This window comes from Mus caroli, unplaced genomic scaffold (assembly GCF_978045245.1).
Source record: "Mus caroli unplaced genomic scaffold, Mus_caroli_1 scaffold_18, whole genome shotgun sequence".
NCBI lineage: Eukaryota > Metazoa > Chordata > Mammalia > Rodentia > Muridae > Mus > Mus caroli.
Genome location: NW_028227273.1, coordinates 16,481,915 through 16,770,272, shown reverse-complemented (window position 1 = coordinate 16,770,272; position 288,358 = coordinate 16,481,915). Strand labels below are relative to the sequence as shown.

The window sequence follows — 288,358 nt, the reverse complement described above, 5'->3', positions numbered from 1 at the left end:
AATAGGTACAGTTGAAGGCCCCCAGGAACATTGGCCCAAGAAACTAGGATGGAAGCCTGATCCAGTCTTCCCTGTGTGTTACTTCAAATGCTCTTTCACACGCTAAGAAGACAAAAACTACAGGGTGATGAGGACAGGAGCTGAAAGCCATAAAGAACAGAGGGGCGGTCGACTGATTCATGTTATTAGAAACATTCAGGCTCCTACTAGCTGCTAAACAATGCTCCAAAGACAATAAAAGCAAACTTCACCTGGCAATCTGGTGAAGTCTGGGCTAAGTGACTTCTACAATCGCAACCACTCCAGACTCCACAAGTCTTCAGAGATACTACCTGGGGGATTGGTAGTCATCACAAAGCACCAGGTTAGCTTCTTATGTTGAAGTGTTTTGTTTTGTTTTGTTTTCTGTCAGTGAGCATCTGCATTGCTCAACCCAAGCAATGGAGAAATATATTAGAGACAGATGAGAGAAGTAGAATCCTAGTTTGTATCCTATAAAACATACATTTTAGGCAGCCGATAATTTTCTCAGCTAAATGGCTGTGCCCCTATGAACTTGTCCACTTAACAAATGTTCTCATCTCAAAGTCTGTATAAATGTCATTAGCATCATTAAAATAAATGTAGGCACACCTACTGGGCAGCAGGTCTCCGCACCATGTCAGAGAGGGAGTGAGGGAACAGAGCAGGAGGTTTGAGTCTGATGTGCTTCCACTGAAGAGAGATGATTAAATTTCTCACAGCGTAACTTTGAGGTTACAGGGAACCAGGATGTCTCAACAGACAAAAGGGGGTAACGTGACAGTTTATAGAAGAGTTAATAGTTACAGCTGGGTTCAGTTGGGGTACTACAGTTGCCAGCTTGCACACAGAACACCTTGCTAAATTTTAATTTCAGGTCAACCACAAACATTTCTTTTGGTGCAAACAGACCTGAGACTCACAGGCGATTACTTTTACTGTGCATGTAGGGCATGACTTACCCCAGAGACTGGAGACATAGCAGTGCTTCCCCAGTAGAATGGGAAATACAGTTATTCCATTTTTGTGCTAAAATGTAGTATTTTTCTCCGTAGTGCTTCTCACCACATGGCATGCTGTATATTTATTTTTTATTGTTCATCATCCTCCCCCCTTCCAGAATATTACAGCAAGAAAAGCTGTCTAGTGTTGAGCTCTTCTGTATCCCCATCATAGCAGCCATAGATGGCATGAAGTAGATAGCTAATAAATATCCCTTGACTGGATGAATAACAATAAAATAAATGAAGACGGAAGAAGTGATTCCTTTTCTTCTCTTGTGACTGACACTTGGTAGACGGTTGGTTGCTATTTACTGAAATGTGAACACAGTGACATGAAACCTACTGTGGCACAGCTCTCAAACTACATGGAAAGAGGAGGTCTGGGTTTCGATTCTTAGCACTCATATGACAGACAGATCACAATTGTCTGTAATTCCATTCCCAGGGGATCCAACATCCTTCTCTGGACTCTGCAGGTTCTGGGGGGCACATGGCTCACAGACATATAAGCAGGCAGACATTCCTGAAGTTAAAATAAAGGGAAAAAATAAATAAAAATATAAGCATGATCAGCATTGTAGTGTTAACAAATTCTAGGTCATCTCTGTTAAGCTCCTGGCTTTTCAAGCACTTTCTAGCCCCAAGTCCACAGTGGTGACACCATGGAAGGGGACATGCAGGAGCAAGAATGGAAGGAAGCAGAACCTCTGGTCTAGCTGGACCTCCAGAATACTCTAGTTCCTGGCCCTCAGGGCACATCTCAGGATGTAAAAATGGCTGGCATTCTGTAGCATGGACTATTCAAAATTGTTACGCAGTCTTGTAGCTCTACTGCTAGGACAATAAAGAAACCGAGTTCAGGGAGGGCAAGCACTGACATATAAAGACTAAAATCAGAACCGTTTTTGCACACCACTTGTGAAAGTCAGAGATTACTGGGAGATTTTGAAGAGCAATCAAAACTGCAACATGTGGCACTGCCCTGCTATGGCCTCGGGAGAAGTCTGCACAAAGCCACAACTCTTACAAATAAAGTCAGTTCTGCTCTGTGTCAGCCTGTCTCACATGCTCTCTGTCAAGACAGATGTGTGTGTCGATAGATGAATGATAATTGACAGGGAGGTTTGAGATAGGAGCATCTCAGCAAAAAATCAGAGGGACCTTCCACTAAATTACCACCGTGGCACCAAAACCCTTATCACTCCACTGTAATAAAGTAAGCGTGCCCCTAATGCTTTCTGGTTGTACAGGTCACGCCAGACTCATACAAACAAAGAGAAAACATTGACAGTAAAGATTGAGCTCTTTTTCTCAGATGGTACATTTGTGCCTCTGGCTTCTTGCTTTTCTACTATTTAGTGACATCTCATGACTTCTGAGTTTTTACAATTCGGTGATCACTGTCTTTGTGTACTTGTGATGTGTAGACTTAGCACTCTTAGAAAGAGAAAGAAAAGTAGGGAGAGGGGGAGGGAGGGGGAAGAGAAAGAATGAGACAAGCAGGTTAAACAAGTGACAAAAAATATGTAAGTTATAATTGATTCAATGTCAGCTGTTAGAGTAATGAAGAGAGAAATTAAAACCTTTTTAAAATTTAGAAATTCTTGTCATATGCAATTTGCTAAAAGTACTCATTCACTTTTTCATTTTTCCTTTTCCTATGAAAATAGTTTTTTTTGAATATTCGATTTACATGTAGTCTGCTCTCCCTATGAGGGTTATAGAGTCGAATAAACACTGTTCAACAAATATTTCCTGCATATCTCCTCTATGTCAGAGCTGGAAAAGTTACAGAGGATACAGAACCAGCTAAGATGCAAATCTTGGGGCTGGAGAAGTAGTTCAGTGGCTAAGAGTGAGTGCTGCTCTTGGAGGGGAACCAGGTGGCTCACAACAACCTGTAGCTCTACCTCCAGGGAATCTGGCACCGTCTTCTGGACCTTGAAGATATTTCGCATATGGCCATAGGCCCCCACACAGTTATACTCACATATAGATATGATTATATAAAATAACAAAAATGAATATGCCCAAATACAATAATTTACTAATTTAATAATTTACTAATTCTTTGAAAGTGTCACACACTACGATTGGCCATATTCCTCTCCCAGTCCTCCCCCTAACTCTTCCCAGATCCATGCCCACCTCCTTATCCCTTTCCAACTTTGTGACCTATTCTTTTTAAATAACCCATTAAGTTCCATTTATGTTACCCCTGTTCTCACGGAGCCATCCACTGGACTGTGGTCAACCTATCAGAGGCCACAACTTAAAGACAAGTGATTCTCACTCATTCAGAAGTCATCAGCTGTTCAATAGCTTCTCAACTGGGAATGGGATTCATAGGGCCCTTTCCCATCCCGTGATAGAATAGTGACTGGTCTGATTTTGTGATGGTCTTCTGCAGGTACAGCTGCTGTGATTTCATAGATGTGGTACTTTGACATGTCTAGAAGACACTGTGTCTAGACTTTTATGGCCACTGGCCTTCCCAATCTTCTTGAATATGCACCCTCTCCCGCGCTTACCTCCGAGTTGTGAGGAAGAGGAATATAGATGTCCCATTTGTGGCTGAAAACCCTGCCACTAACACTCTCCACACTGATCATCTCTGAGTCACCGCATTACCCACCATTCAGTGGTGAAACAAAACAAAACCACAAAACCCTCTAATGAGTTTTAAATCTATGGATACAGAGATATGACTTTAAAGTGTAATTTTATACTATGTCCTCTAGCAGAATAATAGTAGTCATTTTACCCATGTGGCTCAGAGCCACCTAACTATGGGTTCTTGGCCAGTTTTAAGGACCAAGCAGAGTGGGGCCTTAAATCCAATAAGAAAGTAGTTGGTTACTCCCGTGTATTCATACCCTACTGTTCCATGGATGTGTGTCATCATACCAATCATTATTAGTTGCTTACAGGGTTCACAGGGAAAGAAGACAACTGAGGACTCCCTCCACACCCCGGCAAACTTCATAACACCTTCAAGGACTAGGAAAGTCTGCCATGTATACATTTAAAAAGAAAACAAATAGAAAATATTTAAATGTATTTTTAAAAAGTAAATAAAAGATGCAAACCTTGCCATGCTGGAGTTTCCCACTTGGACAGATATTTATACTCAGGATTTATATGCTCTTTAAATATGAGGCCAGAGCTGTGATTTTTTTTTTTTTTTTTTTTTTTTTTTTTTTGTCTTTCAGCATATATACGAGCCAAATCCCAAATGCATTTGCTGCTGTTCATGGAATTTCCCATCCAGAACTTCTTTTCGACTAGAAATTGAGGAGACAATTAGGTATAATTAAAATGCTGCCTGACTTTCGTAACTAAAGCTGGCTAACAAATGAGCTAGCAAGATATCAAAGGCTTTATATCAAAGGCTTTTTTGATAACAATATAACCTATGTTGTCCCTGGCCTCATAAACTCTCTGAGATGGCTGTTTCTTGTTCCCAGATATCACTACAAAGAGAAACAAGCCTTGGAAGGCATCGGAGGCATCAGAGTGGGTATCTAAAGAGGAACAGTAGAGAGATGGAGAGGATCAGAAGCTCTATAGCCTACTCAAGGCAGCGTTTATACTTCCAGTCTTGGACTTCTCCCTTTCTGAACATATAGAGCTGCGATGGCTTTTTGTTTTGTTTTTCTCAGAGTCTCAGCCTTCCATCTTTCTGAGCTGTTCAGTTATCCATACCAGGGAATAAACCCAACAATTTTCTAGATAACCACTGCCATCCCCATTGTAGCCCCCCATGCTTATGAATATCATAAGCCAAATAACAAAATACATAATTACTAATTAAAACCAAGTGTTGCGTGTGTGATGGCACATATTTAAGTCTAGTAATCAGGAGGCTGAGGCAGGGGGATCATGAATTTGAAACAAGCCTGGGATACCTAGTGAGGCCTTATCCTAAAGAAGAAGAAAAAATAGTATTGAAAAAAAAAAAAGATATTTTTATAGACCTACCCAAACAGAAAAACACCGCCAACAGTCTGGATGTCAGCTCTTTGTTTTCTCGCCTCATCCTGGGTTGGATAATGCAGAGGTGTTGAGTTGTAACACATCATGTAGGTAATTCTTACAACTCAACAAGTCCCGGGGAAGGTGTACCTTTGTACTTCTCACTTTAATGATAAGCTGAAGACTGCTAGGTCATTAGACAGGATTTGAAACTGCTCTCAGACTTCTTAACTCAAAAGATTATGCTGTGGGCTTTGTGTGTGAGCTATGAGGTGTTAAGTCCTTCTATCTTGGTGCAGTCTGCAAACCTGATAATGTTTGTAATTGCATTATCCAGGCTAGCGATAAAAAAAAAAAAAAATCCAATGTTATCCGCTGACAGTGTTAGCCCAGGTGGATAGAGATTAAGTCAATAGTACTATAAAAGCCACTCCTTATCGACGTGAATACCGTGTGAAATGAAACAAAATATACTAAAACAAAAATACCCAGTGTTCACTGCTTTCCCCTTTGGCACACCGCCCTAATGATATGGGACTCTTTTGATATGATCATTTCTTCACAAAAGATCTCGTGATCCACGAAGTATCCTCTGGTCTTCCCCCTGCACATGAGCAGTTTTTATTCCTTGAATGGTCCCATATCAGAGGCATTCTGTTTCCCTGGCAACGTTTTGGTGTTAAAATCAGAGGCTGAGTTACGAGAGGCTGTTCACATTCAGCATCATTGCGGCTTCACTTTTGTAGCTGATATTTTTCTAAGACTTTATTTATATAAATAACTTTAATGATATGACTCAGAGACTGGGTGGTAAATTTCCTCTTCAGTATATTCCAGGCCTTAGGTTCAATTCCTAGCACCAAAAAATTAATTAGTTAATTATTAATTAAAAACTCAAAAACACTTCCCTTAAGGCTCTGAGTTCAACCCCAGCACCAAAAAAAAAAAATTTTTTTTCAGAGAATATTTCACACTGAGACAATGTTAGTCACAACACATATAAGCCTTCACATTGGGGGAACATCTGGTCATTTAGGAATCTATATGCATTTAATAATCTGCTCTGTGATGTGTTCAAAAAATGAGTAAACAAATTTTATAGGTTCTTTACTCACTAATTCTGAATTCACGAATTAAACGCAATCACATTTAATAAGTATACACTCCCACTACTCTGGAAAACTGGAGAATTTAAGAATGCCAACTTCATACTATTGTTCCAGACAGCTTATATATCCTTGACATCTACCCTTGACATCTTAAAGGGCAGTGAATAATAAGTTGTCCTTTAAGTGATGCTTAGGATTTGCAAGAAGTAACAACAAACACTTCAGTAAGGGATATCTTTGCATTGCTTCATGCTGTGACACTCATGAAATACTGATCATGATAAGGAAGCAATAACTATAACCAGAGATATAATGACTGCTAATATCAAAGTATGTATTTGCTCAATGTATACTATGTCCTGTCTTCTAACAACAAGAGGACATATTCCATAGTGTGAGTGTAATAACCACACTACACACACCCCTGTGTGAGGAAGAACTAAGTATGCAAAGATTCATAGTAGTAGCAGGTTAGAACTAAGCACCTCCCAGTGCTGTTCATTGCCCTTTTCTAAGTCTCTCCTTCTAAAATTAAAAATTAGATTTATATGTTGAAGGAGTTCTAATACACAAAATTCCTAACATTATGAACTTTGGAAACAAAGAGAATAAATAGTGATCACTTTCATAATCCAAACGGCACCTAGCAAATTCCTGCTCACCATTTATATTCCAGCCCAATTACTGCCTCAGTTTCAATACTTTTAGTGCCTTCATACATATGGGTGTGTGCAGAGGCATGCATACACACAGAGAACAAAAATGAATAATTTTATAAACACTTTCCTTGGGTTCCTATTTCACCCGGTGTATCACATATCTCTCGCAGTACCTTTAAATGGCATGTTGGAATTGTTTATAAATTTGTTTCCCTTCTGGTTTGCAAGCCCATTAAGAGTAGAAATTATACCCATATATTATCAACTTTGTATCCCAAATGTCCAACACAATAAGTGGCATGAAACAGACAAGCATTTAATGCATGTTTGTTAAATTTCTCAAGTAATTAAATTAAATGAAAATTGATGATAGCCTCATTTCTCATCTCTGCCAGAGAAATTAAATGGGATTGATCTGATCCTTTTCACACTTGACTTCATTAAGTCAGTCCATACCTCTATTTTATAGTTCTCAATTATTTCTGAATACTTTACTTGACATGACTTTGACCTAATCATGTATATTTTTATGGAAGTGATTACTTCCCATTTGTATGGATGAATGGAGGGAAATGAAGGAAGGAGGAACCTATCATTATATGGCAGGAAGAATGCCAACTACAACCTCAAAGCATGGTCCAAACCCTGCAGCTTGAATATTCATAAGTAGGCCATTTAAGCTCACTGAGCCTCAGTTTTCTGATCTGTAAATTGATGATAAAATGCTTTCCTCTAGGTCTGGCTGTGGGAATCAGCTATTATGTACAAAGTTCTGACAGGCCACCTGTGCACAGTAGGTGCTCCATAAATCACAGCCACTATAAAGTACTCTCTAGGCTATACATCACTTCGTAAATGATAGCTATAGCACTACCCCTATACTTGGCCCTTTATATTTAGATATATCATAATAGTGAGAGGGGAAGCTAAGTAGAAGCCATTATAAAGCTCAATTCTAACAGTAATTCAAGAAAGAAAAACAGAAAAGAAGTACAAATCGTGCCTGGTTGGTTTTGGTTATATTCACACTCATTGGGGATACACAAAGCTTATCACATAACTGAGTCTTGTCCTGATTTAACCATTTACCTGCCCAGCTTTTTCTACTTCTACAATGGCCTTCCTCCTTACACAAGTCTTCTTTGTACCAGATCTTTTCAGTCCTCATTTCTCCACTATCTTAGTCTATTGAAGTTGCTATAACACAATACCCTAGGCTGGATTGCTTACAATTTATAAAATGTGTGGGAAGCCACATGTGCCGTTGCAGGGTGGCGCTGGCTTCTGCTGGCCACCACGCATACATAGGCAGTAAAGTTTTTTTTGCCAAGATGAGGTTTTGAGAATTAACCAAAATTAACCAATCAGATGAGAGAGAAGTTAACCAATCAGATGAGAGAGAAGTTAACCAATCAGATGAGAGAGAAATTAACCAATCAGATGTAGGCATGCAAATGAGGTGGTAAGCATCAACCAAGCACAACCAATCTGGGTGTGAGACATGCCTCTCCTAGGCCTATATAAGCAGCACCAGTTCTGGGCTCGGGGTCTATTCGCCTCTGCAATCAAGCTCTCCCAATAAACGTGTGCAGAAGGATCCTGTTGCACCGTCGTTCTTGCTGGTCAAGTCGGACACACGCAAGAAAAATGTACCTGGTAACTTCTGGAGGTTATGAAGTCAAAGACTGATGCCTCCAACAGATGCTGTGACCATCAGGACCCACTTTCTTATAAATGCTGCTATGACTCTGACCTTATTCTAACCTCTATGTCCCTTTCATAAAGATAATCATCTCATTCATGAGGCTTCGGAGCTCAACCACCCCTCCAAAGTCTGATCTCGAAATAGAGAGAATTAGATTTCAACATATAAATGAGGAAGGAGACAAAGCAACCCCCAACCTTCAGCTGCAATGGCAGCTGCTCTGAGGACTCTTGGGAATGCCAAGAGCTAGACCTAGTAGTACCCATTTCCTTGCAAAAATACACGAGGCATCTGAAGAGAAGTGAAACCACAAACCGATCAGCATTCATAGCCCACAAGACCTGTTATCTGTTCTGATCTCTGCTTCTTCCCTTGGTCTAACTTATGGTTCCTGGACTGATTGTTTTCTAAGCCCCAGGGTTGTTTCTTCAACTCCAACCTTTCCATTTCCCATCCTCCCACCCACACTCAGTTTTCATGTGTTCATCAATCCCAGCCATGCATAGAAATTATTGCCCAAGTACCTAATTCTCATCAACACTGGTAAGTAGAAGACTAAAGTGTGACATGCTATCAGTGTGAGGACCAGGCAGGCTCTTGTGGGCAAATGAGCAGAGCTCAGAGACTGTGATGACCACAGAGGTGTTCCGGCACAGAAAACAAGTTGGTCAAGAAGATGTTATGAAGCATTTGGAAATATAAATGACTAAGTAATATCAGAGTCAATCAAATCAAGTTATATAGATTTTAATATCTTTTATTAGTCTCCCTTCCAATGGCAGTGTGGCAATTAAACCATCAATAAGTACTGAGACTGGCTCCATCTATGCTTATTTCTTTGTTCTTCCTTCTGTCAGCTGAGTTAGTTCTACTTCTAATCAGTGGGGAAGATTATTGTGTAGAATGGCCTGCTTCTCAGTTCTGATTCACTGACCTTGGGCAAGTCTTACCACTCCTCAAAACTTCTCATTTCGTGTATAAGGGAATGGCCTTGTTTGCTCTTCACACCCTCAACCTCACAAATGTGCAAACTCAGTGACAAGCATTCTGAAAATGATCAAGAACTTGATGTATTGTAATCATCACTATACCTGAGAGGAGTGACTCTAAGGTCCCTTCTGATCTGAACTTAAACTCTTCCCTATGACTTATCTGTGTGTCACCTTGGGTTAGCCACTGTTTTGGACTACAAGTTATTTTGGTGTAAACGACATAAAATACCACCTGCTGCATAGTTATGAGAACTTAGTATGATAATGTCGTCTTTAGACAATAGCCGATGCTCAAAAGTTCTTAAAGAATATGGAATACTATTACCAGCACTGTGGTTATAGAAAAAACTTTTGGCTTCTATCCAAAAGTAACTTATAATTGCAACTACCTCTTTTACTGGAAAATGAATATGAGCTTTTCTTGAGATCTAAAGTACCTTCTGATTTCTGTTAGCCTGTGCTTGTTATTCTGTTATTCTCTTTGTTATCTGCCTTGCCTGGGCGATGGGACTCTATCTTTGAGCACTGGCCCATTCTTTCTGATCTCCAAATCAGTTACGTTGCCTCTCGCACGTAGCTTTATCACTCTATTTATCTCCCCTTTAAGTCTCTAGAGTAATTAAATAATTTTGTCTCGCATTCATTCCCCTGCCCACCACATCTTCTAAGACAGAGTTAGAGAAGAAGGAAAGAGGAAAGCCAAAGGAAGTGAAAGAGAGCATGACTGAGAAGCTCTGGGGTCTGGGACTAAGGGTGAGACCAAGAGGGAGCCTAAAAGCAAAAGGAAAATTTGTCACCCAAGTTTTACCTGCCTTCCTTGCCAATGAAGTGCCATCTGTGGACCAGAAATGGGGATCTAGGTGAGACATGAGTCCTTTAAACGTGCTGACAGCGAAGAGTCTGTCACCATGAAAGCAAAGCTTCAGCCAGTCTACTTCCAGCTGCTCTTTGAGAAACTGTCAACAAGCATCCATCAGAGATGCAAGATGAGATCCTTGAAACATAGTATTGGGGGTGTAGAAGGGAAAGTTTCCACAGCCGGTCTCAATGAGACATTTCACAGTCAGTCTTGGTGAGATGTTCCCTCAAGACTACCCAGTGGTTAAGCATGCCCTTGCTAAGGTGACAACAGTCATGCTAACAGACTCCAAGTCAGTGTTGTTATGGAGACAAGACAAAAGGTGCACAGCGAGACTAAAGAAAATGGCCAGGCTACAGAGAAACTATGGAGGCATGTTAGCATTACCAAGAAACATGGAACGCCACTGAGGGAATTTAAGGAGAGATGTAAAAGATCCCCAGAGTATTAGTGTGGGAAATAGGTAAGGAGAGGCCAGAGTGAGACTGACAAGCCTATTTCAAGAATCTAATCAAGAGATACAAGGCAAAGATTAATGGGTTTCTTCTGTCCTCCCGACTTGTGTTTAGTCCTTCAAGTGACTTTAGATTTCAAAGAGGCCTTGATGTAATGAATGATTTCATCCCTACCAACCACAGAGAGTTTTGTGGTTGGTTTTTGTTTGTTTTATGAAATAAGCATTTTTGTTCTCCCCTCTTTCCATTTCTCCTTTAAAATGATGCTATTTGAGGTGGGTGAGATGGCTTTGTAAAGCATTTACCACATGCGCTTGACGGGCTGAGTTGGATCTTCAGTATCATTAGGCTTGGCAGGCTGACTGTGATGCTAGCACTGGGGAGGTACTGGCAGGAGGACTCCTGGGCCAGTGGGGCTGTCTAGACTGGCCAAACTGGTGAGGGCTGGGCTCAAGTAAGAGACTCTGCCTCAATATATAAGATAGAAAGCAATGGAAGACAGCACCAGGTATTAGTGTCTAGCTTCATACACACACAAACACACACACACACACACACACACACACACACACAGAGGCAAGAGCTCCTTTAAATATAATGTACCTACCCACATCTGACTAAACACACACATATAAAAATTATCTCTTTTTTGAGATTTTCTTCTTTTTTAATAAATGAGCATCTTTATCCAGCTTTGGAAATCTGGACAAAGAGAAGGCTAAGTGGAGGCCTGGTCCAGTGTCTAAAGGTCTCTGAGTGAGTCTGTCAGCACATGGACCCCCAACGAGCCTGTCCATCAGCTGGGCACAGCAGTTTTCCTGAGTATGAGCCAGCCCCACCCTCAGGGCAGCATCCTGCTCTAGAGAGGAATAAAGGTCCCAGGTTGGGCCAATTCTCAAGTCCCTCAGGACAGTCACTAAATAGGTTCTGAGCCAGTCTTGGGAGGATAGGGTATAAAAAGAATGGATCTTTACCAGATGGAGGAGGCAGAGGCCATAGACGTCACAGCGCAGGGCAGAGTTGTGCGGGGCCCTAGCACGGCCTGAGCAGGGCCCCGGACTCAGAGCCTCCCCTCAGATTCCTGAAGTCATGAACTGGCCAGGACAGGGGTGATTCCCTATTCCAGTATGGATGGCTGGAAGCCCAGTCCCCTCATCAAGCCCTTTGGGGCTAGAAAGAAACGGAGCTGGTGCCTTTCCTGGAAGTATAAACTGACAAACCAGCGGGCCCTGCAGAGATTCTGTCAGACAGGGGCTGTGCTTTTCCTGTTGGTGACTGTGATTGTCAGCATCCATCAAGTTTATCCTAGACACTTGAGAGCAATCAGCGAGGCCAGTGAAGACCAAGATCAGAGCAAGACTATGATGAGGCCCTAGGATGTTTGGACATGGGCTGGAAGCAAATTATCTTTGTATCTACAAATGTAAGGGTTCAAGAATCGCCGACGGAAGACCGCAGACTCAAATAGAATGCAAACGCAAAGAGCAGTCTCCGGATGGCCTTTCAGTCTCTGCTCCATTTTTTCCCCCTGTCTTCCCTTTGGACAGGAGCATTTCTGGGTTAAAAAAACTGAGATTGGTGCGTGGTCCTATCCCTAAACTGGGGGACCGTGCCTATCTATTGGAGGTGGTCTCTGTAGGTCCTATCTCACCTTCACTGTGGCATTTCGGCTAAAGTCATCCCCGTTGGGTTCTGGGAACCTCTCATTTCCCTGGTATCTGGGCCCTTCCAGTGGCTACCCCCAGTTCCTCATCCTATACTGCTACTACATATTTTTATTCGATTTTCTGACCCTCTGTACCTCTCTATCGTCCCCTCCAATACCTGATACTGCCCCCTTATTTTCTCTCCCACCCAGGTTCCCCCTCACTCCACCTCCTGAGATCATCCTGTTCCCCCCTCAGTGCAAGACGGATCCATGATTCCAGATACATATGTAGCAGAGGATGACCTTGTCTTACATCAATGGAGGGGAGGCCCTTAGTCCTGTGGAAGTTTGATGGCCCAGCACAGGGGGATGCTGGAGCATTGGGGTGGGAGATGGTGGGTGGGTGGGGAGCACCTTCATAGAGGCAAAGGGGAGGAGGAGAGAGCATATGTGGGATAGGGGGTTTGTGAAGAGGTAACCAGGAAGGAGAATATCATTTGAGATGTAAACTCATGGAATGATTTTTTTAAAAAATCATTTATTCTGTAGAAACAACCGACATTCAGGGGGCAACCATTCATACAAAACGGTGGCGCGAATAGAAGCTCACAGGCCCCAATTATGCAGGGCTACAGGAATTTTCCTGGAAGGGTTAGGTAATCTCTAGCCTGATTGGCTAGGCGTGTGGCAGTTTTATTAGTACTTGTTCTGATTGGTTGCTGTATTCTTTTTACCATTTTTGGGCAGACCTTAGAGAAATTCCAGGAATTTACGGGCTCATCATCGTTCTGGCCAGATGTCCCAGGATCTGACTCCAGGCTCTTCCTTCCTCTAGGCCAAATGTCAGGGTCGCAGCTGACTAACAACCCCTTGCTTGTGCCTCTCCCGGAGGAGTGCTGACTACATCTTTGTGAAACTGAAACTTAAGGCCTAACCTGGCTGCCTGTTCTAAAATGGAGTGAGTTAGGACCTCTCACATATCTGTATCAACCAAATTCAATGTAAAACTGTGTACTAAACGAGCTTAACAGCCCGAACTTACACTCTCGCACACACCTGAACCTTGTGTTGTTATTTGTCTTGTTTGGTTTTGATTTGTCTTCTCCTGACCCCGTGTCTTCCCAGACGATTTCTTCTTGGCTTCTGTTCATTCCTTGGCTATTATCCTCGGTTTAGAGTGCCATGCCTTGAAGTTCATTAGTAAATGAGGGAGCAGTAAATAACGGAGGCAATGAGGGAACTTCAAGCCTAGGCGATGTGTGAAAAATGGAAATGTTTCTTTAACCAGGAGACCCCTTGACTTCCAAATGCTTGCTGGAAATAAGCAATCATTATTTTCTGTCACCCCAAAAAGTCAGAAATGGAGTTAATAAGAAGAACCAAACGATGCAGGTTTCTGCTTAAATAGTGCAAAGTTAGATCGTTCTATTTATTGGCTGAGAATAGACCAAGCCATTTCAGGATACCTCAGACTTTTGATCCTTCAAGATAGTAAGGCAAAATTCAGACAGCCACATGACAGGAGGAAGCTCAAACTGGTTGATGCTGAAAGTTCACGGCGAACCTTCCCTACTAGCACCCTTATCACTCATCGGGAGTGCTGATGTGTGTGAGGACAAACCTGGACACTATATTCAAGACACAGAAGAATGACAGGGAACTACATCTCTGAAAGTGTTCGTGGCTTGCGTGCATGTGTGTGTGTGTGTGTTTCTACAGATGCACACATTTTGTTTTGTTTTCGTTTTTCTGTCAATTTTCACTAATCTACCTCTCAGCCCTTTCCATTAACACAATTGTCATGAACTATAACATATACTCCTTGCTTGTTTAGGATAAGACAGTTATATGTAAGTCAGCCATGAACTGGTAATGATGAATTGCTATTTTTAAGTATACTTTTCAAGAGATTTTTGCCTTGAAAAATCTACATAGACCTAATTGCATCCAAAAGCCCCCATTTTAAGTGATTTGGATAGACATATTTGATATAGCTATTTAAACTTGGCACACCTAGCAATTAAAACAATATTTAATGATGAAGAGATTCTGATTACAAGTTTCTTTTCCAACACCTGGGCAATTTAGCTTTAGAGGAAAAAAATCCAAACAGAAATTGGTCAAGCTGACATGACCCTACTGCTTAACTCAGTCTTCATAGACTACCTCTTCCTTCTCTCCCCAGACATGCAAGAACAACAGAACTAATTACTCTTGGATGCCTTCACTCTCCAGTGAATTTCTTTCTCTCTTTTTTTTTCTTCTGTCTATAGACATTGCTTAATCCACCCGATGAGACAGAAGCTGGGCAGTGGCCCTGACTCCCTTTCACTCTGTGCATGGCCACACTTACCACTGAACACTTTACAAAGATTCATATATAAATGTGCATATATTTATATGCACACACATACACACAGAAGTGGTATCCTGATTGTATTCTCGGTCAATTTGACACAAACTAGGAAGGGAAGAGAACCCTCATTTGAGCAAAAACCTCCATCTAGATTACTGTAGGAAGGCTTTGGGCTTTTTCTTGATTAAGGACTGATGTGAGAAGGCCTAGCCCACGGGGCTGATGATAATCCTGTGCATATGGTCCTAGGTTGGTTCCGAAAGCCAGCTGAGCAAGCCGTAGGAGAAAGACAGTAAGCAGCTCTCCTCCATGACCTCTGTTTCAGTTCCAGCCTCCAGGCTCCTGCCTTGAATTCCTGGCCTGACTTCCCTCAGTGATGGTGTCTGACCGGAGTATAAGTTGGAATGACTTCTTCCCTCCTCGACTTGATTCGTTCATGGTATTTTATCACAGTAATAGAAACCCAAACTCAGACAACTGGTCTTAGGAAACGAAGGGAAAAAGAAATGAGTGTGCAAATGTGTTTCGCAATCGATGGTGGCATCTGCATTGTGAACCACAAGGTTTGACTTTGCTATGTACTTTTTTAAACGATAAACTAATGCAGTAAGCAAAGGTAGCATACATGTACGATAGCACTCGTATAAAATAGTTACCTCCTATAACATACATGTGCATACACTAAATTCATTATGGTTTGGAAGGGGCTGTTTGTATTTTGTTTTTGTTTGTTTGTTTGTTTGTTTTTGCTTTTTACTTCTGGGTGGCAATTGTAGCACAGAGTCAGTCGCTTAAATCGACATACACGCATGGTGTCACGTTTCTGTGACTCAGGACCCAAGCTTGGTGTGCTGATCAAGGAATTTCCTGTGACTCTATGCCAGGCTTACTGCTTCAGACCAACTCACACTCTCGACAGCACCCGGACATCTAGAGCCCACTCAGTGCATCACTCCATTATCACCATCATCACCACCACCACCACCATCATCATATTCACCGTGGCCTACAAAGAGCATGTCTAACTCCAATATGCTGAGTGTTACCTAACATAACCTAATCAAATCTAACGATTACATTGACATCCCACATATCTGTTAAAATCTATTGGTTGGGAGCAACCATAGGTCCTATCCATTTGTGCTGGGGAGACTTTGTGAAGATGTGACTAACAGGATATGGAGATTAGGAGGGACTACCTTTGGGTCGGGCCACCATGCCAGGCATTGTTGTAAACAATGATGTTACATAAATGAGCAAAATATAAAGGAAGAAAAGTCTACCTTTGTCGAGAAAACACTCTCTGTGTGTGTGTGTGTGTGTGTGTGTGTGTGTGTGTGTGAATTGTGAAGCTAATATAAGAAGTTTGCTTGAGTCCAGGTTTCAAGACCAGCTTGAACAACACAGTATTATTATTACCCTGTCTCAAAACAAAACAACAATAATATCAAAAAAATTCCCTATATAATTCTATATAATCCTTTGCGTCTTGCTAGTTTATATTTTACCCTTTCTGGGATAATTTTCCTGTTAAGTACTTATAGAACTAAGGCACACTTTATAATGACTGCACAATAATTACAAACACTGCTACTCTCTTGGTGAACTCCTGCTGAGCACTTGTCCTGGTTTCGTCAAAGGACCTATCTCCTCACAATGAAGGAAGGTGCTAACCTGTTTCAACCTTACCTCTGCTTCCTCTTGGCTACTAGAGCACGGTAAAGTTAATTAAGCCTCAATATTTCATTTTCCATATCTGACCCAGAGTGATCATTTCTAGGAATGGTGACCATAGCCAGTGGATGGTGGATGCATCAAATATCACTCTGTCCTTCTTGTGCACATTGTAAACTATCTCATGACATAGATCCCAAATTATCTTCATATTGGTTAACCAAGTCAGAGGAGAGGGACTGGAGCACCTGTAGATGATTATGAAGAAATTAACTTGATCAAGGATATATAAAATCATCCCTCTGCCCACCCTGAAAAACTGACCGTCCCTACATCCCCTTCTTCTGCGCAGTTAGTTCCGTTGTCTCTTTGTGTGTTACTGTAACTGAGACTGATCTCATACATGATAACCTCCTGCCCATCCCCCAGAGAACTCATTGGACCTGGCCAAGACCTGCCTCTCTTTCCTTCTTCTGTATTAGTAAAACCCACACACCCTGGACCCACACTCTCTTTCAAAGAGACATAGTGATAGTATAACTTTAACTTGACGTATCCACATGACTCAATTTCACACTAATGAACAGTTAAGAAGCTCCGTGGAACACGTCCATCTAAATAGCATCTAAATAACCCTGAGGGAAGCTAAATTTGAGCCTGAGCTACCTAAAGAAAAGGATTCTCAACCTATCTCAAGTTTACAGCCTTTCTTGTGAGATCAAGAGACAGCAAAACGCCCATGGGAAGTGGAGTGGCAAAGGGTTTTCTTTGAGATACAAACAAAAAGTAAATATTTTTCTCATGAAGAAGGTGGAATTAAATGTAATTTATCTCTGTGTCTTAGACAGGAAGAACAGCTTTACCAAGGAACACAAGTGATCTTGGTATCTTGGTACCTTGGGATCTACAAACCCCAAGACCTGTGTATAGTGACACCTAGTGGTTGCCCGAACTCAGTTCCTAGAATGACAGGCATGCCCGTGTAACTGAAGGTTTTGTAAAGGAGGCGTCTTTCCTCTATATATGCATAGGCTTTGAGTTAACCAGATTGTTCATTGGCCTTTACACCAATGCCACAAAGTTAGGGCCACAAATCCCCTCGATTTTAAACCATAGGAAATTAATATTTAATATCTCCACAGCCCAGAGAAGTCACGTGAGTAAAAAAGCAGTAATAACTGTGATGTGTTAAGAGATGATTTGGGCCAAACCTCGAATCTAAAAGGCATAAATTTAAGCCAAAGCACAGTCTGCTTCTCAACAGTTTCAAAGAACCAGTAGCATTCTTCACTACAGAGGTCTTTCCCAGGAATCCTCTCCTCTACCTTCAACATTGCCCTAGGGTGGACCTGCCCAAGTGCTTATCGCTACTCTCCATTCTTCAGGCGAAGTTAGAGGGGAGTTATCTACAGTGAGCTAAGAAAACTTTCCCTTATCGTATGATCTATCCCTGGCCAGGAACCTTTTAAAACTCAGTGGTGTCTTGAAATGGGGGGGGGGGGGGGGGGTTGGTACTTCCTCTATCAAAAAAAAAAAAAAAAAAAAAAACTGTCCTATGGAGTTGACTTCCTAAGGCCTGAGAAGGACTGCTTATGTAACATGCAAAGTAAAAGTGAGGACGGAGCCCTCTGGAATGTATCAAATTTAAGTCTTCTGTTACGTTTCACTTTGGGAATTATAGAAACGAGATATAATAAATATGGTTGGCTTTGGTCACCGAAACATGTAATGAGGATAGAAGCTGGAAAATTATAACTGGATAAAAAAATTTAAAAACGTGATGTGAGAACTTAAAGCATTTCATAGTCTGGTAGAAACATGGAATTGATTTTCTTGACCCTATAAACTAACTGACCCTGATTTTCAAGGATCCCCAGTCTGACCTGACATCGCTCCTTTTATTTTATATGTTTGGGGGTTGATATTACTATTATTAATAATAATTATTATTATTATCGTTACTACTACTGTGCTAAGGACTGAATTCAGGGCCCTTTTCTGTTTGGTAACTGCTTTATCACTGTGTTGGACCCAGAGTTCAGGTGCCAAATAAGAATATTTCCTGTGGAGAGCGGATGAAGTCCAAGGGGAATGGATACTGTTGACCTGGGCATTAATCATGGGAACACTGAGGCCTTCCTCCGCTGCACTGACCAACAGCTGACCTGTAGCCAGAGGCAGTATGGGTAAGAAGTACCCATTTACCTAACCTGCCTCCTCAAGCATGCTGTATGTTGTAAACTTGCTGAGTATCCAGGCTGTTGGTGCATTTCCACTCAGACACAGAGGCACAGCCCACCCAATACCAGCACTCAATGTTGCTTGGGTCTGTCGCTCTTCATTTCTGGCCAGCCCCAGTCCCAGTCAGGTTTTCAGACTCAGCCCTGCTGTGGCAACTTCCCATCATAAAATTGAATGATAGGCCTGATTTAGAAACGTGTAAATCTCTATTGGCCTATTTCACTGGACTTAGACCAGACCTCTCTAAATTCATTAGCTTATCAGTTGTTCAACCACAATCACACTGGACTTGTTGTTGTTGTTGTTGTTGTTGTTGTTGTTGTTGTTGTTGTTGTTGTTTTGTATTTTGGATTTGTTTGTTTCTGTTACCCAAGTTGGCCTGAAAATCTCTATGTAGATCAAGATGGTCTTGAACTGGCAAAGACACACCTCTCTCTGCCTCCCAAGTAATGGTGATAAAGGCATAGGCCACCATGCTTGGCTACATTGGGTTCTTTCTTGATGGACATCAAAATTCTTCAACCCAAAGAGCAAATAAAATATAGACACTTTTTGGTTGTGCTCTCTGAAGTTTTATGATTTTTTATTAGCACTTTAAAGCAAAATGTGTTAAAATGACAACCCAGTTTTGTCCTCTAGAGCATGTCTGACCTTGTGACATGATTCACCATGCATTAGCTCAGTAAAATTCCCCACTTTAAAATGAGTGCCACGCCTGCATCTAGCCATGCATTGAAAACCAATGGTTAAGGACGATTTGTAAAGATCTTTTTGATAAATAATTTGAAATGGGATAAAATGGGATCATGACCATTGTTTGGTATGGCATATTTAATCAATATACATTTTTGTTTTATGGGAACATACTTAATCACACATAATAATGTGTTTCACCGTGACATTTCATACACATAGATGAAATATTTTGCACATGTTTATTTTCTATTGCCCTTCCTTCTCCTGACTTCATTTCTGATTGCTTTATGCCGTCTAACTAGCCCTTTCACTTTCATAATGAGAGGTGGGGTGTTTGGTTGGTTGGCTGATTGGTTTTAGTGATCTGGGTACAAATTCTAGTTTCTCTCCAAATTATATAAATCCTTTGTCTTTTAATGAACTGGATACATGCATTGCCCAATTGTTTTTAAAAAATTAAGATTAATTCATTTTCTCACCCCACATGAAATAATAGACTTTTAGCATGACTTTCTCCACAATATCACAAGGGAACTGGAGCCTAGGACAGGATATCATTTTGGAAACCAGGAGTGTGTTTCTTATAACAGAAGCGAATACTTTAACCTCAAAATTACACACTATCTCTTAGAAGTTGATGTGAGCAATAACAACACTTTTAAAAATCTCTAGTAGACTGGCAGCCACTTCTTGAGTCAAGGAGGTAAATTGAAAAGAAATGAAATACTAAATTCAGCAAGTCCAACATCTCAAGAAGTATTACTTGGAAATATAAATCTGTGCAAGAAATGTTAAAATATCCATAGAATTGTTTTTACCAGAAATGTTTAGAGTGTATTTATACTCTACTGAGAAGAATCATGAAAGATAAATATATCAATTACGAGACATTCATAGATATGTGAATCCATGGACAGCAGTGATTATATTTGTGTATTTGTGGGGTATGTGTATGCGTGTGAGTGTGTGTGTGGTATGTGGGAATTGGGAATATATGTGAGTTTGTGTGTGTGTGTGTGTGTGTGTGTGTGTGTGTGTGTGTGTGTGTGTGTGTGTATGTTATTTAAGGTCCCCCAAATAACTTAGAAAACATACAAGTTCAAACAGCTTTCTACCTTTTTGGACCATTAAGGTAATTCTTTCCTCCCTTATCCATGGGTGCTGCAATACAATTTTCCATGTAAAAGAAAGAGACTGTAATTCTGCCTTCCACTCCGCCCACTTCTCTGCTTCTCTGCTCCAACCTGTCTAATTCAAACAGAGAATGTCTTAGTGCTTAGCTGGCAGCATGTTGAACTGTTGCCTAACTGTCTCCTGGATGTTTCTGGAGAAGACACAGAAGGCAGAACAGGCTGTTTAATGGAGCCTGTGGGTGGGTATGTGAACGCACATTAACTGTGTAAGCTCATGTCTGGAGGTATTCACATTTCCTGAAATATTACTACCTTGAAAATTCACAAATCAGGCTGTATATAACAGAACACGCCTGTAATTGTGGGCTTGGGAGACTGAGGCACCAGAGGTTCACAAGTTCAAGAGCAGCATGGGTCATAGAAGGAGACTGTGTCTCTGAAGATAAGATGGCTGAGATGGGTAAGGTGCTCCCTGTGGAAGCTTCCAGACTTGAGTTCAGATGGACAGCACTTACAGAAAAGCTACTGTGACTGTATACATCTGTAGCTTTGTGGACTTGCAGGTCAATCTAGCCAAAATGGTAATGTAGCCCCAGGTTCAGCAAGCACACACACACATACACACACACCTCAAATAATTAATATAAAAGGCAAAAGAGAAAAACACCCAATACATGTACTCTACACATGCCCACAGAATGGCTATCCTCACCCACTCACTCGTGTGCATTTGCATATACCACAAAGACACATACACACACATTGAATAAAATAAAATAAAATAAAATCCCAAACCATGGAGTTCTAAGATACTTTAAGTAAACTATATAATAAATGAGCATAATATAGACAATCAAACAAAAATATTTGAAAACTTCAATACCTCACTCCCAACAAGGGGAGGAACAACAACAGAAAACCACCAAAAAGACAGAAAACTTGAGCAGCCTAGCATTATAAACCAATTAAACCCAAATGATACCTATAGAACACTCTGGCCAACAATAGCAAAACATAGTCTTCTCAACGACATGGGCTACTCTCCATGAAGGACCACCATCTGTGAAATCATAAAATAAACATTAGTATATTTAAAATAACTCAACATAGTTTCCAACTGCAATGGAATGATATTAGAAATCAACAACAGCAGGAACTTTAGGAAAGACACAAACATAGAAATCAAACAACAAACTCCAAAATACATAGTCCAAGAAAATGATAATCTAGATAAAATGAACAAATTCCTACACAGACACCAGCTACCAAAACTGAACTGAGAAGTAGACTGTCTGAATAGCCACAGCAAGAGAAGAGATTAAACCAATTATTTAATCGAGAAGATGGCATCATTTAGGAATTCCACCAAACTAGCAAGGAAAAAGGAACACTAATCCTCCACATTTTCAGAATCTGTTAAAAAAGAGGGGGGGGAGAGAGAGAGAGAGAGAGAGAGAGAGAGAGAGTATTTCTAGGGGGTTCTATGAGGTTAGTACTATCCGATTCTAAAATAAATCAAGTCAAAACAACAAAGAAAAGTTACAGGCCATATCCCCATGATTATGCAAAACACTTTCTTCAATAAAACTCTAGCAAACTTTGTCTTTGGAGCTGAGACGAAAGGATGGACCATCTAGAGACCGGGATCCATTCCATAATCAGCCTCCAAACGCTGACACCATTGCATACCCTAGCAAGATTTTACTGAAAGGACCCTGCTATAGCTGTCTCTTGTGAGACTATGCTGGGGCCTAGCAAACACAGAAGTGGATGCTCACAGACAGCTATTGGATGGAACACAGGGCCCCCAATGGAGGAGCTAGAGAAAGTACCCAAGGAGCCAAAGGGGTCTGCAACCCTATAGGTGGAACAACAATATGAACTAACCAGTACCCCAGAGCTCATGTCTCTAGCTGCATATGTATCAGAAGATGGCCTAGTCGGCCATCAGTGGAAAGAGAGGCCCATCGGTCTTGCAAACTTTATATGCCTCAGTACAGGGGAACGCCAGGGCCAAGAAGTGGGAGTGGGGGGGGAGTGGGGGGAGGGTATGGGGGACTTTTGGGATAGCATTGGAAATGTAAATGAAGAAAATATCTAATTAAAATAAAATTTAAAAAAAGAATTAAAAAAAAACTAGCAAAGCAGTCTGAAAACATTAACCATAACACTGTAAGCAAGTGAGATTTGCCCCAGGAATGGGAAGTTTATTGATTATTTAGCAATCAATCCTATAGTAAACTGTATTAAGAGAACACAAAACAATACACTCAATAAATGGGGACTAGATTGGAACCTCAAGGAGATACAGAAAGCTATGAAAAAACCCACATGTAATGTCACATTTTCTGAAAACTTCTCTACATATAGAAATAAGACAAATTCACTTACTGTCCCCACTCCTGTTCAATATTCTTCTGGAGGTTCTAGCAGGACAATTAGGCAAGAAATGGAAATTATAGACATCAATACTGAAAACGATGTAAGATCATTTCTACTTTCAAGTGTTGTGATTTTATCCATGGAAAGCCCTAGTGGAACCACACACACACACACACAAAAAAATCTATTTGAATTAGTGAATTCAACAAGGATAAATAACAGAAGAACAATCAGAAAAAAACAACTGTGTTTTATTTTTTAAATAGTTACGCTGCTCTATTTAAGGGATGATGTAAGAACAGAGTCGGTACATGTTTGAACACATTTTGCACATATTTTTCTTCTTTATTTATATTTTCATTTATTTATTTATTCACTTTACATCCTAATCTCAGTCCCCTTCTCCAGGTGCCCCCTCACATAGTCCCTCCCCGTTCCCCTTACCCTTCCACACCCTTCTCCTCTGAGAAGGAGGAGTCCCCCACTCCAGGTATCCACCCAGACTGGCACATCAAGTCACTGCAGGACTAGGTGTATCCTCTCCCACTGAGGCCAGAGAAGGCAGACCAGTTAGAGGAAGTGGGGTCTGTCTTGAATGCATAGTAGATACAGGAGCCAATTTCCTGAACAGAACGCCCAAAGCTGAGGTACTAAGATCAACAGTTAAGAAATGGGCCCTCATGAGAGAAGTTTCTGTAAGGCAAAGAACAGTGTCAATAAGACAAAATGGCAGGTTACAGAATGGGGAAAGATTTTCATCAACCATACATCTGACAGAAGGTTAATATCGTGTGCGTGCATGTGTGTGTGTGTGTAGTTACACACCAACAAACCAAAACCAAATAACCCAATTTTTAAATTGGGTACAGAGCTAAAAAAAGAATTCTCAGCAGAGAAACATTTAAGGAAATGATAACCATTCGTTATCAGGGAAATGCAAATCAAAACAACTATGAGGTTCCATCTTATACCCATCCGAATGGCTAAAATCAAAAACTCAAGCAACAGTTCATACTGATGAGTGTGTAAAGTGGAACCCTCCTCCAATGCTGGTGGGAGTACAAACTTGGACAACCACTCTAGAAATAAATGTGGCAGTTTCTCCAAAAATTGGAGCCAGTTCAACTGTATTTTTAAACACCAGCAATGATGAATGTCTGGATGAAACTTAGAAAACATAGAGATGTAATGGCCCATGCCAGTAATTCCAGAACTCAGGAGACTGAGGCAGGAAGGTTGCCCTGAGTTTCAGACCAGTGTCAACGACAGAGTCAAACTACACAGCACTTTCAGATCAGCCTCATCTACAGCATGTGACCTTTTACAAAACTGAGTTCATATCAAACAAGAATTGACAAGAATATTGAGATGAGTAAAACACATAGAAGTAAATCAAATAAAATGGTATAATAAAGTTTATGTGCTGAAAATTGATATTGTCATAGGAAGCGAAGACTGAATCAACAGAAAGACATCCGTGATCATAGATTGATAAACTTCAAATTGTATATCAATATGAATATAATAATGAAATACTCTTTACACTGTTCTATAACCAGGCTTATCTAATCTTTTGACATTATGATTCACATTGTCATCTATAAAGGTCATGCTTGATCCAGGTATGAAAAAGAAATGCAAGGATCTCATTATGTTTTAAATGAATTTATGGTTTTCTGTTGAGCCATAGTTTGTAGCTATCCTAGTCCCAAGCAAACCATCAGCAGAAGATTAAGTCCCACCTGTCTTTATTGTAGAAATTGACAAGCTGACCCCAAAGCTTTTATGAAAATGCAGAAGATAAAATATCCAAAAGATTCAGAACAAGAAGGACTTAGTTGGAGGGTGGAGTCTAAACTTCCTGATGGACTCAATTTTCCTGAGTTCAAAGAATTATAATGTATAGAAATGAAGAAGACCATAGTGACTGGCATAAAAGTAGGTACAAGCACCCTGGAGCAGATCTCAAAGTCCAGAAACAAACCCTGTATTTATTATTGGGAATCAGTTGAGAGTAGGAAATCCATTGTAATAGAAAATAAATTAGTAACTGTCAGAGAAGATAGAGGACATGATTGCTAATTGTTAGGTGAATTTTCCGTAAGGGATGAAATGCTGTTGAAGGCCATACAACTTTATGAATAAAATAAAATCAATAAGTGGCACAAAATTTTTAAAAAATGAGTGGGTGAATATTCTAAATTGCATTCATATTACTGGGTATTTATCAAATGTTGTCTTAGCTAAGCAGATGTGTGGCACACACCTGTAATCCCAGACCGTTTGACTGAGAGGCAAAAGGATCAAAAGTCCAAGACCACCCCGGGCTACACAGAGCAGTCAAGACCAATCTAGGTTAGATGAACTGCTAACTCAAGAAGTAAAAAAGAAAATAAATAAAGTTTGCCATGTTAAAGCAGTATGGAGATTTTTTTGGTGGGGGTGGGGGTCAAAACAAGGTTTCTCTGTGTAGCCCTGGCTGTCCTGGAACTCACTCTGTAGACCAGTATGGAGATTTCTAAGAGAATTTATAAGAAGTTACTCTATTACTCAGCTATTCTACTTTTATACTTATACTATAGAAATATCTACATGCCCACTTTTATTGCTGTACACCTTACTATAGTAAAGATATGGAGTCAGCATAGGTGAATAGCAAAGGGAATGTTGTATGTGTATTAATATATATTATTCCTCCTTGGAGAATACAATTATATAATCTGTAGGAAAATAGATCAACCTGAAGAAATTAGCTAGTGTCATAAACACATCAGGTGTTTATTTCATATATAGAATCTGGTTGTGGAGGTGATGCATGTAAAAATGAGACCTCATAAGAATGGGGGGGAAGACAAAGTGTGGAAGGATGAAGTAATCAAAGTACTTTATATTCATGTATAGAAATGTCATGATAACCATTGCTTTGTATAATTAATGTCAATAAATTCTTATATATTTATTTCTCTAACACATATGTTCTTCTCATGGAGATTATATAATGATTGACATCATGAATGATAAATTACTGACCTTTGATCAAATAAAATATTTGTCCCAGGGAGATCAATAAGTCCTGTTGAATACATTGGTACCCCCAATGCTTCAAGATTTCCAAACTTATACTTCCTCAGAAGCCTTCAAGATGGCTTGAGTAGCCTCCAAAATCACAGATCTGTCCTCACCCACTCAACTTCTTTGAGATTCACAGATTTGCTTGCCAAATAATTAGAACCAAGAGCTTGTTTGTGTCGATTCTGATTTTATTCTGTTCCTTGTCTGACAAGCTAGCACGCTGGGGTGTGTCTCATCAACTCAGTCTTTCAGTTCTAGGTGGTTGTGCTCACCTTCCAAATCTCCCAGGTCCCTCCTAGGAATTCAGCCTGGATCCTTCCCCATGTTCCTCTCTCTATCTCACCTGACCTTTGTCTCCTGCTTTCCAAATTTACAACTCTACCCAAACAGCAATAGTTTATTCATTTTGTTCTGACCTAGCATCAAGCCAGTGGTCACATCTGCCTTCTGTTTTGACTTCACTGATTTGCTAATTCTTCCCATCATTCATTTTTATTCACTCATTTCGTAAATACATATCAAGTACCTAGAGTATGCCTAATGCTTTTCAAGTTACTCTGCTGCCTTGATTTTTTCCCCATGTTTATTCATTGGTGTGGAAATGGAGTGTTTGTTTACCTGTGCAACTAAAGGAATTTATGAGGCATAAGTAATAACGTTAGAAGAATCTGGTATTCCTACATGCTAATACCTAGTGATAAGCTAGCAGGCTCACTGATTAATAATTTCCATATTTGAGGGATCTCAGAAAATGAATCAACTCCTTTGCATCTAGCAAAGGCATCAGTATTCTAATCAATTCCAATTTCAAATCCATCTTCCAATTTAAGCAAGCTGCCATCTGTTGCCCAGGTTGTATCGGTTACAGCCTCAGTGTGACTATCACACTCCCAGTTTAAGTCAGAAAAAAAAAAAAAAGAATAGAAAATATTGTTGAACATTGACATCTCTCTGTATGTACGTTCCCACTGAATGGTTAGTGGCAGCCCTCCAGAAGGTGGGGCCTAGACTCTGGAATCCTCTTCAGTCTGTCACATTAACAAGTGCATGATGACTAAATCAATTCAATAATTTGATTATCTGCACCTATATGATTTTTTCTTTTGAACAGTGCAACAAAATGCTTCATCCCCACTTTAAGAGAACCCAGAAAAATGCTGAGAGTCAAAAATCAAAATAATAATAATAATAACAACAACAACAGCAATCATCATCTTCATCATCATCGTCGTCACCATCATCATCATCATCTCCATTGCTCTTCATGGGCAGCTGTCTATTTTCGAGGGCTGCCTCTCCACTCATCTTGGATCAGTCAGAAACAGATAGATGCTTGTCTACTCCCAGAGATCTCTCTCCAGCCTGGTAACCTGCATGTCCACACATGAAGGGTGGGGAAGTATCTAAAGCCTGTAGCCAATGGAGGTTATTCTAAAGTGTTTAGAATCTTACTATTCATGGTTCATGGGCTATCATCTGCATGCCTTGGGTTCTTGTGGTACTGACAGCTATTAGACACTCTTCTAGTCCTAGAGGGATCAATGTTCTTGGTGGTTGTGTTTGTAAGCTCCCTCTGTGTGATTCCGGTAAAGACTGAGAAGCCTAGCATGTTTCTTGACTGGTGCCATTCTTCACACCCGGACTACTTACCCAGAATGCCTCTTTCCCATAGCCAGAGTCTCAGTGCTTCTTGTTATCTTGTCCATGCAGTGTTTTTTATTTTTACCCCAGCTTAGTTCCTGATTCCAACTTCTATATCAGCAGCTCTGGCCCAGGCTCCCTAACTGCAGACTCTTCCCCTTGCCTCTCATTGTGCTGGGCCTCGTCTCCAGTCTGCCTGCTTGAGATGAAGAGCTTCATGCTTCATTTCCAACTTCCTGCCCTGACTACTGTTCTGCACTCAGGACCAGTTTACAGATCACAGACTTCTCATGAACATCACAAGAGCACAGAATACATTAGTCTTCCCTTTGAGAATTTTCTCTGTCCCTCCGATTGTCCCCTTTGCTGTCCAGCTTCCACGAAGCTGCCACTCACTTCTCTAAAGAACAAAATTAATACTCTCTTCTGCCTGAAATCTATAGATTTCCAGTTTTCCATAGAATGTCTGAAATCGCTAGTCTTTTCATTGCCAGAAGTCCATGCCCCTCTTGAATAACTCAATGGTTTGTTTTTATACTTTCTTTATACTTCTTTTATAGGTTCTTGCTAAGTAGCCTAGGCTGGCTTTGAACTCTTGATCCTTCCAAGCAGGGACTGGGATTAAAAGAGTTGACTCACATCACCTGGCTTGGACATGTTTTCAAATGTAATTTCACCTCAGCCAGCCAGTAATCTTATGGGTTCTATGTGCCAGGTGGTGGATTCATCATGGTATGTGCAAGTAGTGTCTTTAGAGGTGAAGCGGCTCACCATCATTTTTGAGGAACTTGATATAACGTAAGAAGTCTACCCATCACCCAGTTAGCTATCTCTTGGCTTGGATGGGCTTCTCTGTAGTAATGGCTTAACTTGGCCTTCACATTCAACATAATTCAGCTAAGCAACCCTTCAGATAACCCATAGTTTCATTTTTTTTTAATTTCCTGGAGCAATTTCTGTGGCAACAATGAAAGTCAAAAGGTGGCACTCCCCCACTGGCAGGGATAATTGTGCGTCCCACGACAAATGAAGCAATCCCTTAAAAGATTGGCTTGCTCCTAGACTATATTTAATATCTTATTGGATTTGCCATGTACCAAAAGAGGGCTGTTTATAATTATGTCATCTAAGAACCTAATTCTGCTTTACATGTAAACATGAAGTACTGTTGCTGTTTTAATATTTCTGAGTTTCTCGAGAATGTAACTAGGAAGGGAATAGGTTGATCATTTCCAAGTTCAGAACGTCACCAAGGGTTCTTAGAAAGAGATTCTTTATACACTTAAGAAAATGACACGCACACTGTATCTAAATGTATATCTAACTAATATGCATTAGATATATACATATCTACAGTAGATATGTATATACAAATATACATATATACATACATATCTAATATCTAATAATATTTACCTAATACATATCATATATGCATATATATGTGTGTGTATATATGTGTGTGTGTATATATATATATATACATATATATATATATATATATATATATATATATATATATTTCTCATTTAAAGCAGTGATGTTCTTATTCCTAAACCACCAGTACAATACTCCTGTATCAATCTGTGTGTTTAGGGGTTAAATTCACAGGGGGTGCTCTACATAGGTATGTCTACTTCCCTATGACTTCTAAGATAATCATATCTAAGCACTAAAATATTTAAAACACATAGTATTTTGTATCATTGTCTAAGCCAGTCATGGGGGCACATGCCTACAACTCCAGTATTGAAAGGCGCATGAGTTGAAGGACAGCCTTCAATATGTACTGAGTTCAAGTTCAGCTCAGGGTACAAGAAACCCTATCTCAAAAATAGATAATTAATTATGTTCTATTTCTCCTTGTGTTTTAAAGAATTAATTTCAAATTAGATGTGTGTTTGAGATGTATATATGTATATTATTTCTTATGTCTAAAGAAGAAGACCTAACAAATTGTTTGTTATTTTAAAAGAGAGCTAGGGTCTGGCAATGGCTGCCAAGTTGTACTTTCTCTTCAAATTGCTACTTCCTGAAAAAAATATCTGCTTTGGTGCCAACTCATATCCTTCCTAATTTTGGAGTTGAAAATAAACCCAAAACATTATTTATCATCCTATGCCCCGCCTGAGTGCAGGGGACTCAGCTCAGGACCTGGTGCATACTGGGTAAGCACCTACCACAGAGTATGTCTTAGTCCAATTTGTATTTAAGGTTAAACTGCAGGTGTCCTAAAGACAGTATGTACAGGGTCTTTTTCTTTTTTTTTAAGTTGTTTACAATCTGACCAGATAGTAAATACCATTGTGAGAATTAAATACATCTCTTAGAAGTTTTTGATTGACTCTTTTTAATCAATTTTTGCTGAATTTTCTTCTTCTTTTTTCTTTTCTTTTCTTTTCTTTCCTTTTTTTTTTTTTTTCAGTTTTTTGAAACAGGGTTTCTCTGTGTAGCCCTGGCTGTCCTGGAACTCACTGTAGACCAGGCTGTCCTGGAACTCAGAAATCTGCCTGCCTCTGCCTCCGAGTGCTAGGATTAGAGGCGTGTGTCACCACGAGCGGCTTCTTCTTTTTCTTTTTCTTTCTTTCTTTCTTTCTTTCTTTCTTTCTTTCTTTTTTTTTCTTAATTTCAATTTTAGTTTTTATTTAGAATAGTGACCTTTGGTATTCACATCAGAAGGCACAGCAGGGATCCAGGAATATCTTGCTAGGATGTAAGTAACAAAGTTAAAAATCCCACCAGAACCAAACACTGGCCACAGCTTAACCTGGGTCCAGGTGGGAGACACAATGACTGGAGACTGGCTTCACTTGGTACACTGGCCTAGCTCCAGGGTCTTCATGGATTCCTCCAGCTTCAGCACTCCACTTTGCTGGCGCAGGCGGTACCTCTCAGCCAAGGACTGAAGCATCCATTTATCCCAAACCTTGTTGTTTTGAGAGCCATAAATGAAGACCTTGATAAGTTCTTCAGGAGATTCTAGGTTCTTCAGCTCAAACATGGCCTGGCTCACCTGCTCTAAAAGAGACATTCCAGATCCCTGTGGACCACACAGAGATTTTTAGCACTAGCGACTGGACCTGGAATACTTCTGGATCTTTCAGGTCTTCAGGAACTTTCACCCATGGGGGAGATGTCTTTACGGGTCACAAGGGTTCTCATCATAATTCCTGCCAAGGAACCAGACTTCAGGGAAGATGAGATCAAGCTTATCCACAATGGCCCACAGCTCCCTCTTTTTTTTCTTAATGAATTTTGGTTAACCCATACCACTGAAACAAGGTCTCTTCACATCTAATGATGTCATTTTTCCACCCTCCTCCTGAAAAAAACTGAGTGCAGTGTCAGTTTCAAGGAAATTCTGCTTTTCCTCAGATCTTTCTGTGCTTACTGCTCGTCTACTCTGGACTTTCTTTTGCAGCAAAGATCCATTGGGAAGGCCAACACAGTGGCTTTAGCCCTTCCACAGTATGTCTAGCTTTCCCACAGCGTTGTATCCATTTCCACAGTGTTGTATCCATTTCCACAGTGTTGTATCCATTTCCCAAAGTGTTGTATCCATTTCCCACAGTGTTGTATCCATTTCCACAGTGTTGTATCCATTTCCCAAAGTGTTGTATCCATTTCCACGGTGTTGTATCCATTTCCCACAGTGTTGTATCCATTTTCCACTCTGCCATATTCCCATGCCTCCAGACTTACACTCAGAGTGGCACTGGCTACTTCCCTACCAGGAATAACGTCACACCTGAAAGACTCCCTTGTACTTGTTTGCGTTTCAGCTGAATGGTTACCTATATTCAAACTGAGTGTGGCGTCACATGCCTGCAATCCCACATCTCAGTGAGCTGAAGCAGAAGAATCAGAGGTTTGAAGCCAGCTGGGATGCAGAGCAAGTTCAAAATGATCCTGAGCTAATACCGAGACCTTGTCATAAACAAACAAACAAACAAATAAAGAAGACCCATTCAAACACACGTTTTCTAACTTACACTACTCTGCCTTCTAAGCAGACAAGTCTGTTTGGGGCTACCATTACATCACTGGCTTTAATTCTATGTGCACCAGTTATTTCCAACAAGATTTTTATTCATGCTGATTTGTGATCTCATCATTTCAGTGTATGAGTGCTATAAAAGTAGAGACCCTGCTTGACAACAAGTTCATTACTCAGTTAAGGTCTGGAAAGGCAAATGGGAGGGAAGAAAGGCAAGGAAAGGAGAGGAGGGAGGGGAGGGCCAAGGAGGGGGAAGCAAAGGAAGGGGGAGATACGAGAAACAGGGAGAGAAATACATAAAAATAAGGAGCAGTGAAACAGTTCTTCCACCAATGTTTGTGTGGTGTATTTGTGTTTGTGTCTGTGTGTCCATGTGTGTCTGTGTGTCATGTATCTGTATGTATAACTGTGTGTATGACTCTGTGTGCCTCTGTCTCTGTCACCCTGTTTCTCTGTCTCTGTGTGTGTGTATGTGTGTATGTATGTATGTATGTATGTACTGTGTATTTGTCTGTGTATGTATCTCTGTGTGTCTGTGTATGTCTGTCTCTGTCTGTCTGTCTGTCTGACTCTGTCTCTGTCTCTCTCTCTCTGTGTCTCTGTCTCTGTCTCTCTGTCTGTCTGTGTGTGTGTGTGTGTGTATGTGTGTGTGTGTATGTGTATTTGGCTGTTTGTGTGTGTTTCTCTTTGTCTGTGTATGTGTGTCTGTGTGAGTCTGTCTCTGTCTGTCTGTCTCTGTCTGTCTGTCTGTGTGTCTGTCTGTGTGTCTGTCTGTCTGTCTGTCTGTCTGTGTCTGTAATGTCTACGCATATGGGTACATGTGAAGGTTGGAGAACAGCAATGTCTGATGGCTTCTTTCCTCACAGTTTCACACAGGTTTTAGAATCAGTCTTGATCTCCAAGCTCACATATGGGAAATGCTAACCCATCTTTCTGGCCCCTCCTTGACACTTTTAAAAAAATTAATGAGCGGGGCTGGAGAGATGGCTCAGTGGGTAAGAGCACCCAACTGCTCTTCCGAAGGTCCAGAGTTCAAATCCCAGCAACCACATGGTGGCTCACAACCATCCGTAATGAGATCTGGCGCCCTCTTCTGGAGTGTCTGAAGACAGCTACAGTGTACTTACATATAATAAATAAATAAATCTTTTTTAAAAAAAAGAAATTAATGAGGACTAAAAGAAAACTTTCTCTCCTTCCTTCCAGTTCTCCCACTCTTCCTGCCTTCTTCCTTTCCTCTCTTGTTCTTCCTTCTGCCTCTCTGCCTCTCTGCCTCTCTGCCTCCCAGACTCCCTCCTTATAAATAGGACTTGACTTATAAAGAAGGTATGACTTGAGTTATCATCTTTCTTGATCATTCTGAATGATCATGAACATAGAGGAACTCCGTATCCTTTTAACCATGTGTGTGTACGGTAGTGTTTCTTGGTTCATACTGACTATTTTTGCTAAATTGCTAATGATTCTCAGAATCAAGGGCCATCTTCTCCCTTGGACTCAGTAAGAAGCAGAGCGTTCTATGCCTGCTCTGTTGCTAAGTGCCTGGCCCATCAGGTCTCAGAGAAATGAGTAGATGGCTGGTGATGCCAAGAATTTATGAGTATCAGGCAAAGTATTCATTGGTTATTCCATTTCTTCTTTTTTCTCTATCGTTATCCTTTACAAATATAAGTCCTCTATCATTTTAAGAAAGCTTATAATTACTTAGATTGAAGGGAAAGAATGTGATGAGCCAGAGACGGGTGGGCAGCCAGCAAGTTTCTCGAGGATCTTTGAAGAAAAGGACTCTTTACACGAATAGAGATGAAAAACAAATTGAATATGCAGTATTCAATATTCATTTTCTCATTTCTCTTTACACGTATATGATTATATACCCCACTGAACAGTGAGATTATAGAAAATATTGGTTGCTGATCTGATCTGTGGTTTCTGATTCTTCCGTGTTGAATATGTATTACCCATGCTCACAAAAGCAGTAAGGACATTATTTTCCAAACAAAATGAATGCCAAATATTGATCTTAGAATAAAACCTTGCAGCCATTTTTAAATATTCATTATTGCCAAACTGGGATCTATATGATATTTGGCATCCTAGAAGAATTATAAATTAATCAACATCATGAATCATCTATACACTCAGGTGAATATCTATACTTGCATGCACATGATCAGGTGTGTTGCATTTTGAGTCTTTATTCCAAACCCGACTCATCAGGTCAATTTGTCTCATTTCCCTGGCACCCTCACTAGTGTGACATTTCCAATTCTATCTGCAGATTTAATTAACGTGCCACCCGTTCACTCTTCCGCAGCATGGACAGCCAGGGACATGAAGCTGGACGCAGTGCTGAAGGCTACACCACCTTGATACCTCCCACAGTCTGACAACTGTGCTCTGCTTTACCTGATTCTCAAGCCAGGCTGATTGAAACTGATTTTGCAAGTAAAATTCACTCAGACATTGCATCAAATGATTTATGAAGTCCACACAGCCGGGTGGTGTCCCATTAATCACAGACACTACAATAATCTATTTGTGTGCAGCAGTCCTCATAAATCGGAATAAAATAAATTCCACAAGCCCATCTTCAGCTCTTGCAACTGAACACATTGTATTCTTCGGAGCTCCATCTACATGATGCCGTGTTAGCAGCGTCTGGAAGGTTTCTGAGCTTGGTCAAATGAGTCTAATGCATGCCCAAGCTAAAGAAACTATTGCTGTTCATCTACTGCCAAATAAGAGAATTTCTTTAGGGCTGAGCTGATGTAAATAAACAGAATAATTAAGGTAACGACAATAAATGTAGTGGAGATGGTTTTGTTAATATACGGTCCGAAATTATGCCATCAGATGAAGTGTTTTGCACCACTTACGTGTCTTCACCATTTGGAGACTCTCGTTCCCATGCTAGGAAGTGCTTTTAGAAATTCTCCTTGGAAGCTGATCTGTGTTGAGCATAACAGAAAGACGTCCTCCGGGCATGGAAGGCTCACTTCACTTATACATGTATTTCACTTCTTTTTTTTCAATTAATTTATTTATTTTTATTAGCTATTTTCTTTATATACATTTCAAATGCTATCCCGAAAGTTCCCTATACCCTCCCTCTGCCCTGCTCCCCTATCCATCCACTCCTGCTTCTTGGCCCTGGCATTCCCCTGTATTGGGGTATATAAAGTTTGCAATACCAAGGGGCCTCTCTTCCCAGTGATGACCAACTAGGCCATGTTCTGCTACATATGCAGCTAGAGACACGAGCTCTGGGGGGGTACTGTTTAGTTCATATTGCTCTTCCACCTATAGGGTTGCAGACCCCTTCAGCTCCTTGTGTGCTTTCTCTAGCTCCTCCATTGGGGGTCCTGTGTTTCATCTTATAGATGACTGTGAGCATCCACTTCTGCATTTGCCAGGCACCGGGTGGGATAGTCTCTGGATAGTCCATCCTTTCGTCTTAGCTCCAAACTTTGTCTCTGTAACTCCTTTCATGGGTATTTTGTTCCCAATCTAAGGAGGAATGAAGTATCCACCCATTGGTCTTCCCTCTTCTTGATTTTCTTGTGTTTTGCAAATTGTATCTTGGGTGTTCTATGTTTCTGGGCTAATATCCACTTATCAGTGAGTGCATATCTAATGACTTCTTTTGTGATTGGGTTACCTCACTAAGGATGATATCCTCCAGATACATACATTTGTCCAAGAATTTCATAAATCCATTGTTTTTAATTGCTGAGTAGTACTCCATTGTGTAAATGTACCACATTTTCTGTATCCATTCTTCTGTTGAGGGACATCTGGGTTCTTTCCAGTTTCTGGCTATTATAAATAAAACTGCTACGAACATAGTGGAGCATGTGTCCTTATTACCAGTTGGAACATCTTCTAGGTATATGCCCAGGAGAGGTATTGCTGGATCTTCCAGTAGTATTATGTCCAATTTTCTGAGAAACCACCAGACTGACTTCCAGAGTGGTTGTACAAGCTTGCAATCTCACCAGCAGTGGGGGAGTGTTTCTCTTTCTCCACATCCTCACCAGCATCTGCTGTCACCTGAATTTTTGATCTTAGATATCCTGACTGGTGTGAGGTGGAATCTCAGGGTTGTTTTGATTTGCATTTCCCTGATGATGAAGGATGTTGAACATTTTTTTTCAGGTGCTTCTCAGCCATTCGGTATTCCTCAGTTGAGAATTCTTTGTTTAGCTCTGAACCCCATTTTTAATGGGGTTATTTGAATTTCTGGAGTCCAGCCTCTTGAGCTCTTTGTATATATTGGATATTAGTCCCCTATCAGATTTAGGATTGGTAAAAATCCTTTCCCAATCTGTTGGTGGCCTTTTTGTCTTATTGACAGTATCTTTTGCCTTACAGAAGATTTGCAATTTTATGAGGTCCCATTTGTCAATTCTTGATCTTACAGTTCAAGCTATTGCTGTTCTGTTTAGGAATTTTTCCCCTGTGCCCGTATCTTCGAGGCTTTTCCCTACTTTCTCCTATGTTAATTTCAGTGTCTCTGGTCTTATGTGGAGGTCTCTGATCCACTTAGACTTGAGCTTTGTACAAGGAGATAAGAATGGATCAATTCTCATTCTTCTACATGATAACCGCCAGTTGGGCCAGCACCATTTGTTGAAAATGCTGTCTTTTTTCCACTAGATGATTTTAGCTCCCTTGTCAAAGATCAAGTGACCATAGCTGTGTGGATTTATTTCTGGGTCTTCAATTCTATTCCATTGATCTACCTGTCTGTCACTGTACCAGTACCATGCAGTTTTTATCACAATTGCTCTGTAGTACAGCTTAATGGCAGGTATGGCAATTCCACCAGAGGGTCTTTTATTGTTGAAAATAGTTTTTGCTATCCTAGGTTTTTTATTTTTCCAGATGAATTTGCAAATTGCCCTTTCTATCTCAGTGAAGAATTGAGTTGGAATTTTGATGGGGATTGCATTGAATCTATAGATTGCTTTCGGCAGGATAGCTATTTTTACAATATTAATACTGCCAATCCATGAGCATGGGAGATCTTTCCATCTTCTGAGATCTTCTTCAATTTCTTCAGAGACTTGAAGTTCTTATCATACATGTATTTCACTTCTTAAAAGCCGTCTAAAATTAGAATGGACTATATCCATAAAGGCTGTGGATGTTCCCTTAGGTAATAGCAAGTTTCCCCCCTCAGAATGTACATGGAGAAATTTAGTTTGTTCTAATGACAAAGAGAAGACATATTGTAAAGATCCAACAGTATATAAATAAGAATTTTTAAAAATCACATGGACTCTTAATACACAAAGATATTCACTCTTCCTATATTGATAGACCCAATATTTTGGGGGGTTGACCAGTATAAATATTTTTGGTTGAAACCCAAATTTTTCAGAACTTTATTTATATTTGTGCTTTTGTACAGAGATACAGACATGGAAATAACTGCAGATAGAGAGAAAATAAGATGAGATGAGCTGCTGTGAGCATTGTATTATCGCCTTTCCTTTTAGAATCATTTCTCACATCCCAATCATAGTTTCCTCTACCTTCTCGCCTCTCAGTGCCTGTCCTCCCCATCACCCCCTCCTGTTCCTCTTCTCAGAAAAGGTCATGTCTTCCATGGATATCAACCAGGAACCTCCCCTCATACTGAGACCGGGCCATACAACCCAGTATGAGGCTAAGGGTCCCAAAAGCAGGCAAAGGAGTCAGAAACAGCCTGACTTCTGCTATTAGGAGTCCCAGCAAAAAAGACCAAGCTATAAACTGTAATATATATTCAGAGAGCCTAGGTCATTCCCATGCATCATTACTTGATTTCTTTAAAATCAACATTATGTTGCAGCTGTCTTTCTAAATACAATAAATATCAAAATGATATTTTATTATCTTTAAACTTTCATCTAATGAGCTTATTTGATCAACTATTTGCTACTGAGCAGTTAGTAAGTCTTTCATCTATGAACAACGCATCATGCTTTCTGATCATCTCTACATTTGTCCTTACTCCCTTCTTAGAAAAACTGTTCTTAGAATAAGAAATTGTCTTAGAACAAGACTTGTTTTTATTTTTCTTAGAATAAACTCTTTCAAATTGTAACATCTGGTTCAGGGGCTATGTCCAGATAATATTTACTATGTATTCCCAGACAAATTTCTAAGAAAAAAAAATGTATTGAGTAGTACAACTACTGATAATTCCTGAAAGAACTTCTTGCCAGTGCTAAGTATCATGAATCCTATTTCCCAGCCTTTGAAAGTTCTTGTGAACCCCATAGATGAGAAGTATCTTATTGTTCATACATTTTATATTTGATGGCATGCTTTCTCATAAGCTAATTGTGCTTTCTAATCAAAACCAAGCTATTAATGTAACCTAGTAACCTTCCTTCTATATTTCTAGTCAGTGCAGTGGTTTGAGTAGGGATGGTCCTCACAGTCTCATATATTTGAATGCTTTGTCATTGGGGAGTGATTCTACTTGGCAGGGATTAGGAGGTGTGGCCCTTTTGGAGACTGTGTGTCACAGGAGTGGGCTTTGGGGTTTCAAATCCTAGAGCCCGGCCCAGTGTCTATCTCTTTCTGCTGCCTGATGACCTGGATATAGAACGCTTATTTCGTTTTTCAACACCATGTCTTCTTGTGTGCCATCATGTTTCCTGCCGTAACAATAATGGACTAAACCTCTAAACTGTAAGTCAAACCCAATTAAATGATTTCCTGTATAAGAGTTGCTGTGTTCATGGTGCCTCTACATAGTAATAGAACTTTGACTAAGACAGTCAATTTCAAAAATTGAGAAACACCAACATTCTTAGGACATTGGTATATTTTCTCAAAGTGGCAATGTCACCAACATATTGAACACATTTTTTCTGATTCTTGCATATTTGTTTAAATCAAACATTAGATATGTTTAGGTTGAATCAAAAGCTACACTCTTTGAATCAGATAGCCTACCTTCAAATCCTGATGTTTCTATTTATAATCTATAATATGACTGAAGATATGGTACTAAACTGCTCTGTGCTTATTTCCCTGTCTGAAAAAATGAATATAATAAACCCCAATACCTAGAGCTGCTGAGAAATAAAATAAAAGGATCACATGAAGTATTTAGAATAAACCTGGTAACAATGTAAAAACAAAGAAATTATTACCATTAATTGTAGTAATGCTTGGATCCATGAAACGCTCAAATGCAGACCACCATGTTTATTTTTAATGCACTTTATGGATCTGCTTGCAGATAAGATACACTTGTCATCCACTTTGACTCCGCCTTAATTAAGATTTCATTGCTCTGAAGAGACTCCATGACCAAGGCAACTCTTATAAGGGACATTTAATTGGGGATGGCTTACAGTTTCAGAGGTTCAGTCCATTATCATGATGGCAGAAAGTATAGCTTAGAAGGCAGACACAGTGCTTAGAAGGAGCTGAGAGTTCTGCACCTTGATCCAATGTCAGCCAGGAGAAGATGGACTATTCTGTGCCCTAGCCGGAGCTTCAAAGTCCACTCCCTCAGTGACATACTTCCTCCACCAAGGCCACACCTCCTCACAGTACCACTTCCTAGGGGTCAAGCATATTCAAGTCATCACAGACTCTCCGGATTTTATTTTAAGAACTGTATTTCTGTTTTAAGTTAGCATACAAAGTCATTGATTTCATCACAGCGTTATCATACATGATATCACACACACACACACACACACACACACACACACACACACATTGTTTCTGCCTTGACTAAGCAGAAATTAGACAGGTAAGGAGCACTACAAGGATAGGTTAACTGAGATGACAGGAAAGACCTGGGAGTGTTAAGTCACTGTAATTTTAGTGAATTCATGGTTCTGGATAGGTGATGACCACTTCCCCCCATCAGCAAGCAAGGCCATGTAAGCACCTTTGCAACAAACAGTGAAGCTCTATAGTGAAATAATTATATCTGACTGGAGTGTACAGCCTATGACCTTAAAATATTTCTATAATCTCTCTGAGCCTCATTTCCTATTTTGTAAAATATGTCTCATCATAACTTATGATGAGATTTCCACAAGGATTGAAGGACAGAAGATATACAAAATACTTGAATATATATAGCTCTATTTGCATGGTCAAGGGCCTATAGGAAGCAGAAGAGGAATTAGAATGTTTTAGGACACGGGTTGGTGAGATGACTCAGCTGGTAAAGGTACTTGCTGCCAAGCCCGGAGCCATGAGTTTGATTCCCCAGGAGACCATGGTGGTCGGAAAGAACTGATACTTATAAGTTGTCCTCTGACCTCCACACACACATCCTGCCCCAACTAATATACATGAAAAAAAGTAATAAATTAACATAGATAGGTAGATAGATGATAGATAGATAGATAGATAGATAGATAGATAGATAGATAGATAGATAGATAGATACCCGGGGATCCATCCCATAATCAGCCTCCAAACGCTGACACCATTGCATACACTAGCAAGATTTTGCTGAAAGGACCCTGATATAGCTGTCTCTGGTGAGGCTATGCCGGGGCCTAGCAAACACAGAAGTGGATGCTCACAGTCAGCTATTGGATGGATCACAGGGCCCCCAATGGAGGAGCTAGAGAAAGTACCCAAGGAACTGGGGGGATCTGCAAGCCTATAGGTGGAACAACAATATGAACTAACCAGTACCTCCCAGAGCTCGTGTCTCTAGCTGCATTTGTATCAGAAGATGGCCTAGTCGTACATCAATGGAAAGAGAGGCCCATTGGTCGTGCAAACTTTATATGCCTCCGTACAGGGGAATGCCAGGGCCAAGAAGTGGGAGTGGGTGGGTAGGGGAGTGGGGACTCAAGGGTATGGGGGACTTTTGGGATAGTTTTAGAAATGTAAATGAAGAAAATACCTAATAAAAAAAAGAAAAAAAAGATTCTTCTCTTTTCTTCTGACTCTCTCGACATCTTTTCTCACAAGACATTCACAATAAAGTGCCTCCTGGCCAAAATACAAAAGCAAAATTGTCCTATTCCCCGATGGATTCAGGTGAAAACTGGAAACAAAATCAAAGTATGACTTCAAAAAAAAAAAAGACACTAGAGAAAAATGGATCTGGATCTGTAAGGATGAGCCACAGTGACAAGTCTGAGGGTCTACGCTGAATCCTGGTCATTGGTCCTACCAGTTGTAGCTCAACAGTTTTAACATCTGGAGACTAAAGTGGTCATGTTTCAGTTGGAGGTCTGATTTGCTATATTTATTATCTGTTCCACAAGTGCTAATTGGTTTACTCAGTAATAACCTGTAGGACTGTTTAAAAAAGAGAGATAAACATTGTTCTTAAAGATGTTTAAGGAGCAATCAGCAATGGCACTGGTGAATCCGTACAGATGTCTGACCAACAGGGCCAATGTGAGGGCTCCAAATAAGTAGAAAAGCCCCCTCCCCCCTCACACTTGCACACTAAAAAGAGATGCGTCTCTGAGCACTCATTGGTGCACATCATTTTTCTAGAAACAAGAAAAACATCATGATACAGGCCCAAGAGTTTGGACTTAAAGAAAAGAGAAAATAATCAAATGAGGTCTGTGTATGCTGCCACACAGAGCCTGAAAATGAAGGGAAAATGAGAGAAATATACATCATAGATGCTTAGCACCAGAGGTACTACGGCAGCATTCAGGTATGTGAAGGATAGGTCATGCCCATCGAATCAGGGCATGAAGGGCCCAGGTAACAGATCCAAACATCAGATACCATCATCTCACTGGCAGCGGTGGTAATCCAGGTGACCAGTTATCGAGGACAAATCAATTAGAGGGAACCTTGGAACGAAATTATTAAAATAGGGCAACAGGAAGTAAAGGACCCTTTTGCATTGACTTGGGGGGAACAGAACTGGAAACAAGAGCTATGGGAATGCTAAAAGCAAACGACCTGTTCTTTGTTGTAAGGCACACAAAGATGGTGTCGGTGATATACAACATGTATGAATCTACTAAGAGTCAGCTCATGTCAAGTGGTCAGAACCCGAAGACACAATTTCCTCATGTGTAAAGTGAAGGCTTTTGGACGTGGTGGCATCAGAAGGGCTTCCTAGTGCTGCTGGAACCGTATTTTTCTCCTCATTTCTATAAGAAATCTCAGAGCAAAGAGCCTTGGGGAGAGCAGTCCTTTTTCTGGAGTACAAAATGTTTGTAGTTCCCTTACAAAATTATCCTTAAAGTATTCATCTGTGAGGTTGTGATTCTACTGAAAAACCTGCAGGGGTTATTTTTCCCCCAGGTTCTAACTGTACAGCGAAGTAAAGTAAACAACAAAGCAGAAAGTAGAAGGCAGACTTAACCCATGAGACTCAAGCATTCCTGCTCTATTCTGGAACTGCAAACTCCGCCATGATGTGCTTGGTTCTACACCACAGCTCGCTGCTGCTTGAGATTTCCCACAGGTTTGTTTGTTTTCTCATTGTTCTTTGCTCCTCCTTGCCACAATGTCCATTTTGCTTTCATGCCACTTGTAAGATGCCATCATACATAAGCTACAGCATTACCTCACGCACCACCAAGAAGAGAAATAAACAAGGTTCAGGAATGTCACAGCTGCAAAGTGCATCTTACTTTAGGAGGTATTAAAATAATTCAAAGGGATGTTTTGGGGTCCACAAAATAAAGTATATGTAGAAAATAAGAACCAATGAGGCTGTTTGTGTCTAAAAGCTTCAACGGGTCTCTTACAGGAGCCTGTTGGCTGAGATGTTGGGATTACACCATTTGGTCCAGCTGTACCAGCCTTGAGTCCCAACACATACTGCTGAGTAGCTGGCCACCTCAGTTGCTTTTTCTTATGCCACAAAAGTACATGTTTCCTGCCTTCCTGTCTTCCTGCCTTCCTGTCTTCCTGTCTTCCTGCCTTCCTGCCTTCCTGCCTTCCTGCCTTCCTGCCTTCCTGCCTTCCTGCCTTCCTGCCTTCCTGCCTTCCTGCCTTCCTGCCTTCCTGCCTTCCTGCCTTCCTGCCTTTCTTTCAGCAGCATTTACTGAGGACTCTCGGGATCCCAAGCACTGTCCTCAGCACTTTACCATTTTCTTTTTATTTTATTAAACAACTTTTTGAGGTTATAATATAATTATACCATTTCTCCATTCCTTTTTCTCTCTCTTTCTCTGAATCTCCCATGTTACATGTGTATGTGTATGTGTATGTGTATGTGTGTGTTGTGAATATGTATGTTCTCTGTGTGTGTTTTTAAATACATAAAAACAGCCTGCTAAGTCCATATAATGTGTCTATGTACATGTGTATATGTATGTCCTTAAATGTGTGTGTTCTTAAATACATATATAGAGCCTGCTTGGTCCGTAAAATGGTGTGTGTGTGTGTGCGTGTGTGTGTTCTTAAATACATAAATATAGCCTACTCAGTACATATACTGTTTCTATGTATGCATATGTATGTATGTTCTTAAATGTGTGTGTTCTTAAATACATAAACAGAGCCTGTTCAGTCCATATAATGATGTGTGTATATGTGTGTATGCACACATGTGTGTACTTTTTTTTTTTTTTTTTTTTTTTTTTTAGTACCTGGTACATATACATTGTTTAATTAATCCTGGGTAGTGAAATTAATCCTGGATTTTTTTTTTGATTTTTAATATTTTTATTACATATTTTCCTCAATTACATTTCCAATGCTATCCCAAAAGTCCCCCATAGCGCCCCCCACTTCCCTACCCACCCATTCCCATTCTTTTGGCCCTGGCATTCCCCTATATTGGGGCATATAAAGTTTGCAAGTCCAATGGGCCTCTCTTTCCATTGATGGCCGACTAGGCCATCTTTCGATACATATGCAGCTAGAGACAAGAGCTCCGGGGTTCTGGTTAGTACATCATGTTGTTCCAACAATAGGGTTGCAGATCCCTTTAGCTCCTTGGGTACTTTCTCTAGCTTCTCCATTGGGAGCCCTGTGATACATCCAATAGCTGACTGTGAACATCCACTCCTGTGTTTGCTAGGCCCCGGCATCGTCTCACAAGAGACAGCTATATTTGGGTCCTTTCAGCAAAATCTTGCTAGTGTATGCAATGGTGTCAGCGTTTAGAAGCTGATTATGGGATGGATCCCTGGATACGGCAGTCTCTAAATGGTCCATCCTTTCATCACAGCTACGAACTTTGTCTCTGTAACTCCTTCCCTGGGTGTTTTGTTCCCAATTCTAAGAAGGTGCACAGTGTCCACACTTTGGTCTTCATTCTTCTTCAGTTTCATGCGTTTAGCAAATTGTATCTTATATCTTGGGTATCCTAAGTTTTGGGCTAATATCCACTTATCAATGAATACATATTGTGTGAGTTCTTTTGTGATTGTGTTACTTCACTCAAGATGATGCCCTCCAGGTCCATCCATTTGGCTAGGAATTTCATAAATTCATTCTTTTTAATAGCTGAGTAGTACTCCATTGTGTAAATGTACCATAATTTCTGTATCCATTCCTCTGTTGAGGGACATCTGGGTTCTTTCCAGCTTCTGGCTATTATAAATAGGGCTGCTATGAACATAGTGGAGCATGTGTCCTTTTTACCGGTTGGGACATCTTCTGGATATATGCCCAGGAGAGGTATTGCTGGATCCTCCGGTAGTACTATGTCCAATTTTCTGAGGAACCGCCAGACTGATTTCCAGAGTGGTTGTACAAGCTTGCAATCCCACCAACAATGGAGGAGTGTTCCTCTTTCTCCACATCCTCGCCAGCATCTGCTGTCACCTGAATTTTTGATCTTAGCCATTCTGACTGGTGTGAGGTGGAATCTCAGGGTTGTTTTGATTTGCATTTCCCTGATGATTAAGGATGTTGAACATTTTTTCAGGTGCTTCTCTGCCATTCGGTATTCCTCAGGTGAGAATTCTTTGTTCAGTTCTGAGCCCCATTTTTTAATGGGGTTATTTGACTTTCTGGAGTCCACCTTCTTGAGTTCTTTATATATATTGGATATTAGTCCCTTATCTGATTTAGGATAGGTGAAGATCCTTTCCCAATCTGTTGGTGGTTTTTTTGTCTTATTGATGGTGTCTTTAGCCTTGCAAAAGCTTTGTAGTTTCATGAGGTCCCACTTGTCAATTCTCGATCTTACAGCACAAGCCATTACTGTTCTATTCAGGAATTTTTCCCCTGTGCCCATATCTTCAAGGCTTTTCCCCACTTTCTCCTCTATAAGTTTCAGTGTCTCTGGTTTTATGTGAAGTTCCTTGATCCACTTAGACTTGACCTTAGTACAAGGAGATAGGAATGGATCGATTCGCATTCTTCTACATGTTAACAACCAGTTGTGCCAGCACCATTTGTTGAAAATGCTGTCTTTCTTCCACTGGATGTTTTTAGCTCCCTTGTCGAAGATCAAGTGACCGTAGGTGTGTGGATTCATTTCTGGGTCTTCAATTCTATTCCATTGGTCTATTTGTCTGTCACTATACCAGTACCATGCAGTTTTTATCACAATTGCTCTGTAGTAGAGCTTTAGGTCCGGCATGGTGATTCCACCAGAGGTTCTTTTATCCTTGAGGAGAGTTTTTGCTATCCTAGGTTTTTTGTTATTCCAGATGAATTTGCAGATTGCACTTTCTAATTCGTTGAAGAATTGATTTGGAATTTTGATGGGGATTGCATTGAATCTGTAGATTGCTTTTGGCAAGATAGCCATTTTTACAATGTTGATCCTGCCAATCCATGAGCATGGGAGATCTTTCCATCTTCTGAGATCTTCTATAATTTCTTTCTTCAGAGACTTGAAGTTTTTATTATACAGATCTTTCACTTCCTTAGTTAGAGTCACGCCAAGATATTTTATATTATTTGTGACTATTGAGAAGGGTGTTGTTTCCCTAATTTCTTTCTCAGCCTGTTTATTCTTTGTGTAGAGAAAGGCCATTGATTTGTTTGAGTTAATTTTATATCCAGCTACTTCACCGAAGCTGTTTATCAGGCTTAGGAGTTCTCTGGTGGAATTTTTAGGGTCACTTATATATACTATCATATCATCTGCAAAAAGTGATATTTTGACTTCATCTTTTCCAATTTGTATCCCTTTGATCTCCTTTTGTTGTCGAATTGCTCTGGCTAGGACTTCAAGTACAATGTTGAATAGGTATGGAGAAAGTGGACAGCCTTGTCTAGTCCCTGATTTTAGAGGGATTGCTTCAAGCTTCTCACCATTTACTTTGATGTTGGCTACTGGTTTGCTGTAGATTGCTTTTATCATGTTTAGGTATGGGCCTTGAATTCCTGATCTTTCCAAGACTTTTATCATGAATGGGTGTTGGGTCTTGTCAAATGCTTTTTCCGCATCTAAGGAGATGACCATGTGGTTTTTGTCTTTGAGTTTGTTTATATACTGGATTACGTTGATGGATTTCCGTATATTGAACCATCCCTGCATCCCTGGGATGAAACCTACTTGGTCAGGATGGATGATTGTTTTGATGTGTTCTTGGATTCGGTTAGCAAGAACTTTATTGAGGATTTTTGCATCAATATTCATAAGGGATATTGGTCTGAAGTTTTCTATCTTTGTTGGGTCTTTTTGTGGTTTAGGTATCAGAGTAATTGTGGCTTCATAGAATGAGTTGGGTAGAGTACCTTCTGTTTCTATTTTGTGGAATAGTTTGTGAAGAACTGGGATTAGATCTTCTTTGAAGGTCTGATAGAACTCTGCACTAAACCCATCTGGTCCTGGGCTTTTTTTAGTTGGGAGACTATTAATGACTGCTTCTATTTCTTTGGGGGATATAGGGCTGTTTAGATCATTAACCTGACCTTGATTCAACTTTGGTACCTGGTATCTGTCTAGGAACTTCTCCATTTCATCCAGGTTCTCCAGTTTTGTTGAGTATAGCCTTTGGTAGAAGGATCTGATGGTGTTTTGGATGTCTTCAGGATCTGTTGTTATGTCTCCTTTTTCATTTCTGATTTTGTTAATTAGGATGCTTTCCCTGTGCCCTCTAGTGAGTCTGGCTAAGGGTTTATCTATCTTGTTGATTTTCTCAAAGAACCAGCTCCTTGATTGGTTGATTCTTTGAATAGTTTTTCTTGTTTCCACTTGGTTGATTTCACCCCTGAGTTTGATTATTTCCTGCCGTCTACTCCTCTTGGGTGAATTTGCTTCCTTTTGTTCTAGTGCTTTTAGGTGTGTTGTCAAGCTGCTAATGTGTGCTCTCTCTAGTTTTCTTTTGGAGGCACTCAGAGCTATGAGTTTTCCTCTTAGAAATGCTTTCATTGCGTCCCATAAGTTTGGGTATGTTGTGGCTTCATTTTCATTGAACTCTAAAAAGTCCTTAATTTCTTTCTTTATTCCTTCCTTGACCAAGGTATCATTGAGAAGAGTGTTGTTCAGTTTCCACGTGAAGGTTGGCTTTCTATTATTTATTTTGTTATTGAAGATCAGCCTTAGTCCATGGTGATCTGATAGGATGCATGGGACAATTTCAATATTTTTATATCTGTTGAGGCCTGTTTTGTGACCAATTATGTGGTCAATTTTGGAGAAGGTACCATGAGGTGCTGAGAAGAAGGTATATCCTTTTGTTTTAGGATAGAATGTTCTGTAGATATCTGCCAGATCCATTTGACTCATAATTTCTGTTAGTTTCACTGTGTCCCTGTTTAGTTTCTGTTTCCATGATCTGTCCATTGGTGAAAGTGGTGTGTTGAAGTCTCCCACTATTATTGTATGAGGTGCAATGTGTGCTTTGAGCTTTACTAAAGTTTCTTTAATGAATGTGGCTGCCTTTGTATTTGGAGCATAGATATTCAGGATTGATAGTTCCTCTTGGAGGATTTTACCTTTGATGAGTATGAAGTGTCCCTCCCTGTCTTTTTTAATGACTTTGGGTTGGAAGTCAATCTTATCAGATATTAGAATGGCTACTCCAGCTTGTTTCTTCATGCCATTTGCTTGGAAAATTGTTTTCCAGCCTTTCATTCTGAGGTAGTGTCTATCCTTTTCTCTGAGATGAGTTTCCTGTAAGCAGCAAAATGTTGGGTCTTGTTTGTGTAGCCAGTTTGTTAGTCTATGTCTTTTTATCGGGGAGTTGAGTCCATTGATATTAAGAGATATTAAGGAAAAGTAATTGTTGTTTCCTGTTATTTTTGATGTTAAAGTTGGCATTTTGTTCTTGTGGCTGTCTTCTTTTAGGTTTGTTGAGGGATTACCTTCTTGTTGTTTCTAGGGCGTGGTTCCTGTCCTTGTATTGGTTTTTTTCTGTTATTATCCTTTGAAGGGCTGGATTCGTGGAGAGATAATGTGTGAATTTGGTTTTGTCGTGGAATACTTTGGTTTCTCCATCTATGTTAATTGAGAGTTTGGCTGGGTATAGTAGCCTGGGCTGGAATTTGTGTTCTTTTAGTGTCTGTATAACATCCGTCCAGGATCTTCTGGCTTTCATAGTCTCTGGTGAAAAGTCTGGTGTAATTCTGATAGGCTTGCCTTTATATGTTACTTGGCCTTTTTCTCTTACTGCTTTTAGTATTCTATCTTTATTTAGAGCATTTGTTGCTCTGATTATTATGTGTCGGGAGGTATTTCTTTTCTGGTCCAGTCTATTTGGAGTTCTGTAGGCTTCTTGTATGTTCATGGGCATCTCTTTCTTTAGATTTGGGAAGTTTTCTTCTATAATTTTGTTGAAGATGTTTGCTGGTCCTTTGAGTTGAAAATCTTCATTCTCATCCACTCCTATTATCCGTAGGTTTGGTCTTCTCATTATGTCCTGTATTTCTTGGATGTTTTGAGTTAGGATCTTTTTGCATTTTACATTTTCCTTGATTGTTGTGCCGATGTTCTCTATGGAATCTTCTGCACCTGAGATTCTCTCTTCCATCTCTTGTATTCTGTTGCTGATGCTCGTATCTATGGTTCCAGATTTCTTTCCTAGGGTTTCTATCTCCAGTGTTGCCTCATTTTGGGTTTTCTTTATTGTGTCTACTTCCCTTTTTAGGTCTAGTATGGTTTTGTTCATTTCCATCATCTGTTTGGATGTGTTTTCCTGTTTTTCTGTAAGGACTTCTACCTGTTTGATTATGTTATCATGTTTTTCTTTAAGGATTTGTAACTCTTTAGCAGTGTTCTCCTGCAATTCTTTAAGGGATTTTTGTGCTTCCTCTTTATTGTCTTCTGTCTTTTTATCAGTGTTCTCCTGCATTTCTTTAAGTGTGTTATTAAAGTCCTTCTTGAAGTCCTCTATCATCATCAGGAGATATGCTTTTAAATCCGTGTCTAGCTTTTCCGGTGTGTTGGGGTGCCCTGGACTGGGCGAAGTGGGGGTGCTGGGTTCTGATGATGGTGAGTGGTCTTGGTTCCTGTTAGTAAGATTATTACGTTTACCTTTCGCCATCTGGTAATCTCTGGGGTTAGTTGTTATCATTGTCACTATTTAAAGATTGGAGCAGAAGCTGTGTTCCACTCACTAGCAGTCTCTAAATCCTGAGGCGGGGGTCGTGGGTAGCTGACGGTACCCCGGTGCTGGTCCAGCCGGAAGAGGCCTGTGGTCCTACTCAGGCCGTTTTTCTGCTTCCCTAACTAATGCAGTCTCTGGTCCCGCGTGCAATTGGATTGGAGCAGAAGCTGTGTTCCACTCTCCAGAAGTCTTAAGATCCTGTGGTGGGTGTTGTGGGTAGCTGGTGAGTGTCAGCTGACCCTGCGCCCCAGCTGCCCAGGTGCTTTTCTGACCGGAAGAGGGTTGTGGCCCTATGTAGGCCGGATTTCTCTCTCCCCAACCAGAGCAGTCTCAGGTCCCGCGTGATTGGACTGGAGCAGAAGCTGTGTTCCACTCACCAGCAGTCCCAAAATCCTGCGGCGGGGGTCTTGGATAGCTGGCGGGTGTCAGGCAACCCTGCGCTCCCGCTACCCTGGCGCTGATCCGGCCGGGTGAGGCCTGTGGCCCTACTCAGGCCAGTTTCTGCTTCCCTAACTAATGCAGTCTCAGGTCCCGCGCAATTGGATTGGAGCAGAAGCTGTGTTCCACTCACCAGCAGTCCCAAAATCCTGCGGCGGGGGTCGTGGGTAGCTGGCGGGTGTCAGGCAACCCTGCGCTCCCGCTACCCCGGCGCTGATCCAGCCGGATGAGGCCTGTGGTCCTACTCAGGCCGGTTTCTGCTTCCCTAACTAATGCAGTCTCAGGTCCCGTGCAATTGGATTGGAGCAGAAGCTGTGCTCCACTCACCAGAAGTCTTAAGATCCTGTGGCGGGTGTTGTGGGTAGCTGGCGAGTGTCAGCAGACCCTGCGCCCCAGCTGCCCCGGTGCTTTTCTGACCGGAAGAGGGTTGTGGCCCTATGTAGGCCGGATTTCTCTCTCCCCAACCAGAGCAGTCTCAGGTCCCGCGTGATTGGACTGGAGCAGAAGCTGTGTTCCACTCACCAGCAGTCCCAAAATCCTGCGGCGGGGGTCGTGGGTAGCTGGCGGGTGTCAGGCAACCCTGCGCTCCCGCTACCCCGGCGCTGATCCGGCCGGATGAGGCCTGTGGTCCTACTCAGGCCGGTTTCTGCCTCCCTAACTAATGCAGTCTCAGGTCCCGCGCAATTGGATTGGAGCAGAAGCTGTGTTCCACTCACCAGCAGTCCCAAAATCCTGCGGCGGGGGTCGTGGGTAGCTGGCGGGTGTCAGGCAACCCTGCGCTCCCGCTACCCTGGTGCTGATCCGCCGGATGAGGCCTGTGGCCCTACTCAGGCCGGTTTCTGCTTCCCTAACTAATGCAGTCTCAGGTCCCGCGCAATTGGATTGGAGCAGAAGCTGTGTTCCACTCACCAGCAGTCCCAAGATCCTGCGGCGGGGGTCGTGGGTAGCTGGCGGGTGTCAGGCAACCCTGCGCTCCCGCTACCCTGGTGCTGATCCGCCGGATGAGGCCTGTGGCCCTACTCAGGCCGGTTTCTGCTTCCCTAACTAATGCAGTCTCAGGTCCCGCGCAATTGGATTGGAGCAGAAGCTGTGTTCCACTCACCAGCAGTCCCAAGATCCTGCGGCGGGGGTCGTGGGTAGCTGGCGGGTGTCAGGCAACCCTGCGCTCCCGCTACCCCGGCGCTGATCCGGCCGGATGAGGCCTGTGGTCCTACTCAGGCCGTTTTTCTGCTTCCCTAACTAATGCAGTCTCTGGTCCCGCGTGCAATTGGATTGGAGCAGAAGCTGTGTTCCACTCTCCAGAAGTCTTAAGATCCTGTGGTGGGTGTTGTGGGTAGCTGGTGAGTGTCAGCAGACCCTGCGCCCCAGCTGCCCCGGTGCTTTTCTATGTGTGTACTTTTCAAGCCTAATCATTTGATATTGGATAATATCCATTATCTCTGGGGATAATACTCTCCCTGAGAAAAACATTCTTCCTGCTCTCAGTGTTCTTGGTTGACTATAGTTCTCTGTCTAGTGTTGAGGCCTTTTGAGCTTCCACAGCCCCACATCCATGCTAGTATGTCTATTGGGCTCATATTTTTCAGGCCATGTTTAGGCAATCGTGTTAGAGAGATTTCCAGGGTGAAGACAAAGTCTAATAGCAGATTCCCAGTTTCCTCTGACTCTTATACTCTTCCCACTCCATCTTTTGTAATGACACCAAAGCCTTGGGTATTGCAGCTATGTTGTAGATATATCAGTTAGACCTGGGCTGAATTTTGATCAGTTGTGCTTTCCTGTAATGGTCTCTTTCTGTTTGCAAAGAGAAACTTCCTTGAAGAGGGATGGGAACCATATTTATCTGTGGGTATTAGGACACATATTTAGAATGTAGTTAAGAATTGTATTGGTTTAGTCAAGGGGTGGTTGGTTGTAGGTTCTCCTCCAAGATCCATGATGTCACTGGCCCTGAGTAGTTAGTTGGCTAGGTTTCTAGTATCAGGAATGATGCTGGTTGAGCAGACTTTAAACCCAATTAGAGTGCCGTTGGCTGCCACCACGTATGCATGTCACAACTGCACCCTTAGGGTTACAGTGCCATCCATGCTGGTCGTTGTGATTCATAGGCACCACAGTCAGGTCGAACTGTAGGCTGCCTCCCTCCTTGGGAATCTTTCATGGTGCTTTCTGGTACCCATCAAAGCCAGTCCTCAGGGAGGGGGCTTTCAGAGCAGATTCTTCTCAGGTCCTCTGGGCCCTGTGTCCAAAGTGCACAGCGTCTTCAGCAAGAAGGACTTCCTTTCCACTTCTAGTCAATGACCAAAGGCAATAGCAATGGCCTCCAATGTTCTCAGAGTCTCTTCAGCAGCCTGGACTGAAACCATCATCAAAGAGTTCTCGTGCCTGAGTTGGGAGTATTGTTAGATTGTATGGTTCCTAGACGAAGCATTGTCAGACTACATGTGAAGTTTTTATATGAAAAAGATATATATTATATATATATATATATGCATATTTATACAGCAACTTACATGTATTATAGGTATTTTAGGTTGATAGTATGAATAGTAAGAGCTCTTGTCTCTAGCGGCATATGTATCGAAAGATGGCCTAGTCGGCCATCAATGGAAAGAGAGGCCCATTGGACTTGCAAATTTTATATGCCCCAATATAGGGGAATGCCAGGGCCAAAAGAATGGGAATGGGTGGGTAGGGAAGTGGGGGGCGCTATGGGGGACTTTTGGGATAGCATTGGAAATGTAATTGAGGAAAATATGTAATAAAAATATTAAAAATTAAAAAAAAAACACTATTCATATGAATTACAAATGTGATAATTAAAACAATACTTACTTGCATATTTAATAGTAATATAATTCTCTAATAAAGCTGTGTATTTCTGATATTTTTAAGGTCATTGATAAAATAAAAGAAATGATACACATAAAAAAAAAGATATATATTATATATATATGCATATTTATACAGCAACTTACATGTATTATAGGTATTTTAGGTTGATAGTATGAATTCTGTTATTTTTCCCAAAATTCTTCCTGTAGTTTTATCCTCCTCCCTCCTTCTGTATTTATCTCATTACTCTCTAATTTGAGCCCTCCCATTTTTTTTCCATTTCCCACTTCAGATTGCTAGTATTTTGCTATGCCCCTGTCTGTGGCTCCCAATGCTGATTCTGCTGTAATTCCTACTGGGTCGCCATCCCCTTCAGCTCCTTCAATCCTTCCCCTAACTCTTCCATATGGGTTCCCGACCTCAGTCCAATGGTTGGCTGTAGGTATTTGCATCTGTCTCAGTCAGCTGCTGGTAAAGCCTCTCAGAGGACAACCATGCTGGAATGCTGTCTGCAAGCACAACATGGCACAAGCAATAGTGTCTAATAATAATAATAATAATAATAATAATAGTGTCTAATGTTTGGTGTCTACACATGGGATAGATCCCAAGGTGGGGAGGGGGGGGTCACTGGACAGCCTTTCCTTCAGTCTCTGCTCCATTTTTGTCCCTGCATTTCCTTTAGAAGGGAACATTCTGGGTCAAAAATTTTGAAGATGGGTGGTGACTCCATCTCTCCACTGGGGACCCTGTTTATCTGCTGGAAGTGGTTTCTTCAGGTTGCGCCTCCCCACTGTTGTGCATTTCGGCTGAGGCCTTCTCCACTGAGTCCTGGGAGCCTCCCAGGTCTCTGGGATTTCTAGACGTTTCCCCAGCCCCTATACCTCCAGCTGCATATTTCCATGAATTCTCCTGGCACTCTGGACTTCTCTCCTGTCTGCCCCCATACCTGATCCTGCTCCCCTTTCCCCTTTCTCCTTCCCTCTCCCACCCAGGTCCCTTCCTCCCTCGGCCTCGGGTGACTATTTTGTTCCCCCCTTCTAAGTGGGATTGAAGCATCCTCACTTGGGCCTTCATTCGTGTTAAACTTCGAACATTCTGTGAGTTGTGTCATGCGTATTCTGTACTTTTTGGCTAATATCCACTTATCAGTGAGTACATCCCATGCATGTCCTTTGGGGTCTGGGTTACCTCGATGAGGATGATATTTTCTAGTTCCATCCATTTGCCTGCAAAACTCAGGATGTCCTCATTCTTAAGAGCTGAATATTATTCCATTGTGTAAATGTACCACATTTTCTGTATCCATTTTCCTGTTGAGAAGCTTGGATATTATGTTTCCAGCTTCTGGTTATTATGAATAAGGCTGCTATGAACATAATGGAACGTGTGTACAGTTAATTTTAATAAATTAATTATACTTATTTATTAATTTATTATTAAACTTGTTTTATGACAACTTCATGCGTATATAGTACATTTTAATTAGTTACTCCCACTCTTTCTTATCTCCCTGCCACCTTTATTAATACCTCCTCGCTATAGGTCCTTTCCCCAAATTCATGTCCTTTTGACTTGTTTTGTGAAGCACTGACTTTAACCAGAGCTGTATGTATGGCCTTAGATTTGAAACTATGCATGGAGTACAACAGAAGACAATATGTGTCTTTCTCCCAGAACCCATCAATGGCTCAACATGAAGGGTCAGGTAGGCCCGTCACAGTCTATGGTCATCCACTGACAGCCCACTCTTGTGCAGGCCCAGTCACTGCTGCTAGAGACCAGGTCAGCACTGGCTGCATCATGCCCAGAAGACAGCATTTCACAGATCTTCTCTCATCATCCCACTTCTCTATTTTTTCAACCTTGATTTTTCTACAGTACTCCTGGAGCCTTGGAGGGGATGCTCTGCTTTGGACTGAGCACCTGGGAGTTACTTATCTTTGCACTCGCTATCACTCTATGCATTGGGAAATTTCTCTGATTAAGACTGAGAGTAGCATTTGGGTATGGGTATAAACATAAATATTTAGACTGCAGCTTGGTGCTGTGTCAATTTATCTAAATAACAATAGTATGTCCCTCTACCCCCAAATATCTAAGACCGCCTAAGCCTCTGGCTTTTAACCAGATTCACTGCACGAGGCATGGATGACCTTTTATGGTGTAGACTTCAGACTCAATCAAAGAGCATTGGGTTACTCTTCTTTCAGTTGTACCACCACTACATCAGGGCACACATTTAGCCTGGCGGGTTGGTATTGCACTCTTAGGGTTCTCAGGTGGGTAAAATAGCTCATGCCTTTTCTCCTCTGCCAGCCTGGGTTGAATTTATTTTTGCAGCCAGAGGAGTGATTAGAAAAGAGAAGTCAACTTCTACCTTCAAAGACTCTCTTGTTTCTACTTACAAACCCCAAGTGGTGAGATGAGTCAGAAAAGTGTTATTATAAAGGGAAACAAAGGGATAATCCTCTCATAAGCCAGAAACACACCTCAACGCTAAAACAATAGACCAAATCCTCAGATCTCAAGATTTTAAAGGAGCAAGCATTTATCAAATAGTAGATAATATTGTGATTTTAATAAAATTTTTAATTATAAAAAAATGTTATCCCTAGGAACTGAAGAGATAACTCAGTTTCTAAGACTGCTTGCTGCTCTTGGGGAGAACTTGGGTTCGGTTCCCAGCACCCATATCAGGCAGCTCACAAATATGCCATCGCAAGGGATTCACCACCCTCTGCTGGCCTCCACAGGTACCTGGACACACGGAACACATACACACATATGTACACAGAAACATAAAGTAAAATGAAATCTTCTTCATTGAGCATCTATTATATGTTCTGTCCTACAAACACTAATTTATCTAGTGACTAATGAAATATGTGATCCAGGTTAAATAACGTACCCAAATTCACATAGAAAATTGTCCTCAGGGTCAGAATTTGATCTCAGGTCAATCTGATGTCTATGATCATGTACCTTGTGGCACAGGGCATCATCACCATTATCAGCAACTGTCCTGATTTAATCAATTATTGGTTAAGAGAAAATTGAACAGTCTTTTTTAAAACACCTGCATTGGCATCGGTGGTTAGTGCTGCTTGGCAAAGTCTTAATGGGAAACATGACGCTATAGTTGGCAATAGCCCGCTGATGATAGAAATATTTTGGAATCTATTTCCTATATTTTCTTCCTTCATAGTTTCATACTTACAAGCTCAATCTTGCTTCCGCCCCCCCCCATTGCCAATTTCATGGCGCTAATTCTTTATAAAGTCGTAATAAACTTACAATGAGCTTTTAGTTAATGATTTTTATTTTGTTTATTACATCTAATATGAATTTGAATAGGTTTGTGAAGCATACCAAAAACAGACTATAAGATAACTGAAATACATTATGCTATCAAAGATAAATAATAACAAAGAATGTGGGTAAGAAACTCAGAGGTCAACATTGGGACATTAAAATATGCTTTAAGTTCAACTGATAAATAGAAGAAGGTACTTACATAGAGTGTATAGTCAATCACTTGATCTTAATGAAATGAGATTGCTAGTGAGCCAGGTGTCAAAGAGGGGAAGCATATAGCACTATTACAAAACGGGCTCAGGGATGAAGTGGTGTGCTCTGGAGGACTCGGATAATGGAGAAGGATGAGAATTTGAAGGATCCATTCTCCTCTGAGCACACAGGCTCTTGGTTATCACAATGACACCTGGGCAATGAGATCTTGAGAACATGGAAAGCTAAGGCAATAAAAGTTACCATCTCTGTGTACCATCAGAGAGATGCCCCTGCTGACACTTGAGTGCAAAGTGTTGATGCTACTTAATTTAATCTCTACCAATCAGTACCAACAGTTACAGTCCTCTTGGAATATAGAGAATATACTTTAAATGTAATAGAGAAAATACTTTAAATGTAAATATTAGTAATTTTAGCATTGGATTCCCTTACATACTCAACATACAAGTGTAAGTTAGTTATAGAACTTATAAAAATTCCAATTTTTTTCTAACAACACAACAAAAGGCAAGGCATGACGAAAGGATGATTGCTAAACAGCAACTGAAATATTATGCTTTGGAAGACAACTAGTAAAACAAATAAGCTTAGGGTTCCAGTAACTTACCATAGTAGAGATATCTTTCTCTTTCAGTGTAGAATCGACTGTGATGCAGTGAAGCATGTATGTGGGTATGTGTGTGTAGCTGGAAAGTCCATGTCCTGTGGTCATGCAAGAGGCAGAATTCATCCATCTGATAGATTTAGAATCAGCTAGTGCTTCAGAGTTCCCTATGGAAAGCCTTAAGGACATCCGACAGGAAGCAAGTAAGACAACCGGTGTGATAGTTGAGAGGTTTTTGACCTTCAATGACAGATAGGTAAGAGCCTGAGTCGCTTCCATCCACATTTCATGGCTCCAGGTAAAGGTGAGAAACCAGACCAACATTGGTTAGTTGTGCGTTCAGAATGAAGACAGACAAGCAACAGAGATATTGTCGAACATTACCGCCTTCCGCCAGAAAAGCAGCAAGGAATCCTCATCGCCAATGACAAAGAGGTCATACAATATGAAGACTATGATTACCAAACTATCAATATTCTAAAGGACATTATTACACTGAATTCATATTCAAACGAGTAAGATTTCCTCATCACCAACTCTTCTGTTGCTTTCTTCTGGAACAAGTTTTGCTTGGTTCCAACACTTCCAACAGTAATAAATCTTCCTTTCAGGATGAACTTGGTAGTTATTACAAACGTGGGAGAGGGGATGGGGAGGAGAAAAGGGGGGCAGGATCAGGTATGGGTGGAAGACACAAGAGAAGCCCAGAGGGCCAGGAGAATGAATGGAAATATGCAACTGTAGGAGGTGAGGGGAGGCAGGGGGAACCTCCATAAAGTCCCAGAGACCTAGGATGTGAGACACTCCTTGGAGTCAATGGGGATGACCTTAGCCAAAATGCCCCACAGTAGGGAGATGGAACCTGAAGGAACCACCTTCCATAAATAGACATGGCCCCCCAGTGGAGGGTTGGGGGTCACCAAACTGCCTTCATAATTTTTGACCAGGAATTGTTCCTGCCTAAAAGAAATACAGGGACAAAAATGGAGCAGAGACCGAAGGAAAGGCTAACCAATGGCCAGCCTAACCTGGGATGCATCCCATTGGCAGACACCAAACCTGCCACTATTGCTTATGCCATATTATGCTTGCAGACAGGAGTCTAGCATGGCTGTCCTCTGAGAGGCTCTACCAGCAGCTGACTGAGACAGATGCAGATACTTACAGTCAACCATTGGACTGAGTTAGGGGAAGGACTGAAGGAGCTGAAGGGAATTGCAACCCCATAGGCAGAACAGCAATATCAACTAACCTGAACTGCTGAGAGCTTCTATAGACTAAGTCAACAACCAAAGAGCTGGTCCATGACCCTCAACACATATGTAGCAGAAGACTACATTGTCTGGCCTTAGTGGGAGAGGATGTTTGTCATTCTATAGAGAGTTGATGTCCCAGGGATGGCGGATGTGGGGGAGAGCAGTTAGGTGATGGTGGGTGGGTGGGTTGGTGGGTGGGTGAAGAGGTGGGGGACGTGGATGTGGAAGCATCATCCCAGACACAAAGGGGGTGAAGAAGTCTTGGAGAGGGAGACTGGGAAGTGGGGCAACATTTGGAATGCAAATAACTAAAGAGTACAAAAAAAAGTTAGAACCATGTCTGGTAAATGAAGACAGTTATCTGCTTCAGTATAACATCATAAGTACGTTCGATGAACAATGAAGATTGTCTCCCCAGAGACTCCATACGGCAATTCCCAAACAAACTCTGGAAGACCGTTGAGTAAATGGGACCATTCTTACGTTCCGACTGTATTTCTTAAGAGCAATATACAGAGCTGCTGAATGGCTGCCGTTTAGATGTATGAACTTTCAGAGTACTGAAACTGCATTAGAAATTAGGATGGGTGCAGAATACAGAGAGCTGTGTTGCAGTGCAGGAAGTAGAATTTCTCTTCCTCGCAATGGAATATAGCTGAGACCTCTATTCGCCATCAGTCACTCTGCCCTTTCTCCTCTCCCCCTCCCCCTCCCATTTCTCTTTCTGTCCTTCCTTCTCCATACCCATTCTTGATACCTAGCCCAAGCTAGCCTTAAGCTCGTGACCTTCCTGCTGCAGGCTTCCAAGTGCTGGGATTACAGGCGTGTGCCATCGAGCCTGACTTGTACACTTGCTTCTTGTAGCTATCAAGGAGAATGGCTGTGAGCCTATATTATCTCAACTAGAGGGATCTCAATAATTTATTTACTTGAATCAGTCTAGTTTTCAAAAGCACTCCTCAAGAGGAAATGTTAATTGACTACACACTACTTCCTCTTAAGAAACTATGTAATGTGCAATTGGTCACATTATATGAGTTAGTAATTGATAAAAATTGAACTATTTGGTGAGATATGGATGGAATCTCATAATATTGAAAAAAAACAAAATTTAAAGTAATGATGGACGTGAAAACAATTTTAAAGTTAAAAAAGGGTGAGAATTCCATAAGATTCTTTGCTTCTCTATAAGCAAAGAGAAGTCTTAAATGCATAGGCCTCACACTGAGAAGGTGTAAATCTTCACAGATTGAGGGAAAGTGTGTGGATGAAATTTTTCTGGAAAGCCATATGCCAGTGCATGTCAAAATGGGATAAATTTTGACCCACAGATAATTCCACTTTAGGAGTTTACCAAGGAGAGTAATCAGACAAATATTTGATAATGTGACGGTGACTGTACCTTTATTTGTGACAGTGAAAATGTGTGCCAAACAAGCAAAACCCTAAAGGTGTGTTGAGACACCGTCAGTGAAGCAGGCAACCCACACATTCTCCTCAGCGACAAGAAGATGGAGGTATGGGTTCTAAAGGCCAGTATGAGCAATAAAGCAATTATGAACTAGAGTGTATATCTTATTTGATACTTCACATATATAGATAAAGAAGCCTTCACAGATGTATAAAAATGCAGCCCATTATTATAAGCCAATGGTGTTTCTTTTTCTTCCTTTCTTCCTTCCGCTTCTGTCCCTCATCTTTTCTACTCTTCTACTTCCCCCTCTTTCTCCTCTCTTCTTGTTCTGTGTTTCTCCCCTTGTCTTTTGTTCTCCTCTTTTCCTGCCTAGAATGGGAGGTGCTTATCTATAGCCCACCATCCTAGAAAGACCTGAGCAAGATGGGTTGGTGAGCTCCAAGTTACTCTTTTTTGTTTGTTTGTTACACAGACACACACACACACACACACACACAGACACACACACACACACACAGAGAGAGAGAGAGAGAGAGAGAGAGAGAGAGAGAGAGAGAGAGAGAGAGAGAGGTTCTCTGTGTAACATCATGTGTTTTTCCTCTCCTGGAACTTACCTCTATACATCAGGCTGGCCTCAAACTCACAGATATCCTCCTGCCTCTGCATCCCAAGTGCTAGGATCAAAGGCGTGTGCCACCACGGCCTGGACACCACTGCCCAGCTTTGCCTAGCCATACTGCTTGGCTTTAGAGTCACCCTTAAAGTTTGTTTCCAAATGCCACCTCTCATTTGGAGGTTTCTCAGGCTTGCTCAGACAGTCTTAAACCCTCTCACCAGAGAACTCTAACCCACCTTGTCTCCAGAGATTCCCAGAGGATACAACCCACACATAGTATTGAGGACACAGAACACAGAAAACAAAACCTTTGCCTGTCAATCAGCAGATGGAGCCATCTGAAGGTGGCATCTTTAAATCTGTGGCACCAATAGAAAGACAGAGGGGGCCTTCTGAGGAAAGAAAGAGCATAGACAAGGGAGGAGACCCTCGGATTCTTCCTGAAGTTCTTTATTCCATGTGACAATCCCTGTCTCTCTTGGACAGGTGTCATATTTGGAACTGTCTACTCTGGCTCTCCACTTCTGGGAAAGCCATTCGTCATGCCCTATTAACTTCAGGAAACAGTTAAAGAGACAGGCTTTTCAGGCAAAACAGGTATGCAGCCCAAACCTGATATCCATAAACACAGCCTTCCAAGATGAAAACTTCTCACTTGTAAGATGAAGACAATTTAAGCCATTCCCCCAGAGGAATGTGAGACCCAGCTTTAGACTGCTAGAGGATTTTGTGGTCGAATGAAATCAACCTCTATGAAGTGCTGAACATACTGGCTTTAAAAATGTTAGCTACGGAGCTGGAGACATGGCTCTGTAGTTAAGGACAATGGCTGCTCTTCTAGAGGATCCAAGCACGCAAAAGATGGACAGACACACGTGGAGGCCAAAGCACCCATGCACATAAAAGAAAAAGTGTTAGCTCTTCCTTTTCCCATGATCATTAGTTACTGATATTTAAATACATTCAAGATGAGAAACTGTCACAAAAACCTGAAACCCAACATGAATGCCGACTACCAAAGCAGATCTAACAGGCCATCCCAAGAAAAGCCAAAGGAGCAAACCAAAGGCAGACAAGTGTCCTATGGTTACATGTGACAAAAATTAGACAGGTAGGATGCCCATGTGTTGGAAGAGAGTTAAGACCTGAGTGACTGTTGTGTTGTTGGCATGGAGCATAGCCATGTCAAAGACCAAGGCCTCAGACCCAGATGAAGCTCAGAGGGATGTCAAAGCATCCCTCATATTTACGGCCCAAGCTTCCAAGGAGCTGCAGCTCCTCCATCAGAGAGCCCTGCCTGGTCCCAGATTTCGTGTGTGTCTGTCTGTCTCTGCTTTATTCCCTTTGCACCCCTGTGGCCACGTTTCCAGTCCCTGGAGCCATGGATGAGTCACCATCTCAGGCTGAATAGTTGGAAACATCGGAGCATGTGCACTTCCTGATACTATTCTCTGGAAAGTTGGTGTTCTTGTCTCCACTCTACAGAGGAGAGAACGGCTTTGTAGTGCACAAGCAACTATTTAAACTGGTACAAAGAAAGAGCAAGGGTCTGGCAGAACCTTCAAAATAGGTCGTGTTCAGTGCACAGTTAGTGCCTCCAAAGCAGCTGTTATTCACTGGCAAAGCAGATAAGACAAGGACTCCCTTAAACCTGAGGTACTGGACGGTGTCAGCATGGCCCAGACATCAGATCTAGAGTGGAAAAGTAGGTGACTGAGCCTTCAATCTAGGACTTTATCTCTACCTCTGAAATTATCTGATCCTAGACTTGGTGAGCATCCTTATATGGTAAAGCTTGCTGGGGCTTAGGGAGACGGGAGGATTCAGATAAAGGGACTCATTCCTGTTGCTGTCGTCATGGCTTCCTGTGATATGGATGCAACGTTTTTTTTTTTTTTTTATAAGACAAAAGATTTTTTTGTCCCTTCTATCGCTCTACTCTAATAATACATCTTACTCAAAAGATAATGTCTTCGGTTTTTTGTTGTTGTTGTTTTGTTTTTCACTTCAGGGACACATAAATAGCATGACCATCCCAGAGAATGTGACTCCAGTAGGAAAGCTTGGGACACACTGCATCAAGCTCCGAGTCTCCCATATTCTCTCTGTCTACTGCACTCCCTGACCCACTCACTGTTGCTGGGCCCCAACGGGGCACTTTGCTTTTCACAGTGCATCCCCGCTCTGATCCAACCTGCCCAGTGGCCAATAGAGGGCGGACTGTCTCTTCCCTCCAGATGGCCATCAGAAAGTCTCCCTCCTTTTGCTGTCCTCCCTCCACTTCTTCAGGATACTGAGCCTCACCTGTCATCTGCTTTGTTTAGAGATGTTTACTAAGACTTCCGATGGGTCAGAGAAAATATCCAAATGTCGTTTCGCCTGTAACTCTCCTTTTCCACTCATGCCTGTCCTAAGCATGCCTCCCTCCAATGAGCTGACTGAGGTTGGAGCTGCTTAATAGTTATGTTATAAGGAGATCGACACTACAACCGAAGGCACTTGAACTGTTGTAGAATAAGGGAATATGCTCAGAGAAAGAGACATTAGACCACATTCATGTAAGCTCTGATTCTTACATTTTAAAGTGTCTCTTAGGGCCCATGTAACCTTTCCCAGCCTATTCTATCACTCAGCACCCAATAGCTTTCATGCTAAGCTGAACTACCCTCTTCCTTAAAGACGACAGCAGGATCCCTTATGGATTAGCATTGCCTCAGCTCCTGGGCACCTCCCATCTTGTTGGGTTCCTGGAAAGAAATGTTTTAACTGAGCTCCTAGCTCACGTTCGGGTCACATACGGGTCACGGAGAATCGGGTAGAGCCTTGAATTCTCACTTTGCCACTAATTACTGTACTCAAGATTTCTGTTTCCTTCTATGACTTTAATTCTATGGCAGACGTCCACATTCTTTTGAGCTAGTATTTTCTAAGCCTGTTAACTTTTCTCACCTTGTACTTATTTATCTAAGTTTTTCTAACTATAAAGTCTCAAGAAGGATGGATAGAGGCCTCCATATTGTTGCTTGTCTATCCCCAGATCGGTGGTATTTCCCAATTCTTAATGTATTGCCCTAAAAGGAAAAAGGCACAAAGAATGGTGCTTTAGACAAGGGTGAGGTCATTCTCTCAAGCTGTGTTGTCTTTGCACTTCTGCCTCTTCTCTTTCCTGACCTTGACTTTTCCCGAGTCTAACAACATTATCTGCTCATGTTTTTAATAAAGTCTTTATTCTTGCATTCGAACAGAAGTTCAGATAACCTCTGCAGGGGTTGGAAGGGATGTTTTAACAAGGTCCAGTGATGACAGTTTGTTGGCAAATCCCACTACGAAGTGCTGGTGCCTCGTTGGGCAACAAGACACGAACATTTATTATGTGTTTCAATATTTGGTTTTGCTAAAAGAAAACCTAGCAAGTTGTAAATGACTTCACCCTTTACTTTTATAGGGCTTCAGGGTATGAGGACCTTTTAGAGAAGGCCATGTAAAATGTGTCACAAATGCCTGGAGAATCGTCACCTCAACAGCAGCTTATAAGCCCTAAGAAAATGGGGTGTTCTCCCCTTTCCAATATTGACGGTTCCCTAAGCCCTCCTTCCCCAACAATCAGTATAATTAATGAGACATTTCCTCTCTTCAGTATAAATGTATATAGTTTTCTAATGGGATGGAGAGGGGAATATTACACTGGTGACTTTGGCTTTGTTGTTGTTGTTGATGACTACCACAGATTAACCATAATATTCTGCAGAAATACGAATCTGTCCCACAAACAAGAATCCAAAGGCATCGTTGTGTCCTTTCTCCTTGTACTGGTGCCATTAACTTTTGGCTCATTTGTCACGATGCTCCTGATCTAACTAGCTGCCACCTATCTGCAGCAAGACCATGCACAGGCAGCCAAGCCCACTTCACACCTGCTCCAACACCAGGCGGGTTTTACATAATGATTCAAATCACTTCCCCCCCCCCCCCACCTTGGGCTGTTTTATTTATACTCGTGTAAGGGGGCACAGAGGAAACAAGGAAGGGGCCACTGGTTCTCTCCTGATGAGTGATCAGAGCTATCACTGGGAGAATCTCTGAAATCATTGAGGAGAAATCCTCCACGTGTGCACAGCTTCTCTCCAGTTGTTTCATGTCTCGCCACAAAGAATATATTACCACCCATCTTCTTTATTAATACATTCGTGATAAATCTTTTAGAAAAGAAAAATGGGAGGAAGGAAAGGAAAACACACCTCTTTAGCTCGCGAGCCTGAAAAAAACAAAACGGCACAGTCAGGTGGCATCTAAGGATGCCTAGGCTCTTCCAGCCTAGCGTCATGTCAAGACTTGTAATCTAGTGTTGAGCCTTACTACAGAGAGGATTAAGCTCTGTTACTTTCCAGTCACCCCTCCCATGATACAGCACCTTCCACACTGGCATACAGAAGGTGGATCGTTAAAATTCAAGCTGCAGCCCTCCCCAACATTGTCCAGGCTCAGAATATTTACCTAGACCACTTAAAGCACTCAACCCCACCAGCAGTTTCCCTGGAGAAGTCTCCAGGTTTCCAAGACTCCATTACATAATATCTTTTACAAAGTCTATTCCCCAGCTCCAGTGGAAGATGGATTCTCGTCCAGTTTGCGGAAATTCCACGCGTTCGCTTCCCTTTCCTGGGGTTCGATCCGGCCAGTGCCCAGCCTAGGCTGCAGCAACAGCTCGGCTAGGATCCCCGCCACTCTCTGAACTCAAAACTACCACCCGGAGGTGCAGCCTTCCCGCCCCCGGTGCTCCAAAGCTAGCCCTCGTGGCCCGGTGCCGGCGGGGGCTCGCGTCGCTACGACTGTCTCAGATCCCCGGCCGCAGCGCGCTCGCGGGGCCGGGGCCCGAGCCCGGATGATCGGCAGCAGGGCCGACTCGGTGCCGGGCTGCGGAGGAAGGAGAGGGGGAGGAGGAGGAGGCGTGGAGGGAGGAAGGGCCGGGGCAGCCCCGGAGGGAGGCGAGGGGGAGGGGAGGGGGCCGGCCGGCCCGAGGGTGGGGGGGCAGCCAATGAGCAGCGCGCGGCGCGGGGAGGGCGGGGGGGGGGGGGGGGATGAGGTAGGATGGGGGAGGGCGCAGCCGGAGCGGCGGAGGCTCCAGCCATAAACAAGCGCCCGGAGGAGCGGCGCGGGAGAGAGCCGAGCCGGGCACAAGGAACGGACGCCACGGACCTTCTGCTGAGCCACCGCGCCCACTCGGCGGCTCAGGAGACGGAGACCGGCCCGGAGGCTGCGCTGCCGTCGTCTTTCCCCGGCGATCAGGAGCAGCGCGGAGGACCCGAAGGAGCCACCAGCCCTTCTTCGGAACGGTGCGCAGCCACCGCCGCCGCCAGAAGTTTGGGTTGAACCGGAGCTGCCGCGAGGAAACTTTTTTTCCTCTTTTCCCCCTCCCGCCCGGGAGGAGAAGGAGGAGGAGGGGAAGCCACCCGCCACCGCTGCCGCTGGCGCCAACGCTCGTGGGCTCCGGGTCGGCGCGGCCCGCAGGGGCGGCGGGGGCCTCGCCCCGCGAGGGGAGGAGCGCCCCGGGGGCCCCTAGTGGGGCACGAGGACCGCGGGCTGCGGGTGCGGCGGCGGCGGCGCGTGTGCCCCGCGCAGGGGAGGGCGCCCGCCCCGCTCCCGGCCCGGCTGCGAGGAGGAGGCGGCGGCGCAGGAGGATGTACTTGGTGGCGGGGGGCAGGGGGCTGGCCGGCTGCGGGCACCTCTCGGTCTCGCTGCTGGGGCTGCTGCTGCTGCTGGCGCGCTCAGGCACCCGGGCGCTGGTCTGCCTGCCCTGTGACGAGTCCAAGTGCGAGGAGCCTCGGAGCTGCCCAGGAAGCATCGTGCAGGGCGTCTGCGGCTGCTGCTACATGTGCGCCCGCCAGAGGAACGAGAGCTGCGGTGGAGCCTATGGGCTCCATGGAGCCTGCGACCGGGGGCTGCGCTGTGTCATCCGCCCCCCGCTCAATGGCGACTCCATCACCGAGTACGAAGTGGGCGTCTGCGAAGGTACGGCTGCCCTGCTGCGCGCCCCCTCCCACCTGGCCCGTGCGGAACAAAGTTTGCTTGAGACTTTTCCCAGAGGAGAGAGGGTTCCCGGGGAGGAGGGACGGTTGCTGTCCCCTGGAGGGTGCCCTAGATGCCTGCCCAGGGGCGGGCGAGGTTGGGTTGCGTGGGTGAGCTCCGAACACGCATAGACACACACAGGTGCGGTGATTAGGGCTTACACTGGGTGGCCTTTCTCGCCCCAGGCAGGGGTGCCCTGTGCGGGGGCACACTGCGGAGTCTGGCACGCAAGAGTCCTCGGGGAGTCCGCCCCTGCTGCCCTGCCCGCATAGCGCAGTGTGGCACCGAGGGCGTTCGCAGTCCGCGCAGCCGGCTTCTGATAGCGGAGTAGACCTGTGCTCCAGCCTGCACTCCCTATGTGACTCTTACTATTTTTTCTTTGCGCTCTTTCTTCACCTCCTTCTTCCTCCTTCGCGTAATAAATCAGTTTCAGCTCCGGAGTATGTCAGTCCAGGCGAAGTTGCACATGGTGATTACTCATTTATTTGCCTATTGGAAACGGTCAAAGGCTTACTCTTTTCTGGATGGCTGAAGGGGGTGGGTGGGAGCTGCACCTGGATTAAAAAGTTATGGTTCACTACAAGAGGTTTCCTTTCAAGAGCCAACCTTTGCGTGTTTCTAGAGCTGGTGCTGTTGTCTTTTTGTTTGTTTGACAGCAGATTCTGCACTGCTAGCTTCACCGTGGCGCATCGTGCACCGCGGTGTGGTGTGTAGATGTACTGAGGGCGGGGGCGTTGATAGTGGCGCCTCCCTGTTTCGGAAGCACTGTTGGACCCGGTGGGCCTCCATCAGCACATGGCTCTACTTCTGCCTCAAGGTGCCCGATTAGGTCTGAGGTCTAGAGAGAAATAGTGGGTTCTTTTATTTTGACAATGGACTGGATTGTCTGTTAAAAGTGGGGTCCTTGTCTACTTAGAGATCAAACATTTGGGCTCCTCAATGCTGTTCCGGGTGTCTTGCCAAGGATTAGGGCTCACTTGCAAGAAAAGACAACAGCTCTCTGCCTTTACTGCTGTTAACCAGCCCCTGGGACACGGGTGTATCCTGAAGCATCATCGTGTGTGTGTGTGTGTGTGTGTGTGTGTGTGTGTGTGTGTGTGTGTGAGAGAGAGAGAGAGAGAGAGATGTGATGTGTGTCGAACTGAGATGATGGAAAGGACAAAGGTAGCTGTATTAAATGGCTTCAGTACTGTGGTAACTCTTTAAACACACATGCATTTATTTTTGCGTGTGGTTTTAAGGTTTTGGACAGTTGTGGAATAATCGGGGAAGCCTTCCTGGTTTGGAAGCTAGTGGGCAGTAATGAGGGGGCGGGGGCGGGGGCGGGGGGCCGGCACTGGTGGGGGGGCGGGGGGGGGTGAGGATATGCTCCTTTAGCATAGAGCCTGTAGGACCTAATTTTCCTGACACAGAAAAAAGGCCCTTCTGGTCTCCTTTGACAACAACGTGGGTTTGTTTCTCAGCTCAGGGAAAATGGTCATCAGACAGACTGTTAGACTTTCACATGTTTTGACTTGAGGCATTCTGAATAACTTAGGCTGAAAGATGCTTCTCTGTAACCTGCCATGTGGAGCGCCTAACTTGCCCCAGACTCCTATAGATCCGTAAGGAACTGGGAGGGACATGGTTAAATGCAGTGGAAACTGCAGGGCAGTGAGAAGGGCTTTGGGAGGCTCAGGAGAGGGTGACCCTTGTTTGTTTTTTCATGTGTTTCTGGTGAAGGGAATGCTTGGGGGAACATTTACAGTAATCAAGTGTTTTGGCAGCAACGCCCCATGTCACAGTACAGCGTGATTTTGGCAGTTTGTTAGGGAGCCTGTCATTCCTCTGAAATGATGCATCCCTCATGCCTGCCTTTCTCCTGGTAACACCAGGTGCACAAAGTGTTGGCCTTGAAAATGCTTGGAAGTGTTTCTTGATGTGAGTGTATTTCAATTAGTGCTTTCTGGAAACACATTTCAGTTAGCAGGCCTGTTTTCAGCTGAATGCTATGGGCACATCCCACTCCCCCCTCCCTCTTCCCTCCCTCCTTCCCTCCCTCCTCCCCTCCATCCTTCCTCCTTCCTTCCTTCCTTAATTCCTTCTTTGACTCTTTCCCTTCCTCTCTTCCTTCTTCCTTCCTTCACCAAAAGCAGCAGTGAAATAGAATCTTAAAGCCATGAGACTAAGAAAAAAAAGGACAGCAATTTTTGGCATGATGTAATGCTTACATTTGGAGAGGACTTTCTTCAACGGTCTAAAATGTCAGATATCTTCACATTACTGTAAAATGCATGGACCACGTAAGTTAGCTGACGAACCCTTTGCAGCACTAGAGGAATCTTCAAGAGTCACGGATTTCTAGAAGGTACCCCCAGATTTTCTTTCTTTCTTTTTTTTCTGTAACTTTGCATAAAATTTCTCAATGGCCAGTGCTTCCCTCAGTTTCCATTTTTATTCAGAAATTCGTGTGTATTGTTATCATAACACATGAATAGGGATGGATATATTTTATTCATGTAGAAAGTCTCTTGCGCTGCATTTTTTGCGCTAAAATGACCCCTACTGGTTGTATCTGTTAATGAAAAGTCTTTTGAAAGCTTATTTAGTTGGCTACCCTGAGAAAACATAGTATCATGGCATAAAATAGGGCTAATCCGCCTGCTTTTGAAGATGCGACTTAAGTACAGATTTATATTACTGTTTGCCAACTTGCAGACACGTTTGTTATTCCCATACTGACTGTCTTGGGGCAAGGGGGTGGTGGTGTTTTAAGCACAGTTCACAGAATGAGTTGGATCAGAATGGAGCCCAAATTTAGCCTTTTTGTTTCAGGTTTTTATGGCACAGTGATCCCTAAAAATAGATCAACAATCCTAGCCCACAAGAAGAACCCTGAAGAAAAAAAATTAATTTCTAAACAACTGGAATTGTGAATCAAGTGACGTGCTCACTAGGGTGTCTTCTCTGTATTGAGACCGTTAGTTTAAAAAAAATCCCAAGTGAGTGACTATGCATACTTGAAGGATGGAAAATGGAGCCAGTTAATCAGTTCTCTGTCGTCTCTCAGTCTTGAACAGTGCCTCCTGGCCCTTTGGAGGCAGCAGTGCCCTTTCCTGTTTCCCTGCATCTTGTGAGCCTTCCTGTTGGCCTTTGCAGAATCTTAGCCGGACTGCTTTTTTCTGTCTCCAGGGAAATCACCTACAATTCCAAAAAATTACAAGTTTGACTTCTAAACCTTGGAAGAAGTCTGGATGGGAGATTTCTTTAAGGGATCTGAGCTTTAAAAACTAATGAAGTGAGATTGTGTAGAAAGAATATTTTGATTGGGCAGTAAGGACTACATTTGGAACTGAGGGAGAGAGGCCTTAGGCTTCATGCTTCCCTGAGGATGGGCAAGGGGAAGAGGCACCAGTAGCTGTTTGTCTTAGGGTGATAAAGTTGCTAGCTTGAGTCTGCCATTGTTGGGACAGTGCTTAAGAATGGAGAGGACACTGTTGAGCTTTGTCCTGGGGACAGTGCGACATTAGAGTCAGGTGTCCATGACAGCAGATGTGCACCAAGACTTCAAAACTACTGTCACAACTCGGTTTTTCCCCATTGCTTTAGCTTCCCTTCCACGACGGTTTACAGGACAGCACAGAGATCTTAAGATTGTGTGGTGAGAACTTAGAGCAGAGAGAAAGGTTTGGTGTTCTAAGCTGCCCCCGTGAAGTTACAGTTTCTTCATTTGTCTTCTGGGATAGTCAGTAGCAGAAGATGCCCGCTTGGGGAGAGTGGGAGGTGGGAGGTGGGCCCAGCAAGCAGGCACCCAGGACCAGGTAGACATATCAAAACATTCAGCAGGGTACACACTGCATGCACACTGTCCTCTTCATTCAGTGGGAGGACCCGAAGTTTAAAGTCTATAGATTTTTACAAATTAAATAAAGGAGAAGTGGGGGAAAGCTAATACTTTTGTACTGAAGTTAGGGCAACATTTCAAACCCAGGCTTCCAGACTATGTTTTTGAGTCATGAATGGAGTTCATTTTCTCCTTCAGAAGTCTTTAGGTAAGGTCCACGCTTCGATACCAGAGAGAGAGGCGAGCAGAGGGCGTCTAAAAGATGTTAGCAGGGTATGGGAAGAGAAACTTAATTCAAGTAAACAAGGAAGTAATTAATTCCTCCTCAGAGTAAATATTGACAAAACACACGGGACCGACTATTCACTGCACATACACAAATGGGGCAAAATGACCTTCATGTGCGCTGTCAGGCTTATAGAATTCTCGCTGCTGTTAAGGAGTCTTGTCACATAAAACACTTGGCAAAGGACAGATGAGCTGCGGACTGTAGGGGAGAAAGACAAGAACAGCAGGCACCAGGACATGCGCTGCTAGTTACATGTGGGTAGAGACAAGGAAACTTTGTAAGCAGTGTGTTGGGGATACAACTAAGTAAGCAGAGGTCCCATTCACTTATAAAACATTTTTAGTGTTTGTGTGGGCAAGCTTGTGTGTGTGTGTGTGTGTGTGTGAGTTAGAGAGCGTGTTTGAGCATGTGTGAGAGTGTGTGAGGAAGTGTGTATGAGAATGAGTGTTTGTGAATATGAATGAGTGTGAGAGTTGTGAGTGTGTGCATGTGTGAATGTGTGTGTGTGTGAGAGTATACATGTGAAAGTGTGTGAGTGTGTGTATGTGAGTATGTGAGATAGTATTGGGGTGTGTGTGTGTGTGTGTGTGAATGCCAGTGTGTGTATGTGAGAGTGTGTGCCTATGTGAATGTGAAAGTGTGTGTGTATGTGAGTGTGTATGAGACGTGTCTGTGTGTGTGTGAATGTGAGAGTGTGTGTATGTGGGCAAGTGTGTGTGCACGTATGAGTGTGAAAGTGTGTGAGAAATAGTGTTTGTGTGTGTGAATGTAAGATTGTTTTATGCATGTCTATGTGAGAGCCTCTGTGTATGTGTGTGTGTGTGTGTGTGAGAGAGAGAGACAGAGACAGAGACAGAGACAGAGAGAATGCTTGTGTGAGTGTGCTTGTGTGTGCAGTGCGCCAGCGTTTGTGCTTGTGGATGTCGGAGGGCATTTGGAAGTTGGTTTTCTTCTTCCACCCTATGGGTCCTGAGGATTGAACTCAGGGGGGCAGGCTTGACAGTAAGCATCTTGACCTGCCTCAGGCAGGTTCATTTACGAAGAAAAGTGAACAGTCCCCAAACTCTGGACCTTGCATCCATGTACAGGAGCTAGCAGGAGATTCGGTACAGGTTTCTGCTCTCCATGGCTTGGTTCCTATTCAGCCATCTGCTTGAGGAGTTTGAGGAGACAGAGTGCAGGCATTATGAAGCTGGAAGATTTAGATAAAGTGGTGACCCCCAGAAAGTGGGTGGACTAAAGGATAAGGAATGAGAAAAAGGGGGGGGAGCCTTGAATTCATCTTAGCACAACTATATCACCCTTTGAAGAATGATCCAAAACACATTCCAGAGATTAATTGTGAAATTCCTGAAAAATGTGGGTGTGTTTAACTCAGGAAACGGTGCCAGCAGGAGAGATGACAGGGAAGCCTTCAGCTGTAAAGAAGGCAGGGTGGGGGGATGGTGGGGAGTGGAAGGTGAATATTTCTGGCAGAGCCAGTCCCTTACTACAGTTGTTACTCCATGTTCCAGATGGTGCATTTCGTATAAGGAGTTTGGAGACATCTCAGTGTGGGCCATTTAATGAGGAAGGCAGGACAGAGTAGTCAAGCAGGCCCCGAATTCCTGTCATCTTACAGGTCTACTTCTCCAAAGCAGCTTTTCAAAGATCAGGCTTGCTTTTGTGTATCACTCATTCATCTATTTTTTTTTCTCTTCTCCATCCTGTGCACAAGGCTGTCTACAGGGATAGAAGGAAGGGAGGGGATCTGGGTAGTGATTCAGAGCTAGTCTTCATTCTGGACACCAGTTCTCAGCCTGTGGGCCATGACCCCTTTGGGGACTGCATATCAGAGATCCTGCATATCAGAAGTTTACAGTATGAGTCCTAACAGGAGCAAAATGACAGTTATGAAGTAGCAATGAAAATAATTTTATGGGTGGGAGTCACCACACCAGGAAGGAACTGTATTAAAGGGTCACAGCATTAGGAAGGTTGAGAACCACTGCTGTACGCTCTTGGTCAAGATAAGTAAGGGAGATACTCTTCCCTACCCCCCACCCCCAAAGGTGGTTGGACCCATGCAAGTTCCATGCAAGTAAAGATGATGTGTGTCTATTCTTACTTGCTGGGCACACAGATAAGATTTGTTACTGTAAGAATCTGAGGCATGGAGGAACTCGTGGTTGCTGGGGAAGAGGGGGCCTGCCAATTCTCTTTAGAGCCCTTCCAGTCAGGTTGTCGGAGTGTTTCCCAACTTTTGAGCAGGAGCCTGCATTCTTAAAGCTTTGCTAGCCGTGGTTTAGAATGGCAGGTTTCCTCTTGTGCTTTCTCTCTGTTCTGGCTTGCTCTGAGTGGTACCAGAGTGTGGGCAGTGAACTGGGAGGTGTCTCCCTCTTCACCTCTTCACCTTCTCCCACCCCAGGCTACCTGGTCTGGTTAGATCTGAATCCTCTGTCCTGAGATCGGCCCTCCTCCATTGATGGACAGAGATGTGTGCTAGATGACATCTGTTTAAGGATGCTCTGAGGGTCTCAAGTGTCTTTTAGAGATTCTTGTCAGTTTCAAAGTGAACACATTTCCGGTCCTTATCTCTCTCTCTCTCTCTTCCTACCCCATTTTATTCTGAAGATACACAATGCCCATGCTATTGTGGATGAATGCGAAGGACAAGAACGTGGTTTCTGGTGTGGAATCCTCTTCTGAGTGTGTGCCTCCTTGTCTGACTCGTGAGGTTAATCATAGGGTCGTGATAAGAGCTCCCATAGTCTCCAGGAAACACCAGGTGTGGTAACAGCTGACATCTGACAGGGCTGCTCACCTAGTGCAAGGTTAACAACCTGACCTGGGCTCATTTCCTTGCTCCATCTAACCTCCCTGACCCTCAACCCTTGTAGGGAGTTAGAAAGCATGGCTCTTAGAAAGGTAGCCAGTTTAATGACTTCACACTCTCTCACCTCCAGCCATTCCCCAACAGCACAAATGTAGCCAGTTAAACTTGAGACCTGTTACTTATGCCATATCTAAATAATTACCGCAGAAGGTTGTATATTTAGGGTTAAAGAGGGACCTAAAATGCGTTGAGTTGCATCATTAGAATTGTTCCCTTAGCTCTTTTCCCCCCTGTGGGGTAGTATTTCATCTGGGGAGGTTGGCAGTCCTAAACTCATTCTAACCAGTAATGTGCATTTTCTTTTATGTTATATTTTGGAAGATTTTACTGGTAGCTCCTTAGATATGTTCGTGTGTGTGTGTGTGTGTGTGTGTGTTTGGGAGAGGGGGTTGTCCCACTGATGGTCAGCACAGGATTGAGCCTGTCGTGAGTTAAAGAGACAACTTGTATTGGTACAGCTCACTTCTCTCTGTCTCTCTGTCTCTGTCTCTCTCTGTCTCTCTCTGTCTCTCTGTCTCTCTCTGTCTCTGTCTCTGTCTCTCTCTCTCTCTCTCTCTCTCTCTCTCTCTCTCTCTCTCTCTCTCTCTCTCTCTCCCTGTCAGAACTCCAGGCCCACCTGCTGCTGCTGTCCCTGATACAAACCTCAAAGCCAGAGGTTTAAGCCCTGTATTCCTTCCTAGTTTAACTACTTACTCTGGATCAGCTTCTTTCTCTATTAAGTTAGGTAGCTGCAACGAACCAGAGAAACATCTGCCCGCAAATTATTTAATGGGCATCTGCTATGGGTCTGGTTTCTGTGTTATAAAATTCCAATACCTTTTTTTTTTTTTTTTTGTAAAAACTGGGCTTCTGAAAGTTTAATGGCCCATAGTCACCTGGGAGCCTATTAAAAGTTCAGGTTTGGCCACTAGGGATTATAGTTTAGTGGTAGAGCACATGTCTAGCATGTGCAAGGCCCTGACCCCCACACCTAAACAAACAGAGCAGACTCTGATTCAGTAAGTTTGGGATGGAGCCTGGTGGCCGTCACTCACGGATGATGCCAGCACGGTTCCACTCAGGTCATCCCCAAGTAAGAGTTTGGCTTTTGTAGCATGAAGTTGATATAGAAGGGTATCCAAAAACTGGCACACACGATGACAATTGTATTAGATTAGGCCTGTGTTTGCACAGAGGTAATGGTTTAATGGTGAACAGGGAAGGCTGGGGCCATTTGTTCATTGCAGTCTCAGACAGTGAAATCTGAGATGGGGGGGGGGGGTACTGACCATGTCAGGAGCAGGTGAGAGGGGCCCTCTAACTTTTCCTCAGATCACCAGGAATGGAGGGTTCAGCCAACCAAATGAGTCTTGAGCCTAAGCTAAAGCGAACATTCACATCTTGACTCAGATGGTTTTGTCAGCTGCAAGACCAATCTTGGCTAGTTTTCCTTGGCTTTGTTTTCCTTGAGTAAACCTGAAGTATCAGGCACTTTTCCATCAAGTAATTATAGTGAAGATTAGAGATAACAAGTAATGAATATATATATTGTAGGTGATTTATACAGATATGAGTATTGTATACTTAAATACTAATAGTGTCCTTGGTAGATTTTTTTAATACCTAATATTAATTCTAATTTGAATCCTTTTTTATTTTCATCTTTGTTAGCTTTCTCTGTATATAAATTTAGAAGTCAGCCTTGTGCATATACTAACACCTCCTCCACACACTCGCTCTTTTGACAGGAGGCTCAGGATGGTAAATCTGGTCTCATGTTTGTCCCAGAGAAAATGACTCTATAGTTCAGAGAACAAGGTGTTCCTTGGTTTGACCTCCGGTAACCCTAATTCCCAGGTCTGTGGAATCTGGTGGAATGTGAACATTTGCTTGGGTCTGGGCTTCAAGTTTTTCCTTTCAGGAAAAAAAAAGAAATACCATCTCCTTTAAAAGGTAACAAGGTGCGTGCGGCCATGAGACCCAGGGCCAGAGCATATCTTGTTGTTCGTCTCTATCTTGCATGGGGTATCCTTTGAAGTGAGTGAGTACCTCACTGTTACCATGGATTGGCCTACTGTGGTCTCTGGAGTGCCTGTGTTACTACAGAGGAAGGCACAAATATCCCACAATTAATATCTGACCTCCTGTTTGGTTCCCAGTGTAAGTATGGTCCCACAGTCTGGTAATTCCTAACCGTGAGTCCTTCCTTCTTGCCTAGAAATGAGTATCATTTTTATTCAGTAAATATTAGCACAGAGTTCCCAAGACAGATACCTCATAATGGCTACTGTGGGGAAGGAAAAACAAAAACCTGATGGAGATAAAAATCCTCGGGCCAGTAAGTAAGTTAAAGTTACAACAGATTCTTCAGGACAGCCAAACCTTACAACATAGCAGAAAATTAATTTTTTCCCAGACACTCTGTTAGTACCTATCCCTGAGATGCCCTCTGTCTTTTATCCAGTGTGTTGGTATTTTAACATGTAATCAAAATGAGAAAAAACAAAACCTACAAAACATAGTTTCAGGGTTTCTTTTGTGTTAGTGTTAATCAAACGCAAGTATAACATCCTAATTTGAAACATTCAAAGAACACTTGTCTTTGTTTTTAAATTTTCATTCATTATTTATTATGTTCTTTCCTCTTTTTATTAGATATTTTCTTTATTTACATTTCAGATGTTATTCCCCTATCCTCTCCCCCCTCCCCCTGCTCCCCAACCCACTCACTCCAGCTTCCCAGCCCTGGCATTCCCCTATGCTGGAGCATAGAACCTACATAGGACCAAGGGCCTGTTCTCCCATTAATGACTAACAAGGCCATCCTCTGCTACATATGCAGCTGGAGCCATGAGTCTCTCCATGTGTGTTTCCTTTGATTGGTGGTTTAGTCCCTGGGAGCTCTGGGGTACTGGTTAGTTCATATTGCTGTTCCTCCTATGGGGCTGTAAACCCCTTCATCTCCTTGGGTACTTTCTCTAGCTCCTTCATTGGGGACCCTCTGCTCCATCCAATGTATGGCTGTGAGCATCCACTTCTGTGTTTGTCAGGTACTGGCAGAGCCTCTCAGTAGACAGCTATATCAGTCTCCTGTCAGCAAGGTCTTGTTGGCATCTGCAATAGTGTCTGGGTTTGGTGGCAGTTTATGGGATGGATCCCCAGGTGGGGCAGTTTCTGGATGGTTATGCCTTCAGTCTCTGCTCCGAACTTTGTCTCTGTAACTCCTTCCATGGGTATTTTGTTCCCCCTTCTAAGAAGGATCGAAGTGTCCACACTTTGGTCTTCTTTCTTCTTGAGTTTCATGTGTTTTGTAAATTGTATCTTGGATATTCTGAGCTTCTGGGCTAATAGCCTCTTATCAGTGAGTACATATCATGTGTGTTCTTTTGTGATTGGGTTACCTCACTCAGGATGATATCCTCCAGATCCATCCACTTGCCTAAGAATTTCATGAATTCCTTGAAGAACACTTGTCTTAAGAATATGTAAGAAGAGAAACCAAGGGGCTGAAGGGATAACTCAGTGGTTAAGAGCACTAAGCTGCTTTTCAAGAGGACCTGGGTTTGATTCCCAACACCCACATGGGTGACTCACAACTGTACTTCAATTCAAGTTCCAGGGGGATCTGACACCTTCTTCTGACTTCACTGGACATTGGGCTTGCATGTGGGGCACAGATATATATGCAGACAAAACACCCACACACATAAAACTTTTAAAAATTACATAAATAAATAAATGTAGGGCTGACTGTATTTTAAGACAGTCATATTTTATTTCTGACTTCCGAGGATTTGACATACCTACTGTTAAAGTTTAAGCTATGTTTTTAGAACCAACTATCCCAAGGTTTTGGGTTTTTTTTTTTTAATTCTTATTTTAATTTTTTTTTAGCTGTAAATAGAGACTGTGTCTGTCTTGTTTAGTGTTTCAAAACAAAATCATAAACAAACATGTCAGATTCAAAACAGAAAGGAATTTCTGGCGAGGCAGGATGAAACCTGAGCTGGCAGAGCCCCACTTACTGGAGGGAACTTACTTAGCTTCAACTCCAAAGACCTGGAAAAAAAGGGCTCACAGCTGTGATCAAATCAGAGGCATCTGGATGTTGAGGAATTGTGACACCCTCTTTGAGATTCCAGAAGACCTGCCAGAGAGAGGTAAATCCGCCTGGGGGATGTTCCACCTGAAGCAGACATCAGCAAGACATATTTAGACACCCCCACCCGCTTCAACCTCATTTTATGTCAAGAATCTTACCCATGAGGATCATGAGTTCTGTCCCCCCAGAATGAGTGTTTACAGTTCTGCAGATCTCAAAGGAGGCCATTCCTCACCTGTCATTGTTGGAGCTTGGGCGCTTGGTTATTATTATTGTTGTTGCTGTTGTTGTAGTTGCTGCTGTGTGAACCGAGTGTGGTAAAGGTGTGGGTTTCAGACAATCTTGTCTCTGGAAATCAAAGTAGAGGGATCTTTAAATGACATTTTTAAAAGAATGGGGTTGCTGTATGCTGTTTGAGAACCCAAGTTCATATACTTTTCAGAAAAATTTTAGGGAAATCATTACCACTTACCTATGCCTTAAAAATGAAAGACCAGGTCACTCCATATTCTAGTCAATGTGAGGATGAGGCCCTTTATGTCCTGGCTTCTCAGAGAGGTAAATATCACTGAAGACTTAGACCTGAGAGCTGAGGGCTGGAGGAAAAGAGAAAAACCGTCATGGTTTCTGGTTTTTCTTCGTCATCTAAAGAGCTTAAAACTCTGTAATTGTGCACTGCCTTCATTCTGTCTTCATTTGTCAGAAAGGAAATTAGTTACCTACCTGAATGCAGGGAGTCTAAATCAGGGATTGTAAGGCTGTTCTCTGATCATAAGATCTGAGCGTCTATGTCCCACAAGTGCTGGCCAAGGATCAGATATTACCTTGTGCTTACAGAGTTAGGGAAGGAAGAACGGTGACCACCCGCCCAGTGCTCAGGAGGTGCTGGAGACTGTAGGACTCAGCAGGAAAACAAGAAGTCTGCTTGGCTGGTGTTTTTTGGGACAAGTCAGTGACAGCGAAAACATCATTATAGGGACATTAGTGACATCTATTAAATGCCTGCAATCTGTCACCGTTAACTATGTTCTGATCTTCACCCAAGTCTAAACTGGCCTGTTGCTTTCATTCTTTCTCCATTTCTCATTTGCTTTGTTAATTATTACAGTTATCCTGGGCCCAAGGGAGGTAGGTGACATACTGCCGAGGGAGGGAGAAGCTCCCGCAAAGACAGGTCAAAACTCGCCCCACTCCGCATGCTCCTTTCTGCCTCTGATACTGGGGAGAGCTGAGTAATTGCTGCTCTTCCTAATAACTGCAGGCAGCAGCCAGATTCTCTGCATTCTTTCACCTTTGCTGCTGTTTTCACTTGCCAGGGAGTTTCCTTAAGGAGCAGACTGGATTTAAAGAAACATAACTAATAGTGCACAAAAGCCAGGGGGAGGTGGGCCACAGAGGCAGGAGCTCCTTGGTACGAGGCATGAACCAAGCTCCCAGCTGTCTTGGCTACTGACTGAGCCTTGTAGTCAGCCTCTCTGTGACACAACCTATCCTCACTCAACCTGTTTTCAAAGTGCCAGCCAACTCTGCAGCTTAGAAAGCTGGAGTTTTCTAGAAACTTCCATCTTTCCTTTGCGTATTACACCAAAAGACTTGATAGTATGAGCCCTTGGCCCTGAAACGTGGTGAATATATTATTCTAAAGGATGTGAAGGCTTCAGCACTGCCTCCTCCAGCAGGAATATGACACTGACTGGTTCATTCCAGTCAGAATTGATTCATTGATAAATCTGCGCAATTGTTGTATATTCCCTAACGATAGCATGCAGCGTGAGAAGACCTCAGCACCTCGTTATGATTTGGTTTCCCTGACTCAGAATTTAACTTCCTAAGGCACCAATCGATGCCTAGAAGGACTTACTTTTTAGTGTTCTATAATAGTTCTATAATAGTTCTATAATAGTTCTATAATAGTTTGCTCCCTATCCCTAAATAATTCTCTCCTCCCATCTATAAAACTGTTAAAGGTTTACTAGTGACTGGATGGGTATTTTAACTGGGTGGCTATTTTATATTGTACTGAGACTTGCTCTTTTCTTGTTTCAGGCGATGGTATCAAAAGTTAAATCCTGTTCCAGACCTTACCTTGTCTCTTCTTGTCTAGCTTGCTAGATAATTAATAGTCAGTAATCAGGAAAATAGCCACTGAGGTGTGGGTGGTGTTAATTTACCAAATAGAGCTTTGGCCTAAGAGAAGCTTTCCCATATTCTTCTGTGGTGTATAAACCCATCCTCATTTGAGTCTCTTCCTGCTTGATTGGGACATCTAGCTGATGTCCTGTCTCTAAGGACTTGGCTCTCAGAACTCTGAGAAGTGTGTGTGTGTGTGTGTGTGTGTGTGTGTGTGTGTGTGTGTGTGTGTGCGTGCATGTGTGAGTATATATGTGGGGGGGGGGCAATGAGTGTATGCTGGCAGGCTCAGTGGATACTCACATTGCCCCTTCTTCACATTGCCCACCCTCACAGTCCGCCCTCCTTCTCTAGCAGTCCCTTGCCAAAACCTTATGCAAGCTGGACTTGAGGTGCTTAGAAGCCTTTGGACGAATCCTTCCCCGTGCCTTTGCACTTGCCTCCATGTTCTTCTCAGCATGGCTGCTTTCAGCTCTCTGGGTATCAGTAATCTGTCTGTTCCCAGATAATTAGTGCCAAGCATCCGCGCCACTGTGAGGACTTCTTCCAGTAAACCACCTCTGCACTCATTGCTGAAGGATTCTGTGAAAACGTTCACACGGTCCCAGAACTACAGATCCCCGTGGTGCTGTGGCAAGTATAGCACAAGCCAAAAAGTGATGAGTGTGCGAAGCAGGAGTCTTTATGATTGGTCTAAAAAGAAATGCCCAGGACAGAACAGTGTTCCTGGGGCATCAATCAGCAGACCTTGAGTGGTGCCTTTTCAGAAGCATCCTTGAGAGAGAGAGAGAGGGAGGGAGAGAGAGAGAGAGAGAGAAGCTGTTATGGCTCCTTCTTTCAGTTTAACTTTAACTTTGGGGCTTAGTTAGAAGTAGGGTGTGTGTGTGTGTGTGTGTGTGTGTGTCCCTGTCTGTACACACTGCCAATAACTTAGGTCACAGCATGAAGAACGCTCTATGTTGCTACTGAAAACAACTCTGGGCTAGCACGCTGAGTGTTTTGCCTCTCTGTAGACCATCAAACCAAAGGAGCTGCCTCCTGAAGGTTGCCCTTGCTTTATTGGGAGTGTGTACTACTGGTTGGTGCTGGACGTCTTATGCAGTTGCTGTCTTAGTTTTTGAAACGGAGTCTTAAGCTGTGCTGAAAGCTCACTAATTTTGTCAGAATAGCCCACCAGTGAGCTCCAAGAATCCTTCTGTCTCCACCTCCCCCTGGCCTGCCTTGACCTCCCCCCCCACCAGGACTGAGGTTTGAGATGGCACATGCCCAACTTTGACATGAGTGTGGGAGATTTGAACTCGGATTCTCATGCTTGTGTGACAACCACTCTAGCGACTGAATCATCTCCCAGGCCCTGTTTTATTTATTGTATTTGAACACAGAACGGTTCTAGTTGCACCGCTTTTGCTTTGGAACTGTCTGTTTAATTGAAATATGGATGAGGAACCAAGTATAGGGTAGGACTCTTTACTGACATTTATTTCCTGGTGATTGAGGCAAGTTTTATCTTTAAGAGCAATGGTGCTTTATAACAGGCTGTCATTAAACACAGTTGTTTGACCTTATAAAGGAATTTTAGATGTGAGAGCCAAAAGAAAACACAGAAATTTAGGGTGAGAAATGGCAGACATCTGTAGGGAAATAAACTATGAGAAGCCAAAGGTGGTTTTTTGTTTGTTTGTTTGTTTGTTTATTGTTTTTTTGGCTGGAAAGAGATTATATTATTTTCAAAGACTAAACTGGGAAGAGGTGAGACCTCAGCAGCCAAGTTTATTGATTTGCTATTCAGAAAATTATATTAGACCCTTAGAAAGACAGAGGAAAAAGAAAAGAGTCTGCCAGCAGAGAGCTGGAAAACTTGAGGGAGATAAAGTATTTACAAGTTTTAATAACATAAAACACGTCCAAGAGAAATACATAATTGCAGCTGCATTTGGCAATGAAAATAGCCTGTGGATTATATTTTTTAAATTGTCTGTGGATGTGTAAGCTCATGCCCTTGGGTAAAAAAAAATGCTTGGGTGATAATGTTTCTTGAGAGAATGGAAAAATAGGAGATATTAGGAAGTAAAAAGAGAGGGGTGGCGTGGCATACGGGAAGAAGAGGCAACATTTTTATGTTAGAGGGGTGTACCTCATATGCATAATCATTAGGATTGTTTCTAATCTTAGTGTAATAATCGTTACACTTCCCATAGGGCGGTGGTAATTTGCATAGTTTTACAGGAAAGGCCACGGGTAAGGGAGAAAATCGGTGCTGAATTAAAAGACCCAAGCGTCTTGCTCCTAAAGTTTGAGGTTTTCCAACCTGCTTTCAATCCTGGGCAAAGACCCTTGGAAAAAAACAGAAACTAGGAAATGTGCTCAATACATTTGTCGTGATCCTGCGCCACCAGATCTAGCAGTGAGGCCAGGAACTGGAAACTGGGTGTGGTGTCACTTTTCAGAGTCCCTAAAGCTGCCTGCCTGGCCTCTCAGATGTGCTCTTGTCCCTCAGGCCCTCCGCTTTTCTTTGTGAAGCCTTCCTGCCCTGCCCAGGAAAAAGTAATGCCACCCCCTCCTCCTGGGTGCCCATAAATAGCCCTTTCCCCTGCCCTTCATTGGGCCTTTCATAGTCTGTTAGAGTTCACATTTCTGCCTTCCTCCCTGCCTGGTTGTGATCCACTCGAGTGCCAGGATTGTGTGTTATTCTGGCACTTGGCACACAGGAAGAACTCAATGAGCATTTGTTGACTAAATCTAGACTCAAGGTCATCCAAGATATTAGACAAAACTTTTCCGTCTCAAGTGTTCAATCTGTATTGTGGAAACTGAAATGAGAGACACTTACTTACCTGTATCTAGAGCCCCCATGAGAAATCCTGTCATCCCAGAAGGACACACAGGTGGGTTTTTAACTAGTCTGCCTCAGCAAGTCTTAATGTTTTTGATAGCATTTACATAATGAGTTGAATTCAGCCATATTTATCTTTGCAAGTATTTTAAAGCATTTTTTTATAAAAATTACTCATTATGACTTTCTTTCCAGTTTTTCGTCAGAATGTCCCCTTTCATGAGCAGGCCCCTCACCTACTTGTAAGAACTGTCCTTATAAGAACATAATAAGTGCTTGCCTTTACCTAATGGCCAGGGAACTAGTACACTGAACATGTATGATGACCAGCCTCAGATAAACAACTGAGAAATGATTATGAACAACTTGAAGACCACAAGTCCGATGGCCACACGAACACTGTCAGTGGACAGAGTTCTGGAGTCTCAGCAAATCCAAAATTTGCTGGCACCTTCTGTGAGTCATTTCAGCTAAGTGGGAGGGAATTGGGTTCAACTGGGATGCCCTGGATATTGGGTCTTGGTGAAGTGCGTGGACCTGGCAATGTCCTGAGGTGTTTAGGATCCTCTGAGGAGGGAAATCCTAAACCAACATCAGGAGGGTGGCCTTCTGGGACTGCATAGTGACAGTGCCTCACAGGCTTTAGCAGAACGCCCACCGGAATGCCATAGAAGGAGCCTGGGGAAGCACAATCTCGTTTGGATTCACACCAAAACCCTGTAGTTTTAGGGACTGAGGGGGTTGTTGGTGATTAGTGCCAGGGGCCTGAACTTGGTGTATTTAGTGACAGGAGCCTGAACTTGGTGTATTTAGTGGCAGGAGTTGTCTTTTCTTCAACACTAGTCATGAACTTTTTGTTTGTTTTTTCTAAAGGTCTTAAAGTGATTTACAAATTAAGACAGAGTGACATGAGATACTTAAGGGACACAGGCACAAATTAGACTAAGTCTCTCGTCTGCTGAGGAAGACGGATTTGAACAAGATAAAGTACAGGGAGTCAAGTCACAGACACGTATAACCTTACCCTGACTACAGGAGCGTGGTCCAGCCAGTGCTGGGGCCAAACCCAGGCCGGGCCTTGTGCTCCAGTCACTGTAGCCCTGAACTAGATTTACATCCCTCACACATCGTTAAATCATTAACGTCAACATGCCTGGGGAACCCCATTTTCTTAGAGCACGTTGACGGTTTGGATGTCTCTGCTACAGTGCTCCAGTCATTCTCACATTGGAGCTGCTCATCCCAGAGTGGCTTTCCCAGTCACTCACCCATTTCAGGTCTATCGCCTGCTGTTGTCAAGAAAGGCTTTTGGAACTGGAAAGAGGGTACCTTGGAAGAGATGGCTAAGTTCCTTGGGTTGTCCACAGTCCATAGTTGGCAATAAAACATGGAGATTTCTAAGGAAAGTCATGGCGCTTCACCATCCCCTGATCGGATAACTCTGTAGGAAGCCTTGGGGGTTTAAGTAAGAGTCAGCCCCTAGGCTTCAGGGACAGGTCTCTCCCTCTTTGCATACTCTCTTTTCCAAGACCTTTAGCAGCAGGAGGAGCTTTGGGCTTGATAGCAAACATTGGGCCCTCTGGGGTATCTGTTCTTAGACCTGTGATTCCATAGTCAACTCACAAGGTTGGGGAAGGACCCTGAACTCTACTTGCTTGCTGCTGGAAAACATACTCACCCTTGGGCTTCAGCAAAATCAATGAATGGAGCCCGAGGACCGGGAAGCATACTTGAAGAGGGCGTGCCCACTAGACTGCAAGCCAAAGCAAACAATCCTGGTAACTGAGAAAGACTTCTGGGAGGAGAAAACTGGAGGAGTGACTCTGAAGTATAACCAGAGAGTGCAGAAGGAGGCTCTGTGAGTCCTGAAAAGAACCCCTCAAAGCTACTGGAAGGGGTCAGTTGTTTGAGCTGGCTTTTGACAAGCTTATCATGTCTACGTTTGAACCCAGAGATAGCACTTGAGAAAAGTGATGTGGTCGGGACAGTCCAGGCAAACTGGGGTACTGTTGGGGGTCAGGGAGAAAGACAGGAAGATGCCAGCGACAGAGGATAGAGTCTTAAGACTCTATCTACCAGAGTGATCTGTGACCTGGCACGGAGGTAGGAGGAGGGTGTCCATGAGTCTGCACCTGTGGAAACAGACATTCTCTGTCGTTCTTTATAGGAGGAAATGGGTCACTGCAGTGGACAACTGTACATATGTTGTAGATTCCATTACGTGTGCATATTCATATACGAGCATCCATAAGTGCAATGTGCATGTGTGCAGGAAGGTTCCTCACAGGGTTCTGTGCTTTGTCCTGACAACAACTTCTTTTTGTCAAGTCCTTGTGACAATCGAGAGTTGTCCTACTGTCTCTGGCCATCATTGGTGTGTAGTGATAAATACACATAGATCGTTTAGCATGCATGAAGCTGCACGTATCTTGTATCTTCTGAAGTTCCTGGGCTTTCCATGAGGTTGATGGTTGCTAGGGCCCTGACCAGGGTGTCAACAATGGTCGTCTATCCAAAAGCATTGATAAAGAAATTCCTTAAAACTTGTGTGGCTCGGGGCTGGTGAGATGGCTCAGTGGGTAAGAGCACCCGACTGCTCTTCCGTAGGTCCAGAGTTCAAATCCCAGCAACCACATGGTGGCTCACAGCCATCCGTAACAAGATCTGGTGCCCTCTTCTGGAGTGTCTGAAGACAGCTACAGTGTACTTACATATAATAAATAAATAAATCTTTAAAAAAAAAAAACTTGTGTGGCTCAAAAGATTCTTGGTGATAAGTTTCATATGTTGTTTGTAAAAAGAAGCCTACAGTTCATTCATGGTCCCTTTGTAGTTCCAGTTCTGAACATCTTATTTCCCATCACCAGTTGTGTGTGCTGGAGCCAAATATCAGGCCTGCTGCTGTCATTTTAAAAGAAACTATTATAAACATAGCATGATGGAAAAGCTATCTAAAAAACTTTTCTTAAGAAAATACACACACACACAAATACACAGAACCAGCTTTATGATTTTATGTTTCTTTCTAGTCTTTTATGTATTTAGGTTTTCTTTATGCACTGTGTATCCTATTTCTTTCGGGTTTGTGGGTACATACTCCTGTCTTGTTACGTGGTCTCCCTATTATATTTAATGTAAGCCAAGTGGTTGCACTGAACTGAATACAGCCTTCTCCTTCATCTCTTTGCCCACTTTCCTTTCTGGGCTGTGTAGAAAGCAAGCAAGAAAAAGTCCCTCCAAGTGAGCTGATCAGAAGGTCTTCCGAGTGCCTAAGCTCTGCAAGCAGATGACTATAGTTGTGCCTTCTCCCCAGCTAAGGATTAGCCACTTAGCACGTAGGATGTGCCCTTTGTGTCTCTGCTCAGGGCATAATTTAGCTCTTGATTGCTGTCTGTTCTGTTCCAATGGAGCTGCAGTGACTCTTAGGGCAAGCTATAGAGCTAACTAATGATTGTAGGCTTTGTGCAACTTGCCAGCCCACTGAGAGAGACGTTTGAGTTCATTGCCTTTCGGTGGGGAGGGAGGAGTGGGATAGCATCTAAGCGAATTACATATGCTTCTAGAGTATGGGTAATAAATGTAAGTCAGTACTAAATAGGGAGCTAGATACTAACTTCACATTGATTTTGCAACATGTGTAGTCTACATATATCATATATACTGTAGATTTTATATATTTCAGACAGTCTCTCTCTCTCACTTCTACCACTTTATAAAATAAAACATGGAAACCTAGATTTTACCCAGACACAAATTAGGTCCATGGTCATGACTGGCTGTTGAAATCCTATCAGGAATACATTATTTTCTATCGTTATTGACTTTCTGCTTGCTCCTACAATTCTGACACTAGTTGCCTATTCAGTTTATGTCATGTGTCTCAATATTTCAATTTTTTTTCAATATTTGAAGAACTCTTGATTCAACCAGTTGTAGAAATAGTCTTCAAAAATCATATGATCAATTTTCATATAGAGGTTTTGCATTTTTTAAGTACCTTTAGATTTGAGGGATACAGAACACTTTGGTTGCCCCTATAGTGTATATTTCTGTAAACTGTGTATGATATATACCAATCAAGATATTCCATAAAACAGAAGTGTATCAAACTAGTACTTAAGAGATACTTTTTTGACCAAAATACTGACTTAAAGGAGTATAAGTTTTTACTTGGCCTTTAGTACCACCATCAGAGTGTGTATGCTGAGGTTGTATTGCTCAGATGACGAAAGAGATATGAGAACACTGCTCACAATTCAGAAAAGGTTTGAGACAGAGACAACCTGGGACTTTCCTAAGGTGTAGCTCAGGGTGGGGCCCGTGTTATTGAAATCCCTTTGTAAAACCATTTTAAGCTGAGACTCAGTAGATTGTCTCCAGTCCTTTGGTTAATCTTTAATCAGCTGCACTTTATTATCTACCTAGACTACAAGTGCTCCCTCACTGAGCTTATAAATGTTCACATCTATTTATAATGAGCTGGGTTGGTGTGGTCCTTGTTGTATGGTAGACGGCGATGTGTATGGGGGTGCGTGTGTAAGGTGTGTATGGGGGTGAGTGTTTAAACAGTAGGTGAATGATACTGTGATGTCGCCGGGCTACATTTTCTTGCTTACAGAGCCCTGGCGTTTGGCCAACTCAGAGGAGCGGGGAAGAGGCGTTGGGTTTTCAGAGCCCTGGGTTTATTTCTGGCTGTTAGGATGAGCGACTGCTAGAGAAGGCATAAATATAGTTTGAGGTTCTGGCCAGAAGTAGATGGTGGATGGAATTGTTTATGGGTGGATGTTTATAGCTGGCTTCACACTTTACCTCTTTAAGAGTTGGTTCTTCGGACGAGTGACCCTAATGTCTAGCTCTTCTCTGGGACTGTCTTCAAAGTCTCTACCAGTATGCTAGTCTCAGCCATCTGGCCCTTTCTTTCCACATTCAGAACTCGGTACTCAACTTCTTAACCTGCTGGTGAGAATTGAAAAAAAAAAAAAAGCATCAAGTGTTGGGGGAGTGGTGGGAAGACAAGTGCCATATATTCCACAGGCACACTGTCTTTGATGGACAGAGTGGTGTGTGGCAGTTTGTGGCCCTGTACCTGTCCTTCATCGTGTCTGGCCCATGGCTAGAGCAATAGGTGACTAACTCTGGCTGGCTTCAGTGTGTCTGTCAGTTGATCACTGACTTGCACAGGCTCTGAATTCTTTCCCTTGCTTCTGCCCACATGGAAATGTTGTCCTTGGTTGATCCTCACCTTCAAGGCCTACACACATGTACTTGGGTCTATGCCTAGCCAGTGACCACAGCTCTTCTCATTAGCCTTTACCTACCCTGTAGCACTGCTGTAGTGCCCCTTGCTGCAAGTTTCTCAAACAATGGGGTCAGGGTCCTCTTGGGTCATTGCACCTACAAGTACCATTAGGATGGTCTCTGTTTTCTAAGGAGGGTTAGGAATATATTTCAAGAAAGCCTAACTGGAGAAAATTACTTTCTCAGGAAAAATATAGATGACAGATTTCTTAGAAACCATATTTTATTAATAGTAGCAAAATTGTGCTTGAAGTAAGTTCACAGGCTAGCCCAGTGACTGTCTTATCCTGGCCAAGCCACTCCATGCTTTCCATCTGGAAATGGGCATAGTGGTGGTGTCTTCTCATTGGGGAGGTTATGAGAAACAATTAATATGGAGAGTAATTGGAGTGGTATATTGTACTTAGTGCACACACAGTAAATACCGGTTGCCGTTACGTCTTTGTAGCTTGGCATGGAACAGGGGCTTTCACGTACCAGGTGCTTGTTAAAATGCCACGTTAAGTGGTGTGTTCAGAAGGTAGGGAGGTGGTTGTCTTTTCTCTTGCTAAGTATAAATAAAGGTGTTGAGTGTGGTGGTGTAGGCATGAGAATATTTACTCCCTGGTTGGGAGTTCCAAATCCTGTTCTAATCACAGCGTGCCTGTGATTTGATCAGATCTACCATACCCAGTCTGTCAGAAGTTTTGTTAATATTTACTGGCTCCTAAGGTAATTTAGGGAAGATGAAAGAGCTTAATCAGGGGACTTATTTCCAGTAAACACTGTTATTGGTACATTCCAAACCCCTAAAATAGGCCGTGGATATAATAAGAAAGCTCTGTTCTTTCTTTATGAGCTTGCTCTGTGTCCTTACTCACGGGTGCCTTTCAGGTGGGCATCCCCATAGGGTAGACAGATAGATACATTGTAATGAAGTTGCTTACCATGCCCCTTTGTAGCCCCTCAGTACCTAGTATGGAGCAATTGCTTATTGCTTTGGTTTTTTTGTTTGTTTTTTGTTTTTTTTTTTGTTTTTTTTTTTTTATGAGTCAGAAGTTGGTGAGTATTTTTCTTCAATCCGGTAGCTTAAATGCTTGGAAAGGGCTGCTGTTGATTTTCCTCATAGGTAGGCGCCATCTTGGGTATTGAATCTGAGGGTGCCTCTCAGAGTTCCTGCTCATACCAGAGCAATGGATGGACTCCAAATGGCCCAGATGAGATGGTGGGGGTGGGGTAGGATGCCACCAGTTATCTGTGATTTGTCTAAACCCTACTCCTGAGGAGAACCCTGGAAGCTCTCACAAAATGAGGCGAGCCCTTGGGTCTTCTTGGTTCTGTTTTTTTTTTTTTCCTCCAAAGTTAAGAAAACAAGTTCTTTTTTGTTTTGTTTGCTGACAATGTTTCATGTGATAAAGACTGTCAGCTGGAGGACAAGAACTTTGTTTCCATGAACCAGCAGTCACCATTTTTAAAAGGCCATCCTAGCTAGAAAAATGTGGGAGGACTATGCATGAAAGCCCCATGTCTGTTTTGTTTTCCTAAGTGATTCTTCACGTTCAAAACATATTTAGATTTAAATAGAAGATTTGTGCAACAGGAGTGCAGACAGGATCCTTTTTGGTGGTGGAGTTTGTAAGAGCTTTAAGCAAATGTGCCCATGGTCTCCAGCAAACAAAGCAGCCTGTTCTGTTTGAAAAAACACCATTTCTACCGCTCATTGTCATTTTAATAACTTCTTTCCCCATTCTAGTTCTCTGTATTCCATGATCTTTTTCTTTTCTTTTTTTTTTTTTTTAAGCCATTAAATCTTCCCCTGGTACTCAACTTATATATATAAAAAAAAAAATTATTTTAACATAAGTGACTACAGGGTGATTCTTGTGTGGAAAGATTATTTCACCCTGGTTTGAAGGATTCCTCATTTTGTAGGAAGAATGGGAGGGCACGTGGTCGCTCTCTCTACCCCACATCTGTCTCACCCACACTGAAGCGGTCCATTTAAAGTCGGATCTTCATAAAAGGAAGAGCTGTCACAGGCACACTTTATGGGCCGTCTAATTGCTTCTGCTGTAGTCCCACACTGCTTATGTGCAAAACTCGGGTGCTTTTATTTCATCGCTGACAGGAATGCAGTCTGCCAACAATACCGGGAGAGTGGCTCGTGGCGGTTTCTGTTTGTGAACAGAAAACCCTGAGCCATTTTCTCCTGGAAGGTAGTGTGTGTGCAGGAGAGAGGTAGGGGAGAGAGACAAAGGGGGGGAGCATCCAAATTCTAAGTTAAATCCCGATGATTCGCCACACACAAAGCAAACTGTATGTGTTTGATCCTTAATAAACAGGAGAGCCTTATTGCAACCCATGCTTGGTAAGAAATAAGTGGGTGATAGGTGATTAATTGGTCAGGATTTTTTTTCTCTTTTTTAAAAAAAAGCAATTGCTTACAGTGAGATGGTATTTCTTTTTGTAGGGTTATATTAATTCTTACACACTTGCTTAGTCTGTCTTCAGCCTTGCCCATAGGCATTTATTTATTTAAAGCAATGGTTGGCTTTAAAGACAGCAGAAGGAAAACATTTATTTAGCAGCATAGCTGATAGATTTGGACCATTCAGAGATTTTCACCATTCGGTCTTGAGACAGGATTTGGCAGGCATGGTCTTGATGGCTTTGACTAACATATGAAGGCTACCTTAACTAGGTGCCTTTACCTACCTCATGCCCTTACTCTCCTGATGTTCCTTCTCCCTTCTTTCCTTCTCAAGTCTGTTTCCATTAACGATATTCCTATTTGTCCTTGTTAGGGCTACAGTTCATCTCCCCACAGTTTCATCTCCCCGTGGTAGCTTTACCCTCTGGGGTTCTAATGGTGTAAAGAGTCAGCCGTGGGCAACGTTGGTGTTGCTCCATTTATTCCTGGGCTGTAGGTGAGTCAGGTTGTCAGTTCCTATTCTGCTATGACCTTCTGCCCTAGGGCAATCATGATATACCGTGTATCCTGGAACCAAATTCCATGAGCCTTTAGGCATCCAGTAGGCTGACCTGGGAAGTCCTGGGGAGGTTTGGGTTGAGACCTGAGAGGGATAAAAACAGAGCAAAACCGGATGAGATTCTGAGAGACCTGGGCCTGAGTGGCAGAGAAATTCAGTGTTGGGAGCTAGGTTGTTCCTCAGTGAGTTAGGAGATTTGGATGTTACCTGGGAGTACAAGGGGCGTTTTATTAGTCCAAGGCGCATCAGACTCTCAAAGGGACTGGGGCCAGAGGACTATTCATTTACCAGGAGTCAGAATTCTAGAGATAGTTCCTTAGAAAAGCCTCCCTCGGCCAGCCCCTCTACTTGACAATTAGATCTGAGATGGTGAGCCAGGTATCAAATGCTCTTACTATTTTAAAACGTCTGTAGCACTGACTTCGTTTTCCTAAATCTGTAGCACTGACTTCGTTTTCCTAAATCATGCACAGAGGTTGAAAACTTGTCCACTGTGAACGAAGTTCTTGGGGGCCCCGGATGCCCGTCTTGCCCTCATGGTACTATCCGGAACATAGTCACAGTGGGTTGAATTGGCCCCTGGTGAACTTTTAACTCCAGTCTCCCTACCCTGCCCTCACCCCCCACGAAGGAATCTGTAGCCCTCCCTGGGGTGGTGTGAAGCCTCTGGAATGTAGCACTCTGACCCCTGGCAGTTAGGCGTCCTGGATGGACCTGGCCTGGGAAACAGGAAGGAATTGGGAGGAAGAAAGCAGCTTGCCCCATGGCCTTGGGGTGGGATGGAGGGAAAGGAAACCCAGGGTGGTGTTAACTCTCCCATCCCCCAGAGCAGCTCAGGAGGCTTCTACCCAGAGGGTTCACAGGTAGGAACAGGTGTGTTGCTGCTAGGTGGAGGGTGAACCCTCAGCAAAGCTGGCTTCAGGCATGTAAGCTGCTACAGAAGGTAGGGTATTGAGGAAGGGATTTTGAGGTAAAGAGAAGGGTGCACAGGAAGTCATAGATGCTGAAAAGATGGATGGAAACCGGGAATGTCCAGAGACTGCCCAGACTGAGCACATGTCTCACTTCAAAAACCAAATGTATCAGAAGGTAAGAAAGACCCCTCCCTACCTCCACCCAAAGGAAACTGCATCTCATTTTTAACCTTAGAACAGAACCTACCCTGTTTGACAAATAGTGTGTTAGGTTAGTGATGGGAACAAGGAACTTTGACGTTCATTGTTGCTTACTTTTCTCTCCTCTCTCTTATGGATGGACCACACTGGGGTCACTCATCGACCCGGGAAAAGGTATGCTGGACAAGTGTCAGGTTGATGATGCTTGCCTCAGCTTCTTGCCCCTTTTCAGGACATACAACTGTATCCTCAGTTTCCTTCCAATTGAATTCTTTGGTGGAGAATTCATGTAAACCCTTCTCTAATCATGAGCTAAATTATACTGTTTCCAAACTGCAACAAGATTTGCCGGGGAGGCAAGCCAAGCATTTTTGTTAAGAGATACTTAAAATTAAATTCCGTGCTTTTGTGAAAGGAGTAGAAATTATAGCTTCTTCTGTTTTAGAAACACCTGTTTTTGTTGAGGAGAGACATCCTCTTGCCCCTGGACTTGGAGAATTTGGTTTTCCTCTGCAGCTGGAGTCCCCCGTGCTTAGGAAGTTAACTCTTCCTAAGCCCCAAGTTGTCCTGAATGGTAACCAATGCCCCATTGTTGTTCTGCATCTGTGTGAAACAAGGGTGCTGCCTCTCTTCCCTCTTCTCACATGCTATCTATAAAGCTCTGGGTCAAGTGGTCTGAAGTGTCCCTAACCAGAAGTGTCTTGGATAGTAGGTTCAGAGTTTACTCATTGGATATGTAAGCAAGGTGTATGTAGCAGGCTTTCCTCAGCTTGGCTGGTACAAGAAAGGAGGCAGATACAAGAATGCCAGACCCTCACGATACAAGTCTGCCAGAGAGCATAGCAGTTTGCCACAAGTTTGGAAGTTCAGAGCCAACAGAAGTACTAAAGGATGCTTTAAAGAGCAGTAACGTGTCTGTATGTGCTGCGCAGCTGCGTCTTGCTGGGTCTCCTAGTCATTTGGTAGAAACTAGTGACCCTCTCCGCTAGTTAACCAGAACGTGCGTTTGATTGTAATAGACTCTGGAAAGTTTGTCAGTGCAGTTATTTCTTCTTGGATCTAAATGTGTTCATTCTTGAATATACTTACTGTACTTAGCAAAAATTTCAACCTTTGGGTGGGAGTTAGGGTGTATGTAGTTCCACAAGTTGTGAGTCTTGTGATTTGAATAATTTCCTTGTGGTTTTCTTCACACTCTGAAGACTGACTATAAATAGAACACGCGTTGCAGAGTTACGACTTTGGAACATCCACCTACCTAACTGCATATGGGAATACTTCTGTGGGAGCATGTGGGAGAAGAATTGGGTAATTCACAGTTTTTGTTTATGTTTCATTTGAAGCCGACTAGTTATTCTCTGTGAGCGCATGCTTATGCATGCATGTGTTCTAATTAGAAATACAAAAATGTATGAACTTCATTCTTTGACACTGCCATAGTTTAAAATACCTGAAAATTACCATCGTGTCCCCAGAAGGCCTAATTACTGTAAGGTTTGTTTATTTATTCTGCATCTCGTGATATTAAATATGAATGTGCTCGTAATGAATAGAACACTGGAGACATATAGGAAGTTTTTTGCTGTTTTTGTTTTTTGTTTTGGGTTTTGGGTTTTTTTTTTTCCAAAGTGTTTCTCTGTATAGCCCTGGCCATCCTAGAACTCTTTCAGTAGACCAGGCTGGCCTCACACTCAGAGATCTGCCTGCCTCTACCTCCCAAGTGCTGGGATTAAAGGCACGCACCACCACACTTGACTATATAATTTTGAAAGGTTTTAAAGGTGATGCTTTTCTTTCAACGTAGCAGCAATAGTAACCATGTCACCTAGCCAGACATACCATTCTCTTATTTCCTTCAGCAGGTAGTTTCTGTGGCCTCACGGTGTGCTATTCATCAGCTGCACATGGAACCAGGATAGAAATGAAGAAACTTAGAGTCCAGCTTGCAAAGCAGCAGCTGTAATGCTTTAGGGTCAGGGAAGGGTTGTTGGGGGAGATTCTAGATGGGGTGTGTCGAGAAAGGTGTCATAGAGACTTGAGGTAGATTAACCTAGGTTAGATAGCTGTAGCTGTGAAGAGGGCGTGAGAGTCTCCCTGAGACGAGGAAATGGTATCTACAAAAACACATGGAAATGAAAACGTACCTTTACCCAGGGAATTGACTCATTCAGCAAATACTTCTGCAGGACCTACTTGTGCTGAATTCTATTACAGTCGTGGAAGATACAGAAGTGAGGACGGGCAAAAGTCCCTACCAACCTAAAGCTTTGTAGTAAAGAAAGAAGAGGCAAACTCAAAAAAGAGCAGGGAGGTGGGCAGCGACTGTGGTGGTGCTAGCTGACTTACACTCTTAAATAGTTAGGGGAAGTCCTGCACAAAGCCAATCTCAGACCTGAGGAATAAGGTGGTGGGGTATGCACCCACCTAGAGATGGATGTTCCAAGGGGCTGGGGCACAAGTGCCTGCCTAAGAATCCTTGTCACTGTCCCATCATCTCCATTTGCTGGAGAATCCAGGGCAGACTGGAAGGACGGGCTGCCTTTAAAGTCAGTGTGTCAGACAGATCTCATACTGTCAATTTTTCCTAACTAGCCATGCCTGTTATGCTAGCTCTCGTATTTAATACAGTTCTCATACACATTGCTCTCAGAAATTAAAAAAAAAACCATGTATCTTATGGTGAAACAAGTTATCATTAGGAAATTGTAATGTTGTGCATAAAAATATTGTTATCATGGACTGGTACTTGCAAACTGCTTCTTGTTGGGACCAAATAGCAAGATTCCTGTAGTTGTGAGATCAAATGTAGACATATCTTACACACACACACACGCACAGGTTTGGGTTATTGACTTATTGCTTACACACTCACCCACTGTGATGTTGAGAGCTGAGTTTCGTGATACGCAAGTGTCCTACTACTGAGCTATCCTCTTCAGCCCCAGAGGTTTAGATATTTAGGGAAGTTACCTCTTTGTAGAACAGTCTTGGTGTTGAAGGTAAGAATCCATCAGAAATAGAGCTTGCGGGATATCAGTCTTTGGGTGATTATCTTCCACTTGGTGGATCCTGAGGAATGCAGATGTTAGTAAGGTGAAGTTCACAGCAGGTTTACGTTGATTTGTGAAGGCATTTCTTACACCACAGGTACTGGCTGAATTCACAAAGCCATTATCCTGAAAAGATTCCTTAATGCTACTTATAGATCATTACACCTTTAAAAAAATGTCATTATGTGCCCTTCAGGAGCCTTGCTGTAGATGGAGGCATTGTTTGCTCTCACAAAGAAACCTTTGTTTCTTAGAGGGTAAAAGAGTTGAGGTCATGCTTATAAGCTTAAACTTTCCATCCTTCTGATGGTTGCAAAGGAATGCCCACGAACTGTTTGTCTTGGCTACAAGGTGTGCTTGCCTGTTCCCAGTGTTAAGGGACCCTCAGCAGTGGGCCTCAAGGTCATATACCCTATAGATAGGCCTTGACCAGAGTGAAAGTCAATGGTGGTCATATCTTGCGTTGTCAAGAGTTCATGTCTTCAGCATCCAGTGAACTTGAAATTTTGCTCAGGCAGTGCCCAGCTCACTTTCCCATAGTCTTTAGTCTTCACCTTGCCTGTGCAATACAGTCTGTGTGGAATTCAGACCTAGGTGGCTGGGTTCTCACCTCCGCCAAGTGAGTTCATCCTGGTGAGGCACCTAGTCCATTTGCTGACACATCACAGTTGCTCATCTAGTATTGGCTGTTACCAGGGGGTGCAATGTGCTTCCCTAATGTGCTAGCTGGGTCAGCTTCTGTGACAAAGACCTTAAATTCTACAAAGGACTTATTTTCAGAGCATCCTATTTTTTGTTCTTGCTTAAAGATTCAGTCACACTTTTCACCGTGGGTATTCACACTTCACTATAGGCGTCCACACTTCTCACCATAGGCCTTCATATTTTTCACTGTAGGTCTTCACACTTTACACTGTAGATGTTCACACATCTCACTGTAGGCGTTCACACTTCTCACTGTAGGTATTCACAATTTTCACCATGGGTGTTCACACTTCTCACTGTAGGTGTTCACACTTTTCACTGTAGGCATTCATACTTTTTATTGTAGGCGTTCACAGTTTTCACTGTAGGTATTCACATTTCTCACCGTTGGCGCTCATGCTTTTCACTGTAGGTGTTCACACTTCTCAGTATAGGTGTTCACACTTCTCACTATAGTCATGGTTCACACTCTTGGATTAGTGCAGCTCTTATACCTTGTCTTCTGATTTGCTTTTGGTTATTTGACTAACAGCTGCAAGGCCACAGCATACATTAATATTTATAAAATGGTTCTGTGCATTATTCATGCGCCCAAGTGCCTTTCTGGCAAAAAGCATTAACTCGCATCATATTATCGAATGCCATGATATGCAGAAGTGGCAGAAAGGAAACTCAGAGTTTATTATTTGCTATTATTTCTCTAAGATGGTGGAGACATAGGGTGTCTATTCACTCATTCAAAATGTCATAAATATTGATACATAGAAGCACTGATTCAGACAGCATTGATATGAAAAGACTGGAGTTTATAGTAGTAGTTTCAGAGTTAAAAACCTGAAATCCAAAGATGCTTGGTCATAGGTGGCTTTCTTCATCTTGCTTCAGATTTACTTTCTAGAAATAGTTTGACCCTCGGATATTCACATTGCTTAGCTCTCATTCCAGTCCTCCTGTCTTCTGTCCCGATTCCTTTCGGCAGATGATGATGTTTTGCGAAGTCGCTAGTTGCCGGGTCCTAAGATAGCTCAGTAAGGACTCTGCAGTGCCACAAAACCCACTGTGGTGGTTGAGGGAGCGAATCTCCGTATGCTCCGTGGTGATGCTGTTTGGGAAGGCTTAGAAGGTGCAGCCTTGGTGCAGGAAGTTCATCTCTGAGGATGGGCTCTGAGAGTTCCTAGGAGCTTCCTGTGAAGTTACTGTAAGCAGGGTTGTGTAGTGCTGTGGAGTCATGCAGCAGCATGGGTAACAAGATGAGCACCACTTAGTGTTGCTGCAGCAAGGGGACATGTGGAAGACAGGAAGTTGAAGATGTGTGTTGGGCTTAGTCTAAATGGGCTTCGTGCTCCATGCCAAGGACTTGAAGGGCCAGATGTTGGACATTTTTATAGACCATTGTTTGTAACTAGAGAATCCTTAAGAAGCTTGGGGCTATTCTCTTAATGCCTCTCAATAAATGTTATTTACACAAAAGTACCTCTTTAGGAAGATGAAACACTGGGACACGTGAGAGATGGCTGAGGAAGGTTTTTAGGGAACCCTGATGAAGAGATGAAACAAAACATTAGATCCTTCCCTAAGAGAGTCTCCCCTTACCCAAGACTTACTATTTTTAGGTGGCAAAACATTTGCTAATTGAAGACTGTGGAGTTAGATGTTTCACTGGACATTCAAGCACAGTGATGGCTACATCAGTGGGTCACCTCACTTAGTGCATACTTTGAAACAGTTTTCAGATCTCAGCTAGTCTTTGAATAGGAAACTGCTTCAAATTTAAGCGATGACTTTCAGAGCGACCGAACTCTGTGGCAGTATCCGCAATAAGTTTTTAGTATTGCGCAATTTCAAAGGTGTTGGCAAACCTTTAAAGAAACTTGAGAGCAAAGTCTAAAGGGAGCCTCATGAATTATCCATCCCACCCCACCCCCCATTTGGTCATTAAAATTTTGGAGTCTAGAGAGCTAGATGCGGAAGGGTCCTTCAGGAACCAGCGTCAGGGCTAGGGCTGTGGTCACCTGGCCAGGGCTTTCTCTTACATCATCTCATTTTAGCTTCTCGTTGTCCCTATGCAATGTAAGGTACATGCTAGTTTAGACGGAGTTGTGAGGTGACTTGTAGTATGTTGGTTAGCATCAGGCTTTTCTGTCCTCTCTTCTTGGTTTTCGTTGTCCTTGCTTCTAGAATCAAGACGTCTTCTCTTTAACACTCCTTACTATGCTTCACCAGCAGACATCATTCTCCCTGTATTTCCTAGACTTTCTCCACATACTTGATATATGACTTTGACATGAATGATGGCTACTGTATAAAACCCTTTGCCTGACATTGCCAGGCATTAGCACCCTGGCTCAGGTTGGCGACGTCATAGATACCAGGATCTTTGTGAAGCAGATATGACTGAAATAAAGAAGTGATGTGTCCATTCACACACGTACTTCACTTCTGCTGCTCCTGTTAGCGGCACTGCAGATGCATCTGGTGAGGAACGCAGAGGTAGAACCTTACATGTGCTAATCAACATACAGTAAGAGGTCTGGTTAATCGCGCTGCTCATTTTCACCGTTCATCGCCGAGACACGATAGGAAGCAGTGTTCGTTACACATGTAGAGCGTGAGGTCCCTTTCCCTCTTGAGCAAGTATTCCTATGGATATTTTAGTATTGCGGTTGTTTTAGAGACGTTGGTGTTGTCCACGTTGGTGCCTAGACACCAAACATAGCTCCGTTTTGTGCAGATGTCTGAAAAGGAAAATTGCACTAGCAGAAGTCCTTTCTACTGATAACCGTAAAAACGACCTTCCTGCTTTGCACTGATTGCAGCCCAGGAAAGAGGGAGAGAGAGGGAAGGGCCGGCTTCCAGAGCGCAGACTTAAGCCTGGAGAAGAGAGATGGACTGCTCCCTGTATTAGGTTCCTCCTGGAGCAGAACGGAATGCCTGATAACAGCCAGCTGGGAGCTGGGGCTGCGCAGAGCAGCATTTGGACCTTACAGGAGTGTCTAGGCTGGCGTGGAAAGAGATACCAGTATTAGCTATTTGCATCTTACCGTAGCCACAGGGATATGTGAACAGCTGAAGAATTAATTTGATCTATATTCCCCAAAGCCTCTCCTCTGCCAACAGAATTCCATTACAGTGAGCTTCTGAGTGTGTATTGTGAGTTTGTTTCTCCCTTTTTAATGGCTGCTCTAGCATATTTCTGGCAAGTGAGCTGCTACGTAAGGGACGGCCGCTATCTCTTAGTTGGGAGTAAACTCTGTTAACCAGAGCAGGAGCGGAGCAGAAAAGGAGAAGCTCTGAGTATACAGGTATCTTCTGCCTCTCAGGAGGCAGATTTCAGAGTAACCTGGTCCTCTATCCAGTAACGGTTGCCATACCTGACATGTTCTATTTCCAGAAGGAGGAATAGTTTGATGAGCAGAGAAGTTGAATCCAGGATCAGTCAGGCTACCACAGCTAATTCTTGGAGCATCCCATATGGTGCAGAGGAGAGGTCTATTTCCTTTTAGACCTGGAGTTGAAGGACCTCCCAAGTACCTTGTATGAGGCCTCACCATATCATTCTGCCTGGTGCTTCCTCTTTCCTCCTAGGATAGGAAAGCTCTGTATTTAAATTTTTAGGTTTCAAGGATTAAGATAAGAAAGATTCAACCTGCACTGGATTCTGATCATCTCAGATTTGATCAACTTGGAGGGCTAATCAAATTTCATTAAATTTTGCCTTCGATCTCTGTTGATTTTTCTCTGTAAAATTGTTTTAAGGTATAATGTTCCGTAATAGAAAACTATAAAAGCATTTGTCTTAGAAGCATGCTGTTCTTCATCCTATAAAATGACCGTTGCTAAGGGAACTACTTGCAAAAAAAAAAAAAAAAAAGAAAAAGAAAAGAAAAAAAATAGACTATTGATTAGGTGGGGCCAGAGAATTGAAAGGTTTTCTTTTCAAAAAAGTAGAGAAATATCTATAAGATAATGTTGGCTTCAGAGAGCTGTTTCAGGCTGATGGAGAGGGTGCTGGTGGCATCAGCCTTGACTGCGATCCTGTAGGTGTGGCCAGTGCTGCAGCTAAGGCACTTCAGCTGAGAGACAAAGTGGTCCAGAGCCAGGGAGATCATGACGAGCTGCTGCCTCTTAGTTCTGATTCTGCATTCAGGACAAATGGTCTCCCTCTGTTAAGACAGGGAGAAGCACCTGGTCTTCAAAGAGCTTGGCTCTGAAAATGGCCTTCTTGGAAGGATGATAATGCCACCAGGTGTTAAGTGGACGTCGTCTGAGAGACAAACAGAGAAAGAGATTAATGGCATATGATTCCTAGTCAGAAATGACCAGTGTCCTAGCAGGTCTTTAAAATATGTGTCTCACCCAGTGCTCTTGTAACAAGCTTTTTCAAATAAGACCAGCTTTAAAGTGTTTTTAAAATGTTTTGTTTTTATTATAGTCATCTCGAAACCCTTTTTTTCTTGCCACCTCTTGTGTTGGTTTTATAACAGGCTATACTGTTATTTACACCTGTACAGGCTGATGGAGAGGGTGCTGGTGGCATCAGCCTTGACTGCGATCCTGTAGGTGTGGCCAGTGCTGCAGCTAAGGCACTTCAGCTGAGAGACAAAGTGGTCCAGAGCCAGGGAGGATACAGAAATTGATAGTGTTCTGGCCTGTTAGGTCTCTGGCTTATCGGAGAAGTTTAACTTAGATAAAACCTTAATATCTGTGCAGATGCTTGCAGGTAGATGATGGAACAGCTTATTCTTCTGGGCATTGGAGAAGACATCTCAAAAGAGGTCACATTCAGGGTGGGGATTTAGCTCAGTGGTAGAGCGCTTGCCTAGCAAGCTCAAGGCCCTGGGTTTGGTCCTCAGCTCTGGAAGAAAAAAAGTCACAGTGACCTGCGTCTCACTGGAAGAATGAATAAGAATTATGTTGAAGCAAAAGAAAACCTGGGTTGTAGGTAGAAACACAAAGTAGTGGGAACAGTTATAGGCTCGAAGCAAGAACCTCAATGCACATGTAAGATAATAGGTGTGAGAGCAATCACGAGAAGAAGGCTCTGTCAGTACCATGGCGAAGTTTGGACTCTGTTGTCTGGCAAGAGAGGACCATTAAATAGTCTTGGCTTTTAAAGAAACACAGCCAAAGGGCAAGGGAAATGTGGTAGGGAGAGAGTACAGGACTAGGTGGTACACCCCTCTCCATGCCCCACGATGGTAAACGTGGGTATGAGGTGGCACGCTCGGGCACGCGTGTGCGCACACACACACACACACACACCACAGTGATGATTTAATGTCGGAATGGGGTGTTTATTGCGGGAAGAATTATTGTGTAAGAAGCAAACCCATTTGGAAATGCTGTACATACTTTAAAAGTCAGTAATAAGAGATTTCCTTTCATTAAAGAAGAAAATAAAGTCAGACAATAGGGATACACACCTTTAATCCTAGCATTTGGGAGTCAGATCTCTGAGTGTGAGGCCAGCCTGGTCTACAGAATGAGTTCTGGGACAGCCACACAGAGAAACCTGTCTCTAAAAGGCAGGGGGTTGGGGGAGGGAGGGAGAGGAAGAAAAAGAGGAAGAGGAGGAGGAGGAGGAAGAAAACATGGGTAGTCTTTCCAGTGGTTCAAATGTCTTATAAATTACTTACAAGTTTTGAATCTCTGAGGATTAATCTCTGCATTGCAAATTTTAATGTGCTGTCACAAGCAGTCACAGTTCCCCTGAACTGTACCAAGACTGTCCAAATAGCACGTCAGCAGCTCCACACATCTAGGAGACATCACTGAGGTACGACACCATGTCCTAACTAAGGACAGAGAGAGCTTTCCAAGCTTGAGCTGCTCAGTGTACTTTCTAGTTTTCAGAGAACTGTGAGGATTTCAGTTACCATGCAGTTTGCCTTTGTACGTGTGAGTATTATTTATGTGTTAAATGGGCAAAGAGAACAGGTTATAAACTAGATCACTCAGGTGTCTGCTTAAACTTTATAAGCAGAAGATCATCAAAGCTGGGTCATTGATTATGCAAATGAGCCTACTCTGAAATCAAAACAGAGAGGTTTTGGTTTTTTTCCCCCTCTCTTCTGCTATTTCATAGAATCATCCTGAAGCTCTTTAGGCTGTGATTTCTTCTCCTAAGTGTCCTTGGCAAGAAAATTATTTCAGTAAGGGAAACACAAGAGAGAATGATCTTGTGTAGTGTGTGGTGGAGGGATGGCATCAGTATCGTTAGCTTGGTAGAGACCATAGCTGTTTGCTTGCGCCGTCTTGTAAGAGAAAATACACCTCCGCACCATGCTATGAATTCATGTCAGGGCCTCACCTTGGCTAGGCAGCACTATCGTAGCGTTGCACACCACAGCTGGAAAACACTGTCTTGAGATGACATTTACTCTTCAGTGCGAGCAGCAGGTGTAAGCGTTCTTAAATGCAAGCACTTTGAAGTTTTCTCTGTAGATATCGTTATCTGAAACATGTTTGCCGTCCAGCAGTCAGTCCCACTTGGGGTGTGTGATAGGGTCTTTTAAAGATAACATGAAAATAACGTGTGTCATGTCCCCGGCGACCAGTACCGAAGTACTTGGTTTTCATTAAGAGGTATTTGAAGTAGGAGGAACATAGTTAAAAATGGAGCGTAACTAATGTTTCTTATGTTTGTCGCATTTTTCTGAACTGGGTCCAGAGCAGGGGTTGGGGTTGGGGTTGGGGATGGGGAATTTTAATTCTCGTTTTTTAACTGTGTGTACCTCTATGCGTATGTAGTTGAGCGTACAGATTCTGACGGGGATCAGAAGGTGTCACATCTCCTAGAGAGGGAGTTACAGGGGATGATGTTACAGTGTGGGGACCGGGGAATGGAACTCGGGGTCTGTGCAAAATCAGTACTCGCTCTTAATTGTGAACCACTTCTCCTGCCCCAAGACTGGCTTAGCCAGCCCCAAGGTTGACATTAGGACCTCATTGATTGCCATTTGTCTCATCCCAGGACAGACATTTGAATGGTCTCACCTTCAGAATGTCATGACCTGTCTCTCAACTAGGTTGTAGCCCTTTGTAGCTGAGGCTGTGATCCTCAGGTTTGTTGTAGGTAGTGTTGGGTGCCAGCAGTGGGTCCCAAAATATGCTGCCCTTCACTGCGTCTCCCCCCTCCCTCATGGCAGCAAATGATGCTTGATGTTCATTGGCTTCCTTGCTGTATTGTACAATACAGTGAGGAAAAGTTAACCTATTAACAAAGGTAACGAACTCATATATAACTTATAGTAAACATGAAATGGTCAAAGAAGCTTTATTTAAAAATTAAGAAGTGTGTATGCACACCTGTGTGTGTGTGTATGCGTGTACACTCGGGAGCTCGTGTGTGCATGGGAGTGGGACATGCCTTTGCATATGGAAGTGAGAGAGCAACCCTGGGTACCATTCCTTAGACACCAGTCACTCTTTATTTATTTTCTGAGAAAGGGTCTGTGGAACTCACCGATTCAACTATGCTGACTAGCCAGCCGTCCAGAGATCCCCGTCACCTCCTCCCCAGCACTGAGACACAGAAGCACACCCGCTTTTCTTGGGTCCTCCTGTGTATACAGTATGCACTTTGCTGACCAAGCTATCTCTCGAGCCCTGTGCCGTCCCCCCACCCCCAATTAAGTATTTTGTAGGAATCGTAGTTGGTGAGGCACACAGGAGACATACACTTTGACCCCAAATGTGACGATTTCATGTCTACATGTGTGGCTGTATTTCAGGCTTCCCAGTGACTTAGGAGGTAGCCTGCATTCATATGTACAATTTCTGCCCAAACTGCCTTTCGCAAATGATGGCCTCCCATTTGGGTGCTGATCTTGACATCCCGGTGTGTGTTTGATCTCAAGGCCTTGGAAGAAAGCGGAGAGAAAACCTGTCTCTGGGTAATTGTCTTGCAGATGAGGACTGGGATGATGACCAGCTACTAGGTTTTGAACCCTGCAATGAGAACCTTATCTCCGGCTGCAACATAATCAATGGGAAATGCGAATGTGGTACCATCCGAACCTGCAACAATCCCTTTGAGTTTCCAAGGAAGGATATGTGCCTTTCAGCATTAAAGAGGATCGAAGGTAAGCATGCTTTGTTGTTGTTGTTGTTGTTGTTGTTGTTTACTGTCTTGTTTGCTCGACTCCACCTTGTGCAGCCGAGCAGTGATAGCATTTGAGCCTCCAAAGGCAAGGGCAACCTTAGAAGAGTCCTAATGGAGAAGCTTACAGTGTGTCAGGTGCTGATGCAGTTGAAGCACATGTTTCCCAGAAGTATGGGCTATGGTGCGCAGTCCTCCTGTGAGCAGGGTACCTTGTGCCAGCTGGCCTAGGTCACCTCTGCATAATGGATGATTTCATGAGTGGTGCGCTCGCTCGGGATCAGCATCTGTTGTCACTGGGTCCATTCTGCTTGATTGGCCCTAGCGTGGCGCTCTGCTAATTAGAAAGATGGCTCATCTGGCAGAGGGGAAGAAGTGGAGAGAGGAGAGAAGTGTGCCGGTAACACTGAAAGCTAAGGTGAACTTTGCCAGGAGCCAGAATCAGGCAGGTATGAATGGATAGTGAGACACTTCACCTCTGGAGAGAGTTCGGAAATTAAATCAAAGTCGCAAGAGAATTACACTAATATATATGGTCCAGAAACTTTGTCTGTTCGTGCATATAACCTAGAAAAAGCAATTGATAGCTTGAAAATATATTTGTAAACATGGAAACCCCAGTGGAAGAACCCTGAGCTAAGTGCTGAAGCTTGCAACAAGAGTTAAGAAGAGGGAGGCCTAGATGCTAGCCCTGCCCTACCAGGACTGGGTTTTCCCTCATCCCCGGGTTCTTCCTGGTCAGGGGAGAGAGATGACAGAAAAGGAGTGTTAACAGGAGACAGTCTTAAGTTCACCCCTTTCCTTCAGAATGTTGTCCTTCAAAGAATGACAAAACATACAGTTTAGACTAGCAAGGATTTTCTGTGTCCAAATCCAAGGCAGCCCCTGGGGCAGCTGAGCAGGACCGAAGTTTCTGGAATGTATTAGCTTTACAATGTATTAGATTTATTAAGCCGTTCAAATAATAAGGCATTTATAATAACCTATAAAATAGTGCTGCTCTTTTGCACTTACCAGAACTACTCAACAGTTGAGAGACTGTAGTAGAAAATAATAAAAATAAAATAATAAAAACAAAAGTATTCTGTGACTGAACCCAGGCAGGGACTCATGCATGCTAGGCAAGGGATTAACTGATGGTGTGTGTGTGTGTGTGTGTGTGTGTGTATTCTTCTCTTATACATTACATCCCAGTCATAGTTTCCCCTCCCTCTACTCCTCCCAGTTCTCACACACCTCCTCTCTACCCCAAATCCACTCCTCCTCTGTTTCCCTTAAAAAAGGAGGAGGCCATCAGAAATATCAATGGAACACAGCATGGCAAGTTATAAGAAGACCAGGCACAAACCCTCCTATACAGGCTAGATGTGCCAACCAGTAAGAGGAAGAGGGTCCCAAGTGCAGACAAAAGAGTCAGAGACACACCCTCTCCCACTGTTAGGAGTCCCACAAGAACACCAAGCTACACAACCATAACATATGTGCAGAGGGCTTAGCACATATGTTATGTGACTTACAGGGTCCATGATTTAGTCATTGTGAGCCCCTCTGAGCCCTGCTTAGTTGAGTCTGTGGGCTGACGTTTCTCTCCGGCCTAACAAAACATTTTAGAACTACAGAGAGAAGGAAATAACACTCCTTCTAGTCCTTAAGTTTTGTACGTGGCCGATTCGAGCTCTCACATATAGATCCGTTACACGGTCACCTAGAGTTATAGATGATTTAGTTACATGCTTGTTTAAATCGTTTTATCCATATTTTAGAAGTCATATGAAATAATATGCCAGGCTAGGTCTGCCACATCTTGCCATTCTTACACTTACGAAACAGCTGTATCCAGTGTTCCCCATGCTCTGCTGTGACTGTCCCTCAGACACTTTGCAGTCACTTAACTAATGCCCTGCTCTTGAGCATGGTCTCTTCACGGCCATCTAGGTTGTTTTGAGATGTAGCAGTTTGATTAAGAAAGCTGTGTCACCAGACCTCCTGTCTGTTCACGTACAATTAGGACAGTTTCGTCTGTAATAAATTAGGCATTTGTGCGTAACCTTCGTGATGACTTTCAAAGAGTGATTCTATGGTGGCTGTGTGTGACATCTCTTGTCTCTTACGTTGAGATCGTTCCACAGGAATTGCTGTGTCTAGTTAAATTACTTTACTTAAAAAAAGCTCGTTTTGTCAGAAGGCTTTCATGTAATCCAAGGTAGGATTGATTGAGGCCATGGAGGGCTAAATGGTTTGTTATTCAAAATAAGGCGTTCTGTAGTTTTTGAGATCATTTCAAGATCTCAGGACTGGGGGAATTTCCCTTTTCTGAGGAGTAATTTGGAGGGGGGAGGAATCTCTTATTGTTAAACATGTGAAACTTAAAGATGATCTTAGGCTTATGTGTAATTGAGCCTGTAAGACTGTTAAAAGTTTGAATATGTCGTTGGAATACTGTAGACGTCTTCCAGTCGAGCAAGATTCACCTAGAACTGTATCTTAAGCTATGATGGAGGTAAAGTGTTTAGTAATGGGCTTTAGAACTGAAAACAACCTGAACTAAAACACACAATCTTGAACTGGGAATTTACATGGCCTTACATGTGTGACACTAGGAAAACTGGTCAAAAAGAGCAAGGTTTCATGCAGGGATTGGATAGGACTGGGTGGCACATTTGGTGTTGTGCAGTGAACATCGTGAAAAGGAGGCAGAGACATGGGGCTTTGGGAATCCTTCCCTGAGTTAGCTACAAGCTCTAAGGAGTAACGTCAAATGAGGTGTACTTTCTCACAGGTTGAAGAAAGGTGGGCAGCCATAATGAGCGTTATTTTCTATCACTGTCTTACCCTGCATGGGCAGATAAACTTGTGGAAGAGGCTTGGTGGGAGAAACGGGAATTGAATCCACCTCTGAGAAACCCATCGAGTAGTTCTACAGAAATAGGAATCGATAAGCAAACTTGGACAGAAAAGATGATACACCCATCGGAGTACTTGGACTTGATTGAATCAGTGAGCTTTGTTGGCGAAAACGAGTGGATTAGCTTAGTGGATGATGGTCAAGATAAAGTTTAGGGTCTGATATTTAGGATGTACACAGGGGCCGTTTGCCAAGTGTGGGATACAAGAAGAGCAGCTTTCGTGGGGAGATTGGTTGGGATCTACTTCCTAGGTTTGTTTTGCTATATTTGAGGTGTCCACGGAGAAGCAATGGAAAAGGATGTGTGTAATGGGCCTGGAGGGGCAGGGAGATCCAAAGTGGAGATAAGGGTGATGAGTCGCAGGCCAAGGAGAAGGTGGTATCCTCCATGCCTTCAGGGTCCATGGGTGATGTGAGTAGATGGAACGTGGTGTGACAGGAAATGGCGTAATAGAGGAGAAAGGGTCACACCAGCGTGACCTGAAGTGTAGTGAAGGCGGTGCCAGAAGGAGTCCTCAGTCACAGCTGCTCTTAGCTAGGCGACAAATTCACGCACAAAGACGTCATAGATCACTTTAACAGACTGTGAAGTAATTGACTGATCGGCCCTGTTATTTTGTTTTGCTTTCCCTAAAGCTTGTAGGATTGTTTGTATTAGAGCAGGTCAGCCTGTCCCCAGAAGGGGTGCTGGTTCAAAGCAGAAATCCCAAGATAAGGAAGTGACTGGAAAGGGAGGTGATGACAAGATTATAATCCTGGCCTATTAGGATCCAGAAGAACCCTCCCTCCACCAGTATGTCCATCTGGGCCTTCAGGCACCGTTCTCTTTACTGTTCAGCGCCCATGGCTTCCTCTCTGGTCCTGTTTAGCCAGGAGAAGCTGGGTGTGCACAGGGCCAGTGAACTCTCTGGCTCCCCTCTCCACTCTGCTCTTCCATCAGCTGAAGGACTTCTGTGTGGCTGTAAGAGTGCAGGAGCATAAACTGCATCTTGCCAGAGAAGTTTTAATTTCATCTTTAAACAAAAGATGTGTTATAAGGGACCTAAGGCAAACTCCGTTTACACAGTTTCCTATCTGTATTTATTTGCCAGGCTCTGTTCTCTGAAGCCAAGCTGGTTTTAACACGGAAACAGACACCTTCTATTCTTATGGGTTTTGTTGTTGTTGTTTGGTTGGTTGCTTGCTTTGCTTTGCTTTGCTTTATTTTGTTTTTCTTTTTGGATATTAAGGACCTCAGAGCACTGGCTTTTAACTAAATTTATTATTTCAGTTCTGTCTGAGGAAATGATATTGTTTCTTTCTAACACATTTTTAGGTTTTTTTTTAATACTTTCACGTTTTTCCCTCTGCAGCGTCAGGGGCCAAGACTAGATTTTATTTCTGATGGTTATCTTTCTCTTGGTCTCTTGACCCCATTACAAGCTAAGCTTGGTGGCCTCCTCAGGACTCTTGGTTCTTGTTGCCATTTATAATGTTTGTCACTAAACAAAAATCAACTAGTATTTTGAAAACAACATTGCACTGTGTGCTTTCATAGACCATTCTCCAAAAAAAAGATTGTTATTAATGTGTATATGAGGTAGAAGTAGGGGGTGCTCACAGAAAACACCCACAGGGAAAAAAATGTGGTAACATGATGCATTTATGTCTCCTGTGAGGCACTCCTCAGAAGTCTGTCCTGTTTCACTGGCCTGATGGAGATGCTTCCAGCTGCAGTAAGAAGGCTGCTGTCCTGTCACATAAGTACAGAGAAGGCAGAGGTGCTGGTCTTTCCCCTTGCAGGTTTCCTCCTGGGCAAGTCCCGTAGGGAGGGCCTGCTGTCTCCTAGTTTTCTCAGGAATCACCTACAGCAAGGGACTGTGCATGACCAGGAAGCCCCAGCAGAAAGGGCTCCTGCTGGCTTTCCTGACAGTGAGGAGGAGGACCATACAGTGTTTATACAGATCTGCTTCCCCTCCCCAGAGGAGTCAATTCATTATACTGGCCAAAGAGAACATTGTGTGTTTAATCACTAGAACAAGTTTGAACCACCTCTTGCATTGCTTCTCAAAAAAAAAAAAAAAAAGGAATAGGCTTCAAATTGCTTCACTTTAAATATTAATGCACTGTGGGTTCACTATGCAATTAAAGATTTCTTCCAAGTAAATGTTAAAAAGAAATTAAAAGGCGATGGAGGCATTTTACCTGTTATTCGTTAGTGGGTTGCAGGATGGCTTCATGGGTAAGGATGCTCGCTGCTAAGCTTGGTGGTCTGCATTTAATCCTTGGAACCTGTGTGATGGAAGGAGAGAACGGGCTCCTCCAAGTTGTCTCCATACACACATGCACATCCAATGAAAAAATGTAGAAAATCCTTATTATCACCACTACTATTGATATTAGTATTATGGTAACACATATTAAAGAGAAAGATAAATTCAGAAGTTAGATTCTGAAGAGATCCTCTGTTTGTAATAGAGGTGGCCCTTTGCATAACCTACCAGTCTGATCCTAAAATATGAGGGATGCAGCTAAAACCTCGTGTCTTTGGACTTTTGTGTAAATGATACCGATGTCCTACATGGCATTAAATATCAGTGCCCTCAAAATATTCCCTAATGTAATATTGACCATAATGGGAACAATAACATTGTGATGATTGGCTCATAGGTCATAGAAGTAGTTGTACATAACTGTTGGTTATTCAGGAACTCCATGTAGCAGAGTTAAACTTACAAGGCTCTTCTAACAAGGCTCTTCTAACACCTCATGAGTCTGTTATTCTGTTGACAAGAGGATAGACACGGGCTGTGTGTTGTACATCCGATGAGGTTTACCACACTTCGTGGCCTCTTCAAACCGCTGCAAAAACATATTCATTGATGATTCAACACATATATTTAATTATCTCCCTTCTCCTGCCCCCCCCAAAGGATAAACTCAACATATGTGTCTTTTAGAGACTCAAGCAAGCTGCTTTGGGGGAACCTTGCCCTCCCAACTTTAGGGCGTTAGTATTTGCAGATTTCTAATGGTTAAGTCGGATTCTTCTTCAAGATTACTAAATATAGATTTTGTTTTCCTTAAGTGAGTTAGTGCCAGGTTATGCTTATGACTACATAGCTGTATCTCATAGACACTGTCTTAAATTTTAATTTTAAATGGATCCAATTAATATTGCTTATCAACTTTGGAACTGCTAGGTCTTCTTGTGGCCAAGTGGAAAAAAAAACACATTATCCTCACCTTCCAGATGGCACAAGGATCTCATTACTACCAGGGTCCCCGATGGTTTTTCCTTTGGCTGCTTAAATGCCACTTACAGGTACTTACTCTGGTTATGAAAGACAGTAAGGCCTTTATGAAATTTTAAATCTGTATCACTGCCTCATTTATTTTATAAAGGCAATCATGAATTGATAATACCGTGTACTGTTCTCTAAAAAAAATCTTTTTTATAAAGAACTCGAAAATAAAACATCACACAGCAACATCAACTAGATTGCAGTCTGTATAGTGGACATCCACATAGACTCATTCTGTTTTTTCATTTGGGGAAAATAAATGCTTATACATACACACACACACACACACATATGGAGGTGTGTGTGTGTGTGTGTGTGTGTGTGTGTGTGTGTGTGGTGAGTGTGTGTCTTTAAATGACTTTAACCCCCATTACATGATAGGAGAAATAAAACAGAATCAAAGTAAAATATTTGAAACAGTAGACTTTTAGCTTAGGTTAAGTCAACACTTTAAAACTATATATTATAGGTATATTAGAGGTATAGATTTTTAGAAGAGTTATTGTTCAAACATATTTGAGTTCATTGCCAATTTGATGGTCTGATAAGCGGCACAGGAAAAACAGAAAGGGCTCCGAGAAGGCGGAAACCAGTGTCAAGTATCTGGGAAATAAAAACAGGAAGCTCCAGGAACTTGGCCTCAGACCAGTTGGAGGGAGCAGTCGCTTGAAAACCATTCATTTTACCTGCATTCTGGCTGTGAGACATTGTACAGTGACCTACCCATCTGGGAGTTGTGGGTTCTCCTGCTCTTCAAGGAGATAGGAGGAAGTCCTGATTAAAGATGTTGTGTCCGTTGCTAAGAGAAGCATGGTAGGTAGGTAAAGAGGGAAGTTTTCTTCCACTGCACCGGGAATGAACACAGGAAGGAATTAGTGTCAAGTGAACTTCCATATTGACATTCGAGCCGTGCTTCCCAGGCACATTCCGTAGGCAAGGACTCTTTTGAGGTCCTGTGCCATTCAATGATTCTTCCCTTTCTTTTGTTCCATCTTAACCTCTTTAAGAACATACGCAGCCACATTTTCCCGTCACCTCTTATGTCCTAAGATATGCTCAGTTCTACAATCTCCCTGCCCATCCTTGTCTAACCATGTCTGACCCTCATGTTAAAGCAACATCAGGCGTAGCAGAGAAGGTTTTTGCTTCACATGTAATATGTCTTATTTTAAAATGAGCAAGCACACTGTGCGTTTTAAGAATACATCAGTTATTGTTGCTAAAAGGACGAAATGCATCCTGGCCTCAAGCTAGGGCAGGGGTGCTCTTTCAGAACCAGCTTTAAACTTTCTGTTTGTACCTCCAGGAAGTGCTTACCAGATGCTGATCTAATGCCTGGCTTCAGCAGGCTTAGGGGTTTTTTCTCCCCTGAGTGGCTCTGGGCAGCCCCTCCTGTGTGTGTGGTTTCTGACTTGGCTGGAGGTGACCTCTCAGGTTTTCTCAGGGTTCAGCGTGTGCTCTGTTGTCACACGAAGCTGCTGAGTGGCTGCCTGGCCCAGCTGTATCCAGCTGAACCCTAGCCCTGCACAAAAAAACAAAAAACAAAAAACCAAAAACAAACAAACAAAAAAAAAACGTTTTTTTTTTTTTTCTATAGAATCCCAGCCCTCTGAGTGGCCACAGGGACAGCTAGGTGACATGAGCATTTGCTGAGATTCCCCAGAGGGAAGTGGGAGGTGGTTCTGCAGTGCCTGGGATTCTCCAGTCCCTGAGAGCAGACCAGCTGCTCTGAGCTGGGTCATCTCCACCAACCAGAGGCTGTGGACCATCCCAGGTTTCCTGAGCCACTCGCCGTTCAAATGTGTGCCTCATTCATTAGTGTCGTTCTTATTCCCAGGCCATTATCTGGTACTGTGGACACGGCACCCAAGTCAGGTGACGTGTCCACAGTCTTTTTACTAGAGAGAGGAGGGGGGGGTCTATGAGAGGAAGCTCAAGCATGATTTTATGAGCACAGTGGCTTTAATGAGAATCTGCCTTCAGTCAAAAGCTGATGATTTCAAGTGTCCTTATGGCCTGTCAGGGTAGGGAAGGATTTTTTGGTAGACTTATTTTATGCTTTTCCAGGCTTGCAGTATTGCATGGTTATTAGTATCTTGGTTAAGAGGTCATCTGGGAGGAAAGGTTCCTTTAAATACAGGTTTTCTTTTTTTTCTTCTCCCCTCCCCTCCCCTCCCCTCCCCTCCCCTCCCCTCCCTTCCCTTCCCCTCCCTCTTTCTTTCCTTCCTTCCTTTTCTTCCTACTTTTTTTTTTTTGGAATGAAAATGGAAAGATCTTTGTGAATAAAAGGGACAAAGTTGAATGCATACAACTCCACACAGATGTGCCCCCCTCAGCCCCAGTAAGAAGCTAGTTTCTCCCACTTGCAGCTGAAAGGCACCAGGATCAACCTTCTGTGGAGCATGAGGGTGGCTTCGTTTGTCCTTTTCCAGGATTGATCATCCCATCCTGTTCTTTCCAGGCTTGTGTTCAGCTCAGAACCCCAGCCTCACGTTTCTCTTTTTTTATACACTTTCTTACCATCTAGGAAGATGTTCACCCAGGCAGTGACATACTCAGGACAGCCAGATGCAAATGGAATGGCGCTGAGTGTGGGAGCTGAGAGAGATAGACATTCATGAGCAACAAAAATCAATTGGACGGAGTTTTAATTAGTTGCAAAGCCCTTCTGTGACTCCTAGACAGGCTGTTTACCTCTAGATCTGATGTCTCTGTTCCTTGTGAAATGTGCGACTTTCTCAAGAAAGTCATTTCAGGGTTCATTAACATTCAACCTTTGGTTTAAAAAAGTTTAGAAATGTCCTACTCATAAAATTTGGTGCATCCCTTAGTACATATTGACCTCTGCCATGCATATGGTAGTAGCCTGGGCACTCAGATAATCTCTTTGGATATGGGGTTCCTCTTGTAATGGTATATGGGCGCTAAGACAAGAAGAGCGGCCCATGTAAGCTGCTGCTGCTGCTGCTGGAGTCCTGGGCATTGTCTTTTCTATGGCACCTTCCTGCTTTTGATTTGTGACCCCTGTTGCTCAGTGTTTTTTGCATCAGGAGGAAGTGATGCGGTAAGTGGTGACTGCAGAGCTGGGGAGGGAAGAGATTAACACAAGATGAATTCATGTGTGTGTGGTTTTCAGGGGCTGGACTCTTCCTCTGAATCAAGGATGTATTCTTTGTTTCTGGCTTACGACTTCCTAGTTTTCCAGCGGGTAGGGGAACCTTTTATTCTTTTCTCTGTCGCTGGAAGTCTTTTTTTTTTTTTTTAATTTTTTTAATTTCCCGAAAAGCAAGTACAGTGTTTTCTGCTTATCAGCGGCCTTTCTTTTCCTGTTCCAATAACAAGAGAACAATACAGGAATTTAATAATGTTTAAAGATTGATGCCACTTTCGCCCAATGTATCCATATATTTGTCTGCAGATAAAAATTGAGGTTTTATGAAACAGAAGAAAGCATTTTGCTGGTAATATGAACCAAAAGCGTCATCTATGTCCCCCCTTCCTTTCCCTTTCATCTAGTTCAGAGAATGAAATGGGTTTTATTTTTCTCTTAAAAAAATGTGTTCAGGATGTCTGCTGTTAAAAGAACAGAAATTAATAAGATTGGTAAGAACACTGGTTGAGCTCTGCCAGAAGGGCCTGTAAAGGCATCTAGAAGACCTCCTAGTTTCATTTAATGTATTTATATTATATTATATTATATTATATGAAAGATTCTTATTTACTGTTCATAGACTTTTAAAAATACCAGCAATGTGTGTCTTTTCAACAGTGGATGGAAAGGCCACTAATGAGAGTTTTGGTGCAATTTGAAGTGTGTGTGTCCTTTCAGATGATCCCTGCAAATTCTGTGTGTGTGTGTGTGTGTGTGTGTGTTGACCTATTTTTGGTCATTCTAGGAGCTTTGGCCCTAAGGGACCTTCCACCATTCTCTGGTGTGTGAAACAGAAACTTCGGTTCTCAGTTGTGTCTGATCCCAGGGTTTGGTAAGCAGGCAGGGTTTTAAACCGCCTAGATACTTCCCACAGGACATTTACAGCGATGTTTATCTCTGCTTTACTGAAGAGAAAGTAAGACTTGCACTTTCTTAGTACCTGTTGGCCCTCTGCTTGCTAATCAGACTGGAATCTTCTAAATGCTTTCCCGTTGAGAGCCAGCTCGTCTCTGTCCATCAGGAATGTTGCAAATGGCATTAGGCTGTGGTCTTGTTATATATCTTAGTATGATGTGCGACTCAAACATGTTATCTGCATGTTCCTTTATGCCTCTCTGACTGAACCCATATCTGCTAAATGCCTCTGGGGAGTTTTTTTGTTTTTGTTTTGTTGTTTTGTTTTTCTACATCAAGGATTAACGTGTGTAATCATATGTGTATATATATGACTAATAGGTAATACTTGGCAATCGGTGTGTCTGTCTCATTAGTTCTGCTGTGTGTGTGTGTGCACATCCACATATGTGCTGTTAAACATAACAAAGCTGGTAATGGTGTTACAGTCCCTGGTTACAAGTTTCCTGAAGGCTTTGCTCCTCTTTGATGGCTGTGGATTCCCTGCTAACCTCTGGCTATACGGACATTCCAGCCATTCTTTCTAAGAGCCGGTGTGATTTTTATAAGCTTGGTAAACATCTGTGGGAGAAAAGAACAAGCTATAACTCTTCAAATAAATATTATTCAACCTCCTTCCACTTTCATTTCCCTTATCACTGGGACAACCACACCCGAGTTTGCTATTAAACTATGTTGTCTATCAGCTTCCCACATGCCAACAAAGCAAAGGAAACACAACCGATAAAGTTGAATACTGTCTTCCTTCTGTTGACATTTCTACAGCAACAAGTCAGAAAGTTTGTCTCCTCTGAATAGACAAGAGGTGTCATGGGTCAGGATCAGATGGCATACCCATGGGTAACCATGGTGACTCTCAGCAGAGTTATTTAGAACATTCTGGAATTCTGATAAACTGAAGAAGAGTGACTATTAACTTACAAACTGCTTGCTTCATTTTTCTATATATGGAGAGGGAAAAAATGGGGGCACAGGTAAAGCTATCGTGGAATACCTGGTCTCTGACTCTCAGAGTCAAGGCCATTTCAGCTCTCCCTGTGTCAGCAGTTCTCAGCCTCTGGGTCACAACCCTCGTGTGTGTGTGTGTGTGTGTGGGGGGGGTGGTCTAATGACTTTCAAAGGAATCTCCTAAGACCATCATCAGAAAACAGATCTTTATATTACAATTCTTAGCAGGAGCAAGATCAGTTACAGAGTAGTAATGAGGCTATGGTTGGAGTCCCCTGTGACAGCCTTACAGTCCCTGGTTACAAGTTTCCTGAAGGCTTTGCTCCTCTTTGAAGGCGATGGATGCCCTTCTAACCTCTGGCCGTAAAGACTATGGTTGGGAGTCACCACAGCTTGAGGAACTGTGTTAAAGGACCCTAGCTTAGGGAAGTTGAGGACCACTGCTCTACGTGAAACTTTGTCTTGGAGAAGCTCCTGTATTTGCCCATTCTTGTGGTAAGAGGATTTTGCTGAATTTTACGGCACTGAAGTCTTCACCGCATGTTAGAGCTGTATACAAAATCCTGACGGGACTTTGATGTTTCATGCTTTTTACTGTCAATTCTCCAGTAACAAGCCCAGCAAGATTTATTTTATTATTATTATTTTTTTGCCACTCCTCTCCTCCAAAGTTCCTTCTGTTTCAGATTTGTTTCCGAAAACTCCATTACAACTCATAGCAGCAAATGGCGTGCACTCCATGACCACTTGTGTATGATCATGGCTGATTTGCAACAAAGAGCAAGACAGTCGATACAGCGTGTGTCATTTACTATCATCTGATGCATGATTAAAAAAAAAGTGAGAGAATGTTCCCAAAGTGTTAGAAATCACAATGCGTAGACACACTGCAGCATAAGGAGGCAGTAAATGTGAATCGGGCACAAGACTGACTTCCTTCACCCACTGGCACTTTAAAGGGACTTGGGCTATCAGTTAAGAAAGAAAGCACTAGGATTTTAAATAAGCCGAGCTTGGAAGTAATGTTCGGATTTTCCTTATATGCTGCTGAATAAACTCTAGTGTGTTAAATGTCAGTTAAATGTGTGTCGCCAGCATACCTAATAAAAAGAGAGGATGACCAAAAAAAAAAATCTACTTAAGGCTTTAAGATCCCAGAGCCCTTTAATGTGCTTTTGACCTTCAGCTAACGGACATAGTCGCAGAGCAGAGGAAATGCCTTAAATTCTAGCATCTGCGTTTGTTTCTGTATCCTTTTGGCACCGTTACAACAGCAGGGCTTTTCTTTCCTTTTCATTTTTTTTTTTTCCACACAGTACAGTCAACAGGTTTTTCAAACAAGTTGGAAAGGACAGGGCAGTCACGGGGCCAAAAGCAACGTCCCTGCCCAGTGCTGGGTGGCAGGGCCTAGTTGAATGGCTTTGCTGTTTCAAGGAAGTCTAGAACCGAAAAACCAACCAACAGGAGCCCACACAAATCCAAACTTCAGACAAAATTAGATACCTAGGTGTGTGTGACTAAATACACCTACGTGGTGATAGAGTGAATGCTGTCTTATGTTTGGACCTGTTGAATCTTTGTCAGGTGTGACCGGGTTATTCCATTTCATGTGGTTTTTGGATACTCCCTTGGATTTCCAGCTGTTTGAAGATTATTTCTTCAAGGGCTTTTTTTTTTTTTTTCTGTAGCTGAGAAAATAAGTTGGTTTCCATTGAAGTCCTTGTAAAGTGTGTGTATTCAGACAGGCAGTGCTTCCTTTCAGCTCCCTTAGAATTTCAGCCAGTCTGTCCTTTATCCTTAGTAAAAGGTCACTTAAGCCTTTGAGAAAGACCAGTGAGACCCGATTCTCTTAACATTAGTAAAAATTTCAAAACAAATAATTGGAAGTATGTGTGCATTATCCTGATTTCCCAGCTTCGCACCTCGGGGATTTTTGTGTGTGACGTTTTCTTCAGACTTTGAATAGCGTAACACAGCATCTCTGACCTAGATGGCTTTTGTGGGTCCTTCCTTTGGTAGAACATTTTCATGCTTTCGATGTCCGTAGTGTTTCATTGGTTTGTGATGTGCTGACATAGAGGACTTAGGGGAAGTAACATGTGCATGGATGCTTACGAGCAAGATTCTTAAAAGTAGCCCTTGAAAGTTGTTTCCCAAAGGTAACTGACTCAGAAAAGCTTTTGTCTGAAGTAATAGTCCCCAGTGTGTTCATTTTTTCATTCATCTGCTCTTCATTCATTCATTCATTCATTCCCCAGTGTGTTCATTCACTCACTCACTCACTCACTCACTCACTCACTCACTGATACCTATTGCAGACTTGCTGTGTGCCACACAGCTCAAGGTGAACAAGGTGGGCAAGGCAGTGTCCCTCCCAGTCGTGTGGTTGCATGGAGCATGAGCAGAATCATAGAGTGGGAGCTGATTCCCAGGGTTCTGAGACTGAGACAAAATACTCAGAGAAAGCTGTATTTGCAGAGATGGTTTTGTGAGTTGGACTAAAAGGAGAAAGGTGTTACCTGGCCCACGAGCCTAGAGGAGGGGATGGAGAGAGACAGCTCTGCCATGAGGAACACTTCTGCTCTTGTTAGAGGGCCTCCAGGCATCCACATTGAGTAGATCACAACTACGTGACTCCAGCTCCAGGGGTTTCAGATACCTGTGCACATGCCCACACACATATACATATACATATACATACATATACATATACATATACATATACATATACATATACATATACATACACATACACATACACATACACATACACATACACATACACATACACATACACATACACATACATATACATATACATCATATACATATACATAAACATATACATATCCTCAAACGTAAATCTTATAAAACAAAAAATACAAACAAAAATCTGTGCCAGGCACAGTGGTGCACATCTTTAATTCCAGTGCTTGGAAGGCAAGTGGATTTCTGCGAGTTTGAGGCTAGCCTGGTTCAAATCGCAACATCCAGGCCAACCAAGACTGTAATAGCGAGATCCTTTCTCAATAGAGCAAAACAAAGCCAAAGTTAAAAATTAATCATAGCAGCGATTATATTAAACAATAAATAAATAACGAGCCCGGAGAGACAAATTCTAGGCGGGGAAGAGCACCTGTAAGTGATCTTACTGTGGGAGAAAATCACCTAACCTGGGAGTGAGAAGAATTGGGTGGCAGAAGAGGTTAGGAAAGGACTCCGTCACACAGACTGTAAAGGAATAAGTTTTGATTTTTACCCACAATGCACTAGGAATACACTGTAACAGTGCTTTAAGCTTCAGCCATGATAGAAGGAAGTGCTATTTATGAAATCAACTCAGGCCACTCTGAAAAAAAGCTGATTTTACCTGGGGGCTGCAGGGTTATTGGGGGAATTCTTTTCAACACTGAAGGAGAATCCTGTTGGCCAGACCAGGGTGTTGATGGAAGAGGCAGAGAGAAGGGTGTGGATCCTTGTGTCCTGGAAATACTCTGCTGGAGTCCTGGGGGTCAGGTTAGGAGATGGATTTGGAAATGATCACCAGCTTTCTACCTTGAGTCGTGGGTACCCTTTCCTATATGAGGAGGGATGGAGGGTTAAAGTGAGCCTTTGGAATCTGCTGAACTGTATCAAGGTAGAGAAGTTTTTGCAACCCTTTCTTCCTGTGTGGATGGTAAGGGAACCCAGGTACCTCCCCCTGATCTTTGAAGAATGATTGTTATTCTTCCCTAGGGACGTCAGCAAAATTCATATCCCAATTTGCTTGGCTTCTCTCTAAAATTATTCACAGAATCTTTAAGTTTTCGCCCAGGAGCATCTACTGTTTCGGGCATGATTATGTGAGTGTTGGAATCCCTGGAGAACCAGGGCCCGCTGAGGCAGATACAAGTTGATTTGTGTTGTAGCTCATGCATATTCCACACCATGCAGAGCCTCTCCATTCCAGCCCTCCAGTCTCTAGCTGAGAGTACACCCTTGAATGTGCTGGAACTTGGTTCTGTGTTCAGGCTCCTCGACATCCCCCGTTACACTTTATTCTCCTTGCTGTCACCCAGGAAGCTGAGGCGGTGCCTGGCACGTAGAAAAATTACTAACAATGAATGGGGGGGGGGATCGAAACCAAGTTAGGAAAGAGAAGTCACGACATGAAAATCTGAATCGGACCTTATGTTATAGCCATCATGGAGGATTAGGAGAAAGATAACATGCAGCACGGGGAATGAAAGGTTGCCCCAATCACGAACACTAAGGACGTGCTGTATATCGATGGCAGTGAGCATGCTAAAGCTTAAAATCCATTTGCTGTTTAGAAGAAGGCAAGGTTTTCTGAGTGCTAAGCACCCTTGAGCAGAAACATTGTGGCTGGAGAGTCCCCGATGATAGGAAATGAGGCACTAACTACCATTAGTAACTTTGTATTTGTATCCTGAAAAGAAAAGGCCTAGCAGGTCTTTTCTTTCTCTTCCTTCCTCCCTCCCTCCCTCCCTTCCTCCCTCCCTCCCTCCCTCCCTCCCGCCTTCCTTCCTTCCTTCCTTTCTTCCTTCCTTCCTTCCTTCCTTCCTTCCTTCCTTCCTTCCTTCCTTCCTTCCTCCCTCTGTATTTGGGTTTACTTGTGCCTTTGTTTTATTTAAGCTCAACATTTTGGCTCTGGTAATTTCTTTTTTATATTGCTACTGCCAGCTTTTTTTTAAGATACAGAAGGAAAATAATATCTGCTGTTTGTAGTTGAAAGAAACCCTGGCATGAATTCCTCTAGAAACTTAAGAGAGAAATTATTAGCCATATCCAGACAGTAGCAAACTGGCTCAGATTCTCCCTCCCATGAGCATTCCTGATTAATGGGGGAATCTGTTCTGTGGTCAAAAAGCCTCCTTCTCAAGCCTGGCTGTAGACATGACCAGCTGAGCAGCTGCAGACACAGCCAGGGCTGGACTTGGGACGCTCCACCACCGCCACCAAGTGCTGAAGATGATGGACAGGAGCTGGGAGGAAGGAGCATCCCGAATGGTGTAGCTGTATCACCTGGTAACCATGGTAACCTCCCAATGGAGACCCTCAACAGTGGTGCTTGCTGCTCTTGGGAGCCTGTGTGGGCTGTGCAGTGGGGTTCTTTCCTTCCTGCATTCTGACTTTTATCCAGATCACTTTCATTTCTGTGTTCATTTAGAGGTTGGCTTGCTCTAAACTCCTCTTGATACCTGTTCCACTTCCCCACCTCTCCCACTATACCACTCTCTTCTATTTGCCTCTGCCGGGCTTCTCTTCAACTTCCCTTGCCCCTGTACACAGAAACAGCCTATTGGCTTCTTTCCAGCAATAATAACCCACTATTATTATTAATTATTATTATTATTATTGTTATTATTGCCAACTTAAAACATTGCCCAGTTTAACAGTGCAGAGTTTGTGGCAGCACTGATGGCCTGAAGATAAAAAATATTATCATAAGAGATGGTTCATCCCTGTTTTCTGGTAAGTTTCCCCTGATTGCATTGATTTCAGAGGTCTCTTATCTCAGTGTCTGGGAGTCTTGTTGGCGTCTCCATGCTGAAGGACTGTCTACTGCATCTGTGTGGCCCTTAAAACAATACCTAGATCTACAGGAAATCAGTGATAGGTAGAACCTTAACCAAAGAATTTTAGTGTAGCAAAAAATTCAACAGTAAAAGACACGACTCCAATTTGAGGTACACCCAGCATTCTTGAGGAGGCTTTGGAGCCATTAGCTAGACTAGATCAGTGGAATGAAATTAGCATTGTGTTAGTTTCAAAAAGCCCACAAGAGTGCTGAGGAAGGAGTCTCAGTCTGACTAAGGAGATGGAAGATAGCCTTGGCTCTCAGAGAAGGTAGCAGTTTGTTTGACTCTAAGGAGGACAGGATTTTAAAGATAGCATAGGGGCAGGAGAGATGGCTCAGCAGTTAAGAGCACTGACTGCTCTTCCAGAGGTCCTGAGTTCAATTCCCAGCAACCACATGGTGGCTCACAACCATCTGTAATGGGATCTGATGCCCTCTTCTGGTTTGTCTGAAGAGAGTGACAGTATATTCACATATCTAAAATAAATAAATATTTAAAAAAAAAAAAAACAAGATGGCATAAGACAGAGCACCATCCAGAAAGAATATGGAGACAGTGATAGTCTCTAGAGGAAAGCCCTGGGGAAATGGGGGTCACAGAGAGCAGCTCTCCAGAATTTAAGAACAGCCATGAGAGGAGCAAGCTTTAAGTGTTTTTGAAAAAGTCTGTAGTGAAGGGATCAGGTGTGAGGAGAAATTGTTCCCTGGAGGGAGAGAGAGATGCCCAGGAAGAGTGTCGTCTTGCTTGTAAACGTTGCCTGTGCGCATGCCCACAGACCAAGAACTGCGTGCAGAAGAGGATCCGCGGGCCCACACTCCCTCTCCCCGGCTTTCTCTGTTGTTGGTATGCATGCTCTTGTTCTGTCATGCCCTGCATGCCTCTCTTGACTGTTGTGCAGTGTGAAGGTGGGGTACACCTGCTAAGCCAGACATGAGGTAAAGCCGCCTTCTGTCAGCAGGCAATCACAGCTACAGATCTCTATACCTTTGGACTCTATAGGAGCCAGAGAACAGAGACATGCCTAGTTCTGTTCTCCTTACGTCTCGGGCCTGAGATCTCCCTGGATTAATGGAAGGCTGATCGCTCAACTTCAAGGAGCCATGTCTTCCTTAACTAAAATGAGGAGGTGTCTTTGGCTTTAGTATCCCCACTGCTTTAGACCCAAGCCCTATCATTCCATTTTCTAGCTTTTCTCTTCTTCTGTGGCTACTTTCATCCCCTTCTTCATCTGCTTTAATTATTGTCCCAATTTAGCAACACTATATCTGTGATAAGTACACGTGCCTAGTGCTAACTTAACACATGCACGTTTACAGACATTTTCTGAATAAAGAAGCTAAATCATATACAGGCATCCTGTGTAAAAAGAAAACATCCTCTTGGAGATAAAAACCAAAGTTGTGGTTATAACAAAGTCTTTATTGTTAGAGCAGCGGGGAGATTTTGTTGGGCAAGGGCTCATTGGTTCTATGGCATTAAAACACAGACTTTAATCAATTTCATTAATGACTTTGTCTCGTTAGTTTACCTTCCTCTATGGTTTTTCGACAGTTGGGATTTATGTCTGGGTGGGATCGTGTTCAGAACCGTACCTGGTTAGTTTTTTGTCAACTTGACACAAGCTAGAGTCATCTGAGAAGAGGGAAATTTCATTGAGAAAGATAGCTCCATCTAACTGGCCTTCAGGCACGTTTGTGGGGGCGTTTCTTGATTAATGATTGATGTGGGAGGGCCCCACCCACTGCAGGCGGCATCGCCCTGCCCTTGGCCAAGCTGTTGGTCCTGGGAAGTAGAAAGAAGGTGGCTGAATGTGAGCTGGAGAGCAAGCCAAAGAACCGTGTTCCCATGTGGTCTCTGCCTCAGCTCCCGCCTGGCTTCCTCTCATGCTGGAACTGTAAACTGTAAGGTGAAACAAACCCTTTTCCCCTCAGGTTGGTTGTGCTGCTTACCTCAGAGACAGAAGCCACAGGAGGACAAGTATAAGCTATAGTTCTCATTGACACCCCAGGATTGGTGTGGGCAACTTGTTAGGACTCAGCCCAGGCCACTGTTCACATTTGCACGTGCTTGGTTATATGGCAAGTTCTTGGTACACATACCATGTTTATCATGTTGAATATAAATGTACTTAATTTAAAAAGGGTTTTGTGCCACAAGGGCCAACTCTTTTAATATTGCTTTCCTTGTTCTGAAATTTATGCCAAGCATGATGTTTTATGTTATTTTTTTTCTGGAGCCAATCATTTGCAAATGAAGCAAGCATAAATAAGAAAAGGGAATTTTGAGCTATTCCATGGTGGCTGCTGTGTGCACATGCCTGTAATCACTGCTGTGTGGTTGTGTACAGGAGATGAATTCAGTGCTGAGATTAAGAAACGAGGGAAGGGCTAGGGAGGTAGCTTAGTTGGTTCTGTGCTTGCCGTGAAGTCACGGGTGCCTGACTGAGTTCAGCCTCCAGGATCTGTATAGAAAGCTCGATGCTTCATGCTTGTGATCTCAGTGGTGGCTGAGACAGGTGCAGGGGACTCCTGGGGCTCATTGGCCAGCCAGTCTGATTTCATCTGTGTACACTAAGCCAATGAGAGGCCTTGTCTCAAAATAACAACTCAAGGTTGACCCCTGGCCTCTACAAGCATGCATATGCATAGGTGAGCACACAACACATACGTATGCACAGAGGCCTGACATTCACGTGCACAAAACCACAACCACGTTTCTTTTTAAAGTAGTTGTTAATTTAATTGTAATACCAAATTAGTAGCATTAGAGCCTGGTTGTTTTATCTTCCCGTTGACCCTGTATGATGCAAATCTCACTTGCTTCTCTGCTCCTTTTAAACATCCCCATCGCTTCTGTTCTCGCTTCCGTTTCCCTTACTACTGCCTATCTCTTTAAGCCAGATTGACATATATTTATTCTCTCTCTGATTTTTCTGACTTCTTCCTACATCTGTCATCTTCTCTCCTAGAGCTTTTCATGGTTGAGCTGTCCTTGCCTGTTAACAAACCATATTACTTTTGTTCGTTTAGTTTAAAATGAACCATCCAAATGGAGGGATAACTCCGGGGTTGATGCCTCGACTGGTGCCCGTGAGGCTCTGGGTTAGATGCCCAGCATTGTACACACAGTTTGATAGTTAGTAGATAAGAAACCAATCTCACTTCTGAGCTGGCAAAAGCTCTAACGATAACTGACGTCTATAGCATGCTCCGTGTGCCAGAAGTCAGCCAGCATGCTATATGGATTGTTTTACTTGATACAAAAGCATTATGTAGTAAGTTCAAGGGGCAAAGGAACTTCCCATTGAAGGGTTTGGCGCCCCAAGTATCCTGGTTCTGGATTCTATACTTGTGACCAGGTCTGTTCTGCAGTTTGTTGCTTCAGCAATTCAGACCATTTACAACAATCACAGGGAGAGTACTGTTAGTCAGGGACTGACAGAAGACCAAGACCCTGTCTTCTTGCAGTACCAGATTTGAAATGTCCTTGGAGAGATGCGATTTCCTAGGAATTTCCAAAGTAAGTGTGCATCTAATGCCCAGCTATTTGCTGAGAGCCAGGGACAGCTCTACCCTGTGCTGGCTGCTTTTATGTCAGTTTGACACAAATCTGAGTCGTGTTTGAAGAGGGAACCTCAATTTAAAATATGCGCCCACTAGCCTGGTCTATGTACAAGTCTGTGGAGCATTTTCCTGACTGATGGTTTGCGGTGGGAGGGCACAATTCAGTCTTGGCAGAGTCACCCCTGAGCTGGTACTCCTGTGCGCTATATGAGGGTAGCAGGCTGAGCAAGCCATGAGGAACGATTCATTTAAGCAGCGTTCCTCCATGGCCTCTGTATCAGTTACTGCCTGACTTCCCTGAATGATGGACTGACTACAAGCTGTTAGGTGAAATGAGTCCTTTCATTCCCAAGTTGCTTTCTGTTCACCACCACAGAATCCCTAACTACGACACTTCTGTGGCTCTCAGAAGTTGCACCCAAACTCAACTGAGTTGATGACAGTGTTCTCTGACCTGTGTCCTTCCAGCCTGTGTTGTCCCCCGACCCCCAACCCCATGGCGGGCACTCAGGATCTGGAAGCCCTTGAGGCCTAGTGTCAGAAGCTGAGACTGCTAAGTGATCTGCTAAGAGGACTCTTTATTGGCATAGCATTATAAAAACTAGTGTTGTCATACGGTCTTTTGATCCTTTGAACCACATAGCATTCTATGAAATTAAAGCCAAAATCACAATCACTCATTGAATAGCAGTGCTTATATTCTTAACCAGATAAAACTAACACAGAACCATATTCCAAAGAATTTTTTAAATATAAATATAAATATCTGTCCTGCAGTCATGGTTTGTTTTTCTTAATTTTCTTTTAGAAAAAAGTACACATTTAAGTGGCTCTGTGAAGACGTATTTGGACATTGGTGAAAATTTTAATAATCAGTGCTGTTTATTATTTACTCTGGCTGAGAACTATTCAAAAATTAACTCTCATGAAGCAGACATATTTCTTGATGGATTTATTTTTCAAAGGCTCTTTTTTTGCCATTTTTTTTTTTTGGTTTTTGTTTTGTGAGTTGTGGTCTTGCGATGACTAGAAGAATATCACACTTTTAGTTCTCATATTCAGGCCTGTTTTTTTCTTCCCTCCTGTGAGCCAACCAGAAGGCACTGATATTTCAGTCGGACTGCAGGGAATTTATGACTGGCAAAAATAATGCATAACAGATATAAACTGTGCATCTCATTGAGACTCTCGGGCACTGTTAGCTTTCTGCTACTGTAGCAAAATAACTGAGAGTATCCACTTATAAAGAGAAAAGGTTTGACTCAGAGTTTTGTGGTTTCCAGTTTGACCCTGTGTCAGGACAGCACATCTTGAAGCACTCATGGCCAGGAAGCTAAGAGAGGAAGGACCAGATTCATAGAATCCCATTCAGAGACATTAACCCACTATGGAAGGATGTTCCATAAAACTCCACCTTTCAAAGGCCGCACTGGCTTAGTGGCACCTCTGTGGGCACCAGTCTTGAGGGGACATTGTACAATCTGTACTCTGGCGGACAGAGACTACTACCACAGGGCTGCACTGTGTGGGAGGGTCCTCCCTTCCTCCTCACCTCCCTCCCTCCATACCTCCCTCCCTCTGTCGTCTCCTTTTTCTGTTTTTAATCACCTGCCATGGTCTACGTCATTCCGTCGCACTTTTCTTTTGAATGCCTTTTGGAAGTTGAGTTTTTATTTTGGGAAATAGCCAGAAGGCATATGGAGTCATACCGGCTTAATAACATAGGTAAGCACTTTGGGGAATTGTATTTTTGCTGAGATCTAAGTTCAACCTGTTAGGCACCAAGAGTGATGTTTATTGTGCATCTCATGAGCTACTGCAAAAGAAAATGTCAGAGGGGCATCAGAGGAAAGCGTTGGGCATTAGCCCTGCCCCCCACACAAGGCATCTAGCGAATGGTGTGGTTTGAATGCAGAAATTCCATGATGCCTCTTAGGGGTTTTGTCCCTTTAGTTTGGTATTATATGTTACACATTACCCGTTAATTAATATTAGTTGATTTAAAAATAACTTTAGAATACTGTAATCATGCTCAGCCTTTAATGTGGGTGCTAGTGGAGTGCTGGGGCACGGGTGGCATGGGCGGCATGGGCTGTTCCACTTACAAGCTCCTATTAATAAAAGCTGGAAAGGTAAACATTACCCCCTGTGTAACTCAAGATTTAAGTGCTGATCAAAATCCTCTGTAAACAAGCCGGCTGGCTTTGGGTTGGTATTTGGTCTGAGTTTTTCTGTCAGTCGCTTCCAGTGTTGAGTATGAACTTAATTTTCTACTTTATCTTCAGATACACCCGTCCTTTAGCTACTTGGTCACTATTTTGAGAAGGAAGATCATTGTGGGAGCAGGACATGATTTGTAGGAAGGGTTTATGATGCTGAAGTCTTGTTTTGTGAGTGATGTGGTCCTGAGAGGAATTTTTGTAGAGCTATATGGGAGAAGTCGGTTTCATAGCTGGGCAGTGGTGGCACACGCCTTTAATCCCAGCACTCAGGAGGCAGAAGCAGATGGATCTCTTTGAGTTCTCTCAACCAGCCTGAGTGAGTTCCAGGACACCCAGTGCTACACAGAGAAACCCTGTATCAGGAAAAAAAAATGGAGGCATTGGAGAAGAGAGAAAGAAAGAAGGAATAAAGAAAGACAGACGACAGCTTCAGCTTCATGGATTAAGGACCTAAGTTTAGTGATGCCCACTGGGTTTCTGTGATGCGCTCAGACATCTCATGTCACACTTTGGAAGTGGTTCTTTGTCACAGGGCATGTCACTGCTGAGGCGGGATAGGTTCTGACGCTGACGTCTGTTACTTAACTACAGCCCTGTTCTCATGCTTCCTCGGTCTCCTTCAATAAGGCAACCCCAAAACTGGAGATGGAAATACTATCCCTCTTAGAGGCAAGTACTTAGGAATAGATGTGCTGGAAGTAAGATATTAGTGTGTGTGAGGAAGAGAGAATTGCTTTCAGTCTGGAGAATTCTCATACTCTGTGAGAGCCTCTGGTTTAAGTCAGGCTTGAATCTACCTTAGAATCCACTTCCACACACTGTGCATTGCTTCTGAAATGACAGCTGACTTTCAGTAGTTTGTTTGCAGAACTAGTTTTGAATATTTCCTAGTGTTTGAGATAAATAGTGGAATATTAGAAACCATAAGCGCCACCCTGTTCTTACACCACATGGTCTCATTAGACTTCCGGTAGAGGATTCTTTTAACTATTTAAAATAACCAGACTGGACCAGGAAACCCATGAAAAGTCCGTCAAGTCGATTGTATTTGAGACACACCCTCTCTTTGCCTGGTTAAGCCTTGTGTCAATTTTATAACATTCCTTGGTTGGCAAAGTCAATATGGCCCCAGTGCAACGCTGTAGTAATGTTCAACTCATTGTGTGCAGACCTTTCTAGAGTCAGAGTGCTAACACATGCTCAGCCGTAGTACAAGCAAGTACCCAACTGTAGTACTAGCAAGTACCTAGCTGTAGTACTAGCAAGTACCTAGCTGTAGTATTAGCAAGTACCCAGCTGTAGTGATAACAAGTACCCAGCTGTAGTACTAGCAAGCACCCAGCTGTAGTACTAGCAAGTACCTAGCTGTAGTACCAGCAAGTACCCAGCTGTAGTACTTGCAAGTACCCAGCTGTAGTACCAGCAAGTACCCAGCTGTAGTGATAACAAGTACCCAGCTGTAGTACTAACAAGTACCCAGTTATAGTACTAACAAGTACCCAGCTGTAGTGATAACAAATATGCAGCTGTTTACAAACCCAGATTTAGCAAGATTCTTATGTAGCTAGGACCAGGAGGCATTGTGAATTTAGTATGTGTTTTTTAGAGCTTTAGACCAATGTTGGCTAATTATTGCAGTAAATTATGTGAATCTTACCCTGCCCCTTGATTTTTGAAATATCACCATTTGATTCTTTAGAGTTTATATTGTAGATGTGGTTCTGTGTATTTGGAAGTCAACAGTTAGTGATAATTGCAACCACGAATGGTTATTTGCATGGCAGGCGTTAGTATAAGAAACCTCTCATGGGCCAGGGAGATGGCTCTGCAGTTTAAGTAGACCTAGTTTCAGATTCCCCAGACCTCACATAAAGCTAAACTTCATGGAAATGTTTCTGTAATCCCAGAGCTCCTACAGTGAGATGGGAGATGGGAGATGGAGACCAGAGAATCCCAAGGAGCCCCCACACCAGCACTCCTGGTGTCTACAGCAGTGACCAAAAGACCCTTGCTTACACAATGTGGGGGGCAAGGAGCAACACCCATGTTGTCCTCTGACCCCCATGTACATGAAATGGCATGCATGTGTTTCCCCAAACATTGTGTACAAATGAGAAAGAGGGAGGGAGGGAGGGAGGGAGAGAGAGAGAGAAAAAGAGAGAGAGAGAGAGAGAGAAGCTGAGAGAGAGAAGCTGAGAGAGAAGCTGATTAGCCCCCTGCTATGTTCTAGGGCCTAGAGTCCAGAGGTTAAATATCACAGAAACCCAGATCTTACAACACTCAGCTCCCAATTCATGGGCATGCATCACTTTAGCCGTGGGTTTCTGTGACGTAACTATAAATAATGATGTGGTGTGTGCATTTTAAAATCGATACATTGCAGAGTCCATGGAAGGGGCTAGAAGTTAGGAATGGAGACAGAAAGGAAGAGATTTTGCAGGGGAAATGGCCTTGGCTTGGTGAAGAAAGCTTGTGGAAACTCTTGCGGTTAGGGACCATCTATGTTCCCTATCCCAGATCCCTCAGAGCCCTGAGGGAGAATGTCTGCAATGCTCCATAAATGTTAGGCAGGGTGATAGTCTGTCCAGCGGGTGAGTGTGGGTGAGGAAGGGCATTGAGGAGCACACCTAAGCCGATCACTGTGGCCTCTGGCCTCTGGCCTCAAAAACTGTCAGCTCGGAGTTGCTGAAACTGCGACACCATAACTGTTAGAGAAACTCCTTCAGTAAGTGTCAGGAATGGAGCTCTGGGCATTTTTCATAAGCTATTGAATTAGGAATACTGAGAAAGGCAAATATCTGAATGTATCCATTACTTCAATCTTGCTTGAACAACTCAATCAGCTCTACATGTAATTTCTGGCAGGTCCGGCTTGGATTTTTTTTTTATTCATAATAAGTCATGACTACATGCTAATCTAAGTTAATATAAAAGATCGTTTTCTTCATAATTTCATTTCTTTACAATGGGATAATTAAGGGCTCAGTGCTCTTGGCCTTGCTAATTGATTGATAAGCCACCTCTAACTCAAAAGGAGGCTCACGGCCGTGAGATGGCAAAGAAGTTTGCCCTCAATCTCTGGCTCAGACAGGGTGGAAGGAGAGAACCAACTCCCTCAAATTGTCCTAAAACCCCGACAAGCCCCTGGCATGTACCCACACACCCATATCAATAAATGTGATAATAATTTTTAAAGGAGGCTTAGTAGTGCTACAGGGTTAGAGCTAACATCTCCCCAGGATGAGGTGGAGCCTTCTGCTTGCATTCCTAATTGGGTACTGGGTATGATAGTTAGGCAGTAGGTTATGACAGAAGATGAACAACCGTGGTTTATTCAAAATTCATTGCACAGAAAACAGCACAGTGGACCCTCGCCGTTCACTAGTTTAGCGCTCACAAATTCAGTTATTCATGACACAGTGACCCAGGAGATCCATCGAGTATAGTAATTTGTAATTTGAATCAGATGTGCTCCTAAGCAGCTGTGCAGAGTGGAGCATTTACCCAGTGACAAGCCAACAGCCCGGTTGTTTTTAGCTCATTATCACACACATAGGAAGTCAAGAACTGGTCAAAGGTTTCTCTTGATGAAATAGACGGCACCGAGAGCTGATGTTGTGGGTGAAGAGGAACAACGGGATCCTAGAAAGTGTTCTGGTTTTGTTTGTTTGTTTGTTTGTTTGTTCTGAGAACTGAAATCTGGGACTAATTAAAATACTGCTCTGCTTGTGTTTGGCAGTAGCTTGAGTCACTGAAATGCATGTATAACAACCCAAGAAGAACAGTTTCTGGAAATGCCTGCAGAGCACACTGGCCAGAAGCGAATCCCACTCTCTGGGGCAGTTGTAGTCGGTGGTGTGGTGCAGCAATTAGTCCGCTCATGAAGTAACCATGGGACATCCCCTGTTTGGAAATCCTGAATCTCTTACAGTGTCGTTGCCTATTCGAGGGGACCCAGCAATCACACGAGCTATATATATTTTTTTAATTCAGCCATTAGTCTTGAGAGCCACTTGACAGATCTCAAATCTCTCCTAAGCCTTGAGGCCAGATTAAAATCCCATTCATCCCCAATATATGCTGAGAATCACGTGTATCAAACAGTGTGCGTATTTCCAAAAGGCCTGTCTGGCCGATGGGATTCTGATAGCCACCAAAGGAGGAAGATTCTTGCGCAGAGAAGCCTGAAAAATCCACCTTCTCCAAGCAGAACCAGGAGTCAGAGAAATGGTCGTGTAAATCCTGGAGCTCTCGACACTGGGCAGTGAATCAGCGAGAGGAGGTAGCTACTAAGTCTGTTATTAAAAACCACTTAGGATAGAAATTCACAGGTCACTATGCCACTAAGCTCTGAGCATCCCCAAAGAAACCCGCTGGGATCGTCTCCTCGCCTGCCTGGATGCCTCCCGATGATGCTTCCCATCTCTCCTCTGCCTTTCTCCTCCCTGCTGCCCCTTCTCCTCCTCCACCTCCCTCACCACTGTTCCTCAGCCTCCCCCCTCTCCTCATCTATTTCCTTTTTTCTCCAAAGCCTCTATATAGTACTTCCCCTCTTCAAGGCAGATTTTTCTGTTCACAGTTACTATGGGGACAGAGGATAAACAGATGTGACATCAAACCTAAAATATAATATCCCTGAGAATGAGAGCAGCTTATAAATGAAGGAAATAGTAGTAATAGGGAAAGGAAGAACAGAGAGAAGAGACAACAAGGGGGTAGGATATAGAAGAGGGAGGCTGGCGTCGGCTCCTTCACTTACGTAGGCCATAGATGATCTGTGTAGAGCATATATGATAGGCTATTTGCTTGTGATGTGATAGGATTATATGATGTTATTTGCATATCATAAGCATTTGCTTTCCAGGTTTTTCAAGGAGATGAGCGCTGGTTGATGTCAAAAGCCAGGAACAGAACAGGATGAGAGGAGTGTTGCCTCGCTCCAAGGGGCAGGCACAGCAGCAGGGGGCTCTGCACATAGAAACGCTTTTGGAGGTAACCCAGGAGCACATTCCTGGCTTTTGTACCGGTCCTTCTACCATCTTGAATTCCGAAGGACCCCAGCTCTCATATCATCTTATCTAGTCATAAACTTGTCTCTGCCCGGGCTTTCTGTTCTGAAGGGCTAAGGGAAGGTCCCAGAGCTCTAAATGCTCTGGGAATTGGGTCGATGCAGAGAAAGTTCTGTGGAGACTACAGACGTTCGTCTTGGGAGCGTTCATCCTTGGGTTTGAGTCTCAAGAAAGATCATCCCAGGGTCCCACCTCATCAGGCCGGCCTACCTACCTTTGCATTCCTGACCTTTTTGTTCATGAGCCTCCTAGGATGAAGCTGTGCTGAGTGGGCAGCCTGACAGCTGGTCAGAGGACAGTACAACAACAGGCCATGTCTAGACCTTTCTTCAGACACACCTCTTTTTTTTTTAAGTGCCATTTTTGTATGTTTATCAGGCTTAATGACAAAGGAGCTTTAACTATCATGTTTAAACTAGATTCTAAGTGGTCTTAAGTATTATATGAGAGGTTTGAATAACTGTCAGGGAAGATGCTACTGAAGGCCAAGGAGAGCAGGGTAATGATGAATGGCCGGGTCATGGTAGGAATCAGGGCAGGATTCCCTGTGGGACTTGGCTCCAGGCCATTAGCTGAGTGACCTTTTGGAATGTCATTGACTTTTCTAAGCCACTGTTTTCTTCATAAATATCTAAGAATTTCTGACAAAGAATAGCTTAATGTTGGCAATGAAGTCCCGAGGACAGAACCATCCAGACACCTTCATTTGCAAGCAAACATATTCAGTCATCCACTCTCCTGTACTGTCTTCATATCTCTCACACACCTCTTTTTCATTCTTATTCATGGGATTGCATTGGTTTGCCAAATCCTTACGTGTAGAGGATTGCAAAATAAACCTAGGCCCACCGGTGACAAGATTTCCTGGTTCACCATCATTTTTTCGAAAATACCCAACTTCCGGCAGCATCTTCCATGGTAGTTGGTTATCAAGGATTTTACAGTCAGGGAGAGGAGTGAGAGGAAGTGGATCTTCCAAGTACCTTTAACAAATAGATGTAGCACTTGTGTTCAGCTGGAGTGTTTCTTGAGTAATTCTTCAAAATGCTTTGTTTACTTTTGCTCTTGAAAGTGCAAGATAAGCCTGGTGTACTGGTGTGTGCACTCTTTAAACCCAGTCCTAGGGAGTCAGAGGCAAGCAGATCTCTGTGAGTTCAAGGCCAGCCTGGTCTCTTATAGGAAGTTTCAGGACAGCCTGGGCTGCACAGAGAAACTATATCTCAAACAAAACAAGAACAAGATACGTGTGCTGTCCAAATGGTAAATATCTGCTGGGATTTGTTGCCTGAAGGTCTGCTTGTGACCCTTCTGGGATCCATGGGTCCATTCTTATTTCCTTACAGAAATGAAAAATGGTAACTAGAGGTTTGGCCACTCAGAATAAAGACGGCCTTCCCCACACTTTTTTGCAAGTGGGTGAGGACTTGCCAAAGTATGTCTATAAAGGTAGCAGCAGTAATTACGTAACAACTTTTCAAATCTTTCTACCTAATACTAAGTGTTTTCCTTCCACCCTTGCTACAGTTTGAAATACTATATAGACCAAGGCTACACAGTAGTGGTTGAGAAGCAAAAAGATCAAAGGAATTTAGGTTCCTAGCAGTTCATGGAACTAGTTTCTCATCGTGTTTGTGAAGTTAATTTTCAGTGTCAAAGCCCAGACATTTTAATATGGATTCCCACCTCTTGAAGTGTGAATTTGTAAGCCTCAGTTCATTTATAAATCACCTGGTGTTTTAAGTTCATTCTGTCTAGATTTGTGTGGGGGTGTCCTTTGACACATTTGAGAGTCACTGCAGCAGCAGCCTTGCGCTAGAAATCTCGTTTGTCATCTGTACTGGTTCTCTGTAGGAGTGGTACCATCAGGAAGAAGAGAAGATGCTGTTCCATCTCAAAGAGTGTGATATGGAATGGGACCTCAGTGCGGTTCTTCAGGCATGTCCTTCAGTATCTAGATCCAGTTCCCTAGACAGCGGTTGGACAGGCAAGCAAGCAGGCAAGGCAAAGAGAGCACTTTTCCTAAGAGGGAGGAAAATAGGGTCTATGAGGCTAATGTCTTCTGGCAGATGCGCCCAAGCAAAGGAACCTGCAGATTTGCTAGCCACAGCCCTCCCCCAGCCCTTTTGCAGACCAACCCATCACTTACTCTGGGCTGAGATTCCACAGTCTCTGTCTCAGGACGCCATCTGACATATTCCAGTGGGAGAACCGGTAAGTGCTAGAAACCAGCACAGTGAGAATTACATCCCACTTGCCCCTGATGAGGGAGCCATTAGGTCAGAAGGAGATTGGTGAGAAAGAAAGGACCAAGCAAGGAGGACTTAAAATAGACCAGGGTGGTTGGGCACTTCCTGAAGGACCGTACCTTCTCCTTTTAGTGCCAGGAGTGTTTCAGACTTCACATTCCTCAGACAGGTTGCATCAGATGGATGTACAAGCTGTGATGCTTATGTTTTAAGAGGAAAAGAATGTTTAAAAAGCATATTAACTGTGATCAGTTAAAGGACATTCCCCCACACTCTGCCCCTCCCCCTACTCTGAAATACAGCTTTGAGACAGGAGCCCAGCCCTTTAATGGCTACAAAAAAAAAAACAGTATAACTTCCATGTAAGGGCTACCTTGAATATAAGTGCCTATTTAATAAATTATTTTTTGAAGTGCCTTTTCCATTTTGGTAGTTGAAGTTTGGAGTACTATAATTATCATTTCTGGGAAAAAAATACACATCTCTTTATTTTTGTTTTTGCTCCAGGTCAAGTTGTAGTTCAGGGTGGAAAGTCAACACATCTCTTTGCTCAGCTGCAGCCCACATACTTGTAGTCCCCTGGTGCCCTCTTGGCGATCACTATGGACCAGCGTTTATGCTGTGGGTACACAAAGAACACAAAGATGCCATAGACATGTGGGGCCAGTTCAGGGGCTTGCCCCAAGTGCCAGTCTGATTAGGAAGTGTGTGCTGGAGCTGAAAAAAAAACAGCCCAGAAAGGGTGGAAAAACCTTAGAGAAAGAGTCATGGCACAGAAGTGAGGCTGTGTCAAGAGACCGAGATCACCCGGTGTCAGTATAGAAATGCTGTCAGCCTTTCTTGGTATTAGGGAACACTTGGTGTCTTCCCATGCCCGCTCAGTAGTTTAACGTCTTTGTAAGCCAGGGCGTCAGGATACCTGTATGAGGTGTTTCTTTCTCAGTAGACAAAAGTTATTTACACATCCCTCAAATTAATCCATCTTAAAGGAATGGATAAAACAGTAGACGCATTTGACGAGCTAATATGACCAAGACATTCTGTGCTATGTAGGGACAGTTGGTCTATGTTTCATCATCAGCCTTAACGTATTAATAACAGGCATGATAATGACCAGGTCTGTCTTCCGAGATATCTTATTAGGCAATAGATTTAACACAACTAAGGAGAAGTCACAAGGCCGCTACAGCAGTGGTTCTCAACCTTCCTAACGCTATGACCATTTAACACAGCTCCTTAGGCCGTGGTGACTCCCAGCCATAGAATTATTTTTGTTGCTATTTCATAACTACTTTTGCTAGTGTTATGAATCATGATGTTAATGTCTGTTTTCCAAAGGTCTTAGGCAATCCCTGGGAAAGGGTCATTCAACTCCCAAAGGGGTCATGACCCATAGGTTGAGAACGGGCGTGTACGTACATGTTCTGTTCTAAATAATATGAAATAATACATATTCGTGTACTCTTCAAGTCAGAGTTGTAGAATAGGATTTCTCATCTTAACACATGAGTGTTCTGAGGCTCTAAAATTCTAAAATCTAAAATCCTATGATAGCAGAGGTGTGTATGTAAGTTTGTGTGTGTGTGTGTGTGGAGTGTGTGAGTGTGCACGCACATGCACTTAAAATTGTTCTAGTACATCAAGCTGCTGACTGCTGAGCACTGAGATGAGCCAGGCACAAGGTTTCTTGCAGCCGCCTTTATCTTGCTGATAACAACCCTAAGGAAACCCCAAACCCAGAAACATTTGCTGAAGATGGCACAGCTAGTTAGAGAACATCAAGATTTGAACTCAGTTCTCACTTCTTAAGCTTTGGTGGCTATACTGACTCCTATACCAAAAAAAAAAAAAAAGGGTTAAAAGGAGCCAAAAATAATCTGTGTTCAGTGTCAAATAAATGGATCAAGCAAACAGATTATATTCCATGAGGTGGAAGTTAAAAAGAGAAAGAGGAGGAGGCAGGAAAAAATGGCCAAAATATGTTTCCAAACATCTATTTATAATTTTAGCCACATGGCTGTTTCCAGCATGTGTGAACCTTCGGGAGAACTACCAGTTGCACAGTTAAACAGCCTGCTGTTCCTTATTTTCTGCTGGTGTTGTCAGTGAAGACAGAATAGCAACAGCATGTCCCTCGTCACCCGCTACCTGTCCCTTATCCCTGCGGTTTGATTCCTCCTTGAATTTTCAGTTTAAAGGCGTCACATGATGCAACTCTGGAGGTCTCAGGTCAGTGTAAAAAAATTCTTTAAAGAACTTCCCAAGCTGTTTCACAAGTTCATATATCACCTCTGAGACCGAGGAACTTCTTGATAATATTACTGATGAAAAGCTTCAATTTGATGTTCTCCTTCCCCCTTCACCAAGTGTGTGTGTGTGTGTGTGTCTGTCTGTCTGTCTGTCTGTGTGTTTTCACATTTTCTGTTGTAAAACTTCAGAGTGTTGACACAGCCTATCATTCTGAATGACTGTGATTGGCTGCCCTTTCACTCACCAAGCACGTATTGGTCTTCTTGAAGGAGCGGAGGCCAAGCACTTTGGAACCCAACTGAATAGGAGACGTTCCTCGGAGCAGGCTGAATAGCGTGTGTTCATGGAAAACACACACAAGTCCCAACCCTACATTTTACAGTTGAGGAACACCAGACCCTGCCTTCTCGCACATTTAAGATCTGTCGTCTGGTTGTGTATCATTATTGGAAGAAAGGGATACGTTACAACATCCAGCCCTGGAGGACTTGAAGCATGGAAGGCAACCAGCGTCACAGGATGCTGCCACCAAAAAAAAATGGAGAATTTTGTTTGTATTCTGGAATGGTGGAAGCCATCCTGAGAGCTCCTTGTCTCTAATGCTTATACCTACTTGACATTTTCAAGCTGTTAGGAAGAGTGTTCTTAACGATGCTGCAGAACTGACTGAGTTTAGTTCATGTAGACTTTCCTTTAGGAGTCATCTGCCCCACTACCTGATAGTGACAATTCCTGGGTGGGGGAGGGGTGGGGCTAGCACATGACAAACAGGGATCAGGTATCTACAGAAGGTGACCTCATTAGGTCAAAGGAATCATTTGTAAACCAACCTTTGGTTCTTTGTATCTTTATTCTCATCTATCTTTGGGCCTAATCTTATTCCTAGAGTTTTTTTTAAAGACAGATTGTAACATTTTGGAATTCATGATGGTGTATGAATATGTATAACTATAATTGCTTGAATGGCAAATCCGCCTGGCAGTAAATCGAATATATTTTCTTGGTATGAATTAGCAGATGATGCAATGAAGTTTCTCTGGGCTCAGAATTCTACTGCCACATGTAAATTGTGCTTAAAGTTGAGTAGAACGCACACCGTTGACATTTGAGGTCTCTGCCTCTTCATTGTCGCCCCAACCCTACCTCGCACAGTCAGACTCTGATCTCGGGTTTTTTACCTCTTCTCGGGGGTAACTCTGACCTCTTCAAAGAAGATTCCAGAGAAGCTGGAGGGTCATATTTTCTACGAACTGAGAACTAAGACAACTTTGAATTTCCTGAGAGGGTGGAACATGGGTAGGCACAGGTGTGCATGCAGCAACCAAGACCACACACTTCCCCTGCCTTGGGAGTCTTTTGAAAGTTTGAATGACTGGAGTAGGACACCTGTGCACTGAGCCTTCGGGTTTAGGTTCCCAGGCAATTGTGATAGGAGAGGCAAAGGGGCAAGTGACTATTTCCCTTGTCGAATTTGTCAGACCCAGATTCGTTGGCCTCGTTCCCAGAGTTTCTGATTCTTTACATCAGATGTGGGTCTTAGAATTTTCATTTCCGGCAAATGCCTAGGATATGCCGGATGTGTGAGCCCTAAGATCAGTGAAAAGTGGCGCATTGGATTGGCCCATCTTAAATTTTCCTGTGTCCGGCTGCTGAAGTCCAGAAGGAGGCTCCGCCCTTCAGCAGCAGTGCCACACTCAGTTAATATGTTTTAAGCAAGCCGGCTTCCCCCAACTTCGTAACAGTGCTGCGGCTGCTGACCCAGGGACCACACTTGGAGTAACAAACCTGTAGTCTCTAGCAGGTCAGCAACATGGTGGGTTAGGAAAGCTCTGCGGTCCAAGGGGACCTAGACATGTATTGACATGTAATATGCAGAGCTCTGAGCTGGCCAGTTTCAAAGGGCACTTGGGTTTGCCTTGAGTGTTTGAAGACTCCCTTGGTCAAATTCTGTATCCATAGTGAATGTGCTTGTAAGGATTTTCAGTTTGCTGAAGGAGTAGGGGAGTGTTTCTTCACCTGAATGACACAACGGATTGCCTGGGAGCTGTTGAAATACATACATATGCCCCGTCTTCTTTCCCGCATTCAGATGTCGTTGGCATGAGGTATTTTCTGGACAGTGGTGTTTTTTTAAAAGCTTTGTAAGTGATTTTAATGTGCAGCCAGGGTTTAGAACCACTGAATTAAAATATTACAGACTGTAGTTGTATAAATACCTTATTACTTTCTCCTTTGTATTCGGGCTGAGTTACGTTGCACTGTGACGCAGGGGGGGGGATTTTATGAGGCAACTGAAAATACTTTAATATGGCATCTTTAATAAGTGGTCCCAGCATAGATTCTGCTGCTGTTCAAACTCAACCCTAGAGTAAAAGAAAGGGCTGGGAAAGTGTGAGTTTCTGAAGGAGCTGAAATATGAAGTATGTCTGGGACTGTGTCAACAAAAGCCTAATTTTCGCCCCTTGGGGTTATGATTGTGTAGAACAAGTCTTCACAGCAAAGCCTGCCAAAAAAAGGTTCTGATAAAATCATGGAATGTGAATGAAAAGAATTCACCAGTGTAGCTTTTAAAGGAGTCAGCCTCTAAACTGAAAAAACCTAGGAATGACATGTGTATCACATTTGCTATAGAAGCCTTTAGAATAGACTATCGCTGCACGCAGGGAAGCATTATCCCCAGTGCTGTCTCTCTGGCTAAGAGCAAATGAAACAGGACAGCTTACAGTGTGGCCGTGAGGCCTCACCAGAAACAGTGTATTCCTTACCACTGCAACGTCATGATGGGTTGTGCATGTGAGCAAAAACACAGCCAGGGCCTAAATGTGCGTCCTAGACAGGCCAAACAGGGAACCCGTGCTTTTGGCTTTATGGAGTAGCTAGAGAGAAAATTGTGGACTTTGGCAGCTTAGCCACTCCTAATGTGTCCTCATACACGGGTCTTGGCCTCCCTGGGTCTGTCTTGTCATCCGCAGGGTAGAGATGAAAATGTAATTTCTTTTTCACTGAGAAGCACGTAGGCCAGTTGGAATGGGTTCCAGCAGGCCTAACTTGCAGGAGGCCCTAAATTAGGAGAGATTTTTTTTTCTTCTGTTTCTCTAAGCATGACTTCAGCAACTGAATTCTTAATAAGAAATATCACCCATCAGTGTTTACATTGTGAGGTTTTATTGGTATTCTCTACATGTTAATTATACCTCAGTTTAGATTTCTTCTTCATAACTCTGAAGAAGTTATATATTCCTACTTAAGGGTCAGCTCTAGCTTGCTTTAGAGGTTTTTGTTTATTTGTTTTTTCTTAATGTTTCCTGGTCCTGGAACACTCTTGGCTACTATGTGTATTTATATGCTCCCCTCAGCTCTCACGGTACATCCCTTAGCTGTCCTAGAACTCACTGTGTAGACCAGGCTGACCTTAGACTTGTGGTATCCTGACTCTCTCTATCTCCTGAGTGCTGGAATCAGGCGCATGTGCCACCACACCCTGCTTTCTCTTCCTTTGCCTTGAAGGACTCTGCTGGATAAGGCAGGGCCCTAGCATTATTGATTATACTTCAGAGCCTTTATCAGCACCTGGCACTATGCTGAGAAGCCGTTTGTCTGAATGCCTCTGTCCTCTCGAGCTATAAATCCCAGAAAGCAAGGACTTTGCTCCTTCCCTGTTCAAGTCATTCAGTTAATGTTTGTCAACTGAATGAGTGAAAGACAGACACAGAGGACTTTACAGACTAGTCCGCTATCACAGGATCTATCAAGTGGCCGAGGCCCCTGTGACAGCCAAGGTCAAGATCACAGACCGTTCCCAGTCTGCAGAGTGTAAGGTACACCGCAGTGAGATCTGGGGCACACAAGTGTAGTGGGTCCTTTGCCTCTTGGCTTTATTCTCTGTGTTCTTACTGAATTCTGTAGTGTCCAAAGAATTCAAGTCTGGGGTCCTTTCAGTTATCCTAGAAGTAATTGGCACTCCCAAAGATGTGTCAGAGTGAGGTGTACCTGTAAGGTGGGTTTACTGCCCACAGGAAGGAGGAGTCAGGGTCAGCGTTGGAGGAGGGAAGACCCTGCAGCATTGACTCTGTAGTAGACCCTAAGTTTTCCTTGTCCGCATTATGTTGCTTGCTCTGTAGGAACTAGTGTGTAGCATCCTGCTGCTATTTAAAGTGACCATGTCAGTGGATTTTGAAGTAGAAGAAAGGCTTCACCATCATATGGACCTCGACAAAATACACATGCATAAGAAGAATCTGGCCGGGTGACTTTACCTATCTCTTCTAAATTCCCCCCACTTACCATCGAGTAGCTGTTATTTTCCTTTTACTTAAAAACCTAGTTTCAAGCAGAAAACTCTGAAATGCATTTGTCCACTTGGAGTTTCGGCTTTACTTTCTCTGCCTGGCATCCTGTCCTGGCAAAGACCTAGAAACAACCACTGTCTTGTCACAGAGATTTAAGTGAGTAGGTTGGAATAACTCTTTGCATAATTATTATTATTATTATATCAGTTTATACTAGATAACCATATCAATCCCCAAAGAAAGATTACTAATATGGTGAAACTAATTTATCTTTTTAAAATTATTTTTGTTGAGAACCATATTGTCACTTTAGTATCTATATATCTGGGGCAATTTTTTTATAAGATGCCAGTTGCAATGTTACCATGGCAACCAGACATAAAAGCGTGCTAATTAGTTTAAGTACTATATATAGATTTGTTAAATGCTTTTGGGAAAGAGTATAGAAGGACCTCTTTTCAAATAGATTTTTTTAAAAAAATGAAACTAAAGTCATGCCTTTCTCATTCGTGGGAAATTGGCGATATGGCTACGGTTTCCTTTTTTTTAATTAAAAACAAACAGGAGAGATGTAGAAGAATAAATAAAGATTTCCAAGAGAACTTATGCACTTGAAGCAAGCTCAGAGAGAAGGGGCCAAGCCAACAGTTGCTGATGCCATGGTAACCCAGTGAGTGGAGTGCATGCTGGATGCTGAGCACACACAGACGGGAAAATAAAACAACTATTAACAGTTAGGAGATGAGGAGGAGTCTGTAGGTTCTACAAATCTCAGTTCTTTGAAGGCATCACTTCAAAGTCTACCAACTCAGTGTAAGACTTGAGTCTTGTCCCTGCCAATCATCTTATTAACAGCACAGCTCTGAAGAGAGATGGTAAACAGCAGAGCTGGGTGACGTCGTCACTGACTCGTGGGAGAGCTTGCAGAAATCTGACTGAAAGTTCGAGCGAGACAAGGGTGAGCTAAAGTCTGCATTCCATAGACTATATGTTACTTTCTAACACGTGTGTTCTTAAAATTGCCCACAAAACTGCATCTGTACACACATGTGTGCAAAGGGGAAAAAAAGCCCACAGAATCTTAAGAAATTAACAAAACCAAAACATTGAAAAGCATGCGAGTTTCTAGTGACAAATCAGTAAATTTAAACAAAAGGAGAGCTCCCCTCCCCCAGCTTAGCAGCACAGAAATTTTACAGCACTTAACTGAAAAACTTCAAAGAGGAAATCAATGTTGAATTATAGATTATTTCAAAACAGGCCAGATTGTGAAGCATGTAAAAAAAATTTTAAGATACAAAGTAGCATTTGGCTATGATGTGAAAGTCATATTTTTATGTGTGTGTAAGAAAACAAGAGAGAAATAGAAGTGAATTTGGTATTTGATGTTTAGATTCTTCCAGAAAACTGACAAGAATCCGAAAGAGAAAAAGATCCCAAAACATAAAGGAACAGAGGAGCACACAGAGCTAAGCTTTGTCAGCAAAGTCTGATGGGAATTGGGAGTTTTAAATGAATTCTCTATCTTCTGCTAAAATACATCGTAGTAAAGATGATTCCAGAAGAGCCAGGACACGTGGGTAATACCTGAGAAATCTGCCCCCTTCCCTTTTCAGGAAGTTGTGTGGGAGAGAGGTGTGTGAGCATCAAAGAATAGTTAACTCCGTGCTTATGAAAATGTTTTTGCATCAGCTGGGCATGTTGGCACACACCTTGAATCCCAGGATTTGAAAGGGAGAAGCAAGCAATTCTCTGAGTTCAAGGCCAGCCTTGTCTAGGTAGTGAGTTCCAGGCCAGGCAGAGCTACATAGTGAGGCCATTTCTCTAAACAAAAATAAAATAATCTTCCGCAGCAGCAGAAGAGGTAGGGTGCAAGCATCCTCATGGAAAGAACCCATGTAAGTAGCCAAGACTGATTGAGCCAACACTGGCAAAAGATGGGGGAGGGAGAGGAAGAGTGGGTTCAGGGGTAATGGACAGTAGCAACTACCACACTTGAGCTTTTCAGTTTAAAAGTCTTAAGGCACGGTCCGCAGAACCATTTAAAACAGTGTTTTCTAAGAACACGATTCTCGGGATGTTTCAGTGTCTGCTAATTGTGTTAGTTCAGGGGAAACCAGTAGGATTCTCTTGAGAAAAGCTGAAATAGCATTTGGTAAACTAAGCCTTCATTCTCAACATTCTTGGACACTTCCAAGATTTAAAATCCTGACCCACTTGTGTTCACTTACGGTTATCACTGTCTAGGTAGCTTGCCCTGTCCAATGCCCGTTGCCAATGTACAGCGTCTCTCCAGACTTAAAGTGCAGAACACACTTTAGGACATGACAGGGTTGAGAATGTTAAAGAGCATCAAGAACTAGCAAGAGTTGGAAGATGTTGGTATATCCCACACCTTCAGAGACTACAAATATAATAGAATGTTCCGCTAGGACTCATTTGGAGAAGTAATTGTGTGCCTTACAGGTTCATATCGTAATCCCAGCACTTGGAAAGCAGACATAGGAAGATCAGAAGTTCAAGGTCAGCCTCAACTACATAGATAGCTTAAAGCAACCTGAGCTACATAGGAAACAAACCTGTCTCAAAGAAACAAACAAGATAATTATAACAAATAAGCCACCGGCATGATTCAGTGCTACGTGCAGGTAGAATTAGGTCTTTTCTTTATTATAAATCAGTGTTTGCATTTCCCAGGTAAGCAGTCTGCTGGGTGTACTTTACAAAGACCAAGTTGATCCCCATCACCAAGATTAACCTTCTCTCTCTCAGCGCTTTGAGGATTTCTCTACTGACGGAGGGACGGTGTCTCAGTATGGGACTGCTCGCTGACTCGCAGTCTCTTCACTAGATAGTCTAGGGATTATACTATGAATGTTCTCAGCTAGGTGTTTTGAGAGTAGAGCTAATTCCTGTGTGGCCCGGGCTTGTAGGCTCTGAGGTTCCCAGGATCAAGCCATGACGGGAAAAAAAGGACTGGGTAAGAGAGAGTTCAGTGGTGGGGGTTTAACAGAAACCACAATTGTAGTCAGGAGAGAAGTTAAGCCCAGATAAAGCAACTCAGGAGGAGAAAAGAAGGGTAAGGCCAAAGTTGCACACCTCCAACAGCGAGCATTCCTCGTTCAAGAGTCACATTATGACAGAGGTTCACGGACCAGATAGACCAGAGTCAACCCAGCCCGTTTACCAGCCGTATGATCTGGGACAGTTAGCTTGACCTGCCTGAATCTTGATTTCATGACCTTCTTAGGAGTGATGTCAGAAGTTGTGTGTGTGTGTGTGTGTGTGTGTGTGTGTGTGTGTGTGTGTTTTATTGAATGTCTCTTTAGGCCAGATGCTGTTTCACTTTCTACCGAGCTTTAAGCCTATTGGTTGTTGGATGGATGGCAGCAGTTGCAAGAGAGGGTGAGGCTTACAGATGACTTTTGTCCCTGCCTAAAGTATAGATGTGGTAAAGTAGCATGCTGCCCAACAGGAAAAAGGAGGGAGCAGTCATAAGTTAAGTGACAGAAAACAAGTCACGTGACCTTACCAACCAAGTCATCTCCATGTCCAACACACGATCCCACTGTATAAACAGTGCGTGGCTTCCACTTCTCTCCAGATAGCTTCTCCACCTCTTCCCGCATCCCTTCACTCCCCCAGTGCTGCGCAGTGAAAAAGCCTTGCTATTGCAGGACGGGACCTCCTTCCACAGTCAAGACTCTCTTCCCTTTCCTGGAGAGTTCTTCTGGGCATCTCTGTGGCTCGAACCTCATTCCACCACTGATCTCCTCCTTGTAGCTGCCCCTCCCTCTGTGCAGTCTTCAGTTCTCTTATTCTCTTCTGCCTCCTTGCTTTGTTGCTGTTGATAATATCGATCTTTTTTCTCTATCACCTTTTACTACCTTATAGACCACATGAGAGCAAGACTCGATCTCAATTTCTCCCTCCCCATCCCTTGTACGCTCCAACCGCCAAATCGATTGGTGCTCAGTGAATATTTCTGAGGGAGTTTCCCGGAACTGTAAATGTGGGTGAACTCCTCCTGAGTGTTTTAGTTTTAGTTGGACAGGGAGGAGTTAGCAACAAGGAAAATGGTCAGCTAAGTGGAAGAAGAGGGTAGAGCCAGGTAAGAGATCACCTGCCTGTAATCACAGCACTTGGGAAGCAGAGGCAGGAAAGATCAGGAGTTCCAGGTCTGCTGCTGCTACAAGAAACCTTTGAGAGAGAGAGACATAGAGAGTAAGAAAGAAAAGGGCTTGGTTTGGGAAAGAGAGTCATATCTGTAGTATCCAGCACTGTGTGCAGTGTAAGGTGGGGTACACTGCATTCTTGCTTTACCGCTGATGAGGGAGTTGCTTGAGTCTCCTGCCTCGGGTTTGTTTTTTGTTTTAATCTACAATCTTAGGTGTCACTTTGCCTCTCACCCTGCTCTGTGACTTGATCTCTGGGTCTGCTTCAGCAGAGTCAATTAGATGCTATGGAAGTGTGTGCTCCAGTGTCATCATCCCAGCACACCGACCTCATTCAAAGGTCACAGTCTGAGCTAGTGCGGTTTCAGAGCATCCCAGTCTTTCCCTGAAATCAAGAAAATGGCCCGAGGACTGAGGCTTGCTTGGCAAGCTAGGGCTCTGTGGGCCCCATCCTACACTTGTTGTTGGAGCTCCCGTCTCTGAAACTGATAACACTGAAAGGAAGATGAGGTGTATCCAGTGAGCCCCTGCTGAGACACGCCATGTAGGAAAATTACAGGGGAATTTGGCTCATTGTCTGTCTTGTTAAACCGGCACATCATGGAATTACACATCTTAATCAGCTCAGCTCATTGAAACTCGTGTGGAGATGGAGTTCTTCATGCTCATTAGCGTCCATATTGTCTTCAGTCCCTGGGGTAGTCAGGTTTTATTTATGTCTCTGTTTTGGTTTTTAGCATATATCATTTTCAGAAAAAGAAACCTTAAGAGTCTTGGGTTCACAGTTAGTCCAGACCTGAGTCTGAGCCACATGTCATCTTCCCCCCTTGGGCTTTGTAGTAGATGTTGACTCTTCCCAGTGAGTGAGTGAGAGAACTTCCGGCCTGTATTTTGATGTTTGGGCAGATCTTGGGAGAGATTCCCATGGTTGGCTATGCTTAGCCAGAGGACTTTCACCAGACTTCTTAAGCTGCCCTGCTCTTTGGGTAGTAAATAGACTTGGGACAATCTGTCCTTCCCACAGAAGTGCCCCCACGCTGCCTTGGGCATGAGCTTTTAAATTCTTTCTCTCCCATTTAGAAGAGAAGCCAGATTGCACCAAGGCCCGCTGTGAAGTGCGGTTCTCTCCACGTTGCCCTGAAGATTCCATTCTGATCGAGGGCTATGCTCCCCCCGGGGAGTGCTGTCCTTTACCCAGCCGCTGCGTGTGTGACCCTGCGGGCTGTCTGCGCAAAGTCTGCCAGCCGGGATACCTGAACATTCTAGTGTCCAAAGCCTCAGGGAAGCCGGGAGAGTGTTGTGACCTCTATGAGTGTAAACCAGGTATGCGCCCGCTGGCTGGGCAGCCTCACCCCTGCGTGGCAGAAGGCAACAGGGCCCTGCTCGCCTTTCCTGGGCCTCTCTACTCCCGCCAAGACAAGCATTCTTAATCTTGCTGCTTTGGGTAACTTCTCACTTCAGGACTCTCATCAGAGAACCAGAGGAATAATTCCCTGGTGCACAAGCCCCATTGGAGAGGCCACCACCCTTTTCTCTGTCTTCTGTATTTTCTTGCAAATATGTTTGATGGAGCTGTTGTGGGAAGAGCGTGGCCCTATGGTTACCTGCTTCATTCCCAGAGAGGCGATCAGAGGGCCTCCTTTGCAGATGTGTTTGTCTCTTGAAGTTTGACATTTTGAAGCACTCAGACCCAGAACCATTCTTTTTGGATAAATACATGCATCCGAATGGCAGATGTTTTATAAGGAAATGGCCCCCATTTTCTTCCTTGGCAGTCCCTCCCCATCCGCCTTGGCTTTGAAGCATGCACTGTGCCATTTGACTGTTTGCACACCTCCCTTGCCAGTATTGGAATTCTTGTCACTGTCGCAGCTGCTTCTTGCTTTATCGTTTATCTAACAGCCTTGCCCTTGTGCCAGCGTCTCTAATGTAGTCTGTGACTAGGTCTAGATTCTAGTGATTTCCTCTTTGCAAGTTTCTAATGATTGATCAGTTTTTTAAAGTGTTTTTTCTTTATTATTATTATTAATTTTAGTTTTACTGATAGCTAAATGCTTCAGGCAAAGCAATCCCTTGTCCATCTCTTGATCTGCTCTGTCAGAAACCCTTCTTGCTGGTCCATCACCATCCCATAACTACATGGTCTCTCTCTGTTCTCATCCTAACTCTGGACCTCTGTTTGAGACATACCCCGGTTGTGGAACACTGATAGAAAGAAAGGAGAACCTTGGATGGGCCCTGGGTCTCAGGGAAGCGAGGCAATCACCTGCACACTTGTCAAGAGTCGTTATATCATTTGGGGGTTCAGAATGCCAAGTAGACGTCGCAGTGAACAGTGTTTCTTCTGTTTGCCCCCTTTCAGTTTTCAGCGTGGACTGCAGCACCGTGGAGTGCCCCCCTGTCCAGCAGGCCGTGTGCCCCCTGGACAGCTACGAAACGCAAGTGCGGCTCACAGCGGATGGCTGCTGTACTCTGCCAGCAAGGTTGGTTCGGCACCCGTTCAAGTTTCCTTTCTGTCTTTCTTGGCTAGCACCGTCCCAGGTATAGTTTTCTCAGGCCTGCCTGCAGCTTGCTTTCCCTTGGGAAACTCAATCCCGGCCCGCTTCTCTGGAGGAACCACTGGACTGTTACTATACCTGCTGTTTACATATGTCTCTCCTCACATCAAAGCCAAGTGTCATGAGGTTAAGCCATTAAATCTTAAGGATTGAGGCTGCTCAGCATTGGGGAGGGGAGGGCAGGTCCTAGGAAGTAGATAGACAAGCAGTCCCCTCTGTATGTAGGACTCCATGAGAGTCAGGTATGCCATTTGATCCTTTGCAGAGGATCAAGACGCTGTTTAAGCCAAGTGCCCAGTCTGAAAAAACAGTGCCAACTTCACAGTGTTCGTCAGAGGGGGGGAGACTCTGGTCATCAGCAGCCATGCATCTCCTCACACCCATTTCTAATGGGGACAAAGAGGTGTCTGAATTCTTAACAGTAACTCTGAGGTATCAGACACATTGCCCCCTGGCTCGTGGGAGACAAGCTGCCATCATTTCAATCTCAGTAATAGGAAATCTGTCAAGTGCCATAGAATGAGTTTTCTGTAGGACACAAAGGCCCTGGGTTCTGCTGTTAATGGCCTTCAGAGTATTAAAACAACGGTAGCTAACAGTGCTTGCTTTCAGGGAAACTCAGTCAACTTCCCCTACCCCAGGAAACCTGTCCCTCTTCTTGGTCATTGCTGCCCCCCCCCAACTCTTTTGTACCCTTAACTCATTGCATTCTTACCATCTTTGTTCTACATCAGCACCACGAGCTGAAACCCTTCTTTATTTAGCTCTGCCTATAACCTTGTCTCCATTCTAGTCCCAGTTCTCAGGCATTTGGCATGCTAGCATTTTTATCTACTGCACAAGTATGGTTATAAAACAGTTCTATACACTAGGCATATCCATAGCCCATGGTTAAAGTAAACATGTGTTTGCTGGGGTTCTGTGCTGTGACCATGGTTGTGAGTGATTTTTGGCTCACGAGCTCAGAGGGTTTCAGTTCATTGTGGGGAAGGGTGTGGCAGGGCAGTTCAGCAGGTGTCAGTCCAAAAGCAGAGAAGAAGGAATGCCTTCACTAGGGGAACTCTGTCATTTTCTCCAATTTGTCCCATTGGCTTCTAGCCAAGTCATTAACACCATCCACATTCAAGGAAAGGTTACCCCCACTTAATCCTCTCTGGAATCGACCTCCCAGATACTCTGAGACAACCGTTCTTAACCTGTGGGTCTCAGCCCCTTCGAAGAATCACATGCCAATTATCCTGTATCTCAGATATTTGCATTACAATTCCTAACAGTACCCAATGAAATCATTTTATGGTTAGGGGTCACCACAACATGAAGAACTGTATTAAAGTGGCTTGGCATTAGGAAGGTTGAGAACCACTAGACTAAACACTGACCAGTCTTCTGAGGGCGATGCGGTTAACAATAGTTAAGTTTCCTGTTGCAGTCATCAGACTAGGCACCTAGAGTTTCTTCCCATAGTTGCACTTTTTTTTTTCTTGCCTCTGATAAAATACATGGGGTTGTTAGTGTCCTAGCCTTTCTCTGCAGAAACCTAGGATTGCCCTTTATACTGTCATGAAGGGGACAACAAAGAGCTTTGTGAAGACAGTGTTTTGGCATACTAACAACCTCTCTGCGACATCAGGGTGCGGCATTTATGCAAAGCTGCCATGTGCCAGGGGATGAACACCAGTGTACCCATAGATCCGCCAGTCACCAGCAAAAACAATGCAGCAATGCTAGTAGTGACAGATGTCCCTGCAAGGTCTCCATGAAAAGGAAGATGTTACAGTGTATCAGCTCACTTTTACACTTGGGACTTAGCACCTCCTGTGTGTTGGGGGTCCCGGGGGACTTTTGTCCCACTCCCTCTTGTTGGGTGAAATGCATTGCAACTGTAGAAAGACACAAAATCTCAGCTTAAAAAGAAAACCTCACAAATAATTAGGCTTAGCAGTGAGTCCTCCTGTCTTTTTGAGACAGGACTTGAGTTCCAGGCGCTGGTTGGATTTCTCCCCACCTGGATGGCTTCCTGCCAGCTGTGCTTAGAAGAAATGTTACATTGGAGCAGAGGTTGCACAAGGTACCTCCTGTTTCAGCCCCAAGCTTCCCTGAGTCTGGGAAACAGAAATCTTAGGGTGGCTGTTACTGTTTTAATGTAGTTTTGACTTGGGCGTTCACCTGAAGAGTGGTCCTGGGCCAATGTGTCTCTAATGATGGAACTGAAGAAGCGAGGAAGAGGGAAGTCATTCAGAGCCCCGCTGTAAATTATTTGCAGAGGGGGGCTATGTTCTCACAGCTCTTACTTTCCTGTGTGTTAGATAGGCAGTGACCCATGCCTGTCCCCTTCGTTGCTACACACTCACCCTTTGTTCCGGCCCAATCGGTGCTCTCCCCAGTGTTCTCATGCTGCTCAAGGACTGCAGCTGCAGCTGCCCCTTCCCATCTTCTGTTTCCCACCCACACCACCCCCAGTTACCTGGGCTGCATCTGCCCTCCCTCTTTGATGATCCCGTTTCCTTCCTTTTAAAGTGTCTTTCATCTTCAGCCCCTACAGATATCTCGTGTACCTTTCTGCTTCCCCGCAGTTCCTCATTTACCTGCTTATCATAACGCTGTTTATAATACATTGACATCATTAGGTTTTTAATTGTGTCCCCACTGTTCCCTGTGCTTCACAAAATGTGGGTACTTGTAACCTCTAGTATGCAGATGCAACAGGGCCAACCTGTATTTAGAAATGGATGAAAAAATGACTGAATGAATGACTGAATGAATGAAGCCCATGAGTGCTGTGTGTCTCACTTTAAAAAGCCTTGCAGGCTCTCCCAGACCCCTTCTTTATGTTCTAGTCTGCCTCAGCCTCAGTACTATACAAACTTGGCCTCCCCTAGCCCCGCACTCCTCAGCACAGTGGGAGTCACCTTTATCTCTCCACTCCACCTTTTCTGGTATCACTCATCCTGCAGGATTCCAATTAAATTCCATTCTATTCACATGGGCTTCTTGTACTAGTACCTCCTCCTACATCCTGGGAATTCAGATGTAGCCCATCCAGTGCTGTCAATTAATCACACATTTCCTTACACTATTATTTAATGGTTGCACACACACACACACACACACACACACACACAACTTCACCAGCTGACGGATATTCTTAGAGGTCAGCGATTTTTGTCAGCTTCCCCTACCCCACCCCTGTGTCTGCATTAACATTGCTAAATGCACAATCTGTATGATCAGGCTGGGGCTTGACTCTGCTGTGTTTAGCTTAACATATGAAGTGGGTCTCTCTTAGGAAAGAAGTTTATAAGTCATACTGTGATAAGAAAATGAAAGCCCAAGCAAACATATAAAAACAGAAATAAAAAGAAAACTGCCTGATCTATAGTTAACAACATTCTAAGAAAAACTGATACCTTTATTCTTATGAGAAAACCAAGTTTGTGGCACAGTGGAAACCAGCATACCCCATGTAAAATCCTGTATACAATCTTAATATATAAGGCATTGGACTTGCTCCCCTGGCTTGTAAAGACCATTGCTAAGAAGTTGGAGCAAATCTAATTGTGAGAGGATTCAGGAGGGGGAGCCCTTTAAGACCGAAGAGGGTAAATATCTGAAAGTCCAGCTGTTGAAACTTACTTCTCACCAAGAGCATTCACTTTGAATTCATGGGTTTGCTATGCGATTATACTTTCGAAAGGGGTTTGGTTGGGACTCTCCATGTTGAAGGGTAAATTCCTCCTGTTCCTAGCAGTACTGTCTGAGCCACCCAGGCTCCTGAGTACCTATTTCTGTGAGCCCTGGCTCGGCTTGTGAGTTTCCTCCTAAGCTGTGTGCTAACACTCCACCCCACCCATTTACAGTCGTTCATGCATCAGACCAGGCCTCGATTCCGCTCTGTAGCTGTTCATAGCAGGCCTGGATCGTGCTTTTTGCTTCTGCCCTGATGAGTTCTGATTTTCCTTCCCACCCCTGGCCTCTGTAAATGTGGGTTATTCTTTTCTTTTCTTGCAGCATCTCTGCTTTTTCTCCATGGTCCAAAGTCCATTTTGGGGTTCTTTGTTTCTGTTCTGAGTGACTCGTGAAGGTGATGAATATCTGTCGCTCTTCCCTGTGAAAGAATTAATTGTTGAGCTTCATCACTACCTGGCAACTTGGTGCAGAGTTGCAGGCATGCTAAATGTTACTCAGTCCCTTCCTCTTGGTACCAGTATGGGATGTTGGCTAAGGCAACTCATCCTACGTTCCAAGAGAAGAAAGAAAAAAGATAAGAATTAGCAACCAGGGGCTTTAAAGCACCACTGCACGGTAACGGAAGGAGAAGTGGAATGCCCTATAAGGTTGTGACCTCTGTGTTTATAATGTCTAAGAGTGCGTTCATGATACCTGTGCATGTACACGCGCTGTCATGCATAGGGGATTTGCAACAAGAGACACCTGCCATGTCTTGTGAATGGACGCAAATGCTGTCTTTGTGGAGATGGGAAGGCTGTCCTTAATCAGCATGGGGACAGCAGTGACAAATACAGGTTAACTATGTCACATACCTTGCTAATTACAAACCTTCCTCATTCCGCCATTCCTCCAGCAAAATGCAAGCCGAGAGAATGTGCAGCTAAGTCAAATCACAGCCGTTCGGTGGCATGAGAGGTAGAACAGGTCTGCCTTCAGCTCAGGATTCTCATCATCCCTGGGTTCTTTCTACTGTGTAACGAGCCAGCCCCAAGAGCAGGACAAAAGCAAGGAGGCTCCCTAGGTTTCACTGTTTGGGGTGCTGGTCAGGCAGTTCTCTGAAGCCATTTGGGCCAGATGCCATTTGTGTCTCAGAACAGCTGGGATGGCTCGAAGGCGAAAAACGTGTATGGTCTTCCATCCTAAACTTACCCGAATGTGCCAGAAGGAAGAAATGTTATAGTAAGTGCCTCTAGACCATGTCTCTGCCATGATGTATCGTTGAGGCAAGTCACAGAATAATCCCGTATCTGAAAAGTAGTGGAGTGGGTGCTACCTTACAAAGGAAGACGCCTCAGGGGATTCCTGACTATTTTAATCCACCGCGGTATGCATTGAACAAAAAGAGGTGCCCTTCAGAGCTGATGTCCTGGTTGAAGAAAGTTCCCAAAATCCTGCGGATGAGTGACCCTGATCCAAACACTTGGTGTTCTTCTGGCCCTGGGACTCTGTGTCTTCTGGAACTCAGGCAGCTTTGTCGTTCGTCTCCCTATGTACTCAGCCCTCTTCCCTTCCCACCTGAAGGTCTCAGTGCAGGCACATGGTAAGGTGTCTGTCTGGGCACCACCTCAGCCTTAAGCATCATTTAGGTGACCATAACTCAGACCTTCTCTCCTTAAGAAATACTGGGTTTTTCTCTGCTCACACAACGGAATTGTCATTGGAGTTGGGAAAGGGGGTGGGGTGGGGGGTGCAGAACATCTTATTCATGAGACTAGGTCAGTTTTTTAAACTAAAAGCTATCTATAAAGGATGGAGCATAGAAATCCAGTCACTGGTCACCCTGTGTGGGAAAAAATGGATCTACCAGGCGAATCTGGAGGGTGGTAGTCATCTGAGATGCACAGCTGTGAGTCCATGCTCTCCTGTCACCAGGCCTGTCACCAAGCCTAAAGCAGAGCTTAGCTGGGCTGTCTGTTAGGATAGCAGCCATGCCACTATTCTTGTTTCTTTCCTTGCTTGCTTTCCCTACTCTAAAGCCGTCTTGAGCGTGGATACCTCATTTTTGTAAAGTTTCCACTTTGCCTCTATCATTAATCACCAGGTTTGAAGATACAGACTCACGGGGCAGACAGCAAACTGTTAAAATATGGAGGCAGCAATACCACTACACCTCACTGGAAGTCAGCCTAATTATGTAGAGCATTCCATGCCTTTTGGTATTTTTGAATGTTACTGACGAATTCATTTACTATATAGTATGGGTAGTCATTCATTCTAAATTTAATGAGAGTTGTCTTAAACTCTTAAGTTCTGAAACATTATGTTATCAATTTCTACCTATAAATAATGTTTTCCTTAAAAGTTATTGGAGAAAAAAATGCAAGCCAGTTATTTTGAGTTTGAAATAAATTAAGTCATTGTTTATGATACCCAGAAGCTTAAAATAGACTTTGTTCTGGGTTGTGTATGCTGTGGATGCCAGGTTCCCAAGCTCCCTTTTGGCTCCTGCCTCTCTCTTGACCAAAGGGCCTGACTCCCTTCCAGAACCAAAACCCAGAGCATTTATACCTCGTGTTTTTTGAGACACTACATCAAAAATCTTGTTTTTTTTAATTTTTAACTCAAAATTTTTAAGTTCATTTTTTCCCAGCTCTAAGATAATTTAAAAAAAAAATCTTTAGACTACCTGGATGAAAATGTTAATGAGTGGCTCCTTGCTTCGCCAAGAAAAAGTTCTTAGCATATGTTTAGCACATGAAAGGTCCAAGTAAAGTTGAGGGAAAGGGGCTGAATCTTGCAGCTCAATCCAGTTAGCAAGTTCTACCCCATGCTCCCTCTTCACAGGCACAGTGTGTGGGACACCAAGCTCCCTGCCTAGAACAGCAACAGAGCCTGCCTGGCTGAGCATGAACCACACGGGTGGTTTGTCCCCTGTGGGCCAAGTCACTGTCAACCGCCATAGTGTCCCCAGTGCAGCCACTCAGGATACCATATCTTCCCTCTGTGATTGTCATCTGTGAGCAGATATGTGCCTGAGCACAGCACATTTGGTAGATGAAGTATATTCGCTGTGTCACGTGAACTGGGGCACTAGAGTCAAGGCCTGTCTCTGCCTGAACGAAGCGAATTCTTGCTCTGAGCCAGGAAGAAAGGCAGGAAAGGGTTTACGTCGCTTTCACCTCTGGGTTCCTCGACTTGTCTGAATCTTCTCAATTGGACGAAACCCCAGACATTCGTGTTAGGAACTTCTTAGGAGAACAAAACAAAACAAAACAGAAGGGAAACCTAGGAATTCCAGGATTCGTGAAGATAATGGAGCAATAGACAGAGCCACGCAGCGACAGGAAAAGGAGAAGAAGGCTGTAGGTTAGTCCTGGAAGAAAGATGGCTGCTGTTTCAATCATTTCGTCTTCTTAGAAAGGGCCAAATGAGACACTCAGACTGCTAAAGTAGCTATCGAATCCTTAAGCACTTGGATTATGAAGACTGGGTGGTAAGCAGGCAAAATCGATGATAGTGTTTGGTAGATGGCAGCGTGACTGTTGCTAGCTACGTTTCCTTTTCATGTGGATGGATAGATCCTAAGAAGGAAGGAGCAGAGACTGTCTGGCCAAAGCAAAGGCGGCTTCTACAAATAAGGATTTACCCTATTCAATTGCTATTAGACAATGGAATGTGGATTTCTCTATCGGTCAGCTGCCTTGGTATGTGTGCTGTGGGAAGGACTTGGATGGAGAGGGGGAGGGGGCTCCCCAATGCCTTTCCCATTCTCTCTGGTGGACCACATCAGCCCAGACATGGCTGTGCACGGATGCTTAGTGCCCCCTGGACCTAGGTGCAGTTTCCCCTCTGTGAAGATCCGTTTTTCCCAAGTTTCCACTGTTTGTCTTTCTTCTCTCACCCTTCATTTAGCTCTGTATTCTCAATGTCTCTGTGTTTTACACTTAGTGGCACACACACACACACACACAGACACACACACACATACACAGACACACACACACACAAATTATATTTTGGGAGAGGTTTATATTTTGGTTTTTTTTCCCTGTGAGTCTCAGTTTTACTTTTCTCCTCTGATAGCCAAGATAGTTTCCAAATCACATCCTGTTCTGTCAGATCAGCTCCAACCTTCAGGAAGGGAAGTCCCACGAAGGCAAAGACATAATCTACATGCACTGTCATGGCCAGCGTAAAGGTCAAAGAGAGTCTCTCCTGAAGACCAGGTATTTGCCCTCAGATGCTTCAGTTCCGAAATCTAGGATGCCCCCACTCTGCACGCCCAATTTCTTTGCATTTGTGTATGTGTGAGGGGGTAAAAACCCTCTATTTTGCTAGTGCTCTGTTGTGTGACAATAATAGGATTCTAGCAGATCGCTAGCACACTGTGCTTGGGGGGGGGTCGATACAGACATTTGGGAGAGGGGCATTCTGGAGTTCCAGAATTTGCAGCCTGCAATGGACTCATTCATCCCACATGAGGCCAGCAGAGTGGAATCCTTGGCAGTGTTCTCCTTCCCTTTAGAAGCATGTACGTTAATAAAGATTAATCTGCAGTGAGTGAAAATAAGGTGTACTGACTGTATGTGTGTGTGTGTGTGTGTGTGTGTGTGTGTGTGTGTGGTGGCGTGCTCAAATCTGATAAAACAGTTCAACAAAGACTCACAGAGGGAAGACAGAGAACACTGGGCTCACTGTGGGGTATAACTCTTGCCAACATGAAAGGCTGCCACAATTTCTAAGTATCGCCAGCAATGGGTGCAAGAAAGCTCTGGACTTCTAGAGGGTCATCTGATACGGTTACCATCAGTAATCCTCCTTCAAGAGAAACGCCCAATTACAGACTTGTTTTCCACCAAGTAAAAAAAAACAAAACAAAACCTAGATTACAGAAAAATATAAATCAAATGACCTGCCCAGGTGTGTGCTTCCTTTACAACAAGACGGAAACCAGAGGACTCAAAAAGATACACACGCGGAAAATGGTGGAGGGTGCCTACTGTTAGTCCTCCATTTGCCCTAGTTTCTGATTTTAATATCACACTTCCTTTCCTACTGAAAACGAAGTAGATTTGCTCACTCCTCTGCTCAGCCACATCTGAGAAATGGGCTCTGAGAAAGTGCAGCAGTCACTTAACAACCTCTCTGCTAGTGTGTGGAGCCTCAGGTAGGTGACTGAGCTTCCCTGAGCCCCTCAACACCTCTCTTATCTCTAGAGACCCACCTGCTCTGTCTTTGAAGTGTTTAACAGCGCCTCAGGGTGGGTGTGGCAGACCAGGGACTATCAACAGAGCACACCCACTCTTCCCTGACAAACACACATTAAAGCTGACCTTCCTGGAGGGCAGTTAGGGGCTCCCCTTTAAAGCTCAGAACTCAGAGAGACCTCTTCTCTCACCTCTGTGAAACAGGGGTATGTACCCCTGATTATTATCGGGCCATATGTGTTAGGCACGATGCTAGACTGTTAAAAGTTGTGCTGGGTAATTAAGTTGCTTTTCTCATGCCAACTCAAGCTCAGCAGTAGAAATTGTCCCTGAATATGCAGTTCCAAGAAGCCTTTATCAAATTAAGTGCCTTGTAGTGAAGTATCCTCTCCATCTGTCCTATTCTCCCATCTCAACAAAGATGGGTCTTTTTTTTTTTTTTTTTAAAGATCAGTCTGTTAGTAGACATTTTTAAAAATTCTTCTTTGTGGTATGAAGTGTTGTTCCCTTTAATTTAAACAATTCCTCCAGATGATTTTTTATGATAAATTATACAATATGTAAAAGTGTACATTAACATAGGCATTTAAAGCATTCCTGACTCTTTGACACGCTATGGCAGTAGCATCCCCTTTTGTTTTGAAACACATGCAAAAAAAAATGGTTGCAAGTATATTTGAAGCCCTTCTTTCTCAATTTAGAAAAGAACATTTATTCTATTGCCCTCTGTCATAGTAATTTTTGGCCCAAAAGAGAAAATCAACTCATGGCTAAAAAGCCAGAGTCTATATTAAACTCTGATGTTTTCTGAAACAAAATAATTGTAAGAATTCCATGTTATTATTGGACCTATCCCCAGATTGAAGAAAATATGCTTTCCTAGAAGTTAAAGCCCTTACCCATTAGAAATGCGCTCCCTCTCCAGTAGAGTGCCTGCTTTGTCAGTCCTGTACTCCAGATGTGTGAGTGCTCCGCCTTTCTGTACCCGAACTCTGGGCTTGTGTGGTCCTCCATGAATTGAACCCAATACCTAGTCTTTATTTTGTCTTTGTGTTAGTCCTGAAAAGAAGTAAGGCTGTATCGTCCATTGACTTACGCTTGTCCTGAATGGTTCAGACTTATCCATCCCATTGGACAGAGGTCGCAGCTGTTTGTAACTGCCCCTGGCACTTGGTCGAGGTTCAAGGTTGGTTTCCCTGGTAGATATGGAAGAGCTGACGGGAACCCTCGAGACAGAGACAACCGCTTTCCCTTGGTCTTTCTACAGTGAGTGGACCATGCAGGCCATCTCCCAAGTCATCCTTTCCTAGGATGGATTTGGGAGAAGTGTTACGATTGACCTAAGTCATTAGTTACGTTTGTCCTTTCTCGTCCTTGGCAAACATGTTCCAGAGCCTTCATGGATGCCTGGAATTTCACATGGGACTAAATAAACTATATAATCTGTTTTTCCGATGCATATAGGCCCCCTAATAAAAGCACAAGAAGATACTCAAAACAAATGAAACACAGCCATTATAGTGACATGACTGTCATAAAAATTATTCGTGCTGGTCATGGTGGCTTAGGCCCATAATCCCAGCACTTGGAGAGGGAAGCAGAAGAATTACCATGAACTTGAGGCCGGTTTGGGTTTGTAGAGGAGGAGTCTGTCTGAGACTCTCAGACACGTGCACATACAGGATGTTAGTTAAGGCTTAGGATTGTTTATTTCTAGAACTTTGCCTTTGGAAGGAGTAACTGAAAACATGAATGGAGCAGGATGGATTAATCTAACCTGTGCACCCTAAGAGGAACAAGACCTACCTTGTATATGTTCCCTTCACTGCTGTCTAACACAATTAAATAATATATTTAACTGCATTCTGTGGATAATCTGGGGCAAGTCCCAGCATCCAGACCCTGCAGTTTTGACTTGTTCAGGAAACAAATATATAGAATGTTCGTCATGTACCTGGAAGGAATAAATTGTCTACGATGTCAAGGAGCTTTTAGTTTAAGGGAAGACAAACATGAATTAAATCACAGTCATCTTCAGCGAGTGTTGCATATTTTAGAGGCTGAAGTGTGCAAAATAACGAAAAGCTTATGGGGCACGGAGATGCAAATTCCTGTTTGGAAAGCTGTCAGATTTGACTTTTGAACTGAGTCTTTCAGAATGAGTCAGAGTTCATCAGACGGAGAAAGACGAAAGGGCATTCTAGGCTATTAGAGTCATTGATTTTTTTTTCTTCAGTTTTTAAATGTGTCTTGCAGCTGAAAGAATTTGTATTAATCTCATCTATCTTCATGACTCAAGAGAAATGGAATGGACCCCCCTCCAGATAACCACCCAAAAGCAAGACTACATCACTTGTTTAAGATTTCCTATTACTCTCCTCTTACTTAAAAAACAAAAAACAATGCTTCTTAGAATAGATCCCTTATTAGCCATCCTTAGCTTGCCTCTCCATCATATCAGCTACCTGTTCCTTGGTAATATTTCCCTGTCCTTATCTTAACATGCTATGCCTCTCATAGCCTGAATCCTTTGCCCCAGACTTGGCATAGTAGATTGTTTTTTGCTTTCTAGTCAGTTCCTCTGCACCTAGAATGTCTTCCTTCCGTGCCCACGCTACTCAATCTGTGACTTCTTATGGCCTCCCTCCCGCTGCCACACACCATCAGCCATTTGCCACTGTGCCTCCAGCACATCAAGTAGGTGGGTGGGTCCTGGAAGATTCTTCCAACAGGGATCACAGATGGACTGGCTTCCTCAAGGAATGCGCTCTTCCCAGCAGCCTTTGGCATAAAAGAAGTCACTAGGTAGATTCTCAGTTTGCAGTCGGCATCCTTGGGACTCACACCACCCCTGTGGCATGTTTCTTTTCTTGAGATGACTTTCTTTGGCATGTTTCTAATAATTGCCAGCATCACTAAACTGGCGTGCTTTGCATAAAAGACAGGTGTCTTGTGAACAAATGATTGTCTCTGCAAAGGACGAGAGTGCCGCCTCTTGGGACACGCCTTCCTGAGCCGTCAGCTCTGTTCATAGGACTTTGCTGGCTTCCAGGCTTGCGGTCCATGGTGAATATGACTGAGAATTACGCTTGTGAGACCAGATGCAGGATGAGGGAAAAGGGTCGGGAAATGTAAAGATATTAGAAAGATCAGTCTTGGGTGGGTTCCTCTTAAACACCAGAAGAAGGAGGCTCTTTTAAAGAGAACCCTCCATCAGGAAAGGGACTTGGGAGAAACTAGTAAGATCTTGAAGTAGACAACATCACAGTATGAGTGCAGAGAACTGGGAAGATGGCCTGTTGTCATCTGCAAACGACTTCAAAGACGTTGCTGATGGAATAAGGATTTAAGTGGGACAGGGATGGAAGCAAGGACCCTGGATCTTGAAGGCCCACGTGAAGTCAGAGTATTGAAATTGCATGGTCTACTCGTCCTGAAACCTCCTAAATTGTATTAAAAGGGATGACAGGAGTGGGGCACCTCCATGTTTCCACCAGTGAGCTGGACATTTCTCATGTGTCGGCTCATTTAATCCACACAGCAGTCTTATGACATATGGAAACTTTAGCCACTTCTATTTCCATGTGGTTCCGTTGAGACTAGGATCATATAACCTGCCCGAGCTCCCAAGGTCACATTGTTCCTAGGTAGCCAGAACTCAGAAATGAGACTATCTTGTGTCAGTGTCCTTTCTAGAAGCCTCCGGGTCTTGGGTAGGAATTTGAGCTACAGAAGGACATGGGAGTGACCAGTGGTTAGAGACTTCTGACTTCCCTCCCAGGTGAGTGTGGGGGTTCCCAGTCTCACTGTAGACAGAAGGATGTCTTTAAAAGAGAGCCAGGTAGGGGTTAAAATATTTGCATGATGTGTGGGGTTTGTTGTTGTTGTTGTTGTTTTGTTTTGTTTGTTGGTGCCCAGATTGGCTCCTGGGGTTCAGTTGGAATGAAGGTTAGTATAGATGAGTTCCTGGTAGCAGATCAATACTTTGGCAGATGTATGTTCTCCAGACGATGAGAGCCTATACAGTCTGCCACTTACCGCTAAGGACAAGGATAAGAGGCCTGGAGTTGACTGTCCAGGGGCATCCAGTTGGATGTCTAGAGTCATCTGCTTCAGTGCCAACCTGAGCTGCATGTGTCTGGATACCTGAAGCCATACGTGTAGCCCCAGCCGTGGAAGCCGAGCTTAGGTTTTCAAGCAGAAGACTTGTCCAGATGTCCTCAAGTCAGTGCTTGTTCTCATGTTCCAGGGCAGGTGCTCAGCAGCCTCCACAAATCACAAAATGTGATTGCATGCACATTTGTAAACAAGCCTATCCCATGCTCCGGAACATCCATTTCTTTCTTCTCTTTTATAGATTATTTATTATATGTAAGTACTCTGTAGCTGTCCTCAGATCCCTTTTCTTCTCTCTTCAGCCTCGCTCCCTCAGGCCCTCAGTTGGCTTCAAAGTGAGAATGTTTACATTGGCTGTATTAAAACTTATTCTCGCAGCCAGAGAAATAGCTCAGCTATTGAGAGCACTTGCTATTCTTTCAAAGCATCTAGGTGGTAGCACCTAGGGTCCTAGCACCCACGTGGTAGCTCACAACCATCTGTAACTCCACTTCCAGAGAATCCAAGGTCTCTGCTGATGTGATTGTGCACGTGGTGGGTGCACAGATACTACATAAGGCATACATGTACACAACGAAGAAAATAACGTTTTATAAAAATCTTCTTATCATGTCTATCCCTCCTTTCAGGCTGTGATGTGATATTTTCTCTTCTGTCCTCCTTATCTTGACTCATCCTCTGGGTATCCCTCCTCCATCCTGCCAGCCCATGAAAAGCTACACCAGTAACTTCTCTCAGACCTAAGGAAGTGGAGGAGAAGACCCTCTGTCAGACACCTGAGCTGCACAGGGTGGTTGGAAATGTCTGCCAAGTCCCAGCCCTAACACTTTCAACAAGGAATACTTTCAGCTCTTGCTGGTCCTCTGGTCTGGCTGCTGGCAAGATTTCAGCCTCTTCAAGCCTATCCCAGCATTGTGTTAGCTGGTCACATCAGACAGGCAATTTACAGAAATCGCCATTGCTCTGTTATCACCATACCCTTTCTGTGGGGCACAGTTCTAGGGTAAGCTTGTATTTTCCTACAGTGTGCCACTTCTCCTTCAGCTTCGCACCATCTGCTTTCTAGACCTCCAGCGTCTTTGAGAAGGAAGCCATAATTGTCTCTTGAGAAATGCAGGAAGAGAGAAACCAGGATGACTGTCCTAGTTTCTTAATTGTCTTGGGTTTGTATCTTCCCTGCATGAGAACATATCCACCTTGTTCTTCCTCTCAACAGAACAAGACAAGCATTAACAGCCACAGAAAACTAAGTTCCCTTCCCCTGTCTCTAAGGTCAAAGTCATAAGAAATAAGCGGTCACCTGTTATGCTGGGAGCAACTGCCTCTACTGGGGAGGGACCACTGGCAGACAGCAGTGAGGGATCCTCTGGCTGGCTGTGACTGGTGATGAAGATTCAAGGAGCTCATAGGGGGATTAGCTGGAGGAGGGTGAATTCCGGTCAGTAGTCCTCCAGGGAGTGGTAAATCTCTTAGGGAGAGACAGGAGGGAAGTTCAAGCTGAAGGATCTCCCATAGGGAGCTATACTATTTTCCAAAGTGGTAGTTGAACCGTTGGTTCGGTGTCAAACCTCCTTCTTTGGGATGTTTTATTCGCTGTCCTGTTTTAAATGTACATATTCCTGGAAAGAGGTAAGGACGTGACGCAGTAGAGCAATACAGCATCAGATTTCACTAATGGTGAGGCTGCTTTTTATAGAACAGGATTCTGTTTTATGCAGCATCATTTCTGCTCCTGACAAGCCATTTCATTAACAGCCTCTGCAGCCTTACTGCTGCATTAAGTATAAGTATAAAAATGCTTCCTCTTGCCTTGTCCCCCTTTGGTTGGAGATAGGGACACCTCTCCCGCTTTGAAGGCTCAGGCACTGTCTTCAGATGTGGAGTGAAGCCAAAAATTTGGTGAACTCTTTTTCTAGAATACTTCACAACTTGGACTTGTTTTTCTTGTAGGATGTGGGCAAAGATAAGTGTCTGTGTTGGGAAAGATGGGACTGAGATGGCATATAGCTTTCAGTGTCCCGCTCTGGAGAGATGTTATAATGGACGGATGTTGGAATAATATTTGCTATTTGTGTGCTAGCACCCACTACAAGGCACATTTCTGAGGCACTCCTGCACTTTGCAGAGAGGGCTTTGGGGTGGCGGAAGACTCCCTCCCCCGCAGCTGCAATGGTAATATTCCCCTTGTTTAGTGTCCTTTAAAGTTCCTCTCTTCATTCTTGGTAGGCAGACAGACAAGCATTGATTTTTTTTTCAGGGTAGTTTTTCAGAACAGGTCTCAGCTGCTCCATGACTCCAGACCTCCAGCATTTAGCACGCCATTTCTTCTCCTGGAATATAGAAAGAATAGATAAGTTGGCAGCTCTTATACTCCAGGCAAAGCAAGAATCGTGGGGAAGCTGAGGTCGGGGACACAGTGACCCAGGCCTGAAAGTCGGGATTGAAGGACAGCAAGAAGGGAGAGAAGTAAGCAGGTGCAGATGTGCTGGGCTTTAGGAACTGGGTATCAGCCAGTGAGGCGCGATAGAAACGAGTCTTGATCAGGCAGCCGCACTGGGTGGGGGTAGGGAGTCATAATAGTGGCAGTAGAGTTTCAAAGTTAGAAGAATGTTTCTTCTGAGCCTGTGCCTTATTTCCTGGGTGAGCAAATCTCCTGGGAACTGGGTGGCTGATAGTTTTTCATTGTTCTGGTGGGTGCCAAGGGCATAAGTCACTCTCTCCTTCCTCATTCCTGAGAAATGCCATTCAGAGAAGAAGGAGCCTTTGTAAGGGATGGTGAGCACACGCTAACGGCTGTCCCTGCCATGACAAGGTTAAGAACTAGTGCGGCTTCCTCAAGTGAGAAGCAAAATTAATCCACCCGACCCAGCCCTGCACACAGAGGCTGGGTGATGGTGCCTGGGGAATGTATGGGAGTGGTCCCTCTCTGGCTGGTCCTCAGCTACAGGACCCCAGATCCTGTGCTGTAGGCAAATCCCACTGTCTTTCTTTCACATTGTGATCTGAAAAACCCTGCCCCTCTGAGTTTCCCATTCCCAATGTAGAAAAACAACGCAGGACCAGGAGGCTGGCCCAGCAGGTAAAGGTGCTTGCCACTGATCTAGTGACCTGCGTTCAAGTCCCCAGAACCACATGAAGGACAGGGAGAACTAACTCCCAAAAGGTGTTCTCCAGTTTACATGTGTGCACACGTGCACACATGCACACAACCGCTCGAGCATGTGTGCGAGTGCACGCATACACACACACACACACACACACACACAAATAAAAAGAGGAATATTAAAAGAAACAGCAACAACAACAACAAAAACCAAGGCATGCCCCCAAAGCTCTAAGTTAACAGCAATGAATGGGAAAGGGTAGGTTCCAGCTTTTTGCTGGATATATTTGTTGCTCATTTTCTTCTTCCATAAGACATCACCTCATTCCCTGGGGAAACTGACAAGAGAATCAATATGATTGTGTTTTCCTAAAATAAGCAGGTACTCTCCAAGACTCAGGTACCCTGTCTATTTATTGTTAAACGTCAGAGGAGGGAAAATTAATCCTGGAGAAATCCTTTTGGGTATGTGATCCTAAGGGCTGTGTGTCCTCAGTGGGGACGAAAGGAGAGGCAGAGATGGGTGGGCATCTGAACTACTGGCTGGGGCATTCAGTGAATGGCGGGTTGGCCATTGGTGTTACAATGGGAGAGAGCAGATCATCCAATACTGTGCTCCAAGAGACCAGAGGCCAAACTTACACACAGGAAGCTGTGTCTGGGAGGTTCTGCACTGCCTGGGATGGAGCCTCCTCAGGAAGTGAGTGCCCTCTAGGGGTTTATGTGATTTCTAAGGGCTCTTCACCATTCCACTCAGGCCCTCAAGAATCCACTACTCTAGGAAAAAGAGGGCCACCCCTCTTAATCAAGCCCCACCTAGCTGCAGCAATGATTACATTGTGCGGAAACTTACTATCATGACCGTTTTGACTGATCATTACCATAATATCAAGGATAGCATTAGAGGCCTCTCCCCTCCCCAACCCCCGCCTCTGCTGACAAATTACCTATACAGATGACCACTTCTTTGAAATTAAAAAAAAAAAAACAAAATATCCTTACCCTTCTTATTTTATGTTCTCATTTATATGGATTCCAAAAAATAGGTTAGCATGTTAGATATGCAGGAGACATATCTTACAGACTTGTAATGGCCAGGGCTGGAAACAGGGGAAACAGGGGAAAAGCTGCAGTGGTTTTGCTTGGGGTGAATAAATAGTTACAGGATTCTATACTTCAGGAGGGTAGGTGCTGTGTACGTGGCTTTCATCCCATAGGGATGAGACATACGCTCAGAGTATCCTTGGGTTGCTCTGTACGGAGGGGACTTGTTTGATTTGACCATCTAGGGCCTCTGCCTGTATTTCCCTTGCTGTCTTATCTGTTTGTTAAACTAACTAATATCTCTCTTCACTTCCAATTATGCCTCATTCTGTGCACTACCTATATACACAAAAAGAGCATGTGACCAAAGCACATGGTGAGCAGAGTTTCAAACGAGTGTGCCCAGGTGTTCAGAGGAGCTGATGTCTACAAGGCAGCTGGACCCACGGGCCAGACACAGAACACTCAGGAGGCAGTTAGCAGCGAGCAGCAGAAACAGTGAAGCAAGAGTTGGCCTAGGGCAGAGAGGGAGCATTGCATAGGAAGAGATCTGGGTGATGAGTGCTTCTCGGAGACACTGATAAATGGAAGGAGGTGGGGGTGGGCGCAGGAACAAAGCTGTAAGCTGGGTGTGGCCTGGCTGGGGCAAAGGGAAGCAGCACAGGAAACTGGGGAGGGGTGAGTGATGACATCAACCATGCTAAGCATCTGTCTCATGTTAGTTTCTTAATCCATCTGTTTTCTCTTTTGCCTTGCTTGCTCTTACCCAGGGATTGGGGTAGGAGGGAGGGGAAGGTTGGGGGGGGGGTAAAGAAATGATAGCAAAGGAGGGGGTGAGGACAAAGGTCACTCAGCATGCTTCAGCGCTTCCTCCAAGGGACTCAAAAGAAAGTCCCGCTTCTTCACATGGAAAGCACAGAGAGCAGGAATATGTACATCTGTATGGTGTGGGCAAACTGGGGGTAGGGGTTGTATTAATGGCTACCTGGACAAATGAGGGAGACCTGTGAGCAGAGGATGCATGTGCATGGTGTTCAGCTGTAGGAAATTGCTATTGGGTCAGTTTCAACCTGACCACACACACACACAAAAAAAGACATTTTTGCAAGATCTAAGCCTTACAACAGGTGTGCAAGATATTTCAGGTCTGAGTCCAGATGTTTGCCTTTTCAGAGTCCTTCCTCAGTTCATTCATTTTTAAAGTGCTAATTTTAGGTTCAGAGGACTCTTATCAGAAGTCAAAGGATGGCACCAGGTCCGAAGCGTGTGCTGGCACCTGGGGGTAGGTAAGAGGAGAGGAGCCAAGAACACCCCAACCTACTAACAATCAACCATTTAATCTCGGTAGAAATTGTCAGAGAAAAAAAGAGCTTCCTTTTCTAAGTGAGTTTGCTAAGCATTTTTTGAGTAGTTTTTAGTTCGTTTACATGGTGCTTTTATGAGTCTCTAAGGCTAATAACAGGGGCGTGTGGACACCGGGAAATGTGGTAGATCTAGGGCAAGGTTAGTCATGATGTTCCGTGTGATGTGACTTCCCACAGTCCAGCAGAGGGTCCAGCCGAGAAGTGCACATAAGTATTCAGACAGAAGGGGGTACTAGAATGTTCGAGAACAACACCAGAAGAAGTACTTTTGGGGCATACGTGTGCTCTTGGGTGTTTAAGAATGACAATCTCCAACCTATCGCCAGGCAGAACGTGCATCTAGAAGATGCAGCAGAAACAGTTAGCTATTCTTGTAGGATGCCATCAGTTTTAATTGTACCAAGGTACTAGGAATCAGGTGTGGCCCCTCAGTATGAAGAATTTAAGTTGTATAGTTGTGTAAGAAATATGCCCAGCTCTGATCATAGCAATATGACTGTGTGCTTAAAACTGTAGTGGCTAAGCACTTGAGCATGAAGGACTATGGAATTACCATACTCTATGCTACAAGGCCAGTTCATAGAACTCAGCCCTAGAAGGTCGTTGTACTTCAGGGATACAAAACTCCACCTGTAAAACAAGCAGGCATTTGTCTTAAAATGTAGACAAAAATATGATTACAGTAAAGCATTAGTGAGGTTTTCACTCCCGTTCCCTCAGGAATCTAACCATCATCGCATGTAGAAGAACTCAAAGAGGAATGGAGGGCACAGTGTCTCATTCACATCTCTCCAGTGGCTTTTTCCTTTTCATTCATTAATTTATTTACTCACTTTACATCCCGATCGCTCGCAGCCCCCCTCTTTTCCAAGTACCCGCCTCACATGGCCCCTCCTCCCACCACCCTTCCCCCTTACCTCTCTGAGGAGGAGGAGGTGCCCCCCTGCATACCAACAAGTCACTGCAGAACGAGGCACATCCTCTCTCATTTAAGATCAGACATGGCAGCCCAATTAGGGGAACAGCATCCACAGAAAAGCAACAGATTCAGGGGTAGCCCTTGCTCCAGTTGTTGGGGGTCTCACATGAAGACCAAGCTGCACATCTGATGCACATGTGCAGGGCGCCTTGGTCCAGCCCTTGAACACTCTTTGGTTGGTGATTCAGTCTTCAGGATTCCCCAAGGGTCCAAGATAGTTGATTCTGTTGGTCTTTTGTGGAGCCCTATCCCTTCCAGGTTCCTCAGTCCTTCCCCCAACTCTTCCACAAGACTTCCCAAGCTTGCTCTAATGCTTGGCTGTGGGTCTTTGCATCTGTCTCGGTCATCTGCTGGGGTGGAGCCACTCAGACGACATTTATGCTAGGCTCCTGTCTGTGAATCCAGGCTGACAGATACAAACATAGCCTGGGGCTCCGAGGAGGAAGGCAAGCCTGCAGTGTCCCTACTGGTCCTCTGAGGACAGCTCAGCACATTCCCCTGGTAATTGGCAGGGGTGGCTACTGCATTCATTTATGTCCATTTGACACAGGGTACCTGTGTATCCAGTGGCTCTTAATGGTCTTTGATACAAACTTTAACTTCATTTTCATTTTAGTTTGGGGTCAAGTGTAAATGTCATTGAAACTCTGGGCCTGATTATTGAGATAGTCGAGGACTGTATGCATAATTTAATTTATCAAGGATTCAAACAGTAGGAGAATAAACCAATCACTCAAACAAGAAAGGGGGGAAAAGCAGAAGTAAAGAATCTATTAGTAATTCTTCCCTGATTGTATCACCACCCCCACTATACATAGAAACCCACATATTTCCTTCCACTGTCTTTCTCTTAAGGACAGCCCTATTTACCCCTTTCAATTCAATCTGGCATCTCACTCTGTCTTCCAGAGGCCAGCAGCTGTTTCCCTGTCTCTCATTGCTACGTCTGTATGCTGGGCTCCAGCTGCCTGAGCATCTTAGTAAGACGCTTGATTTCTTCACTTGCCTCTATTTATCGGCTCCTGTGTTTAGACAGATTTCACAGCAGATTTAAAGTCAGCAATGACCAGAGATCATTGCTCAGGAAATACCTCCTCATCCCTGTATGCAAAGATCCATGCACCTGTGGTAGCTTAGAATTCAAGAAATCAAAACTCCCTGCTTCCAAAGACAGCGGTCGCAAAGTCCATTTACTTAAGCCGTACATTCTTCTGTGTATAAAGAGACTTCAGTCTTTGGCACGAAAATGTAAATTAAGTACCTGCTCAAGGTGACAAGAAAGCCAAGAACTTAATTGAGGAGGGGATAAAAACCTCTAGAAGATGCCTACCCATCTCTAGAAACAAGGCTGCAGCCTGGGGCTACTGAATGGAGGGAACACTCATTCCTTGTGAGCATCCCTGACCTGTGTGTATAGAGATGGCCTTGCATCATCTGAAAGTGTTGCAGTGAGTACCACCTGGTTAATGAAGAAAGGAGGTGAAATGTATATTCCAAACTGGGCAAAGTTAAAGTGGGGCCATATATATGTATGTGTGTATATGTGTGTATATATACACATACACACATATATATACACACATATATACATACATACATATACGCACACATATACACATATACACACATACACACACACATATATATACATGCACATATACACACATACACGCATACACACACACATATATATACACACATATATACACACATACACGCATACACACACACATATATATACACACATATATACACACATACATATACGCGCACATATACACACATACACGCATACACACACACACACACATATATATATGAATGACATGAGATGTGGTTATTTGGAGAGTTACTTACTAGCACAATCGTTCCCTCATCCCTTCATCATACCAGGTAACCAGGTTGTATCACGTAGAGTAGGTACTTGCCACTTTGTTTGGGGGTCTCCCGACTTCTGTGTTGTTATTTATTCATGGGGTTTTCCTTCCCTTTTCTTTGGTTACAGATGCGAGTGTCTCTCTGGCTTATGTGGTTTTCCCGTTTGTGAGGTGGGATCTACTCCCCGAATAGTCTCTCGTGGAGATGGGACACCTGGAAAGTGCTGTGATGTCTTTGAATGTGTTAATGGTACGTGGGGTTTCTCTTGTTCTCAGAGAGTGTACATTTGAAAGCAGGAGGAGGAGGGAGGGTCAACCTAGCTATTTCCACCAGTGAGGGCAGGGTGCATACTTAGGGACATGCTGAAGATCACTCAGAGAGGAGGTTTGCTTAGTCACTGTGTGGCTAAGAAAGATAGGAAGGGAACTGTCATATTGTCACAGGGAACCTCAGACACTCAGTAGCAGATTATATGATAAGATCTGTCAAAAGTTCAATTTGGGAATGTCAGGGAAAGGGAGGGAACATAGAGCCTATTACATACTTTCTGTGTCATCCAGTGCCCTGTCCCCATTGCTGTCAGGAGATAATCTAACTGGAACCTCATGGGAGCTAGCACAATTTGAAATAGAAAAGACCTTGTTCTTCCAGGGCAGTGTTTCTATGGTAGAGAACGTCTTTGATCAGTGTGTGGGACCCTATCTTGGTCAGCTTTAGACCTGGCCTTCGAGAAGATGTCCTTCAACAGAATCTGCCTCTTACCCTCACTCTTCTCAAGACAGCTCGGAATTTGGCGACTTGATGTTTATTAAAGCTAGATGTTGGGAGAGTAGAAAACCTGAAGTGTACTTCTCTGTTGGAATTGTCAGGAAAACACAACAACAACAACAACAAAATAATTGCATAGACGACAGCCACGGGCTATGCCTGGATGAAAGTAGGCAGAGTTAAGCAACCATGACAAAATGCATCAGATACTCGGAGACTGGCAGTGCATACTGCCTGGGAGAATCCAGGCTTGGGAAGGTCGCTCTCAGGTCCCTCCTCTACAAAGAGGTCTTGCTAAAGTTGAATCCCTGTAACCTTGCATTTTCCAGTCACAAGGTCATGGGTTGTGTTGCTTTGCTTTGCACTGGGGAAACACGGATAGTGTGGCTTGCTGGTTAAGAACAACCTCAGACCAAACAAAGTCAGGTAACGGTCCCCTCTCTTGCTGTGTAACTGGGAAAGGCTCGTAGCCTCCCTGGTGGCCTCCGTTCAACGACTCTAGAATGAAGAGAGTACTAGGACTTATACCTCGAGTATAAATAGTCTTGATTATTCTGTGTGCTCACATTCTGCCCGCACTCACAGAACATTATGGGTGACGACGGTGGAGGATGGAGACAGTAAGGCTAGAGTAAGCATCCTGATACACCGATTTTATAAATAGCGGCCTACGAGGGAAGGCGTGGGGAAAGTCCCATGTGCTTAAATCTCTTTGAAGTACCTCCCATCAGTCTTGTTACCACCCAGTCGGTGGTTCTGTCTGGTAAATAGCAGCCAGTGGACAAGCAGACCTTTTCCCTCTGGCGGTGCTATGGGTGTGATTTATGATGGGTGATATTCTGTGAATGCTTACCTTTCACCGTTTTCGGTGAATACTTAACATGTGCCGTAATTCTTGTACCACTCGAAGCCGTAATCATGGCCCCTCAGCCCAGGGCATGCAGCATCTCGCATGTGCTTCTTCTCACTGCTGCTGTCTGTCACTCGTTCTATAAGGAGAACTGCCAGAAGAGGGTAGTCTATCCCATCACATGCCCCCATACATTGGTTTTTTATGTGTCTCAGGGGGTCCCTAGGTTTTCCAGATTTAAGCAAGTGAATGATCCAATTGACAGCCATCTTTGCACCCTTGAGAAGTGGCTGGCTTGCAGAGGGGTCACTCCACGGGAGCACCCACTGTTTCACTGTCCAACACTTGGATCTGATGTCCTTTTCTCTTCTGGAAAGAACGCCCACTGTGAGAATATTTGCCTCATTTCTGTGGATAAGGAAGATCTTCCATTTTCTTTCTTTGCTTCTTGATTCTAGAAAGCCGAGCACCACGCCTTCCTATCGGTCAGAACATTGACTGTCCCTTCTTCTCCATGACTTGATAGGAGTCTTCATGGCTTGTCCTTGCTTACCCTTGACCTTAAGGGTAGAGTTGACCGTCTGACAACAAAGCAGAGACCCAGAGTTTGCTATAGTAGCTTCTTTCTTCTCAGCATAAATTTGCAGAGTCATCGTTAATATGCTTCCTATCCTGGTGTACATTGTCTTTGCTATATTGGCAGTTCAGGTGTATAAGACTGAACAGTAACTATAATCCTATAAGATCTACAATTCACTTCTATAGGATATTTTTAAGGACAATCTATCTTTGCCCATATCTTACTTATTTTGACATAAATATATACATCCACATGTATTTGTATGTGAATATGTTTTGTCACCCAGGTGATTGGAAAATATTACCTGTGTCACAACCTCACCATTAAAAGATGCTATAATATAGATACTATAATTAAAGGTTCGTAATTATCACTTAGAAAAGCTAAGCTTGCTCTCTCCTCACCCCCTCCCCTTTACCCCCTCTCTCTTTGTGTGTGTGTGTGTGTGTGTAAGAGGGAGGGATCAGAAAAAGGATAAACAGGTAGAGGGATGAAAACAGAAGAGAGTAACTTGCCTATCCACAAAGACTTGGGGCAGGTATACCCTGAGAACAGGTTTAATAACATAGTGGTTAAATATTAATTAGAAAAGAAAAGAATAGTCATAGGGTTGTCAGCAAAAGTGGAAAGTGAAAATTAAACCAAGTATACACAAGTATGCAGGCTTGTGGGTATGTATAGTTTATGTATTTGCCAGAATTAAACATCACGCCATGCCGGCCTGACCCCCCCACCCCACAACTTCCCATCATTAAAATGTAAAAGGATATAGAGTCAGATACACAGTTCTTATTTGTAGAGGCAAACGGCCTGCTGGACAAAGCCACATATAGTCCCTAGTGGCATTTTTTTTCTCACATGGAAATTAAGAAGGCAGCCCTGAGCACTAAGTTCTGTGTTCAGTGATTTCAGCAGCACAAATAGAGAAACCAGTATGTCTAAGGAAGACTCCAGTCGAGGTTGCATTCAGGGGCAGAGATGTCACAGCAACCCAGGACTTGGTGCCTGAGTTGACCCATGGGCTTACGTTGTTTTTTTGGTTTTTTTAAACATACATTAAAACAAAGGTGTAAATTTTAAAAATGGTCGCAGATAAATTCAAAAGCTCCTAAGTTCACCAGAGAGCTTCCTCTATAAACCTGGTTTGGCTCTGTGTTGACAGAAGGAGAAGAGAGTGACTGCACAAGTTTGCCGTGAGCTTCTCGGATACAGAGCTTACTCTGAGAATAAGGCTCATGAGGTGACGTCAGAAACCACGGGTCAAGTGTATGACTGGGTGGTAAACAGCCAGCCACCTCCTTCAAGAAACAACTGTATCTGCTCGGGCTCCCAGACAAATGCTTTATCAGCCTGCTGACCTCACGGGTGCACGTGCCTGTCTGCTCTAAGGTGTCCTATCTTCCCAGTCATCTTAGGAATGACCCACCTCTCAGTACATAGGCTCTGGCTGTTGAGACACAGGGTATAGAATGCGGAAGTGAACAGCAGCCAAGCGTACAGCTTCCCAGTGTGTACGCCAGGCACGTAGAGAAATACATTAGGTTTGAGTGACAGCATCAGCAACTAGCTTTTCCGGTGTGACTTAGTTTTATAATTTGTTCCCCAAGTAAGTCAGTAAAGTTGGCTGTGGTATTACGGTATTAGGAACATACTAATATTTAATATGTTTAGCTTGAGGTCAATCTATACTTAACAATGTAAGAGTCTACTACTGGAATAAAAGAAAGAGAGCCTTGATTTCTCCAGCGTGCCAAGAGTGATGGAAGGTGGGAGAGACAAAAGAGGGTCACTTGTGTGCATATGATTAACCCAGAGCAGTCTAAGATGAATATGGGATAAATTCATAAGAAGAGGGCAGGAGGCAGTGTGACTTGTGGTTTTAGCCTGTCATTTGTACCATTCGAGACATCTGCCCGTCCCTGTGATGCTATATGAAAGAAGAGCATTGCAATGAACAGTAATGGCTAAGGATCTTGACTAAGTCAAGTCACTCACAGGAAAGATACACCCCAATCCAGCTTTCTTATCATGTAAGATGTTGGCCTACAAACCCGTTACCAACCTGCAACCCGTTAGTAAAGAAAGCAGTTACTAAAGACTTTAAGAACCCCAAGTCTGGGTGGTAGTCCAAGCTCATCATGTCTTCCAGTAAGGAAATAGAGAGAATCCAGTGCATAGACAGACAGACAGACGGACAGACTGTTTGGTGTGTATTTATTGTGCACTCCTATTGTTCCCCGGGGCCTTAGTAAGCTAGTGATCATGAGGAGCTTTTGTGCCTTCTTTTAAGTATTGACCATTTCCTTGGCTTACCCCAGCATAGACCTAAGCATCCAAAAGACAAGGTTTGTTCATCCTTCCGTTACTTGGAAGTCTTTATGTCTGCTCTTTTAATGACATCAGTCATTAAACTATGAGGGACATATCAGTGAGTTAGAGGGACATTTTTTGAGTTGTCCATCCACCTCCATCTGTCACCCCTTTGCTCTGTGTTTCCTGTCCATTGATTTCTTGCACAGGTCACCCCACAGTGGAAAAGGCTGAGCTCAACTAAGAGGCTGAAGAAAAGATGAGACAGGAGTTAACCTGGGCTAGACTAGGTGGGGAGAGGGGTGCCCCCTTCACATTGGCTCTGAAGTTCTGTCTGTCATCATTTCCCTTTGACACTGATCTGTCAATCAGTGTGATTTGGCAGGGACTTGAGTTTTCAAACCATCTATATTATGGCTCTCTCTCTCTCAAGAGCTGCGGACTGTTGGATGGAAGAGTAGGTTACAGAATGTAGACGCATCCAGCAACACACATAAACACATAGGGAAAGTCACTGAAAGACACTTCCACACTGAGGAGAACAAGTGCCACCTGGTACTGCTTCTGTTCCACATCGGCCTATATCACTCTTTCTGTGGAGAGGCGTGGCTTCGCTCCTCACCATTCGAAGGTTCACATCCTCCTCAACAGATGAAGAAATAATCGGGCACTGCTCCTTGCATTATACACTTGTTTCAAATGTTCTTATTAATTTCTTCTCAACAAGAGAGACTTCATTTTGCTGATTGGGTTTCTTTCAATCCAGAAAGGCTTACCCTAAAGGTAGCTCCCTGAGCTGTACTTTTGGAGACTCTCCAGCTCTCTGAAGCTTGACCCTCCTACCGGCCACCATCCTGATCTGTGCTTTGGCTGGTCGGCTAACTGACCCCATCCTCCTATCAATCAAGTCTCTATTGTATAAATGTCTACATGCCTCGCCACCATGAGGACGGATCATGCAGCAGCTTTGGGCTTGACCAGCATCTCTGCCCTTCCTTTTTCAAATACTGGGTGGAGATTTGTGGCTTCACCCCTACGGCATACATGGTTGATTAACTCAGCTAAATAATTAATATTGGTTGGCTTAGTTTATTTTTTAGCGTGCTTTGTTAGAGTACAGTACTTGCCATACTCCCCAGCCAGCACATTTGGCTTATTTAACATAGAAGTGTGAATCAGCATTTTGTAGCCTCTTTGAATAGTTTTCATGAGCTCCTTGAGGTTTGGTTTTTTTTTTTTTTTTTTTTTGAATCTCAGTTGACATGATTTTGAAGTCTAGAAAGATTGCTTACTCACATAATAACTCCCTTAATAAACGATTATGGATTGAGGTGTGGAGAAGATGTAGGAGACTGTACAGGCCCGTGGTCCTGTCTTATGCACTTTTTGCTATTTGTAGTCTAACTGTGGATGTCCTTCAAGGTCTAGATTAGATAAATAGGTAACTACAAGCATACAGAAAAATTTTGAGCTAGCATAAGAATTCTGTTTAAAATAATACTAGTTTTTTGGGGGGCAAGGGGAGAAGTATTACATCTAAATATCACTGAAGAAAACCAACATTAGCACCACTCGTGTGACTACAGATGGAATTACTTATCTTGTGGTAAATTTAGTATGTTGAGGAACGTCTCATCAAAGCTGTAACTTTACGTCTTCCCTACTAGCAGTGGGAGAGTACTACTGTCTTTCTGTCCACATCCGCACTTGTTACCACCTGTGTCTTGTTTTGTTCTGTTGCAGTCTTCTCAGTAGGTGGGAAATTTTTCTTTCACTTTGTATTCTTCTAATAACTGACAGCACAAGCCACATTGCGTGTGTGTATCCAGTGCTTTGAACTGAATCTGACCTGGAGAGCCATCTTCTAGAATACTTTCCCATTCTAGTTGGGTTTTTCTACCTGGGTTATGGATTATGTTGCTCAGGTGTGTTTTCCTTATCGTTTAACGGTGCCATCCCCACACTGGTGACTGTCACATTTTTTTTCATGACAGAACCCTTGGAAACACAGGCATAGCCCGAGTCTAATGGACTGTAGTCATTTCTTGTGCAGTCTTTTGGTGTCAAATCCAAGAAGCCATTGCGTCTTCTAGGATTACCAAGAGTCATTTCTGTCTTTTCTAAGAAGGCCATAATTGTGACTTAGATTTAGGCCACAGTGCTCAGATTCATTTTCAGTTAGTTTTGTATATGTAAGACCGGTGTTTCACTTCTGATAATATAGGTCTACTTGTGCATTTTATGGTACCTGTCAACTCCAGTGCTTCTGTGTTTGGCAAGATGTATTAAAATATAAAAAGTAAGTGAGAAAGGTGAATCACCCTTTTGTAGCCTCTTTGAATAGTTCTCCTGAGGGTTTTGGAATCCCAGTTGACATGATTTTAGAGTCTAGAAAGAGTGTTCATTCCTATAGTAACTCACTTAATAATCTGTTATTGATGAGAGGCAGAGAAGATGAGGAGACTAATGGTCATTCCTCAGCCTGTGAATATGTAGTTGTCTTTCCGCCATTTTTCTCTTTCTACTCATCAAATGGCCCTGGCAGTATTCTCAAAAACCTGTGTACTGAGAGTTCATTTCTGAGTTCTAAACTCCACACGTGTCATGCGTCGTCTCTTTACACTGGCACCACACTGTCTTGGTCACTCCATCAGTGGGTCACCTTTGGAAATCAAGAGGTGTGAATCCTTCAACTTCCTTTTTCCTTTAATCATTATTTTGTAAATTCCTAATTATGTTTCCATAAGAGTTTATGAAAGCAGAGTCAAGTTAAACAAAAGAATGAGGTAGGATTTTGATACGGTTGACATTGGGTATTCTATTAATTTGGTGAACATTTTTATCTTAATACTGCCTTTTAATCTGTGTCTGTTTATCTAGAACTCTTTAATTTCTTTAATGAGTGTATTCTTTAGGAAGGTTGACTTCAGAGTATAAGCACTGTACTTTTTTTTTTGTAAATATTCTTTCTAATTTGATTGGGAAATGGGATTTTTAAACTTTATTTTATGAGTGCTTATTGAAATTGTATAGAGATCCAATTTTCATATATTGCAGTTTGTCCCCTGTAACCTTGCTGAAGTCATTTATAATATCCAATAGAGTTTTCAGTGATTTTTCTGTCTTCAAGATCATGTCATATACATCTAGATATAGGATTAATTTTTCTTTTCCACTCTGATGCCTTCTACTTATTTTCTTTCCTTGATTATCTTGGCTAGAACTTCCAATATAATGTTATCCTGATGTGCTAAGAAGAGATATCATTGGTTTTTTTCTTGGTTCTGGGGGCGAAACTTCAGTCTTTCACCATTGCTAAGTATGATGTTATTTGTGAGTCCTTATAGATTATTGTGTTGGCTTCCTTTGCCCACTGTGGAAGAAAAGAAACACTTAAGAAACACAGATTATAAAGAAAAGACTTATTTTGGCTCATGGTTTCATGTTCATTGTCTGGCTACATTGCTCTTAGGGCTATGGCAAGGCAGTAGCATCAGGAAAAAGAGGCATAGCAGCCAAAGATCACGAGAGAAAGAGGACGGTCCAGGGATAAGATACACCCCTTAAAGGCATGCCCAAGTTTCTCTAGCAAAAGGCTCCACTAGTGGTTCATTTGGCAATGACCTTAATGGATTAATCAGCTGGTGAAGTTTGTGTCCTTATAAGCCATGTGCATCTCAGTAGCCAGATCTTCACAGCACAGTCCTAGGGTGCTGGGAGGAGTTGAGTATACAGTGTTGTTTACCGAGTTAATAATGTACAGTGCTGTTTACTAAGTTAATAATGTACAGTGCTGTTTACCGAGTTAACAATGTACAGTGCTGTTTACCGAGTTAACAAAGTTTCTTCCTATTCCTTACTCTTGAGTGTTTTGGGTTTTTTTTTTTTTTTTAATGGCAGAGTTTGTATATCTTTTGGGTATTTGTGTATTCTCCATCATTTGAGAAGGTGCTGTAGTTGAGAGTTGCAGTCCTTTATTCAGTTGACACATCTTATGGAAATAGCTGATATTTTAATAATTAAACCTATCCTGCATTACATAATAAATGCCAGTTAGTCATGGTGTTTGACCCCATGTATATGTCATAGGATGTGGTCTGCTAGGAGGATCTTTGAGAATGTTAGTCTCATTCACAAGAGATATACTCATCTATAGATTTGTTTTCTGGTGGTGTCTTTTGTCAGGTTGGAATTGGTTTTCAGCAAAAATCTTTGGCCTTGTAAAATATCAAACTGTTTTAAATATTGAATTATTACTCTCTAGCAGAACATAGCCAAGAGACAGACTGTAGAGTGCAAGCTTTCTGCTGGTGGGCTGTGGTTTCTGCCATTTGCTAGATATGTAATTTTTAAACAAATGATCTAGAATTCGCTTGCTTCTAAACTCATGATAGTACCTCCATCATAGGAACTGGAGACATGGCTCAGAAGTTAAGAGCACTGCTGTTCTTCCAAAGGACCCAGGTTCAATTCCCACCACACACATGGCAGATCACATATGCCTATAACCCCAGTTCCAGGGGACCCAACACCCTAACTTAGTCATACATGCAGATGAAACACCAATGCAAATAAAAAATTAAAAATAAAGAGAACTGTGCATCATAGCTTTGTATTGAGATTAAACAAAGTTATGGATGTTGATGGTCAAGCACTAATAATTACAAAAACCAAGGAAAGCATACCAGCGGTGCAGTGGTGGCGCACCCCTTTAATCCCAGCACTTGGGAGGAAAAGGAAGGCAGATTTCTGAGTTCGAGGCCAGCCTGGTCTACAGGGTGAGTTCCAGGACAGCCAGGGCTACACAGAGAAACCCTGTCTCGAAAAAAAAGAAAACAAAACAAAAAACAAACAAAAAGGAGAGCATACGAGAGGGACAGAAAAGCCCACCGAAAGCCCTGACTAAACCTTTGGAAGCAGGAACCAAACCCAGAGTGGGAACAGGATGGTTATTCAAAGAGAGTTATTTAGCAGAGTAAATATGATCTCGTATACAAGTGAGTGTCATGGTCCTAGAGCTGCCCATTAGGTGGGAGGAAGTCAGTGCAGACCCTGACAAGCAGCATTTCAGCTCCTCTGTGTGAACAGGGTAACTGTGTGTTTTGTTTGTATGTCACTGTGTGCTAGTCTCTCTGAGAGATACAGTCAGTTCAGTAAAAAGTTTCCACCAAACTATAACTTCCTGCTGACAGAACTGTATAAAGGCTGTCTCAAAGGCACACAAAGACACCACTTAAAAATGACCTCAAACGTGCTTTGTTTTGTTATGATTATTATTCTTGAATATAATTACATCATTTCCTCTCGTTCTGTTCGTCCTTCAAATTTCTTCCCATGTATCTCCCTTCCCACCTTATTCCCTCTTGAAACCATGGCCTCTTTCAAAGAGAAAGAGAGACAGACAGACAGGAAGAGAGACAAAGAAAGCGAGCATACAATATAAATACAACCAACTCAATCCACCTAGTGTTACTCTTATGTATTTGAATTCAGAGTTGACTATGTAGCATTGGATACTCCGGGAAGATTCTTTCTCTCCTCTTAGCATCTTTGTTGTAGTGTGTGTAGTTCTTGGCGTATGGGTGGGTCCCCATGAGATACGCCCCCTCCCACATGCCTCCTCTGTTTTGACTCTTTGCAGAAACAAAGCCAGCCTGCGTGTTCAACAGCGTGGAGTATTACGACGGAGACATGTTTCGAATGGACAACTGTCGGTTCTGCCGATGCCAGGGGGGTGTCTCCATCTGCTTCACGGCGCAGTGTGGGGAACTGAACTGCGAAAGATACTATGTGCCTGAGGGGGAGTGTTGCCCTGTGTGTGAAGGTGGGTGAGCTCCCTGGAGGCTGTACAGCTCAGAGCTTTTATTTCAAAACCAGTCTAATTTAGAGGAATCTTAAAGAAGTCCCTGGGTAGTGAGTGGTCTCTTTTAGAAGTTGGTAGTGACCCCTGAGGAGTGCCTGGAAATTCTTCCCTGAGGAAAACTCTGCTTTAAGCACCGTCCTCTGTCACAGGTTCTACAAGGTGACATGTGATTTCCCTGGTTGCTTTCTGTTTCTCCCACACAGCTGTAGTGGTAACCAAGTACAGGGATCACTCTTTGGTCTACACCCTGGCATTGGAATTCCTCATCTCCTGTCCATGGATTGCTCAGCTAGAGTTAATACAGCCATCACCATCTGTCTAGTCCAGTCAGCTCAGACCCAGGACCCTACTGCCATTTTTCCCTGGAAAAGGGGTGTTAATTAGAGTCAAGTTGCAGATGGGTGAGGCAGCAGCAGCAGCAGCTTCAGGACCAGGCATGTGTCACATGTGACTTCTAGGGGACGTGTTGATTCTGTATCCCTCTCTTGTTCAAGCAGTGGTATTTGCATATTCCTGCAGCAGACTCATCCCGCCTCAGCAAGTCATAAGTAGTGAAAATTCAGGCCTACTACGTGATTCGCATCCACCACACCCCATCCCCTTAAGTACCAGAAAGCTGAAGTACATAAAAACCAAAGATAAAACTGACTTTGCAAGGATGCCAGGAGCAATGGGATGCCAAGAGCAATGGTCCAGGAATTCTTTCAGGCTCTTTCAGCCTGCTGTGTCATCTGACCACATACTGTTTTCAGATGGGGTCAGTCACTTGAACCGTGTTGTCCTGATTGGGTCACAGATCTTTAGTCCAGAGATCTGTGACTGTCCTTCACTCACAAAGCACAAGGGCACAGTGGCCTGTTCAGTTCTATACTTTCCCCCTTAAAATCCGTTTGATGTCTGTGCTGTATTTATCATACAGTCCTGATGTCCTGAAGTCCCTAAAGTAGGACATCTCTGTTCCTAACACCGAGAGCAGTTGTTCATAATAATGAGTCCTCTCCTTGCTCGGAAAAAAATATTTTAGCCAAGACAGGAGAAAAGTAGTTCAGGTTTTATGTGTCGCCGAGGATTTAAAAAAAGAAAATTGCTGCAGACTTTTAACTTTCCCAATTGATTGTTCTCTAACCAACCTTGGTTTGCAAAAGAGTCAGAAACTACATCACAGTTAGCGCTTTTAAAACAGATTGGAACCTCTATGTTCATAGTGTTATTGAGCTGCCTGCACAGTCATCTGATTACCTCCCCCTTCCCAGAATTCAGAACCAAGCTCAAAGCAGAGTGGCCTATGCATTGTAATATTTTCTTTGAAGGACTTGAGAAAGCCCTGGCTACCTGAGGGCTATTGACCACATCCATCTAACTTGTGTATAAAACCCTCCGCCTCATTAGAACAAACACTAACCTCTGAACTTGACCTGGGCTCTCTGTTCTTACTTGTTGACGCCAGCTTTGACGTATTTTTAGTAAAGAGAATGGAGTAATCTTTCTATGGTCCTCCTTACAGGGGTACTTAGGGATATTTTTGCATCCACTATTTATGTTCTTGTCAATCATTTCAGAATATTCCTTTTTATGGTAGCCTTGTCTAATTCTGTCCTTCAACCTTGTCTGTTACTTAGCTGCCCAAATTATGGCAAGGAAAATGGTGTAAGTTCAGTCCCCCTCCCGGGGACCCCGGAGACCCATGGGATGTTCAGACCAGCCTTGCCCTGGTCAAGGCTGTATTGAGAACCTTATGTGTTCCTTGCCGGTATCCTTATGGACTTATAGATATTGTCAGAGTGAGCTAACTTAGTTCCAGAAGCAACAGTACCATTCCAGTTCAGTGGACAAGCTCTTTCTGCCTTCCAGAAATCATGGTGAAATCATGGTGTAAACTATTTAATACTAACATCTCAGGAGACTTTCTCAGAATCTCAAATGGGCCTGTGTTTTCCAAGTACCCGACCTTGTCTCTGTCCCCACTCTTTGCCCACCTGAGGAGCAATGGCACCTGCATACCTGTTTCTAGGTCACGTTCATCCTGATACTAGTTTCAGGTTGAGAAGGTAGAAATCCCTTATGACTGCTGCCTTTGGATGTCGTCTCAGGGACCCCTTCGTGTTAGTCCCCGGCTTCCACTGATAGGAGATGGAATAATGTTGAGGGATGGAGACGGGAGGAAACTGTCTTCAGGTGCAGGTACAGGCAGAGGTCAGATTCTCAAGGCTTCATCTCATTCTGAACTCATGCTTTGCTCTAGATCCCATCTATCCTCTTAACAACCCCGCTGGCTGCTATGCCAATGGCCAGATCCGCGCCCACGGGGACCGGTGGCGGGAAGATGACTGTACCTTCTGCCAGTGTATCAATGGAGAACCTCACTGCGTGGCCACGGCCTGCGGGCAGAGCTGCATGCACCCGGTGAAAGTGCCCGGGGAGTGTTGCCCCGTGTGTGAAGGTAAGCACTACAGTTCTAATGAGCATCTGGCACACCTCCTCCTGTTGGAAGAAGCGTTGGCCAGTATGGTCTCGTTTCCCTTTTTTATTTCCTTGGGTGTAATGTCTGCTTCGTGCCGTTACCAGTTGCAGGCAAATTTATTATGCAGCCCAAATTCGTCATTAGGGAGAAGTGTTGCAAATAGAGTCACATGGGCCTTACTCTATCATTGCGTTGTGCTTGTCTGAATACATTACACAGCACAAGGATGCTTATATTTTGACTCGGTTCACTTCGAGCCTACTTAATACCCAAAGGTCAAGACAAGGAAATAAAAATCAGGAGTTAGAGCTGCAACTTAGGTACCGTACTTTCAACTTGCGAAATACCACGTAGCTGAAGAATGCTGACTGCCAGGAGAAAATGCCAGCGTCCTCAAAGGCAGGTCACACAGGCCTGTGCCTCATTCTGAGCACCCATCTGCCTACCACTAAGGCTGACATGAGGCTGCTGGGTTCTCTAATTCTTTGCCTTCTAGGCTGGCTCCCCACATTTGCTGTGTCTTTTCTTGCTCAAGACGAAGTGGCTGAGGCGTGCTAGGCGCCTGTCTCTGAGCCAGCTGCTACCCAGTGCATTTCCTGTACTGTGAGAAGGTACTTTGTATACATACTTAACTCACCCTTACCAGTCCTCATAGGAAAGGACTGTTTATGCTGACACAGCCAATGGGGGAATCCATGCTCAAGAAACAATTTTGCATAGTAAAATAAAGGATAGAAGTAAAAATGTATGTTGAAAATGGATCCTTGTAGAATTTGTAAAACACACAGTTAAGATAGAAAATGATCTAATTAAGGTCTTTTTTAGTATGAACAGTGTGTGTGTGTGTGTGTGCGCGTGTGTGCATATGTGTGTGTGTGTATGTGTGTGTGTGTGTTAATAGGAGGAAACTCCTCCAATGAGGGCTGAGTAACACACTGATCAGCAACATGTCATTAGGAGTCATCCGTTGGATTGCTGTGTTCCTTCAACAGGATATTAGAACTAGGTTTGCCCCTAGGGCCATGACATATGGTATCAAGAAATCCTTTGGTAGTATCTGAATTTTAGTAAATTAAGCATCAGTTTAGTGAATGGAGTCATCAGCCTTAGAAGGACTAGATTTGCTTAAGACCTTAAAAATCATGGGTTTTGTTTTGTTTTTAAAAAGAATGGAAGCTGGAGGACTCTTGAATTGTTGACATTGCCAGCCCTGCCACTGTTACCTACACAGAGTACAGTGGCCAACCCTCCGACTCTATAGCTTCCAGGCGACAGATTTGCACGGACCTCCCCCCTCCCCACCCCCACACACAGCATTTTGAAGCTACAAAGAGGAACGTCTGCAAAGATGTACTGTTCCCCAGTAGACCTTGACAAGACTGGGCTAATGTGGAAGTGCCCAACCCTAAGAACTAAGGCCAGTCTGTTGTCAACCTGGACTATTTATATCCCAGAGATAAAGATGGCAAAACAAAAACCATAATCGCACAGCCCAGTTTTCCAAAAAAAAAACAGCCTTTCTAGCTTCAAGTGGCACTGCCTAGATTCAAAATGAAACTTTTAGAGTTTGTTACTGGGGTGGGGAAGGTGTTCCCAACAAAAGTTAAGTGGACACAGCCACCAGAATATGTGTGCAGTTGATCTTTTAGTCTTGGGTTGTAGGTGCCTGGCTGGCCACTGTTGGGGGGGGGGGTCACTTCCTGTTTGGGTTCTGTGGCGTCTACACAGAGTTCTGACCTAATTCTTGACACCTTAAGAAAAGAGTTATGTGTGAGTGAGCCATTAATACGAAAGCTTAATGGAGAACCACCTCCAACCTAGACAAGACAGAGGTAATTACGAGACACTCCAAAGAGCACCCTGGGGCTGAGTTTTCAATTAAACCAGGGAACAGAAGAGGCATGGGCCGTGCTGAGACGTTGGGGGTGTGGGCATGACACCTGTACCAAACTTTGTGCACCCTTTGTATGGCTCCACGCTAAAGGCCTTAGTGTCCCATTTCAGAGATGAGGACATGAAGGCTTAGTGAGATTACATACATTGCCATCACATGGCGTAGTTGAAATCCCATTTTTATTTTGCTTTTCCTGCTGGCCTTGAACTCCGTGCTTCCCCTTGCTTTATGAATCTTCACCCATTCCTGGCTTTTGGCCCGATATCAGGGAAAGACGGGAGTTGTGTGGTATGGTAAGAGATGATTTGCAGTTTGGGCAATTGCTATACCCATTTGGGATATGATTACCCACAGACCCTCACCCACAGTTCATAACCCTCAGAAGCAGGTCCCCTTGAGACTCAGTCAGAATCGCCTTCTCCAGTCTCCTGCCTCAGCAGCCCTCTCTGCCTTGACAAAGAATGCTTGGTCACCTCCTCGAAACTCCTGCTGGCTCCTCCTTAGTCTCTGTCCTAAGCAAACCTTGCAGAAGACTGTGTTTTCTACTCCGTAGAGAACTCACGTGGCTTACATTTCTTGTTTTGGTTTTTACTTGAGCTGCATAGCGACCTTGGTCTAGGATGGTGGTATTAGCTCTCCAGTGATTGCCACTGCGCGGAGTAATAATGGCAGAATGGCTTTTTCATATTAAATCAAAATTCAGAGACTGATAATGAAAAGTTGCTGATAAGTAATAATAACTATAACTAAAGGTTTTTTTAAAGCCTGTGAGATGAGAGGGTCTTATTCTATGGAGTCCAAGAAAAATATATGCAACCATTTGAAGACATTTTTCTCAGTAGCTATTCCAGTGCATTATTAAGTGTAATTCTGAGTGATCTCAGAATAGCAAAAGAACGGTATGAGATAGGAAAGAAGCAATAACAACAAAAATCCCAATGTGTTGCTGAATAATAAAGGAGCCATCAGCCCAAATCATTTACAGACAAACAGAATTACTGATGTGTGTTCAGCTCAGACCCGGAGTAAACTCCCCCCCCACACACACTTGCATGACTAGAGACGGCCCTCAGCTTTAGGCTTTGTCTCAAGGTCCTCAGAATATAAAATTAGAAGAGTCAACCCTACACAGGTATTGTGGTTTTCAAATGTTGCCGAAATAACTCACAAATTGCCAAATACAGCATGTTAGGTAGGACTTCCAGGAAGAGGGAACCCTGGGGCTGTCATTGTTACTAAAGTCTCCTACCTTCCAAGGAACAGCATGATAGGCTACTCCCACAGGACCTGAGCATGAATCTGGGGACCCTTGAAGACAAGGCTGTCACTTGACAGCTAACTTGACCGCAAGTCCTTAAGTGCCTTATAAGTTGGCACTTAAGTACTCTCAAACTGAAGTCTTAGCAAGTTATTGTCAACACCCAATTCGGGCATACAGATAAGCCTAAGCCATTCAGGCTGTATGCTTGAAACTGACTGAATCCTCTGATTTTGCCTTGCTGGCTTTTCTCTACATTTCTTCCTGCTCACAAGTCTCCTTTGCTTTGTGGTTTGGTTTGGTTTGGTTTGGTTTGGTTTGGTTTGGTTTGGTTTGGTTTGGTTTGGTTTGGTTTGGTTTGACACGGGGTTTCTCTGTGTAGCCCTGCTGGCTATCTTTCTGGAACTCACTCTTTAGACCAGGCTGCCCTCAGCCGCCCTCTCTGCCTTGACAAAGAGTGCTTTGGTCCGATCACTGGAACTCAGATATCAGATATCCACCTGCCTTTGCCTCTGGGATTAAAGGTGTGCACCATCACACCTGGCTATTCTCATTAGTTTTAATTTCACTCAAAAAGAACTAATGCAGAAGCACATGGAATAGATATGAGGTGTAAGTACATACGTGAAGGTCCTTGTCCCTGTCTTTTTTAAAATCTAAATTTTTAAATGGAAAGGACAAGGGGATGGGCCTCATCTTACATGCAGTCCTTAGTAACTAACAGTGCTTGCTCACCCACCATATGCCAGACCTGAGTATAGTGAGAGCAGCATATCGTCTGACCCTGAATCCTGAATGCACGTGCTAGGATTCCAATGTACTGTCATGGGGCTCACAGCCTGGAGGTTATTTAATTAGCTCTGGGCCATACAGCAGGCATATAGCAGTCCTGTGGCCTCAAAGCCCAGTCTCTGGACTTTGCACACACACTTCCTCAGGACAGTACACTGCACTCCAAGAGAGAGGCCACATCCCTGGTGGACAAGGAATGGCCTGTGTTCTTTTGAATTATTACATGATGACTATACGTGAGTGATGAATGATAAATGAACAGGGTCAGCAAGGAGGAAGGAAGGAGAAATGGAATGGGGTAGCAGACTAAGTACTTTCCTCAAGGCTCCTTATCTGAGAAATGGGCTAAGAAGAAAGGCTCACCATACCCAGAGTCAAGACAGCCATCTGGCCCCCAACCAGTTGAAGAAAGGACAACTTTGGGATGCTCGTGTGAAACACATTTTGAACTCAGAATGCAATGTCACCTATGCCTGACATGCAGTGGGCCTGTTGCCCCAGGTGACTTGGACCAGCTTCCCTTTGCCTACTTGGAGGTTATGCCAGGCACACTGCTCTAGGCTCCCTCCCAGTGGTGACCCATTAGGCCTTTCAGGACTGGTGTATAGCCTGAAGTTGGTTCTTTCCTGGTTCACCGACTAAGGTTGAGTTTCAGAGCTTCACTGAGGTGTCCCCAGGCTCAGGAGCCAAAGCCAAGTGTCCTCTTTGATATATGCTGCTTTGGGGGCACACTGTGTGTGTGCAGATGTCTCACTGTGGGTTACTTTTTTACACAGGCAAGAATGATACCTTTATGCCACATTAGTCATTATTGTAATTGTTAATAATTTGGTCATTTCCTTCCCATCCTATCACATACATAAGCTGCCTCAGCCAATTGTTAATGTCATGCAGAACCTATCTTTAAAGAAAAATAAAACAAAAAAACTTTTTTAGTTGAAGGTAAACTAAGACGTTGAAGCAAACATGCTGCTAAGATGTGCGATATACTTACTGAGTAAGAAAACAGATAACTTACCAGTGACACCCAGTACAAGAGATAAGAATTACAAGGTGACCTGAAGCTTGTATCTGCTATCTCATTTTGGGTGTGGTTGACCCACCCAGCTGACCACTATGACCTGAGTATTCTCCTGGCTCATGCAGAGTTTCCTGTGGGGACAAAGGGATGATTCCTGCGACCTTGAGGATTTTGGAGGCAACTCCAGAGTCTATGGCTTTCCAAGAAGTAAGAACTTAGGTCACACTGTTGAAGGTGGTATTCACCGTTCCAATGGCCAGTGAGGGAATTTCCTTTCCTCCCCATTCTTTTATGGTTTTCTCTGATACCAAAGCGAAATTTAATTTTTGTCTCAGAGTAGGTAGGCAAAGCTATTTATAGGCTTTCAAAGTCAAGTGCATGAGGGCCCGTCTTATTATTCGGTCTCCATATTTGTTGTAAGTTTTCCCACAGTAAGTTAAAGCAGCCTTGTTGGTAGAGCTGTTATCAGACATACTGCTGGGTGTCAGGCAGACCCTGTAACTCTGGTCACCTGGACTTCATAAACTCTTATAGAAGAATAAGACATGCACACTGTTTGGGCCCTTCTTCCTCCCAACCCCCAGGTCTCTGGATTTAAGACGGAATGTGATTGAGCCAGAAAATCAACTTTTTTTTCCTTACTCCTGGCTATCTTGGATGTCTTACTTAAGGGCTCATCATGGTTTTGCCTGGGACACCGAGGATTAGACATTAAGCTTGTCTTTACCTGTATAGGGTTAGGTAACCACTTCACCTCAGCATCAGAAATCTCACGCCATGCTCCTCCAGCTCACTGGAGGTCTGTGAGCTGTCAGTGCCTTCCTTAACCTCTGCCCTCACTGTCTCTAGGAGTGGTTTGTTCCTTCTAGTGAATGTTGACAGGACAGTTTGAATCAAGCTGCCCTTCGAGTGAGATTTCAACTGGCCTGCCAGAAAATTCTGTACCAGGCACATATCTGGGTGGGAATTCCTTGAAACAAGAAAAAAAAAATGTTTCCAGCCCCGCCTTGGCCATAACGTTCCTTTCTGCACAGTATCTCAGTTGATTAAAGCTGCTGCCTCAGTAGTGGGGAGTGAAGGGGAGTTGGGCTGACCCCCAGAAGGGCAGGGAAGTCAGAGATGTCACAGAGTCACATGTCATTAGCATTCTGCTACATAACAGGGATCAAAACTCAGTTCATGGGTGGCATTTTTTTGTGCCATCGATGCTACTATTATTAGTAAGCCAAGAATAATAAAATACTTGTAATATCCTCAAGACCGTTAGGCACGCTGTTTCATCTTTTAACTCTGAATGTCCTGGAAACATATTCCATAAATGGGAATTAAAATATAACACAGTCTATTTTCTCCTTGTCCAAATAAGGTCATATGTTGGATGCCAAATGACCGTGTGTTACCCTAAGGTCTTAAACCTAAGTGCCAGAGCACTTCAGTCATAAATTTTTTTGGTACTTTGGTTTTTTTCTCTGATCGTTTAAAATACCTTGAGATATTGAAGATAGTATTCCAGTATAGATGAAATGGATGTAAAAGACCCTCCCCATCAGACTAACTATGACTTGTCAAATTTTATGATTTTTTTTTCATAGCTGTGCACATTCCACAAGCAGCTCTCTAGGTATCCACCACATATCATGGGAGCTAAACAGGTGTGAACCAACATGTGCAGAAGTCATTTAGCTGGGAAGACATGTTTACCCTTGCTCCCAGCCAGGTTGCATTGTCTGCTCCACACAGACAAGCTTGAGCCTTCTACTTTGCACTTGATTTGAATAAAACCACCAGGGTGATCAAAGTTCTGCAAACACAAACGACTGTGGTCCTTAAGCTCTTCAAAGGCTTGCTGCCCGAATCACTCATACTTGCTCAGAGCTGATGCACAGGCTCTGCTTCTAAGTCCCCAGGTCCAGCAGTCATGTCTGTTGAACATTTTCTGGCTGAAGCAGCATACAGGGGTGAGCTCCTCTCTGTCTGCCCCTCCTGTCTGCCTCCTGTACCTTAAACGGGATTATTGCTAAGGAGCCTCGTGGTTTTCTCGGGAAGACAGTAATAATTGCATCTAATAGATCAGACCGGGCCTGCTAATTTTCATGTAATCAACAGAGGCAGGAAAACATAGTCTGGAATGCGAACTATGTGAATGAAAAATATTTAGTCATTCTTGAAATGATAGGAATGTTTTTCCAACAAGCTTAAATAAACACAATCTCTTTTTGAGCCGGCGTTCAACTGTTTTTGGATAAGAGACAACTCTTAGGCAACCAAACAGAAGTTAATGAACGTTATTAGGAGGCATGCCCTTCAGAAAGAATCTCTTGCCCTTACAGTACGGCTCAGTCAGGGACAGAACTGGTTCCCTTTGAGCTTTTGTCAACAAAAGAGGGTTTGACATTTTAACTAGTAACCATAGTTTCCAACATTGAAGAAACGGTACTTTGCTGGCAATGGCATCGCTTGGCCTTCTTATGTTTAAAACCCTCACCTTCTGCTGCCACTTCTGTCTGCCTCAGTTCTCAGGGAAGGGCTGTCCTTGGCACATCTCTATTGAAAGCACCTAGAGACACTGTTCCAGGGCTTCTGCTTGCTTATTGCCATTGAGACTGCAAGGCCTGCTTATTTAATGAAATTATTTTTGAGCATGGTAGCACTTACACAGTCAAGTGTTCCTCCTTTCAAAATAATTATGCAAGCGACTTGTATGCCTGTTCTGGGAGTACAGTAACCAAGGGCTTTTTTGTTTGTTTGTTTGGTTGGTTGGTTGGTTGGTTGGTTGGTTGGTTTTAGTGTGTCCGTTTGTTCGATGCTTCTGTTCTGATACTGACTTGTATGCTTGCACATCCAGTCAGCTGCCCGCTGCTTTCTATGCCCTGACTCTGAAGATTTACTAGACTTTCAGAAATAGCTGAAGTCACTCATGTCAGCATGGGGGGCGGGGGGGGGGGGGGGAGGAGACAGGTGATCTTGCTTGGTAAAACTGTTCAGAAAAAAACAGAAAAGTGACAGTAAAATAAAGGTCCTTTGTCTTCTGTGACACAGTTAATTTGCTCAGAGAGTGGCTGAAGACAAGTTTCAAATAGAATTCTTAGCATGAGCTGCATTTCAGCACAGGCGTCCAGCCACTGGAAGTGAGTTCGACTTATTAATAATACTTATCTGTAAGTACAATTCCTGACTCATTTCTTTAAAAGCATACCAGTTCACCTACTATGAAACACTCTTAGAGGCTTAGAGACATGGACTAAAATGGGTGCAGGTGTTTCCTGCAATGTGGTTACAAATAAATTAGACCAAGATAATTTGTCTATAGAAAGAATCTTTGAAATAGACAGTGATCAGTACAACGTAGTTTTAATCATTTAGACCTCTATCTCCGTTTATGATGACCCTGTTTTAAGCTGTTTCAAGGAATATTCTTCAGTGTTCCTTACAAGACCAGAATTATTTCATATCATGAGGTCTATGATGGAAAACAGGGTACAGACCCCGGGAGATGGTCTCAAAGGCTTAGCAGAATGTGGTCTGTGCTTTATTTTACTAAATAAAATCCCATGCAAGCTTGATAGGGACAGGACGAAGGAAAAGGAGTGTCTCCTGAAGTTGGACTCTTTCTATCTATGGGTGTCCTTCAGGGGCTGCCAAGTTGGTAAGAACCGCATCAATCAACATGTCAGCCTCTCAGATGTTCTCTTCATGCATTTGAGGTCAGGGGTTGGACTATTGGGCTAAGTTTTGTAAGGCTTTCTGTTGTTGTATTTGATGTTTGTTTGTTTCTTTCTTTCTTTGTTCTAGTTTGAGTTGATTATTCACACTCTAGCCAAATTGCGATTTTTCTCTTTATATCTGTAAGATGCCTGCTCACACGTTAAGATTTTACTCCTGCATCTGAGAGATTGCCTGGATTCACCAGGTTGGTTTGAAAGAGTCCACAGGAGGTATCCAAACCCATTGAGGCCACAGAATTTATGCTAACTGCCCATAAGAAATAAGATTGATCAAGAGGGTTCCTGATCTTGTTTTGTACCAATATTAAACACATTGAAGAAAACCCTTAGTCTTTGTGGGCTCTTGATAGCCTTGTAAGTGTTGAGAGTCTGCTTTTCACATCGTCTGCCAGATCATTTGATAAGCCACCTCCTCGCCCAGCACCAGACCTCAAAAAGTACCTTCTGAAGACTGGCCTCCTCTCTGTGCTCATTATGCATATCGAGGTTTTGCCTGCATGAATGCGTGTGCACCCCGTGCATGCCTGTTGGGTCCCCTAGAACTGGGGCTATGGAAGGCCGTGAGCCCAAAAATGGGTGCTGGGAGTTGAACACTGATCCTCTACAAGAGCAACACATGCTCTTAGCTGCTGAGCCATCTCTCCGGCCCCCAGGACCTGGGCTCGTAAGAAACCATATCCATCCCTGATGTAACTGGAATCATCTGGTTGACTCGTTGGATCATCATCCTATGAGCTCTGTTTATGTGAGCATTTGAGTTTCCGCCCTCTGTGTGCCTGACCGTGTGCCTTTGCAGCACGACAGTAGTGGGAAGGCTGGAGCTCTTTCATCCTTTATGGGTACCTGTTGGTTTGCATAACAGCTCACATCTTAAAAGGTTTTAGAGAGACTCTATTTGTTAGCGAAGCTAAAATATGTTCAGAGATAATAAGCTATCAGTTTGAAATGGCCTTGGGCTTTGATTGTTCAGCGGGATCAGCAAGCTCAAATCCCCTCAAACCCGAGAAGTCGTCATCATTTCTGAGAACCAGGTTTTAAAAAGATTCCACGGAGCTTTAATGCCAGATGACTTTAGTCGGGGTGGGGGCTCCACAGCCATTGAACCGGGAGCAAAAGCATTATTCTTTGAGTGAAATGTCCCGATACCTAGTCAAAAAGATAGCAGTTGAGCGTCCTCTCACTGTGGCCCTAAGCAGGAGATCACTGGCCGAAAGAAACCAAGATCAAAAGACGGCTTTTAAACCTGTGTTTTCTTTTAACATCTTCTTTTGACTTCAGAATTACAGAACTATTTGCAAAAAAAAAAAAAAAAAAAAATACCGAAACAGCTTAAATGAAACTGTGCTGAGTTTGGCCTTATCCCTGCAGATCTGGGAAGGGCCCCATCATGAGAGGAAGAACAAGGCCAGCCAGCCAGGCATATCACATTGTTTCAGCTCACCCCAGATGAGCTGACGACCAAGAAATTTCTGTTCTCTTGGAGACACCATAAATGCAGACAGACTATGGAACAATGACTTCAGTCTGCCACTCAGCAAAGGTGAAAGGCGCCAGTGGCTGGTCACTAACATGGTCCAAAGCTTACCAGACCATATGAAAAGACATCACAGAACCAGCCACAAACCGGATGCCTGTCTTGTTATGTGTACAGATAGAAAATGATGCTTCAGTTACAATGGGCTGGGTGCAGACAGTGAAACCAGCTGTCATACCACTTCCCAGCCACGCTTCTGAGGCCTGTCTAATTAATTAATCTGTGACCAGGTCCATCAGCATTGACCTTGCTACAAGCATACCATTACAGCAACAAGTGCTAGAACACACAGCATGACTCCTGTGTGCTGGGCTGGCTTGCTTTGCAAGCTTGCAGAAATATTGTGGGACGGAGGTAATGACTGGTCCCATTTCACAGAAGCCCAAGGAGATCCATGTCACATGAGAACTAGTAAATGGCCCAAGGACCCAGGCTGTAGTCCCTGACTCCAAATCTGTGACTTCAGACTCACACTGTAGAAGAGAGAGCATGAGGCAGGTGTGCTGGGAACCAGAAGCTGCTCTTGTCCCTGGCTGTGCTGTCACAGTTGAGGGCCAGCAACTGTTGTTCTGACCGCTGTGGCTTGGCTTTCTCTCTCCAGTCCTTTTCCTGAGCCTCCGCCTAGAGGTCTGACCTTGCTGGCTAAACCATTGGGAAAACTGTTGTTGCTTCCCCTTGTTTAGGGGTTGAGTTCCTTTTTCTGTTCTTCTACCTATGAATAACTCTCAGCCCCAAAGCCTGCCTGCTTCCCTTAGCTCTCTCCTTATTCCTTTCCAAACTTCAGAACACTTGAAATAATCTGGTCTGAACTCTTATTTTTCTCCCTCAGACTCTCAGGAGTCTATCCTCAATACAGATCATAAATGTGCTGAGCAGTCCGCAAAAGCACCCATACTTCCTCCAGGACAGTGAGTTTCTGTTGGTACTATAGTTGAGCAACATCAGGGAAACGGGTGGTCCTGGAAGTGAGTTCACCAAACAATTGAGATTGGGGATGGGGGGGGTCAGCTTTAAGAAAGTGGGCAAGAGCCCTTCAGCAGTAGTTTTTGTCCTTCTATGCCTTCTGCAACTGAACATAGATATGGCCAATGCAGGAACCCAAGTGCCCTCCCCAAGTATCTCATGATCTGGGAGGTTTGCGTGAGTTTTCAGAGATATAAGTCTATGGGATTCACAGCAGCGCTCCAGTCTACCTCCCTGAATCAATGGCTCTCATCTATTAAGTGCCAATCGTGTATGTGCACAGGATGAACATCCTGAAGGACTTAGTGCCTAGTGCTTCTAAACAGAAGGCAATCAGAGACTAGATTGGCCAGGGACATTATCAACTGCAAGCCCTTCTTCATCAGATAGTACGCCCTGACTTAAGGCGTGTTGCAGTGTGTAGGTGTTATCTTTCTTCCTTGTTCACTCAGTAATTAAATATGTAATCTAGACAATGTGCTGGGGACTGAGGTTATAAACAAGGAGTGAGACACAGTTCCTAAAGTCAGATATCTCCCCACCCCCACCCACATCGCCCCCTTCCTCCCTGGCCGTCAGCCATTTCCTAAAGGATGGGTTGAGACTGTCACAATTCTGCCTATCTAACCCACTTGCCTGTATGTAATACCTCTATTATAGTTTGTGCACACACATGCCATATGCACTGTGGCATATTGTCAATTCAAGGGTGCCAGGATACATTCTCTTTGAGAACAAACAATGGAAAGGCTATCAGACTCGTGTAAAAGGTCTAGATTATTCTTGGAAGCCAGCGATAGTATTTTTAGTTATTTTAACTAAGTTAATTGGAAATGGTTTCCCCACTCCGTATTGGAATTTCTTTTTTAATTTGTCTTTTGTGGTCATTTAATAATAGCCTTATAATCATACTACTGTCTTTTCCTATTAAATATGAGATTGGTAAAGGAAGAAAAATATGTCCAGTGGCCAAGATTCTTTTGAGAAAGCATACAAAGTTAATATGGGTCTAAAATAAATATATAGCCATTTCTCTATCTGACCACAAAATAATACTGATCTTGGGAACATTTTCACACTATCCATTTTAAAATAAAACAGAGAAAGTGCTCGCGGATGAGTGCCACAGAAGGACGAAGGTGTTGTTATGAGAAATATATACAAAAGGGAGAGGGAGAACTCCAAGTGGAGTGCCTGGAAGAATTTAAAAACTCTCAATGTCAATTTTTTCCATGACTTAATGAGACTTTCTTAAGTACACATAAATATTCCATGGAAACTCCCACTTCCAGATTAGGGAATTTCTGTGCCCTGGGCTTTTTTTTTTTCCCCTTTGAGTTCTCTACATTAGTAGAATTTCCCTCTATCTTCATTTGGGAAAATTTTAACTTCACTTGGTGACTCTTCCCAGCCTGCAGTTATGTTGACAGCATGGTGATTTATTTGAGTGGCATTGTGACTAGTGAGGGGTCACATCTGAAAAGCCAAGAAGGTATCAAGAGTGACACATGAAAATGCAGAAAGACAGATAAGCTCTCTCCACCAGTTCTGTCTTGGCCAGCTTTATCTCCAGTTTTATGGTCCCAGATGGGCTACCATTAGCCCAGAGGGACCTAAGGAGGCCTGATAGATTTAGCCACTGAACTGCCTTATAAAGTGAGGGGAGCTTTGGAATTTTCCCACTCATTGGCTGTTCACATGGCTCAACCGTCCCCAGCCAAAAGAAAAACACAGCTTAAGAAAGAGAGTGCTTGAATTAACTCTGAAAAAAGAACATGATGGTTCATTTTTCTCTCTCATAATCAAATAAGCAGGCTTGGGAATTTACAGAGAGAAGCTATGTAAAACATGCAGAGCATGATTTAAGCCCCAAAAGGAGAATTTCTAAGAGAAACAAGAGAAATTAATTTCACTTATCTTATTGCTCCTACTTGAAATTTATTTCACCACTAAGAGAATGTAAGACTGTCTCTGCCCTTAAAAAAAAAAAAAAAAAAAAGTACTTTTCCTAGGAATTGGCCTGTAGTGAGGTTTTTCCAGAAAGTCTTTTCTTAGTATATGGGTGGATGAGATAGGAAGGCACAGGAGTTAAGGGCCCTGCTAGAAAGCTGCTGTTGACATGGGGCCCTCCAGCCTTTCTGCTCTTCGAAGCTTAGCTCCACATAGCATCTCTTCAGCAGACCCTCCTGATCTGTCTAGAACCAGATCTTTATCCCTGTCGGAGGCTGTACTCTAGTCAGTCTATCTGGCTGGCTCTGCATGCCACCTGCTGTTGAGTCTCCAGGATCTTCACCCCTCCATCCCTGCACTGTTAATGAGGCTTCCCAGGGCTGCTCATCAGAAAGAGCTGGACTCATTTCTCAATGGTGACAACTCATATTATTTGTGAGACACAGCCAGCTCCCAGTCATCAAGGTAATGAGAAGAACCTTGCATGGGTCCACTACAAACTAGAGGCTCACTTGAGTAAAACAGATAAGACAAAAGCACGCCCTAGTATCCTCATTCCCACTGACATACCTGGACATCAAGTAATTGTATCCTTTGTTTTAGAAACGGACCAATGTGGGCTGGAGAGATGGCTCAGTGGTTGAGAGCACTGACTGCTCTTCCAGAGGTCCTGAGTTCAATTCCCAGCAATCACATGGTGGCTCACAACCATCAGTAATGGGATCCAATGCCCTCTTCTGGTGTGTCTGATGACAACAAAAGTGTACTCATATATATATGAATATATGAATATATATATGAATATATATATATATAATCTTTTTTTAAAAAAAGAAGTGGATTAATGTAATTAGCACACACCTTAACATGGACAAGGGTCAGAATGCATACTTTTTCTGTCTTACTCTTCTTCCAGAGCCATAAAACTGTATGGCATGTATGCCCATTGCAGAGGTTTAAATTAGCATCTATGAGGTTGAATTTGAGCTTGTCAGTAGTCCTTCCCATCTTGTCTAGGTTGGAGAATTCCCCATGGAAGAAAATAACAAGGAGCGAGAAAGCAGAGTGGTTAGAGTAACTTAACACATTATAACACCTAATAGGATATTTAGCACAAAATAAATACTATAAAACCAGAGAACACAGTAAAAATAAATTATTAAATCATTTATTTTGTGATCCATTGCTGTGGCCTTAGAATTAGAACTATGTTTAAACTTTATATTTTGATCGGTATTCATCATAATCATAATGTATTAATTTCTCAATTGGGTAGATAAAACTCCTAGGAAACGCTAAATGTACTGCTAGTATTCTTCAGAAACACAGAATTTGTTTATATTGTATATTGTAAAAACCCTCTGGCTCTTCAGACAGAAACAGAAATTGGTGTTTGAATTTCTGCACCCCTTGGCACACTCCCAACCATTCTAAAACTACTTCTTCCAGACTGTCCAATGTGCATGGGGACTCTTTAAAGGTGATCGAGAAAGACACCAGGTTGAGGAGTGCAGTGGATACCACCGGATACAGGAAACAGAAACTGAATGTGGGCAAAGCAAGCACCCAGATTTGTTCTTTAATGCTTTTAGGCTCAGAAACTATTTCTAGAATTCTTCTCCACAAAGAAGCTGTTCTAGGGTTCCCTTTAGAAATAGTTGTAGCCAGAGGCGTTGAGTTCCTGCTCTTTCCAACCCTCTTCCTTTGCAGGACATTAAGGGTTTGTTGTTGTTGTTGTTGTTGTTATTGTTGTTTAATTCCTCAGCCGATTCAAGATCACATGGTATTTCCGGGTGATCCTGTAAGCATCAATTTATTGGATTACCCCTTGACAAAACCTGCCTTGTGCAAGCTTTTCCTGACCCTCACAAGACAAGGGGAGGCCTCACTGTTCCTTTCCTTTGCAAGAGGTCTAATGATCTGTCTCTACCCAGTTGATTTCAGTAGACTTCCTATCTATCATATCTAGGGAAAGCTCTGTTTAACCCAGCTGTGTCCACTCACCTTCCATGGGCAGAAGACTGGCGTTAGCCTTCTAGAAGGAATAGACTCTCTGGAACATAATTTCCACATCATACCTTATGTCATACAGAAGTACAGTCTAGAGTGTAAATGAGAGCTTCCTTGTACCAGGCCATGAGCCATCAGATAATTTCCATACACAAAGCACTGTGATAACAACTAGTGAAAAGGGTGGGATAATAACCATTTCTAATACACAATTCCAGGATATTGTGACTTTGAGACAAGCAGAATGCACATCCCACATACTTCATGGATATGTGCCCTGGACACATTCGTTGTTCCTGACTCTCCAAAATCACTCCTTTTCTACTAAGGACTTACTGAATTAAAACTTCCTTAAAAAGGAGGGAGGGAGAGAGAGAGAGAGAGACAGAGACAGAGACAGAGACAGAGAGACAGACAGAGACAGAGACAGAGAGACAGAGAGACAGATCTTACCAGCTTTTGCGCACCATTCTTTTGGAACTGTAAATTCAGTATTATTTGTTAAAAAAACCTCAGTTCAGCATGGTATCAGAAATGTCTCTCCCTCAGAGTTCATTATTCACAACAAGGAATTGGACTTCAGCTTTTTAAATAATGCTTCCTTACTGAAAAGGAAAGAAAGAAAGACAAGAAGGAAATTGCCATGACATAGTAACAGGACCAGTTCTGAGATTGCATGTTAATATGTCGGGTAGAAAGCAGGCTCTAGTGGATGGGAGCCGGGTTTTGTAGCCAGTTCATGCTTGGGTGTTTTTGTTGTAACGATTTCACAGAAATGGAATTACCGTATAGCCTCGCCTGTAAGCAGCTGAGCACACTGATGTTCAGGGAGTGCTGAAGGGCAATGTTCTGCGACATCAGATAAAAGTTAAGGAACAGCTAGTCACCTGCTCACATGTCTATTAAAATTCAACATTTATTCCAGGGACGTAGAGTGGCACAAGGCATGCATTGCTACCCAAAAGGCTTTTAAACTTTGCTCCAGTTTTTATTTGAATGGAGATTATATACTTACTTGCTAAATGTAAAGAACAAAAACAAAACAAAACAAAACAAAACCCCAAGATGTGAGATACCTGTGTGCCTTATAAAGATTAGCCACCGGCAGTTACTATGTCACAATATGCACTGTTGGGTTCAGCCAGATCTATTGAGGGGGACTTGCGCACACCTCCAGAGTAAATCAACAGTTTTGAAAAATAAATGATTTATTGAGTTTCTCTGTGTTTCCATATTAACTATTGACTTTGCAATGTGTATACATGTCAACCTCTCCCAACTAATACAGGTTAAGAGGAAAATGAAAACTTTATTTTAGAGGCATAAAACAATGTCTTACATATGACCACATTGTCTGAGACACTAAAGTCATCCATCCGGAATGACTTAGCCTGAACAGAATATTCGAAGTGGACATTTTAGAATCAGTACATAGTCAGCAGCCTTACTGTACACTCAAGTTTCATTCGTTCGATTGAGATGATCGTTATGCTGAGTCTATAGGTGAACATATTGCCTGCTCGGGGGAGGTAGCCAGCCGTTTGTCTGGGACACACACATCTGATGGGGGCACTGAACAAAAACATGGGACTCCTCAAGTTAGTTGTGCGCTGGGCCTCAAACCTCCTCCACTGTGTTTTCCTTTCCCTTCCTCGCCTCAGGGTAGCCTCCTGATCCCATCTATTAGTCATATAATATACGCAGAAACTAATACATGCAGCACTGTTGAAGAAAAGCATGGTTTAGATATAGAAGGTCATCACTGTGGGCTGGGATGACATGTTCTCTTAGCACACCCTGAGAACTTAGCAGAAGTAAAACCCCATCCCTCCTCCGCGTGATTATTACACATTCTCTGGGGTCACTTTAATCTTCTTGGATATGTTTTTCCGTAATATAATTCCCTGAAAGTAAAAGTTTCCCTTCAAGTTCCCATCTCGGATGTCGGTAAAGGATACAAGGTTCTAGTGTAAATACGCACAAAATGTTTCTTTACCCGCTAGCTGTCCGCTGAAGCCGTGTCTGGAGTTCAGGGTCTGCCCCCAGCCCTTGGTCTGTTAACTCTCTAGACTCTAGCACGCCTTCCTCGCCGGGGTCATCTTTAATGTGGTTTACTGAGAGCTGATACAGGTTTTCTTTTATGTTTTTCACTTACAGCTAAAATAAATTTGATAGGACATCAGCACTCTGGTGGTTGAGGGCTGGAACAGAACCATTATTTGGGGTGACTAACAAGAGTAGTGACTTTTAAAAATATGAATGGGTTTGGAAATTAGAGGTGTTCATCATAAATTTTAAGAGAAACGGGGGGAAGAAGTAATATTGCCTCTTAAGTCATTATGTCTTAAAACCTACTTAAACTTTACTTTTGGGTGTTTATGGTTACCTACCAGAGAGACTACTTTAGTCATTGAAGGAAGAAAGAAATTTTATACCAGTGGGAAGTTTAATATAAAAATCTCAGGAAGATACCCTTTTATAAACCACATGTTGTAATAAAAGTGGAGACCAGGAAATTGCTGGTAGGACAGCTTGTGAATAAGTCAATGTTGTCTCCCACATCCCAAGGCTGGAATCACTGTCCCATTTTAGTAGGCGGATAAAAAAAACGTACAACTCTTGATTGTAGCAGCGCAACAGCACATATTTTGTTCTGTCTTCCTTAGTAACGGGAGAAGAAACTTGAGAAGGCAGTGTGGACAAGTGGATGGAGCGTTGGACGGAAGGCTAGGAACCTCTGCTCCGTTCTATTCCCAGCCTGCTACTGGGTTGCTATGTAAACCCAGATAAGCCACTTACTGTCTGCATCTCATGTTTTCCATCTATAAAAGCGTAGGTAGAGACATTCTGTACTTGGCCATCCCACAAAGACATCATGAGGAGTTCGGGTATCTTTCGGTTGAAGAGATGCTTTGTAAATACGTCAGTGTCTCTGTTTCCTTTGGCAATGCTGCGCTTACTGCTGAGCATTACATACACTGTTTCTTATCAGTGTACCCAGAGCAGGTTCCATCAACTATGGTTTGTGATGCACAGAAGGTAAGGGAGGGACGCTGAAGCCTGGGTGTGAATCTTGGGTCTACCGCTTGCTCCTGCTGCAACCAAGAGCAAATCAAAGTCCTCACTGTCCCCGTGTGTTAATGGTAATGACCACTCCAGCTGAGGGCAGTGAAGCTTCAGGGTAAATACAAGCAATGTAGAAACATAAAGCTATGCTTTGTGCCAGACTATGTACTTACTGTTACTGTCCAGAGCAGTTCTTCTTTCTGAGAATGACAGAGAACCACCCCTGCCCATGCTCGGTTCTTCCAGAAGGGAAGCTGGTCCTTTTGGAGCCTCTGGGCCACGATTATCCATCGTGTCATCTGTCATAACTGACAGTATGTCACCTCACAGATAAAAGAAAAACAGGTGTCCTTCTGAAACAAAAACACATCTGATGTATTAATTTTTTAAATATTTTTATTACGTATTTTCCTCAATTACATTTCCAATGCTATCCCAAAAGTCCCCCAGGCCCCCCCCCCACTCCCCTATCCACCCATTCCCAGTTTTTGGCCCTGGAGTTCCCCTGTACTGGGACATATAAAGTTTGCAAGTCCAATGGGCCTCTCTTTCCAGTGATGGCCGACTAGGCCATCTTTTGATACATATGCAGCTAGAGTCAAGAGCTCCGGGGTACTGGTTAGTTCATAATGTTGTTCCACCTATAGGGTTGCAGATCCCTTTAGCTCCTTGGGTACTTTCTCTAGTTCCTCCATTGGGAGCCCTGTGATCCATCCAATAGCTGACTGTGAGCATCCACTTATTTTTTAAAAACAACAACAGATTGGAGAGGTACTGCAGAATGAGGAATGATTGACCGTTGACAGTTATGTCTTGGTCGTTATAGAAAATAAACTCAGGGGCTGGCGAGATGGCTTACCTGTTCATAGCATGCTTGTCACAGAAATGTAAGGACTTGAGAGTAATTTCCTGCACGGGGGAGGGGTATATCTATAATCCCAACTCTGGGAAGACAGAGACAGGCAGATCCCTGCAGCTCGATGGCCATCCAGCTTAACAGCATCAGAGAGCTCCAAGTGCCACGAGAGACCTGCCTCAAAGATTGCAGTGGTTGTGGAAGATAAGATAACCTACATTGATGACTGGACTCCACACACATGGACATACATAAATACACACACACACACACACATATGCACACACACATACACACCAAGGAACTATACACGCCAAACAACATATGTAGCATTGACCTTTAGTTTCTACATGTACACATGAACCCATTTACACACACATGTGATAGACTACACATACACACCCCATATGCTTATCATAAGCTCAGAAGAATAGCGCAGTTTGTTTTAACCTCATGAGCTGTCTGGTTTCTACAGTGATAACCTACTAGAAAATACTCTGAGGCTAGCCAGAGAGCCCAGGTTGTTGGAACGTGAGGCGGTGATTGACAGGGACGTCACTCCGGGAAGGAAACACTGTGCGAGAGCACTTGCTAGCATCTATGAGGGTTTTCACACCCACCAAGAAAGAAAGAAAGAAAAAGAGAGAGAGAGAGAGAGAGAGAGAGAGAGAGTGAAATGTTCACATTATCAAAAACTCTGAATAAAGATGTGTGTTTCGTGGGTCGGTGACAACACAATTGTGTACAAGTTTAGGAGTTGATAAAACCCACTGATAGGATTTTTGTGCTTACTGTAGTGTGGGATTTCAGACATTGAATACTGTCTAAGAGGTAATAACATGTATCATTGATTTTTTTCCCCTTCTTTTTATATGATTAGAACCAACCTACATCACGATTGATCCACCTGCATGCGGGGAGTTGTCAAACTGTTCTCTGAAGGAGAAGGACTGCGTTTATGGCTTCAAACTGGATCACAATGGCTGTCGAACCTGTCAGTGCAAAAACAGTAAGTAGACAGATGATTGGTTTTTTTTTTTCTTCCCCCGAGGCCTAATAGGAGGTTGTCAAAGCATATTATATGATTAAATATCTTTTTTACTCCTGTTCAGACATTGCCTTGACAGCCCTAAAAGGGTGGGGAGATAGCAATAGATGTGAGGTAAGCAGTTTTTCAGTCACATGGGGAATATGCTGCCCTTTCTTATGGTTTCCATCTTGGCTTTCTTGTGTTCATTTTCTCTTACGACTCGACACCTCGTTGAAGCTGGTGAGCAGAGGTGTCCATAGCCCAGAGTGGCTTGCAAATGCAGCTTCTTAGCCTTACAGTGAACAGTCTACAGCTCTCTTACCAATGTTACCCAGGGACAAGAACATGGCCATTGATCTGGTATTTTTTCCCTTCCATATGAGGCAGTCATAATGCTTTAAAAAAAAAAAAAAACAAACACTTTACTCTGGACCTGAGGAGATGACTTGGTGAGAGAACTTGCTGCACAAACAGAAGGGCCTGAACTTGGATCCCCGATACCCGTGTAGAAGTTGGGTGTGGTGGCGTGCACCTGTAACCCAGCCCTGAGGTTGGGCTAGTAATGGACAGACAGGGGATTGGATTGGTAATGGACAGACAGGGGCATTCCCTGGAGGATTGCTAGCTAGCCAGGCTAGCCAAAAATGGGGAGCTCTGGGTTCCCTGAGATACCTCATCTCAAAAATAAGGTAAAAAGTAATAAAAAGACACTTGGTATCAACCTCTGGCCCACACATAGACAGACGGACAGACAGACAGACAGACAGACAAATGGATGCGTAAGAGACAAACAGACAAACAGAGAGAGAGAGAGAATGCGCTTCATTTCATTGACCCCAGCTCTGCCTCCATGTAGATTCCAATCATGTCTCTGAGCTATAACCTCTGAAGCTAGGTTGAATATGTCACATTTCTCCCACAGGGGAAAATACACCCCACACGTCTTAAAACTATTTTGAATTCTCTTAATTACTCAGCCAGAATAAACATCTGAAGTCCCCTTCTCCATCACATCTGTGGCATGCTTTCTAGAGTGTGGTCTTTTCTTCCCTTCTGACATACTGGGTGTCACTGTCCTTACCTAAAATGTGGCTCAGAAACAAAGCAAGAAAGACTGCAGAGTTTGGTCCGAATTCAACACTGTTTCTTGTGTGTTTTAGTATTAGCTCTGTGGTTTGTACACTGTGGACTAGAACCTAGTTTCTAGGCATCCAGGATTCCTAAGTAATTTGAGGCCAGCTGCTGTTAGGTGCTTATCTATTCTACATTAAGTTATTGCAGTTTTTGAAGTCTATTAATGTAACAAGAATTTACACTAATAGTTTCAAGCCATTTTCTTTTCTTTCTTTTTTTTTTTTTTTGTTGTTGTTGTTGTTGTTTTGAGACAGGGTTTCTCTGTGTAGCCCTGGCTGTCATGAAACGCATTTTGTAGACCAGGCTGGCCTCGAACTTAGAAATCCTCCTGCCTCTGCCTCCCAACTGCTGGGGTTAAAGGCATGCACCACCAACGCCTGGCTCAAGCTATTTTCTAAGCAGGTGAAATTGTTTTTTCAGTTTGACGATGGGATCTTGTGCCCTATGCCTTCCAGCTTACGGCAAATAAGTACAACTTTCCTGTCCTCCAATATTCCTGAATTAAAATAAATTAAACTGTACGGAAGCAAGGAAAGAACCTGGTAGCACCCAAGAGCTTCCTGTGTCGTGACATTGAACGTTGTCTCCACTCTTCAAATGCTGTGTGTCAGCTCTGGCTCCCTCCACGAGGTCTGACACACACACCCTGCAGTCCTGTCTGAATTCAGCATCCATGGCACCAGCAGGTTCCTTTACTGAGAAGTCTTATTTTCAAAAGTTGGGGCCCAGGGGCTGGAGAGATGGCTCAGCAGTTAAGAGCACTGACTGCCATATCAGGGTCCTTTCAGCAAAACCTTGCTAATGTATGCAATGGTGTCAGCGTTTGGAGACCGATTATGGGATGGACCCCTGGATATGGCAGTCTCTATATGGTCCATCCTTTCGTATCAGCTCCAAACTTTGTCTCTGTAACTGTCTCTTGTGAGACTATGCCGGGGTCTAGCAAACACAGAAGTGGATGCTCACAGTCAGCTATTGGATGGAACACAGGGCCCCTAATGGAGGAGCTAGAGAAAGTACCCAAGGAGCTAAAGGGATCTGCAACCCTATAGGTGGAACAACAATATGAACTAACCAGTACCCCCCGGAGCTCATGTCTCTAGCTGCATATGTATCAGAAGATGGCCTAGTCGGCCATCAGTGGAAAGAGAGTCCCATTGGTCGTGCAAACTTTATATGCCCCAGTACAGGGAAACGCCAGGGCCAAGAAGTGGGAGTGGGGGGCAGGGTATGTGGGACTTGTGGGATAGCACTGGAAATGTAAATAAAGAAAATACCTAATATTTTGAAAAAAAGAATTTGAGCATAGACAAAAAAAAAAAAAGCACTGACTGCTCTTCCAGCAGTCTTGAGTTCAATTCCCAGCAACCACATGGTGGCTCACAACCATCTAGGATAGGATCTGATGCCCTCTTATGGCATGCAACTGTACATGCAGATAGAGCTCTCATATACATAAAATAAATAAATAAAATAATAAACTAAAAAATAAATTTAAAAATCATTTAAAAAGCAATTACAAGGCTGGGAGGGAGCAGTTGTTCTTCCTAGACTTATTTTAGGGGAGTTGAGAATCCTCTGCCCTTTTTGATTGACATTTGGCCTGTTTTCTGAAATCTCTTCCTATCAAGTCTAATCTCTCCCAAACACAGACAATGATTCTATAATAAGTAAGTTCTCTGTGGACCTCAGGGTATAATTATCCTGAGCTTAGAGGCTTGAACTGACTAATGGCGAGAATGAACACTGCCTGGGGTATCAGCTCTCTGGGTTTTAAGGTGACTCTCAACTGTAACAGTTCAACGTGAATGATAAAAATACAGACAAGGGCTTGAATAATACCGTGTCCTCAGGTCCATATTATCACCACGCCATCTGCGCAGTGGGTTGCTGTTTCAAGGGTTTACAAACCCAACATGCCTCTAGTTGTTGCCGCCCTAGGGTTCCAGGTAAGCTCTACCACCCAGGGTGGTCCTGCCTTCCTGCACCTGCCTCTCAGTGCTTGGAAGGACCGGCCTCTGCTCCGTTCATGTCTGCCTCTTAGACTTTCTTGGAAAGCCAAGTTTGCTGGAGAACTGCCTTGGCAGCCTCATTTGTTTATATAAATCGCCAACCTTGTCTCCTTAACCCCAGGATAATTGGTAGTTGTGTCATGGAGTGTTTATCCTGCGGCCCTCCTAATGCCTCTCCAGCTACACATTCTTTCGCAAAACGGGATCATACCTAATTTCCCCCCTCCTGAACTTCCCTGAAGCCTAAAAATACAGAATTAATATTCGCTGGTTGCCTCCATCGTAAGTCTCTTGCCACCTGGGATTTGTTGTGATAGCGCTTTGGCCACCCAGCCGCGCTTATGGCAGGCTGCTGTCACTTCATTAAATCTGAAGAAGCCAGTTTCCCTCGTTTGTCACGGAAGCAAGTAAAAAGATGTGGCTAGGCTTTCTCATTGGACACTGTGAGAACATTCCCTGAGTTCACGCTGCTTGAAATTGGGGTCCTGTTGTAATTTGGAAGTCTTCAGAGACATATATCCATAGACACTACTTGTTATCAACTTCCATTTTATTCACACTTAGGAAGAGATATATACAGGAGAGTGCTGTATTTTGTGACTGGGACTTATTTACGTAAAATATTACCTTCAGTGTTTGCAAAGTTCACTTACTTTTAGAAATATCTAGAATTTCTCCTTCCCATTTTCTTCCCCCATCAGTAATGCTCTGGGTTGTTAAGACCGCTGTGGTGAATGCAAGCTGTAACAGAAAATGAAATACAGCCAATTTTAAGCCCAGTGTTGTAATTTATAAACATAAATCCTTCTTAAAAGCTTCACTCCTTCCTAGAGATTCAGGCTTTTGGTCGCAGGGAAGTAGGAAGGTCACTGCCTTCTGCCAGGATGTGCTTAGCACTCCGGCTGTGCTCTGCAGTGATTGGCTAAATGCAGAAGCAAATAGCCTTTGGGATCAGGGATGCCTCTGGATGTTGGTCTTGTCTGATCCCCCATCCCCACCCCTTCTCCCCAGGCAGTCTGGCCGCAGCAATCAGACATCCATCTCATCACACTGAGCTGCCTGGCCTGGTTGGTCTTGGCAGTCCGCTCACTGCTCCCCTAAACCTAATGCTTGAACCTGAAGCTGCCAGTTTGTATCACACACAAGTTGAAGCATGAACCTTGCCTCCACCTCTTGACTTGCATTAGCCACCCTGATGATTCTGAGTCAGAGGAGACCTCAGGAGTGGCTTTTCCCAGGGCTCCTTTACTGGGAACTCATTTGTAGAGGACAGACACTAATACCTAAGTAGTGGGGTATTTTGAGTACTAAGCAGATGAACTCCAAGTGACTTTTATTAGCTGGCACATGGTAGTTGTTTCTTTCTCTCTCTCTCTCTCTCTCTCTCTCTCTCTCTCTCTCTCTCTCTCTCTCTCTCCCTCCCTCCCTCCCTCCCTCCCTCCCTCTCTCTCCCTCCCTCCTTCCCTCTCTCTCCCTCCCTCCCTCCCTCCCTCCCTCCCTCCCTCTCTCTCTCTCTCCCTCCCTCCCTTCCTCTCTCTCTCTCTCTTCTCTCTCTCTCTCTCTCTCTCTCTCTCTCTCTCTCTCTCTCTCTCTCTCACACACACACACACACACACACACCAGCTGTTATAACATCCATTTCAGTCCAAACTTGCTAACATGCGAAGTTCCCAGCCCCCTTCCGTCTTACCCTTTCCTTTCTGCCTGTGATTCTTCCTCTTCCATGCTTTACTGAAATAGTTCCTTGTAGTCATGGAATGTAATACTTTCTTTTCCCTATTGCAGGAGTTCAGTATGTCTTGATCTGGACTGAAAATCTCCCATATCTTATCTTTTCCTATTAAAACCTTTTACAGAAAATAGTCCTAATAACCGTTTATACCTGTTTCTCTTGGACATTACACCTAGTTCCTTTTGATATCAGCCTGAGGAGCTGGTGCAGTGTGTAGAATAGAGAACACCCGCACTGACACAGAAAACTGAGCATTGCAGCGCATATCTGTGATCCCAGCACTGGAAGGCAAGGACAACAGGATTCTGGGTGGGGGCTTATGAGCAAGCCAGACTATCTGACCAGTAAAACCAACTGGTAAAGAGCAGTTTACTAAGACACCTGATGGTGACTTCTAGGCTCCAAAGTAAGATTCGCCAAGAATTTAAATGACCCTGATTCAGTCTCTCGATGACACGTTTGCAATAAAGGAGAGCACAATAGGAAACGTCTAAGAAAGTGCAATAACAAACTTAAAAGTAAACCCCATTAAGCTATAATGTTAGCGCTGCTGACACAAGCATTGATAATGTTAATTTTTAACCAGCTTATATTTAAGAAGATAAAGATACTTGAGTTTCACTGTAGAAGATCTGTATCCATTGATAGCATTGGTTGTTGGATGTCTTACTGTCCAAAGCTTTAAATCAAATGAGTTTGGTATATTAAAATGTCTTTAGATTTGGCATTTTATGCAGTTGGCTTAGGATTAAAATAAAAGCCTTAAAGAAACATGTCCTTCAGAGGCACGTGATAAGTGCCAGGCATGGTGGTCCTATTGAAATCAAACAATTTCAAATTATTGGTTTACCAATAATCAAGTGATTATTGGTAACCTGTTTCTTGGTTTTAACTGTCTTTGATTTTAGGAATTGATAGGAGTTTAATCTAGAAACGGATCCAGACATATAAACTTAATAGCAGCAAGGAAGAAGAAGCCAGTGTGTGCATCGTGAAATATGTATCAGAATCCCGCATCTCAGGAGGGGTTCAACAGCTAGGAAGCAGGCTCCCGTTTTTTAATTTCACCATTTGCATGTCTGCATTTCTTCATTCAGTAGTTTCAGAAACTCTGTGACCATTCCTAATTGATAACAGATTGATCGAAATCCACAAGTTTGAAGTATTGCAGGTTTGGGTGACACATCCACATTGGGTTTGCGAACATGGAGCTGCTTTGTGCTCACTGACAGTAAAGTGTGGAGGACGCTGCTCACTGCTGGATATCTCTTTTCAAAAGTAAAGAGAGTTTCCTGTGTACTAACCATTGACTTGCCACAATGTAGAGTCCCTGTGCTTTGCCAATCTTTACCACTCCCTTTTTGATTGGTAATTGCTCCCATCCATTAGAAGGCTTTTTAGATCACAAAAGACTCACAATGTTTAAAAAATATATTATCATCATAAGGCCACCTGTCTTCCATAATTAACACAAGACAAAGGCTAAAACTTTGTAAACAGACTTACAAGCCCCACCTCCTAATGTGTCTATTCGGTGTGATGATGACGTTTCATCTAAGGACAATCTGCCATTGATTGACAAGCATGTATCTAGGACTACCATCCAGTCTTCCATGTTGTCCATTTCAGAACCACAACATGGTTTCTTGAGACTTTTAACAGGCAACAGTGTTTTGAAAACTATTCAGTATCCTCAAAGTAAGCTTGATCAAGCTGCCATTCCTTTGCCAGTACAGCAGGCCTGGTGAGAGTGGAGAAGCAAGAACACCAGTGGATGCATTCATTCAGCAGATAACGATCGCCCCACATCGATAAATGCAATTGGCCCTGGACTGTGGGCATAAAGGAGAAACTGCCCTGGAACTCTTTTCTTTTGTGGTGGAGGAGAATTAAGCTAGTCTAGACTACAGGCTGCAAATGAACAGATGCAAGGCAACGTGGAATTACTAGTCTCCTTTCACATGAATGTCCTGAGTCTTTGTTGAACACAGAGGCCTTATTTGGGATCCTTTTCTATTTCTGGGACAACATGGGTTGACATGGTAGTCACCTTCCCCTGGCTGTGACAAAATGCCTAAAAGATTTGACTTATGTAGAAGTGTTTATTTAGCTCATGGAGTCAGAGGCAGCCTTCGGTCTATTGATGATTGGCCTTATTCTTTGGGCTAGTGACCAGTCGTGTCCATCATGATATGGGGAGCCAACCTCATAGTAACCAGCAAGTTAGAGGGGAAATTGGGAAGGAACAAATCCACTATTAGAGCATTTCTCTAGTGCGCTAACCCCTATCCTCTAGGTCTCACATCTGAAAGGTTCCACCACCAAAGAGTGGCACAACAAACCTACCTCTAAATTTGGGACATGGGGGCCTTTGGGGTATCTTTCAAGCCATAGCACAGAGATAAGTTAAAGACAATAAACTTGACTCTTCCATAGCTGTTGAGGGTATGGACAGCATTCTAGGTCAAGGGCTATGCAAGGGTTCCTTATACAGATTAGAAACATACAAACAAGTGTGCTTGCCTGCTAAAGCATTGAGGAAATTACTCTCCAAGAAGGCTGATTCTGGCAAGCTCTGAGGGCGCTTCTCATCTGTCTGTTCCCTGACATAATCCACTGGATACCTTGACTTTAGAACTGTTACACTAGGAAAGGTGGATCATCTTAGATCTCTGTTTTGGGGGGGAAAAAATCTGAGAACCTTTTCCCACCATCCGTATCCTAAGGGGAGATGAAAAGTAATTCCCCACCATAATTCATAATTATGAATTTTAAATGAGCCACTTACACTCTCTCTCTAAGGATGCAGATTAGCATTCGGTGGTCTCATGGTGTGATAGAGACACATGGGGTTACATTAAATATGTGAAATGAAAAGTTTCAGATAGCACAGTAGAAAATTTTACCAAAGATGATCACACCCAGATTTGTGTGTGTGTGTGTGTGTGTGTGTGTGTGTGTGTGTGTGTATCAGCAAATAAAATATGGAAAGAATGCTAAAGCTCACAAAAGATTCTACCATAGAAGTGTCTATGTAATACATGAACGCATTTCACCTATCAGTTAGAGTTCATGTTTAATTTTAGGCTGTAAGACTTGTCTGTGAAACAGGACAAATGAGTTGTGGCTTCCCTAGCGACTGGCGCATTAGTGTGGTATTTATATGTCAGGGATACCCCCAATAAAATAACAGTTCATTAGGCAACCTCATAACACTAGTTGATCCATCCCTTACCGTAATTCTACAGAACGTTGTTCAAGGGTCGCCATTCTCACCGTGGCAGCTTCCTTTCTCAGGGTTCTTGCCTCTCTCTCTCAAACCCTGCATTTCATTTGGACCAGCCTCAAATTGCTCTTCTGTCCTAAGGCTTGTTTGCCTGACCTTGCCATCGCTACTCTCTCTGGTTTTCTCTTCAACTGCATCACATTCTCAAATTGCTGTCTTCGGTTGTTTCTTTTGACAACATTGCTTCTGCCTGTTCGTTTTAACTTCTAAAAGAATGCAATAACTGACTAGCAGAAGACAAATGCCACTCCAGATTCTGCTAAAGAGGTTTGTCTTAAATATTTCAAACCGTCATTAGTAACATTAATATGAATATTCCCTCTCATACATACATTTTTGTCAGCTGAGTGCATTTAAACACATGGATATTTTGTCAGTCCAGTAGGGCAAACATAGCTAAATACAACCCCGATGTTTTGCTTTTTGTCACGTAGCAGACAGGCTTTTGTCAAGGAAAGTAAGAAGTCCCAAATGCTACACACAGCATTCAGTGTTCTGTGATGCCACCTGCTCCCCTGCTAACAGCAAGTATACTGTGAGCATTCACACAGATGTCTTAGCTCTCATGGCACACAGTAAATGTCTGAGACAAATCTGGACTGCAAACGACTGATTGCCATAGGTTAGCATAAATCATCACCATCAGTTTAAGGTGACTTAATTATGCCAAAGCATGTAAACTGCACCTAGTCATTGCTTATCAATGGTGGCCAGCCTACTCCCTGTCCCAGGCCTAGCAGATTCAATTAGGCCGCAGAATTCCATTTCGGAGTTGGACTCTGTTTCACGTACCACCACCAGAACTTGGAGCCATGTTGTGAGAACTGTGAAATAGCACCATCCAGACCTGTTAACTGTGGCTGATGCTGTGGTAGAACTGAAGTTTAACTCTGTTTAAAATGGGAGGATTCAGGGCAGGCATTGAGGCCGTGATGGGATCTGGTCTGTTGCCTTGGAAAGAAACAACGTCTGTGTGTCTCCACAGGGGAGGAACTCTGCTTAGGCCTCAAAAGGGCCTGCACCCTGGACTGCCCCTTTGGCTTCCTCACCGATGTGCACAACTGTGAACTCTGTCAGTGCCGCCCACGGCCCAAGAAGTGCAGACCAACAATGTGCGACAAGTTTTGTCCGCTTGGATTCCTGTACGTATTTGTCAATATTTTTTTTTAATTCAGAAATTAAGTGTAACTTGCTAAAGTGGTCATGTCTGTGGTGGGAGCTGTTTTGTATGTGTTTGAACGAGACAGTGGTAGTATGATTTGAGGAGAGCCATACTGTCTTTGTTAGGGAATTCAGAAAAAAAAAAAAAAAAGCAAAAAAGCTTTGTCTCCAAATGCAGACTTTCTGTATGAAGATGTTAAAGGTGCACTGGGGTAGCAGTCAGCACTCAGAAGTCGGAGTCTACGTCTTTAGTCCAGAGCCAGCTTGGATTGCATGAGACCCTGTCTCAGAAGAAAAAATTCCTAGCATTAGTCATCACTATTCTTAATTGTAAGACATGGGTGTGATACCAATAAAGATATAATTATTAAGGCTGGAAACAAGGCTCGATGGTTAAGAACACGTATGCTCGCCTGGTGAGCATGAATAGGGCCTGGCTTTCTGTAATTCCAGCTCCAGGGATCTGCCGCTCTTTGTGCCCTCTGGGGGAAATTGTACTCACATGGTAGACACACACACACACAAAGTAAAAAAAATAAAGTTAAAGATATAATCATTTTATAACTTAACTGCTGATACAAAATACAGTATCCTCCTGCCCTAATAATGCAATCAATTAATAATTAATAGCCTCCAGGACCAGGTTTATATTCATTCTCCGTATATACACATTTACTTACTTATTTATATGTGTGCATGGGTCTTGTGTACATGCTGTAATGTGCATTGTGTAAAACAGCCTACTTAGTTTCCTTCCTTCACCGCGTGGGATCTGGAAGTCAGACTCACCTCATCAGCCTCGATGGCTAGTACCTTTTTGTCCACTAGACAACCTTGCTGGCCTAAGGCTTTCATTAACATTTATGAAGACTTCCCAGGTCCCCGAGTCCTTACAGCCTCCTGTGTCTAATGTAGGTTTCAGTAGTTAAAGTTTTTTACTAGCATATGGAACTTCTCAAAGGATACAGCCATTTGAGAAAGCCCACAGCCCTAACAAAATTCCTCGAATGTTAATTTCCCAACATTGGCTAGTAATACATCTCACACTGTTCTGTTCCCTGGAGTTTCATGTTCGTCCTTTAGCTCTGGTACCATCTTTCCAATTAAACCCTCATCTGTGTCAGTGGGGATGGCCACATCCCAAAAGCATATAAATGCTTGGGCGGTTCTAAGCCTCGGTCGTGAGAGCTAATTATAGCTCACCTTGGAATCCGAAATGCAGATGTACCATCATTTCTGCTTAAGTGGTGATAGCATTGACCCGTGGTCTGAGTACCTGGGCATCGCTTGAAACTTTTGGATTTTCTGACCTCTGGCAAAAATTTAATTACCCAGGAAGAATAAGCATGGCTGTGACATCTGTCGGTGTAAGAAATGTCCAGAGCTGCCATGCAGCAAGATCTGCCCCTTGGGCTTCCAGCAGGACAGTCATGGCTGTCTTATCTGCAAGTGCCAAGGTAAGTGTGAGCCCTTCCTCCTCACAGCGTGGTAACCAAGGACAGAAAGGTGTCTGGTGAATGGACTGGTTTAAGTGATTGCTGTCTGTTCTGAAACAAATGTCACTCACTGTGGGACCCTCCCACAGGACACCCTTTTGCCTTCATAGAATTAAAAGGGCTTGGAACAGGATTTAAAGCACAATGACCAAGTTAACCACCTCTTCCAACTTCGCTTTTGCTTGTCTCAGAAACATTAGCCTAAAGCTAGAGTGTGTCCCAGCCCCCTTACTGAGGAGACCACTCTCTTCAGAAGTGGGATTGGTACAGGAAAGAACTTCATTTTGGCATCCTCAGGAGTGAGTTTATCTAAACTCCTGCTCACTTAGGTATCCCCTAGCAACAGGGTTTTCATGAGAATTCAGACTTGCTTTGAGAAGCACACAGCAGGCCAGAGCTATAAATAGGCAAAAATCCCCTGTGACCCCAAAACCAGAGTCTTCCTCCAGTGACATTCCTGAAGCCATCGAATGCGCACCCAGTGTGTCTTCAACCTTTATCTCAACCCCAGCCCTGCTCCCAAACCCTCCACCCCATTGTGGTTTGTTATAATTGTCAGATGATGTACAAGCTAACATTAAAAGATTCCTGTAGCATGCTTTTTTTCAAAGTTGAACAGTTACTTTTATGGTATTTTGATTTTGATTTTTATGGTATTTTATAAACAAAAATATAAGCAATCATTTCAGTCATCTTATGAATCAAATATTTAGTAGTTGCAAAGGGTCCCAAATCCTCCCATTGAATGAAACTTCTGTGATTAGTCTTCCATATATAAAAAGTTAATGACGCCTATTTCAAAAGTTGTACTTGTTTATTACATAAAATAATTGAAAGGCTGAACACCCAGCAACACCCCACAGTAGGAACCATATTTGGAGACTCCTTATCTCTCTCTTGTTTTTTAAAATTGGGGACCTGATGATTTAAATTCTCCGCCCCCCCCCCCCCAGCCTTTCCTGTACCACTGACTGTCCTCCCTGAGTGTCATTTTTGGTGACTGGGCACAACAAACTGTTTCTCCTGTGCCAAAACTGCTTCTTTACCAGGCTGCCTTCTGTCTGTCCAGAGGTCCCTCCTTCAGCCGGGCCACCTGTCCTGTCAGGCACATGCCTGTCCATGGATGGCCATCATCATAAGAACGAGGAGAGCTGGCATGATGGTTGCCGGGAATGCTACTGTCACAACGGAAAGGAAATGTGCGCCCTCATCACCTGCCCCGTGCCTGCCTGCGGCAACCCCACCATTCGTCCCGGACAGTGCTGCCCGTCCTGCACAGGTAAAAGTGGGCTGCCCTGTTACTGTGCAGCCACCTCCATCCTTGTGAGGCCTGGTACCTGCTTGTGACTCTGGGGGAAGTGTGGGGTCAGTCCTTAGGACACTTCTCAGCTGTCTGTGGCTTCTGTTATTAACCGCCACAGACTGAACAGGCTAAAGTGAATGATTAGCCAAAGACCAAGGGAAATTCTAAAGCTGTGGAAATGGTTCTCCATATTTTTGAATGGTTGACTTGATTATATTGATCTTTGGACCAGCTTTTTTTTTCCTAGAGGTTTGTGGACTTAGATATGTAAATCCAACCCTCCAGTTCACTGCTAGCATATTAGGGTTGAAGGCCTGAGTTAACTGAAGGGGGCTGGTGAGAGTTTTACTTCATACAAGCTTATAACTTACCAAGTAATACTGGAGGGGGTGATACAGCCAAGAATGACTGAACTCCGTGGCTGTTGCTCTTGTGTAAAATAATGGACGGGTGGCACTCTTGCCAAATGGAGACATTTGGAACAGTCACAAGTCCTAATAATAATAATCAAGATGAGTTATTAGAACAGAACGGGGATGGTAATGGACGCTGGCCAGGCTGCACCTGCCTTACCTCCAGTACATAAAAAGCTTCTCAGCTGTTAAGATTCCGTACGCCTCAGCAATGACCACACTGGCAGCTCCCATACCTTTGCACTTGGCACATAAATGCAGAGTAAACGTCTTGTTTTGTTTTCCCATAATGCAGTTAGATGTAGTCTCGATCAGCTGTCTCCTTCTTCACGTATTTTGCAAGTAAAATACGAGCAGCCACCATGTCCACCCGGTCAGAAGCAGTTTGACAAAGTAGAACTCTGTGCCTGTGCCAATTCTCTGAGGAAGAGAAAAATCATTTGTTCCCTCAAGACGTGCTTCACTGGAGGTGCATGTCGAACCTGCACCTGGCTCTCTGTCAGCCACTCCAGCGAAGACATCGGAGCAAGACAGGTGGAAATAAAAAGACAGATCAAAACAGAACCGCAGTCCGGGGAACCAGAAGTATCTTTCTCTAGTTCAGGGAAATTCTAAAACACACAGCTAATTGACGTACTGTTGGGGTTGGAAGATGGTAAAGGGCTTGCTGAGCAAGCAGGAGGGCCAGCTAATCAAACCAAGTGGGTGAGCTCGTGGTTCAGTGGAAAACCATTAAACACAAATAGATTAGATTAGATAGATAGATAGATAGATAGATAGATAGATAGATAGATAGATAGGTAGATAGACAATCAGACAGATAATGAGAAATGCTAGACATTGACCTCAGGCCTATGGCACACACACACGAATGGACACACTATGTGACTTTCTGAATATACATATACAAAACACACTCCTATTCCTGCATGCGTAGACTTACGGTTTTCCAGAATCTTTAGTGGTATGCTGTATGTGAGCTCTTCTGTCTAGACACCCCTAAAGACCTTCTCTACTCATGGACTCCTTCCTACCTTAAGAACAGTTTCTTATTCCTCCCGGGCTGGAGCAGTCAGTGTTTCCCTTGGTTTGTTTGATTAGCTGGCCTCTAAGTCTCAGGGATCCTTTAGTGCCTGCGTCCCCCTGTTGGAATTGCACTGTGAGCCACCATGCCTGGCTTTTTAAAAATGAGTGTGCCTAAGATCAAACGCAGGCCCTCCTGCTTGCTCAGCAAGCTCTTTACCAAAGGAACCATCGCCCCACCCCAAGAGTAGATCAATAGCACTGTCTCTTCCATTCTTCCCACGCCCCATCTCAGTCTTAACCTTTTCCTCACCATCTCTCCAGCCTTTGTGTTTTGCAAGCATACATAGGAGGTAAACTCCTGCAGACCCCTGCTGCCCGTCTACCGGAAGCCCTCTTTAAATGTTATCAGAGGATCTTTTCCAATATTAGTTTTTCAATGAGATTTTTCTTCTCCCTCTATAAGCCACAGAAAATACACCTGAGCATCTTGTCCACTGAGACCGATTTTCCTTACTTCCTTCTTTCCTGCCCATACACTGGGAATTTAGTTCAGCTGACTATTTTCTGGAGTGTGTCTGCTTAGTCTGCATCCCCGTCTTCCCTTCCCTTTCCTTGAGATAAACCTGTCCTAAAACCTGAACGTCACCCCACAGCCCACACTGTATCCCATCAGTATTATTGACCCACTACACACAGCCCTGATGCACTCAGCACATCTACACAGACAGGGTCGTTCCCAATCCTCAGCATCCGCTGAGCTCTTGGCCTGAGCCAGCAGTGGTGTCTCTAGAACCTTTCTCAGCAGGATGCACCGCTGTCAACACCTCCTTGAAGCGCTTGTTGTACTTGGACTCTGGGAATACAGTTAATGCCTTCTCACTTCCCACCACATCAGGGCAGCTCCCCCCACACCTCTGTAGACATTTCAACATGCATGTCTCTAAAGCCACCTCACCGCTGGGGAAAGAAATCACCCACCTCAGCCTCCGGGTATGCCTCTGGTTGATGATGGTGCTGTCCACCAAATGTTTAGTCTCAGGTGAGAGGTTTCAGACTGTTGAATCTGTAGGTACATTCCCGTCCTGCTCGGGGTACTGGCAGTTGGCTGAGGTGAGGTGTGGCTTCCTGACCGTGGGCCATATTTCCAGGAATAAAAGTGCTCAGAATCCCAAGATAATAAAGTAGACAGGACATCCATCATTTGGAAGTTTTGTTTAATCTAGAGGCATATCCATTATCCAAATAACCATTGACTTTGGTTCCAGCCCCTTGACCGTGCTTAATGCTCCTCTGAGCCAGTAGCTTTGGAAATAGGCGGAATGGAATACTAGTGCCTCCCTCACAAGGTCAATGGAAGGAAGAAACGAAACGAAATGAAATAAGTGAGAGGTGCCCAGCCTGGAAATAATTGGACCATAACAAGCATTCAGTAAATGAGCAGTCTTTATTCTAGACAACTCCTGCACACTCGCGGAGATGCTCCGGCGAGAGAATGCCTATGGAATTTAATTCTTATTGAATTCTCTCAGCACAATCGACAGACTCAGCCACTCGAACCTCGCTTCCTGAGATTAGCTCTTTGTCTCCTGTTCCTTGGCGTGGAAGTTGTTCTTTCCTTTTCTATTGGTGGGATAAGAATAGGGTGAGAGAAACTCCTCAGACACTTGGCTTTTTCTTGCTCCCTGAAAACAGACGCCGCCAGTTCCTTTGGTAGTTGAAGAAGCCGTGGGTGATTAATTCCTCGCGTTTTGATTCTGTGTCGTTCCTCAGATGACTTTGTGGTGCAGAAGCCGGAGCTCAGCACCCCTTCTATTTGCCACGCCCCTGGAGGAGAGTACTTTGTGGAAGGGGAAACTTGGAACATTGACTCCTGTACACAGTGCACCTGTCACAGTGGTCGCGTGCTGTGTGAGACAGAGGTGTGCCCGCCATTGCTCTGCCAGAACCCCTCCCGCACCCAGGACTCCTGCTGCCCACAGTGTACAGGTAACCAGAATGGTGGCACAGCGCACGTGTGGAGGGAAGGATGCAGCTTTGCCTGATGGTTCTGTAGACTTGCGTGTTAGGGTGACCTCTGTGTTCAACCCACGAACCTGGGCGGGAACGTCTGGCTGCCCACTTCCCCAGTCCATTCCCTGTGATCACCCACATAATACAGTCGACGAGCGTGGCACCTGGGGTGACTTTGAAAGAGAAGGACTGGCTTTTTACCCTTACAGCTCAGACTAAGGTTGTTCACAGGGTACAGGAAGTCCCTCTATACCAGGTTATCCCCAGTGACTTTGCTATGTAAAATGTCGTCTCACCAGCGACAGTATGTCTCTTAACAAATGTAAAAACTAGTTATATTGGAAAATAATACAAACGAAACTTCCTGGAGCTATGCAGGTTGTAGAAATACTGTGAAAGCATTCACAGGCCCTCCCCGTCCTGTAACTAACACGTTAAGACCAAGAATGCCGAGTGGCTATGGTCTGCTACTGCGTTCTTCCTGGGATTTCTCAGATCATAGCAGATGAATTTAGTCATGAAAGAAATGTGTTACAGTGTAAAAAAAACTTGCCTAGGTATTAGATGTGAGCTACACTACTGGTTTTATAACTAAAATAGTAATTCTATTAACTCCAGAATAGATGACTTTTCTAAAAAAGACTCATTTTGATTCAATACATAAAGTCACAAAAGCAGCTGGCCTTATTTGGTGTTTGTTCATTTTCTCAGTTTTTTTTTTTTCTTAACTAAAACTGTAACCACTTCCCTTCCAAGCATACACTCGATGCACGTTTGCGCAGGAAAACATAAACCTTCATGTTTTATGACTTCCGTTGTTACCCTGATTGTTGGGTTACCTTCCAGGAGCTTGTTCTGTTTCTGTTTCTCTGTCTGTCACACTCAGTAACTAAATTTGAGCCACGGTATCATCTTGGGATAGATTTGTGTGTGTAAACACTAGTCATACTATTCTTGCAGATCTAACTAGTGTAAAAATCTTGTCTGGTATTAGATGCCCATACGTGTTACATCTTTAGGATGTGTGTGACTTGTTCCCACCGTGTTGTTGTCACTGCTTTATATGGAAGTCCTGCTGCTGTTTATAAAGGAAGATGTCTGAACCCCCACATCCTCCTGACAGGAAGTCGTCAGTGACAGTGAGCTCATACCCACTTACTTACTTGGTTTGTAGACATTTCTGGAATGCCTGGATTCAACCATGGGAATCCTCACACACTTGCACACACACACACACACACACACACACACACACACACACATCCTGTGGAGCAATAGTCGAAAAGAGAGAGAGAGAAATAGCCCCCCCTCCTGGTGTGATGTGGTTGTTCCACATTAAAAAAAATAATAATGGTTCACGAAACAGCGGGGGCGGAGGGGGGTGCTCAAGTGCAGGTGGCTCAGGAGATGCTAAGGGAGAAAAAGTGCTCAGTGTCCCTGGGCTAGGGACTCAGTAACTGGGGGACAGGCTGTGTGGAAGACACTTCTCTGGGACAGCAAGCCCAAATTCCTTGGTGGGACACCTGACTGCACTCAGAGATTTCATGCAGTAAGAGGACATAGAGAAGTCCCAGGCCAGGGCTGGGCCCCCTGCTTCAAAATAAGAGTCTGCATTACAGGCTGAGTGATAATCCCAGCACTCAGGGGGGCAGGGGCAGAGGTAAGCAGATCTCTGAGAGTTTTAGGCCAGCCTGGTCTACGAAGAGAAGTCCTGGATAGCCCAGGCTACACACAGAAACCCTATCTCGGAAAAACAAAACAAAACAAAAAACCACATCGCAGAGGCCCCTGGGGTTCCTGTCGAGTTAGCTGTGGCTTTCTGCTTTTCTCTGTGTATTATACCTGATTTGTTCTCATTTATAAATTAGACCAGGGTGACTAGTATTATTCCTTTCCATATAGAGATAGGATCACTCAGTCTTAACCTTTGAAGTTTTCTTTTATAGGTATAAAAGTACTCCAAAGGTTACTTTTGCATGTGTGAATGAGGGCCTACCCAGGCCAAGCTGCATTTAAAGGAGCTACTAACTCCTCAGTGGATCTTTTGGGGCTTTCTATTAATATCTAGACTGCTGCAATAAAAACATGTTTTTAGCCATTCTGCTTCAGCTTCTCACGTGCTGAAATTATAAGTGCAAGCCACCATGTTTGCCTCTCTCCCAGTTTCCTGAACTTAAACTTGAGAGGTCGGTGGTTTTTACATCACAATAAACTTGGAGAACAGCATCCTCAAGTGCTGTATGACACATCCAGAAAAAGACCAGCCTTAGGCTACCACATTCTAAATGGCCTCAAAAGGGTACGTAGACCTGTGTCTACAAGACCTGTGTCTGTGTGGTGATTGCTTCTCTGGGATCCCTTCCCATTCTGCCTTACCTGTGGTCTGCCTTAGAGCATGGCCCTCCACAGAAGTAGATCCTGAAGAGGGAGGAGGGTACCAGTATGATATTTGCCCAAAATCCAAACAGGAGAGAGACAGCCATGATGGTGCACACCTGTGGCCCCAGCACAATTTCCCCAGTTGGACATTGCTTGCAAGAACTAGGCTAATACATCCTGCAGGGTCCTTGGGACTTCAGGGCATAGAGCTTAGTTCCAGACAAAACCAAAGGTTAGCAGTCGCCTCTCTCTTAAAGAAGTTCTCTCTAGCCGTCGATGACCTCAGAAAGGGCTCTGGGAGCCGAATCCCATCCTTCCTTCTGTGTTTTACAGAATCTGGACGGGCTGTGAGGAGCGACCCATGAGAAGGGCTCCCTGTAGTGAGTGAGGCCAGTGGGAACCAACGAGGATCAGATGTGCTCACTAGAGGGTATAGTGTGTTCATGAAGCAGGCAAAAGAAAGATGCTACGTTATCACAGCTTCTGCAGTCTGTGATAACGTCATGTCTGCCTCATCCTTCTGTCTCGTGGCTGAGAATAGCACGGTTCTTCATATTGATTCAGAGGCACACACACGATAAACTCCCCACTGTGTGTCCATTGAGGAAAGGTGGTTGGGGGAAGGTGTTGCTTGGCACACGGCCACTAGAGACTGTGACGTTCCTAAAGTTTGAACCTCGCTTAGTTACATGTCCCTTTGACAAAGCTCGGGTTTCTTCTTGGGCTTAATTTTCATTAATTTCTGGAAAGCCAAGAGAAGCTTGGGTTTTCTGGTGACCCTCTGTTCCATTTCAGTCTGTCATGTGATGTGGAGACCTCCCATAGCACCACCACACCGGGGCTAGCATATGGTTTTCCTGGGTGGCGCCCTTCTGTGTGACCTGGGTTGCTGGCCCCTCCTTCACTAACGGGAATGTCTCAACTTAGGAATGTCACAGATCCGGTGTATAGAGAAGTTTGCAGGGAAGACGTATTTGAGTATTGAATGGTTACGACTGGGCTGGCTGCAAGTAAGAGAATCTCGCTATGAATTTTAAACAAATCGTGGTTTATTTTTCATACTTTAGAATCAGCTGCTGGCAACTGTTGGAGCACTGTCGACTCTGTGGCCCAGTGGCTAAGACAAGTTTGACTCCAGAACTATCACCTTCAAGGCAGGCGGAATGTGGAAGGAGGGTGGTAGCAGTGTCTCCACCCTCAAGAGAAAGTGGAAGCACCCCTAGAAATCCCTTCATTAGCCCTGAGCTGAAGCTAGATCAGGTGCCCCACCCCCACCCCACCCCACCCCCAGTTGCAAGGGAGCCTGGGAAATCATGGACAGGATTTCCTGGTTGATCTATTGTGATCCAAGTCCCATGAGCCTCCAGAGAAAATCGCAGACTTTCCTTAAGGTAAGGAAGAAGGCTAGAGGAGACCCTGCACAGGCTCCAGACAGAAGCACAGAAGTGATTGTTCCTCTGTTTTAGAATACAAGACCTTCCTAGAAGCAGGCTTCCTGATCTTAGGACCGACTGTATTTTTTGTTGTTGTTGTTTTGTTTTGTTTTTTAATGAGGTACCCAGAGCCTTAGAGAGGAGAGCCTCTGTAAGCCGGCCTGACACTTAACTATGCTGTGTAGCTGTTAGCCCACAGCATTGTCTTTGCTGACACTGTGTGTTCGATTTTTCCAGATGACCCTCCTCAGCCTTCCACATCCCATAATGAGAGCGTGCCTAGCTACTGCAGGAATGATGAAGGGGATATCTTCCTGGCGGCTGAGTCCTGGAAGCCTGACGCCTGCACCAGCTGTGTGTGCGTGGAGAGCGCAATTAGCTGCTACTCTGAGTCTTGCCCTTCCGTGGCCTGTGAAAGACCTGTTTTAAGGAAGGGCCAGTGTTGCCCCTACTGCTTAGGTAAGATCAAGGGAAAAAAGGAAAACACCTCTCATCTCTCCCAGTGACCACTAAATTAACACGGGCAGCCAATTGCATAGACCAGTTCATTTTTTTTTTAAATTAGTTTTTCTGGTTGGTATGCCACACGGACCCAATGTGGGAACATCAATCAGGGGAGAGATGGGGAAAGCTGTGCCCCCAAGATGGATGCGTGAAGAATAAATAGATGCTGTCTTGGAACTTAATGACATTACAGCACCATTGTGTTCCAGTGGGACTCTCTTCGAGTTCTGGGTTTCTAATATCATAGTTCCCGCTCCCTAATTATTTCCAGTAGTCACCCTAGCACATCATTCCCATATTAGAGAATGTTTATTATATAAAACTTGCCTCGCCCTTGAGGCCAACTCAATATGAAGGATTCACTAAGTCTCCCATTTGTTTGTGTTCCCTATCTTACGGGGGCAATGAACCGATCCTGTTGAAGCTACATGGTTGTCCACGTTGATGGCCTAAGCACAGAGTGAGGCCCGATTACTAACAGAACCCTCTCCTCCTCATGGCCTGTGGTGCCTCATCTCTTAGCAGAGGACATATGAATATTACCCTCTAATGTCCGTACCGAACCAGTCCTATGGCCATGAGCCAGATGCTGCTCCGGGGACCAGAGGGAAGGCTGAGACAGCTGGCAGCTCTAATCAAGGACAGGCCTAGCTCCCAAGGCCCTCACTGTCTGTATTGCTTTTGCATCCTAAAGTCAAATGAGACACAAGACGCGTCTCAGTCCCACGGTGAGCCCATAATCAGAGTAGCAAATGAAGACACATGTCAGTTGTTATTAATTATAGGCATTGTGCACTTATTGCCAGTGGATTCTGCGTGCTTTCTAGACGCAAGTCATTGCATGTATTTGGAATACGAACCTGGGGAAGAAGAAAGGGGTTCGGGCCACAAAATGCTATTCACACACACACACACACACACACTCGTGCGCACAAAGAATATAAAACAGTATGTCCTAAAAGCTGAGTTCTCTCCTTTGAGGGACCATCTGTAAATGTATTATTTAAACTTGGATGCTCTTTGAATGAAGACTGGATCATTTTGGTGTAATAGCAACTCCAGATCAGGAGCATCTACAGAAACCAGGGCAGGTGATGATTTCCTAGTGGGAAAAGATACTCGTAAGCAGTGCTCATAAATGGAACAAAAAGTACGAGACACACTTCCAAATGAGCCACAGTTAGCTACTTACTTTTCATAGAGCTAACCAAAATGCGTACAAGAAAGGGCACTCACTGCCTTAGGTGGCAATCCAGAGCCAAGATGTAACTAGGATACTGCCCTGTCTTCGCAGAGCTTACAGACAGTAGCTCCTGTTTACACATCAGAACTCTAAGGATAAAAGGAAGAATTAGTGACCCTCCCAGGATTAAATGGCTAATCCTGGGGAAAGCGGAGCCCAGGAGGTCTGGGGGGGAAAAAATCTCATAACAAATTTCTCTTGTTTTGGAATTCTTGGATGGTTTTGTTCAACTGAAAGTTCCTCTTGTGCTTTGTTGCTTTGCCGGTAGAACAGTTACTTAAATTCTAAGTTAGCTTTCATATGATAATGGTAAATCCCTTCTCTTCCTCACAAGAACAATTCCCCCAAAATTGTAGAAAGAAACCTTCTGACCTTAATATTTTCAGTCCGTATTTTCTGTCTTCTGTTTTTCTTTTTTCCTTCATACTCCTAATTCCTGAGTCATTTAGACTGTATGTTCTTCTTTAATGTAGGCAGAAAAGACCTCTTTGGCCAAAATGTGTGACTCGGACTTTAAATTAGATTGCAAGCACTTTCATTAGATTATGGTTCAGATATGCACATAGCCTGTTCCAGCAGCCCTCCCCTCCTGCCCACCTCTGTGTGTACACTTGTACTCTATAAGCTTGGACTCATCTTAAGGGAACATGAGAGATCTTCCGTCTGAAAATCATAACTCATGCTATATTGATGAATGCATTGTTGCGTACCTGTGGTTGTGTACTCAAATTCCTAATTTAGCCTCCTTTGTCTGTGCCACGCTTGTTTTGAAATACTCTTGTGAAATTACTCCTGTTCTCATGCCACTCTGCTATTTGGGCGTTGAAAGTTGATTTCAGGACGTAATGGGGAGATTACCTCTCTGGCTTGCCTGTTTTATATTGGGGTATTTTGTCTTACCAACTGGTTTGTCCCAACTTCCCATCAGCCTGGCCCCTCTACAGACACACAAGGCCTGGGTAAAGCCAGCACTCCCAAAAGCACTTCAGAGTTGTGCCTGAGATGCAGACCCTTAGTCATCTAGCAGAAGTAAAGATGGCGGGACAGGCCATCGTTGGCATGTAGAAGGACACCTGATTGCTTTCCCAGAGAGCACTGAGGACCAGTGCTCCTGTGGGGTCCTGTTTGGGCCATTCTCAGTTTCACCCCAGATTGTCAGTTCTCAGAATCACATCATCTCACTGGGGACAGCACAGGTCCCATAGGGCACTGGCTTTGCTGTGTCCTCGGGTCTCCTAGGTAGCCGTTCCTCTAACAGCTGAACAGCTCCTGTGAAACTGGCTTCATCAAGTTTGCTTGCCTTTTCCTTTGGGTTTTTTTTTTTTCTATTTTATTCTCAGTGTAAGAGTAAGGAGAAGTGGTGATCCTCCTAAAAGTAGGCTTCTAATTACAAGTATTTGTGTTCCTTTCAGCTAAATTATCACCGCACTAATGTGTGGTGATAATGGTTCTCCTTTGATGTGTGAAGGCCTCTCCTATTACGTGTTCCAATTTAGTAGGATGTGTAATACAGACATAATTAATAGGATTGGTGATTAATTTTGAAAAGTGAGCAGCTTTGTCTAATTGCTTATAATACCCATCATTAGGGAATTCATCCTTCTACTTGAACGAAACTAAGTAGTAATTACCCAATCATTTTAATGGAGCATCTTAATTGATTTTTTTCTAATTTTTTTTTGTATTCTGCCTTCCTACACAAATACACACAAGCCTTAAGGTTTGATTTTCATAGGCTTCCTGACTATAAAAAAGATGGCTTTGAAAGCGGTTTGAGTATGAATCGGGTAGAGATCCGTGGTCTGGGAATTCTGCTGCGGGAGAGCAGGCATGACAGGTGGTTCCTTGGAACTGCCAGACCCCTCGTTATGACACACTTCCTCATAAGAGCCAGGCCACTGTAAAGCATCCTCACTCTGCTCCCAGCTGCGTGCTGCGTGCCCATCGCCTTCCTTTCCAGAGGAAAGAGCCTTCTTGGATCCATGACTCCCTAGGGGAAAGCAAATGAACAAAGCAGTGGCTGGCACCCCACCTACACCCACCATATCTGTGAGGATGTAGACCCTGCCGACAGCTTTGACACGGGGCACACGAGTATTCTCATGGACCCTTGCTATGCCAGCGATTCAGTTTTTTACAGATTGGCTATTCCATGGAAAGAGTGGTGATAAAGACTATTCTTAGTCTAACAGATGGGGTTAGTTCCCTGTCAGCTTTGTGAAGCAGGAGAGTCAGATGGGCTGCCACTAGGCTGGCCTAGGAGAACAGAACTAATGTGCTGGCTGAGTCAGAAGTGTTAATCAGAATATTACCTTGAAAATTATGGCTTGGTAAGGAAGGATGCGTTTATTTTTAGCTGCAGGTTACTTTACTTGATATTTTAAGTCACATACTGAGAATGCCAACTAGAAACCTATTTAAGACCTTCTTTTCTGCCTGGCATTAGTTATTTTTGGATCAGAGCTGTTTGTTTATTTGATACATCAAACATAAACACATGTGGGTTATAACTTGAATATAAACAATGCTCAGATATTCTGTTTATATGACTCTGAGTCATTTCAGAATGTCCTTACTGTGGATCTTTAAAGCTCTGTGAAGATGATGCATCTTTCAGCAGGTCTGTCTTTTCCTGAAGGGTGCCTCTGTCTGATTAGCCCATAGCCAGACTTTGTATTTGGCGTGTGTTAGTCTGTACTGATATTTGAAGTGGCACTAACGCAAGACGCCGAGCTGGCCTGGCCTGAGTCAGAGCTGTGGTTTCTGTCAGTGCACTGCAGTGCTAGAATTGCATGGTAATCTTCAATGAATGGGTAGAGAAACAGCCCCCTAATGATGGTGGGGGTTGTGTTCTTCTATACCACACTGTCTGCTGTGCGAGTCTTCTTGTGCTCTCCCTTCTCTGTGTTTCAGGCTGACTGATCAAAACGCTATCCATATATATATATATATATATATATATATATACACACATATATATATATACATATATATACACATATATACACATATATATACACACATATATACATATATATGTATATATATATATATATATATTCTACTTCTTGCGTGCACATATATCCATCAGAATCAAATGTAATAACCATTTGCATCACCATCATTAAAAACGTGTGAAGTTAATGTTGCGTGGTTTTTAAGTCATAATGTTAGGGCACTAGAATTTAAGATTCCGATGTGTCTCCTTAAAATTAAAAGCTCGTGCACATTGTAAGAAACTTGCCACTTTATATGCCCCAATATAGGGGAATGCCAGGGCCAAAAGAATGGGAATGGGTGGGTAGGGAAGTGGGGGGCGCTATGGGGGACTTTTGGGATAGCATTGGAAATGTAATTGAGGAAAATATGTAATAAAAATATTAAAAATTAAAAAAAAAATAAAAAAAAAAAAGAAACTTGCCTTGGAGCCAGAGTTAGGCTTACAACTCTAAAAACACCCTGGCTCCGTGTCTTGGTGACAGGATACAATCCACCTCAGTTGCCTCCTGTAGAGGAAATCCGTGCTTCTCAATGGTAGTGTGTAAAGGAAGTGAAGCCATGTGGAGATGTAAGCCCAGTGTGCATGTACCCTGGCTCAGTGGCCCACGGCTCCTACAGTACAGACTGACGGCAGTCTGAAGAACACAGCACATCTCTGTGATGACCATCTGCAGGATGGTCATCCGTGTCCAAGTGCGAGGATGGGACCCTGATGTTGGGTTTCAGAAGCTAGTGTCATGTGAGGAGTTCACGAACTACTTGTGTGGTATTCACTGTGACCCTGATTGTGGAGGGCGTGCTGTCCTAGGGAAGTCTCATGCCTCCCTTCGCCTCCTTTCACGGTTGCCAGTCACAGTGGGCCCCAGACTGTCACCGTCACTGTGAGAATGAGGATTAAAAATGCTTCAGCGAAAAGAAGGGAACAAGAGGTGATGGAAAGGCAGCAGAAGCAGAATGGGCCCTGCGTATTGTTTAGAGGGTGCGCAGAGGAAAACATTCCGGTTGTCATCTACTGTACTAACTTTGGAACTGGTCTAAAGTTACTGCACCAAAAATAAACAGTGTTTGATTTCAGTTTGCTCAGGTCCTGCCCTGCACCCTAGGAAGCATCTCTGTCTGTGTCTTCCGTGCACACTTTTTGTTTCTCCCTTTAGCATCCTTTTCAACATTATGAACAGAGATTCTTATGTTTGCAGTTGACTCAGGGAGGACCTCAGGGACATAGCATCTGTCTGAGCCCCTTGCCAAAGGATGGCTTCATATTAAAGAGGAAGGCTGAGGGCTGGAGGCTGGCACTGGGGTCTCAGAGGGTAGCAGCATCTGCCCTTTCCTGCTTATTTCTGTACAAGAGGCCAAACCTGGTGTTCTACCTGCCAGTGATAAGGGGTGGGTGGAGACTTTTTCCCAGGAGGAGCCACTTGGTGAGGCCCCCTGGACGATGCTGGCAGAGAATGGCTAACAGTATGAAACATCTCCTGTAAGTGTAGAGAGTAGGTCATCCTGCTAGTTAGATTTTTCTAACAAGATGCAATACTCTGACATCCTAAAGAAAGCTGTATGTCTTTTTCTTCCTTTTTGGAGCTACTTTGATCTTGCATCATTTCTGCCTGCCATTTAGAATACGTTTATTCATTTTCAAAATTACTTTGTTGTATAATCTCCATGTGCGCACAGACACACACACACACACACACACACACACACACACCTTACTGTGAAATAGTAGGCATAGCTATAAAACAACACTTCATTTAAAGTTAAAATGAACAACTTCTTTGAACTTAATCATTGAAGTACCCAGCCAACACAAGGTAGATACTTAGTACAAGAATTACATTCTCTGAGAAATCGTGTCCTCTTTGCATGCAATAGGGATCACCCAAAAGTCACTGCCAACCAGCTGGTCAGATTTCTGCTCGTGGAACTCAGGAACATGTATAATTCTTCTGTTGATTTGAAGCAACCATTTTACTGCACTATGCTGAAGAAACCTGGAAGTCTCTTTTGATCTTTATAATAGAGTTAGACTTCACATCCAGAGAAATAGATGAACTAAAATAGAACTGGGTTTTGAAGAAGGGACTTTGATGGCCACTGCCTTATATATCAATAAAGATACAATATAGAGGTGGCAGCCATGCTACATGATAATGTCTGTCTCTTTTTTATATGAAAATCGTTAAGATTGGCTGGTTTTCCTCATTGAAATTGTTCAGGCCTTGCATGCACACAAGCCCATTTGAGCTCCCTCTTCACGCTCTTGGAGTCTGCTCTATCCATTTAGCCAGAGTGCTCAGAGCCTGCACCTACTGACCTGTTGGTTGCTTACTTAAATTCTCACTTCTTATAGTTTCTGTTTAAGTCTTTCCTTTACGTTTAAAAGGGGGGGGGATAATTACACTAGTTTCTCAAGTGGGTTGCTCACATTGTATGTGTGACACACATGACACTCATTTGCCCAACTGAAGTTGATAAAGAAAAATGATATTACAAGCCAGGGATTTAGTGTCTTATCAGAATGTGTGCCTTACTCCTTTCTGGGTTAGGAAGAGGGATTGTAATGCATTATGGGAAGTGTACACTGATATTGCCCGTACCCATGTAAAGAGCCAGTTGTGGCAGCATACATCTGTAACCCTAGCAGTGAAAGAGGAAGGACACAGACAGACCCTCGAGCTTGCTAGCTAGCCAGTCCGGCAGTTCTATGTTCAGTAAGAGAAACCACAGCAAAATATAAGTAGGGGACACACATGCACACAGCACACAACACACACACACACACACACATGTGCATACACAGACAAATGTTAAGCTACATACACACACTTCAAATTTCAAGCTTAGTCCCCACCCTGAAGTAGAATACTGTGAGCCAGTCCTTTGGCACACCCACTAAATGTAGGCCCCTGAGTTGCTCTGAACGCATGTCCCAGAGGAAATAGGCCCTGTTGGCGAATGAAGCCAAGAGTTAAGAACAATACTGTGAGTGTGCCAGCATTTCAATACCTATGGAAGGAAAAGTGGTCCCAGAGTAGTACTGTGCTAGACTGATATAAACAGGGGATTTCTTAAAGCCACAACACCTTTTAGCTTCCTGGCTACCAGGATCCCAGAGTAAATTACTTTCCTGGACTCTGTAGTGTAGCAGGAGATTTAAAAGAACTGGTGCAATTTCTAAAGCCACCTGGCTTCCTCTCAGGAAGTGACTCCCACACCATGACCACCACAACAGAATTAGAACCCAAAGTGTCCGCCCGAGAAGGTTGCCTCTGAGGCAGAAACCGAAACTGGAACTCGGGAGGCAGTGGGTTTGGGGTTCTGTATCCTTCCGTGGAGGAAACAGGAAGCAGCCTGGAGACACTTCCTCTGCAGAGGCTCATATGTACAGCACTCCTCGGAGTCAGCGGGCCTCTGGGTCCATAGGAGTGACTCCTGGGACTGTAGGTTGAATCCAGAAAGAGGCAAAAGGCACCTGTGGCTGCCAAGGCCATTGGCGAACTTTATTTTGTAATTAGAACAGCTCGAGTAGTAAAAGCAGGCTCCAAGGGTCACAGCTTGTTAAGCTTTTATTCTTATCTTGAAAAGACAGGAGATGGTCAAGTTTAGACAGTTGAATTCAGCCTAGCTGGAATAAACATGGAAGGCCTGAACAGTTGTCACCTTTTTTTTATAACCAGAATCCAGGACAGACAGAGAGGAAACCACACTGAGTGCTGCTCCAGAAAGGGCACTGGATATTTGTTACGTGGTCCTGGGCTGTACAAGATACTGTTGCTTGAATTTGCATACAGAGGGAGAGAGAGAGAGAGAGAGAGAGAGAGAGAGAGAGAGAGAGAGAGAGAGAGAGAGAGAGAGAGATTGATTCTGTGACTTAAACAGCCTCTGTCATGTAACCATTGTGGCAAACCTATCCCCACCATAAGATAGCCCACCATGTTCACCATATTGACAGTGTCCGCAAAACAAACAATTACCTGAAAGAGGCCATTCCAGATTGAATCTGATAAGGTCAGACAAGGGGCCTGTACTGGCTGGTTTTGTGTGTCAACTTGACACAGCTGGAGTTATCACAGAGAAAGGAGCTTCAGTTGAGGAAATGCCTCCATGAGATCCAACTGTAAGGCATTTTCTCAATTAGTGATCAAGGGGGAAAGGCCCCTTGTGGGTGGGACCATCTCTGGGCTGGTAGTCTTGGTTCTATAAGAGAGCAGGCTGAGCAAGCCAGGGGAGGCAAGCCAATAAAGAACATCCCTCCATGGCCTCTGCATCAGCTCCTGCTCCCTGACCTGCTTGAGTTCCAGTCCTGACTTCCTTTGGTGATGAACAGCAGCATGGAAGTGTAAGCCTAATAAACCCTTTCCTCCCCAACTTGCTTCTTGGTCATGATGTTTGTGCAGGAATAGAAACCCTGACTAAGACAAATTGGTACCAGCAGAGTGGGGTATTCCTGTGACAACCTGACCATGTTTTGGGGAGGACTGTGGAAGGACGTTGGAACTTTGGGCTTGAAGATCCATTTGTTGTTAAGAGCTCTGTCAGATGTTGTGTAGGAGCTTGGAAGATAATGTTGAGAACAGTGCAGAAGATGGAGGCCTGGTTTGTGAAATTTCAGAGGGAAAATTAAAGACTCTTTTCAGGGCCATTGTTACTTTGGTTGTGAAGATTCTGTGGTTCTGGTTAGCTGGGGCTGAAGAATCAGCTGTGATTAACAAGATACCAGAACTACTAAAGCAAAAACTTTGCATTACTGGGACTATTGATGCTGGTTAGCTGGAGCTAAGAAATTAGCGGTGATTAAGAAGAGACCAGCATCGTTGAGGTGACATCTTCTGGGAAGTGTTTTCTGAAAGCACAAAGAGGCTGTGTTCCAGAGATAGGCAAGGTTGTACTCCTTCTGCAGTGGGACTTGGTAATGTGTAAGGGTCACCCAGGTGGTACTGGTTTTGAAGGCATGAAGGGGTCACACAGCAGCTCAGGCTCGGCACTGTGAGAGGCCATGGAAGGCCATTGGTGAAGGTGCAGCCCCAGTTGTAATTGAAGGCCCAGGACTGAAGGGGTCATGCAGTGTTTTGGAGATGCCAGTACCACGAGATGACCACCAAGAGCAGCAGCAGCAGTGGAGTACAGGCATCTGGAGCACAGAGGACGACGTGTGTGCTACAAAGGGCATGGCTGGAGAAGTGACCCTAGCCCTTGGAGGAGCCCAGAAGATCGTGAGTTGGATCCCAGACATTGGAAGGTTGGAGATTGATTTTTGCTTTGATTATGACTGTGCCCTGATATTTTCCCTCTTGAAGGAAGAAACTGTTTTAATGGAGCCCACAGTTAAGAGACTTTTAATTGTAAAAAGACTTTGGATTTTAAAAGAGATGGATATTTTAAAGAGATTGAAATTTTAAGAATATGTAAAGACTGTGGGACTTTTAAAGTTATTTAGACCTTGGGGATAAATAAGAATGTAAGGGTTGAGGCTTACTAGTGATGTGTTTGTGTGTCAAGTTGACAAGGGGTCAATTGTACTGGCTGGTTTTGTGTGTCAACTTGACACAGCTGGAGTTATCACAGAGAAAGGAGCTTCAGTTGAGGAAATGCCTCCATGAGATCCAACTGTAAGGCATTTTCTCAATTAGTGATCAAGGGGGAAAGGCCCCTTGTGGGTGGGACCATCTCTGGGCTGGTAGTCTTGGTTCTATAAGAGAGCAGGCTGAGCAAGCCAGGGGAGGCAAGCCAATAAAGAACATCCCTCCATGGCCTCTGCATCAGCTCCTGCTCCCTGACCTGCTTGAGTTCCAGTCCTGACTTCCTTTGGTGATGAACAGCAGCATGGAAGTGTAAGCCTAATAAACCCTTTCCTCCCCAACTTGCTTCTTGGTCATGATGTTTGTGCAGGAATAGAAACCCTGACTAAGACAGGGCCCCTGATGAGGAAGTAAAATGCCATAGCTTATCAAATCAAGGTATAACCATTGAAATAGTGACTGTCTCGCCTGAATATTTAAAATACTGGCCCCTGATGCCATTGCCAGTGGAAAAGCCCAAAGCTATCTGAAGCTAAGGCAGTCTCTTCCAGATCGTGTTCATGGGATGTTTAATCCCTAATGTATTGGTTTTAAAAGGCAATGTTTTTTTTGTATCGGTGCTGTCCCTGATGTTTTCCTTGGAACGTTCTCCTGTCGTCATTCTGTTGGTAGGCAAGAAGGCATGTGTGGGTTGGAGAACCATGCCCACGCTGGTTCCTGTCCCACCCCGACTTCCTGTCCACAGCATCTTAGATGAGTGACTTGACTTCCACGGGCCTCGATTTTCTGTAGGATTGAAACAATCACTGTGTCCACTGAGCTGTGGAGATCAAATGGAACTGACTGACTCATGTGAAATACTCATCCTGGTGCCTGGCACATAGCAGTCATCCAGTAAGTGGAAGTTACAAATAATCCAAGCGAGGTATTGAATAGTCGAAGCACATGATGTCATTGTGTGCCTAAGCAGAGCAATGCGGTGGCGTTTGGGAAGAAACAGATTGCGCGTACACACAGTAGCCACACTGAAACTCAGTCCCTAGGTCTGCATTCCTCGCCGGGCTAGGTGCTTTGAGTGGCTTTTTCGTAATCTCACGTAGGCTAAGGACTTCTTACAAGAAAACTTCAGTGACTAGTCATTCATTACCAACACCTTCAAGTTGCATAGACTTCGCCCCTGTTTTTCCATTCTGAAGGTTTCTTAAACCTGTGGTCCATCTAACAACCAACATCTGCTCCAAGTATAGAGTGTCAGCCTCTGCCAAAGTCACTAACTTCTCAAGAGAAACCGAGTAAGAAGCAAAAATATTTCTAGGAAGACACATTAACTAATCTAGAAAGACTCATTAACCAAAATCTATCTTACCATTTCCTGGGCCAGATGGCACCTGCCCTGGTAATTTGGGACTGTCTTGAAAGCAAGAGTCACATCTGCTTGCTTCACATGAAAATTCACTATTAGCACAGTATGGCTTGGTTTTTTAATACCCTATTTGGAGAAACATATTTCGTTGCCATGAAAAGTTTTGGTACTCTGGTTCAGATAGACTTCTCAAGCAAGACCAGGAATGATGTCTTTGACATGGGGCTCAACTAAGAGTCTTGAGTCAGGCTCTCTGCACACCCTGCCATATACTAATTCTGACCCACCTCAAGTCTAGCACCAGCTTAGCCTTTGCTGGGCTCTGAGTGTATTGGGTGGCCTGAGAGTTTCTGAAGGAAGCCAGTGCACATCGGAGCCGACACAAGAAGTGTCTGCCTGCCGGCTGGCATCTACTACACCCTGAACATCTTCACACACAGTTTTTCAAATCCGATCTCAAATCTGAATGAAGTCATTTGCAGATGAACTGAAGCTGAATGTGACATGCTTTAGGGTCTTCAGGGATGAGTCTTTAGGGTCTTTCAGGGGAACCATGATAAACTGGTCTGGTAGCAGTCAGCTCACATGTGTGGGCAGTTCCCCGGGGGCTGCACATTCCTTAGCTGGTCAGAAACTCTGACTCTATCTCTGAGGGACTGCGAGCGCGGGTCTCTCCGTGGGTTGCTAGCCTAATGGGTTCCACTGTGTTTGTGGTCATTTTGCTACTTTGAACGTTTAGTCCTAATGGGATTTAGAAAAGGTATTTGGGTGACAAAGAGCACGAGACTTTAGTTTCTTCACCTATTCTGTGGCCCCAAGTCTCTGCCCGAACCCATCGCCTTCCAAGTATTCGGAGCACTCGTTCTTTCTCTGGTATCATTTTGTAACTGTCCTTCTGGACTCCACTGTGGTCTCGTCCAGCTGCTGAATGAGCATCGTCATAGGCACTGGGTGACGCTGTCTTCAACAGTGGATCGTTGTCGCTGCCTGCACTTTCCTTAGTCTGTTGATTTTGTTCTTCTGAGTGGGGGAGTGCCACTGGGAGCACCACTCTCGAGTGTGAGTGTCGTCCTCCCACACGCTCCTGTGTGTGCGCGGCCGCCCAAGTGTGTGGGGGAGGGAGAGTGTTGAGGTTTCTGTTTCTGAGAGCTTACAGATCCATCCCGGGGGGTGAGGAAGATCCACGGGAGTATCAGAGACTATTGGCTAAAGCCTGACCTGAGCCCCTCGAAAGTCCACTAACTGTTCACTACTTAAAGCCGGAGGGTGATTCCTTATGCTCCACCTTCCCATCTGTATCCCAATTTCTATTTCATAGAAACCCCCCAAGCCTCACCCTCCCTTTCTGCCTAAACCCCCTTGGACACTATACCCCTGCTGCCTTGGCCCGAGAGGGCTTCCATGTAGGCAGATTTCAGTTTCCTTCTGAAGTAAACTAAGAGGGCTCATCGCCATCTCCATAGGAAGGATCTAAAAGTCTCAGCTGACATTCAGAATCCTTAGTTATCCATTCCAGAGGTTATCTCCAATGGATGCGGGCACACGCACCAGACACCCTGATACACCTCCCTTTCCTTCTGAGGTACATTCCCTTAGCTTCTAAACGTCCTCTTTACTGCTTACAGGATAGGCCGAGTGTGCAGTCCTGGGAGAAGTCTCTCTTACCCAGCAGACCTGTCTTCTACCCTCCATACTGTCCGCCTGTGTTTACTTCACACAGTGGTTACTGAGCTGGGCATCGGTGTGGGACCCCCACCCCCACCACACTTTGCGCAGCTACTTGGTCAGGATCCCGCCTGCATCAGCACTGGTGATGAGTGTTTCTTGAATGTGTGGATGCCCTCACGATGCTGAACGCATAATTACCATCCCTAACATCGCAACCTCGCTTTGGAAGCTAATCTTACTGTGTGAGCATGAGGGGCATTGATTTATGAAATATCTTAAGGTGTAATGAGTTTCTGTGCTGAGACCCTAAGACAATAGAGCTTAGTGCTTGGTCTCGAGTCGACCCGCTTTGCACACTCCCCAGCCTTCTGTCTCAGTGCCTCACGCCCTTCCTTCAGAAGAGTACTGGCAGAGGTGCCACCGGCATAAGATGCAGGAAGGATGACAGGCAAGTTGGGGCAAGGAGTTGAGCCTTCTCCTTCCCATTTTCTCACGCAGTTCGGTTCATGGTTGCTCTATCATTGGAGCTAGTTCATGATTTATAATCTGCACAGGCAGCAGCGCTGTTCTCTTCAGGATTGCTTCCTTACTTACTTACAAGGTCGCTGCAGAGTAGACTCCAGATTCAGTGACCTAAACTAGCCTTCATGATGACGACGTCAGAATACTTCCTGAGTTAAGGACACCAAATAACTCTTCCCAACCTACTTCCCACGTATGTTTTAGATATCTTAAGTCCCTTCCCCGCCTTTAAGGATTCCATATTAGCAAGCACTTGTGTCCCGTTTGGTTTGAAAGCCCTCAAATGAGTTGTTAGCTTAATGGATGATTCGGCAAGACACATAGTGTGGAACACGGACTGATACAGCTAAACAACATTTTAGAAGATGCTAGAAAAGTGGGTTTCTCATTCTACCAAAACTTGCCCTGGTGAGCTTTAGGCAGCAGTAATAAAACAGCAGAGAAGAAAATCCTGAGGGTGAGGGTTACGCCTTCTAATCCGTGACACAGGTTCTATTCCTCTGCTTCAGTGTTCTGTTCCCTGTGCTTTGTGTCTGTCCAGTGACCATAGCAACCTCGGGGCCCTCCCAGGAAACACACCAAGCCCCGAGCGCTCCATTTTCCTATAGACTTTTGCCTTTTTCGGTGCACAGCAATGCAGTCTTTAGACTCCGCGCACAAATTTGTCCCAGATATGAAGGTGTCTGTCATCCAGCTAGTCACTGGCCTGGTTGCAGGGCTTCTCTGTGGACCAGCCTGTCTCTGCCTTACTGCTGAATTGTTGATCATTAGACCTGCTCAGAGCCCCAGTCTTAAGCCCCAGACTCTAGGCAGACGAGCTGTTAAATGGGATCGCTATGAATCCGTTAAGAAGAGAAGGAAACTTGCAAGGGAAAGGTTGGCATATGAGGGCAGCAAGAGATGATCTAAACTTCTAAGTAAAATAAATATATGTAAATGTACTCCATTCTCAAGAACCCCAATCTGCTGGTGTTGAGTGGGGAGTGGGTTAGATGAAGTAAAATTGAGTTGGAGGTAGAAATGGCCTTGTTGGTGAGAAACCATGCAGCATCCCTTAAAGGGATGACGGGGACAATTCTCAAGGCTGTCGTGGCTCAGGACATTTCGGCCATTCTCATCCCTTGCTATTCTCCAGCATGGTTTATAAAACACACCAATGGTGATTGGGAATGGGGATTGGCAAGGCCCTGGTTCAGGGAGTGTGCCCAGCAGGCCCCCCATACGCTTTTCTACATCTCATTTCAGTTAGTGACCCTTGCCCAGTGAGCAGCACTCCCATGTGGCTGTTACAGTTGCTCTTCTTGCAGTCCTTGTGTGTTCTTTGTGGACTTCGGTCAGTGGCTGGCCACAAGAAGGAGGTTCTGAAGGTCCAAGGAGAATGACAGACAACCCTATCGGGGCTGGAGGAAAATGGTTCCGCCAGATACTGGAGATCACTAACCATCTTGCAGCTGTGCCCCATAGTATCCCAATAGAAGATGCCTTGATGGTCACTCAGTCACCCTCACCATGTCCTCTTTCTCACTAGAAGACACAATTCCAAAGAAAGTGGTGTGTCACTTCAGTGGGAAGACCTATGCTGACGAGGAACGGTGGGATATTGACAGCTGCACGCACTGCTACTGCCTGCAAGGCCAGACCCTGTGCTCGACCGTCAGCTGCCCACCGTTACCCTGTGCCGAGCCCATCAAGGTGGAAGGGAGCTGCTGTCCAATGTGCCCAGGTATCTAAACCATCATCTTTCTGTGGTCAGGCAAATATGGCTCAGGTAGTGGGGTGAGCCCAGTTAAAATGCTCCTACACAAAGTCCTCAGGATAATTTGCAGAGCTGTGACCAGGGAAGTGAAGGCTGTACCTGTCCTAATTTTCATACTCTACCCATAAAATGAAGTATAGCCACACAAGTATAGCCCACCCATTAAAGGAGCCTGCTCTGTCAGAATAGCACAGAATGTTTTTAGTGCAGTGTTGGACCTGGCTAAGGAAAAAGACCTCAGATCAAACACAGACAAGAATACGAATGCGTATCAGAACAAAAATGGAAGATTTGCAGTTAAAGAGGATAGAACTGGATCATTTGTTTTTAGCTCAGCAGTTTGAGCCCCTGCCCCACTGTGATCTGTAGTCTTTTCCCAACCCCTCAGCTGAACCTTTCTCCTCCCATGTGTCAGGTAACCACAGAGCACACCCTCTGTCATGTCTCCGCCCCTCCTTCTCCCTCACTCCCTCACATCAGCTGCCTTATTCAATCTCTCACTTTCAAACCCCCACAGTCCTCACAGCTGCCCAGACCCCTCTCCCCTACCACCACCAACTTCCCCCCCCCCCCCCGCCATCCTCTACTTTCCTATCCCTGTGCCTCCTGCCAAAACAGCTCCTTTATCCTCTGCCTTAATCCCAGAACTGCAGGGCCTTAACCTTCACCGGGACAGCCTCTGGGCAGTGTTCCCAATCGGATCCCATGCACACCAGAGACTTCCCAGGCAGCCTGGACCACACATAGGCTCTCAGTCCAAGCGAGGCCCACAGTGAACCAGGAGCCTTTTCATGCTCACCTTGAGGCTCCTGTCTCCCTTGCAGTGATCATGGATCTTGGTTGTGTATAGGACAATGATCTGGGGTCTGTGTCAATTTAAAAATACAGCTGAACTGTGATACTTTAAAATAGGGCAGCTAGACAGTGCTTAACTGAATTTTGCTGGCCTTTTGTTGGGTCTTATGCACATAACCCTATCTGAGCACTTCTGAGAACTAGCTACCGTAAACGGACAAGTCCTTTATAGCTCTCATCATGCTTGGGGAATAAGGACCCTTGCTGCTGGTTGGACCTTCCTCCCTGAAGCGTTCTGCACTTGGCTTCAGGGTCACTGACTCTTGTCCTCTTCCCTTGTTCCCAGTGTTCCTCCTCTTGTTCGCTCTCCCAATCTCTCCTCAACTGATCACCTACCAGAAATTGGGAGCAAAACCAAGTTTATCTTAACCATTACAGCAAGAACAGTCGCAGTATTTCAGACAAGGGGTGGGTGATGTTCAAGACAACAACCTTACAACTCTTGGTCCAGGCCATGCGGGCAAAGTTCCTAGTAGCCATGGCCCTGGAATGCTTCACAGAAGAAGGGTTTGAGGAAGACTTTAAAGGTTGAATGGTCTCTCTTAGTTGGAATGAAGAAGTCTTCTATCCAAAGACCCCAAAATAGGAGAGGTCAAGCCAGTGACCCTAGGGCAAATGAGTTCTAGAAGCAGGTGCAAAACATAAATGGTGGCCAAGATGTCTAGGGCCTTGGATGTCTAATGAGTTTATATTTGACCTTTGAAGGGGTAGGGAGGGCCAGTTTTGAGCAGATGTATCACATGAATAACCAGGTCATGTCTTAGGGAGATTGATGGGGGTGGGGTGTACTTGAAGAACCAAATATGGAGACAGATGCCAGTGTCACTGTGATGCACACAGAACTATGAAGCCCACATCTGACACAAGAAAAGGCTGGTCGAGTAGGGAAGTCTGTTCCTTCCAACACCGTGGGAAATGCTTTCTCACCATTAAAGCCAGCTACTGGTTACAGGAGTGAGCCATGGAAATGGGGAGAGCAAGTCGTTCACCTCCCAGTCCAATGGCATTGAATTGAAGGCCCTGATTGGATAAAGTACATTAACACCAACAATAAGCAGCTCTCTTTCCCATCATCTCTCAGCTGAAACGCTTTCTTCTTTTAGAAATGTATGTGCCAGAGCCAACCAATGTACCCATTGAGAAGAAAAATCATCGTGGCGAGATTGACCTGGAGGTCCCCATGTGGCCCACCCCAAGTGAAAATGACATCATCCATCTCCCTAGAGGTAAACACTGATGTCACTTGAGAGCTGTCCTGTCTTGTGATCTGCTTTGTTTATTCTTGATTTTAAAAAAAAAAAATGCTATATTTTCGAATGCCTGGGGAAAGTGCATTAACCAGTCTGGGGAAGACCATGGTCGAAATATATTAAATACCTCAGTGTCATGTGTAGAACATTGGGTAAATGTGCCCTTGCTGGTCCTGTAGACTCCAATGCTTAGTGATGAGGGGAATGGATATAGTCCTAGTCAGAAGAGCCCGACGTGACATGTACGTGTAGGAACGTGGCAGAGGAAGGAAGCATCTCACCGCCCCTTGGGCAGGCAGCATCACTATTCTGGGTTTTCACCTCATGAGAGTTTTAAGTTTATTACAGAGCTGATTTCTACAGAGTTATTTCATTCCTTTCTTCCTTTCAATTGTATACACTATAAACATGTGAGTTTGCTTCTTGTTAGCTCTGAGCAAAGCCTGGCTAACTTCTGTTACCACTTCCCTTAAAGGAGACGAGGCTAAATTCATGCTAAGCCCTGGCTCAATACTGCCTCCTGTTGACTCCAAACATGCTTTCAACATCATTGTGCAGTTTTTCTATTTCTTTTGGAAGGAGTGATGTGTATTGTGCGAGAGATGAATGATCTTGTTACTTTAGACATTATAAACATTATCTTTGGATCAAGCCAGATGACCACAGAGCCAAACTCCTATACCCAGGATTCCAGTTCTGACTGGACACACAGTAGGCGTGGTCAGTGTATGTGCCCTTGTTGGAGACTTTGAGCTCCAGGCACCACAGCAGCCTCCCCAGCTGTAGTCTGCTGGGGACCTGTGCATCACATAGCAGCTGTTAAAGTCCACAAGCAGAAAATAAACACTTCTTCTTGGTAATTCATTTTGTTTTGATCTGAATGGTGTAGGTCATGTTGATGATTTTTTTTTTTTTTTTTGGTTTTTCAAGACAGGGTTTCTCTGTGTAGTCCTGGCTGTCCTGGAACTCACTCTGTAGAACAGGCTGGCCTTGAACTCAGAAATCCGCCTGCCTCTGCCTCCCGAGTGCTGGGATCAAAGGCGTGCGCCACCACGCCCGGCTTATGTTGATGATTTTTATCTCTGGTGTTTTCTTGGAGTCCAGGGAAGCTCAAAGTTAACTTGTCATGATATGTTATTTAGCATCCTAACAGAATAGAAAGATGTAAGTTTGTAAAGAAGAGCTGTCAGTTCCTCACTAGGATTTTCCTTAATTGACTGCCCAATCTTCAAAGATGCCGCAGAGACCCAGTCCTGGTATCACTTAGAGTATGGGAAAACAGCCTTTCTTTTAGTTGTTTTGTATTTAAAACCTAACCCATCGATGAAGTATTTTGTTGTAGGTGTTTTCCTTCATGATGGTCTTCCTTTCTTTCTCTTTCTATTGAATGTTACCGACTGGACCGGCTGACTTGAGATGTGTCCTTCCCAACCTTTCCCTCCTCTCTGTGTTCACAACAGCTTAGGATCCATAGCCCTAACACCACAGAGCTGTGATTTGTAAGCTGAGTTTCCAGGACAATCAGTATGGCCTCTGTCATTCACTCGCGGGCCCCGAGACCTGACTGGAATGGTTGTTTGAAAGAAAATAACATTAAAGCGACAGAGTAGTACATTTCCCGTATCTCTTTTCCATATCACTTGTGCTTTGGTTTTTGCAGTACTGGAGGTCAAACCGAGGTCTTTGGGCGTAGCAGGCAATCACTAGTACTGAGTTGTTACGCCTCCAGCTTTGCAAGATCATCTTTAGAGTATTTTTGTAACATGACTATTTTGGGTTTGTGGTATGGTGTGTGCATGCAGAGGTCAAAGGAGAACTTTGAGACTCGGTTTTCTCCTGCCACATTTATGTGGATTCTGGGGACCCAGCTTGGGTCATCAGGCTTGTCCACACTCCACCAGCTGAGCCATCTCACCAGCCTAAAAAAACATTTTAAAAGAATAGAAGGATACTCTTTCTAAAGAACTATTGTTCCCCTTGTGCTTCTGCTGTGGCTCATTAAGGCAAGATAAAAGTATTTTTCAATAAATTTATTAAACATAAGCATTTTTCCTTAGAACTTATCAAACTAACCTATCAACTCAGTTGTCTCATGACTGATCTAATTAAACCTAGCTTCTCCTACATACTTTGTTCTGGTCTCTGTAAGTAGAGAACAAAGCTGCTGCCTTTCAAAAATCTTAACATACACGTGCATGCTAATAGTAGATATATATATTCATATACACATACATATACATATATACATATATATATTCTCATTATAATACATAATATATATTCATTGTATTGAGATATTTTAATGTTAGTAACAAACATGTTTAAGTTGTCTAATTTTAATCACTTTAAAATCTATCCAACGTTTTATAATTTCCTAATTAGCTGCAGGAAATATCTTCTTGGCCAGTCAGTAACATTCTTACCTCGTGTTTTAATTTTTGTTGCAAGTTTTCCCTTAATCCTATTTACCCTCTAAGTCCTTTACTCTCTAAGAGCTCTCTTTGGCTCAACATTAGACCCTAATCATCTTTTTAGCCCAGAATACCAGGAAGTAATAAAAGCAAGCTGCTGATCTCCATTTGCCGTGTAATTAAAATAATCCTCTAAAATTCTGGTTGGAGTACCAAGTGCTTGTTTCTTCTCTCCTAGATATGGGTCACCTCCAGGTAGATTACAGAGATAATAACAGGCTGCATCCAAGCGAAGACTCATCACTGGATTCCATTGTCTCCGTTGTGGTTCCCATAATAATATGCCTGTCCATCATAATAGCTTTCCTGCTCATCAACCAGAAGAAGCAGTGGGTACCACTGCTGTGCTGGTACCGGACACCAACCAAGGTGAATGATGAGTGATACTAAGTGAGCTTCCTCTCCTGTTTCCCTACACTTCCTTAATAGGTTTTATATTAGGCAATGCCTTTTTTTTATTCTGCAAGTCTTAACATCAAGTATTTATCAAGCTGTAGCAAGCAAGCTTATAATACTTGCCCAGGGCTGGATTGAACACCGGGTAAAAACCTGTCACCCAGTAGTTAATGAGTCCTGACTTCTCACAGACAGAACTTCTTGGATATACTTTTACTGTGGTTAAAGGAGGTTAAAGCTGGTATCTGCTGGGGTGAGTCCTAATTACCATTTATATTTGAAGCCACAACTTGATCATCGTCTAGTGTTTCTCGTCACTCTGAGTCTTTGAATGGGAAGAGAAAGAAACCATGAAAAGAGGGGAGATGACAGGAGAGAGAGGATGCTGAAGGTGCAGAGATGTCAGGTAGACGTAGCACAAGAGTGCAGAGAGGGCAGGGTGAACAGGACAGCATGAAGACCCTGAAATAACACGATACAAGGTCCAGAGGCGGCTTCTAACCAAGGGACAAAAACGTTTCTGTTTTAATCAAAGGACCTCTTAGCCAAGCCTGGTTTAAAAGGAAGAAAAATGTATACTAAGGAAGTAAGCAGTTTCCAAGTCTACTTCTGCCTTTTGCATTTAAGTTTCTAAATTACACAACCTGAATATTTCTTCCAACCTCCCCCAACCCAGCACAGTGAGCTCCCCCTTGCAAATAAATTTTGTGTCTGTTTCGTGTGTTTGTGTGTGTGTGTGTGTGTGTGTGCGCGCGCGCGCACGCATGCGTGCACACGCACACATGGACACAGCATTTATACTAAACACATGACCAGATCACAACATGGTGCTGAGCAAGGGAAGGCACAGTTTCCACTCTCCAAAGCTAGGGACAAACACTATTATCAAGTCATGAGCTGGCAGGGTACAGAAGCTGGCCCAACCCAGGCGACCATTCTCGTGCAGCACACGTGTGTAGAAATCACTATTTTGCTTTGAAATCTGCCTGCCTGGTGACTTCTACCAATTTGTAACCCTCTTAAATGAAGCCTACAGTCAAGGACGTGGAAATGGTTACTGTGTCATTTCACCAGTGAACATACAGGCACAGCTACATTAAGACATTGCACCCCATGGACACTAGCCATCACCCAATGGTGAAACCATTGTATCAGCTGACTTGGGTCTGTGTTTCTGTTCACTTGGCATATAGAAGCAAGCTAATTCTTTGTGGGTTTTTGTTTCCCCCATCTCTCACTGAACAGCCTTCTTCCTTGAATAATCAGCTGGTATCTGTGGACTGCAAGAAAGGCACTCGAGTCCAGGTGGATGGTCCCCAGAGAATGCTAAGAATTGCCGAACCAGATGCTCGATTCAGTGGCTTCTACAGCATGCAGAAACAGAACCACCTACAGGCAGACAACTTCTACCAAACGGTGTGAACACGGGCAGCAGCGCCGATGAGGTTCCGAAAGACGGAGAAAGACGAAAATCTGCTCTTTAAAGTAAACTAGGATTTGCGCACTTGCTTAGTGTCTTGTGTCAGATTGCGACCTGGTGTCCAGCGCTAGGGGCTGGACTGGGATGGGCTCTGTCTACAGCACTGTGCAGAACAAACATTCCCACTTGGCCTCAAGATAACTGACCACATGTTTTCATAGAACCAAAGTTTTAAAACTTGCTAAAGTATATTTGCTTGTAAGATAGCTGTAGAGACATTTTGGGGAGGGGAGAAAGAGTTTGGTGGGGGAAATGGGTTGGGAGGGTAGTGTTGGGAAGAAAAAAAAATGGTCAGCTTGGCTCGGGGAGAAAGCCAGTAAAAAAATAAAAGCAATCTATGGCCCAGAGGAATTTCTTTTTCCTGTTACTCTCAAGACTGTTGGTTGCTGCAAAGGTAGGGCCTGAATGAGCAGGATCACCAAAGGCCTTGCAACCGAGCTGCCATACCACACCAGACAAGTGCATCAGAACTCTCGATAGCCATCCCAGGTCTAAAGCCACAAGTTTCTATACAGTCACAGCCGCAGTAGGCAGTGAGGAAGCCAGGGAGATGGAGAGCAACATTTCTCGAAAGCGGGTTCTTAAGGATGTATTCACTTTTTGCTGCTGCTGTTTTCTTCCGTGCCAACCAGCCAGTTCCTAGGAGACACAGCAGATTGAGTAGGAACGAGGTCACCTCTTGACCTGACCACTGGAGCTTTGCTCGCTACGTGACAGGAAGGGCAACGGCGAAGGACACCAGGCATTTCCAGGGGCTACACTTCATTGTTCCTTGTTGTTTTCTTCTGTGCTATCATTGGTTGTTCATAGTTTTGTTAAAGCTCTAGCTTAAGAAGAAACTTTTGAGAAAAAGAAAAAAAAGGACTGTTTGGGATTTTTTTTTCCTTATTATATACTGATTCTACAAAATAGAAACTACTTCATTTTAATTGTATATTATTCAAGCACCTTTGTTGAAACTCAAAAAAAAAAGATGCCTCTTTAAATTTTAGCAATTATAGGAATATTTATGTAACTATCTTATGCTTCAAAAACAAGAGTATTTGTGTGCATGTGTATATAATATATATACATATATATTTATACACATACAGTTTATGTTTTCCTGTTGAATGTATTTTTATGAGATTTTAACCAGAACAAAGGCAGATAAACAGGCATTCCATAGCAATGCTTCTGATCACTTAGGGTTTTTTGAATAACATGATCTCATTTACCTGCAGTTTAATTGCAAAGGAAAGGTTGTGTGTGTGTATGTGTGTGTGTGTGTGTGTGTGTGTGTACATGAGCGTGAGTGTATACATATGGAGCAACAGCAGTTCACATGCTATGGAAAGGATATTCCTTTATTAATTTTTTCTTCTTCATTTGGATTTTCTTTCACCTGGTTTCCAGTTTGCTCACTGACCAGAGGCAATGATGCCAGCGTTGTGTCTGCATCACTAATCAGCTCCTGGATTTTTTTTTTTCTTTCAAACAACTGTTTGAAACAACTACTGGAATATTGTCCACAATAAGCTGGAAGTTTGTTATAGTTTGCCTCAAATATAACTGACTGTATGCTATAGTGTTAACTTTTCAAACAGCTCTTAGCACTTTTATACTAATGACCCACTCGTGCATTGATTTTCCTTTAAAAATGCTTGTTGTGAAAGACACGGATACCCAGTATGCTTAATGTGAAAAGAAGATATGTTCTGTTTTGTAAAGGAACTTTCAAGTATTGTTGTAAATACTTGGACAGAGGTTGCTGAACTTAAAAAAAATTAATTTATTATTATAATGACCTAATTTATTAATCTGAAGATTAACCATTTTTTGTCTTAGAATATCAAAAAGAAAAAGGTGTTCTAGCTGTTTGCATCAAAGGAAAAAAGATTTATTATCAAGGGGCAATATTTTTATCTATTTCCAAAATAAATTTGTTAATGATATAATGTTACTGAGATAGATTTACATCAGCCTGATTAGAATAAAATTTTGTTGACAAATTTATCCATTCCTGGCATAAGAGAAAAAAAAGAACTTTATCAAAAAAATTGTAAATGCTTGCTTTTTGTTTGTTTTTTTTTTTCAATCATGCCCATATGAAAATACTAACAGGATATAGGGCAAGGTGTAAATTTTTTTTATTATTTTAAAGATATGATTTATCCTGAGTGCTGTATCTATTACTCTTTTACTTTGGTTCCTGTTGTGCTCTTGTAAAAGAAAAACAAATATAATTTCCTGAAGAATAAACCGGGCATATAGCACTTGGAGTGCACCAGAGTTCTGTAGTTTTGTTTTGTCTTGTTTTCGTACAGCAGAGCTGGGAAGTGATGGTTTACATCCTGGCTTTCGGCAGCAAATAAACAATAGCTCCAAACCACGTGCTTCAGAAAGACTTCCAAGCCAGGCTGAAAACACAGTGGTCTCCCAGCGCTGCCTGCTCAGTGCACCTCCAGCAGCAATGGGAACCCTAGGTATCCCCTCAGCAAGCGGCCTTTCCCCATGGCCTCCTGCAGAAGGCTGCTCTTAGACTGCACTGCACAGGCATGCTGCTCTAGGAAGACAAGTGCCTGCCTGCTCTCAGCCCTAAGTGAGAAGCGTGCTCAGTATTCAAATAGTACTGCAAACACCAGACCTCCTCGGGTTTTCGAATATCTCCATACATAGGGAGATCCCTTAGAGATGGGACCTAAGTAAGAAAAGTCTCTGTGTTTTACAGATATGCCTTTTAGACATAGTCTCTGGGTAATTTAAGTAACACTGTTGTTTGAGACCTGCCCCACGACTCCAGCTGTGCAGCCTTGCACATGACACTCAGGGTAGCCCATTGGTGCTCACAAACTTTCAGACTTTGAAACTGTGAATCTAAGATTTGGATGCTTAACCCATCAGAACTATGTCATGGCAGGTTTAGTTTTTGTTTGGTGGAGCATCCTATGCAGTTTACTCCCGAAGAATAAGGTGTTTATAAGACAAAGTTGGGGAGCCCATGTGAAAAGAACAGACTTGGTGGAGAAGAGCAGCCACTCCAGAATGAGCTATAAACAGGCCAAGGGCAGCTATGCGTCCTTCAGAGCTCTGTTTCTTTAAGGCACACGACAAATTCTACTCTAATCCATTTCTTAAATTATTAATACTGTGTCTTCAGCAATTCAAAGGGACCTGGCAAATAGTCTCCCATCTCCACTATCAGGCAGGGCACTGAAGTCCAAACTCCTAGGAACAGCTGATGCCAGATGCCATCAGACTTCAATCTGAGCCCCAGCATTTCACTGGCTGGGGACAGGAATGTAGACAACCTGTATACATGAGACTCTGAGGTGGGAAATTCTCCTAACTACACTCATTTGCAGTGGTGGGGGGCTGCCTCAGCTCTTTGGATTCTCATTGTCCAGCTAAATAGGAAGATGGCTTGTCATTCCACGGCCGTGTAGCATGATCTGCAAAGGTCACTTTTCCTGCTTCAGCATACTAAGCTAAGGAGAGCCTCCCCAGAGAGCACACTTTAGTAGTGGACTCTACACCAAGCCCAAGAAGAGCTCTGTGAGGGCAAACCCAAACAAAAACTCAAGACTCCGAAGTGTGTAGATAATTTTATTAAATGCCTCTGACTTGATTGAAACTGGCAAAACGTGTTCATGATTAGTGTTGCAGCCATTAGCAGCTTTTTCTAGAAAAGCACACAGGTGTAAAGAAACCTGAGCACACCCATGAGGAAAGGTAGTACCTCAGCAGCTCCTTAAGCACCTTAGAGGCATGAACCCCTTCCCAGACACGCTTCCTCACAGGACAGACACACTCAAAGTTCGTCATGATTCTCAATGGCATCCCAATGGCTCACATGCCAATAAGGGTGAATCAGGCAGAAATTACAAAACTTAGTTTCCAACAGTGTCCGGCGTCCACAGTTAGGTGAGAGCAGTGCAGGTGGGTGGCACTCTGCCTCACAACAGCTGTGCTGAGTCGCTGCTTCTGGACAACACTGGTAGGTAACACTCTGAAGATGCTCTAAAACACTGATCCTCACCCTCACTGAACAACAGCTACAGTTGGACCGCCCAGTGCTTTAGTCTAGTTCTTCAGTGCAGTTCAGATGGAGGAATTCAAAACTGACAGCCACACTGTCAAAAACAACAACATGCACGATTAATTCATGTCCCTCTCCTTGACTGTTAACCTAGAAACAAGTTCACATTTACCAAAACCTATCTCTAGAATTCAAGAGTACTCGTGATGCTATAATGTGATGGATTAGTGAAGTCATGATCTATTAATACTGAGTTGCAAATCCAAGTTCAAGTGTGCTGGGTCTCCAAAAGCCGGGACTCGTGGCAGCATGTTCCAGAATAACACCAGAGGAAGTCAAGCCTGCCTGGGGCTCACAGAACAGGAAGCGGCTCCCACTATAATGTTGCTCTATGTCGGACACAGAACTACAAGAAAGAAAAGAAACAGGTGGAAATGTATCTCCTGCATATACCTGGATTAAACATGAAGTGGTATAAACATTCTATATGTATGTGAAGACTGCCATTGTGTAATGAAGACTGCATACTAATGCAAGCATCTGTAACAGCATTTTTAAAAGACTTTAAGAAGTCAAAACCAACAATGAGAAGTTCTCTAAGACACAGTAATTAGAATTCTCCAGAAATGAGACACCTAAAGGCCATGTCTCTTGAGGTAGTAGTATACCAGCTATGAGCCCATGACTCCAGCCCCATCCCGTAAGTCCCTTCCACAGCACAGGTTGGGGAAGTCAATGGTATGAGAGTAGACACTCCCATTTCCCTGTTGGCCCAGGGCGTCAGCAGCAGCAGGAGGATGGTAATTAAGTGAGGGTTGCATTTGCCCACCAGTACCCGGTCCACCTTTGGCCAAATGGGGTCACTTTGAGTTCTCTCACTTCTCACCCTTGCATTAAAAGTAGGGAGGTATTTTTACACAGCTAAGCCATGAGTTAGGACAGTAAGACAGCCAGCTAAGCCACAGGAGAAAACACATCGCTCTCCACTCCGAGCAACAGCCCCTCCCACACAGAGTCTGATTACTGGTCCCGAGGAAAATCAACAGTTGACAGGCTGGGTGGAAAAGAGCATTTTATTACCCACAAGCCCACACTGGCACTTCCACCAAGTCCTCAACATCTCTCCATACTGTTCCCTCTTTCATGTTCTAGACTACAGCACCATTGCTGGAGTCAGTTCTGGCTGCTTTTCTGCCCAGTCTTCACAGCATAAGGCAGACAGAAGCACAACACATGCATAGAACAGCTCATAGGAAGCAGGTACATCCAGCCAGCGAGGGCTTAGACAGCCAAGCCAGAGTGGAAGGCACAAGCCAAGGAAGGGGACACCTGCCTCCCCAAGCGGGAGGACAAGATTTACAGTCATGGTCCTAGGTTTTCAAAGATCCCCAGCCTGTGCGATGTGGACCATAGGCTCTGATATTTGCAGCCCACATCTCACCCAGAGCCTTGTTCCCCAGGCCATAACATCCTCCTGAAGCCACTGTCTGGCTGCCCTGGCAATGCCCTCTAGATCCACTGTAATTTAAGACTGAGACGTGTTCTTTACGCTCGTCTCATTCCTGTTTCATGTCTAGAACAAACCTCGGAGCTGTCCAGCTTTCATACCATGGCTAGCACAACACAAAAGCAAACAAAGATGTCAGGTACAAAAGAAAAAAATCATTAGTTCAATCAGGAGAAAAGGCCATCCATCAGAAAACAAAACCGTCTTTAAAAAGGTGTCGCCTCAGCCCTTTCCTGCCATGTAACCCGCTGGCCAGCGCAGGCTGCTGCTCTCCGTGTCAGGTCTCTCTGAGTGATACTTCTGTATCGTTCACCATGGGCCCTTTCCAGTTTATGAAACCAGCTGAGTAGATAGCAAGTGTCTCAGAAGTCAGAACACTCTTCTCCCCTAGTAACTGACGGACAGAAGACACAGCAAACATCCTGCAAAGTCAACTAACTACATAATAGTCAAATCTGCTCCATAAATAATTGCTACCTGTAGCATTAGACCCACGGAACAGCATTCACTTCTTCTATAACTTGGTGAGCTCTCGGGTCCCTTCGACTGAGGAGGGACCATTTGGATGTTTGCTCTTGGCACAGGGAGGCCCGTGATCTTCTGTCTTCTTTTCCCTCCTCAGTATCCACAGCCTGTGTGGTCAGGATGCTTACAGCCCACAGCTCACCACTGAGACCTCCTGACTTTCCCTCCCCTTCTCTACCTGAAGCCTTAGTCTCTTCTCTGAACAGTTCTCTCTCCTTCACCACCCACCCTGGCATATCTGTCCTTCCTTTTCTACTGCCCTCAAGATGATTAGAGACCACCCTTCCCACGCTTCACAGGACCAACATCTCCATACCAGATACTCAGAAAGTTGGTCAATGCCATTTTTTAAATTTTTAAGAAATACTTTATTTTATTTTATTTTATCTTTTGAGACAGTGCCTCACTATGTACTTCCTGGCTGGCATAGAACTCTCCATGTAGATCAGATTGGAGTAAACTCAGAGACCTACTTTCCTCTCTGCTCCAAAAGCCAGGATTAAAGGTGTGCATTACCAAGTCCAGAGCCCAGTGTCTTTTTAATACATTCCTAATTCCTGCTCCAGTGGATGTTCACCACTCAGCTTTGGGACTTCTTTCCAGCTCAGGATCTCAAACAGAAGGTAAATTCTATAGAGCCCTAACGGCAGTCATACATCCCTTGCCTTCCTACCATCACTCAGCGTTAACAAAGTTGTGCATGCTTTTTGTCAACAAGATGATACATCTCCTGAGTAAGCACAGCCCGTCAGCCACTGCATCCACAGCATCCAAGAGCTCACCTCTCATATACAGTCGGTTAACAACTCAGCTGTCAGTATACAGTCAGTTAACAACTCCCTTTCAGTATACAGAGGATTAACAACTCACCTCTCAGTATACAGTCGGCTAACAACTCACCTCTGAGGATACAGCCGGTTAACAACTCCCTTTCAGTATACAGCAGGTTAACAACTCACCTTTCAGTATATAGTCGGTTAACAAGCTTGGAACTTTCTCACTGTCCTCCTTCATGGCTTGCAGAACTGCCAAACAAGAAAAAGAGAATGACAATAACTTAGGATCCAGATCAGAAGTTACATGTCTTTTCACAGTTGTAGCCTCAATACTAACGGATGACGTGGTGTGACTGATTCACACGGTTTACAGAATCTCTTCTAGGTAAGAGAATATGGTGAATCTCAGTGGAGACGTGGGAATCATTTCCCTCGGCCAACATTCCCAAGCACTGGAGGTAGGAACGAGGGCCGGGCCATTCATGAGGCATCTGCTTTGTTCCAGTGCATGCTGGGAAGTGAAGGACAGTGAGGTGTGCACTTGGATGAGCCCTGTTACCCTCACAGGTCCTTGGAACTGGAGGAACCTTCTGGAGAAAGGGGAGAATTAACTGTACTCTCCAAAGAGTACACTAGGGAGATTTAGTGAAAAAATTGAAAAATCAATGAAAAAAGGCCTAGAAGGCAGCTCCAAGCATCTAAGAAGAAGATAAGGAACCATTTTCTAAAAGGAGGTTTTGTTGTGTGTGTGTGTGTGTGTGTGTGTGTGTGTGTGTGTGCGCGCACACACGTGCGTGCCTGCCTGCCGGTCTCTGTGTGTATGACTGTATGTATAAGAGAATACACATACACACATAATGATATTGCTGGGATCAAACCTAGGGCTTCATGTATGCCAGACTAAGTGCTAACACTGAGGCACACCTGCCTGCCAGCCTGATGTTCTGTTCTTGGTGAATACCAAACTTGAAGACTGAAACACCAGCCACTCAGCATCAATTTTTCAGTCTCGGTTTCTAATCTAAACCAGCAAGGGAGAGCCACATTCTCAATTGTACCTTCCTAGTTAATGTTTTCCCTGGATGTATGAGAAGTTCACACAGTGTAACTGTTAAATCAGCCCTCTGGGGCTTTGAACCCTGGCTCCAGCACTTCTCTAATTATGAATAAGGTACTTTACCACCCTGTGTACCAAGCTTCTCGTCCATAGCAGGGGGATAATAATTAGGTCTAACTCAGGGGCTTGGTGAATGAGGATCCAGTGCCTCATTATGTACAGACAACATATAGGGCCCAGTGTTAACCATAAGGAGCTAATGGAACTCTCATGACTACAATTATCATCATGCTCTGACTCCCTTCCCACAGCTTTTATGAGGAAGGCCACAGAAGCACAAATGGCTTTTCCTCTATGGCAACAGCAGAGGCCCCAGTAAACCCAAATGTCTCTACCATCACATCTAATCTGCCTTAGAGTGGATATCATTCTGTCACCCAAAGTTGCTCCAAAAACAACTGTGTCCATCTAGGAAACTATCACCTAAGAGTGTTCTAGACATGGAACTGCAATGACTGTCTCGTCCCTGAGCTGCAGCTCCTGGGCTCAATAGTTGCAGTTGAATATGCGGTATTTACTCTCCCTTCTTTAGACAATCGGTAGGCTCAGCATTTCTGCTTTTAGGCTTCAGCCTTTGGTTTTTTTTTTTAACTTCTCTCTAAAGTGACATTCCAGGAGCTGGGGTCATTCAGGGTGCAGTTGCCCAAGAACTAAGAGCCTCGGCCCTGTAACTAACCATCTTCTGTGATCTTGGACACACACAACTGTGCAAGCTCTTGCTGAAAATGAGAAGGCTGACCTCCCACCCAGCTGAGCTCTGGCTTCTTCATCTTACACTGACTGGCATCCCTTGATTTGCCTATATCATAAGGTAATATAAGACTTTCCATGCACTGCTCGCCATGAAAAAGTATAAACAACCAAGGTTAGCAGGCAGCGAGTGGCTTAGAGGAAGCTGCCTGTCCCTCCTGCCCCTATGTCACTAACAGAATCCACACACATGATACACATTTCCCTCTAATAAGAAACCATACAATTTACAATTAGAAGTAATGTCAACAAGTCTAATCCTTTCTATTTTGTTTGTTTCTTTTGAGACAGGGTCTCACTCTGTGTAGCCTAGGATGGTCAGATCTCAGAACCTCAGGCGATCCTCCCACCTCAGCCCCTCAGTGCTGCCTTACATATGGGAGCCAAACTGCGGGGCTCAATCTCTTCACTTCCTCTGTTTATGAAATGTGGACAACTGTGCTTAGGTGTTTGTTTGCTTGTTTGGTATAGGGATGTTATCCACATATCCTATATGTGTCTGGCACCTGTGGAGGCAGAAGAGGACATCAAAACTCCTGGAATTAGAGTTCCAGACAGTTGTGAGCTGCCATGTGGCTGCTAGAAATTGAATCTGGGTCCTCTACACCAGCCAGTGCTCTTAACCACTGAGTCATCTCTCCAGCCCATGCTAAGGTGATTGTGACTTGCTCTGAATCAGACATAATTTATTTACTATAGGATAAATTGAGAAATATTTTTATTATAATATTCCACTTCTACCAAGAGAGAGAAAGTGACTTCCAAGAATACCCCTGAAAATAAAGAGCAGCCAGGTTTCTGTGGCTGTTTATGACTATTCTAAGACATACTCAACATTATGTATATTTATTAATCTCACAAATCATTTTAAATTCACCCCCATATACTGGCAGAGTATCTATCTGTCTGTTTCGTTCGTTAATGTACCTAGAAAACAGCCTGGCCCACAGCCGACCTTAGAAATGCTTGCTGGATAGATGTATGCTCTTAGGACTCACTGCCAACTTAGGGCAGCCTTATAACAGCTACCTCTGCTTTCCCAGTCCCCAAAAGGCGGCTGTTACCCTACATCTCTACCCCTCTCCTAGTCTGTCACTAAGTTGCATAAGAGCCACAAAGCATTTTACTCGGTGACAGACAGACACAGTCTCATGCATAATGATGGAGATTCAACTTAACATGTTTTCTAAAAAAAAAAAAAAAAAACACTTAGCTCACAAATATTTCAAAACTTAAGGGAAAGAATTCAAACAACACTCAAGTCGACACTCCATTTGATATGATAGTTATTTACTTCACTGTCATAAGAATACAGGGTGGCATCCACCATTGACCAACCTACACTGACAAAATAAAAATAACCTTCAGAACTAAACCCGAGAGCTTAGGAATCAGCACATGTCAATTGAGTTGTTGTTTAGATTTTTTTCGCTCACTTTTGGTTAGTATCTGAAGATCTTCCACGGATGGCGGGCCATTCTTCTTCTCGTAAGGGATGACTGTCGTCAGATACTGCCAAATTAAAAGAAAAAAATCATTCAGGCCTGAGTTAATTTATGTTCACAGCAATGCACTCCCGAGGTCTACTCTCTACAGAAGCAGGGCTGCTTTGGAGGTGGGCACATGAGCATAGGCAGCCATCCCCTGAGTCTTTCCTCTGGGGCTCATTTTTCTCCTCAATCCTGCCTGCTGTGTATAAGTCTCCTGTCGGCATAAGTAAGGTCTCTGCCTACAGCTCAGTCCCTGAACACTCGCTCACGGGGTGAAGGCAGCCGGCTCATTTGCTCATTTCTAGTGAGTCTTGTCTAGCACTTTACTTGCATGTTTTTCAACATCGTTTCAGAACAGTCATTAAACTAACACCATAGTTTTAACAATATATACAAATAATAATCTCTGGCCGTCAAATCATTCCCTCTAAGACCATTCTTATTCCGGTTGAAAACAACAGTCACCCTATAGGTGCAACAACATTATGAACTAACCAGTACCCCGGAGCTCTTGACTCTAGCTGCATATGTATCAAAAGATGGCCTAGTCGGCCATCACTGGAAAGAGAGGCCCATTGGACATGCAAACTTTATATGCCCCAGTACAGGGGAACGCCAGGGCCAAAAAGTGGGAATGGGTGGGTAGGGAAGTGGGAAGGAGGGTACAGGGGACTTTTGGGATAGCATTGGAAATGTAATTGAGGAAAATATGTAATAAAAAATATTAAAAAAAAAAAGAAAACAACAGTCAACTTGAATAACACAACAACGTTTCAGACACAAACCAACTTCTTCGAGACACTGATAACAAAGACTTACTTCCCAAACAATTACTGAAACAAAATTAATATGTTAAGTGGTTGTAAGTACATATAAATGGCCTTAGATATTAGAGATTAGATAATTGAGAAAGAATGGCCAAAAAGGTAAATGAATAATAAAAATAATCTCTGAATTTGTGACAAATTGTCCAGCCAATTCACTCTCTCTAAACATGATTATCATGATTATCTCTCATGATTATCACACTTAGGTTTAAAAATTCAAAAAGGAAAAGAAAAATCTCATGAAAGTATGTTCCAGAAACAACTGTCTAGAGCCCTCTGTTCTATAGTTCAGAGCAGCTTGCAAAAGCTCACATAGAAACTTAGTGTCCTACCCTGTCCTTGAGCGTCTTCAAGCCTGTCCTACAAATTCATTCTCTGTTCCTAATCCCCACAGACTATATGGTTCTATAAATAACTAAAAAAATTAAGATAGAAAAAGTTGCTAAACAAATAATAACAATAGTAAAAATTGTTATTTTTACTAACAATAGGGCTCAAACAATAGTAAAAAAATAGCTGTTTAACTTTTTAAATCTCAGGGCCCCACATTCTTCCGGTGAGGCTCAACTGTACACCCAAGTATCTTTCTTTATATATATTCTTAATCTTGGCATCATTATAAATGCCAATGATGTGACCACCTGAGCCTTTACTCATGGTGCCAAGCCATGTGAAGAAACATCAGGAATCTATGCCTTGGCCCGTGGCCACCTCCTCATGAGCCTGGAGGTTATATTTCCATCCTGCAGGCTGACAGAGGCAAGGGGCACGAAATAACAACTAGAATTCACCCATCCCCAAGGGGCCTCCCTATCATCTGTGAATGTAAGTGTGAAGCTGCTCTCTCTAATGCCAACTCTTTCCCCTCTTGAGTGATACACAAAAAACTAACCCTGAAGAATCTCTAGGCATTTGGACTTCCTACATCTTACAGTGGCACACCTTCTTATTCAGCCAAGACCTGGCCTACAAGAGTGTCTCAGTCAGGTAGAATTTTCAAATAGTGGAAGATAATTTCAAATACATTCACCAACATATACATTCCCATGTCCGTGACCCTCCTTTGAATTAAGTAAAACCCTAAATACAAACCAAGTTGCTACACATCTGACTACGCAGTCTCACAGCATATAATTCTGCATCCATGATGTCGTCTTACTCCTCACTAGGCTGACAACTGAACTGGCTCACTATACAATATGCCCAACTTCAGATAAAAGAGGTAAGATCTGCTCTCTGCATATTTTTTACCTAAGACTCTAATCTCAAAGGTAACAAGCTCTGGCCACATTCTCCTCAAAATGAGATCTTCTTTTCTAAATTTTAGCAGCAATGTATCATGTTCCAGTTCAGTTGTTTTCACGATCATGCAAGCCATTATGTCAGTATATTAACATCTATTTGTTAAAGGTGGGCATGAAAACGGGGCCCTGAAACCTGCTTAAGGATGCAATCGGTCTGTTGTCCAATCTCAACGCTTTCTCCCCAAAGGCAGATTCTGTCCATCTCGGTTCATACACAGACAGAATGAGCCTGCGGTCCTCCCGTCCACCCATGCTCTCAGTTAATTAGTAAAAGTGACAACTTTCAGGGCCCTCACAGAGCACAGGAACAAGCAGAGGGTGAGGAAGATAAGGATAACGGAGCACCTGTTTCTCTCCGCCTGAGTTTCCAAAGGTGTGGCGGAGGCCATTCTGAATGACATTTGAGATCCCCTCCATGCTGAAGCGCTAAAGGCAGCAGGACATGGCCCAGGAAGAACAGGACAGAGAGAGAAGTTCAGAGACTATTAGTGGAGTGTTCCGCGATGTGTTTCTGTGCCCAACAGACAAGCAGTTAGAAAATGCCACAATCACTCATTCTCAGAAAGCAGACAGAATCACGCTGTTTAGAGACTGCTTTCACTTCCATTCCTGCGTGAGTCCAACGCAAAGCCGACTGTTTGTAAGCCACTATACCCACAGAGAGCTTTCCCGCTGTAACTAATAGATTTGTTCCAATTTGTTGTAAACGTCAGCTGTACCCTTACTTTATTAAACAGTTTACCGCACAATCCTTAAGATACCTTTTGATACCTCTTGTTTACACTTGATCAGAAGCTTGAAAGCCTAATCCTTCGCAACGTGCCTGTTCTGAGCTGAAGTGTACATCTTTCCGCCATCAGTTTGGGGAAGATGAACGTGACATTTGGCAGATGACCATGCTGCCACTCAGACTACCGACTGTTCCCACTCGCTCTCCAGGCACCTGCCGTTGCCTTGCTACCGAGAATGTGAATTGGAACACGGCCTAGGCTGCCTGGGGAGCAGAATGGATCCCAATTTACCAGCTGAGCCTCCCCAAAAACATACTCACTCTGTTTCTAGAAAACAATTACAACTTATTTCTCCTGGCAACCTCCGAGACTTCCTAGAATTCACTCTCTGCACTCAAGTGAGACTGTCTCTTCCCCTTCGGTGACTTATCTTGATTTGCCCCCAGCCTGCAGTCACACGCATCATCAAGGGGCACGATGGCACCCAGCTAGCAGCTGAGTCAAAGGCAGCAGAGATTCTCACAGCCTGACTAACTGAAGGAAAGGCTCCCGAGGAGGAAGCTGCACTCTGAGTCACCAGACGGTGCTTCTCCCTGGAATTTTAGGGGGAAAGTTGAAGCAGTAAACACACTGAAGGAGTGGACATAAAGGTATTCTCCAGGTCCTAAGAACGCTACAAAATGCTCTCTGTTCTCAGACAACATATACATGAGTCCCAGGGATCGCAAAGTGTGGCCCAGGCATGATCTGAGGGCCACTGAGATTCTAGACAAGCAGGAACTCAAACTTACCTTAAAATTATTAAGATATGGCTTGTCTTATTTTTAAATTTATTATTGCTGTGATTAAGCATACATAGTGTTAGGCTTCATACAATTTCTTTCAAGTGCATCATGGACTTTGGCCATATACACACTCCAGTTCACTCAGACTGTCACAGTGTACAGTGTAAGATTCCAAAGAGCAGACTGAATGCAGAGGCGGAGCTGAGGCGCATGTTCTTCAACCGTGCCGTACATCAACAAGACCGACAAAAACAAACACCAATGACATTTCTCTAACCAACCTTTAAAGTTATAGTCTATTAAAACTTACCATTTATATAAGAATTAATCATTTAACTTTGATACTTTGAATGAATTAATCTTTTATTAGTTTTTACTTTTAATACAGTAAATATTGACCAATTCAATTATGTATGAGTGCGCTCTGAGGCTCTCAATAAATGTTAAGAGTGTAAAGAAATCCTGATTAACAAAGAGCTGAGAAATACAAAAAAGGTTACCCTGAAGGGAGCAGACTATTAGTCTCTGGCCCAGCCACGGTAGGCAACCAACAGCACGGCTGGAAATCTGAGTGTGCCCACAATGGCCTTGTGGGAGCTATTCAGCATGCCCCTCCCTCTCCATTACCCGCCTGCCCTGCCTTTCCCAGACCCAAACCCATACCCAGTTTTATGTTGGCAAGAACCAATGGCCTGGCCAAGAGATTGCCATGGTTCCTCACTCTGCTGAGAATATAACTATTACTTTGGATGGAAGAGACTGCTTTTATAAGAAAAACCTACGTAGCATAACTATTTCTGTAGATTCTTCACACACCACCATTTTATCATTTGTTCCTTCTTTGTAAAACAGGTTATCCAAAGAGATGACATCACAGGCTCCAGAGCCAGCAATAAAGATGATTTTCAAGTAAACAAGTCAGCTTGTTAGTTAAGTACATTCCCTTGGAAAATGACAAGGAAAAAATGCTTGCTTTCAGTCTGTAGTACCTGGCTCCATTATCTGAGGAAATGATAAAGATAGATGCAGACTCAAAAATCTCAGCTGGATGAAGAAGTCAGAACTCACACAAGAAAACTATTTGGAAAGTACACTCCAAATTCATTAGCTTAATTTTCCCAGTCAAAAAGCTAATTAGAATCACTGAAGAAGAAAAAAAAAACAAAAATTAAAAAAGAAGGCCAATGCACAATTATACGATGCATATGCAACTTCAGTCTTCCTGCTTAAGCACACAGATGTGAACACTGCTGAACTATCTCAACTACAAGAAACTTGGCTGTTTGTGAAAGATGACGTTCACACCATCGGAATTCTAGCCTGGGAGAAAGAAGTAAAAGGGCAACCCCAGGATTCCTAATAGAGCCACCTGGAAAACACAAAACCATCTACTGATGCTTGCAGGAGAAGCTGAAGTTCAAGTTTCTCACAGATCCATTGCTGGACTTGGACTGGTAGCCACAGCCCAGGGCCCCTTGCCCATAAGCACTCCCCAGCCATCAGCCAAACCAGAGAAACAATGTGGCAGATGGCAAGATTTTACTTCACCTTGCATCACTGCAGAATATCCTCTAAATAGACAGTCAAGAGACTCTAGGGATGTAGATATATATATATATATATATATATATATATATATATACATATATTCATGTGAATGTGGAGGAGGGAGGGAGAGGAAGAGGGAGGGGAGAGGGAGAGAGAACACAACACAGAAACTAGTTAACAGCTGTGGCTGAGAACTAAGTACTCCCGCCACTATGAATACTGGACACCCTGGAAACACTCAGTCACAATCCCCTCCCTCACTCCTGGCATCTTTTTCTTGGTGTCTTAGTGATGAATCCTCAACCCGCTTTCCCCAGACTCATCTTCTTTGACACTGAAGTCCAAAGACACTTAAGATCCCTCTGAGATTTCTATGAATCACTGTTCCCCAGCCCTTTTCTCTAGATTCTTCATTGTCAAGTATCTGACTGTCTCTGCCTAGTGTTCTCACAATTTCAACCACACTTTGCACATCTAAACTTTGGTTTTTCAACTCTCTCTCTCTCTCTCTCTCTCTGTGTGTGTGTGTGTGTGTGTATGTGCTTGTCTGACCATCTCTGTCTAAGTGTGTGTGTGTGTGTGTGTGTGTGTATGTGCTTGTCTGACCATCTCTGTCTAAGTGTGTGTGTGTGTGTGTGTGTGTGTGCGTGTGTGTATGTGCTTGTCTGACCATCTCTGTCTAAGAAAGGGTCTTGGTGCACTGTCAGGACTAGCCTCAAATTCCTGGGCTCAAGCCATTCTCCTGTAGATTCTGAGGGATCAGCTCAACAGGCACATGCCAAAAGCTACTGTGCCCAGCCATTCACCGTATTTTTAATGGGAGATGCAGGGCACAATATCTGAAGAAAGAGAGACTGGGGTGGGGGCACAGAGAGATTTATTAGATCAATTTTTCATGAATTCAACAGAAACAGTCAGGTTATGTACACGTTTATGTCCCTAAAAGCACAGTCTTGTCCACATCATATGAGGACCTAAGGGATGGGCTAAGCCACAAGACTCTACAGCCGTGGATAGCAGTGGTTCTCAACTTTCCTACTGCTGGGACCTTTTCCTCCACGCTGTGGTGACCCCCAACCATAAAACTATGTTTGTTGCTACTTCATAACTGAAATTGTGCTGTTATGGATCACAATATGAATCTCTTTATGCAGATGATCTTAGGCAACCCCTGTGGAAGGGTTGTTCAAGCCCCTAGAAGGCCATAACCCACCGACTGAGAACCACTCTGCTAGAGCAATCCCTACATATGTTGGTAAAATATGTGCAGATTTCTACATGAATCCAGGAGTCATGTGCCAGTCAGTCAAAAGTATCTGGAAACCGGAAAAAAAAAATGTAATGTCACCTTAGGCAGCAAAAAGCCAGACTCCAAATCAGGGATCTGGGTCTCCTCCCAGTTCTGCCATGCTGTGTCGTGAGCACTGTGACTCACCTACTGAGGCCTGAGTCTTCAGGATGTTCAGGAGAGAGAACCTGAGGGACTTCAGATTTCCCTCGGCCAAAAAGATACGTTATTTCTTAAGAAGGCACATCAAATCAAAGCTACACACACAAACTGACCATCAGATAACCAGGAGGCTGTAACTGACCCAAGATAACAGCAGTGTATAGAGGAAATGTCAATGATCTACTGCCACACTTTCTTTCCTTATGAGGAAACAAGTTTGTTTTCAAGAGAGAAACAGGGACGCCTGCATCTCTCTGTCACAGTGACTTTCCCAGGGCCTGGGTCATAGGAAGAGCTTGTAAATTTACCTGCTACACTCCGGGTGTGACACCCTTAACACCAGAAGTCAACCGCCTCTGAATCTGGAAAATGCTTACCATATAGCAAGGCAAAAGAAAGAAAAATGACCCAAAAGAAAGAAGCCATCTAAGAGTGAGCAGAGAATGGTGGCATGATGGGACACAAAATTATTGATCAAAGGGGTGAAGCACGGAGTTCTGAACGTTTCCACTAAGGAATCGAATCTAGGAAATCAACACGAGGTTAACAAAGGCAGGCAAAATACCGCAATGGCATGATTCCTAAAGAGATGCAGCAACTAGCAATGCACAACTAAACACCAGGCTGATAACAAGGAGCAGCAGAAGTCCGTGAGGCAGAAGATAGAGAATGCAGCAAGGGAAGGGGGCGGGGTGTGTGTGTGTGTGTGTGTGTGTGTGTGTGTGTGTGGAAAGATCTCCACAGAACAAGAATAGAGCCTGTCTCACAACTGTTCCATCATTTAAAAAACAAAATAATACAAAACCAAATTTAAAAAAAATCACATTTTTGGATAAAATTAATTTTAGAAGATAAAACTTCAGAGACAAATGAGAAAGACTTTTTGAAGGCATCCTCACCGAGCAATGCTACACTTACAAGCTGGAAAGCAGAGGCAGTATCAGTGGTTAGGGTGCTAACCTGGCCCAGAGTAAGGATTCTTTCCACAGAAATTTCGTAAGTGAAAGGGAGAAAGTGGGGAGGGGAGTAAGGGGCGTTTCTCTGCTCACCATTTGTCAAAATGAGGGGCCACAGACATGTCAAGGCACTGGCTGCTGAGTCTCAAGACCATAAATACCGAAAGACAGGAAGAATGCTGGAGATCTGTTATATTTTAATCAAAATGAATCATTAAGATTAATGAAAATATTAGGAGTGCCAGAAGCCAGCTTTCCTTCCGTTCAATTTGGCATTCCCACTCAAAAAGCAGAAAATCCAAATGGCCCAATACAGAAGTGACGCAGTGGCAAGCTCTGGTTGGTTCTACGCTGTCTCCCATGGCTTCTTCAGGAAGGAGTTCGAAGTTCCACAAGATGTCCTGCTCGGAATGGAATGTTTTGCATGAAGCCTTATATAGGCAGGAAGGTGATTCAGCGTTCCAGTATTTGCCTTATTATTGCCCTTGCTACAGACAAAATACCAAAGTCATGTAGCAAGGCCTGGGGAAGGAAGGGGTTATTTGACATAGAATCCAGAGCCTTCAGTAACTATTCAGTTGCCGCTGAGAATTTCCTTCCCTGGCAAGGGTATGAATTAAGAATCTCAAAAGCATCCATTCTCTGGAAAAAAAATTATTTTCAGACAAAACCAGGAGCAACAAACACAGTGTAAGCAAGATCTAAAAGATAAAGAAAGGAGGTTAGAGTTCCGAGCCGGAGCACAACCTGCCTGCGTGGCTCAAAGGAAGGAAAGCCAGGCCATTCCTGGCTCTTCTCTCTAGAGAGCTCTGAACCTCTGGAGAATTCTCCACCCCCTCTCAATCACCCCACCATGCTTCCTCTCCCTGCGCCTGCTATTTCTTTGAGCTAAGGCTCCTGTAGACCTAACATTTGCTTATTCAAGATTAGGCAAGAAGAATACTGTTAATATTCTTTCTGGGGCTGTTGTGCAGTTTAAAATGAAGTAATGCACAGGAAGAACTCAGCAATGAGCTTAGAACAGATCAATATTTAAAAAAAAAAAGAGTCTGGACTCTATTCATTTAAATGGAGTGCTGGAATAACACTTAGCCATCATTTCCAAAAGCAATCATGACATCCTTTTACATTCATTCAGAAGAGCAGAAACTGCATCAAGTTGTCCAAATAGAAACAAAATGATAACTGAGAAACACTGGGCTCCTGACTGCAGGCCACAGCAGACTAAACTGAAGACCACGGAAAGAATCTATAACAAGATCTAGAAATCAGCTCAGGTAGCAGCTTCCAAACTTATAGTACCAAAGCTGTGTTAGAAAAAAAAAGGTTAAAAAAAAACTAAGGGAAGCTTTTCATCTACTTTTTTTCTTTTTTTTTTTTTTAGTTATTCTCATCTGCCCTCCTGCCATTAAAATTCTTATGCTTGGGGAATTCAAGGGAGGGTGAAACAGGGCTGGAGAGATGGCTCAGTGGTTAAGAGTACTGGCTGCTCTGCCAGAGGTCCTGAGTTCAATTCCCAGTAACCCATAGTGGTTTACAATCCTTTGTAAATCAAGTTTCAGAGCCAGGCAGTGGTGGCGCACGCCTTTAATCCCAGCACTCAGAGGCAGGCAGATTTCTGAGTTTGAGGCCAGCCTGGTCTACAAAGTAAGTTCCAGGACAGCCATGGCTATACAGAGAAACCCTGTCTTGGAAAAAAAAATCAAGTTTCAGGGGACATGACACTTTTTTGGCCTCTGTGGGTCGGCACCACGCACTGAAGTGGTGCAAAACATACACATAATTTTAAAATAATTTAATTTAAAAACATAATTACCATTCCCCACAAATCACATCCAATTAGATAGTTTGACAATCATCAAGTACTAATTTATTGAATAGTACTTTTAATTTTCAGTAAAACAAAGTTCTTAAAATTAAGCAAAAAACATTAGAAAGGTATGAGGAATGAATGAAAAACAATAGTACAAAGCTTACAAAGTAAAAACACTCAGAGCAGATACTGCCTGAGCTGTGAACACAGAGCTGAGTGTGGTTGCCCACACCTTTAGGCCCAGCACTTGGGAGGCAGAGGCAGGAGGATCTCAGTGAGTTTGAGGCCAGCCTGATCTACTTAAGAGAGCTCCAGGACAGCTAGGGCTATAGAGATCCCATCTGAAAAAAACAGACAAAAAGATGTAAAAGTGATACCTTGTTTCGATCCTTTAAGAAAATCAAATGGTTTCAATGTGAATTGTAAAGTTTAAGAGAATTCCACCAGAAGTTTCTTTTCAAAAGCCAGTATATCCAAGTTTGAAAACTTGAATTATTCCAAAGCAAATAAATACTAATTCTAATTTTTAGGAGATATTTTCATGATAAAGGAAAGCATGGAGCTGGGAGTAAGAATTAGCTGTACAACCCCTGCCTGGCATGTGTGAAGCCCTAGGCTTAATCCCTAGGAAGCAAGGAAGAAAAGAAGAAGAAGGGTAGGGAAGGAAAGAGAGAGGAAAGGAGGACTAGGAGGACGGAGGGAAAGAAAAAGGGAAAAAGGGAGAAAAGAAATACCACCAATTATCATCCACAAACTATTGTTGAAAATGTATTAATATTTGCATTTGAGGACAAATCTGTTCTTTCACAGAGAACTGTTTAAAAAGGAAAGGATAGATCAGTACGTTCTCCACTCATTTTCTGTTAAATCATCTTCTACCACTATGTGGGAAAACCATGCCCAGACAACATCCAACAGAGCTATTCTTTTTATGCATTTCCAAACTAGAGACAACTGGTCTACCTACCAAGTCCCTGGCTTAGCTACTAGCTTAGACACAGAACAAAGGTCTCTTGTTGGGCCAGGAGCATGTGAGGCTTGAAGATTGATCGGTCAATGTACAGTCATCTTATAAGCTAAACTCAGGCTACTGAAGAAGTTCCAAATGACAAACTCTTAGGACAGAACACGGCAACATTTTATGTGACTTGTATGTTGTGGTCTGTCCATTCAAATCCAAATTGAGTTTACATTTCCCTCTAAATTTTAGAAAAGATTTCTTTTTATTCTATGTATATGCATATCTTGCCTGCATGTATGCATGTGCACCACATGCATGGAATGCCCTTGGGGGTCAAACAGATCATTGGGGTGTTAAGTATACTCAATTTAAATCAGGAGCTGGCCAGCTGTTTCTGTAAAAGGTCAGAAAGTAAGTATTTTAGGCTTTGCTGGCCACACAGCCTCCAGTGAATCTCTTTAACTCTGTCTCCACAGTATAAAAGCAGTCACAGGTGCTAAGTAGATGAATGGATATGGCTGTGTTTCAATAAAACTTTATTTATAAAACAAACAGAGAAGGAATTTGGGACAGTAGTAATTTGCTTTGCTACCTTCGGAAAGGTTCGATTTAGAAATTCCAAATTAAAGAAAGAGAAAAGGAGTCCCTGGTACTTTTATTTTTCTTACAAAAAGAAAAAAAAAAGCCAAAGTTTCAAGTAGATATGTCAGAATATACCTTTTAGGCTGAGAACTAGAATTAAAATAACTTCCAAGCGATCTAATAGTGGCTGTTTAAATGAAAACAAAATTTTCTTACCTTAATGTCAGCTTTGAACAAGAGTAAATGGAAAACTATCACTGGGGGTACTCTAGCAAGACAAGAAGAGACGAAGTACCCTGGCCATGTGTCCTAAGAAGAGGCGCATCCGAGACAAAGCAACACATCTGTGGGTGAGGACACGTCCAAGGAAGAATTTCTTCCACTGAGCTCCTCCAAGGAGAAGAGCTTTCATCTCTCTAGCTCTTCCCACCTTTAGACAGTCATCTTCTCAACTTCAGAAGCACTTATGTAGGACCATATTTTCTTTTACAATCAAGCTTCCTGCTTTCTCTAGAATTTATAAGTTACCACTTGCTAATCACCCAAAAACACATCATTAGAGGCAAGCTTTCCAAGTGATACCAGTTAATATATCTTTGGTTGTGTTGAGAGTCATAAGACTCTAAACTCTCTAGAAAGTTCTAAGTGATTAGGCCAAGTTAAAAAAAGATATCAAGAGTCATATCTTTGCAGCCCAAGACTGAGAATAAGGCACCTCCCACCTGTCCTGTGAACCACAGTCATGGTTCTAAAAGGGTATGTCCTTGTTCATCCACACAATGACAGGCAGGTAAACAACAGTGTCTTTCAAACTTGAGATAATTCTGTATGTACAGGAGCAACTGAATTAAAACATATCCTGGAATATTTCAACTTGTTTTTGTACCCAAGGGAACTGCCTCTAAAAGTTAATGATCTGTGAAAATGTCTGATATAAATAGGAGCCTGGTTCTCCTACTCCACCACCACCACCCCCCCAGCCAAAAAAAAAAAAAATCCTGGGGGAATAATATTAATTCAAATATAAAATCCAAGCCTTCTGGGAGTCAATCTGTATCCACTAGAGGTGGGTGAGGCACTGATAAACTGCAAACGAGCCCTTCAGGAGCCTTCACTGTGTAGGAAATGGAGGTTGGAGCGAATGACTACAACAGAACATGGTACTGCAGTAGCTGAAGAATTTGCACCTCATATATACAAATAAAAACCATTTCAATTAGAGCATCCTCGGCAACACAGGAAGGGATATGAATAGATCACACCTCAGCTTTCCTAGCAGATCAGTACAATTTAAAAGGCCAATCAAACCTCTGCTTCTGGGAAGTACAGGCAAACAGTCTCTCTAATATTGTTAACAATGTGAAGACCTAGAAATTCTATTCATTTCAATGAGTCTGAGTGGATCTACTAGTTACACTAATCATGGTTTCACATAGAAATGTCAGATCCCTATGAGATATCTCAGAGCAGAATGTTAAGGAAGCAGGTGGTCATATACAATAACTAACATTACTCATGGTATATGCTAATCTTAGACACAGTATGTCATCTAATCTGAAACTCAAAAGTCTCTACATCCAGAGTAGCAGGACAAGATTCAAAGATTCTTAGCCCAGGATTAATATGCTCCTTAGCCTCTGTGGAGATGTCACCTGACACAAAGATTCAAGACACAAATGTAGATCATTAATCTTTTATTTATCCAACAGAAATGCACTAGGTACTGTATGCTGGATCTAAAAAATACCAAGGAAGCAAAGTTAAATTTCCTATCTTCAAGAAAGCAACACAGAGATGGGCACACAAACACACAAGATTGGTATTTCGGTGCTGCTAGAAATAATTAAAAGGAATCATATGAACCCCAAGAGAGGAGGAATCTAGTCCGTTCTGGGGTGAAGGAGGAGTCCGCAGAGAAGGTTCTAGGAAAGGAAGGCAATGCTTGACCATAATTTTGAAGAATGGGTTTAAAACCACAGACAGGAAGGGGAGGGGAAAGAGTCAGGTGAGGGAGGTCTGCTGCAGCAAAGTATGGTGCAATATAAAGGAGCATGGCTTCACCCAGGCGTCTGACCACCACCACCAGGCCAGCCTCTACCACCCACGTGCTGCATCAGGTGCTCAAAACAAGAGAAAGCAGCAGCTGCTTTGTCCCTCTGCTGTCCCAAATGCATTGCCCCAAGACTGACTCTTCTACAATCCTTCCAACCTGAGACTGGAGAGGGGCTGACAAACCTCTGCCAATCCCTGACCACAGCAGAGAAGCAGCTACCACATCCACAATGGCTCAGCAGCAGCTCGACCATCTCAGTCAGCGCTGTTTCATTTAAGGCCAATCATTATTTTTGTCTGTTTATTTGTTGGCTGGTTGTTTCTATTATTCTTCCCTCTTAAAATCTGTGCTCAATGCATAAGTCTGGCCTGGTTTTGTCCCTACTGTATCTTGAACAGTGCCTGGAACAAGGAATACTCCACAAACTTGCCAAGTGAATGCACACTGCCATACCTTACCTCATATATATTACTACTTTAAAATTTAACACTCAAACTAGGGTAACATTTCACTTTTACAAGACATGCATTATTCCCATTACTATTTATTGCAATCTCATGACCAGATAAAATATTCTAACTCTCTAGACAGCAGCCCTAACACTTCCCCCAATTTTTTTCTTGGGCAAATGTTTGAAACAAAACATGCTAAAAGACAACAGCTGGACAGTTTAACCCTGATCTATTGCCAGTCAGATATTTCATCAGAGTTCATCATCTGAACTCAAGAGAGCAAGTTGGCCATTATGGAAATACTATTATACCCACTATCAGTGGCCATATATGTTTCAAAGCACTGTTGAAAACAAAAGGAAGTTATTCCGCATCCAAGGAAACGTTCAAATGCACTGGTGGGAGGGGAAACAGTGATGTCTCTGGAAAAACAAGCAATGCACGCATGTACATGGAGGGACCAGGTTTTGAACTGGTATCGCTGATGACAGTACACTTAGTGAGTTACGTGCCCCAACCACATGTTACATAAAGCATCCTCTAGCAATCCATTACCCAAATGGCTACTTAGGCTTCACTTTAGACTTCTTCTGCACCACCTATAACTATCTTCAAAATTACCAGGTTCTGGCTGTCTGTGTTACAGACAGAACTGTTTTTCTCTGGCATTCGAGCTAAAATAAGACAGAGAAAGCAAGTGCCAGAGTTGAGCCATGCCATTACTGTCCTGATTGAAGTTTTTAACACAAATAGTGGATCAGGACCAGGAAGCAACTTCATGAGTTCAAATATTATAAAAATAAATAAATAAATAAACGGAGTTTTGTATGACTCTATTTCAAGACCAATAAAGGTTTAACTATAACCCCCCCTGCTGTCTTAACAAATCCAATTCTCAGTACAAATACTGTACAAAATTACACAATGGAACCATGCTAACCCTATTTATACGGGAATTATAGAAAGAAGTTTTTAAACCCCTCTAGGGATAAATTTGTTTTTCTCAGCCAAGTGTTAACACCAATAAATAGAGGATTTGCATGTAATCCCTAACACCAGTTATGGAGAAATTACCAACCATGCTAGGATTTACCAACTAAGCATTTCACTTAATCCTACTACCATTAATAGGCAACTTAAAAGGTATATTTTTATTAAAATACTATATGCAAATGAAAATATTATCCTTGATATTTTAAAATAAATGTTCCAGGACAGAATAGTCAAACAAATGCTTTTCCTTCCTTATAATCACTAGAAATGACTAAATAGACATTCTTTTGATTGGTATTTTCAAAAACTAAATTTATCAGGATCCTTCAACATGAACTTATAAGTTCTATTCTTTCTAGAATTCTACAAATAGACATCACAGTAAGAAAGTGTGAATTGATTCATGTTATTGGCCATCTTGTTAATGGAGTACATGGTGAGATTATGTATTACCACCACTGGTGACCCAGCTACCTAACAACTGGATTCTCTTCCTAGAATTCTATCAACATCTGCCAATGAGATTTCATTCTCTGGTGAATAATTCAAGACTTCATCAAAGAGAGAACTTCTATTACTTTGAACCCTAAGGTTTTTGACATGTATTACTACATTATACTGTGATTGACAAAAATGTTCATTTTAGAAAAATGGATCAATTTACCCAACCTTTCTAGTGTAGAAACAGAATCAACATTTGTTCACATATGAAGTGAGGGTGGAACTATACAGTACCCCGACTGGTCACAGAAAAAATGGTAGAGAACTGACTGATAACATTTATGATGAAATTTAACCAATGAAATCACTTTAGAAAACAAAATACCTTTTATGAAGGCTTGAGGTTTCAAGTATTCCCATATGCTCTCCCCGTCAGTAACCCACAGCCAAGTGGCTGATGTCACACAACTGCCACCCACACCCTCTGATGAGTCAGCAGGAACGCGTTTACATTTAGGTCCAGCACAGTGCTCAGCACCCGAAGAGGCCTCTCTTCACTGCTTATAATACAACCCCAGAGCTAGGCACACACAAGATCACAGAACCACTTGTAAGCAAACCAGCCACACTGATCTCGACTATCACTGGGATGTGGTAAGGAGTGACCACTGGCCTGTCCTCTTTGCTTGAAGACATCGTCCTCTTCCTTCTCTTCCTTCCACTGACTGAACCCGTGCACATTAAGTGCGCAGGTCTCCAGACAGCCCAGTAAGCAATACTATAAACACCTTCCTGAAGGAGCTGAGGAAGCGTGTTCTAGCGGTAGTGGAGTCCTCGTGGTGCTCTGGCTAGAGGCTCCACACTGCACAGGTGCGACCTGCCAGGCCCCCCCTCCCCCCTGCTGGCCAGCTGTGCTGGAGCGACCTGTGGATGGCATCAGGTGCTTCCTGCACACATCACTTACTGTGCCTGGCATGTGACTTCTCTCACTCCTCCCGTTCTGAGAGCTGCCACTTTTGAGCTTCTTCTTCTTCTTGGCTGTCTCTTTGTGTTCTTTCTGCTTGTTCTGCACCTCAATCAGAGCAGAAATGAAGCTGTTTTCCACTTCCTTCTCAAACTCCAGTTCATCTCGAAGGGCCAACTGCTGCACCAGCTCCTCAGAGTACTCCTTAATGGCTGCCTCAATTTCTTCCAGGAGTTCGTTTAGCTCAGACACCGACAGCCTTTTCACTCCTGTGGCCAGAAACAAGGACGGCGAACACTGAGACACGGCTGTTTCAAGGCAGCATAATGGGTGCTTTAAACCAAAGGGCAAATCAAAGTCTAAGCAATTACACTGACTGTTTGGGATCTCAGGAACTAAGAAGCTCTGGTGGGTACATACAAGTAGGGGTGAGTAGATAAAGTCACTCAGCTGAGAAGAAAAATGTATCCTTTTTTTATGTGTATAAATCGAGCATCCCATGAGTACTGCTATGGCCAAGACAGAAATGAAGCTGGTCTGAGGAAAAGAACAAACACAGAACCAGGGAAGGGACACAAACAGACAAGCAACCATGCAGGATTCTGGGGAAAGAGCTGGTCCGAAAGCATCAAACGAAATGCTTGTTCGATCCTCCATGCCTCCTCTCATGAATCTGGCTGCAGATCAGGAGGATGAGAAGAGGGACAGTCCACGGAAGTCACTTCAGTTCTTCCTCAGCACTCCAAAGCACGGGAGAGCCAGGAGGCCATTGCTGAAGCCCTAATGACTGGATGAGCTGGAGGGAAAGACTTAGGTCATATAGTGAAAATGAGTTTACTACATGGACTTTAATCCAATGTAACTGCTAGCCTTCCAGAATGAAGACAGAGGACAAAGGTGACCTCCCCAGAACCCAGGGAAAACACTACTGTCCCCATGTATAAGCCAAGGAGTTGGATTTTAACACCTGGGCTACAAAGCTCTAAGAAGTTGAATTCCACTGTCTAAGCCATCTCATCTGAGGAACGTTTTAGGAATGCTAGGTAACTGATACATATTTCTCATATCTTATCCTATATCAGGACTGGATTTTGGATTTAGTACTCCAGCAATGCTGAGGGCTTATCTACAGAGCTGTGGCCAAATCACATCAGAGGATAAAAATGTAGTGTGTCAGAGAACCTTCCAAAGGTTAAAAAGAAGCCACAAAACACAAAGGAATTAAGACAGCCCAGCCTCAGATCTCTGGTCAAACCACAATACAATCCCAGATCATAATGGGATCCCACCCAGCAGGGAGGCAGGCCTGGCAGTAATCACAATGCATCAGCTGCCAGGCTCAGAGCAACCCCGTGCTGGGAATGGCTATTCAGAACCTCTCCATGACAGTCAACCACATGGTAGTTACAGTCCAGTGCTGTCATATACAAACACAGATCCAATTCTAAGAAAATCTCACTTCCCAAAATTCTTCAAAGCTATATCAAAGACAACTGTTTGTAAACTTAGGAATTCTTTTCAGTAAACACATTACTATCTTGCTTTTTATGAGCTAAATAAACTTACTCTCCCAAAAAAACACATGCTGAAGTCTTAACCCACAGTACTGCAGAATACACCAGCATTTGGAATATTTACAGAGATGAGTAAGTAAAAATGAGGCACAAGGCTGATCCTCTATCCAATGTGACCTGTGTCTTATAGGAAGACGAAGAAGCATGGGTCACTGGTATGTACGGAAGGAAGGAAGGCCGGAGAAAGGATGGGTACTCACAGGCAAGGGGGTAGGGGAAGAGGCCTTGGGAGGGACACACCCTTAACCTTAGACCTGAGACTTGTGGGAACAACCAGGAAATAAACTCAGGCTGTGGAAGCAACCCAGTCTGCAGAAAATTCTCCCTAAACTAATCCAGAGCTTGAACAAAATACAACAGAGTCCTGACCAATGGCTGAAGTATGTGCAGAGAACTATATGGCCAGAGGGCCTGAGAAAATCAAAGCTTTCAGGAAATGGTGACATTCTATGTTAGATGTAGACAGAAGGCACGGACACTGATGTAAGGAGGGTCTCTTACGCTCTTCATAGCTGCTCATGCTAGATCTCTTGAGAGTCTGAATCTCCTGGGAGAGCATGGAGAGCCGGTCTGACTGTGTGGGGGTCTCATCGTCTTCTGGGTCTGGTGACTCCTGCATCATTTCTTCAATTTCTTCAATCACCTTCCAAAACATGTATATGGCTGTTAATCACACACACTAGCGAGGAAAGCCCCAATTGTGCCCAGTACTTACCAGACTACCCGAGCGGAGGGAGGGGAAGTGCCTACTATGTGTAGGAAGTACATGTAAAAGTGAATACAGCTTATGGAATTTACAATATATGAACACAAAATTACATAGAATATGATATGGTATGTCTATTGCAATTCAGCAGACCCTAGCACATCTTGATGTGTCTGAAAAAAAAAATGTGCCATACCTTACTCAGACCCAGCTCATAGTTATAGCGGAAAAATACAGGAAAATGTACTATATACCACACACATGTGCTCAACATCAATGTAATCTGCGTCAACCAAAACTTTGACATAAAACTTATAAAACTTAGCATACATAAAAATATTCACAGATAAAGCAGGAAGTTAACTCTCTAGCAGTAAAAGAATTTCATTTATTAATTCAGTGAAGGACAAAGGGAAACCTTTGAGGAGAAGGAAGACTCAAAACATACACATGGCTTTAATTACACAGTGACCTACTGTCATACCCACTATGACTCAAGCCTTACAACTGTGCCTTGTCTGACTCCAGTCTAAGAGAGAAAAAGGAAGTAGGAACTGTAAGGAGAGAGAAAGCTACTCACTACTTAAAAGGCGGGGGGACTGTTGGGAGGGCATTTAAACATTAAAAATCATTTAAAAATACAGTTCAATGCTGATATAAAACACCATGTGTATATCTGAAAGTATCTAGGAATCAGAAAGCCAACCCTAGAGGGCCTGTGCTGAGAAGGAAGGAAGCAAGCCTCCCCACACAGAGACTCGAACAGTACAATGAGACATTCCAGGAGGCTATAGGAGCCGACTCTACGTCTTAAGGCAGAAACAACGTGGTATCCGGCAGATTCCTTGGGGACTGAGACTGCTCAGGGTCACACCTTTTTCTGAATTGTCATGACTTCCATAGATAGTGTTAGCTTTCTCCTTAGCACCACAGTTGTCTAAGCTTAGAACAATCCAACCGCAAACGTAATCAGGGAATCAGAAGGACATTCCTCCCGGGTACACGTACTCCTCTGACCTTGCCATAACGTATCTCCTTACTGACCTTCCCTTCCCTGCCTAAAAATAAAAGGTGACAGAATGCACAGCCCGCGAAGCCCACGCAGCCACCGTCACACTCTAACAACAGTGCAGAGGCAGGAGGAGTGCTCAGACAATGAATAACAGGGCTGACTCAACTGGTTTCAAGATAAGGTTGATATTACTACAGCGCTCCACAGGTATAAGGTTAGCTTCTTTCTACAGGATATAACAGACACTTCTATTAGGTTAAAATTCTTACCGGGGGATCTATAAAAACAAGCCTGGTGGGACCAGGCATGGCAGCTCAAGTCTTTGATTCAAGCATTCAGGAGGCAGAGGCAGGTGGGTTTCTGTAGTTTGAGACCACCTTGGTCTGCAAAGGGAGTTCCAGGCCACCCAGGGTATATAAGGAGACCTTGCCTCAAAACAAACAAAAATATCAACTCAAATATCCCAATTCACTCATATTTGGGTAACCCTGTAGAAAGTAGACACTTACGTTTTTTTTTTTTTTAATTTCAGTTTAAACACTAACCCTCCGTTAGTTCCTTGTAATCAATCACAGGTGGTGACCAGCCTGGAAATCTTCCCAAGCCACTAGATATCACCTTCCGTGGACAGCACAGACCTTGTTTCACCTCTCCATTGAAGAGTCAAGGTCAAGCTCGCATTAACCACACAGTCTAAGGAAACGAGGACATCTGACAAGCATCGATCGCTGCCAGAGTAAGACACGGCTCTCAGCCCCAGGCTTCCACTCCATACCTGGTCTGCAGTGAAGAGAGGCTCCTCGTTGACACAGGAGACAATGATTGAATGCATATCCAACTGCTCCCTCAGCTCCTCCTCATCTGAGGTGTCAAAGAGCAAGCCATCATTCATCTAAAAAGAGAAGTACCCCCCATTTAAAAGTAAGTCCTGCCGATGGGACTGACGCTTCTGGGTCTAAGAGACAACAGGAAAGCTCATGTAGTAGAGCTACTCCTTAGAAAGGGAGAGTTGGTGGGCACCCAGACACACAGCACATTACAGACTCCCCAGCAGCAGGAAGTGCAGTATAGGACAAACTTTAAAATGACAGCTGCTGCATGCACCCCATGGTCTGACACAAACAGATCTTTCTTCCAGAAGAAACAGCAACAAGGGCAGTATTAAAACTGACACTTATATAGAAGGAAAACTACAATATGTATTAGCAAACCATAAGTCATGGAGGGAAGAGAAGGTAGCATCAAGGACACGATTAACAAACAGGCATATGTTAAGATTTACCAAGCTATCTACAAACTACTTTCTAACACTCCAACACTCAGAGCAAAAGTAATGGACATCCTGGTAGGCAGGACCTGTCCATGAGACACCCTGAGCTTCCCAGATGACCATCCAGAAGAAGAAAGACCATCTCTAGGTTCCTAAAACACATTTAAGCCTAACTATGCTGCAGAGCCTCCAATCACCTTGGAGCCATTTTCTACCTGAGCTCTGCGTACAGGAGGCTGACCATATGGACCAGATCAAAGGACGCCCTTGACTTCTGGCTTTCAGATGGGTTACATATCACTGATGGACACAGGGAGACTGCAAAGTGAGAAAGAGAGTGCTGGGCACCCATCCTGCTGTCTTCCTCTCTGCCAGAATGCCATTTGTCAGCTCTGGCTCTGTACCAAAGGCCACAGCTCTTGTCAAGCAGACTTCTTCTCAGCTAATCTCTACAGATTCTAAGAACTTCTCTCTCTTCCCTTTCATCTCAGGGGTGCTAACGTACCAATAACTGTAACCGCTCCTGGAGCACTGTGTCATCCAAGATCTGTTGCCTTGCCTGTGATACTATGCATTTATTAACCATGCCATGCCTAGGGTACACTGTTCATCCAGGAGCTGTAGCCATGCTTGGATTCTGTTCATCCAGGAGCTGTAGCCATGCTTGGGTACTGTTCATCCAGTAGCTGTAGTCATGTCTGGGTACTGCTCATCCAGAAGCTGTAGCCATGCTTGGATACTGTTCATCCAGGAGCTGTAGCCATGCCTGGAGTACTGTTTTGTAGCCATGCCTGAGTACTGCATCTTCCAGGAGCTGTAGCCATGCCTGAGTACTGCATCTTCCAGGAGCTGTAGCCGTGCCTGAGTACTGCATCTTCCAGGAGCTGTAGCCATGCCTGCGATACTTCTCATACAGGAGCTATAGTCATGCCTGGGTACTGTATCATGCCTAGTCAGTTTCTCTTACACCTACCCAACCCAATATAAACAGCCCCTCTAAAGAATACTGGGAGTTTTGTATCAATATCAACTACAAAAGCTACCTGGGAGACTCAACAGAGTCAAGGAACTAGTCTAAGTAACTGGCTATGAATCATCTACCTACTGTCACATGACTTAGAACTCTATTCTCCAAGAAGAATTAGCACACAATGAGAACAAAGCAGACAGGAAAGACTATGAAAGAAGAAACCATACCATTATATTACATAGTATATCATTAAAAATGATGTATTAATCAATTGCTATATGATATTATATGAAAGGCCAAGCAACTATAACCTAAAATTTAAGTAAATAAAAATCTTTAATATCCAAATGTTCTAAATTCAGAAACTTTCTGAGTAGCTTCATGATACAACCAGGGGAAATTCCTCATATGAGCTCAGTGTGAGGCTGTGCTCAAAACACATGTACACCAAAAATATTAAAAATGCCACCAGACTATATAGATAAATAAATCAATGCTGTAATCGTATTTACACTTGGGTCCCACCTCTGAATCTCATTATATACTCACAAATATTCCAATTTTTTTTTTAAAAATCCAAAATCTAAAACAAGCATTTTGGATATAGAACACTCAACCATTTATAAATATTTTAGCAAAACTAAATTATCAAGTTTTAGGCAGACATGGCAGCATGACCTGTAAAGCCAACAACAGGCTGAGACAGGAGGATCTCAGTTCAAAGCCTGTCTAGGCAACTTAGTAACACCCTGTATCAAAATAAATTACACAATGGTTAGGAGTCTAGCTCACAACCTGCTTGAAGCCCTAGGTTCTACCCCCAGGACTGGGAAGAGGGGAGGTCTATCTGGAAAAGCGATTTTATTTACTAGTGCATGGGATATATTTAAGCTGTAGAATACAATGGAGCGGATGCAGGTCTCTAGAGCCTTCCCAGTTCCTTACACAAGAGTTTCGGAAGCTTTCAGATGAATGTCAGCCAGAATAAAGCCAGTGAATGAAAAAGGCTTAGGAAGGGTCCCCTGGCATGCTGATTTCCCACAGGAGCCTGGGGAAGACCTCTGCTCTCCAGGTCTGCTGTCAGCTGACCCTCAGGGACAATGTACCTCTTCTTTCAACTTCTCACAGCTTCACAGGCCAGGAAAGTTCTGGCACTGAGACTAGGGACACACATACAGACACACAGACACACACACAGCCAGACACACACAGAGACGCATGCACATGCTGTGAAATTTCAGAACACTATATGTAAAAGACAAAAGCAAAATAGCGGAAGAAGAAGAATCAGGAATTAATATATCATTTGAATTTAGAACAGCAGCAATTAATGCCAGAAAACAATCAATGCAATTTTCCTGTTTGTTTAAAAAAAAAAAAAAAAGTCATCCTGGAATGTAACTTCCAGCCAATTTAACAACTAGGTGGAAGCTAAAAAGAAAGACATTTTTAGATGTACAGTATTCCAAGAATTTACCTTTTCTGCACCTATTCTCAGAAAGATACCCACAAGAGAATGGAGAGGAAACAAACACAAGGTCAGAGATAACACTGGCATAAAGGTCATTCTGCAATGACACAGGAAAGAGAACTCCCCAGAGGGTGTGTGGGAAGGGAAACTGAGAGTGACTGACCCTGACCGGTTCACACTGGAACTGCCCCGCACAAGCATCAAAATGTGGACACTGTGCCCCTTCTTAGAATTGGGAACAAAACACCCAGGGAAGGAGTTACAGAGACAAAGTTCGGAGCTGTGATGAAAGGATGGACCATCTAGAGACTGCCGTATCCAGGGATCCATCCCATAATCAGCTTCTAAACGCTGACACCATTGCATACACTAGCAAGATTTTGCTGAAAGGACCCAAAGATAGCTGTCTCTTGTGAGACTATGCAGGGGCCTAGCAAACACAGGAGTGGATGCTCACAGTCAGCTATTGGATGTATCACAGGGCTCCCAATGGAGAAGCTAGAGAAAGTACCCAAGGAGCTAAAGGGATCTGCAACCCTATAGTTGGAACAACATGATGAACTAACCAGTACCCCGGAGCTCTTGTCTCTAGCTGCATATGTATCGAAAGATGGCCTAGTCGGCCATCACTGGAAAGAGAGGCCCATTGGACTTGCAAACTTTATATGCCCCAATATAGGGGAATGCCAGGGCCAAAAGAATGGGAATGGGAGGGTAGGGAAGTGGGGGGCGCTATGGGGGACTTTTGGGATAGCATTGGAAATGTAATTGAGGAAAATATGTAATAAAAAAAAACAGTGAAAAAAAAAAACTGAAAAAAAAAAAAAAAAAAAAAAAGAATCATCAGAAGACACAGTCAGCCCTCTCAGGGCCAAAAATTCACCACCCTCTTTTAACCTGAGACATTTTCACATGGCTCTAGGTGTATATAAAATAAGTATACAAATCAAACATCTACTGACAATAAAACACTTTCCACTTATTAAAAATGAAGGCAAATTTACTTACTAGTGAGGCAAGTGTACATATTTGTTTTTACATAACGAATTAAATCTTATGTGAAAATTGGATACCCTAAGGCCCAAAATATCTTCAACACTTTCGGACTCAATCAGGACTTTGATTTTATAATCCTCAATGCTAAGAATGCCAAGTATATAGTACAAATTAGCAGAAGTATGTGTGGGGCCATGTCAGAGACGATTGGAGACCCTGTTCTAATCCTAAGGCAAATTCGTGGAAAAATTTTTGCTGGGATTCAAGTCAGCAACTCAAACAATAGTCATGAAAGTGCAAAAGTCTAACTCATTACAACACAAATACAGATACACTGAGGTGATGCCTGCACAGCTGAGAGTGAGAACAGGAAAACAGTCCATGCTTGGCTTCTGTGGTCAAACACTATGTTTCTGTAAGAACAGACAACTGTGTGTGTGCAGTGGAAGTGTTACAGTGCGTGTTTTACTACAACAGTCTCAAACCTGAGCCAAGGCGGTTCAGGTGGCATTAGTCCGTACTTGGTGGTATGTGCCGGGCAAAGTGCACACGCTGTGTGTTCAGAAACAAGGCTGTAATGAAGTCACACAGTGCAGCCAGAGAATGATCCAGAAGCCGCTAATTGATTTTGGGTGTGTTCCGAAACTGTTTGCTGTAGCCAGACTTCTTTCAATCTCCACACTCACCCAGCACCATTTGGATGGAGCCTGACCCACAGCTTCAGAAGCTGGGCTCCAGAGACCACGTGACTGAAGTACTGTTTACGACCCTTTAAGGCTGACTGGCAAGTGGCTAGAAGTCACTGTGCCACACACAGAAATGTCAAGATGAACTTAACCTGGAATTCTGACAGGATCCCACTGGGAGGACAGAGGAAGGAAAGGCTGTGTGGCAGTTAGAGTCTGACAGTGATCAGTAAGAGAGCCACTTCATCCTCTAGGAAGGTCAGTGCACAATGTCTAACAGTGAAAATGAGACTGAATGAAAAGGTTGCAATTGAAGGGGCTGGATGTCGTGGCACAGACACCCAGGATGAAGGGCAAGAACTACCTCAGCCCCACAGTACCAGCTCCCAAATCCAGATGACAGTTTTGTCTTTATGGATGTAATTTCAGGAGCCAGGCAGTGGTGGCATATGCCTTCAATCCCAGCACTTGGGAGGCCGAGGTAGTCAGAGCTCTGAGTCTGAGGCAGCCTGGTCTACACAGAGTGAGTTTCAGAATACCCAGAGCTACACAGGGAAAGCCTGTCTTGGGGGGGGGGGGGGGGGGGCGGAGGGGGAAATAGACAAAAAATATAATTTCAGTAAAAGAATCATCAAAGACTAGGCTCTTCATGAGGGGATGCTAGATTGCAAGGCCACAGAAACAAAGGGGGAGGGTAAGGTCATAACGTGATCATAACAGCATAAGATGACACGCAGGGTCTAGAAGTTGTCATTAGAATTTTACACTTCAAAGTCATCTGCCCCTTCATCCTTCCTTGCTGTACCCTGAACACCAGAATTTTGTTTTATATTTCTTCTCTGGCTTATAAATGAAGTTTTAATTTTAAAATTACTATTAAGGGATATATTATCATAGTCTTTCTCTTTCTTCTCTTAAAGACATCAAGATGTGCTAGAAAAAAAAAAAAAAAAAAAACTCCCTCTTACAACAGGCATGGTAGTGCACACCTCCAATTCCAGCAGTTGGGAGGCAGAGACAGAAGGACTAGCAATTCAAGATCATCTTCAGCTAAGTGGCAAGTTCAATGCCAAGCTGGGCTATGCGACACCCCGTCCAGAGAGGAAGATGAAGGAGGAGGAAGAGAGGATTACAGTCCTCTTGGGCACAAGAAGGAATGGGAAGATTCACAAGAGACTCGAAGCCAAAATGACAGAGAAGCATCCCATTGCACAAGCACACCAAGGAAGAAAGCTCACCGAGAACAGGCTCCAAACACATCAGCACCACATAACTCAATTTCCATGACAACAGAAATAATGATCCCAGATCATCTTTCCAGAGAGGGAAGCAGGCCCACTCCCCACCGAGAGGAAGCAGGCCAGCAGCTCTGAAAGTGCTTAGGCCTTTGAAAGCTAACTTTGGCTGACATGGGTTCATTAGTCACCCTCCCATCAGGCACAATGTGCCTTTTGGAGCCAAGCATTCCCTCCCTCCTCCCTCCGTCCAGTGCCTGGGTTAGACACAGAGCTGAGCCTACTGGTTCCCTGCCTTAAACTGCACACACAGCAGATGGAAAAACTATGCCCGTGTAAGAATGTGGAATATGCCAGACTCTAGAAAAGACCCAACAAATACAGAAACGCGTATCATGACTGCCAATGGGAGAGAAGAAATAATTAAATCTAACTGCTTTTTTTTTTCCTGACTACTGTTTTTAATACAAAACAAAACAAATTACTCTCTTACTCTTAGGGGGAGGGGAAATGCCCTTACAGACCCCATTTTATAACTCGCATAATCAAACGAGTGCTTCCAAAAGGTAAATTTTACATTACTCAGTCATGGAAAGAATACTGCACTGCACCTAAATAAAAGCACTTTCCCAGGTTAAACCACCTACAGAGCAACCTAATTATCCTGGAATAATTCTTCAGGGACTCCATGCACACGCTGATCTTTCTGGGCAGTGAAGTTCTATTTCAGTTGTATTTAACAAGAGTAGCCACAGCAAGATACATGAATGATTGGCTGATTATCACGTGTCTTTCCAGGGAAAGCTTTTACATTCAGTATTCCTACTAAAGGGTGAGACTCAACTGATCACTGGCTATAGCATTTCTCTGGCATTCCAAACAACGGCCAAAGCAAAACAAAAATGACTGGAGTTACAGAGCAAGAACAAGACAAGACACATGTCACTCAGTGAGGCTGGATCAGAGTGCTTGACTCCTGGTGTTGCTTCCTTTTTCAAACTACAAGATGAACTGTTCGATGTCCCTCTTTTAAAATGTTAATAAGAAAATATACTCATGGACCCTTTCAATACAAAAAAATTAAAACAAGGCAAAATTTCCATTATGATCTCTGACTTTACGGTTTTAAAAACAAGGTAATTCACTCATTGATTTTCTGCACAAATGGACAACCTTGCACTCACCAAGTGCCAGGCAGAGAGGCTTACTAGGAAGTCACAATCTAATAACAGACTCAGAAACAGGATTAATAAGAAGCAGGGTGGTGATCTGAAAGACACACAGACAAAGCTCCGTGGGGACTCTCTCCCTGATGTCCCAGGAGGTGTCAGGGCTAGACTCTGCAGGCCAGGAAACAAGCCCTGTCAAAGTTCACATCTCTCCAGGGGTCTCCAATCTCTCCACAGGAGTGTGCTTTCTTCCCTGCAAGAATTTAGGACACTGATCTGTCTGCCAGGGAGGCTGTAGGTGGAGAGATTCTCTCCCATCTGAGAGGCCGGATTAAGTGTCCTTTAAAGATCCTGTCAACTCTAAAATTGTATAATTCCATGAGCTCAGCAGAGGCTAAAACAGTAATAAGAAGCTTCAGCGAGGGAGGGGAACTTGGACAAAGCCCCAAAGGACAGTTAGGCCCTAAATAAACAGAAGCTGGAACAAAAGCTATTTAGCTCAGGTCCCCGAGAGTCAATGTGTGGCAGGTCAGTCTGAAAAGCTTAAAGGGTTAACGACAGGAACCAACAGTAAGATTGGTTATCCACGAGAATTCTGGGAAACCGAATCAGAATTCCATATTCCACTAGACACTGAAAGCAGCAGGCTTTTTCAAGTCACATATTTAAGAAAATCATTTCATGAGACATTAACAATACTATTTAACCTACTGACAGCCCACAGCATTACCCTCCATATCGCACAATTGCACTTAATGAACTAGATCGTGCCAGGGGATCTGCCATGAGCTTACATTGTTCTCTGAAGAACTTAAAACAATGTGAAACTGAACTTTAAATAATGTGGCTATGTTCCTCACCAGCTTTTAAACAAGTCTAACTCCGCGAGCAACTACTTCAAGTCTTCCTCTTCCTTCTTCTGCCCCCCTAGCCATGGAAGCGCTGTGTTCTCACAATATCTTCATCTGGCATTACCAGGATGAACATGGATTAAAAAGCCGAAAATCAGCAAAAGGAAGAGCATTTGGGTAGCAAAGTGGGGTGACACAAGCTTGAGGGCCTGAATTCAGATCCACAGCACCCACAGCAAAAGCCAGGCATTAAGTCCCCGTGCTGGGGAGGGAGAAACAGGATGACTGTGGATTGTTGGTCAGTCAGCCTAGCTGAGCTAGTGAGCTCTAGATTCAGAAGAGACCATACTGTTAAAAATAAAGTAGAAAATGACTGGGGAATACCTGAGGCCAAACTCCTGATAAAGCCACACACACACACACACACGCTTATGCATGCTCGTGCATGCTCACACACACACACTCCAGAGTGTATATATTGATATATGTGCATGAAACGTCAAGAACAGAACTGCCTTTTAATGGTTCCAGGACCTTCCCAAGAATGTATGCCAAGCTCAGCCTCACTAAATCACATAAAGTTAACTCCCTAAGGATATTCTAATTCCCCGATGTATTAAATAGAGGGCAGGGTTCTCATCATATCCCAATTTCCACTCTAGAAGCAGAAAGGAACGGAGATCGGTGGTGATAGAATTTAGCAGCCATGCAAAAAGGAACACATGAAGGCCAGTCAGACTGTGCTAGCAAAGGGACAGCAATGGAGACAAGACAGCAAGAGTGGGCCAACCTAAGTGCTTGACAAGAGGAGGCAGCTCCACAACCTGGCACTAAGAGATGCCCCCGCTCCTGTCCCACCATCAGCACCAGCAGCACAGCCACTCTGATCCAGCCCCACTTACCCCTTTCTCCGAGAGGTTCAGAGTAAGCAGATGCAAGGTCCTCGTATGGGACGACTTCCAGTCCACAGGCATGACATTCCCATAGTTATCTGTCAGGGCATTCCAAATCCTTAAACAGAAGAAAACAGCAATCAGGAAAAAGTACCACTCCACGCGGCTTTAGTTAAAAATCCAGGACCACAGTAAGCTGGGTGTGGTGGCACACGCCTTTGATCCCAGCACTTGGGAGGCAGAGGCAGGTGGATTTCTGAGTTTGAGGCCAGCCTGGTCTACAAAGTGAGTGCCAGGACAGCCAGGGCTACACAGAGAAACCCTGTCTCCGAAAAAAAAAAAAAGAAGAAGAAGAAGAAGGAGAAGGAGGAGGAGGAGGAGGAGGACAGGAGGGAGGGAGGGAGGAAGGAAAGAAGGAAGGAAGGACTCTCTTAAACACAGCTACTAATACTTCCATTGTACTATGTGCAGTGTACTATTCAAAGTTTATAGGGCACATACACAGAGAATGACAGAGCACACAGACACACAAAAAGTAACTAAATGTAGAAAAGCAAAATCAAACAAACAAAAAAGCAAGCAGTATAGATAGAAGGAGACAGAGGAGGACTTATCCTCAAAAGCAACATTAGAAGCAGAAACCTTTTCTATCCCCATTTTGCAGTAAAGAGCCACCAAGCAGGGGAAATCTCAGTACTGTCTCCAGAAACACAAAGCGATACACTATGCTCTCCAAAGAGATGCTGCATTTTTTGGAGAAAGGATTTAGTCTCAAAGTGAGAGAAAGATTTACGATCTGATCTGACTGTAACAGGAGCGGCTGAGGCTGAGGCTGAGGCACGGGTAAGAATGAGGGATCTGCTATGCACAGGCAGGTTACACAGTCAATGCAATCAGCCCGCTTCTCCTTCTCCGGCCTGTGAATCACCTGCCCTGCCATAAAACACAGCTGAGACATAAAGGAAACACCTTATTCAGCTCTACCTGAGTATCAACTCAGACAAACTACACTGAGAAAAATTACAAACCATGGTGAACAAGGACAGCAAACTTCACGATAAAATTCTCGTTTGGGTACCAAAATAATAATCAACACAGCAAAATAAATATAGTGTTTTATGAAAAAAAACCAGCCAAGTTCAATAAGCTGATATTTAATTAAAGTAAATGAAGTTACACACCACATATCTGAGTACTTACTGGGAAACTACACTAATGTCATTATTTCTTAAAGTTAAATTTTGTGACATGTATCTAGTTGTACATAGTAAGTCATGAAATATTTGTACAAGACTGTCAGTAATCAGGATACAAACAATCCTACCAAGGGCAAAAATGTAACAATGTAAGTTTAAAACTGGAAAAGCAACATACTTGATTCAATAAACAGATCCTGTGCTTAAGAATAGAAGCTGCCAGAAGTATAACATCCCAAGGGATGTGTAGCTTCCAAACCCAAATCAGCCACACAAAGCGGGGTCTATCCCTCTACAGATCTCCCCTCGGCAGGGCTCAGATTGCCTCCCTGTTGGAACCTGATATCATCTGGTGTCAAGGAACTAGAGTTGGAGACAAGGTTGTCTGTCTACTTGCTGAGTTTGACCATCATGGGCCCCAACTTTTCAAATACTAACATGTGAATGAATGACAAGAAATACAAAGGGAAAGGACCATGACTGCTCCTAGGTGTGGTAGAGTGGGTTCACTGTAGATATTTGGGAGAGCGTAGGCAGGGGCAGAGGCAGAGACATCGGGGAGACTACAGAGACATCATGACCCTGAGCTGGGCCATGTCATGGGGAAGGGGGGGAGACAGGGGACCAGCTGCAGCAGCCAGATGGCCCAAAGGTCCAAAGAGAGCAGGTAACCAAAATGGTTGGGTTATACAGGGAAGAGCAGCCTCATCTCCTGGGCTGGAGAGTTCAGGGTTAGGGGCAGGGTATGTCAGCCAAGAGGGTTCTATAATGGACTGAGGGACACAGGGAAAGCCTGGCAGCCAGTGTCTACTTTGGTATGTTAATGGTCACCTCAGCCTTTTGTCCCAGGTTGGAAACCTGACATTGACCACATACCTAACACTGGCCAAGGTCACAGAATATTCTAATAGGTGAGGAGTCCCAGATTTGACAGGGTTTTATCTGTTGGTCACATCCTCTTAAAAGAGGCCAGAAGATAAAGATAGTGGAGTATCTCTCCCAGAAGGAGTAGCTGTGGGTTCCAGATTCCAAGAAAAAAAAAAAAAAAGAAGACAATAAGCAAGCCTCTCTCAGCCGTCATCTTTATCATAAGATATTACAACTTGTCATAAATAGCTGCTAAGAGAGCTCCCTACTGGAGTCAAAGTCCTAGGGACAGTGGCTCTCCTGGAGCAGATAAGTACAATCCATATGGACAGAAACTGAAACCAAAACTCAAGGGAGTCAAGTAAAAGACCCAAGTCATGGCAGCATATGGGCAAAGGGGTTCTCTAACCACTGAAACAGGTTACAGTTGACCCCACAAAGCACATGTATACAAGAGAGAGGACACAGGAGAAGTGAGCCCCAGCTCTCTGAAAAGAATATTTACACATTCCCAATTCAGGAGCCATGCACTCTCCCCAACACACCACCTACTAAAAACCACTGTCAAGAGCAACTTGGGCTACAAACGAAGGGGAAAGGCTAGAATACTTGCCTAGCATACATGTGCCCTGGGGTTAAATCCCAATACCACAGAAAACTGGGTGTGTTAGTGTACACCTTTAATCTCACCACGCAAGAGACAAGGAAGCAGAAAGTTGGAGGTTCAAGGTCATTCTCTCTACAAAATAGTTTCAGGCTAGCCTGAGCTACATGAGACTCCAAATGGAGGGAAAAGGGTAATAAAATAAAACCAGGCTTAGCAGCTTATGTGTATAATTTTAGCACAAGAAGGGCAGCAGGACGACCAGGAGTTCAAGGTCAGCCTGAAGTGCAAAGCAAGTTCAAGGCCAGCCTGGGCTGCAAGAAACAAAACAGGAAAAGCAACAAAATAGTTTAGATTTTACAGCCACCTAACTCTGAAGCACAGGCTAAAATAGACTCTCCAGAAAGTCCAGCTGAACCCAAAATAGGTCTTCTAAGAATCCTGGTGCAAGCTACACTCACTCGTCTGCTTTAAGTAAACTACTCATAAATAGAAATTTAAAAATCCTGAATGTGCAGTAAGTCTCAATAATTCAAGTCTATAAATCTCCATAGAGGAAGCCATCTGCTCTTTGGGAAAAATCTACAAAAGTCACCTTTTGCTGTGCACCGCATGCTTATCTCTGCATTTAAACTCCCACCATACACTTACACCTCCTCTGCCCTTGAGGAGAACATGGCTAGTCACCCATGTTTGCATAGGTCCCCTCTCTCTCTGCTCTCTCTTGGTAAATTTCCTAATTCCTTGAGAAATTAAAACTCTTTAATGGCATGAATCTTATCATAGTTCAAGAATTCCTCCCATGGTTTTGGTGCCTAAAGATACCGGGCATCAAGCAAAACCAATGGCCCCCGGGAACCTGGGATCTGAAAAAAAAAAAAAAAAAAAAAAAGAAGAAGAAGAAGAAGAAGAAGAAGAAAAAGAAGCAGCAGCAGCTAACTGTACAAGTGGACTTCCAAGGATGCGTCTGACAGGCTTGCTTTACCCGTCCACAATCACACAAGTGCTCACACAAAATTATTAAGATGTAATAAAAAAATGCTGTTGTTTCAATTCTCCTCACTAACATGTAGTGTCTCCGGCCACCATTGTGTTCCCAATGTTCTGGAAACCGGTCCTACCCATCACCTTCTGAGAGGGCCAGTCTCTTAGGGTCTCCACTCACCCTGCAAACAAAACACTCGAGCTCACTGGCTCCCACCATTCTTTTGGCTACTTTTTGACGCAAAGCCGCGGTACATAATTACAACTCTCATTTAAACAAACAGTAATTGGCGCTTTAATCAACCCCTGTGAATGTCTTCACTGAAGCTAATCAGAGAGAAGACTGGAGCCATTGCTGCTGTGCACTGGTCTTCTGGATACACTATTAGATATCATTAGTAAGGACGACCATTCACTCTTTGCCTCTGTGACAGTTTGTTCTTGTGAGCCCAAGAGACTTCTGTAACTTCAATGGTAACTCACACCTCTGCACTCTGCCTAACTCCCAGATCTCCATCAAGGATTTAGTTTGTGGCTTGCTTTCTCTATAAATTCTTCATTCGGACATCCCCTTTGAAATCTCCCGTATCCCGTACATATACCTATCAAAGTACTCATTACACTCGGAAAACACGTGCTTAACCAACCTATGTCCCATCCCACTTTGTGTCCTACTTGAGAGGAGCAATGCCCACTCCAGCATCCCCAGTACCAGGCCCCATGACAGGGGCTTTAAGAGAAGCGAGTTGAATGAATGAACGGAGCCACACGTGCCCCAGGAGGCAGGGTCTCCACAAGGAAGCACACAGGGGTCTGCAGGAGGGTTCAAGGGGAAGGAAGGCAGGGCAGCAGTGGGCATTTAAACTCCAGCGGGCCAGGCCGGCAGCCCCGGGGCGGGGCTCGGAGCGGCCGAGGAGGAAGGAGGGCGCGGGGCGGGGCCTGTGGGGACTCCCGGCTGCGGCGGGGGCAGGGCGAGGTTGGGGCCGCTCCCGCCCGCCCGCCCGCTCCCGGGCCCGCACTCACTCGTCCCCTTGCAGGAGGCTGCACTCCGTGATGGGCCGCACGGCCGCCCGTGGGGGCTCGGCCTCCGACGTGGGGCGGAAGCACAGGCTCAGCTTCTCCTCCAGGCTGGAAGCCAGCGCCGGGAAGCTGTCGCCGCCCGCGTGTGCCCCCGCGCCAGCCTCCGGGCTCGCGTTACAGTTCTCCTGTTCCTGGACACTCCCGGCCGGCTCCTGGAACTCATAGAAATCCTGCCAGTCCCCGTCAGCCGCCATCGCGCCCGCTGCCGGCGCCCCGCCCCGGCCAGACAGCCACGCCCTGTCGCCTCCAGGCCACGCCCCCAATGGTACCCGCCCACTTGAGGCCACGCCCCTTGTCCTCCAGCTCTTGGTTGAGCGGAGACCCAAGCTGACTTTAAAGTCTTCCCTTCCTGAGTCTTCTGGAAGACCTTAACTGAGTTGAGTCACTTCCGATGTTCTTGAGCATTTAGAAACAACTTCCCTCAGCGTCCCTGTCTAAAAGTGGCTAAAAGGAAGACTTCTTTAAACCTACTTACTGTCAGACTTTTGCCGCATGGACACTCCATCTAGATTGACAAGATTTTCTGGGAAATGTTTGCTTGGTACCAAAATCCATTCCACAAATACATCTCTCCCACGTGCAAAGCGCATGCTTGCTAATAATTATGTGAATGGATATGCTCAAAGTACTTAGAAAATGCCTCAACAATAAATACTCACCTACTCGCTATGCATGGTCACTTCTTCATTACTGTAGCCAGAGCTTTATAATTTAGTGAAAATTAAATCTTGTAAAAGCATGGCTGAGGTATGGAAAGCTTTCTTTTCATAGACCTAGCTTCTTATTTGTTTATTTACTTGCAAGATAAAACTATCTATGGAGGTAAAGAGCAGTGATTGTTGTATGTCGTATACACTGTACCCTGAAGATGGCTAGGATTATAGTTTTATCACATGCATTTAACTACAACAAAAATCAAGGAAAGTAGGCAGATGCAGTAAATGCCCAATAATAGACAGAATCATTATTCCTTCAAATGTGTCATTCAAGTGGGTGAAACATCTTTCAATAATATATTATAAAATGTTTATAAAACAGAGGAGCAATGCAGCTGGGGAGGAGGGGGGAGGGGTAACTGGGAGGAGAGGAGGGAGGGGAAACTGCAGTCAAAGGTATTGTATGAGAGAAAAGTACATTTTAAAAGGGAATACATATATATATATATATATATATATATACACACACACACACACACATATATATATATAATGTCTACTCAGGAATTATATAAAAATTTATTGGGCAACTCAATCCAGTGAGCTTGTTTTATACATAATTAAATACAAAATGCCCAATAAATTGCCTTGCAAACAATACCTGCCCCTTCTCGGGCAAAAGGAAGTGTTAAGTGGTAGAATGTAAGAAGACATTCAACAGGAGACCCATTTCTGTCATGCTGTGGTACCATGCATGCTCTTCTGCCCACCCTTTCTTTAGACTCTTTGACTCAGCCTTTTTTAGAAACTACCCAGTTTCAAGTTTCTGTTCCCTCTCCCCTTCACTCAGTATTTCCTGTCAGCACTTCTTCTCCTTCCTGACAAGGCTGCTCCCTTCAGCTAACTTCTAGCTCCCTACACTGCCACCGATCTGGGGACCAAAGCACCAGCTTCGGGTTTACACAGTCCATCACCAGGGGCCCCCGAGGAAGCCGGCCTCCTTTATCACTCCAGAGAGCCTTATTTTGTGCGTTGGCTCACTCAAACTTATTTACTTTATACCTATTTTACTTCCTACCAGCTCCTAGAGACCTTTATGAAAATGATCATGTGTGAAGGAGTCTCCTCATTTGATAGATTAAGAAAGGTTAGTTTGTACATGTGCCAGTGGTAGTTAAAGAAAATTAGGCCATGAATTTAGGGGCCGGGGGTCGGGGGGAGATGAGAGGGAAAAGATTTTTGTAAAGTTTTAAACTTAAACTAAATTTTGAAAGAAAGAAAAGTTATCTGAGAAAAACAATTTCAAGCACTTGATTCAAAACTAGAGAAGATGGAAAACCAGCTTTAGGATGTGTTAAATAACATGTCACACAAATGCTGACAATGGCAACATCTCAGCCTTTACAGTGCAGTGCAGTCAAATTCCTACATATCACGTACGGCAGTGAAAACTTTTAAAAAATGGAAAAGTATATCATTTAACACGTAAATCACCTAAACGTATAATTAATCTGAAAATACAGAACTGAAGAAAGGAAATACTGAGTGTTCACCGAGCCTGAAGCATGGAGCCTGCGTGCAGCTGTGCTAGGTCATGCTTATGGGCTGTGCTTGTGTAGCCTGGGGTTCTTAAAGGACTGCCATCAGTGGGAATGGGGTGTGGTGTCTCTGACTCCTTTACCTCCTCTTAAGACGCTTGTCCTCCTACTAGGATGCCTCATCCAGCCTTGATGTGAAGGTCTGTGCCTCTTCTTGCATCTTTAGTTGATATCCCTGGGAAGCCTGCTCCCTTCTGATGGAAAACAGAGGAGCAATGGAGCCAGGGAGGAGGGGGAGGGGGTAACTGGGAGGAGTGGAGGGAGGAGAAAGGTATTGTATGAGAGAAAATTACATTTTAAAAGGGAATATATATATATATATATATATATATATATATATAATGTCTACTTGTCAAAGTACCATGCCTAGCAAATGCTAAAGGCCCATAAAGCAACAGATAAGGTCTATAAAGGAAATTTTCTAGTGAAAAACTCAGAAAGAGGTTCTTTTAGTAGTTACAAAATACTTGAGTTAGTTGAGTAGAGGGGAGGTCTGGAGACATCAGAGGTCTGGTGGCATCCGAGGGGACACCAGCGGGTGTAGAGGAGAAATACACTGAAGTTTA

General features: G+C 43.6%; 2 protein-coding genes and 1 pseudogene across 5 annotated transcripts; 1 reads left to right on the top strand and 2 right to left on the bottom strand.

The window, feature by feature from the left end:
- Positions 1 to 30,428: 30,428 nt before the first annotated feature.
- Positions 30,429 to 30,787, bottom strand: LOC110312197 (developmental pluripotency-associated protein 5A pseudogene; annotated as a pseudogene).
- Positions 30,788 to 64,851: 34,064 nt separating this feature from the next.
- Crim1 (cysteine rich transmembrane BMP regulator 1) lies at positions 64,852 to 244,202 on the top strand. Of its 3 annotated transcripts, XM_021186083.3 has the most exons (17): positions 64,853 to 65,745; positions 102,881 to 103,054; positions 144,751 to 144,993; positions 146,033 to 146,153; positions 167,716 to 167,837; positions 177,738 to 177,920; positions 180,202 to 180,399; positions 200,370 to 200,498; positions 209,669 to 209,825; positions 211,180 to 211,301; positions 212,410 to 212,619; positions 215,853 to 216,068; positions 220,142 to 220,363; positions 235,252 to 235,446; positions 237,438 to 237,560; positions 240,234 to 240,424; positions 241,697 to 244,202. In XM_021186083.3, exons 1-17 carry the CDS (start codon positions 65,415 to 65,417, stop codon positions 241,871 to 241,873), a joined length of 3,114 nt encoding a protein of 1,037 aa, XP_021041742.1. In that variant the 5' UTR covers positions 64,853 to 65,414; the 3' UTR covers positions 241,874 to 244,202. The 3 variants fall into 3 exon arrangements, with proteins under 3 accessions (XP_029327488.1, XP_085689315.1, XP_021041742.1); XM_029471628.2 differs by lacking the exon at positions 144,751 to 144,993 and having other exon boundaries at positions 64,852 to 65,745; XM_085833189.1 differs by lacking the exon at positions 180,202 to 180,399 and having other exon boundaries at positions 64,852 to 65,745.
- A 1,287-nt stretch (positions 244,203 to 245,489) lies between these two features.
- Fez2 (fasciculation and elongation protein zeta 2) lies at positions 245,490 to 285,777 on the bottom strand. 2 transcript variants are annotated; one of them, XM_021186403.3, is made up of 9 exons: positions 285,482 to 285,777; positions 280,817 to 280,925; positions 272,042 to 272,158; positions 270,050 to 270,191; positions 267,975 to 268,243; positions 254,591 to 254,671; positions 252,061 to 252,136; positions 248,941 to 249,006; positions 245,490 to 246,355 (listed from the first exon to the last, which is right to left on the bottom strand). In XM_021186403.3, exons 1-9 carry the CDS (start codon positions 285,730 to 285,732, stop codon positions 246,339 to 246,341), a joined length of 1,128 nt encoding a protein of 375 aa, XP_021042062.1. In that variant the 5' UTR covers positions 285,733 to 285,777; the 3' UTR covers positions 245,490 to 246,338. The 2 variants fall into 2 exon arrangements, with proteins under 2 accessions (XP_021042062.1, XP_021042061.1); XM_021186402.3 differs by lacking the exon at positions 254,591 to 254,671.
- Between the last annotated feature and the right edge of the window lie 2,581 nt (positions 285,778 to 288,358).

Excerpts from the sequence above, each read along its gene's own strand:
- Crim1 (XM_021186083.3), top strand. The coding sequence starts at position 65,415 with ATGTACTTGGTGGCGGGGGGCAGGGGGCTGGCCGGCTGCGGGCACCTC. Across the intron at positions 146,154-167,715 it reads TGCTGTACTCTGCCAGCAAG|ATGCGAGTGTCTCTCTGGCT; the intron begins GTTGGTTCGGCA and ends CTTTGGTTACAG. Across the intron at positions 235,447-237,437 it reads CTGCTGTCCAATGTGCCCAG|AAATGTATGTGCCAGAGCCA; the intron begins GTATCTAAACCA and ends TTCTTCTTTTAG.
- Fez2 (XM_021186403.3), bottom strand. The coding sequence starts at position 285,732 with ATGGCGGCTGACGGGGACTGGCAGGATTTCTATGAGTTCCAGGAGCCG. Across the intron at positions 254,672-267,974 it reads GAAGTCACATGCCAGGCACA|CGCTTCAGCATGGAGGGGAT; the intron begins GTAAGTGATGTG and ends TGCTGCCTTTAG. Across the intron at positions 252,137-254,590 it reads ACTCAGGCGGAGAGAAACAG|TATCTGACGACAGTCATCCC; the intron begins GTGCTCCGTTAT and ends TTAATTTGGCAG.